Source organism: Euwallacea fornicatus, chromosome 23, assembly GCF_040115645.1.
Source record: "Euwallacea fornicatus isolate EFF26 chromosome 23, ASM4011564v1, whole genome shotgun sequence".
NCBI classification, from domain to species: Eukaryota; Metazoa; Arthropoda; class Insecta; order Coleoptera; family Curculionidae; genus Euwallacea; species Euwallacea fornicatus.
In genome coordinates, this window is record NC_089563.1 from 1 (window position 1) to 230364 (window position 230364).

The 230364-nt window shown below is 34.0% G+C and overlaps 13 protein-coding genes, 2 long non-coding RNA genes and 1 pseudogene across 22 annotated transcripts; 6 read left to right on the forward strand and 10 right to left on the reverse strand.

Moving 5' to 3' along the window:
* Positions 1–8329: 8329 nt before the first annotated feature.
* Positions 8330–9604, forward strand: LOC136346417 (histone-lysine N-methyltransferase SETMAR-like; annotated as a pseudogene).
* A 7130-nt stretch (positions 9605–16734) lies between these two features.
* On the reverse strand, positions 16735–17900 carry LOC136346618 (histone-lysine N-methyltransferase SETMAR-like). The gene is made up of 3 exons (XM_066295931.1): positions 17858–17900; positions 17083–17477; positions 16735–16896 (listed from the first exon to the last, which is right to left on the reverse strand). Exons 1-3 carry the CDS (start codon positions 17898–17900, stop codon positions 16735–16737), a joined length of 600 nt encoding a protein of 199 aa, XP_066152028.1.
* An 18427-nt stretch (positions 17901–36327) lies between these two features.
* Positions 36328–49832, forward strand: LOC136346617 (uncharacterized). Its single transcript, XR_010733334.1, has 4 exons — positions 36328–36545; positions 36766–37257; positions 48966–49178; positions 49338–49832. It is a non-coding gene; the product is annotated as an uncharacterized lncRNA (long non-coding RNA).
* Marf (Mitochondrial assembly regulatory factor) lies at positions 37493–45335 on the reverse strand. Of its 2 annotated transcripts, XM_066295923.1 has the most exons (15): positions 45125–45335; positions 45016–45068; positions 43033–43313; positions 42757–42977; positions 42547–42698; positions 42291–42438; positions 42114–42221; positions 40487–40681; positions 40338–40429; positions 40143–40272; positions 39882–40084; positions 39633–39824; positions 39294–39577; positions 38577–38860; positions 37493–38326 (listed from the first exon to the last, which is right to left on the reverse strand). In XM_066295923.1, exons 3-15 carry the CDS (start codon positions 43229–43231, stop codon positions 38249–38251), a joined length of 2286 nt encoding a protein of 761 aa, XP_066152020.1. In that variant the 5' UTR covers positions 43232–43313; positions 45016–45068; positions 45125–45335; the 3' UTR covers positions 37493–38248. The 2 variants fall into 2 exon arrangements, with proteins under 2 accessions (XP_066152020.1, XP_066152021.1); XM_066295924.1 differs by lacking the exon at positions 45016–45068.
* On the forward strand, positions 45589–46423 carry mRpS18C (mitochondrial ribosomal protein S18C). The gene is made up of 3 exons (XM_066295930.1): positions 45589–45710; positions 45901–45955; positions 46015–46423. Exons 2-3 carry the CDS (start codon positions 45907–45909, stop codon positions 46362–46364), a joined length of 399 nt encoding a protein of 132 aa, XP_066152027.1. The 5' UTR covers positions 45589–45710; positions 45901–45906; the 3' UTR covers positions 46365–46423.
* LOC136346613 (NIF3-like protein 1) lies at positions 46411–47586 on the reverse strand. Its single transcript, XM_066295926.1, has 3 exons — positions 47109–47586; positions 46761–47047; positions 46411–46706 (listed from the first exon to the last, which is right to left on the reverse strand). Exons 1-3 carry the CDS (start codon positions 47480–47482, stop codon positions 46447–46449), a joined length of 921 nt encoding a protein of 306 aa, XP_066152023.1. The 5' UTR covers positions 47483–47586; the 3' UTR covers positions 46411–46446.
* Ipk1 (Inositol phosphate kinase 1) lies at positions 47787–51893 on the reverse strand. Its single transcript, XM_066295925.1, has 6 exons — positions 51110–51893; positions 50726–50922; positions 49818–49876; positions 48669–48824; positions 48186–48617; positions 47787–48132 (listed from the first exon to the last, which is right to left on the reverse strand). Exons 1-6 carry the CDS (start codon positions 51456–51458, stop codon positions 47967–47969), a joined length of 1359 nt encoding a protein of 452 aa, XP_066152022.1. The 5' UTR covers positions 51459–51893; the 3' UTR covers positions 47787–47966.
* Positions 51894–52194: 301 nt separating this feature from the next.
* mRpL24 (mitochondrial ribosomal protein L24) lies at positions 52195–53220 on the forward strand. Its single transcript, XM_066295929.1, has 3 exons — positions 52195–52590; positions 52642–52884; positions 52942–53220. Exons 1-3 carry the CDS (start codon positions 52319–52321, stop codon positions 53189–53191), a joined length of 765 nt encoding a protein of 254 aa, XP_066152026.1. The 5' UTR covers positions 52195–52318; the 3' UTR covers positions 53192–53220.
* mRpL4 (mitochondrial ribosomal protein L4) lies at positions 53203–54274 on the reverse strand. Its single transcript, XM_066295927.1, has 2 exons — positions 53536–54274; positions 53203–53483 (listed from the first exon to the last, which is right to left on the reverse strand). The coding sequence occupies exons 1-2, from the start codon at positions 54147–54149 to the stop codon at positions 53264–53266; spliced, it is 834 nt and encodes a 277-aa protein (XP_066152024.1). The 5' UTR covers positions 54150–54274; the 3' UTR covers positions 53203–53263.
* A 1779-nt stretch (positions 54275–56053) lies between these two features.
* Positions 56054–84128, reverse strand: cact (NF-kappa-B inhibitor cactus). Of its 2 annotated transcripts, none has more exons than XM_066295617.1 (6): positions 83773–84128; positions 72002–72386; positions 66611–66809; positions 65652–65808; positions 57218–57549; positions 56054–57040 (listed from the first exon to the last, which is right to left on the reverse strand). In XM_066295617.1, exons 1-6 carry the CDS (start codon positions 83822–83824, stop codon positions 56981–56983), a joined length of 1185 nt encoding a protein of 394 aa, XP_066151714.1. In that variant the 5' UTR covers positions 83825–84128; the 3' UTR covers positions 56054–56980. The 2 variants fall into 2 exon arrangements, with proteins under 2 accessions (XP_066151714.1, XP_066151715.1); XM_066295618.1 differs by lacking the exon at positions 83773–84128 and adding an exon at positions 80078–80108.
* Positions 84129–91535: 7407 nt separating this feature from the next.
* On the forward strand, positions 91536–97027 carry Stip1 (Stress-induced phosphoprotein 1). The gene is made up of 7 exons (XM_066295480.1): positions 91536–91693; positions 91783–92115; positions 93822–94056; positions 94177–94344; positions 94447–94818; positions 96100–96399; positions 96462–97027. The coding sequence occupies exons 1-7, from the start codon at positions 91685–91687 to the stop codon at positions 96692–96694; spliced, it is 1650 nt and encodes a 549-aa protein (XP_066151577.1). The 5' UTR covers positions 91536–91684; the 3' UTR covers positions 96695–97027.
* A 65-nt stretch (positions 97028–97092) lies between these two features.
* LOC136346388 (embryonic polarity protein dorsal-like) lies at positions 97093–109084 on the reverse strand. Of its 5 annotated transcripts, XR_010733285.1 has the most exons (9): positions 105582–105673; positions 103880–103990; positions 103640–103824; positions 103412–103587; positions 102253–102488; positions 98623–98866; positions 98478–98567; positions 97996–98368; positions 97093–97238 (listed from the first exon to the last, which is right to left on the reverse strand). XR_010733285.1 is itself a non-coding variant. In XM_066295483.1 (8 exons), the coding sequence occupies exons 1-8, from the start codon at positions 105582–105584 to the stop codon at positions 98157–98159; spliced, it is 1254 nt and encodes a 417-aa protein (XP_066151580.1). In that variant the 5' UTR covers positions 105585–105682; the 3' UTR covers positions 97324–98156. The 5 variants fall into 5 exon arrangements, 4 of the variants coding, with proteins under 4 accessions (XP_066151580.1, XP_066151579.1, XP_066151581.1 ...); XM_066295483.1 differs by lacking the exon at positions 97093–97238 and having other exon boundaries at positions 97324–98365; positions 105582–105682; XM_066295482.1 differs by lacking the exon at positions 97093–97238 and having other exon boundaries at positions 97325–98368.
* Positions 109085–121808: 12724 nt separating this feature from the next.
* On the reverse strand, positions 121809–133225 carry Mad (Mothers against dpp). Of its 2 annotated transcripts, none has more exons than XM_066295614.1 (5): positions 133027–133225; positions 130981–131257; positions 130184–130889; positions 129282–129538; positions 121809–129017 (listed from the first exon to the last, which is right to left on the reverse strand). In XM_066295614.1, the coding sequence occupies exons 2-5, from the start codon at positions 131248–131250 to the stop codon at positions 128874–128876; spliced, it is 1377 nt and encodes a 458-aa protein (XP_066151711.1). In that variant the 5' UTR covers positions 131251–131257; positions 133027–133225; the 3' UTR covers positions 121809–128873. The 2 variants fall into 2 exon arrangements, with proteins under 2 accessions (XP_066151711.1, XP_066151710.1); XM_066295613.1 differs by lacking the exon at positions 133027–133225 and adding an exon at positions 132767–132845.
* A 742-nt stretch (positions 133226–133967) lies between these two features.
* LOC136346456 (uncharacterized) lies at positions 133968–137458 on the reverse strand. The gene is made up of 4 exons (XR_010733298.1): positions 137185–137458; positions 137013–137134; positions 136284–136712; positions 133968–136022 (listed from the first exon to the last, which is right to left on the reverse strand). It is a non-coding gene; the product is annotated as an uncharacterized lncRNA (long non-coding RNA).
* LOC136346446 (restin homolog) lies at positions 136631–225827 on the forward strand. The gene is made up of 12 exons (XM_066295603.1): positions 136631–136735; positions 164558–166733; positions 166786–167049; positions 169200–169791; positions 169844–169977; positions 191797–191895; positions 194239–194355; positions 220806–220957; positions 221375–221582; positions 221636–221916; positions 221969–222133; positions 222585–225827. The coding sequence occupies exons 1-12, from the start codon at positions 136709–136711 to the stop codon at positions 223581–223583; spliced, it is 5214 nt and encodes a 1737-aa protein (XP_066151700.1). The 5' UTR covers positions 136631–136708; the 3' UTR covers positions 223584–225827.
* Positions 225818–229151, reverse strand: LOC136346450 (uncharacterized). The gene is made up of 7 exons (XM_066295616.1): positions 228889–229151; positions 228602–228682; positions 227531–227732; positions 226620–226845; positions 226349–226567; positions 226165–226295; positions 225818–226085 (listed from the first exon to the last, which is right to left on the reverse strand). The coding sequence occupies exons 1-7, from the start codon at positions 229057–229059 to the stop codon at positions 225904–225906; spliced, it is 1212 nt and encodes a 403-aa protein (XP_066151713.1). The 5' UTR covers positions 229060–229151; the 3' UTR covers positions 225818–225903.
* Between the last annotated feature and the right edge of the window lie 1213 nt (positions 229152–230364).

Consider the following 230364-nt stretch of genomic DNA (forward strand, 5'->3'; position numbering starts at 1 on the left):
CGTAACTTCGGCAAATGAGCTCCAAATACCTTCAAAATTTGACAACAGAATAACCTCGTGGAGCTCGTCATCATGACTCATAAGGCTTCATTCTGTCTTGGTGAGTTTTCTAGAAAACGAGTAATTTATGTCCTCAAACACACATCTTTCGTGACTTTTCAAGATTTGAACCTCCGTAACTTCGGCAAATGAGCTCCAAATGCCTTCAAAATTTGACAACAGAATTACCTTTTTGAGCTCTTCATCATGACTCATAAGGCTTCATTCTGTCTTGGTGAGTTTTCTAGAAAACGAGTAATTTATGTGCTCAAACACACATCTTTCCTGACTTTTCAAGATTTGAATCTCAGGAACTTCGGCAAATGAGCTCCAAATACCTTCAAAATTTGACCACAGAATCACCTCTTTGATCTCTTCATCACAACTAATAAGGCTTCATTCTATCTTGGTGAGTTTTCTAGAAAACGAGTAATTTATGTGCTCAAACACACATCTTTCCTGACTTTTCAAGATTTGAATCTCAGGAACTTCGGCAAATGAGCTCCAAATACCTTCAAAATTTGACAACAGAATCACCTCGTGGAGCTCTTCATCATGACTCATAAGGCTTCATTGTATCTTGGTGAATTTTCTAGAAAACGAGTAAATTAAGTGCTCAAACACACATCTTTCGTCACTTTTCCAGATTTGAACCTCCGTAACTTCGGCAAATGAGCTCCAAATACCTTCAAAATTTGACAACAGAATAACCTCGTTGAGCTCTTCATCATGACTCATAAGGCTTCATTCTGTCTTGGTGAGTTTTCTAGAAAACGAGTAATTTATGTGCTCAAACACACAACTTTCGTGACTTTTCCAGCTTTGAACCTCGTAACTTCGGCAAATGAGCTCCAAATGCCTTCAATATTTAATAACAGAATAACCTCGTTGAGCACTTCATCATGACTCATAAGGCTTCATTCTGTCTTGGTGAGTTTTCTAGAAAACGAGTAATTTATGTGCTCAAAGACACATCTTTCGTGACTTTTCAAGATTTGAACCTCCGTAACTTCGGCAAATGAGCTCCAAATACCTTCAAAATTTGACAACAGAATAACCTCGTGGAGCTCGTCATCATGACTCATAAGGCTTCATTCTGTCTTGGTGAGTTTTCTAGAAAACGAGTAATTTATGTGCTCAAACACAGATCTTTCCTGACTTTTCAAGATTTGAATCTCAGGAACTTCGGCAAATGAGCTCCAAATACCTTCAAAATTTGACCACAGAATCACCTCTTTGATCTATTCATCATGACTAATAAGGCTTCATTCTATCTTGGTGAGTTTTCTAGAAAACGAGTAATTTATGTGCTCAAACACACATCTTTCCTGACTTTTCAAGATTTGAATCTCAGGAACTTCGGCAAATGAGCTCCAAATACCTTCAAAATTTGACAACAGAATCACCTCGTGGAGCTCTTCATCATGACTCATAAGGCTTCATTCTGTCTTGGTGAGTTTTCTAGAAAACGAGTAAATTAAGTGCTCAAACACACATCTTTCGTGACTTTTCCAGATTTGAACCTCCGTAACTTCGGCAAATGAGCTCCAAATACCTTCAAAATTTGACAACAGAATAACCTCGTGGAGCTCGTCATCATGACTCATAAGGCTTCATTCTGTCTTGGTGAGTTTTCTAGAAAACGAGTAATTTATGTCCTCAAACACACATCTTTCGTGACTTTTCAAGATTTGAACCTCCGTAACTTCGGCAAATGAGCTCCAAATGCCTTCAAAATTTGACCACAGAATCACCTCTTTGATCTCTTCATCATGACTCATAAGGCTTCATTCTGTCTTGGTGAGTTTTCTAGAAAACGAGTAATTTATGTGCTCAAACACACATCTTTCGCGACTTTTCAAGATTTGAACCTCCGTAACTTCGACAAATGAGCTCCAAATACCTACAAAATTTGACCACAGAATCACCTCTTTGAGCACTTCATCATGACTCATAAGGCTTCATTCTGTCTTGGTGAGTTTTCTAGAAAACGAGTAATTTATGTGCTCAAACACACAACTTTCGTGACTTTTCCAGCTTTGAACCTCGTAACTTCGGCAAATGAGCTCCAAATGCCTTCAAAATTTGACCACAGAATCACCTCTTTGAGCACTTCATCATGACTCATAAGGCTTCATTCTGTCTTGGTGAGTTTTCTAGAAAACGAGTAATTTATGTGCTCAAACACACAACTTTCGTGACTTTTCCAGCTTTGAACCTCGTAACTTCGGCAAATGAGCTCCAAATGCCTTCAATATTTAATAACAGAATAACCTCGTTGAGCACTTCATCATGACTCATAAGGCTTCATTCTGTCTTGGTGAGTTTTCTAGAAAACGAGTAATTTATGTGCTCAAACACACAACTTTCGTGACTTTTCCAGCTTTGAACCTCGTAACTTCGGCAAATGAGCTCCAAATGCCTTCAATATTTAATAACAGAATAACCTCGTTGAGCACTTCATCATGACTCATAAGGCTTCATTCTGTCTTGGTGAGTTTTCTAGAAAACGAGTAATTTATGTGCTCAAACACACATCTTTCCTGACTTTTCAAGATTTGAATCTCAGGAACTTCGGCAAATGAGCTCCAAATACCTTCAAAATTTGACCACAGAATCACCTCTTTGATCTATTCATCATGACTAATAAGGCTTCATTCTATCTTGGTGAGTTTTCTAGAAAACGAGTAATTTATGTGCTCAAACACACATCTTTCCTGACTTTTCAAGATTTGAATCTCAGGAACTTCGGCAAATGAGCTCCAAATACCTTCAAAATTTGACAACAGAATCACCTCGTGGAGCTCTTCATCATGACTCATAAGGCTTCATTCTGTCTTGGTGAGTTTTCTAGAAAACGAGTAAATTAAGTGCTCAAACACACATCTTTCGTGACTTTTCCAGATTTGAACCTCCGTAACTTCGGCAAATGAGCTCCAAATACCTTCAAAATTTGACAACAGAATAACCTCGTGGAGCTCGTCATCATGACTCATAAGGCTTCATTCTGTCTTGGTGAGTTTTCTAGAAAACGAGTAATTTATGTCCTCAAACACACATCTTTCGTGACTTTTCAAGATTTGAACCTCCGTAACTTCGGCAAATGAGCTCCAAATGCCTTCAAAATTTGACAACAGAATTACCTTTTTGAGCTCTTCATCATGACTCATAAGGCTTCATTCTGTCTTGGTGAGTTTTCTAGAAAACGAGTAATTTATGTGCTCAAACACACATCTTTCCTGACTTTTCAAGATTTGAATCTCAGGAACTTCGGCAAATGAGCTCCAAATACCTTCAAAATTTGACCACAGAATCACCTCTTTGATCTCTTCATCACAACTAATAAGGCTTCATTCTGTCTTGGTGAGTTTTCTAGAAAACGAGTAATTTATGTGCTCAAACACACATCTTTCGCGACTTTTCAAGATTTGAACCTCCGTAACTTCGACAAATGAGCTCCAAATACCTACAAAATTTGACCACAGAATCACCTCTTTGAGCACTTCATCATGACTCATAAGGCTTCATTCTGTCTTGGTGAGTTTTCTAGAAAACGAGTAATTTATGTGCTCAAACACACAACTTTCGTGACTTTTCCAGCTTTGAACCTCGTAACTTCGGCAAATGAGCTCCAAATGCCTTCAAAATTTGACCACAGAATCACCTCTTTGAGCACTTCATCATGACTCATAAGGCTTCATTCTGTCTTGGTGAGTTTTCTAGAAAACGAGTAATTTATGTGCTCAAACACACAACTTTCGTGACTTTTCCAGCTTTGAACCTCGTAACTTCGGCAAATGAGCTCCAAATGCCTTCAATATTTAATAACAGAATAACCTCGTTGAGCACTTCATCATGACTCATAAGGCTTCATTCTGTCTTGGTGAGTTTTCTAGAAAACGAGTAATTTATGTGCTCAAACACACAACTTTCGTGACTTTTCCAGCTTTGAACCTCGTAACTTCGGCAAATGAGCTCCAAATGCCTTCAATATTTAATAACAGAATAACCTCGTTGAGCACTTCATCATGACTCATAAGGCTTCATTCTGTCTTGGTGACTTTTCTAGAAAACGAGTAATTTATGTGCTCAAAGACACATCTTTCGTGACTTTTCAAGATTTGAACCTCCATAACTTCGGCAAATGAGCTCCAAATACCTTCAAAATTTGACAACAGAATAACCTCGTGGAGCTCGTCATCATGACTCATAAGGCTTCATTCTGTCTTGGTGAGTTTTCTAGAAAACGAGTAATTTATGTCCTCAAACACACATCTTTCGTGACTTTTCAAGATTTGAACCTCCGTAACTTCGGCAAATGAGCTCCAAATACCTACAAAATTGGACCACAGAATCACCTCTTTGAGCACTTCATCATGACTCATAAGGCTTCATTCTGTCTTGGTGAGTTTTCTAGAAAACGAGTAATTTATGTCCTCAAACACACATCTTTCGTGACTTTTCAAGATTTGAACCTCCGTAACTTCGGCAAATGAGCTCCAAATACCTTCAAAATTTGACAACAGAATAACCTCGTTGATCTCTTCATCATGACTCATAAGGCTTCATTCTGTCTTGGTGAGTTTTCTAGAAAACGAGTGCCGAAGTTAGTGAGTTTCAAACCTTGGAAAGTCACAAAAGACGTGTGTTTGAGCACGTAAATTACTCATTATCTCGAAAAGTCACCAAGATACCATGAAGCCTTTTCCGTCATAATGAAGAGCTCATTTACCGAAGTTAGTGAGTTTCAAACCTTGGAAAGTCACAAAAGACGTGTGATTGAGCACGTAAACTACTCATTATCTCGAAAAGTCACCAAGATACAATGAAGCATTTTCCGTCATGATGAAGAACTTATTTACCGAAGTTAGTGAGTTCCAAACATTGGAAAGTCACTAAAGACGTGTGTTTGAGCACGTAAATTAGTCATTATCTCGAAAAGTCACCAAGATACCATGAAGCCTTTTCCGTCATAATGAAGAGCTCATTTATCGAAGTTAGTGAGTTTCAAACCTTGGAAAGTCACAAAAGACGTGTGTTTGAGCACGTAAATTACTCATTATCTCGAAAAGTCACCAAGATACCATGAAGCCTTTTCCGTCATAATGAAGAACTCATTTACCGAAGTTAGTGAGGTTCAGAGCTTGGAAAATCACAAAAGGTGTGTGTTTGACCACGTAAATTACTCATTATCTCGAAAAGACACCATGATACAATGAAGCCATTTCAGTCATTATGAAGAGCTCATTTGCCGAAGTTAGTGAGGTTCAAAGCATGGAAAGTCACAAAAGACGTGTGATTGAGCACGTAAACTACTCATTATCTCGAAAAGTCATCAAGATACCATGAAGCATTTTCCGTCATGATGAAGAGCTCATTTACCGAAGTTAGTGAGGTTCAGAGCTTGGAAAATCACAAAAGGTGTGTGTTTGACCACGTAAATTACTCATTATCTCGAAAAGATACCAAGATACCTTGAAGCCATTTCAGTCATGATAAAGAGCTCATTTGCCGAAGTAAGTGAGATTCTATGCTTGGAATGTCACAAAAGACGTGTGATTGAGCACGTAAACTACTCATTATCTCTGAAAGTCACCAAGATACCATGAAGCCTTTTCCGTCATGATGAAGAACTTATTTACCGAAGTTAGTGAGGATCAAACCTTGGAAAGTCACAAAACATGTGTGTTTGAGCACGTAAATTACTCATTATCTCGAAAAGTCACCAAGATTCCTTGAAGCCATTTCAGTAATGATGAAGAGTTAATTTGCCGAAGTTAGTGAGGTTCAAAGCTTGGAAAGTCACCAAGGTATAATGAAGCCTTTTCCGTTATGATGAAGAGCTCATTTTCCGAAGTTAGTGAGGTTCAAAGCTTCGAATGTCACAAAAGACGCGTGTTTGAGTACGCAAACTACTCATTATCTCGAAAAGTCACCAAGATACCATGAAGCCATTTCAGTCATGATTAAGAGCTCATTTAACGAAGTTAGTGAGGTTCTAAGCTTGGAAAGTCACAAAAGATGTGTGTTTGAGCACATAAATTACTCGTTTTCTATCAAACTTACCAAGATACAATGAAGCCTTATTTGTCATGTTAAAGATCTCGTCTAAGTGATTATTTTGAGTCTTTTTTAAAAATTTGGTCCTCATTTGTCGCTATTATCGAGCTTCAAAATTTGAAGTCACACAATTTGCGTGTTTGAGCACAAGATGTACTTTTTTGTCAGGAAAACTGAACAAGATTTTACCATGATGTGTTATGTCATCTTAAAGATCTCGTCGAGCTGATTATTTTGAGTCTTTGTTTGAGGAATTTGCTCCTCAGTTGCAGAAGTTATGAAGCTTCAAAATTTGAAAAGTCACAATAAATGTGTTTTTGCCACATACATGACTGTTTGTCTGGAAAACTCACCAAGTCTCATTACTCATCTTAAAGAGCTCCTCGAGACGATATTCTGAGATACTATTTAATGTCCGATATTGCTATCGAGGATTCGATCGATCAACTTTCAAGTCGATGTCTTAACGTCTTAATTGAGGAAAATAAAGTATCTTCTAAAAATAAATCAGTGATGACTTTTAATAAAGCCTCAAACAGTGCAAACATGCCAAACCCCTCATTAAATTGGGATTTGTTTAAGTCATGGCTTGATTTTATTAAACCATTTAATTGTGTAGGATCAGAAAACCACACCATAATTCATTTGACCATTGACATTTTTTTTTAATTTAAGTGTTCGTTCTTTGTATTTTACAATACCGCGTCCCCATGCTTAAAGACATTATGAAGACAATTAGAGTGATGATTCTCTGGACTTCTAGTGCCCAGATGTGATTAAGCGGGAGTGAGAAATCCAGAAACACAGGTAGCAGTTAAGAGAGTTGGAAAAGGAAAAGGCCGACCCGGGCAGTCCCGAAAACGACGAACTGAGATGAGACAGGACTCGGTCCGCTTGCTCTTCTTCCTTTTGTTCTTCTATCTTTAGTTAATAAACGCACACTTACAGCTTTTATTTCTTGAACTGTGATTTCTTTCGTAGATATAACCACCATCCCATATCTACTCTAGTAGTGGAATTTGATGTCCCATTGAATCCCGATACTACAATGGTGATAGCAATACGCTTAATAGGTTTATCAACCGTTGCGAGAGTTTGATTAGAAGTTATTGCGTTTTTAAAGATTGCGAATTAGACGTTCATATTTTTGAATCGATTCAGGATAAATTGGTTGATAAAATCGAAAAATTAGTTGCTAATCGTACGGAAATCAAAAATTGGGTTACGTTGAAAAATTGTTTGATTCAATGTTTTTCCAATAGAAGGGATTTAGAAAACTTAGTTCAGGAACTAACTAGGGTAAAACCCATCAAGGATGAACCTCTGTTGAATTTCGGGAATAGAATTCAACTCATTTTCAGTAACGTTATACAACGTATAAATATGGATAACACAATATGTGTAATGCAAAAACAATGCGACATTAAACACCATGAAAAGACAGCTTTAGATAGGTTTATTGGTGGCTGTTTGGGAATATTGAAAAATAATATCCACCTCAAGAAATCAGATAGCCTAAAGGATGCAATGGCTTATGCTAACGAATTTCATAATTTCCAATCGCTTGACGGCGTAGTAGATGGTAATAAATCGAGACAGAATATCTATCAAAAAAAGCCAAATAGAATAAAAAATTATAACAATCAGTGTTTCTCAAATTTGAATTCGAACGATAATGGTCAATCAAATTTTTATCGACCATTTGAACGGTTTAATCCAAATTTTAACCAAACATTTAATCAGAAGAACTACTTTCCCCAACCCAGGAATTTACCTCCTAGAATGTACTCGACAAATAGGGAAGTTTTTGAAAAACCTGTAAATATATTTAAATCAGGTCAATTAAGACCAGATTAACTATCTAAACCAATTCCGATATCAACCACCTCGAGATATCCCACCATAAAATCTAGTCGTTTTACACCCGGAAAATGGACCGAAAAATTTATTTACAATAACAATTTCAAATTTTGTAATCATTACCAAAATACGAGACCTAATAATGTGATTAGTGAGGAATTGTTTACTCATGGTTACTCTGCTGGGACGAGGACTTGAGTACTTCCCTGAAATAGAAAAAGACGTTTTTAAGTGTACGGAGATAGAAATAAATGGAAATTTTCGGGATGTTCCCAAATTAAGGAATCCCGAATGACAGGGATAGATATGCCCTATGAAAGCACTCTGCTATATACTGAGTTTAAATTGTTGGACTTAAAATCATTAATATTAGGTCGTGTAGTATGAGATGAGTAGATTCTCGAAATGCCACATTCAACTTCGAATAACTTCACTCTAAATCTATATTTGGACTTGACTTTTTTTATGTGGAAAAGGCACATTCTTCCTCTTTCGATCAAAGTTTAAAGTGTTAAAAATTATTGAAAACTTTTATTTTTATAAAAAATTTTGTGCGGCCATGCAAAATAGTGAAATTCGTATGTTAATGAAATATGAGTTCCACCATGGAACCACAACAGGTCAGACGGCTCGCAATATTAATGATGTGTTTGGTACTGAAGTCACTTCACATCAAACAGTATCTCGTTGGATCATGAAATTTCGTTCTGGCAATTTTGACCTAACAAATGAACCGCGTGGAAGACCTGAAACTCAAGTAGATAACGATCATCTGAAAGCCGTGATGGAAGCGAATCCACGTCAAAGTGCGTTCGAGTTTTCGTTAATATTCAGTGTAACCAAAAAAAAACAATATTGACTCATTTGGCTGAAATTGGTGAGGTGAAGAAGCTGGACAAGTGGGTACCGCATGAGTTGAGCGACATACAGAAAGAACGACGTCTCGAAGCTTGTGTTTCTTTGTTGTGCCGGTATAATAACGATCCATTTTTGAATCGGATTGTTACTTGTGATGAGAAACGGATCCTATATGACAATACCAGACGTTCATCGCAGTGGTTGGATCAAGATGAACCACCAAAACATTGTGCGAAAAAAAATCTTCATCAAAAGAAACTTGTGTGTGGTGTCCGTTTGGTGGTCCAACGCAGGTGTCATCCATCACAACTTCATGAAACCTGGTGAATCGATTACGGCTGATGTCTGCTGCCGACAACTAACCGAAATGATGAGGCAACTGACGGTTAAGCAGCCAAGATTAGTCAATCGAAGCGCACCGCTATTGTTGCACGACAACGCTCGGCCACACACCGCACAAGTCACCTTGGCCAAGCTATAGGAGTTGGAATTGGAAACTCTTCGTCATCCACCGTATTCACCCGACTTAGCACCCACTGATTACCACTTCTTTCAAAATTTGGATAACTTCTTGGTAGGGAAAACATTCAACTCCGACGAGGCTGTCAAAACTGCCTTCCACGAGTTTATCGACTCCCGGCCTGCAGGCTTTTACAGCAGGGGAATCAATGAACTTCCCGTTAAATGGAAGAAGTGTACTGATAATGGTGGTGCATATTTCGATTGACAATAAAAACATTTCATATGAAAAAAAAATGACTAAAGTTTCAATTCAATTCTATTCATTTCATACTAAACGACCTAATAGATACCTGCAATAGTCGCTCTATAATTAAACCAGTTTTTGCTGAACAGTATTTTCCTGACCATATTCGAGAATCAACAAACATTGTCAAAACAGCTGTAGGTAGTGAAATGACGCAATTCGTCGCAATTATTCCACTTTTCCAAGAATTCAACGTTAATTTTATATTATTCGACTGTCATGGCTATTTCGACGGAATTCTGGGTCTAACTGATTTGTTAAATATGAATTTTAATATCGATCTAATCAACATAAGATTATTGTTGAGAAAATACCCATCATCTTCACCCAGTAATAAATTTCTTTTTTTTGCCAACGTAAACCTTTCTTTATCACTCTTAAGGGCAATGTTTACATCATTCAAATGCATACACATTCCACACTCTTCCCACGCTCATAACTCTTTTCACCCATCATTTTTCTCACACCTTCATGGCACCGTACTGATAAGCAATCCTTATTCCTTTGCACTAATGATTTACACTAACTGGTATGACTGTGAGGTGGTAAAAATATATGTATATGGATAAGATGAGGTTCACATTCGGTATGAAAAATTAAGATTTAGGGCAGTCTCATATAGTCTCTCACACAACACGCAACGCCTCTTCAACACCTCTCTAATTCTCTCTATATGCTCCTACAGCCTTAGTAGAATCCCAATGTTGCTCTTAATTCACACATAACATTTGCCCCGTTCCAAAAGAAAAAAACTCCCGATCGTCAAAGGTTCTTGATGATCGGTGGTCGCTTGTGGTTTTCTAGTTTACACTAATTTCATAGTTTGTTATGACCTTTGTCACTTGTGCAATTGTGTTGGACATTTAGTTAACTAAATATACAGTGACTCGCATTAATATTCGGGCACTATGGTATTTTTGGAAGTTTTAAGTTTTTTGCTAACTTATTATTAACTAAGATTATTTATTGCGTAATCTTTGGTTACAACAATGTTTCTAGTATACAGGGTGTTTTCTAAGTACTGTACACAATTTCAGAAGCGTATTCTACAGCTAAAATAAAGGTGGGCTCCCGAACGAGGTTTTGAAGCTGTATCTTGGGACAGGGTATGGTTAGTTGCGTTAATCGCATCTTAACCTCGGGCGTTTACCCTGGGGTCTGGAAGAGAATCCTACTAGTACTGGTGGAGAAGCCAAAGCGGGACCCTGGCGCGGAGACCGCGTACCAGCCCATCTGCCTGGTCCACGGACTCGGGAAGGTGGCAAAAAAGGTGGTCAAGACCAGATTGCTGGAAGAGGCGAAGCAGCATGTTATTGTAAGCGAGTGGCAGTATGGGTTTGTGAAGGGTAGGAGTACCATAGACGCCATGCAGACCATAATGCGGATTGTGGAGGGTGTCAGGGAAAAAAGTTACACAGACGTGGGCTTCTGCGTTATGGTAACGATAGATGTTAAGAATGCTTTCAATTCGGCTCCGTGAGATCTCATTATGAATGTATTGAGGAGGTCCCCGGTGAGCAGGTACCTGGTGGATGTCGTCTAGTCGTACCTGCAAGAGCGCTTTTTAGTGTTGCCTAACGGGGAGGTTCGTGAGATAATGTGTGGCGTTCCACAGGGGTCTGTTCTGGGCCCTGTCTTGTGGAACCTATACTATGACGAGGTCCTAACGGCGGGTTACCCAAAGGGCGTCACTCCGGTGGCGTACGCGAATGACCTGGCGCTGATGGTTGAGGCTCGGGATGGGGAAATCCTAAAGGGGAGAACCAGACGGGCCATGGAACTGGTCTCCGACACTTTTCGCGCTACGAGATTGCGCATGGCGACGGACAAGACGGAGATGGTGCTCCTGGCCGGAAGAAGGAAAGTGAGGAACATGAGCGTGAGAGTGAATTAAGTGACGTACGAAAGCAAAGAATGCGTGAAGTGCCTGGGTGTATGGTTCGGAAGGGACACTCGCTTTGACGAGCACACCCGAAGAACAGCGGAAAAAGTGGGTAGGATCATCCAAAAGCTGAAAGGAATCCTACCGAGAACGAATGGCCTATCGTATGAAACGATGGGGTTGATGGTAACGGCGGCATCGTCGGCCTTGCCGTACGCGGCTCCAGTCTGGTAGGCTGAGCTGACGTACAGAAAGTACAACGGCATTCTGGAGTGGGCCAATCGGTCATTAGCTCTAAGGGTATCAAGTGCTTACAGGACGGCGCCAGCTACGGCGGAGTTGGCCCTAGCCAAGATACCGCCAGTGAGACTGCGAGTGCTGGAGAGGTGTAGAATGTGGGAGGAAGGAGTAGAGTTTAAGGAAGTGATCAGAAAGTGGGTTTTGGACGAGTGGCAGAAGTAATGGGAGAGGTACGATGGGTGGGCGAAAGTGTTCATCCCCAGCGTAAAGCAGTGGTGCATGAGTGAATGGACAAAGACTGGATATGTGTTGGCGCAGGTATTCACCGGGCATGGAGTGTTTGGTAAGTACTTGCGCAGGATTGGAGTGGAAGGAAGCGACCACTGCTGGTTCTGCGGGGATGATGGAGTAAGTCCGGTGGACACACCAGAACATACAGTATAGGAGTGTCCAGAGAGGGAGAACTATCGAGTTGAGGCCAGGGCGAAAGGACTGGTTTTAGACCGAGGCACGATAGTGCGTGAATTGTTGGAGAGCAAGGAGAAGTGGGATGCATTTGAAAGACTGATGGAAGCGATAGTGAACATGAAGATAGAGCATGAGAGGGAAAGGAAGAAGAACGGAGTGAGGACCCGTTGTCGTCCTCGTAGATAAATGTTTTTTTTCCTTTTTTGTGACGTCATGTACGTGAATGTCCGTGCCCCGAAGCAATACCGAAAGATAGTCCCGGGGCAGAAGAGGGGAGGTGGTTCTAGTCGGCAGGCGGCCGTCGTAATGGTCGGTTGAATCCCACACTACCCGGCTGATAACCAAGCCGTGTGTCTTAAGAAGATTCCCACCTCCTCGCAAAAAAAAGAAAAAAAAAGAAAAGCTAAGATAAAGGTAATTTTGTTATATAAACTATATCCCAAAAATGCTTCATTGCAAAAATACAAGGTGTGAAAATTTCTTTAAAAAATTACAATTTTTTAAATATTTTCGAAACTACTTTGAGACATTTCAATGAAATTTTGCAGGGTTTGAGAGTTAATTCAGGTTAGCGTATTTTACGCTAAAAACAATGGCTGTTGTGTAACCAGTGGCGTGCGGGCAGGATAATTGCTAGATATTTTAAAGGAAAAATGTGGTACGCCACTCTTCTTTTCAAATATTTTGTTCCTTTTTTTAATTATGTGTTTGATTTGGAAGAAAAAAGGTCTCTTGATGTTTTTTCGTAGGACGAACAGTTTTAGAATAAATAAATAAAAATCATTGTAGCTAAATTTTTTCATTCTTTTTTATTATTCTTAAGAGAAGAAATACTTGTATGAAGATATGAATTATTTTTGTTGAGTACTTGCCTGTTTTATTCAAATTTCATTAAACTGTCTCAAGTAGTTTCGGAAATATTTAAAAACTTGTACTTTTTTAAAGAAATGTTCACACCTTGTATTTCCGCAACGACGCATTTTTGGGATATAATTTATATAACAAAATTACCTTTATTTTAGCTGTAGAATACGCTCCCGAAGTTATATACCGTACTTAGGAAACACCATGTATATAAATACATTTTTGATCTTTTAAATTTAATTATATACAAAGGTACTATCCAACAAAGAAAACAAAGCATAATTTTACTATTGCAAAAATATTCGGACACATACCAGGAATATAATATTTGTAAACAAAATTTATATAAACAAAAAAACATTTAAACAAATTAATTCTTCGTAGGATTGCCTTTATGTTGTGTAACTTGTTGTAGCGGGTTCGACATGTTTTCAATTATTTTTTTAATGTAATCTTCAGGTGTGCGTTGCCATTCCCCAACTAAACGTTGTTTTAACTCGTTTTTGGAGTTGACTAGCTTATTGTGGACTTTACGGTCTAAAAATTTCTATTAAACGGCAAATACGAATCTTAACATCATCGTAATCGAAAAAAAATCTTAATCCAAGAATGTAAAGATCCAAGATGGCACCCATATTAATAAGTAAAGTTGATGGCGGTTCCGGAAAATCGAAACGTCGGATTCCAAATTTGACACTGTCATGTTGTCGAGAAGAAAAAGTGACTACGAAATTGTGCCAGCCATTCTCAATTATCTCTTCAAATGAGTCGAGAATAAAATAAAAACCTTTTTTCGATATTTTCTATTTTCCCGGATATTTCCGTAAGTACTATAAATTTTATAATTCTTCAAACGACATCTTACAAAGCTCGAAAATGCGCAACTTTGCTCTAATTTCACCTACCTCGTATCTCTTCAAATAACCGATATCCCTGTGGTTGAGCTCATAAAACGGACACCCTGTATACAAAATCATATAGGTACCCATACATTCATAAACAGGAGATACATCGCCAAATAAATGATATGCTAGAAAAAGAAATTATACGATCGTCCCTAAGCCCATAGAGTTCTCCAATATGGATTGTTGAGAAAAAATTAGATGCATCAAACGTTCGAAAATGGAGAATTGTAGTGGACTATAGGAAAACAAATGATAAGACTATTAGCGCGAAATAGCCTATTCCAAATATAAATGATATTTTAGACTAACTGAGACGTGTCCAATATTTTTCGACACTTGATCTTGCCAGTGGATTCCATCAAATAGAGATGGACCAAAATTTAATTGAGAAACAACTCCCATTGTAGTTAATGGTCATTATGAGTACCTCAGAGTGCCTTTCGGTTTAAAAAATGCTCCTAGCACATTTCAACGAATCATGGAGGAAGTTCTTAAAGTATTGCTAGATAAGATATGTATGGTCTATATAGACGACATTATTATCTTCAGTACAGGCCTACAAGAACATATTCAGAATCTTAAGCTAGTCTTTGTAAAACTACGTGAAGCCTGTTTGGAAGTACAATTAGACAATTGCGAATTCCTTCGAAAAAAGGTTGAGTTTGTGGAACATGAGTCATGTAGTCCACATTAGCCTATCTCATGACATTATCAACATTACACCACTGGACTTTATATTGGACCTCATTAAGAACTATAGAATAGGACCTCTGGAGGAAGTCTGCCAATAGAATTCCTTACTTTTTTATCTGTGACGATCGTTCTTTTTGCAAATTTTTTTATAAGCGGATAGCGATAAAGGTATTATTGTTAATACCATATTAAATGTGTGGTAGTGCAAAATGCCTTGTGTACGCCAAAATGCAGTTTATCGGCAGTTAACTCCCTTTTAAAGGGGAAGAATTGTTGGTATGCATGAGGCAGGTTTACCTTGCCGCGAAATTGCACGTAGATTGGATCGAAACGCATCAACAGTGCTGAGAGCTTGGAGAGATTGGTCTAACGAAGGGTCAGTAAATCGTCATCGTGGTAGTGGCCGTCCAAGAATGACGAACCAACGCGAAGACCGGCGACTTCGTCGTTCAGCGACAGGTGCCCCGTTTGAAACAATTCCGTCTCTTGGTGCTGACTGGGTAGCCGCCCTAAATCGAAGGGTCTCCCTTACTACGATGTATCGCAGAATTTGAAGTTTTGGATTAAATTCATATCGTCCTATGCGTCGGCTTCCATTATCACGAAACTACAGGGTGGCTCGACTGGAGTGGTGTCGTCTGAGAGTGCAATGGGTGGATGAGTGGAGAAGAATCGTGTTCAGTGATGAGAGCCGATCTTGTTTATGCCGATCTGATGGACGGTTACGTGTTAGAAGGCACAGAGGAGAGCGATTAAATTTGGACTTTTTGAAAAGGCGTCATTCTGGTTTAACACCAGGTATCATGGTTTGGGGTGCCATCCAGTATGGTAGTCGGTCTTCTCTTGTTTTCATTTATGATAGATTAAATGCTGAGAGGTACATTAATAGTGTCTTAGAACCGGTTCTTGTACCATACATGCACGACCATCCTGGAAGCACATTTCAACTAGATAATGCGCGACCACATGTAGCCAACGATACTTTGAGGTATTTGGAAGTTGAAAATTTGGATACTTTGCCTTGGCCAGCTCGGTCTCCAGATTTGTCCCCAATAGAGCATGTATGGGATATAATGGGTCGGAGACTTTAACGTTTAGCTCGCCCTCCAGAGACCATAGATGAACTCCGCGAGCAAGTGCAGATTGTCTGGGATACAATACCACAGGAAGATATTGACAATTTAATTTTAAACATGCCACGTCGCTTACAGGAATGTATTAATTTAAGAGGAGATACCACCCATTATTAAATTATTATTAAATTTTTTCACTTATTCATAATAATTTTTTTTTGATATTTTGATCGTTTTTATTTATTACCCGACCCAACGTAATTCCAGAATTTCAAACGTGTACGATGTGTTCTTCTTGGTGTTGCGGTTTTTTTAAAAGTTAGTGTACATTACAGCGTGAAGATCAAATAAAGAAACTCGCCATAGAGGTATTACCGAAATGAAACTTGCCCCAGCAAGGAAATTCTACTGGTCGAACACGGATGAGAATATTAAGAATTTTGTCAATAATTGTGAGATTTGTAAGAAGCATAAATATGATCGAGACCCACCAGTCATTAAGTTCAACCTAACGCCCATGACCTCTAAACCTTTCAGACATATCCATATAGATACCTTCAAAATTGAAAACAAAGCATTTTTAACAATAATAAATGCCTTTTCTATATATGGGCAAGCGTATATATTGGATAGTTTAACAGGCATCTCGGTTGTCGAAGGATTATTAAATTTTCTCACACATCACAGATTATCTCTCAAAGTGACATGTGACAGGAGATCCGAATTTAAAATTTTGATATATTGGGTTGTTCGATAATTAATATCGTATTTTTTATGTTTTTTCAAAGTGAATAAACTTATATTAATAATAAATATTAATCAATGATATAGTGGCCATCTTGGTGGATGATCTTTTGCCATCTTTCGGCAGGTTGGAAAATTCCGCGTTCGAAAAAGCCTTAATTTTTAGAAGTAAAAAATTGATTCAACTCATTTTTAACGGCTTGATCTGAATCGAAATTTTTACCATTCAAATGATTTTGAAAAGAACGAAACAAATGATAATCTGATGGCGGCAAGTCAGGGCTATATGGTGGATGAGGTATCAGTTCCCAATTTAGTTCCAATAATTTTTGACGCGTTATTAAAGACGTATGGGCATATAGCATTATCATGATGGAACAGTACCCCTTTGCGATTGGCTAGTTCAGGAGGTTTTCTTTTGATTTCTTCGTTCAATTTCGATAGCTGACGACAGTAAACATTCGAATCAATAGTTTAGTTTCTCGGAAGCAGTTCAAAATAAAGAATACCCTTGTAGTCCCACCACACGGATAACAAAATCTTCTTTTGATGAATATTGGCTCTGGACGTCGATTGCGCAGGTTTATCTTGTTTGGTCCATGATCTTTTTCGGACTACGTTGTCGTAGACAATCCATTTTTCATCACCCGTTATGACCCTTTTTAGAAGTGGGTCGTTTTGGTTGCGATTCAGCAAAGAATCGTATATGTTAATGCGTTTGGTGAGGTGAATTTCCTTCAATTCGTGAGGAACCCAAACATCCAATTTGCTAACGTACCCAAGTTTTTTTAAATGCAGAGAAACGGTTGTATTCGATATGTTCAACTTTTTTCGACTTGTCATACACCGATTAGCTTCGACTAAGGCCTTTATTTTATCGTTATCAATGGTGATTGGGCGTCCAGTGTGTGATGCACCTTGGACATTAAAATTTCCGGAACCAAAGCGAGCAAACCAATGCTGGCACTGGCGTTCAGTAAGGCAGTTCTCACCATAAACTTCACACAATTTCTTCTGAGCTTGTACTGCATTTTTACCCTTTCGAAAGTAAAATAATAAAATGTGTCGATAATGCTCACTTTGTCCATCTTCAACTTAAATTTTAAACAGCTTCTTGTTTACTAATCACGTTCAATTTTCGATCGAAAAAAGTCTAAAACATAACCTTTAAAATGGTATAATAATATAAGCGACGAGATCACTATTACTCGTTATGTATAAATTAAGCCATCTATGAGAATAAAATGACATTAATTATCGAACAACCCAATAGAAGACTTTCGTAAATTTTACAAAATAAAATTACATGATACCAGTTCGAAGAATAGTAATTCAAATTCACCAGTAGAAAGGTTTCATTCGACCATAATTGAACATTATCGATGCCTTAACCCGTAACTACTACTGACGGGGTCAGATTGACCCAGAGATCTATTGTAATTGCTCATATCCCTACCCGTTTTGCTCGATTTGGCTAAGATTTCGTGACTTTATCTGGAATGTGCGTAATTTTCAGCCCTGATCAAGACATTGTAGCATGCTGGTTGGTTTTCGATAAATTCGTATTACTGGGTCAATGTGACCCATCGGTAGTTGTGTGATATTTATTTGCATTTTTGCTATTTTATGTTGATAAGTTTTGTATCATTTACACTAAAAATTATTATATACAGGGTGTTCCGTGAAGAATGCGCCAAAAAGGAATCTGATAATCTAGACAATAAAATAATAATATTTAACCCAACTTGCCTCATGAAAATGTTATTCGTTTAGGATATACAGGGCGTTATAGTTAATTTTTGTATTTGAATTTCTTTAAGTAAATCGAGTAGTTTTGAAGATATCTTGTTCAAATTTTGAATCTATGTTTTTTTTTTAAGACCGGTAAAATGAATATTTCATGAAATTTGGGTTTCGAAAAAGAGGGCGCTAGTTGCAGCCTATAGGGCGCACATTTATGTCCATATTTTTTTACAAATGCAATAATTGTGATTTTAAGAGGTATTTTTGATAGATCTATCATTTCTAAAGATAAAAGGTATACCTCATTTATTTCGCTAATCCAAGCCATTTTCGAAATATGGCGAATTTAAATTTCCATAACGTGTCTAAGTAAGAGCATAACATTTTATTAATTCACTCGTAAGTAGGCTTTACAGGATTGTTGAAAACAATTGAAAAAATGTCATGTTGTCAATCGACTGAAAATCAACTGCAAATAGTAAGTGGTTTATTTTGATTTGTATTAATACTCAAGTACGATTTATTTAAAAATGCCTAGGCATAATGATTTTTCTAATTATGAAATGAGAGACATGATTTGTGTTTACGCTGAAGAAAATTATAATAGCCGTGCCGCCGCAAGACGCTATCGAGAAAAATACCCAAATAGGAAACAACCGGATCGTAATATTTTTCAACGACTATTTACCAGGTTAGGAGAAACTGGATCATTTCGCCCTAAATGTGAACATGGACCCGTTAAGACAATTTCTGTTGACCTAGAAGAGGAAGTGTTAGTTCGCGTTGCAGAAAACCCCCAAAAAAGCGTTAGGCAGTTGGTAAGAGCTACTGGAAGTTAAGACAAAATATCATCTTTATGCATGATGGCGCTCCTCCATATTACCCCATTGTAGTTCGTAATTTTTTGAATAGACAATTTCCTAATGGATGGTTTGGACGAGGAAGTGATGTACCTTGGCCAGCTCGTAGTCCCGACCTCAACCCAATGGATTTCTCGTTATGGGGATACATGAAATCTTTAGTTTATGATACAGAGATAAATACGCGTGACCAATTATTTCAACGCATCCAGGATGCCGCCACAGCGATTAAAAATAGTGACGGTTATTTATTTAGAATAAGACAACACTTAATAAAAGGAGTACGAAAATGCATTCAAGTAAATGGTGGACATTTTTCACACTTGCTAAAATAAAATATACTGTTTCAATAAATTAATAATTTTTATTAATAAATTGTTTTTACTTAATATCGAGCACTTACTTAGACACGTTATGAAAATATAAATTCGCCATATGTCGAAAATGACTTGGATTAGCGAAATAAATGAGGTATACCTTTTATCTTTAGAAATGATAGATCTATCAAAAATACCTCTTAAAATCACAATTATTGCATTTGTAAAAAAATATGGACATAAATGTGCGCCCTATAGGCTGCAACTAGCGCCCTCTTTTTCGAAACCCAAATTTCATGAAATATTCATTTTACCGGTCTTAAAAAAAACATAGATTCAAAATTTGAACAAGATATCTTCAAAACTACTCGATTTACTTAAAGAAATTCAAATATAAAAATTAACTTTAACGCCCTGTATATCCTAAACGAATAACATTTTCATGAGGCAAGTTGGGTTAAATCTTATTATTTTAATGTCTAGATTATCAGATTCCTTTTTGGCGCATTCTTCACGGAACACCCTGTATATGTAAGATTCGCGGTTCAAAGGCGGAGAGAAAAAAACACAATTCCCAGAGCACCTCTTTATTCTCCGTGAACCAAAAATGGGATCCCGATACAACCCGGTATCCATACACAGAATACATCCACTCTTTGTAAGAGAACCGATAAGATGGAAGGGCTGTCCACCCTTTTTCCCACGGGTACCAAACCCCTAAACGTCATTCTCACCTACGCTAACGGAATTTATAAGCAACCTTCTCTTCCCACGCTAATCTGGGGAAAAGTTTGGTACTAAAAGCCTGTACCACTTTCAGATAATGCCAATTAATGGTCTTAACATAAACAAGAAATGCGAAGAGATTCATGACAGCCTTTTTACCATTTTCTCGCACTTATCTTGGGAGGAATTTAGAGCCAGAATCCCATAATATTTTCAGATAATTGATTAATTGTTTCAACATGGACAAAGGATGCTCATATACAGGGTGTCCGGTTTTCGTTGGACAGCGGCTGTATCTCGGTAAGTAAAGCAAGTAGCAACTTCGGACAAAAAATTTTATTACTAATGTGACTATGAGAAATCTCTGGAAAATATTTTCAGCTTCGTGAAATCGCCGTAAGGGGGCGTAGTAGGGACGGTAGTTCCTTAAAATCGACAAATCTGTACTAAGTCACTAGTTAAGTAGCACAGTTTAATTTACTATCAATAAGATTACATCATTCTGAAACTTTTTTATTCGACACATAATTTCATAACTCACATAATAAAAGTGGGGGAAGCCGATGAATCATTTTAAGTTCAAACTATCATATCTCTGTTTCTAATTATCCGATTTCAGTGATTCTGTACTTCATTGTGAGGGAGTGATAAGCCGATTTAATATCCACATTGACCAAAAATCCATAGTCCAGAACAAAATCGCTAGAGGGCATTCTTTCAGGTAATAGCGGTTTTCTTCATTTTTCTTTAATAAATCAAATGGAACTATACCATTTTCATAAGTCCATCTTGTAAAGCTTTAAAAAACCTACATTTTTCCCGAAAGGCGCATTTCAATATTCTTTTTCGTTTTTGACTTATTGATAAATAACTGAAAATTTTACCTTAGAAAGAGTTTTCCAATAAACGGTAAGTAGGCTTTGGAGTGAAACCAAATGTTTTTGTTATTTTGACAAATAAATGTCATATTAATTACTTTACTATAGTTAATATTATTGTTGAGTTATTGATTACTGATAATATTCGTAATATTTCTAAGTATTTTGTAATGGCGTTTTCGAATGAAGAAGCCTACGATATGCTGGCTGTGTATTTTCAGTGTTACGAAAATGTGGCAATTGCAGCAAGAGAATACAGTGTTAAGTATCCACTGAGAAAACATCATTCGAGAAAAGTTTTTAAACGATTGGCTAACCGTCTTAAATTCACTGGAAATGTTCATCCTACTCGACCTATTACGCAAAAACGCAGAACCCGAAATCAGCAGAATATCGTTAATATTTTATCCTATATTAATTATGATCCTAAACGGAGTACCAGAGAGGTAGCACGAGAGTTAAGTGTTCCAAAAACTATAATAATAATCCATGAATCGCTAAAAGAGCATAAATTGCATCCGTATCACATTGTTTTGCATCAACTCTTGAGTGACAAGGATTTTGACGATCGGCTAAACTTTTGCCATTGGTTAGAGAATATGATATGTGATGAAACTGACTTCCTATCAAGAGTACTTTGGTCCGACGAAGCAACATTTAAAAGTAATGGACAATTAAATCTCCATAATAGCCATTATTGGTCGGAAAAAAATCCTCATTGGATGCGTGAAGTTGACCATCAATATCGCTGGACTCTAAACGTATGGTGTGGAATAGTTGAAGGAAAAATTATTGGGCCATATTTTTTTGAACAACCTCTAAACGGGGAAAGATATATGGAATTTTTGAGCGATTTTTTACCCACTCTTTTAGACAATGTTACTTTGAGAACGAGGCAAACCATGTGGTTGCAACACGATGGTTGCCCGGTTCATTACCATAGACATGTACGTCGTTTCTTGGATGAGAAATTTCCCTTTCGGTGGATTGGGAGAGGAAGTATTTTTCCATGGCCACCACGGTCTCCTGATCTCACGTGTTTAGATTTCTATTTTTGGGGACGTATAAAAGATCTTGTATATAAGGAGAGTCCTACCACCAAGAACAATATGAAGGTTCGAATAAAAAACGCCATCCTAAGTTTAAGTAAACATGAAATTGAGAGATGTGTAAATTCGACTTTGCCAAGAATTCGACGATGTATTGAACGTGACGGAAAACATTTCGAACATTTATAGCTTTTAACTTTAGAACTAATTTTCTTCTTCTAACTTTTAAACTTACTTTTTTCTGAATATTGTTATATTTTTTAAAATAACATGAATTAAGTTATGTGTTTGTAAATTAAAGAATTTAATAACATTTATTTGTCAAAATAACAAAAACATTTGGTTTCACTCCAAAGCCTACTTACCGTTTATTGGAAAACTCTTTCTAAGGTAAAATTTTCAGTTATTTATCAATAAGTCAAAAACGAAAAAGAATATTGAAATGCGCCTTTCGGGAAAAATGTAGGTTTTTTAAAGCTTTACAAGATGGACTTATGAAAATGGTATAGTTCCATTTGATTTATTAAAGAAAAATGAAGAAAACCGCTATTACCTAAAAGAATGCCCTCTAGCGATTTTGTTCTGGACTATGGATTTTTGGTCAATGTGGATATTAAATCGGCTTATAATTCCCTCACAATGAAGTACAGAATCACTGAAATCGGATAATTAGAAACAGAGATATGATAGTTTGAACTTAAAATGATTCATCGGCTTCCCCCACTTTTATTATGTGAGTTATGAAATTATGTGTCGAATAAAAAAGTTTCAGAATGATGTAATCTTATTGATAGTAAATTAAACTGTGCTACTTAACTAGTGACTTAGTACAGATTTGTCGATTTTAAGGAACTACCGTCCCTACTACGCCCCCTTACGGCGATTTCACGAAGCTGAAAATATTTTCCAGAGATTTCTCATAGTCACATTAGTAATAAAATTTTTTGTCCGAAGTTGCTACTTGCTTTACTTACCGAGATACAGCCGCTGTCCAACGAAAACCGGACAGGCTGTATATACAGGGTGAGTCGGGAGGATCGTGCCAAACTTCACGAGCGTGTTGTACATAAAAAATAAATGTAAAAAAACTCAAATGTTATTATCCGATTTTCGTTTGTTTACAAGTTATAGCGTAAATAATATTAAAACATAAAATTTAAAAAATTTATAAATTTCATAAGAAATTCCATAAATTAACGTTTGGATATCATAGTAAATGTTCAAAAATATTGCCATTAACTTCTAAACATTTTCGGCTTCGTCTATGAAGAGCATTCGTTTCGCTCCTGATTGTTTCATATCTTTCTTTAATAGCAGCTGCAGCATTTCTAATGCTGCAGCTGCAGTGCATCTTGAGTGTCCACTTTTACTCTGTACACTTCAGTTTTAAACCAACCCCACAAACAATAGTCTAGTGGTGTGAGGTCTGGAGACCTTGGAGGCCAACTAATAGGGCCACCACGACCAATCCAACGTATTAATTTATGGAATTTCTTATGAAATTTATAAATTTTTTAATTTTATGTTTTAATTTTATTTACGCTATAACTGGTAAACAAACGAAAATCGGATAACAACATTTAAGTTTTTTTACATTTATTTTTCATGTACAACACGCTCCTGAAGTTTGGCACGATCCTCCCGACTCACCCTGTATACAGTATCGGACAAAATTAGAGCAATTTTTGAAATATTCTTCTAAAAAACATTTCTAAAACTCATATCTGGGAATGTTTAAAAATAAGTGGTAAGAAACCTTTTAAACCAAAATTTCTTTATTCACTTGAAGCTGGAGACCAAAATCTAAGAATGAAGTTCTGTGTTTTGCCCCGAAATACAACTACCCGTTTATACCCTGAAGCAAAGGTTCACAAAACAAAGGCCTGGTAATTCAGTAACATATGCACTTTATTTTGATTATCGGATATTACTCAGAACCGCACTGGCTGATAAAAATTGAAGAATATAACGAAATAAATAGAATGAGGTTATTTGCGTGTGGTTGGCAAGAGAATTCGGATAAAACTATCCTGGAAAAATTCTTGAGACTTTTTGTTTCGGCGGTGGTGACGACCAAGTTCATAATTTTCAGCCTCCCTCCGCCTACGTACACGCCAATTAGAACTGCCGTAGACCGATTCCCACGGTACGGTGTGCCTGTTTTATACCAAGTTATGGAAACACAAAACCTTAAAAGGTTTTTGCAATCACTATCTAAAACCAGTGATTTTCGTGAGGCCTGGCCAATGTAACAAGGATTTCTCACGCCCTGGGGCCATGTGCGAAATCTGCCTATGGTTCCTTCGCGGTGGCGTCCATACAGCCCTCAAGTCTCATAAACTAGATACAGTTTGACAACCCACGCATATAACATAGAAAAGGTGGGAATTAGCCAAGTCCACCAATATATAGGATTATGAACAATTACCGTTGGTCCTGACATTCTGTTTATGGCTCCAGAGTATGTATCAAGATGATCCTAACTTTTTAAAAAACATCCTATACACCGATGAAGCTACGTTTACGACAAATGGTGTTGTATTGACACAAAATTGTAGAATATGGAGTACTCAGAACCCGAATTGGATAATCGAATGTAAACGACAATACTCCTAAAAAGTAAACGTTTTCTGTGGTATCTTAAATCAAAAGATTATTGGGCCATATTTGTTCAACGAAAATTTGAATGCTGCTCGTTTCCTGAGGTTCTTACAAAATGAGTTTAGTGACGCACTTGATGAGCTTCCCATGAGTTATCACTACAATTTGCATTTACAACTTAATGGAGCGCCCATTCATAATACGGTTAATGTGAGAAATTGGTTAAATGATAATTTTTCCAGTCGCTGGATCTGACGAAATAGTCCTCTTATTCGTTGGCCACCACGATCTCCGGATATCACATCCATGGATTTTTTCGTTTGGGGAACAATAAAAAATAAAGGTTATGCCACTTGATCCCAGACCCGAGAAGAACTTTGTGCGCGTATTAGAGAGACTTATCACAGCATAACTCCACAACAACTAAGTAAAGTACTGAGAAATAATCGTCGACGTATTGAAAAATATATACAAGAATTTGGAGGGTTGATTGAAAATATCAAAATTTAGTTAATTATTGTTAAAATAAATTTTTTTGCCAATTTCAAAATTTGTTTACGTAAAAAACATGTTTTATTGATTTTCTCGAAAATCCTGTACAGTAGAAAAATGAAAATCGGAACAGGTAAGTTTTAGGTCATTCTAATTAAGAATCTGTTTTCGTTTTTATCCCAAAAAAAGCCCTAATAGTATTTTCCGAAATTTGATCCCATAAAAATGCACGCAATTGGTTATGATTATGGGTCAAGAGGGATCGTATCCATTAGACGAATGCGCATTTTGAATATCTAATTAACAAAAAAAAAACGTCAAAATCGATTAAGAAATAAAGGTTTTATGAAAGTGTTAAATCCTTAACCCGGACACACTGTATATAAGAAATAGGATAAGAGTTAAACTAAAGAAACTATTTCTAGTAAGTTATAGGACCCAATTACGCATTAAAAATTATTTATGTTTATATTGCATTTCATAAGTATATAAATAGGTAAAATAGTTTTCGACGAGGATTCTTGTTTCAAACTGACCTTCTGCATTAAAGTAGTTGTAAGAAATTTTGGTTTCTTATCTTTAAAAAGCTACTTGTTCTTTAAAAGTTCTTATTAGCTGTTTAAGATGACACTCACGGTTTGACTGTATCTTGTTGAGTTTCCTAGATAAAGAGTCATTTGTGGGCTCAAACAAACATTTTTTGTGACTTTTTACATTTTTGAACCTTATCAACTTCGGCAAATAAGCTCCAAATTTCTTCAAAAATGACTCAAATGCATCAGCTCGAACTGCTCTTTAATATGACTCATATGGTTTGATTGTATCTTATTGAGTTTTCCTAATATAGGGTCATTTATAATTCTTTGACCATTTTGTACGAGCAGGTGCACAATTTTTCCGTCGTATTATGAGAATCCGTCATACACTCACTTTCACATGAAATGCACCACCCACTAATACTAATGATTAAATCTTGTAACTTTAGCAAAATAATACTTCATAATGAAGTGTCAAATGATCAGATTTTCAGTAAAAAGATACGACATTTGTTAATTAAGAAATTAATAATGAGTGACATCGCCTCGTACTGCAATGCAAGCACGTACTCTTCGCGGGACGTTTTGCAACAAATGATCAATATCCTCCTGGGGTATTTCATTCCATGCTACCTCAAGATGATGTCGTAGGTCATCCACATTGTTTGGAGGCCTCGGTAAATTTCGAAGACGGCGACTCATCACGACCCAAAGATGTTCGATGGGCGATAGGTCCGGTGGCCGTGCAGGCCAAGGCAGTATTTCCAATTGTGCTTCTTCCAGGTATTGTCGAGTAATGTTCGCACTATGTGGTCTTGCATTATCCTGTTGGAAAATACCATTTGGTAAAGTTTGCATGAAGAGTACTGATAATGGCCTCAAAACATTGTTAATGTAGCGACGTGCGTTTAGGGTGCTTGGAATGAACACAAGAGAAGATCTTCGATCAACACATATCGCACCCCAGACCATAACACCAGGTGTTAAAGCTGTGTGGCGCCTTTTACAAAATTGCAAATTTCTTCTTTCACCTCAGTATCGTCTGACTCTTCTACGACTATCATTGATCCATAAACAAAATCGCGACTCGTCACTGAAAACGATATTGTTCCACTCATGACTCCAATCAACTCGTTCTTGACACCAGACCAATCTGGAAGCTTGGTGTTGGGCGGTTAGTGGCAGTCGTAGATTTGGGCGGTATGAATGCATGCCAAAAGACGAAATTCTTTTGTAAACTGTTGCCATCGACACCCGACGATTTAGAGCTCCCATCCAATCTACTGCAACAGACATTGTTGTTTGAAATCGAACACCAGTGGCCATCCGTCTAAAAAATCGATCTTCACGTGCATTGCTGCTACAGGGAGGACGTCCAGCTGGACGATGTTGCTGAACCCTTTCTTCAGACCATGAAGACCATATTCTCGCAATCGTGATGTGGTTCCGATTCATTCTTCGGGCAATCTCACGAAAAGAAAGTCCACCCTTCTTCATGCCGATAATTCGCCCTCTATCAAAATTCGAAACGTGGGAAAAATTTCGACGCTGTCTCGCGGGGGCATTTTGAGATGTCTTGTTCACAGTTCAACGACAAAATAAACTGATATTTCCATGTAAATATTATTTTATTACTACAATACGCAGACGACACAGCAATCATTGTACATGGCAAAAACACAAAAAAAGCGACATATAGACTACAATTACTGACAGACTCCACAATGAAATGGTTCTACAAATGGCGACTAACACCGAACGCCAACAAAAACCAACTTCTACTATCAAATCACAAAATTAAAACCAACTCACCGAAGATCATGGCTGACGGTCAAATAACAAAACCCACAAACGACATTAAATATCTAGGAATTACTATAGACAACAAGACGAAGTTTACAAAACACTTGAACAATACTAGAACAGAGGTTAAGAGAAGAGCAAAACACTTTAGGTCACTGACATACAAAAACAAGGGAATTAGCACAAAAACAGCAACCATAATATACAAATCCATATGCAGACCATTATTAGACTACGGGCACATAATAAGAGCCAAAGCAACGACCAAAACCAAACAACACATACTAATTGTCAGGACCAACGGTAATTGTTCATAATCCTATATATTGGTGGACTTGGCTAATTCCCACCTTTTCTATGTTATATGCGTGGGTTGTCAAACTGTATCTAGTTTATGAGACTTGAGGGCTGTATGGACGCCACCGCGAAGGAACCATAGGCAGATTTCGCACATGGCCCCAGGGCGTGAGAAATCCTTGTTACATTGGCCAGGCCTCACGAAAATCACTGGTTTTAGATAGTGATTGCAAAAACTTTTTAAGGTTTTGTGTTTCCATAACTTGGTATAAAACAGGCACACCGTACCGTGGGAATCGGTCTACGGCAGTTCTGATTGGCGTGTACGTAGGCGGAGGGAGGCTGAAAATTATGAACTTGGTCGCCACCACCGCCGAAACAAAAAGTCTCAAGAATTTTTCCAGGATAGTTTTATCCGAATTCTCTTGCCAACCACACGCAAATAACCTCATTCTATTTATTTCGTTATATTCTTCAATTTTTTTATAAGCCAGTGCGGTTCTGAGTAATATCCGATAATCAAAATAAAGTGCATATGTTACTGAATTACCAGGCCTTTGTTTTGTGAACCTTTGCTTCAGGGTATAAACGGGTAGTTGTATTCCGGGGCAAAATACTATAGGTTTCATCGTCGAATTTGCTCATTGCAATGTTAAAGTTTACAATACGCAAATTCGATTGCGTATTGCGTTTTTACGCATACATCAGCGTAATTCCAGTTCGGCTATTATACACACATATTAGTATATAGGGTGTTTGGTTTATCAATACACATCCGAAAGAGGGTGCTAGGTAAGATGATCGTGAACGTATTTGACTATATATACTATTATACAAGATGGAAGATTTTTTCGCAGGATTTTATGGACGGAAGAATCCAAATTTACCAACTTTCATAACCTGCATTATTGGGCTGAAGAAAATTCGCATATGAAAAAAGAAATTTCGTTTCAACATAAATTTAGCGTAAACGTGTGGGTTGGTATAATAGGCAGGCACTTGATTGGTCCACATTTTCTGCCAGACCATTTAAATGACGAAAATTATTTAGAATTTAAAGAAATAATCTACCAGATGTTTTGGACGTAGTGACTTTAGATGTAAGAGCGAAAACCATATTTAAAAACGTTGAATGTCCGGCTCATTATCAAGGAAAAATAAAAGAGTTTTTAAATAATCAATTTTCTGAAAGATGGATAGGACGAAATGGACCGATATTATGGTCTGCCAGATCTCCAGATCTCACCCCAGTTGACCATCATGTCTGGGGACGAATGAAAGAACTGGTATGCAATGAGGAAATTCATGATCGAGACCATCTCCTTCAAAGTATTAATGGGGCAGCAAAATTAATGAAGACTGAAATGAGGCTAGGAGTAACCACCAGAGAGATAAGACAAAGATGTTGATGTTGTATCAGAAACGGTGGTTCCCATTTTGAAAATAATTATTAGTTATATGTAAATAGTATAATTTACATAAATAATAATTAGTTATTAAGTTTTTATTCAATTTGTTAAATTACCCTATGCATTTTTCCTGCAATTTTTTTTCTTTTTTAATTAAATACTTTATGGAGCATTAAGTCTGCGTGTTTCAACGCATCATTCGAAAGAGAAATGGTCAAAGAAGTTTCTAAAAATATTTGAACGACTCTTCCATTTGCATCTTTCACTTTATTTACTTACAAAGTCAAGGCTTGATATTAGAGAAATTCATGTTTGGAATTTTAAAGCATCACAATTCTTTTCATATGCAAATACTACTACATGTTTGATATCAATAAAATACATATCCAAGTTTATGCAAAAATCGATAGAGTCACAACAAATGTTCTATTAAATTTTTATTGTAACTTACACGAAAGTAAATAACGAATTTGGTAAAATTTGGAAATCTGTCGATATCTGGAAATGCGCGACACTTTGTATAATAGTAAATATGGTCAAATACGCTCACGATCATCTTACCTACCACCCTCTTTCGGATGTGTATCAGTAAATCAAACACCTTGTATATCAGAACACAAGTGTGGTTATGGTTCGGTTATCCTGCACTTCCTGTATTTTCTGCAAATATAAATCAGCCATTACAAAATTTTCAAGTGAAAACCACTGTTATTAAAATACAAGGTTCGCCATTGCTCCGGCCTTGGTTCCTGGTGTCTTTGTATAAATATCAATATGAAATGTTTAGTACAGTGCTCATTTATATTGGAAAGCTGCATGATTTAATAATATTTTTGTTTATACAGCGTGCTCCGTTTTCGCTGGGCAGCATAAAGTTATAATTTTTTAAATAGCAACCCATAATTTTTTTTATATCATTTGATGAAACCTTAATTTAGAAAGAAAATACATTAAACATTTTTTAAATTGGTTGCGACGTTGCCGTATTAGAGAAATTTCTTTAAAAATGCAGCATCAGAAAAAAATTATCACAAAACTGGTGTTTTTTGAAATTTTGAAATTTGTTTTTGTAAAGTAGTAGATGAAAGTCAGAGGTACTTAAAAACTTTAAAACATTTGTTTAATGCACCATACTTTTTTTGTATAAGAGCGCTAATTTGCAAATTTTACAAATTGCTGAAACTCGTTTTTTTAAATGGTACCCATGATTTTTTTCAAGTCTTTCTAATGTAGTTTTTAATTCTCTATTAATTTGCAATAACATCTTTTCATCTAACATTTACAGTTATGGAGATATTTATAAAATTTCAATCAAATTGCAACAGGCATTATTCATCATATATCAGCTTGTCTTGATAGAGAAACCGAAGAAGAACCTGACAGCGGATGCGTCATACCGACCCATCTATCTTATTGACGGACTCGGAGAGGTGGCAGAGAAAGTGATCTAGGTCGGGCTAATGGCCCAGGTCAGCAAACATGGTATGGTGAGTGATAGGTAGTTTGATTTCCATCCCCCCCCCTCCCCGGTGGTGTCTTCAACTTGTAGTTGTGGGGGGACTTCATGTCTTCTGCTCCTCTGTCCCCTTCGGCTAGATTCCTTCTGGAGGAGGCGTGGGAGGAGAAGACAGATAAAGAGAGATAAAAAAAGATGCAATGAGTGAACTAAAAAAATGTGTACCGCATGCGGGTGATAATCCTGCCGCCGGTTCCGACCGGGTGAAAGCCCCTGTGATCGGCACTGGCTCCACGGATTCTGAAGAGGGCCGAGGTTACTTAAGGCTGTTTAAGGGGGTGTACATGGAAAGGCGGGTGTCGGAGCCCTCCATGGGGAGTTTTTGATGTACAATAGGAGGGGACAGACGAACGGACGCGAGACAGACATGACAACATAGGACAGGACAACACATGAGAAAAAGGGGGGATAAAAGACAAGAAAGGTTTTGGACATATTGGATATGGGGTTTAGAAAATAATCACACACAAGATACTTCTATGCTGCTTTTATTTATTGCAGTCAGAAGGCACGCCCGTGTTGTCGCTATCAAAGTTCCTCAAGAACTAACTATCCAAAGGATTTTTAAGTTTCCATTCTTTTACAATTAGGGACCTCTACTTTAGGCACCCTCTGATTTGTCACCACGGCCATGTGTTTCTTTTAAAAGAAAAGATCTACTTTCTAGTAATAAAATTAAGTAAAATATCCCCTTTTTTTTTCTTTACACTTCTTTCTGGACAATGCAGGTAGAGTCATAAATCTAATAAACTAGACTCTTCAAAGAAGTAAAATATTAGAGGACATGAAACTATTGAATTTTGGACAAGTTTGATTTTTACCAGAAATCCAACAGGACACATCTATAAGGAGGGATATAGGGAAAAATTATGAGAAGGAATTATATAAAAAAGGGGAAAATGTGGAAGCCTTTATATTGATCGAGGTAATTGAGGGGATTACGGGGTTAATAAGGGAACTAGAGAAAAGAATAGAAAAAAAATACACAATGGAACATCAAAGAAATAACAAAAAATTTAAAAAAACTGGAGATGCTTTAAATACGGATCTAGTTAAAAAATAGTTGATGAAAAATAGGTACGAAAAGACTGAAAAGATGACTTTTGACGCGGACGTATGGACAGACGAACAAATAGGAACTTGGGATCGGGGGACACAAACAGGGATGGAGTGGGTCATTATGGATGTTACGGAGATTAAAAATTATCCGGAATTTAAAGAAATACAACAAAGGGGATGGCATGACTTAGCATATACAAAAACAGAAAGAGTGAAAGTGATAATGTGTGGATGAAGGCCCTGGTCCCGAGCATAAGACAATGGGTCGATTGTCAATGGATGAGGACGGGATGCATGCTAACGCAAGTATTCACTGAACATGGAGTGTTTGGGAAATACCTGCACAAAATAGAAGTTGAGAAGAGCAACGAATGTTGATTTTGCGGGATGCCGGGAATCGCGGATTCCCCAGAGCACACACTCTGAGGATGTCCGGAGTGGGAGGCTGATCGTACCGTAGCTAGGAGGGCGGGACTCAACCTGGAAAGAGGGTTCGATTGGCAGCGAACTGGTGGAGAGCGAGGGGAAGTGGAAGGTGTTCGAGCGCGCGATAAATAGCATTATGTACAGGAAGACTGAAAGACAGCATATAAGGAGGAGAGACAAAGGAAAGAGTGCAGATATTGCGACTAGGAACCCCGAAAGAATGCCGATTTGGCGATACCGGGGCCATAAGAAGAGAGGGGGTGGTTTTAGTGAGTAGGCAGGTGCAAGCTCGAATCTCACATTATCCGGCTTTCTTTGGCCGAATGTCTTTTGAAGATTTCCACCTCCTCGGGCACAAAACAAAAAAAAATTCTCTGGAAAGCCAAATACTTTCGCAACCCTTTTCGATGTTATTCGTTAAAATTCGGAATTATGGAAGTTTTTGGATTGTTGTGCATCTAATTTATTTTGTGTTATAGAGATTTTCGACTTAGAGAAGTTCGAGTTATAGGTAAAAAATAACATTGAAAGTACATTGAAGGGACAAGAACCTACGAATTAGTTCGAATTATAGACGTTCAACTTATGGAAGGTTCACTGTACATTGGTGTATTTTGACATGAGAAGTATCTTTTTTTGATGGATATAAATATTAAAAATGGCTCATGATTCGTGAATAAATGTTTATATTTTCTTTTCTCTGCCACAAGCTGACTTAATTTTCGAATTTTTTGGTTTCTTATAAAAGTTTAACCAAGCATACAGATTCTTTCCAAAAGAATAATTTAAAATACCGTGCAATTCATCTTCGTTGTGAAAAAAATATTTTAAAAATTGTGTTTTGCGTTTCCTACTCGACAATAAAGTAAATATTCCATACATCTGATATACCGATTGTGTTTACTATAGTTGTTGTTGGCCAGAGTTCAGTTTATTGTAAATTGAATATTTTTGTTTTGTTTTTTATTCTATCGCTGAAAAGGTTAACATGGTTCTAGTATATGGATTCTGTGAGGGAAATGGACGTTTGAGTGTTAGAATCTATCATAACAAATATCAAAATCACATAATTCCGATTCATCAAACTTTCGCCAGTATAGGAAAGTACCTTAAGGAAACAAATAGCTTTAGTCCGAATAGTGTTAATCGAAGAAGCTAAAAAACGACTAAAAAGGGGAAGAAAAATTATGTGATGCCATCCCGGTTGATTGGTTACCAAAGGGACCCCTCAGAAGGTCCATCGAGGAGTAAAATTATGTTTATATATTTATTGCAAATATTAAAATTCTTACATCAGTAAAAAACGTTTTATTAATAAAAATTTACAATTCTGGACAATTCGATGAAATAAAATTTTCCCTACAGGATTACCACTTGATGCTTATTTATGGCCATTACTTAGTAAATAACAATCTTTATGTAACTATCAAAGTTGTTAAGTTTTAACACAGCTATGTAATGGTGGTTTTCGAATTTCTGGTTACTAGCTACAATAAATGCGTGAATATGGATATATTAAGTTAGTTCAGGAAACCAGTCATAGCAAGAAAAAGGTAATAATAGATTTTCCGATCCTACTTTAAAATCGAAGTCTAATACATAATAAAAATAAGATCTCAGAAAAAGAAGTTGTCTTATTAAAACAAAGAAAATATAATAAATTGGGAGTTTTATTTATTCCGTTTGCGGACAATCTTATTAAACAGCAAAAATATTATTATGTCTGTTAATAATAGGATTTATCTATAATTTTAGAAAGAAGTAACCTTTTTTGCCACTTTTCAAACTTAGAACGCTGATATGGTCGGAACACGTGGGGCAATAATCTTGAAAAATATCTAAAATCTATTTATTTTTTTATTTCCAAAAATATTAGATTTAGAGTAAAAAACAAGAGGTAAAAAACTTTAAAAAATAAAGCAACTTTTCATTGGATATTTTTTTATAATAAAAAAATTAAAAAGTGTAATTGTTTGAACGAAAAATGTCTTTGTGGTCATTTATTTCATTATTTCTAGGTAAAACAGAAATATAATAAAATATGGAATAGAGTCGTAACTGATTGGCAATACATCGTAGCAAGTTTAGTTTTCGTGGCACTTTTCCACTTTGAAAAAAAAAACATATATTTTTCCCCTTAAGTTTGAATGAACATTACGGGGTGGGGTGGATTTAGGTCATACAGCAGATCAAAAAAGTATTCATACACCCAGGCGAATGACGTTTATTTACATTTTTTTCTTAACTTAAAAACAATTTAGATAAAAAAAATAATTAATCCACACAAATAAGACACTATTACACTGATTTCTAAAAAAAAAATTATCAGAAAACTGTTACTTTGTACAAAAAAATCAAAAGAAAATGTCTTCAGGTATGCTCAAAAAAGTATTCATACACTACCGAAAATGAACATTTGTAACTTTAAACACCAATACAATGAAATCATTAATATTTTGTGGGATAACCCTTAACATTAATCACAGCTTGCAAACGACCAATTGATTAATTGTATCCATTGTATTGTAATTGATTCCACCAAATTACAAGTAATACTTTCAGGTATTTTGGACCATTCGTTTAAAATAATATTTCTTAGTTGTTCTTTACTTGAAATTTCCATTTTCCTAATCTGCCTTTCCAAATGTTCCCATAAATGCTCAATAGGATTGAGATCGGGAGATTGGGGAGGTGTTTTTAATAAATTAGGAGTGTTATATAGCAACCATTCCTGAACTAATTTCGATGAATGCTTCGGATCATTGTCTTGCTGGAAGTAGAATCCTTCAGCTAGTCCAAGCTTTTCAGCACTGTTTTTTAAATTGGCCTCCAAGATATCTTTATACATGAATCTATCCATGTTTCCTTCAATAAAAGCCGAATTACCCACACCATTTGCTGCCATACATCCCCAGATCATTATGTTTCCACCGCTATGTTTAACTGTCGCTTTCAAATTGCACTTCTTCAATCTTTCACCAGGTTTTCTCCATACCATCTTGGCACCATCTGATCTGAATATGTTGAATTTACTCTCATCAGAGAATATCACTTGTTTCCAAAACTCCATTGGCTTATTAATATGTTCTAAAGCGAACGCAACTCTTTTCTTTCTATTCACTTTATTTATCCACGGCTTTTTGGCTGCACTTCTCCCATGGAATCCCATTCTCCTTATGTGATACCTAATAGTTTCAGGATGGATTTGTTGTCCAGTGGTCTCTTCTAGTTGTGAAGCGAGGTATGGTGCGCTTACACTGGGATTCTTTTTAATTTGACGGAGAATGTAGTTTTCATTTCGTTGAGTTATTTTTTTTGGCCTTCCACAACGTCTTAAATTTGCCACCGACCCAGTTGATTTATATTTTTGTATTATGTACTGAATAGTAGGATAGCTTATTCCAACAGATTTTCCTATTTTTCTATAAGATTTTCCTTCCTGATGATATTTGATTATTAACTTTTTGATATCTTCACTAATTTCTTTTCCTCTTCGGCCCATAGTTATTATTTTTAAATCTACTTTGCACTAACTTGGTTTAAAATGAACTAGTAAATACTTATCGCAAATAAATGGAATTTATATACAAGAAACTTAATAAAAAAAGGACCAGATTGTTTGTGTATGAATACTTTTTTGGGCATACCTGAAGACATTTTCCTTTGATTTTCTTGTACAAAGAAACAGTTTTTTGATCATTTTTTTTTTAGAAATCAGTGTAATAGTGCCTTATTTGTGTGGATTAATTATTTTTTTATCTTAATTGTTTTTAAGTTAAGAAAAAAATGTAAATAAACGTCATTCGCCTGGGTGTATGAATACTTTTTTGACCTACTGTACATGTATAGGAAAAGTCTTGTTTGTGCCTTAAAATCACCCCCTCGAATAACTGCATATACTTAGAAAACACTCTGTATATTTGCATATCAGTTATAAACACGACGTACGAAATTCCAAATTAGTATTGTTCTTGAAAATCCCCAGATTCCTTTTTCTATCAAGTTTGTTTTGCAATAAGAAATATATTTTTTACTTTGTCGAGGTATATTTGCATAATGAAACTACTATATTGAATTCGCAACTTTTCGCCTTTCTTACTAAATCTGGAAACATCGCATGTTACTTCCTACCGCGCATCGCTTCCACGATCGATCAACTGTACCTTTACAAGGGGCAGGTCGTACCAATATCACTTTGTAGATGTTTCGCTCGAAAACTAACGCAGCGATGAACAAGGTGGTCGCAATGCGGACTGTTCTAATAATCGGGGTTTCTTTTATTTTAAAAACTTAAAAAGTACACCGTTAAAACATCCACGATTTTGTGTGTTAAAGTGGATATTACCGACGAAATTCTGGTTCATGTTTTTGGTGCTTGAGGGTGAGTTCTAATTGTTGTTTCTCGTGGTTCACAATTAAGTTTTGTGAGGTCAGTGAAAACGCGGTAATCAGAATTTAAGTCGAATGTCGAAATATCTTCTAATTTTAGCTTTTTTGAAACATACGTAGCGTTATCTTTGGGTGCGGTAGAAGAATAATATCGTAACTTGACCTATTTAAATTTATTTAAAAAAATTAATACTGATTATTTTGTGTTTCAGGTCTCAATTGTTTGTGTTCAGGCCTCTGCTTCATGTCGAAATTAATTCGAAAATCTAATTCTTTTGAGAATTATTTTTCAGGAGTTAATATTGAATTCTTCTCAGGAATCAATATAAAAATGTTTAACATTATTTGCCCAACAATGATGATTTGCAAAGTATCGTAAATAAATTTTTTGTAAAAAAAACTGTATGCGTGGTGAACATTTTGCAAGAAACAAAAAACTTCAAAATAAACTCATCTTGTGGTAGAGAAAAAATTTATAGAGGGTAACAAAAATACACACGTTTATTTATGAATTCTGCGTTATTTTTAATATTTTCACTCCTTGAGAAAAGATCCCGCTCACGTTAAAATACGACAATTTATTTAGTAACTCTTAGTTCGTAAACCAGTAGAAATAGACGGGTTTAGCAATTATTGCAAAAAAACTTATTAATTTGAAAACTTTGACGCCCTGTAGCGGCAAAACAAAGCAACAAGGGATGTAGGTAAGTTTGCCTAGAACACCTTATTTTTGATTCATGAATTTTTAGTCAAGCATCGTACGTTCATTTCAGGCATATCTTGTGTATTGACAAAAAAATTCAATTAAAAAATATTTCTACTTATTGGGCTCAATAGAAAAAAAAATCTAGTAATAGAGAACATTGTTTCTAATTCATACAGAAAGTCTTTCTCGCACTCGATTACTTGCCCAAACGACATGAAGTGAAATTATCGCAATTATTAAAGCAACCGTGTGTAATTGTTATAAAATTAATTATATGTAGTATTTAAACATTCTTATGTTTAATAGAAACAAAGATATTTTTTAAAAACAACAACATTATATTATATATACACTAGCTCTATAAACATGGTTTTATTTCCAATTAGCTTTCGACACAAATAAACAATGATGTAAAACCTTCAAATAATATTCACGAATTGTTACGAAAAGTAAATAATAACCAATAAATTAAACACTTTTTAATAACAATAATTGCAACAATAAAGTATATAACTTTAAGCGCGTATTTGGCCAGCCAATAAAAAACGATAAAATGTTAAATTTTGTAAAGGAAATTAATATTAAATAGGGTTTGCATACAAAAATTTCAAAGTTTTATCCCAATAGAACAATAATTATTAATTCTTACCCATTTAATTCAAAATAAAATATACAATTCGAGATTTAGAAACTAGTAAAGACATACAACTTTTTACCATTTTCATTAACCCAGAAATAGACACAAAGTAGGCATTAAATAAATAAATTTGGAAAATCGCTGGCCAAGAACACTGCTAAATCAAGAAGGCAATTAGGAAATATGACCTATTCACAAAAATATATCCATGAAAATTGCTAAAATTGGGAGAAAAGCCAAGGATAAATCGTCTTAATAAAGAATCGCGGTCTCCTGACAAAAGTTAATGGCAATAACTATCGAAACTATCTTTGTATATTGCATTCGATTTGTTCGCATCTGACATATCTCCTCATTTATGCAGCTTCAGGTATGTGTCTACAAATAGATCCAACTCATGAGAAAGATAATTGGCTTTATTTCTTAGTACCTGGAAGAGAACAAAATTTTATGAAAACATTCTATGAATAAACAAAAATTTCTATTGGATAAACTGAGAAAAATTTGGTAGAGAACGTACCATCCTCAATAATCAGTTGGAAACATGTATAAAGTCCTGCTTGTTGTATACAACATGGGTCACTTAGACTTTTTTATTTCTTCTATTTCTCTAAATGCTTTTTTTTAATTGCAGAAAATAAAGGATACAACACATTAATTATTTTTATACAACAACCCACCTTAGCCTTTCCACCTGCATTCTCCAACGTAGCCATTTCCTTCTCCAACACTTTCAATCGATCATCCATATCCGTGGTAGCTTTATCCACAAGACAGCACAACCTGGCAAAGGTTCCGCTAAGTTCTTGTTGCACTTGGTGGCTGCAATTCGCTGAAGTAAGGTCGACGATCATACGCAGTTTGCGAGTCGCATGTTCGACGTATTGTTTTTTAAATGATTTCTCTTTAGCTTTGTTGGTCCAAGTCAGACGTTCGTAGAAGTACAAACAACCATACAAGGCACCTTTTAACAAAATTAATTTAACAATTATTGTTTAAAAAATCCAATACTAGTAAAAAGTTCGTTCATGATGTACTCTGATCAACAAATAATGAATAATAATTTTAAAAACCTCGCAGGAAACAGTTCGCAAACGTAAGGTGTTAATTAAGCAATTAACTATTTACCATTTATCAATGAAAAATGGATTAACAGATACACTGATCCCACACATGCCTTCGATATTTGAACGTCTAATGGATTTTTTTATAATCGGCCTTATTTATTAATTGCACGGGTGAGATAAAATAATTTGGATAAATTTAAAATATGCAACGAAACAATAATTTATATATTTGGTGACCACATTGTACATTTCTTTTTGATAATAACGATTAAAAAATAATAAACTTGCAGAATGAAAGTTACAAAAATAATAGTAATTAATTTAACGTACCAGTTATGGCAATAACTCGCCATCCAACTGTCTTAAACATAACTCCCGCCAGCAACATACACCCCATAGTGCCCTGTGAAGTTACGCCCATGATGGCTATCCTAGACAATAACGACCAGTCATCCAAACTGGTGTTACCAGGAAATAAACGGGAATCTACAACGTCGACCGGTGTAGACGGTATAAGACCGCTATGCGGGGTTTCTCTTTTATTCTTCAAGGCTAAAAACCCGCCTTTGCTGCCCGAAAACCGCTGGATCAAAGCAGTTATTCCATATGAGAACCTAAAAATCGTCAAAACTGTGGACGAGTATTTTCCCATATTTAAGAAACCCTTACCTGAATTCTAAATCTTCATGAAAATCTGCACATAAATTATCACAGTTCAAGCGGTAGAGGATTTCAAACGGCTGTCTCCTTGGTATGATTAAATTACTATCGCCACGATATTTCTCGGGAATTAGGGCTTCCATTTTTGCAGTCATTTCTGACTGGCTTTGCTCCATATTCATAGCCAAAGCCGTTGACAACCTACAGATATTATTTTTTCACTATCACAAATGGATATTTCAACCTGCAAAATCTCACCTTGCTCTTAAATTAGATCCTAGTCCGGTTTCCACGTGTAAATGTAATTCCTTTTTATAAACATTAAGGACTAGAGGTTCCGGATGAAAAGGCAGATTAAATTCGTCCAATAAAGTGCTAAGTCTCCTAATTTCTTCTGTCAAAGCCTTTGACACCCTCTGTTCCACATCCTCAACCATATTTCTGATTTTCTTCTTCATTTCCTGTATTTAAATTCAAATTTATAAGCACCACTATAACGACACAAATAATTCTAAATACCTGAGTGACAATCATGAGTTGCTGTTCAGTGTAATTAACTTTATCGGTTAAATCTTTCTTTTGCTGCAGCTTTTCATCTTTTAGTTTTAAAGATTCATTATATATTTCTTCCAATATATCTCGAAGCTCACTGTGCACGTGAATAAATATAATGTATAACTAGAAATTTCAATTTCTAATAATTATTGAACATACTTTGCGATAAATTTGCCTCTTTGCGAATGCTGCTCGAATTTGGTTTTGACGGCCGACTGTGATATACATTCTTCAAACTTTCTTTCAAAGTCCTGTAAACCGGTAATTTTTAGTATTTTCTGCCTAAAATGATGTAGACAAATAATTACTTGAAACTCGAAATATCGCGTCTGAAATCCCTCCGTTAAGGGAGTGGAGGCAGTTTGTCCTTGCTCTGCGAGTCGTGTTAGCAGAGCTTCTTTGGCAGATATAAAAAATATCCTTTCCTCTGCTTCTTTAGGAGTACAAACGCCTAACTCTTTGACTAGGAAGTCGGTTGCTCGTTCTTGATGTTGTCTTCGGACCTTGAAGCCAAATAAATGATTAGAAAAATGTTTCTTCACAACAAGAAACTTTTATAATACAATGCAAAATAAAGTTTAAAGCACATTGAATTTGTATTATTTTTGAAAATTTAAAAATTAAACATGAAATTTTTTTATAACTATAAAGCATTCAAAATAATAATGTTTAGTTCTCACCTCTTCCTGTTCATTGCAGTGCTTTAGCGAAAAAGGACAGTTAATTGAAACGTTTCGTTAACAAATCTTTATTAATGAGCAAATAAAGCACATGAACGTCATTTTCACTGGTGATAAAAAGTTAAATACAGCAAGTTTAAAAAAACACGTCAAACCTAGAAAGGTTTCATGAAACTCGTAAAATAGTAAAATAAACATCACAGATATATTTTAAAGCTTTGAAATGTCAAGAACGGTAACTAAAAGAAACAAAGAGACAAACCAGATAATCAGTCGGTAATTTCTTAGTTGTTAAGTAAAAACTGTAATTAAATCCTCTTTATTTTTAAGTTAAATATGTGTTTACCAAAATTGAAATTTTCAAATTGTGGGAATTAAAACAAAAAATGTGACCAATCTCAAAAACTTTTTATAATAACAAAAAAATGGTATAAGGAATCAAAAAAAGCAAAAGGAAAAAGTTAGATATTCAAAAATAGAGAGAAACAGTTATATATCAACTAACAGATAAATTATCAGTATTCTCTCCCAACACAAGAAACCTTTTCTAAGCTCTGGTGAAAAATATGAGAAACGTCAACTACTTATGATGCACAGGTTAAGTGGATTCAAAGCGAAATTGAGAGCTGCAAATACATTACGACCAAAAGCAGATATTTAATTACTTTATATGAATTAACAGTTCTGACCCAGAAAATACCTAACTGGAAATTTGTCATACCTGCCGGTATTCATAATTTAATAACCCAAAATATATTAAATGTTTAAATATCTAATGAGAGGTATAGGGAAAACCTTATTCTGGAGCTCCACTTTGATGGGGACAAATTTAAGAAAAAAAAAATATAATTCTTGCATTTCTCATTAGACGTTGATTGTGCCGGTAAAAGTTGGCAACCTATAATTTTCAAATATTTTATATGATCCTATAAAAATTTAACTTTTTTTATATAAGTTAATAACTACATTAGCAATTGACAATACGAAAAATAATTGTGTATTGATCAAAAAATAATAGTAAATTATGTTATAGTATAGCTACTCAATATGCAGAAACTACGCCTTGACTGAGCAACTTATATCCATTGATATAAAACTGGATATAAATTGTGAATATAAAGAACTCGCCCCAGAAAAGATACCCTAATCTGCTGATTGCAAACATATATGTAAAAATTGCTAATGCTAAGCAATGCAATGAAAACAAAAAGTGTGATAAAACTTTAATATCAATTTACGTTCTGACATAACTTACCTGATCTAAAAACTCTGGCTCACTAGCTGAAGCATCCCATCGGTTATTTAAAATGAAGATATTTGGTTTGGACAATTTCATAGAGACTTTGTGGAAAAAGTTCTTTTCCTAATAAAAATAAAAACAATATATTTTATCAATGCTTTTACAATTATTAGAAAGCAAGAGAGTTCTTACCGTAACCATTAAAGTCGATTCTGCATTGGCGACTAGAACAAAAACATCTGCGTCCAAACAATGTTTGTCAATCCATTCATCTAAGTTTGGTGTAACGTCAACTCCTGGTGAATCCACAAAAACTACATCATCTCGAAGTAGAAGGCACCTACAATAAATTTGCAAGTTGCAAAGATTATCCTCAAAATAAGCCAAAACCTCATGAAAAAAAAAATTCTTATAAATTATTGAAAATGTATATTTAATAGCTCCTAACCTATTTTTAGGCCAGTAAACACGAACCATCTGAGACTCACTAAGCTTCTCTTTACACAAAGCATGAGCTAATTGTCCTACAGATTCAACTGCCATTTGTTCATCCGAGCCATCTAAAGTCAAAAATGGATCTTGTGATGTAGAACCTTCAACCTATCCCAACATAAAAATAATACTGTAAAATAAAAATAAGTTTGTTAGCTGTCCTAACCTGTAAAAAGCAATTAGTTGTATGTCCAATGCCGCTTGGCAATATTTTATCTCTCAACATTGCATTAATGACTGAACTCTTCCCATTTGAAGTCCTCCCAAAAAATGCTACTTTCATGTGATCACGTGCCAACACTTCCCTTATACTATGCACTTTATGCACAAATTCCTCTATCTGTTTCACTTTTTCTTGTGACACTATCTGATCCTCCTTTTCAACTTCTACAAATCATTTCAAAATGTTTTAAAAAATCCTTTTATATCGCTACATACTAACCATGCATATACTCCACCGTATCCTTCACATAATCCTCAATCTCTCCGAAAATATCGTTAATTTTCTTCTTCGCTTTGACGAATATCTGCAAAGGGGAGTTATCGATACCGTTAGTCCTTAGGACGGCAGTCACATTGGGGCGATTATGCGGGCCGTCACCAGACATCATAGATATAGTGCGATTTAAATAAGCTGCCATTATTCATGCAGATGTGCCCGATACTAGATAGATGTGCGTCTCACAAACATCTAGGGCATGCAGTGTGTGTCAAACAGCCAAACTGAAACAGAAATACGAAAATAATGTTTAAGGAACTGAAGATAAAGAAGCCAGTCTTAGACTATGAGCCATGTCATTAAAAGAAAGCATTTATCTGACATATTTACATGGAAATCTGATGAAAATTAATTTTATTGTTGTGAATTTTGGAAATTCGCTAAAATTAAATGAAATGTACTAAAATTAAGCAGCATAATATAAAATATGTATCTTAAAATACCTATGTCTAAAAGTACATGAAGTCCAAAAAGCAACGCCTTACATCAAAATATTTTATACAGCCAATTCTTATTTGCTGGACTTTAATGTTTACCTTGGCATTTATTCAACTGAGAAAAAGATATCTACTCTAATAAAACTACAGGAAGTTCTTTTCAACATTATTATGTATGTAGAACGTCCAGATTTTTTTTTACTAGGGTTTACCAACATATGCTTCACTGAAAAATTATACTAGCTTGCTAGGTAAACATGTACAACATATTTTCAAGACTTTGTCATACAAAAAAATAAGCTTATACACACACAGACCCTCAGTTTCCAACCTATACATTGTTAAAGTTTCACCATGATTTCAAATTTTGTCAATAATTCTGACAGATTTTGAAATATTTGTGTTAAATTTTGAACAATTCATATATATTGAATTATAACATCTGGAAATTTTCTAATGCCAGAACTCTCATTTCATATTTAAAGACCTTCTTGAAATGAGAAAAAAAACTGCAATATTTACATCCCAACAGAATGGATTTGCACATTCACATAACCTGAGCTTTTAATTGTTGAAAATATTTACTCTCAATTAACAGAGAGCAACCAAACTACTGAGAATTTAGAAATTGTGTATTGTCTACTCCTCCTGATTTGGTAAACCAGCATGATCCTAGACATAACAGCACATTAATAAGTTACCCCTTACGCAGTCCCAAAATACAGTCTACATCTCTAAAAGATAAGAAATAAAAGAATAATTGAGAGATATTATTTATTTAATTGAGTTAAATCATATGTTATAAAGTCAACAATTTCAGCGGGTAGTTTCAGGTCCTCAAAGTGCATTAAAATTCATTTTAGTTCAGGTTCAATATGCTATAGAATTTTGTAGTTCAACTTATGAAGCTTCAGCAACTTTGGGATTCATGATGAATATCTAATTAGAAGTGCTTTGAAGGTGTAAATGCCCTTCAATTTTAACCAAGACATGTTCATCAGATTTGCACAAGTATATATAGGTAACTATATTCATTTTCTAAATGTTGGCATTATTACTACCAAGGGATTACTGAAAATAACTATACGGAACATGTTCAGAATTAGGTACCAGCAATATTTTAAAATGTAAAATATTTCTAAATTAATGTTTTTTCAATTTCATTCAGGATTTCCAGAGATTAGAAAACCTATGGACCCATGTTCAGGTTAGTTCCGATCTATAGTACTATCAATGCACTTAATAGTAACACAAGAAAACAACACAAAGTGATTTGAAAAACCAATATTCACAGTATTGAACTTAGGACTACAACTTGGTGTAAATTATATCAAGGATTTAGCGATGAAAGGCATTCAGTAAAAGAGGATGAAAATTTCTAATCCTCAAGCATTTTATGATGGAACATGTGTACTAATGACAAACACACTCAATATAAGCTTACTGAAGACATATACATGCGGAAATATATTGTAGAAATAATATTAACCTGATTAGATGAAGGCATGGCCCCTCTTTGGCCTGATTTATAACCTCTAATTCCTTAAAAAATCAAGTAAAACAAAGACGTTTTACTAAAACTATAAATAAGAACTTACGTAAGATGGGTTGGGATTATTGTTAAACACTCTTTAGGATTTTTGGATTTTGAATAGATTTTCCCAAAAATAAAAATTTACCAATTAATGACGTATGTCAGTGCCAGTGTCAGTTCACTTATCCAGCACCAATTAGATCTGGCCCAATAAATGTACAATACAATAATATACAGCAGTACTATTTTCGATAGTACAATATTATCTTATAAATGTATAATACAAAATGTTGATTTGTCAATAGTGACATGGTCACATTTCATGCGATTAATTAAAAAATGAAAACTGACTCCATTTTGGGTGGCAAGTTTTATGAGTTTAGTATCACAAATTGTTATGTTCTATCTTTACTTACACTATGAATGGAGCAAGACAAAAGCACATCAATTTGAAGTACCAGAAATCTACCAAATGCCAGCTGTAAATGACGCCTGAAAAGACAGTGGCACGTCATTCATTGTCTACATTGAATGCATACATTTGGGTCATAATAATCTGGAATCTAACTTCAATAAGGCATTTGTCTACTCCAGTTATTCAAAATTCACGTTCTGATTTTCAATATTAATACCTAAACTAAATAAATAAGGTACATACATTTGCCTTATAAGAAAACTGCCTGTCTCCATTTTATGGGATTTTACAATAGAAGATAATTTTGATTTTAATATACACAACTCATTTCGGTAAAATCAAATTTTTGGCTTAAAGTCGAGATGGGCAATTTTTCTTATTCAGGCAACAATATAAATCATTAATGAAACCTCTGTTATCTTTAGCTCAAAATGATTAGAAGTAGAGCACTACTCCAAATTCAACCTATTCTCAATAGAGGTACAACTCCTACATACTAAAAACTTTACACACTAACAAACTCTAGCCCTTTCTTGTAGTTGCTCTTCGAATTCAATCATCAACTGTAACAAACGATACAGATTCTCCATTATTTGACATGGAAAATCCTTTTGAAAAGGAGCATGAAAAGTGTATTCTGTGCAAACACAATGTTAAAGTAGACTATAAGAATGTTAAATTATTGTCCCAGTTTCAATCACCATATACAGGAAGAATCTATGGGAGACACATCACACATTTGTGCAAACGGCAACAAGAACTGGTGCAAGCTGAAATTTTTAAAGCACAGACCTCAGGGTTAATGGCTTCATATCTTAAAGAACCATGTTACTTGGATGATCCTAACCTATTTGACCCTGAAAAACCAATAAGGCCTCATAGGTTTTGAGGCACACAATAATTTAAAGAAATTTTGAGTTGAATAAACTAGGTAGTTATAAATTTGTATATGGTTTATTAATTTATATAATTTAAAAGGTTATTAAACAATCTCTATCCTGTTGTGAAACATGAACTGCTAAGTATTCAGTAGCAAACAATTTTTGGAAGGTCTTTAAAAAGCCTCTTTCTGAATCGCTATGATTACACAAAATAACATTGATTCCTCTTTGAGTGGCTTCTAAAACTTCATGGTGAGACATTTCACCTGTTAGGTATAAATCAGCTGCAATTGTCCCTAGTACTGATGCACCAGAACCTGCACACAGGGCTACAGTGGATATTGAAGAATCTAGAAATTACATAATCCAGTTAGAAATACATTCAAATAACATCATAATTTTACCTAGAGTTTTAGCTCTACCGATTCCCAATCTTACATGAGGAATGCCAATATGTCTTTTAATTAAATCTATTACTTCTTTCAATGGTAAAGTTTCAATAGTTAAAATACGTCCCATTCCAATATCTGGGTTTTCTTTATTAGACAAAATTGGTTTAGATTCCTTTATAGGTAAAACTGACCCTAACCAGTCATTAACCCCATTTGCCATTGCATCCCATGATGTATGAGGGCTAAACACTGATATGTTGTTTTTAATGCATTGCACAATTATTCTTTCCTTCCAAGAACTAAAATTGTGTAATTCATGTGTCGTTAAAACATTAAAAAGAATTTCTTCAAAAAATTAACCTTTGTGTAACACTTTTTAAGGGACGAAATATATTAGGGTGATATGAAATAATCAGTTGTGCTCCAACTGTAATTGCTTCCAAAACAACATCTTCGGTGAGGTCTATGGTTAACAAGACGCTGTTAATTTGTGCCTCAGGGGTTGGTTCGACTAGTAATCCAACATTATCCCACGATTCTGCTAGATTTAACGGTGCGATTTGCTGGAGTTTCTTAATGATTTCTTGCAGACTGATACCGGAATTAGGAGGCATCGTGACAAATTTATTTGAATAAAACCTTTTTGAAATGTAAAAGTTCTGAAGTTTTTGGGCAGGTTTATATATAATTTTAGTGAAAACACAGTGCAAAAATCTTGGTTTCAATATCGGCATCGATACTCTAATTTTATGCTATTTGAGTGATCGTTTTTAATAATTTTGTAACGAATATTTGCGTAATTGAAATGATTTAAGGTTAGTACGATTTATGATATTTGGCTAACCACCTTCGTTAGAACGGCAACAGCGCAACAGTACGATATGTTCGGCGATCTAACCAAACTTTTCGACGCAAATATTACATTAAACCGCGAAAATAATCTAATCAAAACATAAATTTCTCATGGAAAATAAGAAACACCCTGATTTGTAATAAAATATTTTAATAACACATCAATAATTATAATTATTCGATTATAACATAGAAATCACAATTTACTACCAATTATTTAAAGCGCAATAATTGAAGTTGAACAATACAATAGTATCAGAAGATGCGTTTATAATTAATGATATAAATAAAAATATTAAAATAAATTAAAATCTATCTTAAAAATCACACATTTCATAGAAATTAAAATTGGTATATGATATAATGTTACGTTAATAGGCCACATTTTTTCAACGCACGGAAAATATCCCTGTTTCGACTACAATGTTTTTGTATTGTAGATAGTGGTTTTGGGTATAGATCAAACACCCCAATGTTCACCACAAACATCCCATATTTCGTCTCAAATATGGCTTCATTAACATCAATATCACTGAAAATATATTGAACTCACTTAGAGTTAAAGGATAAAAAAACTTCTCCTACCTTGGTTTCTCCCTAATCTTTCTAAATGTTATCATAAGAGAGCAATCTTTTGCAATTGCAGAAACTAAATATGGCAAAAATAACAGTTCATTTTCTAATCTCCTTGAGACATCCATAATGGTACATTTCAAACAAATGTTTTCTTTGTTTCCTACATATTCGAGGACTTTATCTACATAACTAAAATCCTCCCAAACATCGCTCTTTGTCAGCTTTTTATAAGTGCTATGTGTGCCTTCTTGGTCCAACATTTGAACTGATAGAATTCGATTCAATACTGAACCTTTAGGTAGAGTATTTTCTAGTGTAATTTGCTCATTTACTACAGTCAAATTACAAATAGATTTACATTCACTATTAAAGATATCAGATTCATTTCCTAAATCTTTTATGAGACATCTTCGCAAAAAATCACAAAATTCGTCTATTAATCTGAAAGAGAAATAAATAAATAAGAATAATGTTTTTTTTTCGGTCGCTTACATTTCTTTACGATCGGCTGATTCAAATATTTCTCTCAAAATTTCTATGTTTTTGTTTTTTTCATCATAACAAATGAGACCATTTTTAAATATTTTAAAATTATTTTGTGGTACTTGAAGGAGGCTGTTTATGGCTAATTTCATTCGATTTCGGTCCCTATAAAAAGAAAAAAACAAGTAATTATTGTAATATACTGAAAAATAGCTATTAGTAAATATAAATATTAGAGTATCAGCAAATGAGAAACTACTACTTTTCAATATTACACTTTGATTCGACATTTCTAACACTTTTCAGGGGAACGTATGTAGGGGAAGTACGAAAAAAACAAGTTTCAACTACCACAAACGGAAACCTAGCAATCTGGCGAACGAAAGGGAACATTCCCAAATCGAACTCCCTAATCAAATAAAGAAAACAATCTGAAATAGTAACGACTCGAATCCTATTCTTGCAAACAAACCTTTGAGATGGGAAAGCAACTAGTTATCTTTTGGGACGAAGCTCTAGGTAAGAAAGAAGCGACACGGTGACCACATTTAAAAGTCTTGAACCTATAATACAAGCCTTAAGGAACATAAAGAGTAAAATAATTGACTACAATCGAGGCAACAGTTCCAGAATGACTAAGTTATAAAGAACTGTATCTCTCTCTTTCATTCGCGACAGGGGATGTGATCCACATCGGTTTGCCAGTGAAAATGAGAAATAGATTAGTAGTTTGTTTGGTCTATTTCCTTGGACACATATCTGTTGACCAAATAACCAACTTCAGTCAAGAAAATGATTGGCGACGAGAATGAAATCTACCCACAGCGTCCAGAATCCATAAATTCTTTCCCAAATGCAAGGGTAAGAACTGAATTCGATCAAACGGTCAGATGGTTTGTAGATTTCCTGTGGAAGAAAAAACTAAACAAACTATCATTTCTGCTGCGATTTGGTTTTGAATAGGGACTAGAATCTGCATTCTCAAGATCTGTTAAAACGGTTCATTAGCTTGGACCAGAATGATTCCCATAATTGTAAAATACTAGACCTCAAGTTGCAGTAGAGCAATGTAGGACTGTTGTCAGTGCATCCAATTTAATACAAATACAATATTTACCATGCAAAATTACATGAAGAAAAAAAAATGTTATTACTTACCCTGAAAATAGCTCTTCAGGACAATATTGAGTTTGAGATTTAATTTGCCTCTTTTCTAGCTGAAAGTGAATTGTTTAATTTCAATAATTTTTGAATAATAAAATCAAACATTTTAATTATCTCTAATGAAAATTTTTGTTCTATGTATTATCAATGAATTTTTTCAAGAAAAAGCTCCTAAGAAGGAGTAAATGAATTCTGCATTTCTTTTTTAGTTTAAATTTTTGGGTCTAAGGAAAAGAATAAAATAAAGAGAAATAACAGATTATAATGCAGTTTAAATTCCTGTATCCAAATACTTACTAATACACTAAATAAAGATATGAAAAAATGTGAAATCATTCACCCTAACAATTATCTGCAAAATACCACAACAATTTTTTGGAAAGACAATATGATTCATGTCAAAGAAACTGTTATTTTTTAACAACTAAAAAAAGGAATTTATTTAGGTTTATTTTTTAAGACTGCTCAGAGTCTTTTATGACACATATTTAAACCATATATTTAATGCACTTTTGGCATTATACACTAAGGATATCAAGACTTTATAATGTACAGAGAATAGTTGAAACTGAAGTGGTGCTTGAAATACTGGAATGATTTTCAGTTTGCTTTCTTGACCCAAGAATGACTGACCTTGTCTTCAATGTATATTTCTGAGACTCTAGTGAACATGAAGAATGAAAGCTCAGAAGGAAGCTTACAAAGTATAACATGAAAATAAAGAGTCTACTCCATGAAAACTCATTCTGTTCCTTTAATTAGCTTGTTGACCACAATTGATTGATAGATACCTTTGTAGTTTACCTCTCCAAAATATATATTTCCTTCTCCTCAAATTAATTACCAGACCTTTACTAACGCTTCGCATTGAACATAATTATCAAATAAATATGCCAACTTACTTTCAAATACTGATTCATGCAGAAGAAACAATGTGGATGTATTTGTTCTTTATATGGTCTCCATCCTTGTTTTGGCTTAATTTCCACAGCATAAGTATTACCAGATAACTGAAGATTATCAAATTGTTTAGGCAGAAATGCGAAATCAGCAAAAAGAGCAGCTCTACCATACTGTAAAGTTTTACTCATCCTAAAGTCTAAAATTATCATCATAAATAAATGTATTGGTATTATTCATATAAATAATTAGATGAGTGAGTTCAATCATACAGTTATTTGCATGCAAAGTTAATCTGATAAATTGTTTATAATGTATAAGAATTCATATTGACAATGATTAATGTGAAAAGGGAGTTGACCCACTATGGTTAAAGATTTACTTACCAGGACGTTTTTTCGCAAGCCCATCTCTAAAACTTTGCATCTGCTTCCTACTTAAAACAATCAACTTTGATTCAGAAGTGTATTTGTGCCCCATAAGTGGTCTCATTATTTTTGAATAGAACTCAAGGTCCCGTATTTCATCACTAAATTCTATGCCATAGTACCATTGAAAAAAATCGTTAATTAAAACTAAAATCCATCCCAGGATTGATTTCGGCCTTTCAGTCTTTCGTATTCTTAAGATCTGCTTGGATTTTGGGAGAGATATAACAAGATTGCAATTGCCTTCTCCTCTATAATACCATTTGGTGGGAACGGTAAAATTTTCATAATTTGCATAGTCTGACATTCTGTTAATATATGGTCATCAAGAGGAGTTATCGAAGAACAAGTAGCAGATACTTTTCTAGATCAATTTGTATAATACAATATGTATATTTTACTCCCAATTTTTCTATAAACCTAATTAATTTACCCATAACTACTTGAATTTAAGAGATTATAGCGATCCTTTTTATGGTTGATATCCAGAAATCTGTTCTTCAAGGGATGGTCAAAAATTCTTTTCTACATGTTAATGAATATCCACGGTTATTGGTCACTGAAATACACCCACACACCTTAGGATAACTCTGAGGCCATTGAGACTATTGACCGAAAATGCACTTTAATGCAAAATTGCAATATTTTACCAAAAGCTCTAAAGAAAAAGTGAAGCCGCGAAGGCGAATGGAAAAAATTAACAATTTTGGAAGTCAATGTCAAAGTGAGGAAAAAGTAAAAAATCCCCATAATTCTTTGGTGTTGATATAAAATGTGGCAGCGTTGGGGATATAGCGATGATTATTTTTATTCATTTCTTATTAAAGAACATCAAAATATTAAGCTAAAAATGTCAAAGCAATAATTTTATATAAGTTAATTGTCGCTGTTGATACTAAATATAAGTGAATATTAAGATTTAAAAATATATTGCCAGTTTGCGATTACATTAAACCGGTCTACTATCTAATGGAGATGCATTATTGCCGTTACCGCTTCACGGCTTTTAAGATAGTCAAAACATCAGATAATTTAAACAGATTTCAAAAACAGATGATTTTCCTTAACCTCAAACTTAATACTTAGCTTGAAATCGAAAAAAACTTGGAAGTAAGAGGAAGTTGCTGCTATAGTGGCAAGTTTCAACTAATACTTACAAGTAATAAAATGAGGCTAACATCAGTACAATTGGTTCGATTTGGAAAATGGTCCACACAGTTTTCAAACCTACCGGAGAGATACATACAGAGAGCTATGAACCAAGTGTATTGGAGAAACCCCATAGGCCCTCAATACAAACCTAAAGCAGTAATTCAAAGGAAAAAGTTTTACTTTGGTCTCCATAGGCCTTGGACATTGGAATTTAAAAATCAGAATCAACCTGGAGTGTATAAACCCTTGGTTTTAGTTGAGCCAATTAAAGAGTGGAGTTTTTTCAGGTAAATTACTTTTTGTTTTGATTATTAAGACTAATACGTCAATCTTGTTAGAGGTGATCGTGTTGAAGTACTTGTGGGTAAAGATAAAGGTAAACAAGGAATAGTCAAATCGGTAATACAAGAGAGGAATTGGGTTACAGTAGAAGGTTTAAACTGCAAATTGAAAAATTTGGGGCAAGATGATAAACGGGATTTTGAAGGCGTTTATATTCAAGAGGAACAACCACTGCTGGTAACAACTGAGGTTGCTTTAGTGGATCCATCAGATTTGAAAGCAACTGCATACGAATGGAGGTATTTTTGTTTTAATGTTTTTGAAAAATTTAATGAACATCAATTTAATTTGCAAAGGTATACTGAAGAAGGGGAGAAAGTTAGGGTATCTGCTAGAACAGGAAGAATAATTCCCATTCCGGCAACTGCTCAAGAAACAAAGGACTATAAAACTAAAGCTACTTATATTGAGCAGCCTAAAGACACCATTGCCAGTGAAGTCGCAGAAGTGACATTTGAACCTAAACTGTGTACTTTTGAGATGGACATTATGGAAAAGATGAATATCAAAGAAGATAGGATTCCACCAAAGTCATTTTGGTATTAAATTGAAATAAATTTTAATTTTAAATAAAATATGTTTTTATTATTAGTTCACATCCCTTATATTTTAATTAAATTATGACTGATTTATTTTAAACTTTGCTAATATTGTCTTGGTGTCATTTTTATGTAAATTAGTCAGGATCTTCTCTTCAATAACATCTACTGCTGACCTGGTAAGGACTAAAGTATCATGCTTTAACATTGAATATACATTCAATCCATACACTGGCATTAGATTGAAGTGTTTAATCGCATCTGTGGCTGCAGTTATGTTCCTGGGCATTATATCTGTGCTATAGATTAAGTTCATAATTGAAGTTTATCCCAAAAGTAAAAATTTCTTACCTATCCACAAAAAGTACAGATGGTCCCCACAGCCTGCTCTTCACCAACTCCTGCACATAATCACCTTCTTCTGAAGGAATTTCTAAACTATCAACTATATGTAAATCATCTTGCGCCAATTTAACTGACAAGGCGGAAGTTAAACCATGTACTCTAGTGTAAAATGGCAACATGTAAAAATGTGGTGTTGGAGATTTCGGTCCATGGGCAATACCACCTCCTTTAAAAAGTGGTGATCTTATGGAACCATGTCTTGCCTTTCCCAACCCTTTTTGCGGCCATGGCTTTCTTCCACCGCCTCGAACTTCAAATCTTGATTTGGTATGTGCATAACTTACATATCGATATTGCTGTTGCCATTTTATATTTTGATGGATTATGTCTATCCGTGGAACTGCAGCAAATATGTCTGGGTGTAGTTCTAGAATTCCCAACTTTCTTTCATCTATTGTATCCAAATTTTCCAGCCAGACTTGCCGAGGTTTTGAATATTTGGGAGGAAATAATAATTTCCTAGGTTCTATAGCGACTATTTGGGTTGCAGTGGAGTATGTTATTGTATGGGGTTTTCGAAGAGCGCTTTTCATGCAATTGAAGACAAAATGCCTCAACATTTCTTTATTGGTAGACCGTTGCAAAGACGAAAATAATTGACGGAGTTGAAAAAATGAATATATAACCTAAAAATTACTTGGAAAATAAGCACGGAATTAGTATTCGTTCGCAGACCCGCTAGTACGGACGACCCATAATTAATTTTCAGTAGATATTGAAATCAAGTCAACAATGTCAGCAATGTATATAATGTTGAGATTAGTAGAAAAACTACTTGCTATTTTAATTCCTTTTCTATATATTTTGTATATCGTCCGAATGAATTATGGACCGATCTATGCATGAATACATAGCCCCGCATAATGCCCTGTATCACCAAGGATACATTTGTATGGTTTGGCACAGTCAATTTTTTGCCTCATTTTATACCCAACTGCCATTTACACATGCTTCACCTTATTGCATTATTCGTGTAATACCACCTTGATCAAAAAATTCCCGGAATTTATTCAGAAAATTAAAAATTTTAGTTAATTCATCTAAATCCATATTGTCCACTTCAAAGTAATCCCCATCGACTGCAACACACTTATGCCAGCGCTTGATCCAATCCTCGAAACCTTTTTTTAATTCGGTAATGGTTTTTTTAACTCCATTGAACAGAAAGAAGTTACAGGGAGCCAAATCAGGTGAATTCGGTAGCTGTTGAATGATATTTGTTACATTTTTCGTCAAAAAATTACGAATAATGATGGCACTGTGCGACGGTGCGTTATCATGGTGCAAAATCTACGAGTTTTCTGCCCACAATTCTGGTCTCTTTCGGCGAATTGCTTCACTCAAACGTCTCATAACGCCCAAATAATACTCTTTGTGTACTGTCTGGCCTTCTGGCAAAAATTCATGATGCACTACACCGTTGTAATCCTTGAAAACCGTGAGCGTTGCCTTCTTTTTTGAGTGAAAACGACGTGGTTTTTTTGGTCTCGGCTCATTTGGTGAACGCCATTCACTTGCCTGATGTCTGGATTGCGTGTCCTACTCATAAACCCACGTCTCGTCTCCAGTAATGATCCTTTTGATGAATGTGGGATCGGATTCAGCCTCGCAAATCATGTCTTTTGCATCGTCAATACGGTCTCTTTTTTGCATGAAATTGAGGTCTTTTGGCACCAACTTTGCTGCTACACGACGGAAACCCAAATCATTAACCAAAATGTCTTAAACGAATCCATAGGCAATGCTAAAGTCCTCCGCTATCTCTCTGATGGTTAATTTGCGGTTATTGACCAACATTTCTTTAACTTTATCAATGTTTTCGTCGGTTTTCGATGTCGATGGTCTGCCACTGCGTTTATCATCTTCGATTGACTTACGACCACTTTTGAATCGCTCGTGCCACTAGTAAACGACCGTTTTCTTTAGAGAATCGTTGCCGAAACACTTTTCCAACATTTCCAACATTCGCGCACCATTAAAACCGTTTTTTACGCAAAATTTAATACAAGTTTGTTGTTGCAAAATTTAAATCCATTTCTAAAATTGTAAAAATCGCCAACACACACAGAGATAGATGTATTCTTCGCTACGTAACTTTTGCAAATTTCAAGCTATGACGCTAAGATTTAGAGGGAATATTAAGAACAGATGTACCAATTTAACAAAAAAACAGAACTCAAATCGGAACGCTGGGAGGACAGCACGGTGGTTATTCCGGGAACTTTTTGATCAAGGTGGTATTTACAGGCATTTTTTATAGCGCCCACAAATTTGCCCCCTAAGCATGTGACAAAATACCTCCAGAGGAACCTTCCTTTTCATGATGAAGCCTATTGCTCTCCACAGACAATATAGGCATCAGGAAAACTTTTGCAAAGCATGTAAAATTTTTGGTCTCTAGGTATTATGTATATTTTTTTACTCTGATACATGTCTGACTAAAGACGAAATAAGGAAAGATATATTAAAATAAAATTCCATGTTCTTTAATGTGTTTGTAATGTACAATTTTTAATACGAAATAAGTATCTTCAAATAATATTATATGTACAAAATTTTTACGATCAGACCTAAATTATAACAATAAATATAGCGTATCTTCCTACACATATCATTGGAGTTTACAACAAAGAACACAGTGTTTGCTTTTTAGTCTTCATCTTTCACCAGCAATTCTTTAAACACCACAATATCAGCCGAAAGACATCTCTATTCATTTGCAATTACTCTCAAAAAGCTAATATTGTGATGATTTAAAGTAAAAAAATCAAACACCTTGTACGACATTCTTATTTATTTGATTTTACGATACAGAACGTGAGTAAATTCACGAAGGATAAATATATCCCCACTACAAATGAAATAAGTCTTAGTTTTTATAAATACGTATTTACATGAAAAATTATCACTATTTGCAGACTTCTATCATCCGTAGGGAAATGGTAAAAATAAGTTAGGGTGGACATTTTCTAAACACATTTTCACATTCTCTTTATATTCAAGTCTTAAAACTGGAAAACTAATTATCAGCTATAAAGAAGTCCCTATTAAAGATACTAATGCCGTTATTCAATTTAGCTGCGGGATATTATACTATTTACAAAATGAGTAGCACTATTTTTGCCTCAGTTCACTCAAATTAAGATTTTGATACGTTCTCATTTACCCCTTAGCTATTGTCATTAACAATGGTTGCAGAGCAAAAGAGATTCGTAATCAAATTAAATGGGCTAAAGTTCGAGTTCTAAGGCCCTTGAACAGTGAATCATAGGTCACCAGTTTTTTGGTATTATATTTTTTATTCATTTTTTCCTTCCATGTGTACCTGATGCGCTCGTGGTTAATATGCAATTCTTGCTTGCATGATGGCAAGATGTTCTTGGTGCAGATTTCAGGCACTGGCGTTCACTAGATTCGGAGAAAATCTATGAATTTGTCTATTCTCGAACATCTGAAAAAGGAGAGGGTGTATTAGAAAACTTACTCTATATTCCGCAAAGATATTTGACTTAAGGTAATGACTACAACGCACTAATTTTAGAATTTTAATTGTGAGAAATTCTGATATTCAGTTTTTTTCACACTGACCAGTGAATTATGATAGATTGCGTCATCTTGCATCACCTACCTCTTCATCGTCACTATCCTCCTCATTCTCGTCTTCACTGGAATAAGGTGATTCAACGCCTAGATTACGCAAAGACTGTCTAATGGTGCCAGATACTATAGAGGACATTTGCCACGCGTTGTGTTGTCTGTAGCTCGTAATATGAGGATTTAGGAGATTACATTCGGTTAGGAGAAACTTGACCATTTTTTCATCTCCGTTTTCTACTGCATAGTGAAGGGCAGTGCATCCTGCAAGTCCCTCACGAGCATTGATATCGGCACCACAGAAAACGAGATGTTTCAGGACATCTAGGTGACCAGATGTGGCTGCTACATGTACGCATGTTTGACCTGAAATAGAATAGAATAATAAATATATAATAACGTACTGAGTGTAAATATGTTTATGAAATATTCCAACATAATCAAAATCGTAAGGATTCCCTGTTTGGGTGAGCTAAAAAATATTGGACATTGACCCTAAAATTCATCGAGTCAGAACAGGGAAACATTAGGTGAGGATGTTTATCTGAATTCCAGTCATTAAGAGAGTGTTAATTCGTTAAATCTATATATACATGATAGTTCATCAGTAGTTGACACATATTTCTGCTTTAATAATTTTTTTAACATTGGCACCGAAGCCATTACGGATAATGGCTTTATTATTGCAAGAATTTCATGAGCCGTCAGTTTTGGAAAAATATCTACAAATATTTGCTATGCACTTTAAGTGAAAAGAGAAAAAAATTATCTTCATCTCATCATTAGAAACCCAATTGATAAGATGCGTGCAAAAGGAAAATCCGCAATTTGTTTAGGTAAGAGGAATTTCCGCCTATAAAACTGATAACGCAGATGATTTTGATATATTGGCATGTTTACTTCATGTAAATATCGTGTGACTTAACAAAATATTATATGATTTCGCTTTAGTATCCACTTCACACGTACTTACGCAATGTTCATACATCAAAGGGAGCCTGGAAAAACCATTCCTATGCAATTAGAGCATTTTGGAAAAATGGATTGCGTGAACGGGAATTTAACGGAAAATAAACCCGTGTAAACAGAGCATCTGTTTCGAGGATATGGAAAACGTTTACGGAGCTCAAAATAGACGAGGAGACGAGCGCAAACACCTACGTAATCACGAGATCCTGAATATGCGGTTATTTTCAGATGTAAAGGTATTTTGATTTATGATTTTTAGGTCTTTGTAAATATCAAACGAAGCATACACGTTCCAAATAAAGGAATGTTGTGAAAGAGGTGAATACCATAAAGCAATCTTGACTATTATGACCAGATCAAAGAGGTTTTTCCATCCCTATTATTAACTTTTGTCTCATAATTATGGGGTGGTACACACAGACTTCCTTCGTATCTATAAAGATGATACCCAGAGATTATATACAATTAAGGTTTCAAACCCAAATTTCAATAATTTTTTTTTCAATGAATTGGTTAAAACAGCATCAATCAACCAAAAAAGCATCGATTTGTAACGACTCTATCAGTAGTCAATCAAATTCGTCGTCGATAATGGTGCCGTCACACTTTGTTCTCAAAATTAAAGGATTCCTAGCAATTCAATTTAATCAAAATTGTGTAACAATTGTTATTGAACTTTCATTGAGATGAAACCCATTCATGATCAATTAGATGAAGAATCCAAATCATTTGAGGAGGATGACTCTATAGAATCGCTCGCAAGGAATCTAACATATTCCCAATGTACGGTGATTTTGACTATCTTTGCATAAAATCTGAAAAAGTATTTATCCACATGATAGGGTTATTTCAATAAAATATATAAATTGAATTTGGAGACCGGATGATTATAAAATCAGAAATAAAACACTTTTATTGATAATAAAATCTCAGCAATAAAACCGATTAATATCTGAAATATTTTTAGGTAATACATCTCGTATTCCCACTTAGCATCAATTTAATAGGGGCTTAAATTTTATATACTCATCGTCGTCCGCCGAAGACCTCATTAAATTTGCTTCGATACATCCGACCATTAAACAATTTGGCAACGCGGACGTTAACACATTGAATTTCGTGTTGTTGGGATTTCCTAAATTCCATTCGGGTAGAGCAATGGAGCTCATTTGGGGCCACCCCATAATATTTCCGACGATCCAAATTCGGTAGAAGCCATCGCCGCAAAAACAAAAAATTTGTTTATCATGATTTTTCCCGGATTCTTTACACTATGATGGGTTATGAATGAAGTGCGGTGGTGAAAGACGCATTAAATTAAAAATGCAGTCATGTTCGTTGGAAGCGAGCATTAAACTTTAACCGTGGTTAAATGGCTGTCTATTCTGTTATTTCGCCTTGTAATTAGAATGTTATGTTATTTAAAACCGCGATTTCAATGCAACACGAAATTAAAGGTGGTTAAATCTGATGATCTCGGAGGGATTTCTGAGTTGCCATAGGAAAATTTTCCCTACACAATTATAATATCAATTTATATACGAAATAATACACATATTAGTGAAATTTGAAGATCTTCTAAAACCGTCACTTAACGAACTAAATTATATTATGGAAAATTAACACAAATTACAACTGGAATTTCACGATACGTCAACAACAATTAAACCACGTCATATTATTAAATTCAATATTTTAATTATTTCATTATACCAAATCTAGGAGCGACGTGTTATTTATCATCACACCAGTAGAGAAACAATGATGATTTCACTTTTCGACAAAACATAAAACGACGGCAGTTAATCAAAAAATCACACATTTTTCCGAGAATAAATGTTGATCTCCCATCGCAAATCCCGGCACATACATACCTTTGTTTAGTGAAAAAATTAGCATTGATTAACTGGTTGTACGTCATGTTTCACTTCACAATTGCGAATATTTAATCGACTGAATTACCACCCACTCGCATTTAAAGCTTTTATTTTATCGATTTATACAAAGCAGATATTTACATCCTTCCGCCTAATGAAAACAGATAAAAATTAGACGAAAGATTACAGAATAAAAGGATAGGGGGCGGTTGATTTCTTGACCCTATCGAGAATGACATCTTCATATTCATAATACATTCTCATGTTAAATTTGTAGAGATTGATAAGTTCATCAACTAGTGATATTCGCTTTTTATGGGTACACTAAATTTCACTAGTTAGTGCAATGCATTTTTGCAGTTCAAATTTAGATTAAATAACTGTTCCATCAAAATAAATAATACGGCGACATTTGGGTACCTTCTTGTGAATATTGACATGTCCTGAACTAGCTACTGCACCTCAAAACGAACAGCAACGAGTTCATCACGTTGCTGCACTGAATTTGAACACATTATGATGGAAAACATATTTAGTTCGATCAAATTTGCGATATAGAACGTTCCTCAGTAGAAAGTGCAAAATAGAACAATAAGTTTAACAATAAAGAACAAATCTAAAGTATATTGCCGTGTCCAGAAGAAATATGACCTTGAACAATCACAAACCAGTTGCGATGACTATAATCTTTTTGGTCTGTCAGTTGTTTCACAACGAGTTTTTTTGAGAAAACAAGCGTTAACTAGTGCGGTTTGTGAAGAGCATTCTGGTTTAATGTCAATAGTCGGTCGAGGGGCTAATCACAAGAAAGCACTCACAACAGTAATTTTTTTCCAGTCAGGCCGTTGTCATATGGCGGAAAATAGTACCAAATATCTAATCCTTTCGCTTCGTTGGATTAAAATGGATTTTCAAGTTAAGTTCCGTCACGCTTTTAGGTATTTTTGCTATAGTGATGACGGCCTCGATTGTTTCATTATGACGATTTATTTGCAAAAGTAAGCGCCAATTAATGCAGTGTATGGAAAAAAAAATGATAGATCATATCTTCATATAGAAACTTCTGGAAATATACAAATACATTGGTAACTATTTTCTCTGAATTAATTACTGTAAAATCACTATAGGAGGTTCCAGTTTAATGTAAAAATCCTGTCAAAGGATCAATGAGTTTATTTAAAACGTAAAGAGTTTTTCGAGAAATGTTTCATGGTATTTTCTTTTTAACAGTTAAAAAACATGAAAAATGTTGTGTTTTTTCAAGAATTCCAGATTCATGTAAATCTTCCGCCTCAGTCAAGATGACCGCATCATCTGCATATCAGAGAATCTTGACCTCGTATTCTAACCGACAATGTGACTATACATTGTGATTCCGTTCTTGTCCGCTATCCTGGACTAGGTTGAACTCTAACAACCATCACCTCCACATTTACTCGTTGTATCACCACGTATAAGAGAGAACGATTGAGAAAGGCGGATAAAAAGGTGATATCATGTTTATTCAAAACGAACGTGATCATTACTAATTCTTCGACTTCTCAAAAAATTTCCGATATGTTGTTGGGATTTCCTGTCCGTCGATTGTTTCTGTTGTGGTTTGGTAACCAGCTCATAAATATTTAACCAATTTGCACCAAACCCACTTTGTATTGAGGAATGTAAAAATTGGTCATTTGGCAACGTGGCGAAGGATGTTTAAAATTAGAACAAATTAAACTTTTTAATTTTTGGATGCCTGGCCTAAAATGGAATCGCTTGATTCATCGGTCTGGATTCACGAGACGGCGATTCTGGCTATTTTTGATCTACTTTGATTTAATCCGGAACTAAATTAACGTTTAAAAAGCCTGTTGATTTTTTGGGCAACAGATTGTTGGCGCCATAACAAACGAATTTGCTGGGACTATGCGGGATAATAGATTATGTTTTCGTTTGCAATAGCTTGTAAAAACCAGATGAAAACAACAAAAAGTTTGACGTTGAATCACTTAATCCCCAGGCTTGAACGACAACATAATCGCATTCTTTTTAAACGTCTTTATTAATGACAATAGGGATTACGAACCTCCTCGAAATGCATTATTAAATTCCTACTAAAATGAAAGGTTCTGCGGATTAAAAAAAATATCGCTTCAATGACGCCTTTTGATGTTGGTATTGTAATGATCTGGAGACATTTAAAGAGATTAGAAAAAAATTTCCTTGCACACTGACCATTCAACAAAAATATCTGCACAATAATTGCTTAAATTTCCATAAATGACACGATAAAGCATTTTTCAAATATTACCAGAAACTTGTTACTGATTAGGAGACAAAAATATTTGACAAGTTCTCTTTAAGAGACAAAAATTTGAATGACGAGGCGAACTAGTTTACACCACATCTACTTAATTTTTATTAGTTTATTACAGTTCCTTTCATAATTTATTCTCTGCCTTTCCTTTCAGCACTTCCCGACTTTTATTGAACGCTATGAAAGTTAGTGCAAGGCTTCTTTTACCATATTCTTGATCTCTCTAAATCACAGATTTCCTCAAATTTAGCATATTACAGTATTCGAACAATCATCTCATTTAAGACTTCGTCAGATTGTTAAATAATGTTTTTACGTCTGTCCAAAAATCTATAAAATAATTGTACTGTTATTAAATAATTAGAAAACGATTAAATAATACCTATTTAATAATCAAATTTTTGTACGAATTTGGAAATATTGTCACACATGTAAACATCACTTGGAAGTATTGATAGATAAGACAAGTATGACGCAGGTAGATGAATATATTTTCTAATAACGACATGAAAAAAGATCATTAACCACTCATTGAAATATGGACATTTCAATTAACTCTAACTGAACATAAGCTGCAATATTTTCTTGCAAAAACAATATTTTCCTCATGATTAGCTACACAACGGTGAACTAGAGAAATTGCAAAAACGGAGGTACCTGATCATAGTCATCTTTCAACAGACAGCGCAGATCTAAGCTACTTAAAGATAACCTTGCTATGGGGAAATTTGCTAATAATCTCTTTGGGATTTCCTAAATCGTTTTTGCAACCGAGTCGGCTAATAGAATATCTACTACTACTAAGGTGGGCCGGTTGCTAGCTGATGATACTAATAATTTAATGTAACACATTGTTACTAGACATAGTGATATTGGATTTGTATATGAAACCCACATTTTAATGGGTGCATTCGGGTCGTTGTGCGATGATATGTTGTTTTTTGTACCTACGTATGCAAACACCATCAATTACAATTGCAATGGCATATGAACGGATATTATGGGATGTTTCCCCGAAATGATTCAATGAATTTTAACGTTTCTCGTTAATTTATTCATAGTAGAATAGCGTGAATTTTACGGGTGAAATTTGGCATCGCTGCCACGAACGCAGGATATTTGAAATTTTATTAGGGGCCCGTTCAGGACCTCACGACGCGTTTGGGAAAACCAGACTGGTCTGCTGATCCTGCTGGCGTGGCAGCAAAATTCCGCATATTTTCAGTATAGCTTTAGCACTGCGAAAGTCATTCTTCAAAAAACTGCTTTTGATGATATATTTTCCTTTTTAAATCCTTTAAAATATTTTTGATATCTGGAAAGCGCATTGACGCAGAGGAGTTGTGTCATGATGGAAGATAATCGACTGAGATTGATTAATAAGGTTTGTTAACGATTTTGAGGGAATCGCCCGAATTAAAATTACCTTTGAGTATATTTTTAGACAAACAGGCATTCGAAAGATCCTAAATATAGTTTCGAAGACAAGAGACAGACAAACACTATGCGTAAAATGTGCCTGTATTTTTAGTATTATGGCACTTGCTTAAGGTCTGAAACCGTAATGTTGAATTCCATCGAATATGCCCAAAATTCATGTCGTTGATAAACTTATCATAAATTTGTTTTACTACTCGCGTTAATGGTGATTTTATAGGTCATTAACATGGTTTAAACATGAAAATTCTCAGTTTAACAATGGGTAACATTTATTAGGATAAATTTGTTAAACTAGACGCAAGGAACCATCAGAGAGAAGATCTTTCCAAATTGCTTTGAAATTTCAATGTGTGTTGATATTTTCAACTATTAAAAAACTATGGTTCTTCTATACAGGGTGTCCCACAAGTGTTTCATTATATTTCAGTGGGTAATAGTACATTGAAAAATAATATGACACCTTATATAAACCATATTCCAATAATGCTTCATTAAGAAGATACAGGGTGTTAAACTTAAAACACACCTGGAATATTTCAACGTATCAGAGTATCAATGAACAGGCGAGCTCAATTATGTATTGAACAAAATGGCCACCAATTTGAACAATTTCTATAATGTTATAGCAAATTAATAATATTTAAAACAAACTTAATATTATTAAAACCATTTAGAGAATATCGTGCATATAGACGGTATTCAATTTTTTACTGGCAAACGATACGTCGGACGAAAAAGAGTCAAGTGAGCATTTTTCTTCTAAATGAAATTAAACTTCTAAAAATAATTTTTATTTTGATAAAAAGCAGTGGCGCACCATGTTTTTCTTTAAAAATGTGCTGAGAGGTGTCCGTACGCACGTCACTGGTGAAACGAAAAATAGCCCTTTTGCATAAATAAATGCGTCTACATTAACTCTCAAAACATGCCAAATTTCACTTACATATCTCAAACGGTTTTGAATATATCAATAAAAGTTAGATTTTTTAAGTAAAGTTTAACACCCTGTATCTTCTTAATGAAGCATTATTGGAATATGGTTTATATAGAGAGTCATATTATTTTTCAATGTACTATTACCCACTGAAATATAATGAAACACTTGTGGGACACCCTGTATATGAGGTTCTCGTAAAGTTACAGTAAATTTTCGGATCTCATTCAAGATTTTAAAAACTAAACAATAGAATATCACACAAGTTGTCAGACAACCCCATTATTATGTGTATAGTCTCTTAAAAGAAATCAATTACAAATGTTTAAATTTATATATATTTTCAAGTGTCAATGATACGAAAAGGATACAAAATCTGCTGGATTTGATCATACTTATTTAGAAATGAAACGTATACTGGAATCAACGTCTTTTGGTATGTAACTAATTCCCAGAAATATATTTAAATTTCTTTGAAACGATAGTATAATACCGCAAACCTAGAAGATTGCAATTTGACCTCGAGATTGGCAGAAACAGTGGAAGTTTTAGCAAAATTTATTGCAATGGTAAAATCAAAGGTCAGTAGTAGGAATCGCTGTCTTATCATACAATAACAAATCAAGATTTTGACAAATGTAATTATTAAGAAAATTTGCAAACGATTTTGTTAGCTATGCGCTTTTCACTATGTAAATATAACAGAAAGTTACTTGAATATGGCTAAAATTTGAAAAATCTCCAAGCAATACTGAATGCGACAACTTATAAACAATTTAATACTTGGTAGATAAAAGCGTATTTTTAGTGCTGACCTTTTATGGTTCAACAATCCATTAGGTAGAAGAAATCCATGACCGATATTAGTTACAATTAGATCTCCAATTTAAACTGTTTACGTCAATTGAGAAAATGACTTAAATAAATTCCCACTTAAGGGTATACTTACCGTCGTAATTCCACTGCTCAAGATTTGGTTTTTCGCAGGGTATTGACTTGTAGCTCAAAGCCAATGCTTCCCTGGACTTGAAACTCACGGGGTCGGTGATGGCTTTTACACAATTCAAATTTCCTAGTTTTACGGCAAGGTGTAGAGGCGAATTACCCTAAAATAGAAAAAGTATTGTATATAAATTAGTTCCCATATGAGAAAACTTTCTTTTCTTATTATTGCTCCGCTTTGGGCGGTTGACAAGTACAAGTTTTGTAATAGTGAGTTAAATAAGCAGAACTGAATAATTAAAACAAAAACATTATTAATTATGTAAGTTTTTATGTGGTGATCATGGTTTGTTGGTACATCATGGCGGGAGCTTGTCGACCGCAATTACGGGACTCCCCAATGGAACTCCCGTATATTTACGACGGGTGTTAAGAGTTCTGTTTTGTAGAATACCCAAATTTACACTTGGAAGGTCAAAGAACTAAAAGTCCCTTATGCGATAAATGTGTCTCATTGATTTGGTTCATACTCATCACACAAACAGAAGCTGCCAGAAAAAATAAATTTTGAAAATCAACTTTTTCGTATGGTGGATACCGTGTCTCAGCGGCTAAAAGATATGGATGAAATAATTAAAAACAGGAATAAATAGGGTACATAACTTCGCTATATCGGCACATCCGAAGGAAATGGGCGTTCTTGTGATAGAGATATATATATTTTTTATTTTTAATCTTAACGGTTAAACAATTATTTTATAAAAATCTTTGACTTAGTCGTTTGGGTGACTATGAAATCTTTACAGTCTGTAATTCTTGTTTAATAAATAATAACCATCTTTATTCACCCGGTGAATGGGCTATCGGCCCCTTGGCCTTTCTGCCAATTCTTGTTTATTTGCTTTGTATAACGAATATTTGATATTTTCGCAAATTCTAGTGTAAAAAACGTTTCAGAATAATTACCTCTGAACTTCTAGGGCATGGTCGAGCACCAGCTATAATCAACCATCTGGCCACAAGGTATTGTCCAGTTCCGACAGCTAAATGAAGAGGGGTGTGCGAAGCATCATTGCGAGTGTCCAGCAAACTGGGATGGGGTGCGACTCGAATCAAAGCTAAAGCTACCTCAGCAAATCTATGTAGAATTGCTTTGTGCAGATCACTGAAACATCAAATATTACTTTAATCAATCTCTTACGGTTATAACTATAATTTTTGAATAAACAAAATGATTGTGTGTCCCTCGTATCGATATAACCGTAGTGTCGTAAACTGGGTAAATCCAACTTGCTTTCAAATTTTACACAATGGATATCTCACATTTAAAAATTTCAACAACCGTTCGTTGACTAAATTCGAGGCTAAATTAATGGCGGGAATTCCAACAAACTCAAGCTGATTTCTCACGAAATGCGAAACGACCACCAGGATGTCAGACAGGGGGCAATTAATTATTATGTTTGTACTTCTTATGTGTAGTTGCAATAATGAAAGTGGTGAAAGCTTCGGAAAAGTACCGGAAAAAATATCATAGAAGAATGATGGGATATTCTCATTGCCGTAAAAAAAATGAAAATCAAGTAGATATTTATTTCAATGTTTTTTTTAAGTAGAAAGGACCAGGAACAATGTCTTCATTTCATCGTTTTTCATATTGACGAAAAGTAGAATTTAAAAATTGTGCTTCTGTGTGTTGGGAAGTGCAGTCGGGGAAGTGTTTATTCAGATTTTGGCCAATTTTGAAAAAAGCAACTTTGATATTTTTCATGAATTATGAGTGTTAAACATAGCTCTGAATGATGTTTAAAAGCCTCAAAACTTTACTTCTAAATTGTACAAATATGTGTGTTACAGAAATAATGACCTATTATAGTTATCATTGCTCATTATTACTACTCACCTAAGGGCACACAAAGTTGTTCATAGATTAAGATTACTATTATTTGATCAGAGACATTTTGGGTTACGGTATATACAGGGTGTATCATAAATAAGCACGTTAATTTTAACTGGTGGTAGAATTTTTCGAAACCAATTGTTTTCCTTAATACATTTTTTCGATAGCCCCTTATTATCAAGATACAATTATACATAATATTGGACAAATTTCACTACGCAGCACTGACTTAGTCGAATGAACGATATACACATTCCAAAAACAATCGCAAAAAACGTTGGCAAGTTTTTTTACCCACACGGAATTCCGAACGTCTGAAATGTTTACGATTTTTGCTGATTTAGTTTTTAAATTATAATACAATTTTTACCTATGAAGTAACTTCATATTGTCGAACAACTAGTTTCGTGTTATTAAAAAAAAGGCACATCAAGCAAAAACAGGAGATTTTCATGTTATTTCATTCATAAAAGGCGATCGAAATAACCATCATCATTTTCAAAACAACGCTGCAACAGTCGACGAAATGATTTATCAACTCTTTGCAACATTATTGGGTTATTTCGAAGAGATATTGCAACATTTTCTACACGTTCTTCCAATCCTTCGATTATGTTTATTGGAGTAGCATAAACTACACTTTTCACGCACACAGGAAAAAATCACGCGGGTTTAGATTCGGAGATTTGGCGGGCCAACTTATAGCGCCATTTCGTCCTCTCTATCATTTTGGAAAATTTTCATTTAGCCAATTTTGCTTCGCTCGTGAGTCATGGCAGGGTGTCCCGTTCAGGAGAAAGCACATGTTGGCTCGAATGTTCAGTGGCAAATTTTCCAGTAAATCGGACAAAACATCTGTTGTGAAAATTTTTGCCCATTTAGCCGTCTAGACATTACGAGAGGTACGATAAGTAGGCCATTTATTATACATGTATATGAGTGCTGTTCATATTCCATAATTCCAAATCTTTCCTGAAAATTGTTTGGTCGGATAGTATGAGGATTTTTCTCTGCCCAGATATGCGTATTGTGCACGTTGAAGATGTCTTCTCGATTAAATCCAGCTTAATCAATTGAAAACAAAAATTATGTAAAGTTTAGTTATTCATGCATTTTAGCAAGAGTCCATTCACAGAATTGACGTCTTCGTGGCAAATCTTCAGGTTTTAGAAATTGCACTTTTTGCACGTGGTTAGGGTACAGTTGCTGTTGTTTTAATATTCGTAATACTGTAGAATGAGATGTCCTAGATTGAAGTGCCAACGTTCTCGTACTAGCTTTTGGTCGGAGTACAACAACATTTTCAAGAATTTCTTGCTCAAGACTTGCCATCCTGTGGGAACGTCATCTCCCACGTTAATGGGCTACCGGTTTAAACGTGCCGTACTCCCGAAAATATTGGATAGCATGCATAACAGTGCGTTTTTTTAGGAGTTTGACGCATCGGAACCTTGTGTAAATAGATCATGCGAGCTTCAGCACGTTTTCACTCGAGGCACTATTTGCCAAAACCATATTTGTGTATTCACTATTTGAAAAATGAACTATTTTTAACAAATTTATCTGGCTTTATTGTCGAAACAACGAACGTAAACGTTAACCGATCGCAGTACCAAAGAAATTTTATTTGTTGACGAAGGTACGCGTATTAGCAGGTCAATCTCCGGCCCTTTTTTCTGGAAAATAGTTTTAATTCACTAACACGAATCATTGGCGCATCATGAATTTTAAGGAGGGAAACGTAAAAATAAAAAAGTGATTTTCGAAGAAAACGATACATACAAAAAATGTTGCTCTTAACGAGATCCATCATTGGTTTAGATCAATATACTTATTTCTGATAAACTACCGTATAGTAAAGAATATACACTTATAAAATTACATTTTTAACGTAAAACCTTGAAAAAGGTGTTTTAAAAATACATGGAAAACTAATGGTTCAACAAAAAATCAATACAAAATGTTATTTTTTAAGGCTTATGTAATATTTTTACAGTTTTTTTTCGATGTTTAGTTTCTGATGTATTGGCCCTAAGTTAATTTTTTTTTAATACAGACTAGATTTTTTGTCGTATTTTGTTAGCGACTTTTATGTTCAATTCAATAATCTATAGCAAGATTGAACGTTCCGACGATTTTCTTTTTTGTTAGTTCTTTAAAGATTTTTTTTCTGAGCAATATGACATATTGGGATAACGTACTATAATATGCACTTAAACAGTCTGATAATTGAAGCGTGAATGAGGAAAGTCTGAAATTGAAAGTAAGGTCTGTATCTCCGAAACTAAATAACAAAAAGAAAATTAATTAGTTTCAGCTTGTGCCACAAAAAAAATTATAAAATTCCAATTTAATATATTTTTATTCATCCGCATATTTTAGAGTTATTCTGAGAAAAAAACCGTTTTTCCAAATTGTCATTTTTGCTAAATATTTCGTAAATCAATTGAAGTTCGACAATACCGTTTTTTAATCTTAGTTTACCATCAAATTTAGCAAGTTTCGTCTCATTTAACTGACTTAACTCTAACGGATGAGAAGACAGCAATAGCGGGTAATATTAACTGTCCTCCCTGTAAAACTAAAGTACATACACATATATGTATATATTTACCGTAGGAGTAGTGATACGGTATATTTACCGGGTACGGTTTATATGGTAAAACATAATCGAGAAACACGTTAAGAAAATATTTTGGACTCTCATATGAACGAATTGAGACTCTCTTCTATTCTAATCTCAATGAAATTATATTTTTATATATTATATTATTTGTTATTATATTTTTTAGTTTGCTAGGATTTTTGTGTCTCATAAATTGAAAACCTGTTTAAGGTGTAACCTTGTATAATTACAATATTGAGGAAGAGAATGTGGTTTACTTATGAAAGGATAAACGTAATTTCCATTTCCTATTTCCTAAAAGAATATATGTATGTATGTATGTATGTATGTATATATAGTGTTTGCTTTTGCTTGGTTTGAAGGCAAACAACCACTTATAGAATTTTCAATTGGATTAAAATTTAATGAAAGCGAAGAATGTGTGGTACCTTGAAAAGTAAGCAAATAAACATTAAAATGTCTTTTGGCCAGTAATAAGGATGTTATGAGGAATGCACTAGAGGTTAGGATGATCTACTGGTTCTGGTTGTCTCCAGTTTATGGACTGGAGTTATCACATACAAAAAAAGTACTGCTCATAATTTCACGTAATTGGAGTTTATAAAAGTTAAGTTGGAACCTAAGCTGCTGTTATGTTGGCCATTTGTAATAACTGGCAAAGTTCGGCGCGAGACAAGGTCTTCAGTTTTGGAGCAAACAAACCAGAGTTACTCTCTTTAGCCTCATCACTAATCGGTATATACATAGATTCGAACTCAGATGGAAGTGCCCGTGAGACATATTTCATTCATTTGTAAAAGAGGGCTCTCGTAATTGTCCAATTTAAATCATATTTTATCAAGCTTTGAAGCAAATTTGTTCTTTCATGAATTTTCTCAAATCCTAGAGAAATAAATGTCTGTATTAATCAAAAATGAGAAGTTCCTTTTAAAATCGAAAACTTGAATACTTTTCGGCATTTACTACATATGTGTTTAAATGAAATTAGAGATGACATTATTTAAAGAAGTTTTGAATGTCCTAAAGGGTTTTTCAGTGTTCTTGATTCCGTCCAATTATTCAAAGCTTTATTCCAGCAGGATGGAAGCCTAATTTTGTATCGTCAGATATAGCCAGAAATAACTGCAAAAAGTTCTAACTAGTAGGCATTTCAGGCATATGTGTGAAGCTTTTTGATTATCTGAAACTAGCTTATCTTTCTGTTGGAACAGAGCTGACAATTGTTGATGGGTCAGTTGAGTGGTACTAGTATAGCACTAGAATCCATTATCTCCTTATTTCAGGCACTTATCATGCATAAAGGATATTAAAGGGAATATCAAACACTAAAGGCGAAATTTTGTGAATTTGTGTCGTAATCCACCTATTGCTTTGGCTGAAGGGATGCTATCTGTTATCACAGATGAAGAGTTAAACCTATCCACTACCAATTCTGATATGATTTTGGAACTTAATCCTGAATTGGTTTTCACTGAACTCTAAAAGAATTACCGCGATATGATTTCAAATTTTCAAACTCAATACCAACATTCCTCAAATGTAGAGAATGGCAAACTCCAGAACCTTAGTTAGCTCTCCTGTGACACTCTTCCCAATTAACAACGAATTTGATAAATGGAGACTAACCAAAGCTATTAATCATCAAAATTACCCTTTATGCTGTCGAATTTAAGCAGTTTATAACAATGACACGAGGATCAGCGTATCTCAATTCTTTTCTAAGAAAACTTTCTATAAATAGGTAAACTATTGAGCTATTCTATTGATACCAAATTTAGAAACATGCATCATCGATAACTCAACGAAAAAATATATTCTTGAAAAAACTTACGTATTTCCATCTTCATCTTGCTTGAAGTAGATTTGCCAAGGCACATCATCTGCGGTTTTCTTGAGTTCCACAGGTGACGGAGCGACAACTTTGGCTTGGTTGAGGTCGTTCAATTCCAAATTCAGCTTGGATATTTTCTCGCTCAAACTGAGTTCGTTAGTCATATACACCCCGCTGTCGATATGCATCGATGAACCGGTCTTCTTGTTGCTATCCTCAATAATACCCGAATCCACCTGATGACTGCTGGGGTACGGTATCTGATCCGGAAGAATTTCCTCGGAAATTTCCTGTGACAGCATCAGATTTCCGCTGGAAATGAAACCACTGTCGGCCCTGGAGTCGGTAAGCTCGGATTTCTCATTCTCGGTCAGTTTTCCAGCATCTGGAACATTAGAGGAAGGCTCTTGAATTCGCGACATTTTGCCAAAGCCACACGCTGGGTCGATTTGGTCTAGGATAGAATGCGGGTCGCGGGAATGTTACTCGATTACGCGAATGGCGGTAAAATATTCGTATTCGGGCGGTAAACAAGCTGTCGGCGATCTTTTGAAAGCATTCGGATTTCAAAATATGTCGAAAAAAGTCGTTTGCTCGGACACGCAACACCACAAAGAGCTGAAACGTTAATGAAAGAACTGCAAGTCGAATATCGGAATCGGGGGAGATTCGAGAATGGAAGTAGATGCGCAAACATTGGAAAACAACGTGACTAAATGTGTCGTTCTACGCGCAATTATGGGAATCCCGAAACATGCGCATATAGAAAGCAAGAAAGCGGTGTTGCCGCGAAGCTCCTAAAATCCCCCGTCATGAGCGCTCTCTAATAATTTGCAATTCGCTGTTTACAGGTGAAATGTGTCAAAGTCAAAGCTAAATTGAAGGTCTAACTGATTCATGCGTTGTTTACTAAATAAAATGTATTTGAAAACGCCTTTGAAGAGTTCCTTTTTGATAGGTATTCCTTTTAGTAAGTACTAATAATGTCACCTTATGACACAGGACTTGAGTAACTTGGTCACTTATAAGTGAGAAACTTAAGTATTAAATGAGGCAGTAGTGATGTGGAATATATTTAAGCATGGGGCCTGTTTCAAACAGACAGGTAACCCAATTCCGGACAGATTGAAATGTGCGCTGAATACTAATCAGCACTCCTTTCATATATTTCTGACTTCTTCAGATCATCCGGAATTGGCCTTCTTTCCTGTTGAAATTTGAAACGGAGCTAGGCGAACGAGGTCGTAAGCAGTAATGCAAACACTCCACTGTGTAATAAAGCCGCAACGCCATACATATATGTATGCATATGGATACTCTCATATTATTCGCAGGCGAAAGTCTAAATGTGGTGAATGGGGGTAAATTTCATTGCTCAGTAAAACAAATATCTAAACCAAGAAAAAACTATAGTTTTCTAAATTATAAGATACGGGTGGAACACTAAATACAAGATTTGAAAATTGAGTTAATATCTGAAAAACTATCAAAAAATTAAATGTATGTAATGTAATGACTGAAGAAATTAGGAACTTACAGCAGCACACTTAACAAGGAAACTTTATGAATGCATTAGTTTCATAAATATTTTTAGATTTCACAACTATTTGCATATTAGAAACTTATCACTTATCAACTGAAATTACCGTAAAAGAAAAAAAGTATCTGAAAATGAATTAATCAATCATTTTAGTTCAGTACCGCCGAAAAGTAAAATTTTCTTTTTGAATGTCCCAGATGTGTTTTTAACATGTTTTAGCGATTTTTAGGCTCTTTACATCAACGTCTTGCTCTAAAATCTCTTCACTCTTGCTTCAAAGTCACGCCAATCACAAAGACTTTTCTCTGACTCATTAGAAGAGCTACAGATGCTAAAAATTGTCGTTACATCCCCAAATTTTTCAAATATGTCAAAATGATATCCAGGGTTTTTCTCAAAGTTTCACCGTAACTATTTTAACAACTTAAAACTTCTCCACATCTACAATTTTATTCCAAAGTTTTTAATACTTCACAACTGCCTATAGGATTTCACCCAATATGCACTCATTGTACTGATTTGAAAACATTTCGCTAATTTAAAGCGGTTCAAAATATTTTTAAAAAGCTAAATATTCCCTACATTTTTATCAGATTTCGAAAGAGATTCACGTCGGTTCGTTCGTGCAGTTTAAAATTATGAGGATCATATTTTTCTAATCAAATCAGTTCGAGTTTCTTCTAAATTTACTTAAAATTTTTCATAAGATGCATTAAACTTATTTGAAAATGAATAAAAATTTCTCTTCAGTATTAAGTCAGCGGGTTATCGAAAAATTAGTTCATTTTGCTGTTGATGTTTTTAATTGAAGCTCCATTTATTTCAAGAAATTTGTTCGCTTTATTTCGTTTGATTGAATTTTTCTATTCCCGTGTCTCAGTTATCTATAATTTTCTTAGAATTCTAACTTTAAGCTACATCTTGCCAAACTGTACCAAACATCTATTCGGTCATAATAGGTCAGTTTGTACAAGGTCCGCACTACTCGTATTTATCAATATGTGTTTTTGCACCTATTCGTTTTTTAAATGGGAATTAAGTAAAATAATATTATTTAGTTTTTGTGCTGCTTTAAAATTTGTAATGTATTGAAAAATACTTCATCCAAACAAATCCTTAGGTATTTCCTTAAATCCAGAAACATTTAACATATGTGTGTGGCAGCAGGTACTGTAAAAATCATATTATACTAAAAATGGGTGATTGTGTAATGTTATCTTTGGAAACCCATTTTGAAAATACATAGCGGCAAAGTATATAATGAAATTTCATCTATGCTTTTTTTAAAATTGCATTATTATCTTCCTTTTCATGGGGTTCTATTAACGCACATGACCTAGAAATGATGCCTTTAATACCGTACTAATAGTTGAAATTACCTACATGATGGCAAATTCCAATCATTTATTGTCTGAACAAAAAACCGAGCAAGCCAAAAATTCCGTTAATGAGAGCTCGCACAAACGTGATTATAATGTTCGTTCTAAAAACTTTTGACTGCTTAATATAGTAGAAACCTTTTTTAATATCTGGTAATTCCGATGGATTTGGGAATTATTAATTAAATTTTTGTATATGATCTGGAATTTCAAGTTTTTTGACTGAAATCTCAAGTTTAACAAAGTTGCTTCTCGCATATGGGAAATAAATACATATGACGTATGCTAGGTAAACAATTGGGCACATAAATTTTCTTTGGATGATAGAAGAATTTAATTTCGCAATTGAGTACAACCTCCTTAACTTGAAATAATTATTGCATCGAGTCATTCGGATTAGTAAATAGTTCAGATGATAGAAAAAACACATAAAATGTCAATGTAGGCACAAATACATAAAAAAATGTTTGTTTACATAGTTTAGTTACTTAGTTTCCATAGTAAAAATAATGAGTTTACCACCAGCAGGCGTTGGTATATTTTTTTGGCCTGGAAAGTAAAAATAACGCTGAATGTAAATTTTTTGCCGAAATTAAATTTAAAAAACATTTATGTAAAATATCGCAATTTTTTAATAGAATACGTAAAATAATATGTGCGTGAAATATTCTATGTACCACAGGCCGAAAGAAGGACTATTCCTTTGACGAAATAAAGGCCATCTCGTATCAGAGCTCAAACTTCGCCTGGGGACGGAATAACGTAAAACACGTAAATAACTATTAAAAATGCGTACGTTAACACATAATATACATATGTATGTCGGAATAACATTCGGAAAATTCTCCATAGGTAATAAATACTATTGTATTTTAAAATATCGAACGAATTTACTACTACTCGACTGCACCTCCACCTTTTCATATCTTGACTGTGTATTTTTCGCTCCTGCCTTTCTTTCTCCATTCCCAAGGCATACCTTAGCCCCAAACGGAATTCCCCAACACTTCATCATTTAGTAGCGGCAGTAGTAGTAGTAGTAGTAGTAGTAACCTCGTTTGAAGTATTTCATCCCTAGCACTATCAGTTTGCCCGTCATAATTCTGTTACTGACTCTAATACCATAATAGTAGAACTTATATATTACTAAGTCTCCGGTATATACATATATTTTCTTTGGGGTCATGTGAAAGGGTTTAGTGTACACGAAACCAGTAATAAATGTTGAAGAATTATGTGAGAGAATTTTCAATGCTTTTGATGTGATTCGGAATACCCCAGGAATGTTCCAAAGGGTACAACAACACTTGTTACGACGGTGCAATTTATGTATTGACCAACACGGTCGTCACTTTGAACATTTATTGTAATATTAGTGTTTATTTTATTGTAATTAGATAGCATTAAAAGCAATGATAGAAAAACTTCAGATTTTTTTTAAAGCGTTTAAAGTCGATATGACAATAATTGTCATTTTTCTGGGCAACCGTTCACTTTAGAGTATTTTACTAAAAGCAACTTTTTTATGCAGAATTGACAGTTCTTTAATATTCTTGAATTCTCTTTTACCGATAAATCAAAATTTAAAAAAGTTTTGGATGAAAATATGTAATGATACGATGATATGTATAACTGGCGCCCTCTATTGTGTACAAAATTTTAATTATCCCCATCAAAATTTCATTTCAGTTATAAAATAAACTAAAAAAAAGAAAAAAAAGTCGAATTTTAATACCCGGTATCTCAGAAATGGCGGGTCTTAAGACAATCTTTTATTAAGTAAACTATATTTATTTTTCGATAATCTGTTACCTCTATCGATTTGTCACCATAATTCTGAAACATCTTGTATATATATACTAAGTGATAAAAGTTGTAGATATATAAAAAAAAATTCCGTAAAATGTTCAAAATCGAACTTTTATATATTAAGTATACACGAAGTTACTGCGATCGTGTCATATCCTTTGAGAGTAAACTTCTCACTATAAGTGATGAAAATTCTATATAACAAAATGTTCGAGAACGTCTCATTTCCATAATACACGGTTTAATGTTAAAATTGTAATTCAATTTTTTTAAATTAATTTAGCAAAAACAAACCTCTTCAACCCAAATTTGGCGTTTAATATTTTTGAGATTGAAAAATTCAAATCTTAGAATCTGAAGCACCGATTATTGAAACGTTGTGTTTAATACTTTGCATACGTTTAAAGGACCAAAATTAATCTATGATTTATGTGTTTAGGTTTTTGAAATAGTCAAAATGAGCGAAATGTGGTCGATTAGTAATGGTGAATATTTCAGGCCGAATCGTCACTGGATAAGTAAACATTTACAACAACTTCAAGATGTCGAAGAAACCAATTATAATGAAATAATTATTGTTTACAGTATAAGTTGTGCTGCAGCGCACTTTGACCTGAGACCGGACATATCAAAACGTAGCTATCTGAGTATTTTAACTGAACGTTCCCGTAATTTTATAAGCCAAATTTGATTCATAAAAACATCAAAAATGCTCCGAAAAAAAGTTCAGAAAAAAAAAACGAACTGTACTTACATAGATCCATTAAATACGTGAGAATTCTTGAAATCGCAACTTAGATTCCTTGACACGTGTAACCAAAGAAACGAGCAGGAAAGAAGTGTGAAAATGTCCACTAAAATTTCTTCCAAACTAAATCACTTGGACATGGTCAGCAATAATGCGAAATTGAAGCCAACTTCCGACAAACCAAAATTTACTTTAACACACTTAGAATGGTTACTACGCGATACACTATAGCGTAAACGTTGAAGGGATCGGGTGAGGATTGAAAACTATCACAACCCCGAAAGTTTATCGTCCAACTGGTACCTACGACCGTACCACATGTTAAGAAATTTATTATATTATATAAATTTAGAAATTAAATATATTATATAATTAAAAAGTGCAAAACTTGCATAAAATATGTCTAAATTAAGGAATTTTGATGGATATGTTGATGCGTGTGTTAGGACCCTTCGGTCTTCCTCATCCTCCTCGTTACATCAAAATGTTTACCTTTTTCATAGGATTTCGCTTTTAATTGTTAAACTTTGTTTTCTTCATGTCGGTTTTCTCCATCATACTTAAATTATTAATCCTGGATAGACGAAGTATAATTCATAGAATTGATTGATTCGCTATAATACAAATATAAAAATTTGTAAAGTACCTGTGTATCAAATCAACCTCATCTGGCTTCAAAACAACTGGAATTCCCATCATTTTAGTTTTAATACCGATAACTACATATACATATAACAACAATAAAAACCATAAAATCAACCTTTGTCGTACCACTTTGCGAGATAGTTGGCTGCCGTCGATTTGGGACAAACTAGTGGAATTTATAAATTATACCGCACAGCAAATTTTATGTACCATACGTGCTTACGTGCCTTATAGGCCTAATCGTAGGCTTGAAAGATGGGATTTTCCCAATTAACAGATTTATTGAAGTCTTGCCTGGAAAAGTTAATACTTTGAATTGTTTTAGCAGTAATGTAATTCATTTTTGATTCCATAATGTTTGAAACAGAAAATAGGATATTTAGGAGCAATTAAACTTAGATACTTTAACGGAAAGTACTCTGTGTCAATTAATGTAGCCCAAGTGCGGTCGATAACGTATTTCGAACAATATCGCTATGATAATAACATCGCCTAAAAACTATCATCGTATTTGTACGTACCGTACAAGACATTAAAATTAATTTTTTAATTTGAAATCTATCATGATCTGATAACAGCATGCGAATCAATGTGTATTTTTCGTGAATTTCTTATGAGCCATTATGCCTGATAACTATCCAGTAGTTCTGAACTACCTGCCTTTTTAAGTTAAGGTGAAGGTCCATGTTTTTCCATTGATCCATGGACTGTTGATGGTTTGAACTAACGAAATTTCCCTATAAATGTCTTACCAGACATTATAACGGTACAATTCTAGTACCCTAAAGTAGGGCTTCTCGCAACCTGTAGCAGCTACCGGAAATCTTGTTTGTGACCATCGGGTTTCTAAGATGTTAGAATTCCCCATAAATATTGGAAGGGAATTAAAAACCCATATATTTGTCTTGGTATCCATTTCGCGTCAACTAATAAAGCTGAAAATTGCCAGGCGTTCATGGCTTTATTACAATGAATTAAAATCCTTCATGCAGATTGTACTATGGGGATTTCTAAAATTTCTAGTGACGTGTATGTATTATGAAAAGCAATGGAAGACAGTGATAAAGTCGACGAGGAATAGGTCAAATAAATATATTTTGCTTGGCTGAATTGTAAATTAATGCGCTCATGAGGAACACACGTTTATCGAAGTTTTTCAAAATTGTTTATATTTCTTTTAAACATACATATTTAGATTATTTTGTTAATTCACGCCCATCGTAGTAAACCTAACTTCGAAAGGGATGTAATAACACACAATAATACCATTTTTAGCGACAGCGCGAAGTTTAAAGAATTTAGGCGTAATTAGCGAAATCTGGATTTTAAGCATTACGCCAAATGCTTAAAATCCAAAGCTGCTTTTTAGAGAGCTAGAATGTGGATTGCTGCAACATCATTTACCAATTCTTAAAAAAACCGTACTTTAGAGCAAATTTCGTCGTTATCTTCGGCGCGTTGGGCTTTCCATTTCTTTCACCTTGGCCGTAAATTCCATCGCGGGCATTCATCATCATCCATCATGATCTATTCGAAGCATTCATTGTCGCATTCATTCGTTCACGGTTCGAGGAAAACCCACATGTCGATTTCGTCACCATCCGATGGAAAGAAGAGGTTTGCATCGCGAAAAACTTTCATTGAAATCTATTACCTTGAATTTGTTCAGAGATTATAGGTAGTATTGTTAATGCAGGTAATGGCCTATGAAACAGGGTCGAACTCGTTATTTTTGGTAGATGCAGGTATTGCAAATTTGTTGTTGCAATGAAATCAATAACGAGAAACTAAGCAGTGCAAGTTCATGTAATATGTATCTAAAGATGACGCCAGGCGCCAAACGTTGATAAGCTCTGGTAATTACGAGGTGTAAGTACAATGATTTTTCCCAGAAATTGCGTAAGTTATTTGGGAAAGGAGACTTGATGTAAATAATGGATAAGAATCGTATTAACCTGTAACTGGCGTCATTGAAGTTTCCAAAAAATAATCAGGAAAATCTGAAAAAAAGATATGAAATAATATACTGATATAGATGCCTACAATCAAGTGTATAACTGAAGAGGATTTCTAAAAATCACTAATGAGTCACTAAACGATTTTTAAATTCCATGTTTTCCTGATAACCTATTTACCTACTAAGTCTCAAGAAACGAACCCACCTACTAAATATCCCTAGATTATTGAATAATTCAATAGCATACCTAGTTCGTTATTTGAATGCTTAGAGAATAGCAAAATGAACGTGTATTTTTAATAAAACTTGGAAGAAGAGGTTATCATGTACGTCATTTGACGACATTTATTCGCCCAGGGAGATGATAATTCATCCATATGAAAAAAACACATCAATAAACGTTGTTGCTCATCAAAAAAGTTCACTGTTAGTGCACCTTGACTCTTGATTTATTTATTAAATTACTCCATAAATCTATTAATTACTTATGATGTTCCGGGACAAAGACCACCACTAAATAACTTACAAATCATATTCCCAGAAAAACCTGCCATATGAATAACTACTGAAATTGTTTCCAGATAACCCGGACCCGCCAAGCGCGGTAAGGATAAACCCGCAGTAACAAAGAATAGCATACCTTCATTCACATATCAGTCTTCGTTAATAGGTTTTTTAAAATGTATTTAATAGATAATTTTATACTTTAATGACGCATCTCTCAAATATCTATCTGATCACGGAAAAAATCCGAGTAAGTAAACATATCGTAATACCTGCAATACTATTCTAATCATTTCAGTATATAAAGTCATTACATAAATTTACTAAGATTTAGACATTTTTGCCTTATTTTAGGATGTAACCTATATATTTTGCAAAATGTTTAAAATACACTCACATTCATATCAAATATACCACCTAGATTTTCGATGGGTGATAGGTCTGGTGACCATGCAGTCCAAAGCAGCATTTTTGATTGTGGTTGTTTCAGGTACCTCCGAGTAATGTTCGCAGTATACGGCCTGACCGAAACGCTAATCATTTGATACTCTATGATGAAGCATTATTTTGTCAAAATTACAAGATTTAATTATTATTATTATTGGGTGGAGAATTTCATGTCGTACTCAGTATGCATGAAGCACTTTTTTGTCCTACCAAGATATCTGGTTCTGACCAGAATTTGGGTCTCATTAATTTAGCGGTAAACCAAGACGCAAACCGAATACAGTTAATTAATTCAGTAATTGAGTTCTTTTCTTCAAGATATAACAGTTTTCACTAATTAATCGTTAAGATGCTTCAGATTTAATGTGAATTTGTCAGATAAAAAATACGTACATTGTAAAAATTTGTAGAAAAAATTCTACTTTTAAGAGATTCTCTGATGGATTTCATCTGGGAAATCCAGGATTCCTACAATGAAAATTTGTAACTTTTAAGAGGTTCTAAGAAATTCCTCAGGAAATTTCGGTGATTCCTAAGTTGACTTATGTATGGGAAATTCTCTATTATATTTAGGCCAATTACTACTTTAGATTTCCATGTGAAAAAGTCAATCGGCTGATTATGATGTTTTTTAATGCTGGCTATGACGCTGTTAAATAAGTGTTTGCAAAATATTAAAAAAAAACATTTTCAGCGCCAATACAGAAAATAAACTGCTCGTCGAGGAAGGTACACAAAACTGAAAAAATGACATATTTTAAAATTTTTATTAATACCTCATCAGGGAATTTTGTTTCCTGTGGGATTTTTGGAAATATATGCTATCCAGACACCTTTACGTGCCTCCAAAAATCCTATTTTGACAGTTTCAGAAGAACACCTCAGGGAAAACCAGTCAGAACCTTAATTGGAAATTTTAAGAGAATCTCTCTGGGTATTTTTCTTTGTCACGAAATATTTAGAATCCAGTTTGACAATTAAAATGCGGTTACATAAATATTAGAAAAATTAATCCCCAAAAGTCTCTAATATATTTTTGATTTTAAAGTTTTCTCAGCGATTTAATACATATTTATTTTGTACATGCATGCAGACATAAGTCGTGAATTGTCAAAATTCAGGCAATTTTGATAACCAAATTTAATTTCTAACTTTTCTATTTCAATTTGAATATGCGCTTCTATCTAGAATTTGGATTTTTTTACCGAGTCCACAGTCAGATTTTGAAAATGGTGAATGAAAGAACTTACGCTTGAGGTAATAACCAGAATCTGTCAATTATTGATTCCTTGAACTCCAATATGAAATAATAGAATTTGGTGTTTTGGATAATAGGAATAGCAGTCTAAGTCGAACACACAACTCAATTACAATTGACGACTTTTTTGTAGTAAAATTGAAACATATAATTGGAGTTTTGCTATTCGGAGTTTGGAAATATTTGAAATCTTGACCCCGATTGGACACCACCGAATTTTAGAGCCTGCCCAGGGTGAGTATTTAAGATAAGGCTTTGTTACATTGTATATCAGTAATACAGAATCCTAGACCTCATTAATAATTAATTACGTATTTTGTATTTACTTTAGGAACTTATTTGTTAATGTAGTAATGTTAGAAAAATTTTCCAATTATAAACAGAGGTAGTTTGCATTATTTGGACACGTGGATCAAGTGGGAAATTTTGCCAGTATGTGGTAATTTTGGTAAGTAATAAAAAATAAACATTCCTGTAGGCATATGAGATATAACTCAAATAAACCGATAAAAGTGTGAAAAAAATAGGAGCAATATATCAGTTTAATTAGCTACCAACCACGTCTATCCTATAACGACATTATTATTTGGAAATTCCTTGCACAACCGGGATTAATATAGATTTGTGTATTAAAAATACAAGTTCGTGCGTGCATTTTGTATGAAACTTAGCACTTTAGAAGAAAATTAACACTTTTTCGTTTATTTTCAAGGGGTTGAATAATAACCGTTCCTATAGGCATATGGTGTATTACCGATACAATCCAATAAAACTGTGAGAAAATAGGAGCGCTATATCGATTTAATTAACCATAAAGGCGCCTATCCTATAACGACATTATTATCTGGAAATCCCGTACGTAAACGGGATTAATATAGATTTGCGCATTAAAAATTAAAATGCATGCGTGCATTTTGCACGCAGCTTGGTGTTTAGAACAAATGGACTTTACCCACGACTTTGTTCATGGGGATGATTGGTCATTATGCAAGTGGCAATGCATAAGTTTTTGGCTAATTATAGGTAAAGAGGAAACGCTTGTTTTAGTGAAAAATAATGTACTTTAGGCATAAGAATTTACGTAAATGACAGAAATCAATAACTTTTATCATTATCTTGATATTGTGATCTGAAGTAATGAGAAATTATGTATTATTTGAAAATCTGAATATCTTGAAACCAGCAAAATAAACATTTTTCGAGTGCTATCGTTGCTGGTAAAACCCAAATCTAAGTTCAGATTCTTCTTTTCGAATTTAATAATGAAGTAAAAGGAATCAAAAGTTGCAACCGATTGTTGCGGTTAGTCGTAAAATTATTAACTTGGTCGAATTCTTTAATCACGGGTAGAACTAATTACAATAATCAATATTAATTGTAGTATTATGTGGAGAAATTGTATTTGGGGCGAAGTTAAGATGTGTCGAATTTGTAAATCAAGACGAATTTTTCTCAATTTTAAACTCAAATAGGTGGGTACTTACAATTCTCAAAAAATGCACTTAGAACTCGTCGCAACAGATCACTACGAGACATTTGGCAGTCAAATTTTCGCGTCAAATCACAAATAAAAAGAGTAAAAGTTTGGTAATGAATTATGAATAAAAAGCCTCCAAAACTATCGCTGATGAGCAATAATTTATGGTCTTTAATGACAAACGGGTAAAATCCGTTTGTTACAATAAATTGATAAAAACATAATTTCCTTCATAAGGACGAAAACGAGCGAAAAGCTTTCTTCTTTCGTAAAAGTTCACCAAACGCGCGATCCTATTGAACTGAAATGATGGCACCAGATACTCAGGGACGGACCAGCTCGTAAAACCCGGGAAATCCGCACATTCATTTCAGACCGCATCGAAATATAAGCTTAAGTAGTATGTAATTAACATTGGAGAAGGTTTTTATACACATTGGGGTCTAAACCTTATCAGCTTACGTGTCAGAAAAACATGCCCGGGATTATTTCTTTCGGGTTTTACATGTTTACATATGTGCCATGTGAGAGTCCCAAAATCCCGACTCGATTTGATGTTGGGACAGCTTATTTGCTTAGCCTCGTCGATTTTGCTGGTTTGACCCTTCCATCCTGTAACTAAAAGCTATTTAAACAAATCATTTATTAGATAAGATAACGTGTTACATGATGATTTTTTTAATTTATTTAGGTTGGCACACAATATACCTACAACGCGTATCATTGAACGTTATTTCGCTTCTAGCTCTTATTGAGATAATCTCAGACCTGGCAAGGTAGCAGAAGATGATACTGGCATATGTCTTAGGCATGATTGATTTTCGTCGAAGGTTCCGCCACATGGAGAAAAGAAGATTCTTATTTTTTTTACTCAGTTGCAATAATTCAATACAACATATCTCAGTCTTCCATCTCTTTGATATGAATGAGTTGTGTTCCCACGTATGCCAACTTGAGAACCCAACACTCGACTTTCATTCGCGGATCTTTCTGCTATTGCTATCCAAGTTCCCATGTGCCCTCTAAGAGCTGTTGCTACTATAGGCTTTTACACAACTCGCCATATAAAAAATTATGTTCTTTATGAGAAGATAATTTTCTTTTTTTCCCAGAAATCAATCATTGCTAATATATGTCTTCTCTCGCAGTTTTTCCATATTCCTTGATAATAAGAGAACCTTTCATATCTATTTGCCACACTAAGTTGGAATAGAGTACCATTCACGATCATCCACTTCCTTGAGAAGGCCCAAGGCTATGTTCTTCCATTGACACCCATTAGTTGCGGTAAATCGTCTTCCCACGTGCCACCCTACTAGTGATTTCGCTGCAGAATTTGTATTATTTGCAGAATAAAAAATTCCATTCATACTTTGATAACAGGAGGAATTCTCATATCTATTACTATATTAATTTTCTTCTCGTACAAGTCACATTTCTATGTATATATACTTCAAAACTCATATTTTGACTCCCTTGAAGTCTCTTATGTTTTGAAGATGCACTACAAAATAAAACTTTTCTATTAGTACAAGTCACATGTATTGCTACGTGCGGTTTCTCTGGTTATACATACAGTGGTGGCCATAAGTATGGAATATTTTTTGAAACTTTATTTAGCTAAAGGGCCTTTACTTTTTTTCCTTCCATTCTGGTATATTTAAATTGGGATAGGTCAATTCTACATTTTAAACCATGCAGTATTTATAGAATGTTGCTATCAAAAATTTCACCGATAAACAAATTTTTTTAGATGGACAAAAGTATGTAATATCATAGAATTAAATTTATTTTGCATTTAGTATTCAGTATTGAGTGTTACAGTTCGATAAAATTTGAAGCCGAAATGGTAAAAAAAAAATCTTTCGGAAGATCTTCGATCACGAATAAAGGAGATGTCAAATAACGGAGCCAATCAGAAGGACATCGCAAAGACATTTAATGTGAGCCAGGGGTGTGTATCGAAAAATTTGAGGAAGTTTAGGATATTCAACGCCGTAAAAAACCATCCGAAAACAGGACGTCCCAGAAAAACAACAGCCCATACAGAACAACGTGTTAAAATTATATCCTCCAAAGATTCCGAAAAATCATCGCGCTTAATAAAGGAAGAAATTACAACTAATAGTGGTATTGAAATTAGTGATCGTACTGTGAGGCGTCGTCTATGTGATACTGGATTGTTTGGACGATTGGCAGTGAAGAAATCATTAATTTCCAAAAAAAAACCGGAAGGCCAGAATTAAGTTTGCACGCTCACATCTGTTTTGGACACCCGAAAAATGGAATATCGTCCTTTTCATTGACGAAACCAAAATCAAACTGTTTGAATCGAATGGAAAAACTTATGTTCGGCGACCAATAGGGAAGAGATTTGATCCCAAGTACCAAAAGCCCACCGTTAAACATGGCGGTCAGAGTTTAATGGTGTGGGGATCTTTTTCGAGATCTGGAGTTGGTCTATCAGTCAAAATTGATGGAATAATGGATCGGTTTTTATACAAAAATATCCTAGAGCAGCATATGCTTCCATTTGCTGCCACTGGTATGACGGTTCCAACAGGATAATGATCCTAAACATTTTTCGCGGTTGATTAAAAATTGGTTTATTGAAAAGCAGATAGATGTTATAGAATGGCCTTCAAAATCTCCTGATTTAAATCCCATCGAACATCTGTGGGACCATTTGAAACGAAAAATTAGACAAAGACACGTGTCAAATACTGAAGAATTGTGGAGGATTGTACAAGAAGAATGGAAAAACATTTCTTCTTCAACGTGCCAGAATCTAATTGATTCAATGCAGCGGCGATGTCAGGCTGTCCCAGATGCTAAGGAGTATGCCACAAAATATTGAGTTTACTTAAGATGTCCATACTATGATATAAAAAATATTCCATACTTTTGTCCAAATGTAAGTTTTCATTTTCATTTTTCTAAAAAGTTTTTCAATTAGAAATTTTAATTTTATGTTATAATTATGGGAAATTAAATAAAGTCCTTCAAGCATTTGTGTAATTTTTGTTTAATACTTTTTAATAAATATTTTATCAAATTAAAAGAATATTCCATACTTATGGCCACCACTGTACATACATAAAGGGCCAAAAACCCCGCATTAATTCGTTAAAACGGGTCAAACACTGTTTTTAGTTGTGCATTTTTGACGTAACAACCATGTATGCAGGGTTATCCATGTAGTAAATAAATGTACTTATTCATTTTTTTTTTAATTCTTAACATTACACATTTAACATTTCCCAGTCTAAATTCAATTATTTTGTTTTTGATTTGCTGAGTTTCTCAAGTAATTTCATTTTTTAAATCTTCTATATGGTCGGTCTTATTTAAATACACTTTATATTTCAGATAGCTCCATAAAAAATGTCCATATGGGTGCGATCAGGCCACTTTAATTGCCCTCCTCATCTAATCTATCGATTGTATTATCACTACATATATGGGTATGCTACATGAAATATGTTCAGAATTTCTCAAAGCAATCAAAAACGTCATAATATACATGAGAGTCCATAAGAAAAAAATGGAAAAGTATATTTATCTACTACATGTGTAACTCTGTACACACGTCTGTTACGTAAAAAATACACTACTAAAAAGAACATTTCATGAGTTCCAGCATTTTTATGAAAATATTTCCTTCAATTTTTAACAAATTTATGTGGGTCTTTTGCTCTTTTCTGTACATATACATATAACAAGATTTACACTCATTCGGAAAGTTGAAAATTACGTCACCCAGACCCATTTTGTGCATGATCTTTCTGGGGTATTTGGTTGCTTCATCTATTTTTAACCTTTTATGCCTTTTCCTATCCTACTCGTCCAAAAAGCTGGTTTTAGATGTTGTAATAGATCGTTCCTTCTGCAGGCCCGCATCTAGGCATTACTCGGTGTTACCCACTGCAAATCCTGTCTCTCCCTCGTCTGGGGTTCATTTCACGGATTTAAAGGAGGAGGCATCCAGATGGAGGTGTAGAGAGGCCTTTGAATCCGAACTAACTCGAACCAAGTGAATATTACTTAAAAATGTTATGCCATTTCATTGTTTCTCAGTTATGTCGATAACTTTGGGTTTAAGAAATAAGGGAAACAGTCTATATTTCTACCTTCAAAGTGATTTAGTGTCAGAAAACGTCACCGTTCTAATTCAGAAAAAAATCATTGTGATTGACGAACCATCGAAAACAATAATAGAAAATTCATTGTGCATTACTCATACCGACAATTAAAATGAACGAAAGCATTTCACCACTTGGATTTTCCCTTTACAATCAACAATTAATACTGCAAAGAAAAACATAAATATGAATAAATAACAACAATTTTAAATATCCAAGTATAAATATATAATAATTCAGATTTATTAAACCGGAGAATATTGAAGTTGAGGAATTTTAAGAAGATAAACAAGGAAATGTTTATATGTCAGTATCTAAAATAAATATAATCTAAAATATCAATAAACATCTAAAAAAAAGCAAAAGTTTATAATATCTTTGCGTGAGCATTTTAATAAATGAAAAATGATCAATATCAATATTGGTTTTTATCTTTGGAAGTGTGTGACTCACGAAATGGTTTAGGTATCGTTTTTCCATATACATATGTATGAGTACAAAATATATATTTTCATATTTATTGTCTTTAATCTAAATATAGACGAGTTATTAAAAATACGTTAGTTCAAGTTGAATCATAGTAAAAAAATGTTTTCAAACAAACAAAAATTGGTTTTTTTAATATCTAATTTTCGATATTGATGTAAGAGTTGAATAAAAATGATGAATAAAAACAATGTGGAAACTCAATAAACTTCTTAGAATAAACTTTCAAGTGAAAAAAATTGAATCTTGCTTTTTTAGTGATTTTTGCACATTTGTTTGTTAGAAGACATTTCATGTGCTTGAAAATAAATACAGTCCTGAAACATTCCCATGTAATCCAGGGGCTGATATATTAGTGTTACGAACGATAAACTAAAAATCCCCACATTTAATATTGCAAGTCAGGGATAAATATTGACTCTGAAATATGGCTAAAATATTCCTCATTATATCAGTACCACAGGGAACTTATATCATTACTTTAGATTACAGATGTGCTCAGTATCAAGCAAATGTGTTTGCAAAATAACTTAAATATAGACTTTTCTCAGTGAATGGAAAAACCATTGTGCAAGCCATGCAAGAAAAGCGTAGAAACCTTTAACCCGAAAGTAACCACAAGAATGTTAACCATAGTATGTATAAGGGGATCCATGGGTCAACGGGGTTTTCATTTCTTTTGAAATGGATGAATTTATAGTTTCTTTAACTTTGCTTCAACGGTAGTTTCAAAGTTGAGTTTTGGATAAAATCTTAATAACTTTGTATTTCTTCATGATTAATAGTTCTATTCCCAAAATCAAAAAACTATTCCTGTTCCTACTACTAACCTCGGACATGAGCGAATATACATAGTGTCCATTTCTTAACTAAGTAATAAGGAAATTTTATTAATTTATACGACTCCGTTATTAAAATTTAGTGTGAATATTCTACATTTTCCATTCAGTTTTTGTATCTACATGTGGTAGAGTTTCTGATGCTGATGTCCTACCCAAAAGAATTCCCCAAACTGTCAGAGTGTAAGTAAATTCGTAGAAATAACTACTTTGAAGTTGAATAGTACGAAAAAAACGAACATCTTCTGTTTATTAACATTCCTGCGAATGACCCATGTGTTTTTTCCAAAGGACACTGATTTATAATTTAACTACTAATTATTTGTTTGCTGCATGTAATGATAGTTATTACTAAATGGAAATAATCATGTAGCCTTGAGGATAAATATTACTGAAATTCATGCCTCGAAAATTTCCGACGTAAGGAAAAATTCACGATATACGGGGCATTTCAAAGTAGACTCACTATTGGGATCTCGGAAACTACAGGAGATACGTAGACAATTAAATGGGGGCAACATTGTGTAATTTAGTGCTTGACATCAATGGCTGTTTTCAAAACTTGAATTTTCCGAGCACTTTCGAAGATATGCAAAAAAAACTTAAAATTATAGATTTTGTTTTTATTTATTTTTTGTTCCATTTTATAAAGTTCAGAACCACAAGAACATTTTCATTGGTATTTTTCTCGGCGACACGATAAGGTTTTTGGATTTGCCGCCCGATTATTTTTTCTGTCGAAAAATTCAACGTGACGCCCAAAAGAAAAAATAAAAGTGATGATGGTAACCGAAAGAGAAAACGTGGATTAGAAATCTAAAAATATCATCGTGCAACTGAGAAAAAGTGACAATGAAAATGTGATTGCCGTTTTAGGTTCCTTTGTTAAATAATCCTAAAAAATAAAAATAGAATCTCCAATTTTTAGTTCTTTTCAGTTATCTTCGGAAATAGTTCGAAAATTCAAATTTTAAAAACGACATTTGATCAACCGCTAAATTATGTAATTTTGTCCCCATTTAAATTTCTTCGTATCTCCTCTAGTTTCAGAAACCCCAATGGTGAGGGCCAGATTTTAAATGCCCTGTAGATTCATGTGGTGCTACAAAGTATCTACCTATTAATTACTCAAAATACACTTAATGACGAGTATTATAAACATAAGATGTTCGGATTTAAAATATCTACCGAGTGGCCCATTGAAAACGAAAGACACGAATTTGTGTCCAGGAATGTTTTTTTGATGGCATATCACTTTAACACACCAAAATTTAATTATTTTTTTTTATATTATAATACATGACTACGAAAAATTGCGAATTTTTTTACCTATTCTCCATATGAGTATTTGCAAACTTTTGGAACCGTGGGGTGAATAGAGGTACTGGGTAGGTAGAATAAAACAAAATAATAGTTGAAAAATATAATAAATAATATAATGAAACTTAACCTAACTAATCTTCTTACCCAAATAAAAACAAGCATGTATCATAATTGAAAAACAGTTAAATATATATGATTTGTTTGACTATGATTAGGTTAGGTTTGATTATATTATTTATATTTTTTAATTGTTTTTGTTTTATTTTACCCCACCCAGTACTTCTATTCACTTCGCGGTTACAAAAAATTGGAGATACTTATATGGAAAATAAATAAAAAATTCGCAATTAAAAAAAAAAATCACGTATTACAATATCAAAAAAGTGTTTTTTTCAAAGAAGAAACCATCAATTGTTGGTGGGTTAAAGTGATACGAACTCTTTTTTTCAATAAAGGTTTAAACACGTTAATTTTATTTTGTGATAAAATTCACTTTCAAATTATTTTATCTCTTTGCGCTGTGATTACAACTCCTAAAACGTTAATAGGAACAATAAGGCAAGTCATACATTAGATACATTATTTGAAAGGCCTTGCTTCCCTGAATTTAACGCAATACTTTTGTTTAGAGTTTTATCATGTTTCAATAATATTTTATAAATTCTTCAAGCCTCATATTAAAAAAACGAATCTGACTGTTTCAAATTTGAATCATTTTCAAATGACATTGACAACTGGATCGGCACTTTGATAGCGCCCGGTCGTGTCCAACCGGCAAAGAAGTTTCTCGTCATATCCGTCAGAGCATTAAAAAAACCTTTTAAAGTAGCTTTTAATAAGATCTCCACAATTAACCGTTCGATGGACATCTGCCAGATAGTTCTAGCAGGTTATATTTAATAAACAATATATTCGTTTGGCTGAACGTTGCTAATGCGACGAGGGACCATTGAAACAAAAAAAAATCCAAGTCAATTTTATTCACGATCTTTGGAGTTGGCAACATTGTGGCAACTAGAAAATTCTCGAATAAAACTAGAACGTGCGCTGTCGAATCTGCGAATAAACACTTAGTAATTATTGGAAATTGTGGAACGATTTGTGCCCTGCTCAGCCAATTCCCAAAAAGATGGATCAAGTGAGTACCAGCTTATTCCAAATACATTTTCCATCACGAAACTGAATCCAAATATTCCACTATATGATCTTTCTTTCCGAAATTTTTAGGTTAATGCACTGAAAGACAAGGGAAATGCCGCATTAGCCGAAAACAAGCTCGAAGAAGCGGTTAATTATTATACTGAAGCTATCAGCCTTGATAGTAAAAACGCTGTACTTTATTCAAATAGGTCTGCCGCGTATGCGAAATCGAATAAGTATGATCTTTCTTTACAAGATGCCGAAAAGGCTATAGAGCTTAAACCAGAATGGGGAAAAGCTTTCTCAAGGAAAGGTACTGCCTTAGTGTATTTGGGTAGGCTGGATGAAGCCATAAGCACTTATGAGAAGGGTTTGCAACTAGATCCGGATAATCAACAATTGAAGGATGGGTTAGCAGAGGTTTGTATGATTCCTATGTTTTGTTTTTGTGGTGTTTGCTTTGTGTTAAGAGATAAATTATTAATGCACGGTTAACTCAACCTAGTTTCCATAGAAACTAAACTGTTCTTCGAAGCTAGACTCAATTGCAATCTTTCTTTGGAAATATGTGAATTAAGAACATGTTATTAATTCAGACATTATCCACATTACTCTTAATATTATATTTGTCCATTCACACAATTTTCATTCTTTGTGTTTAATTTATCCAACATTCTTAATTGAGAGCTTAAAATTATTAATATAAATAATAAGAATAAACGAATCAAAAGAAAGATAAAAATGTTTTCCAGGAGATTTTATGATTGAGAATTTAATAGCTTAACAAATTCTTCTGTGTTATATGGTTTAGAAACAATAAATAAAATTAATAAATGGTGCAAAGACATTAAAAATTTATTCAACAGTGAAAGCTATTGAGAAATCAATTCAAACTGTCTAATAATATTTGGGCTAACTTAGTTAGCAAAGGCAAAATTGGTCTGTATCTTAAAAACAATTGCATTTAGAAAAACTAGTCTGTCTATCCCACTAGATTTTAAGGCACAATTCCTATAAGAAGCCTTTTTTTCCCTGGCTATTGTTTTAGATAATGCATATATCCTAAAATGTCAAGTTTATACTGGGAAACCTTGTGTTTGCAAAACTAAGATAGCAATAAGTGTTGTGTCACTATCAATTGTAGTTTCACAAAAATTAAGCACAAGAAGCACAAAAAAGTAGAACTTCAAATACCCTGTACATTATTATTTCATTAATATAGATTTCAAGTTTTGTTAATAAGGATTTTTGAGTAGATAACTCCCAAATTTCCAACTCTCTTGTTTTGAAGATAAATTCCTTAATATGCTTATTATCAGCATTTTTTTCAATGAAAAACTGCTGATTTTTTCGCTCAACTCTTTGAATTTTTCTCTGTTGGAACTTATAAACTCCCCATGTGTGTGAAGGCGATCCTTTCAAGAGGGTAACAATTTACAGTTAATTTTTTCTAAAAAAGTGATTTCAATTTCCAAATATACTATATCTCCAATGTGATTAGAGATCTTGGGAGATTTGAAATTTTTTAATCTTATTATTTTTACAAAGAGATCCATCCAGATAATAATAGTAAAAAGTTGATTTAGAAAAAAATCGTATATACGAGAAATACATATTCACACATACATAAAGGAAAATGACAATGCTTAATGAAAGCTTATTTCACTAACTATTCTAAATTAAAATATTTCGTACAATTTAACATCTAAACGATATTTTTAACATGCTCTCTAAAATTCAGGTTTGTGTCTTGGGCTTTTAGCATATTTAGAAAATCTCAACAGTATTCACCCCAACAGTAGGACGGTAAACGATTCTAAAAATTCACAACGTTCGTTGAAACGCAATAACAGGTTTTACATTGATTTTTTTTTCAATTTACGTTTTCTAGAGAAGTTTAATACAGGGTCAGTATAGGTGGCGATTTAGAAACTCATTAGCAACCTTTAGTTCATTTATGTGAAAATTATGCACTGTTTGTATGTCGACCGCATAGAATTGAAAATACGAGCTTTCAGCTACCACCAATGAATGTTCACCAATATAAAAACGTTTTAGTATCTGTTAAATTAATTTTATATTCTCGTTTCCTATCTTGAAATCAACTCGAATATTTCTTCACTTAGGTCAAGGCCCAGAAGGCTGCCAGAATCCGAACAGGTGGTGGGCTTCCCAATTTGTTCTCCAGCCCCGATACATTAGCAAAACTGCGGGCTGACCCTAGGACCGCCCCGTACCTAAATGACCCTGAATATTTAGCACTTCTCGCTCAATTACAAACCAATCCTCAAAGTTTAATTAACAAGTTGGGAGATCCGAGAATTGCCTCCACACTCTCCGTTCTGTGGGGGATTAATTTGGGTATGTGAATTTTTCGTAATATATTATGTGACACAAAATCAACTATAGACTGGTGCTTTACTAACGTGCTTTTCTAAAATGTGAGATTATGATTATTAACAAATATATATTTTTTTAAAGGAGAACCAATGGATACTGACTATAATGAACCAGACGTTGCATCTAAAAAACCCGAACCAAAGCCCGAACCCAAGAAAGAGTCTGAACCGGAGCTGCCTGAAAATAAAAAATTTGCCAAAATAGAGAAAGAGTTGGGAAATGAGAGCTATAAGAAAAAAGATTTTGCCAGTAAGTGCTAGAAATTATTTATTTGACTTTTGTTTATGATTTATAATTATAACTATATCTATATATTGTGTAACATTTTAACTTATTTTTATTATATTTTAGGTGCAATTGAACATTACAATAAGGCCATAGAGCATGACTCGGCTGATATAACGTTTTACAATAATTTAGCCGCAGTATATTTTGAACAAAAAGATTATGACAAATGTATCCAAGAATGTGAAAAAGGAATTGAAGTGGGTAGAGAAAATCGGGCCGATTTTAAGATGATTGCTAAATCGTTGATGAGAATAGGCAACGCCTATAAGAAGAAAAAAGAATACCAGAATGCTAGAACCTACTATGAAAAATCTATGTCTGAGCATCGGACTCCCGAAATTAGGACTTTGTTATCAGAAGTGGAAAAATTAATTAAGGAAGAAGAGAAGAATTCTTATATTAACCCTGAGTTGGCGGAGCAGGAGAAAGAAAAAGGTAAGAGAACCATTTTTTATTTTCAGACCTTTGCAATAATTATGTGTATTAACTACCATGAATGAACAAGGTCGACCGAAATTTTTTAATGGTGAACTTTATCAAACATTTTTAAGGGTACAGACATATGTTAATAATTCGTTGTAAAAATCACATTATGTCAAAGAAAAATATCAGTGAAAATTCTCTGGTAGCACCCAAGATAGATGTTGTTTATATGCCCCAGAGTTCTACTATGTTCCCTTTCCTTGCGTTTTACCGCTTACTCTTTTAGGAACTTCATTCACAACTTGACAGCACTGCTAACCGTGACAGGCTACTTTGGTTTAAAAAAGTTAGGATGAATCACACTACATTTACTCGGTTCAGCATGCGCATTTACGTGCCATTTTGCCAAATCTCGAATACATTCACTAATTAGTCAGATGTAAAGAATATTTTTATGCCATTCCTACATTTAAGTGAGGTGACTTGTGAAAGCTGCTTTCGTGTCCGAGTAAGTGTGCCTAAATCCCCAATACAGCCATATGATTTTGAAAGCGTGTCTAATTTTCGTCATGCGCAGTGCAAGTAAAGACAATATTGATGTTGTACTCTCCCCTCTCTAAGGTTATCAATGTAAACCGCTAGTCATAAGCAATATATTATGGAAGGATGTGCTTCTAAGTGTGATAAGTTTATCCCAAAAGAACGGTACTTTTTTGCCATTTTTTAGTATGTAAATTTTTTCGGATGTTTAAAATTTACATTTTAACGTAAATAACGAATTCAGTTTTTGAGGGAAAAATAAAATATTCATTCAATGCACTTTTAAAAATAACTTATTCAGCCACTTCTTATGTTAAAACTCAACATGCAATTATTTTTTAATGAAGTATTTTTCAAATATAGTTGATTTAATAAATTATTAACGAATTATCATAAAGAAAAACTTCACAGTATACGGTAAACCATAAATATAGGATATTCATTATGCCATTAGCTTTTTACCCTCAAAATTATGATTTGGTCATATTTTTAATTAAACTGTTTCAGCTGTATTGAGAGTAGAGTTACAAACGGTAACTGACAAAAATATCATTTGACGTTAAATTTTTTCCCGCGATTCACATTTACGATTTACTCAACGTTTCATTCTAACTTGCAAATATCATGGCCGTGAAGATGGGTAATTAATTTTTACACAAAATTGTCAGGGCAAAATATTTCCTACTAACTCATTTTCCCTTTCTTTCCTTTCTTAATTGAAGTTTACTACATCTCACCAAAAAAAAATTATAGGAAATGAATACTTCAAGAAAGGAGATTATGCAAATGCTGTAAAGCACTATTCCGAAGCTATCAAACGCAATCCATACGACGCTAAGTTATACAGCAACAGGGCGGCTGGTTATACTAAGTTAGCAGCTTTCAATCTGGGATTGAAAGACTGTGAAAAATGTGTCGAATTGGATCCTAAATTTATCAAGGGTTGGTTAAGGAAGGGTGGAGTTTTGCAAGGAATGCAGCAGTCCAGTAAAGCTATTGCTGCTTACCAGAAAGCTTTGGAACTAGATCCTAACAATGCAGAAGCTCTGCAGGGTAAAACAGTTCATCCGGAAATAGATATGTTTGTTTTTAATTTATTTTTATGTTAAATTTAGGCTACAGAGCATGCACTATTGAGAATGCAAACTTGAATGGTGACCCCGAAAAAATTCGGCAAAGGGCGATGGGTGATCCCGAAGTTCAGGCCATTCTTCGTGATCCTGCTATGAGAATGATTTTGGAGCAAATGCAAAACGATCCCCGGGCTCTGCAGGACCACTTGAGGAACCCGGAAATAGCCGCTAAAATACAAAAATTACTTGATTCGGGACTAATCGCCATTCGTTAGATATAATTCTAGTTTGAAACTCGTTTAACCTTGGTTCTCGAGCATCTAGGAGAAAGCACTAAGAAAATATGGAAAGTTCCATGTTTCTATTTTAATTGGTTTCAAACAATTAATATTATGCTGTTCAACAGCCAAATTCCGAAAATTTGACTTTATATAGGTATATATTTCTAAATTGCCAGTTATAACTTTCCTAGGTTTGCATTATTAATCTCGTCACGTTTAAAGGGTACTTACTACATTCAGGATATGCAGTTTTCTCACTAACGGCCTTTGTTTCAAGTATGGGTCCTATAATTTAAGAATTTAATTAAAAAATGCTGGAAAATGAAATTTATTTTATTGTTAGTTGCCCCAGTTCTTTTTCTTGCCGACGGAATTTCGTGCTATCCGGATTCCCGTGGCTCCAAAAACTTGGAGATTCCAGTCTTCTCATTTAATCAAATTCTTTGTGCAACAGGAAACGTACTTTTATTTGGTAAAGAAATTTTTCATGACGAAACCGCTGTTACGAATTTGTAACTCTTCTCCCATTTTACTAAATCTGGAAATGTCGCATATTAGTTTTTATCATCTATCGTCTCCAAGACTGGTTTGCTTTATCTTTACAAAAAGCAAGTTGAGAGTTTTTGTATCAATATCACTTTGTAGACGATTCATTTAAATATTAGCGCAGCAATGAATAAGACGGTCGTAATGCACATTGAATTAATAACCAGAGTAATCTGGTTTTATTTTCTTTTAAAGGGTTATGAAGTATGCTGTTAGTATATCCACGACTTAATGAGTAAAAGTGAGAGGCGTTTAACTGTCCTTTTGTGAGTGAAAGTGGATGTTGCTGACGCGATTCTAGTTCACGTTTTTGATACTCGGAGGGCGAGTTCTGATTGCTGTTTCTTGTGATTACAGTTAAATTCTGTCAAGTCAATAAGAATGGCGTAATTATAATTTTGGTTTAAAGTCAAAATTATTTGAAATTTTAGCACTTCTGAAAGGTATTTAGGACCGTTGTTGGACGGAAGAACGATATCGCAACTCGAGATATTTTGCAAAAGAGGGCGCCGGGTACCTTATTTTTCGCGTCACGTCAAGACGACTATTTTACAATTTAATTAAACTAATTTTTATCGATTAATAACATTTATTTGGCAATACTATAATTGAATTCAGTATAAACGCATCAACCTCTAATCGTATAGTAAGACCGTATCCTCTACCCAGTACAACAATATGCAACAGGTGCTTTAAAGCAACATCCCTATAAATTTCCACAGCTTTTACAAAGAATATAAACTACTCACTCAAAGCCATCGAATTGCCCATACAATGGAAATCACATCATCTCATTTCCATTGGACATAGCAATGTCCCTTTTGCAGATACGACGCTAATAAAGCCTTTTAACGTTTAGTGTACTTATTTTGCCATCCGTCAAAGAAAAGCCGCATTTACAAGCACGACACTAATTTAGGTCAGTGTCTGTCAGAGACAGATTGCTGAAATTCGATCCTAAATTGGGCACAACCACTTCATTGAGATGCTTCTGAAGATCACCGGAATCGATCTGGTGATCGTCAAGATCAAGCAGTTCTAGAGCACATGGTTTTAGAGGATTGGGGATATTCAAGTTGGAAATTACTGCTTCATCTTGCAAGGCCAACGGAGGTTGGGCTGCTGAAATGCAGTATCTTTTATTTAATCCATATTTTCTCAAAATACTTAATATATAAAAAACATGAAGCGTTTACTATGCCTCACCTAATAAAACAGAATGACCACTTACCAACTTGAGTCACCCCACCCTGTTTTTGCTGGTACGACTGGTAGAACTCTTCTCTTTTTCGTTTAGTTGTTTTCAAATGACACAAATATGCTGTAATTGAAGTTATGTTATCATTCATGATGATGTATTGAACATTTAATCCTACCTGGGTCCAAAGGAAAATAAGTGAAAGGGCACGGTTCACTGGTCATTTTGTCCGAAGGCCTGTATAGTTGAATAAACACCGAAACGGGTTCAATCACGTCCCAAGTCCGATAAGGTGGAGCTTTGAACCAGATTGCTGCCTGTTTGTGGACTTGATACGTTTCGAACTTAGCGTCCGTAAACCAAACGCAAGTACCTTGTTGGTCATTTTCAAAAAAGTGGACTTTAATGTCTTCCTTAATTACCTGTCAATTTTTGTTATTTTACAGAAAGAAAAATAAATAAAGGATTATTTTTACTAAAAATAGCCATTAGATAGTAAATACAATTGAAGACATTAAAAGTGTGTATACAAACACTTTCATTTATAATAACATTTAACGTAAAAACGTATAAACCTAATTATTTTAGAGCGTTGAAAACGCTCGTCAACACTGCAAGATTCTATGTTAGCTAATAAGTTGAATAAATTCCTTTTCGAATTTTCTAAATTTTCCGTCGTTTACTGTGATCCCTAGGTAAATCGTCGAGTGATTTTATGGATAAATAGCAACATTACTTCCAAGTTAAAGTCTACCTATACGAAAAAAGAGTTGCTTTATATTTGATTATCTTTGATATCATAAAGACGATTTATTTGATAATTGTCTAAGAAGTGCTGATTTATTTTCATGACTACGATCTGTTCGAAATAGAGATGGTTGGAAGCGCCAATAAACTACTTGCCCTCAAAGTATTTCGGGAGCTTGATTATTATTCAAAGTATTACCTATTGATTTGTAGGTAGGAGGTTCATATTGGTGTTAATTCTTCAAAATGTTATAGTAAATTCAAAAAATGGGAAGAGTATTTCTGAATAATATTGTTTAATAGTTGCCTACTTATGCTACTATACAGGATGTTTGGTTTACCGATACACATCCGAAAGAGGGTGGTAGGTAAGATGATCGTGAACGTATTTGACCATGTATAATATTATACAAAGCGTCACGCATTTCGAGATATCGACATTTTTCCGAATTTTACCAAATTCGTTGTTTACTTCCGTGTAAGTTACAATAAAAATTTAATAGAACTTTTGTTATGACTCTATCGGTTTTCGCATAAACTTGAAAATGTATTTTATCGATATCAAACATGAATTTCTCTAATATCAAACCTTGACTTTGTAAGTAAATAAAGTGAAAGATGCAAATGGAAGAGTCGTTCAAATATTTTTCAAAACTGTGTTGTTGTTGCATCAGAAACGGTGGTTCCCATTTTGAGAATAATAATTAGTTATTAAGTTTTTATTCAATTTGTTAAATAGCCCTATGTATTTTTTCTGCAATTTTTTTAAAATTAAATACCTTATGGAGCATTAAGGCTGCGCCTTTCAATACAACATCCGAAAGAGCAATGATCAAAGAAGTTTTTAAAGATATTTGAACGACTCTTCCATTTGCATCTTTCCCGTTGTTTACTTACAAAGTCAAGGTTTGACATTAGAGAAATTCGTTTTTGGAATTTTAAAGCATCACAATTTTCTTTTTTTCATATGCAGACACGACTACATGTTTGATATCGATAAAATACATTTTCAAGTTTATGCGAAAACCGATAGAATCACAACAAATGTTCTATTAAATTTTTATTTTAACTTATACGGAAGTAAACAGCGAATTTGCTAAAATTCGGAAAAATGGCCATATCTGGAAATGCGTGACACTTTGTATAATAGTATATATGGTCAAATACGTTTACAATCATCTTACCTACCACCCTCTTTCGGGTGTGTATCAATAAACCAAGCACCCTGTATATACAGGGTGTCCGGCAAGCCGATACAATAATTTTAGGGGGTGATAGATTACGTGATTTTGAATCGATTTAACCAAACATACCTATCTACCAAGTGTTACAGTTTTCCTGATAATTCAGTTTTTAATATTTTTTAATTTAACCGTGCTCTATCACAATTGTTGGAGGGTAGAAGAACACCAAGCCTTTTAATCACAAAAATGTACTAAACTTTTTTTAAATTCAAACATGGATTTAATTTAAACTCTTAGGTGTAGGTCTATTTGAATTTCTTAAAAACTTCCTTAAGCAATAGTCTTTTAGTCATGCTGAAAAGATTCTTAAGAAACATTTAAAAAATGAGAGAAATTAACTTTTTATGTATCAGAGCAGCGTATTCACCAAAACGTTATCTACTAAAAATGATATGAAAAATGAAGATATTTGCTAAAAACGCAAATGTGCTGGATAGCCATCATTTTGGAAGAATTTGTATTTGATGACATTATCAAGTATTCGGGTAAAACAATTCTCACCGAACAAAAAAACATCAGAATTCGAAATATATCTAGAAAAACTCAAGAGGAAGGTGAAAGAAAACAAAAAGAAAGTGGTAGTTGCGGGAGACTTCAATGCTAAAAATTTAAGGTGGAACTCAGTTAAAACAGGGGAAAGAGGGAGAATGATGGAAGAATTTATGGAGGAGACGGATATGGTAGTATGCAACGAAGGAAACAAACTGACATTTGAAACAGCTAGAGCAAGATCAATAATAGATATAACTATGCAACCAAATAGTGGAAAATGTAAAGTGAAAAACTGGAGGGTGGGGGAGGATGAAAATCTGAGCGACCACAATAATATATAGGGTGTCTGGCAAGTCGATACAATAATTTTAGGGGGTGATAAAAACAATTGTTTTACCTGAATACTTGATAATGTCATCAAATACAAATTCTTCCAAAATGATGGCTATCCAGCACATTTGCATTTTTAGCAAATATTTTCATTTTTCATATCATTTTTAGTAGATAACGTTTTGGTGAATGCGCTGCTCTGATACATAAAAAGTTAATTTCTCTCATTTTTTAAATGTTTCTTAAGAATCTTTTCAGCATGACTAAAAGACTATTGCTTAAGGAAGTTTTTAAGAAATTCAAATAAACCTACACCTAAACGTTTAAATTAAATCCATGTTTGAATTTAAAAAAAGTTTAGTACATTTTTGTGATTAAAAGGCTTGGTGTTCTTCTACCCTCCAACAATTGTGATAGAGCACGGTTAAATTAAAAAATATTAAAAACTGAATTATCAGGAAAACTGTAACACTTGGTAGATAGGTATGTTTGGTTAAATCGATTCAAAATCACGTAATCTATCACCCCCTAAAATTATTGTATCGGCTTGCCGGACACCCTGTATATATATAAATATATAAAATGCAACTTCTAAACGGGTTTCCACTAAAGAAATTTTGTACAACATTTTTTAAAACGTTTCCTTAACGTCGGTAGTGGAGTTTATGTTACAAAAACAAAAATTTTAATATTGTAAAATAAAATTTAAGGGTAATTAATTTATCAAAAGAGTAACTAATAGGTTGTTGAAACGGTGATTTCAAGATTTAGATTTTGGATTAAAAAAAAACTTGTCAAAAACAATTAAAAAAACGAAACTTTGTGCTAATTGTTATCAGTCATAAAATAACATATGACATTAGCAAAAGCCTAATTCCATTATATCATATTCACGTTAAAAAATTTTAATCTTTATCAGTAACAATTGAGATATGATTATGTTCGATCGAGTTGGGTCACTCGGTGTATTATACTTGAAGTTCGCTCTTAGTTACCTTTTCGCATAAAAGAATGACTTTACTACCGCCACTCACTGAAGCCCCGCAGGCGCACATTCCCACTATCGTTAACTCGGGCTTAGGTTTCCTGTCGTCGAATATCACATCGCTTACTACGGGCGTTAGTGGCAAGGTGAACTTGCCATCTACGGGGTTTTCCAGGAAAGCGTGGAAACATAATCGAACGGCGGTTGGATCAATTGAAGCGGGGTCACTTTTGTGGGCATAACCATCTGCAAAATACAGTGTGAAAACAAAATGTTTATGTATCACATAAAAAAATTGTCTACCTCGCTTGCTAGCAAGTATATACAGGATGTTTCCTAACTACGTGTTAAAAATTTAAAGGCGTAATCCTCGACTGATTTTGAGTCAAAAATGACTAATAAACATATGTCCGCAAATGCCTTGTTTCCAACATACAGGGTGTTGAAATGTGACAAGAAAAGGAGATTTTATTTCCAAAATGACTCAATTTGGGTGTTTGAATTTTAGAAAAGACAATTTTTTGGGGGAATGTTTTAATAATTAATCATAAGAATTGCTGAAAATGACCACCATTACTCATAATGCACGCTTCCATCCTTCTTGTTAATGATTGTCTCACTCTCTCTAAAACTCCTGGTGTGTTGCGTATCGTTTCACATCCGGTAATTATACGTTCCTGAAGTTGATCTAGAGTGTTTATTGGGACAGCATAGACAAGTCTCTTCAGATCACCCCAAAAGTAGAAGAAAAACTAACAATAAACAAGTTAGTAAATACCACCAAACCTTTAGAAACCTTTTTCAACGTCTTTCAGTCAACACCCTGTATCTTGGAAACAAGACATTTGCGGACATTTGTTTATTAGACATTTTTGACTCAAAATCAGTCGAGGATTACGCCTTTAAATTTTTTACACGTAGTTAGGAAACACCCTGTACAGAGCTTCAAAGTTGGAATTTCACAAGTTAATCTTAATCATTCAAATTGATTTGTTTGCAGCTAATAAGTTTTGTCAGTGAAAGTAATCAATAGAAAAAAGTAGCTTAACGATTAAAATTTATTTCTTAAGTTCTAACTTCGAAGCCCCGCGCACTTGTAAGTAAGCGAGGACGTTTTTTAAACAGACCAGAGCCTTATGATTAGGTCACCAACGACACCTAAATCTTACTTCTAAACGGATCGACCTTAATAGATTCTCGTTGGTTCAGAGAGACCTCAACGTTCTTCTTCTTGACGTACTGAACACCCAAGTTATTAAATTGTAACTTCATGGTGTCGACGGGTACTAATGATGCATACACACCTTTCCTGCATTTTTGTCCTACTAAATTGTGCGGATGTACTCTGTTGACGTATAGAATTTGTAATTTAACACTCGAGTGAAGTAACAACTTACAAATATGGTTCATTAACCGTGACACAAGAGACTACAACTACAGCGTTCCCCTGATAACCACATATTTGTACTTCCGGACAAGTTTTCTTTGTCATTGTACTGCTGACTCCGGCAATCGATCCTGCAGTTCTCCCTTCACATTTATAACGGAATCTCACAGATTTTGCAGCTGGTTGTTCTGTTATCTGAAATAAAGAACTATACTGCCTAAGAGATGCCAAGGTGGTTCGGGAAACTTACTATAAGTTTGGCACTTGTTAGTAGTTCTTCCTTCGCTAGAATATGTGAGAGAGGGCTCGGAAGATGCATCACTGATTGTTCAGGAGTCTCGCCCATACTGAATTGTTTTGGCTGAATGAATCGATGAGAAATTATTTTTGTTCATTGGTACTTGTAGTATTAGAAGACAAACTAACAAACAGATGAACACAAACATACAAAATGGAGCTATACAGTGTGTTTAAGATAAGGACGTCCGGCGTGGGGATCTCGTAAACGGTAATAGATAAATATTCGGTTAAATAGGAGAAAAGATGCGCTTCCCAGCGAGCTGTTTGATGAAACAAATAGATGTATTAGATCGTGTAGTATGAAATGAGTAGATTCTCGAATTGCCACATTCAACTGCGAATAACTTCACTCTAAATCTATATTTGGACTTGACTTTTTTATGTTGAAAAGGCACATTCTTCCTCTTTCGATCAGAGTTTAAAGTGTTAAAAATTATTGAAAACTTTTATTTTTATAAAAAATTTTGTGCAGCCATGCAAAATAGTGAAATTCGTATGTTAATAAAATATGAGTTCCATCATGGAACCACAACAGCTCAGACGGTTCGCAATATTAATGATGTGTTGGGTACTGAAGTCACTTCACAGCAAACAGTATCTCGTTGGTTCATGAAATTTCGTTCTGGCAATTTTGACCTAACAAATGAACCGCGTGGACGACCTGAAACTCAAGTGGATAACGATCATCTGAAAGCCGCGATGGAAGCGAATCCACGTCAAAGTGCGTTCGAATTTTCGTTAATATTCAGTGTAACCAAAAAAACAATGTTGACTCATTTGGCTGAAATTGGTGAGGTGAAAAAGCTGGACAAGTGGGTACCGCATGAGTTGAGCGACATACAGAAAGAACGACGTCTCGAAGCTTGTGTTTCTTTGTTGTGCCGGTATAATAACGATCCATTTTTGAATCGGATTGTTACTTGTGATGAGAAACGGATCCTATATGACAATACCAGACGTTCATCGCAGTGGTTGGATCAAGATGAACCACCATAACTTTGTGCGAAAAAAAATCTTCATCAAAAGAAACTTGTGTGTGGTGTCCGTTTGGTGGTCCAACGCAGGTGTCATCCATCACAGCTTCATGAAACCTGGTGAATCGATTACGGCTGATGTCTACTGCCGACAACTGACCGAAATGATGAGGCAACTGACGGTTAAGCAGCCAAGATTAGTCAATCGAAGCGCACCGCTATTGTTGCACGACAACGCTCGGCCGCACGCCGCACAAGTCACCTCGGCCAATCTACAGGAGTTAGAATTGGAAACTCTTTGTCATCCACCGTATTCACCCGACTTAGCACCCACTGATTACCACTTCTTTCAAAATTTGGATAACTTTTTGGTAGGGAAAATATTCAACTCCGACGAGGCTGTCAAAGCTGCCTTCCACGAGTTTATCGACTCCCGGCTTGCAGGCTTTTACAGCAGGGGAATCAATGAACTTCCCGTTAAATGGCAGAAGTGTACTGATAATGGTGGTGCATATTTCGATTGACAATAAAAACATTTCATATGAAAGAAAAATGACTAAAGTTTCAATTCAATTCTACTCATTTCATACTACACGACCTAATATAAATCTATTTTTTGTTTTTTTCTCAGACATGGTTAATTATTTACGAGTGTTAATTAAAGTAATTTCTTAGTACCATTCAAAGAGATTTCCGTAAAAAATATACCAGTTGGCATTCCTTATACACATTTATGACGATCAGGAAGTAGTGCTATCTTGCTAAAACGGAGGTATTTAAAACAGAGAGAACGAAAATACGTGTATTTCTCGCAGACCGATGCATCGAATCCCAAAGAACAGGTTTGAAGCACAGGTTACCGAAAAAGAATATGACTGTCCAGCAATTTTCCTATTTCGTAAAGTCACTAGTCGCCCAACTAGTACCCAACATCGTGTATCCGTTCTTTTTCCTCATATGTTACTTCTGCAGACATGCCACTAGTTTCACCTCGTGTTCTTCCTGGTTTAATTTTTCAAGTAGTAAACGAAACGAATTTACTAGAAAAAGCTCCTAACATGGTTTTTCGCGTACCACCTATGCTACAAAAGAATCTCCAGAATTTCCATAGTTTACATTACCTTCTTTAAAGACACACAAAATGCAACTAAAATGTCTAACCCCAATGTCACTTAACGGTTTCAAAATTCACACAATAATTTAAAAACCATTTCTGCCTTGTAGTGTTGTGGTAGGAAGGTGGGAGGTATAGATTCTGTCCGAATTCGTAGCGCTATCTTGAGCTATTATTTTCATTGCTGCAATAAAGTTCATTATAGTACTGTTGCCAAACTCGAGGTTAAAATTGTTCGACTCGATGTGTGGGTCTACAAACTTACCTTTGGTACCGATAGCTTTCGTGGGGCATTAGTGGAAGTCCTCAAATGTTCTATGGAGTAAAATGAAGAGAAAAACTAACTGTTTTTGAATTTTTATTCATAAATATTCGTTAATATTACCTACTCCTATTGGCTTATGTTATGGAATAGTCAAGTTCTGGAGACAAATAACGTATTCAATCCAACATAAAAAAAAAAATGAAATTTCAAATTTATGTAATAAATTGTTTACCATGATAATAATTATTTCAACTTACCCTTAATAGGTACTATGAGTAATTTTTAAAACTATACACAAACACTAGAAATGTAATGTATACAGGTACAAGGTTGTTCTTCAAGAATTATAATACATTTACTGTAACTCCAAACATTTTTGCTTTCCAAGAATAATTTTACAACAACTTTATCAACATAAAGGAATTACATACCAAGGAGATTATCGTAGACCATCGTCTTTTGAGCTGTGATCGTGGGAACCCTGCTTTTTAAAGCTATTAATTCCTGATGCTTTTGCTTTTTTTCAGGAAAAAGAATTTACATATAAGACACGAAATATTCACACTTTTAACAACACTCAGTAAATATTTCAGAAAAATACATTCAATAAGGCAATATTTAATAAGGCAAACGTCACACTCTAAAGCAGCATTTGTTACAGACAAAAGCGTACCTAAAGGCATTCTATTTGAGTGAAAAATTAAATGTACTCGCAGATAGACCCTTATAAGGCACCAAAAGCCAATTATGACTGCAAATAAAGGCACGTTCACAAAGGCAAAAATACACGCTTTACTAATGCACCAAATCATAAAATCTTAATCTTTGTCCAGTGCATCATAGTGCAATAAATGCTCAATTATTGTGTTCACCTTTTTTTTTATTTCCGATTGATTATTTGACACTACAAGTAGTCAGACAGGTCTACAAATTCAAATTTTTGACCGAGATATTTCGTCTCAAAACTCATTTTGAGCGATGTTTAGATTTTGACAAATCTCAAACGATGACTCCAGGCTTTTTGAATGGTGGTACAATTATATGGCCATTTTATTAAGGATACTAACACGAGTGACGCGTGTAAACCATAACACGCGCCAGATTCAGCATCTTCAGCATTTTTTAATTATAAAAGTACTAGCTAATCCGTAGGCAGGGATTACTATTAAGAAGATCGTTCATGTCAGTCATTGTAATAAATTTTGTAACTTGAATTTTTGAATAAATAATTTTTTTTAAAGAATTCTAACGGCCTTAAATATAATTGTACTGTCAGCCGACAACCGACGACAACGAACACAGCTCTGTACAACACTCACTAGGCTAATACACATGACAAATATTAGGTATCAGTTAAATGTAACTAGATTTACAGTGGATTAGAAAAATATTCGGATAGCAAAATTTATTACAGTGGGTCACAAAAATATTCGGACACCTTCTGAAATTAATTTATTATTGACTTTATACACTGATTATGGACAAACAAAAATATACATAAAAATAAATTTATTTCAATGATGAAATTAAACCTTACATACTAATATTTCATAAATTGATAAACAATATTCGTTGTAGAATTGTCAAAATAATAATAAATCCGTTCAAATAACATTTTAAATCAAGTCACAAAAATATTCGGACACTGGCTTTAGCAAAAAAAACACCGTAATAGTTACAATTTTTATAATTATTAATATTTGGTATGGCCTCTTTGCTTGCAAACACTTTGTAATCTATGTGGCATTGAAGAAACTTTTTTTTTTAATGTGTATCAATTTTTCCCCATTCTTCAACCATTACTCTTTTTAAGGTGTCTTTGTTTGTTATTTGATGTTCCCTAATTTTAATGTCTAATTGATGTCACACGTTTTCAATCGGATTGAGATCCGGAGATTGGGGTAGGGTTTTTATGACCTTAAGGCAATTGTACAATAACCATTCTTTTATCACAAGTACATTATGTTTAGGATCGTTGTCTTGGTAAAATTTATATCGATTTAATAATCCCATTTTCTCCGCACTTTTCGTCATATTTTCTTTTAGTAACTTCAGGTAATATATTTTATCCATGATGTCATCTATAAATACTAATTCGCCTACGCCTTGGGAAGAAATACAGCCCCAAACCATTACCGAACCTCCACCATGTTTTACTGTGTGACATAAGTTGTTGTTATTAACTTCGGTATTTGATTTTCTCCAAACTATCTGTCTCCCATCCGATTCAAAATTATTAAATTTGGACTCATCAGCAAAAATTACGTCATTCCAAAAGTCTTCATCTTTAGAAATGTGTTCAATTGCAAATTCCAAGTGAGTTTTCTGTTTTTTTTTTTACTTAGCCATGACTTTCCCGGCCACACGACCATGGAACCCATGATCACCAATGCATCTTCGAATAGTCTCAGTTGATACTTTTTTAGAGTGAAATTTTTCCATTTCGACTTGCAATTTAGGAGCACTTATTTTTTAATTTTCTCTCACCTTTCGCATGGTTAGTCGATAATCTTGATCGTTAAGAACCCGTGGCCGACCCAATTGTTTCAATGGCATAATTCTATCTTCATTTTTATACTTGGAAATTATGTCACCTACAGAACGAAAATCGGATAACAACATTTGAGTTTTTTTACATTTATTTTTCATGTACAACACGCTCCTGAACTTTGACACGATCCTCCCGACTCACCCTGTATATTAGGATGAATCGTCAAAAAAATTTCATTCAGAAAATAAGAAAAAACCGTTGATATGGAGAATGTACAGTCAATCATAAAAGTATTCGTACATCCACTAAATTTCCCAAAAAACAAAGAAATACTAATGAAAGAAAAAAAGAAAAAGAGCTACATATGAGATGCCCTAAATGTATTTATTTTCAATAATTAAAATAAAAATTTAAAAATCAAACCGTCAATCGACAAAAAATAAATTAAAATGTACTTTTAAGTGATCACGAAAGTATTTGTACAGCGCGTCCCATTGGTTATTTTTCGGGTTGTACCCGTGTGTAAATGATCAAATTTTCAGGATATATGAAGAAAAATCCTGTCTGCAAAAATGTTAAAACCACATTGAAAAATTTCCACCGCACAAGAAGTTTTCAAAACGGAGTTTTTTTTAAACGCTGGAAAGCACTCTAAAAGTTAAATTTTCAAAAGTTGCTTAATTACGCAAATTGAGTTTCGGTTTGAATTTTCTTTATACAAAATTTGAACAAAATCAGTCAAAAGTTACGGTTTACAGAATTTTTTTCCGGCTGTACGGATACTTTTTTGAGTGACTGTATTTACCGTTTTAAATGGAAATTTGAAAGAATTTGACAAAAATATTCAATAACGAAGTTCTAAGATATTTTTCTTATCATAAAATGGCCTTAATTTTCAAATAAAACCAGCGAAATGGGAAGAAAATTGTGAAATAAAGAAATTTTCATATATTTTTAATCTCACAATAATATACGGACGCTGTTTATCTGCTTGCAAGACAACAGTTTTTTTTTTTTAACTATTTTGCAACTCATTTCTATATCGTGAATCACTTTCATCCACATCCATAGAGTACGTTATTGAATTGCAATTTATTATCATCTGAAAAATGGGTCGTATCGAAAATAAGAACATTAATTTCGAAATTAGACAGTTAAGCGATTTTCAATTGTGAAAAAGGTCATCCGTACCGAAAAATAGGCGAAATGGTAAATCTAAGTAAAAGCTCGGTAGGAGACATAATATCGAAGTATCAAGTGAAGATAGAATCATGCCGTTGAAGCAATCAATGGCATAAAATCCACGAATTCTGAAGAAACGAGATTACCGACTTATGGGAAAAGTGAAAGAAAATCCTAAAATAAGTGCCCCTAAATTGAAAATGAAAATGGAGAAATTTCATGGAAAGAAAGTGTTAACGGAGACCATTCGAATATGTCGAATCATAGTTTCCACCGCAGTGTAGCCAGGAAAAAGCCCCGGTTAAGTGAGAAAAATCAGAGAGTTTAAATTGAATTTGCCACTGAACATATTTCTAAGGATAAGGGTTCTAGAAGAACGTTATTTTTTGCGATGAATCTAAATTTAACATTTTCGGATCGGATAGTAAGCATGTGATCTGGAGAAAAGCAAGTACTGAGCTAAATAACAACAACTTACGTCCTACGATTAACTACGGAGGGGGTTCGGTAATTTTTTGGGGGTGTACACCCTCGCGAGGTGTGGGCGAATCGGTTTTTATTAAGGGAATAATGGATAAGATATATTATCTCAACTTGTAAAAGAAAAATCTTTAAAAAAGTGCTGAAAAAATGGTATTACTGGATCGGTTTAAATTTTATCAAGACAAAGATCTTAAGCACGGTGCTTAAATAGCGAAAGAACGGTCGTTGATCTAATTGTTCAAATGTGACGAAAACACCACCGCAATCGCAAGATCTCAACTCTATCGAGGACGTACAGTACCGAGCAAAAGTGGAGAAACATTTAAATTTTTGTAATATTTCAAATAAGTATTAAAAATAAAAACATATTTTATTTTTTTAAATAAGTACTAGATAAATTTAACTTCAAAGTAAAACAAAAGAATTTTTCCTACTCACAATAACATTATACTGAGTGATATTTGAAAAAACGACGAGCAAAAGTAAAGAAACATTATGAAGAAAATAGTTAACTATAAAACTAGTTAATATTTAGTAGAGTAGCCTTTATTTTTGATAACCTTTAAACATCTTCTTCTCATGGAACCAATAAGTCTCTCAATAGTTTCCATCGGTACAGTGTTCCAAGCTATTTTAATGGCCTCAAAGAGTTCAGCACTATTTTTGAATTTTTCAGGATGTTGGACGCGGATTTTCTAATCAATTAAATCCCATAAGTTTTCTATGGGGTTCAAATCGGGGCTCTGTGCCGGCCACTTCATGACTGTAACTCCTTCGTCTTCAAAAAATTTTTTTACAATTTTTGCCGTATGCTTCGTATCATTGTCGTGTTGAAAACACCAACGTAAAGGCATGTTGTCTTCTGCATATGGAGCATTGTGTCAGCTAAAATCTCCAAGTATTTGTATCGATCCATGATTCTGTTAATTTTGATAATAGGTCTCATTTCCCAACCAGAAAAACACCCCCATATTTGAACATTTCCTCCACCGTGCTTAATAGTACCCAAAGTATACTTCGGATCGAAACGTTTGTTAGCAGGACGTCTCACCCATAAAATACCATCCGAGGAATACAAATTAAATTTACTTTCATCGGAAAATAATATGGTATTCCACTTTGATTGGGACTAGTTTAAATGATCATGTGCAAATTGAAGTCGGGCGGTCCGATTTTTCTTTGAAATAAAGGGTTTTTTAGAAGGGTTTCTTGCCGGAAGGCCACCCTCCTTCAGACGTCTTCGAATTGTGTGAACACCAACATCAATATCGTCTAGTTCAGATTTAATACGTACTGCGGTAAGAAATGGACTTTGCTTTACACGATTTATAATTTTCTTATCAGTCTTGGGTGTTGTTTTTCTTGGTCTTCCAGTTTTTGGTGGACTTAATAGAGATTTTTGTAGACGATACAACTTAAGAGTTTTAGATATAACTGATCGATTTAAGTTGAATTGCTCGGCAATGGTCTTTTGTTTTATACCGGCTTGGAACTTCGATATTATTAATTGTTTTATATCTAACGACAAATTAACACCTTTGGGCATTGTCACAATATTTACTTTTCGGCAATAACACTGAAAAATCAACTGGTCACTTTAGCACCTAAAGGTTAAAAGGGAATTTCAGATTTGTTTCTTTATTTTTGCTCGTCGCCAAATTGAAAAAAAAAGTTTATCAATAATTAAAAAAAAGAGAACAAAAATAAACAATCTATTTGCTTTTTGGTGCTGGTAGTAAACAACCATCGTAGTCATATTTGGAAAATAAATAATAAGAATATATTTTTTATAATTCAATAAACAGTTTCTCCACTTTTGCTCGGTACTGTATATGACATCAATTAGACGTTCAAAATCTGCAGCATTATATTATGATGAAAAATTAAATGAAAAAAAAATTAAAAATTATGAAATGAAGAAACATTAAAAAGAGCATAAACTGAAAAATGGCTTAAAATTAACATACGATTTGTAAAAAAATTAACTTCTTCCATGTCACGCCGATTGCAAGGTGTTGGAAACCAAAAATGAGGTCATATGAAATATTAATTTTTAGAAGGATTTTAGCTATTACTGTTTTTTGCTATGTTGAAATCGGCGTCCAAATATTTTTGTTATTTGATAAAAATGTTATTTAAACAGGTTTTTTTTTAAATTATTTTTCCAGTTGTATATGTTTGTTGTTTATGAATTTATTAAATATGTATGTAAGATTTAATCTATTTATTGGCAATTAAAATTTTCTTTCCTGTCCAGTACACTGTCCATTAAACTCAATAATAAATGAATTCTAGTAGGTTTGTAATATTTGTTGTTGTAATATTTTTGTGATCCACTGTATATTGCCTTGCAAATTTTTAATAAAAAATTGTCAATATTCGATTCGAGTGTTGACTAGTGTTCAACGTATGTACAGTGGCGAGCAAAATAATAGCAGTACTCCTTAATAATGAAAAATCTCCTTAACATTTCTATCCCCATTCCTTTTTTTCTGACTTCTATTGTAAAATTGTATATTGTTTATCAAAGTGCTAGAGGTATGTGGTGATAAGGTACTGGTCAAAACTCATTCTGCTATGAAATATCAATTGATGCTGACCAGTACGAAATTTGACGCAAGCAAAATAATAGCAGCTTTTTTTTACATTTTAAGTTAAAAACGTTATTGCTTCTTGACATTGAATCAACTTCATTTAAAAGTAAGTCTAGAGCTTTTATTTTATATTATTTTTTTTATCTTACATATTCATTTTTTTTAATAAAAGTAGGCAGAGGAAAACATTGCACAGAAGAAAGGCGACATTTGATTCAGAACCTCATAAAGAGAGGCAAGTCATACAAAGAGGTGCAGGAGCTTATGGGTTGTTCTGCTAAATTAGTAAGAAATGTAATCGCCTATAAAAATAAATCGGAAACACGCGGTCGCAAGAGGATTGTTTCCCTATCTCTTGTGAAACGCGTAGTAAGGTACTCCAAGACTCATCCAACTGCAACAGCTAGTGAAATTCTACGTGAAATGGATTTGTTATGTGGTGTTCACACAGTAAGAAGACTGTTAAGGTAACACAATTTAAAGGCTCACAGTCCAAGGAAAGTTCCACTTCTTAAGAAAATACATATAACAAAAAGGCTTGTATTTGCCAGAGAGCATGTGGAATGGCCACTTACGAAATGGTGGAATGTACTGTGGACTGACGAAAGTAAAATCGTTCTCTATGGTAATAAAGGATCTCGACGATACGTAAGGTGTCCACCTAATACAGAATACGACCCTAGATTAACTATAAAAACCTTAAAACATGGTGGATCTAGTATCATGGTTTGGGGATGCTTCTCTCGTTATGGTGTTGGTCCAATACATTGGATTAAAACTATAATGAACCAGCATTCGTATGTGGAAATATTACAAAATATCATGCTGCCATATGCCGAATTCGAAGTGCCTCTGAAATGGGTCATCCAACAGGACAATGACTCGAAACATACTAGCAGGGCAGCTAAGCAGTGGTTTCAGGACAACAGAATTGAGGTCATGGAATGGCCAGCTCAGTCTCCAGACTTCAGTCCTATTGAAAATCTGTGGACTGACCTAAAAAAGGCAGTCTGGAAAGCAAAGCCAAAAAATCAGGAGGAGCTGTGGGCGGTAGTCCAGGAGTCTTGGAAATCCATACCACTCGAAAGATGTCAGAATCTTGTTAACTCTATGAACCGCCGCTGCTCAGCCGTTATTAGCAACAAAGGCAATGCCACAAAATATTAATTAATTTTTAAAGAAATTTGAAAAGTTGTTTTGAGTTCTCTGTTAAATAAGATAAAAAGGTACTAGCACTGCAATTTTTTTGCTCCGTTATTTTTTGAAATATTTTGTTAATTTTTGTTTTCCCATAATTATTGTTTATAATATTATCAATTAATTAAAGTATACAATAGTGTTGAGTAACATTGGTTTTGTCTGCACATAAAATAATTTGAAATTACATTTATAAAACTAGTAATTTAAAATAATAGTTCCTTTCTATTTGCACTGCTATTTTTCTGCTCGCAGCTGTACATACACTGGTGGACAAAAGTGTTGGCACAGCACAAATTTTTTCAAATAGAGCCTTATATATCATAAATAAATAGGATATGTATCATGCGGATGATGCTACATTATACTTTTAACCTTTAACTTTATTGCAAACACAAGAGTAACTTGTAATTTCAGGGGAACAAAAGTATTGGTACTCTTCATTCTTTCTTCCGAGTATTTTTGTCTTTAACTGGATTTGAAAAAATAATCAGTTGCAAAGCATTGTTTATATCTAAGTCACTAAATATTAAATGCAAGGCATTCGTTTGAATATCAGTTTGCATCGTAGATTGTTGTTAGCAGCAAAATGAATCGTAAAAGTAAATAAACTACACTCAGGACGAAAAATAATTCTTAATTGACGTCAATATGGAAAATCGTATTCCGAAAGAATAAATATAGTGGGAAAAAGTCGTTTTACAGCCCGTAGTGTTATCAACGATACAAAACCGGCAGTGGTTTTAAAAATATGCCACGATCTGATTGGCCATCAAAGCTGTCAGCCAAAGAAGAGAGACGAATTATTAAACACATTAAGGCAAATCCTCATACTTAAGCTTCGGAAATTACGTCTACATTAAGACACCATGAAGATAAGGACGTTTTTGCGAAAACAGTTCGAAGAGTGTTTCATATGGCGGGTTAAAGAGCTAGAGTTGCAAGAAGAAAATAATAAATCAGCCAAATTAATCAGAAGAAGCGGTTAAATTTTGCAAATCAATATGTAAATCAATCAAATGGGTTCTGGAAAAAAGTTATTTTTTCAGACGAAAGCAATTACAACATTTTTCATTAAGACGGAAAGTCTTTAATTTAGAGCAAACAAAGCATTGAGCTTGACGGTAAAAATTTGAGGCAAACCGTTAAGCATAGGGGAAGCAGCGCGTTGGTTTGGGGTTGTGTGGCTGCAGGTGTTGGAAATTTGGCGTTTATCGACGAAATAATGGATAAAATGGTTTATTTAAAGATTTCACAGAATAATTTCAGAGAGAGTACTGAAAAGCTGAATATAATTAATGGTTATTACTTCCAACAGGATAACGATCCAAAGCAGACGGCTTATGTCGTTAAATAATGGATGGTTAACCAAATTCCCCATCAATTAGCCACGCCCTCCCAGTCACCAGACATGAATCCGATCGAGAATTTATGGAAGGACTTTGAAAAACGCATCAGAACGCACCATTTTTCGTATAAGAACCAACTTAAAGATATTCTTCTTCAACGATAAAATTCTATAAGTAAAGAATATACTCGAAAATTAATTTACCGTATGCAAAGACGACTTCAGATGGTAAAAAGGAAAGGTCTATCGACAAAATATTAATTCGATTTTAGTACCATTTTTTTATTTCGTTGTGCCAAAATTACTAGTTACTCTTGAGTTTGCAATAAAATGTTTTTCGCATTAATGTTTTAAATTTTACTATGTATCAAATATGAAGTTAAAGGTTGAAGGTACAGTCAGTGACAAAAGTATTCGTACACCACCCAAAAAGTGAGAATAATGGCTATTTAGTACTTAAACTTAATAATGACATAAGGAACATACAAAACGAGATCTAATCATATCTTTTATATCATTAAAAAATCAATTTTCAATCCAGATTTCATGTAAAAATTAAAAATATCATTTTAGGCAAGTCACAAAAATATTCGTACAACCTATTGTTGTTTTTATTATTTTTTTTATAAACAATAGAGTATAGAAAAATATTTATATTTTTGTTCACCGGTATTTCTAAAATAATAAAGAACATGTTTTTACCAAATTGTGCATTAGTATTAAACATGGGTCGTAAGGGCAAAGAGTGTTCCGAACACATTCGGAATTTAATTATAAAATTATTCAATGAGAAAAAATCTTACAGTCAAATCAGCAAAATTGTTAATAGAAGTCGATCCACTATTCAGTACATTATAAAAAACTAGAAAAATACCGGAAGGGTTTTGAAAAAACCACGAAAGGGGCGAAAGAAAAACTTAACTCTACGAGAAGAACGCGCACTTGTTCGGAAAATTAGAGAAAACCCGAGACAGAGTGCCCCTATGTTAGCAGCGCAAATGTCAGAAGCCACTGGGAAGAATGTACATCTTCGAACTGTAAGAAGGGTTTTACGATCGGCAGGGTACCATGGCAGGGTTCCTCGAAAGAAACCTTTTATATCAAAAGCCAACCAGCAGAAACGTTTAGCTTCTGCACAGAAGTATCTGGAAAAAGACGAGAACTTTTGGGCAAAGGTGTTATTTACTGATGAAAGCAAGTTTAACTTGTTTGGGTCAGATGGTAAAGGAAAAGTGTGGCGTAAAAAAATATAGATTTGAATCCTGAAAATCTGTGTCCAACAATTAAACATAGTGGTGGCCATGTTATGGTTTGGACAGCCATGGCAGCATCTGAAGTGGGTACTTTGGCTTTTATTAAAGGTAACATGGACCAGTATAAATATATGGAAATTTTACGGGCTAATCTACCTGTGAGTGTTGAAAAATTGGGATTGGAAAACTGAATTTTGCAGCAAGACAACGACCCAAAACATAATGCGCGTAACGTTAAGATGTGGATTGCCTACAATGTACCACGACTTTTAGACCATCCACCCCAGTCACCAGACCTCAACCCAATTGGACATCTCTGGGATCAATTAGACAGACAAATCCGCGTTTCTGAGGTTCAAAAACGAATTAAAAATAGAGACTCTCTTAGGGTCGTTTTAGAAGAACAATGGCAAAAAATATCTACAGAAACAACGACAAATTTAGTGTATTCAATGCCGAGAAGGCTTAAAGACGTTATTTTAGCCAAAGGAGGCCCAACAAAATATCGAATGTACTAAAAGTGGGAAAAGTTAATTAGTTTTTATTAGTGTACGAATACTTATGTGACCTCCCGGAAATGATATTTTATTTATATTCTTAGAATCGAAGTTAAAATTTAATGTTTAAGTTGCAATAAACGAAATAAATAGGCTGTTTTCACCTGCTCCATATGCCAATTTTTATTTATAATCCCAAGTAATTGTAATGTTAACAATTTAAGTGGTGTACGAATAATTTTGTCACTGACTGTATAATGTAACGTTATCCGTATGATACATATCCTTTTTATTTATGAGATATTAGGCACTATTTCGAAAAATATATGCTGCGCCAATACTTTTGCCCACCACTGTATAAATAAGAACGCTCATTACAGTGGTAAAACTTCTTTAAAACAAAAATAATAAATATATTTGTGTGATTAAGTATTTTTATAATAAAATACATCTATTTTCAATCAACGTATATATTTTTTTATATTAATGTTATAGACCGAAACGATAAATAAACAAAATTCCTTTGGACAAATAAACGAGATTGTTTTCAAAGAAATCATTTGTCGATCAGTTTGTGCTGCTGTAGTGTGCAAAATACCTTAATAGGACATAAAATGGGTAGAAGAAGACATTGTATTCCAGGTTTGCGAAAATCAATTTTGTCTTTAGTGGAAAAGAGTTTGGAGTTATCAAAAAAATTGCTGACCATTTAGATTGTTGCAAAACCATGGTCGCAAATGCAGTTAAACATTTTAGTGTCCATACAAATTTTAAAAATCCTAAATGACAACGAAAGAAAAGAAAAGCAACAGCCCTATTTGATAGACATTTATTAATACTATTAAAAGATCCAAAATTAACATCTACTCAGCTATAGAACTCTTCGGCCAAAAAACACCTACAGCTTCAACAATAATAATACGAAAGCGGTTAAACGAAGGTTTGTTTGGTAAGGTTTCTAGAGGAAAACTCATGACAAAAAAAAATAAAACTGCCCGGTTGGAATTTGCAAAACTTCACATTGGATGGTCAAGTTCTCAATGGAAGCATGGGTCATGGTCGAATGAAACAAAAATTAACAGATTCGTTTCCGATGGTCGAGTTTATGAAACGACCCCGTAACAGAGAATTTAACCTAAAGTACACTACAATTACCATCAAGCATGATGGCGGCAATTTTAAACTGTGGAGGTGTATGTGTGGACATGGAGTTGGACTCACTACAAAGTTGACCGTATCTGGAACATGCACAAATATCGGGATATTTTTGAGAATATTACGCTTCATATACAGAGAATATATTTCCTGTTTCAGCACGAGAATAACCCGAAACATACAGTAAAAATTGTAAAAGAGTGGTTAGTAGAAAATCAAGTTGATGTTATTGAGACGCCTGCTTGTAGTCCCGACTTAAACCCAATTGAGAATTTCTGGTGGGATGTAAAACAGGCACTAAAGGATAAATATATAACAAGTCTTACTCAACTTCGCGAAGAAATTGAGAAAATTTAGTATGCCACACCTCGAAAACGATGCCAAATTTAATCGACTCTTCCGCAACGGCGTTACGAAATCATTCGAAATAAAGGATACCCAACTAAATATTAGTTTCAGTTGAATGGTATTAGTATGATTACTAGTAGGTTTAGGCCATTATGGGGTTAAAATTTCATTTAAATGGAATCGTTCTTATTTGTCCATAGATATTTTTTTTATTTGTCGTGTCAACCTAAATTCTTACTGGAAACGTTAATAAAAATAAATACTATTTAATATCAAACTAATGTGATAGAGAAATGTTTTTATTTTCTCGATTTTAAATATGGTTGGTACATTTTGAAGACTGCTGATTTATGTGGCCACCACTGTATGACACACGTATGAATGTTCGTATGACCATTTTTGTTAGGATGCCTTTCGTCTGTCAAAGTTTGAAGTTTGTCATCGAGCTTACGAGTCACCCTGTACATATATGCGCTATACTAAATACAAATATATGACCTGACACACTGTACGCTTTAAATGTGGAATTTCGAACATAGCTGATGATAAATTTGCGGTACACACGGGCGTTCAGTAATTGTTCTGAGCGATTGTATTAGGGAAAAATTAAGAAAAAAACCATAAGTTTTGATGTTTATCTATAGTTAGCCTCGGAAAATTTATTCTAATTAATTATCGGAAAAAAATGTAATCGGTGTAATATAATGTTTAATTTAATTGTGAATAATACTATATTTTATTTTTCCAAATAAACTAATTTTTAACGATTTTATGACTTAATACCGAAGTACAACAGTAATGGAAGAAAAGTTTATTTGGAAAAATTAAGTGAACTTTTTTCACAATACGTCGATTTTAATACACCTACTATTTTATTTTCCGTGAATTAATAGGATTTTTTCGTAAACACCTGAAGGAAAACCGCCTTATAAATAATCTGTATAAAAATTGATTTTAGCTGCGACATATTTTCTCATCTTATCAAGAGCGTATATTTTACTGTAAATTTTCAGCAAATTTGGCAAGAATAAATGGGGTAATAAACGTCGTGTTCTTATAAACTTGTGCAATTAACTAAAAACTTTGGGTACTTCAATTACTGTTTTAAGGCCGAGCAGAGGACTTCTGTAGCCATCTAACACATTTTCAATTCTCTGACGCAAATTAAATCGTAAACTTACTAGAAGAGCTTTCAAACACCTTCGTTTAAAAATATGTCTTTCCCACGAAAGCTCCCATTATCCAATTTCCTCTTCTGCCGGAACTACATAAAGGTCCCAATAAACATGCATCTTTGGAACACCTGCATGCATAACTAATGACTTTTACAATTTGCCGATAATCTCGGGATTTATCATAACAGGTCTTCAAACTTGCAAAAAGTCCTCTTGGGAAAATGACCTAGTTACTGTTAAAATTAAACAGGAAGCGCAATGAGTATCGTTAAAATTAAACCTGCTTCATCCGCATTGATGCGTCGATATAATAAATGTGTTGCCTATAAATTAAATGCATTTGAAGCACGCAATACTGGAAAAATCTTCATTTCATGGACTTAAGTCAGAAACGTACGGTTATTTATTAATGCATTTTTACGTTTGATTATTTTATTAAGTTACTAAGAAATCGTCTGTGATATTGAATGTCACTGCGAGAATCCCAAGGAACAAGTGGACATGGGCAACGAGTATCTAATAATTTTATGAGTGCTTCAAAATGTATGTTATGGGAGCATCCAAGAAAATTACTCAAGCTTCAATTTAAAATTAAAAATATAGTGTCCAGATAACCTAGTTAAACTGCGGTTTTCTAGGAAAATGGTGCTATAATATAACATCAATAACACTTTGCAAACGTACTGAAATTTTTAGAAGAAATATAGAGAGAAAGAAACAGTAAACTCCTCAATACAGAGAAAAAACTATCGAAAAGAATGGAGTGGAGAACTTTTACATTAGGTCTACGAGATAATCACTCAATCGGATTATTATATGTGGCGTCTTTGTGTGGCACTCAGTAACGAGATAAGCGAAACACCGGAAGCAGCAATCTAAGAAACTTGCGAGGATGTTCCTTTCTCGCAATAATTTTGCCATCTTTCGTACCATACTCGTCATCACCGTGGGACGGGTTCTTGGCCTGATTTCCCTTAACATTGTATTGGAGAAGAAGCCCGGAAGATACACATATAGACTCAAAAATGCAATCCAAGGGCAAACGTGTACGAGACAAACCCACTGCAAATCGAACTTGATGGCAAAGTCCAGCTAAGGTTGCCTTGTAGCACTATGTCCCTGCAAAAAACAGTAATCAGATATACAAAGGGGTCATCTAGATAAGCGTTGACTAGGTCAGAACGAGCAAGACCTTATAAAAGTGATCTTTTGCTGCTTTATCGACGAATTAAAAAGGGTGCAATCATAGACTCGAGTTGAATCTGGGAAAATGCGCATCAATATTTTAAGTGTCCATTGTGAAATATAGGTCGTATCGACTATACAACGAAACTACAAACAAGAACGTAGATTCATTCGGACAGTGAATCAGCGATCAAAGCGCTTGACGCATTCAAATTTGTAGTGAGAATTACTTGGGAACCCAAAACACATTTAAATAGCAAATATAAAATAGTTATTCTGAACTTCCTGTATAAATTCCTAACTAATTCGGCACAGTCACGTAAAGTAATTGTAGATGATATTCCATCACGAATATTAATTGATATCATATTTTTAAGGCACTCCCTGTTAATTTTTTTCAATAAAATGTCATAGCTTCAAGATGATACATCCCAGCGCAAAAAATTTTTTTGGATCAAACTGAAATACAGGCGATCGAGTACTCTCCTGAAAATATTAGATACTCGTTTGACGTGGACATAAAGGAATTAGGAAAACTAACTCTACGAAGATAATTGAAGCGGTTGAATCAAGCTAAAGTGTTAGTAAATTGAGACAATTAAAATAAAGAAACCCATGAAAATTGTCTGTTCTATTCCATCCTTCAAAATAATCTATAATATTTCCTATCCGCATTCACACTTGTTCAATAGAGATCCAGTTTATTTTTATAATTAACCTTAGTTTATAATGATTATAATCTGACAACACGCCAGGTTCGATAAAATGAAGTCTCGACTATCAAATCGATATTGAATTCTCGATAACAGAATAAATGCTAATGAAACTTAATTACACCTATATCCTATGAGATATATTTGAATTAAAAAAAAAAAAAGAAAAAGGAATTTGTATGTGATTTGAAATTTACTCGATTTGAAATTAAATATGTGATGAACGCAATACATCTGCAAAGTTCCAAATAATTCATGATGTTTAAGTTACAAAAATCTTTTACATTCGTCTATAATATAAAGCGAACTATGCATGGATAAATTCTACCAGCAAAACAAGCCTTGAATGCAAAAATTCACTTAAATAAACACGAAGCAGCTACTCTCTAAATGACCTAAATTAAATCACCCTTTATTGTTTTGTTGGGCTCTCTTAAATCAACTATAATAATCGGAAAATTTACGTTTGAAAATATTGCAACGTTTATATGAATAATTGCACTTAAACGTAATAATTGTAACAAAAAACAAATATATCTGAAATGCCAAATAACTATACAGTTTTTGCATATGTAACTAAAAGATATATGAACCAAATTCAACAATGTAACATAAAATTTGCTGGCTTAAACTTCTTTACGAGTCAAACAAAATATAATATTTACTTAATTATAATGGTAAATATCGTCTTATCCAGAAAAAAATCTAATTAATTGCAAAAAAATTATGCTAATATGCACAGTAAAAAAAATTACATCGAATTTCAGGTCCTTTTGGCGGTGGAAAAGCTCCCAGGGTGGCGATTTTGAGTAAAATTTTTACTTTTTTGTAAGTAAAAAAAAATCTGGTTTATTATAAATATGTCCCAGACATTTAAATTTAACTATTTATTTTTTCTTTTACTCTATTTGGGAATAATAAAAACCATTATTAAACGTGGGGTTTTGTCCGAGCACTTGGTAAAAGGCAAAACTTATTCTAAGTTAGTTTTAACTGAGATAAGTGTGCAATTCCATCGCTCCAACAATCCTTAGTTGTCTGCAAAGCGTTATTCCCAAATAAAAAGAAAAAATGATTTATTCTACGAGCCCTAACAATTATACAGGGTCTTCCATTTAAAACAGAGTATCTAAAATATTTTAAATGATTTTTTTTTTCTTTGGAAAACCCCGAGATACGTCAATGTTACTTTTAAGAACATTTTTAAATTATAAACTCTTAGGGGTGGGGTCATCTCACTAAACGGGGTGGCAATCCCTTCAAGAATCTTAAATAGCACGGAGATCAAGTGATATATCAAATCAAAGGTATTTTAATTCTCTTTACAAGTAAGTTGGAATTTTTTTGCTCTACTTTTAAAAATTGTAACAAAATCGTTTTAAAATATCGCTAAAAAAAATCCTAGATATTTGTAAAGAGAATTGAAATACCTTTAGTTCGACATGCCACTTGATTCCCGTACTATTTAAGACTTTTGAAGGTGTTACATCCTCCATAAAAGTAAAATTGAAATGTCTCAGCGTTTTCCTAGAAAAAAAATTCCATTCAAGATATTTCGCATGAACTGTTCTAAATCGGCTACCCTGTATATTGGGACGCATCAGAATTTTTAGATTTACCGTAATGTTAGAGTAAATAATTTTTAATATGTCTGAACGAATTATAATTATATTAAATACATTTTAACTATATATTTTTTTCAAAATGCTTATACAGTGTATAAATAACTAGTAAAAACTGATTTAATGGAATTCTTGTTAAACACCAAATATAACAAATACAACTTTAAGAATTATTGCAGATTATGCTCGATAACTACATTCCTGTGGAAAAACAGAAACTCATCAGATAAAATTTGAAAGTAAATTCATAACAAAATAATGTTTTAAAACTAGTTTTTATGTTATTTAATTAGCAAGAAGCTTTCAAGGGTCGTTGATGTATTTGATAATTTGCAAACAATTAATTTTGTAAACAAAACTAGGTTACGGTTTGAATAAATATAAACTCATTGTTTTCAATTTAATGGTGTATTGATAGGAAAACACTACAACAGTTTTCTTCCTGCGGCTAAAGAGAGTATATATTGTTGGATTTTGATACTGTATTGTTTCATGTGGATTAGTTAATTATTTTAAATAATGCCGCGGGGAAGTCAACACACTAAAATTGAATAACAAAGAATAATGGACTTAAAAAGAAGTGGGATGACTCAGAGGCAAATTGCTCGTGAGCTAAACCGTTTACAGGAAGTAGCCAAAAACTTTTGAAATTGTCGCCCAGACATTTACAGGAAAGAGAAAAGAGGTGGAACACCTTGAAAATTTTCTGGTTATGTGAAACAAGTCGTTTTGAGAGAAATCTCGAAAATAGGAGCATCCTCTGCACAGATTGTGAACCGATTTAACTTAGAATGTGATGTTAGCTTGGTGAGAAAGTGGATAACTAAATCAAAATTCTTAAAATATTGTAAGATAATGAGAAAACCCAAGCTCAGCAAACATCATTTGCAGCGACGACTGCAGTTTATTGAAGATACATTCAAGATAACAAAAATCATGGGTTATTTTCAATTATAAAAAAAAATTTAACATTGACGGTCCGAATGGTTTTAATTATTACTGGCATGACCTTAGAAAAGAAAAAAAAATGTCACGAAGGTCGCATTGGGGTGGTGGAATGATGGAATGGACTGCTTTTAATGAAAAAGGAAAGTCTGAAGTTTCATTAATTTCCGGCAAAAATGAATGCTGTTAGTTATCAAAATGTTTTAGTAGAGTTTACCTTTGCCGTTTATTACTATGTTAGAAGAAATAATTTTTCAGGAAAACAACGCGCCGATTCATACAGCACGCTCTACAAAACGATGGTTTGAGGGTTACGGGCTCAATATTTTGGATTGGTTAGCTTTTAGTCTGGTTCTTAATCCCATTGAAAATTTGTGAGGAATTATGGGTATAGAAGTCTACGATCTTCAGAAGCCAGAAATCCAAAATATTGATTGATGAGTTCGATGAAAGGATCACACACAAAGTTGAGAAAACATACCAGAGAGCACTTGAATTATTGTAGTAAAATGTGTTCCCACGAAACTGTTGGAGGTGATTAAAAACATGGTAGAAGTTTTCATTATTGAAACGAATTTATTTATTGAAGAGGCAGAAAACTTTTGAGTTGATACTGTTTCACAGATGTATTTTGCTATTTTGCCCCAATAGTAGTTAATCCTAACAATATTTAACTCTTTATTAAAATTGGAACTAATCGTTTACAATACATACTAAATAATATCTTTTGCTACTCAGATTCCAAAATAAATAACTTAAATTAATTGAAATAGTTTGTTTGTCTTGAGTGTATATTTCTTCACAGGATTGTAGACTGGGACTCCTAAACAAATAAACTAACTAGGTAGCGATGACTTGATTTTGACGCGTTCCATTGTTTTGAAAACATTTTCAAAATATAGTCTGAGGAGTGCCTTTTCCCCAGAAACTAAGAGAAATTTTAATTTCTCGCCATATAAAAGGAAAATCAACAAAAAAAAGCAGAGGACTTGAAATTGTTAGTCATCAGTTTGGAATATTGTAAAATATCACACTGCAGAGGTATAATTAAAATTAAAAATAAGAGTATTGATCGATGTCGAATTATTAACGAAAGAGATCGACGAGCATTAGTAAAATATGCAAAAAACAGAGATGGACCACTTTGTGCGAGATCAGTGTTAGATGGAACAATGAATGTGATTTAAATTTATCTTGAGTGTTGTTGAAAATGGATATATACAGTTATGTGCAAAATAATAGCACCAAGCAATCAAAAAATAGTTTTATTTACTTAAAATTTGTAATACATTTTGTTTCCAAATTATATATTTTGTCTAGATATTGAATAATGCATCTGAGACGAATAGTTTAAATACAAATTTAGGTTAGGTTTCAGTACGTTGAAGGGACTTTTCCGTGTTTTATGTTTCTACACCTACATACAGCTGCGCAAAATAATAGCACCACTGAAAGTGTTGCCGCATAGGTTTCGGATTACTTTTCTATTTTTGATTTCTTTTGTGATTATATCTTTTTTTGGGTGAGTATTTTGTAACACGCTGAAAATAAATGGTTTAATTATGATTGTTAATCAGGAAAGTATGGGTTGGGCAAAACATTGCACATCGGAGTAACGAACTTTAATTCGTAAACTTTTGAACGAAGATAAAACTTGTGAATATATCAGAGATATACCGAGATGCTCCAATAAAATGATTAGCAATGCTAAAAAATCGTCCATAACAACAGAAACACGCGGATGTAAGAAAAAATATCAAAAAGAGATAACCGGAATAGTACGTCCTGCAGAAATCAATCCGTCTATTTCATCTACACAAATTAAGCAACAATTAAATATAAATATTAGTATGTCTACTGTTCGACGATGTCTCATAAAACAAAATTTAAAAGGACGGTCTCCTAGAGAAGCCCTTTTGCTTAGTAAGAAGCATGTTTGTAAAGACTGCAATTTGCCAAATGTCACTTAGAATGGGCTCCCACAAAATGGTGCAATATCTTATGGACAGATGAGTTAAAAATTGAGTTATTTGACAGTTCTGGAAAGAGGCACATTGTAAGACTTCCATCCAATACTGAATTTAAGCCAAACTATTCGTTAAAGACCGTCAATCATGGAGTCTTCAGTTATGGTTTGGGTCTGTTTTTCCTACTATGGTGTTGGACTCATATTTCGCATTGAAGGTGATCCATGGATCAATTTGCTTATACAAATATTTTGGAAAAAGTTATGCTCCCCTATGCAAAATGAAAAATGCCACTATATTGGGTTTTCCAGCAGGATAACGACCCCAAACATACAAGCAGAAGAGCTAAACAGTGGTTTAGCGATAATAGGGTTGAGACTCTAGAATGGCCGGCACAATCGCCAGACAACAACCCTATTGAGAACCTGTGGAGTGACGTAAAAAGGTAGGTTTTTGAAACCAAGCCTGCCAACAGAGAGATCAGTTGTGGGAAAGTATTAAAAATTCTTGATACAAAATTTCAGTCGAGAGATGTCAAAAATTGGTGAATTCAATGTCAAATTGATGTAAAGAAGTAATCAAAAACAAAGGATACTCAATGAAGTATTAGTTGATAATAATTAATGTTAGTAGTTTTTCTTTGTAAATTAAGACTTTTTTTACATTATAAATTCATTTTTATACATTGGTCTTATTATTTTGCACACCAAAATATCATTGATGTTTTGTTTTTTTGAGTTTATAAATAGAATAAATAACTTTTCCTCTATAATTTTACTTGCAATAAATATTTTAATAGTGTTGATTCCTACTATGTATGTGGTTAAACTTATTCAAATTATAATTAAATAAATTTCCGGAAATAAATAAATTGAATTTGCTTGGTGCTATTATTTTGCACATAACTCTAAATCCAATTAGTTTCTAAAATGAGTGTTACTTTTTAATTGCTTTCTATAATTTTCATTAGGCCAAAGAAAAGCCCCTTTTCATAGCTACCCAAAAAAAGAAATCGATTAACTTGGGCCAAATCAAAATATTCACGAACTTATGAGGATTGTAAGGCGATCTTTAGCAATGAGTTCAAATTTGATGTCTGTATTGGAAATATACATAAAACAGCTATACGGACAAAACAAGACGCCTTTCACAAAGATTGTTTAAAACGAACCGTGAAGTTTGCTAAAGGTCAAATGGTTTGTGGATGCATATCTGTTAAGAATTACATCAGATGGAGTTTATGGACGGTACAGTAAATACCGAGAAGTACAGACAGATATTACAAAATAAATTACTTACGAGCATTGGTCTGTTGTATGGTAAAAAAAATTTAATTTCTTTACAATACGGCGTTTCTTGTCATACTACCCGTTCCACAAATAGTTTAGTGCCAATAATATTAATGTAATCTCTTGGCCTTCAAGCAGCCCTGACTTGAACGTAATTAAATAAGTTTGGCATAAAATGAAAATATATCTAAGAAATCATCCTCAAAGGACTCTTAAAGCTCTAAGATTAACCATTGAAGAGATTTGGAACACACTTACACCTGAATTTTGTGATGAATTGGTAGGAAGTATGCCTGCAAGAATTCAAGCAGCCATCAAAGCTAAAGGCGATATTACCAGCCATTAATTGAAGCTAAAATGTCTTACGTTCCAATATAAAATTATCAAGTCTAATATGCAATATTACTTAAAGTTTGTCATATTTGGAGTTCAACAATAATTTCAGTTTTTATTAGCGGTTTATGCATTGTATAAGCATTTTGAAGATATAATTCATTTGAAGATATTATCAATTGCTTTAAAATTTTGATAACTTTAAAAATTATAATCCATCCCAATATATAGTTGTTAGGGCTTGTAGAAAGAAAAACTTAATTGAAAATATTTTTGCTCCCTAGGGAATAAAGTAATTACCTTTTTAAAATATTTTTTAATACTCTCCAAGGAACAAAAGTATTTTTCTTCATCCTATGCATAATACACAACAGTTATTTTTTATGAAAGAATAAACTTTCACTCCCTAAAAAGAACTGCTTTTTTACAAAACCGAACATTGGTCGTACAAAAAATTAGATGCACACCTGTGGAGGAAAGTGCCTTTACTCTAATATGTGCTTCACCTTTCTCATGGGTCTCACATTATTCTCAGGAGTAAAAGTAGCACTTTTCTCTCTTGTGCTAATAAGTATTTTCTAATTTTAGTGCCGGTATCTCAGTAAAACACTTGCTTCAAGTGTACCATTCCATTGTTGGATAAAATGAAAATCACGCAGTTATAGCCTGATTACAATCTACCACCCCTCTCTTAATTGCGATCCAAATTGATAAAACAAATCAAGTCGCACAAATAGTAACTCGTTAAAAACAATCACCACCGGAAACATTATTTTAAACGTCCACTTCAATATTAATTAACTCTCTACTTACTCTAGGAAACCGAACTAATCGCATTGTGTGGCGCCCCCATCTGAGTCAATACTTTATCCAACCATTGAAGTGGGCCATTTAAGTGGATTTCGATCCAACAAGGAGTACTAGTCACATCTTGTCGGTGATATTCGGCGCCCCAGCCCTGTAAAAAAACATACATTTAGAGATATGAATCGTGAATATTTAAAATCGAGAATTTTAATTATGTGCATAACTTCGATTAAGACGAATATTGGAGAAAATTGATCCGAAAATATATCAACCTCTTTGCCTAGAGTTACAAGAAGTATTAAGTTGGAAAGGAAAAGGGAGGCATTCAAAAAGTACTTGAACGCCGGTGGTGCTACCAGGGTTTTGTTTTCTCAGTTTGTCTACATATTTCGTTACGTATTTAATCCGTACATACCTTCACGAAACTCATCCTTATGGTACACATTTTGGTCAGTTCGTATACGGCTTCAAAACCGTGATTCACACACTGAGACAACAATTGCGCAAATTCGGCATTATTAAAAATTCTGAGCGAACACCCCGCGGGAATCTTACAGACCGTCGAGGGATGAAAGTTGTGGTGATGGTTACAGTTGCGCGATTGTACGAAAATGGCAGAGTCGGATAGACATTCGGCGTAAACTTCCCCATTAACGTAATATAGATGGACACCTATAAAAAAATATGAAAATGTTTAATTAGAATATTTTAATAAATTATTCCACTATCGAGTTTTAATATATTGAGTTTGCATTCTTTGGCCAGTTCAGTACGAAAGAGAAAATAATTTAGACTCAGTTTTTTATATTCATAATAATTTTGCGAGTAGGATAATTGCTATAGAAATCGTGAAATTGTCCCATATTCGAGTGTATTTCGTCATTCTATAGAATTATACTGGTAAAATTATAAAAAAGTTAAAAAACGGGCTTGCACTAATAACGCGGTTTCGCCATTGAATTTTGATATTCTGATAGTCAATAGCGTTGTTTTTCATTGACTGCAATAAGGCAAAATAAAAGCATCTACACTATTTGTTAACTCACTAAGAATTTACCCAAAGTAATCTTCTACATTAATGTGAGTGGAGAATACTATAAAATTATGTGCCTAGTATCGGTTCATTTTCTGGATACCGTATACATAGCACCCTTTAATTGAAATGAAATTTTAGGTTGAAAAAAAAAATCTCCACTATGAATCATTGTAAAATCTCAGGATATATACTGTTTTGAGATATCTTAGCCATTTCACATTATTAACTTATTCTTTAATTTAATTACTCCTACTTTGATACAGACCAACACCATATCTCACCTTTTCCTATGTGTCGCCTCGTGTTCTCAATCGTACTATTTCGATTAACATTGCTCAACTGTCCCAAACAAAACCGATCGCTGTTGTTGCCGGGATAAGTGAACCCATCCACAATAACCGAGGTGGAGTTGCAATGAAAAACTTCCCCAACCCTACTGTTAAGCTCATAATACGCAATGGAAGCCCAGTAGGGCTGATCCTGATATGGCACCGGATGGACGTCTTGACTTAAAGAGGGCTCCGGACTAGGATTATTATTTGAATTGGAAGCATTTTCATCAGTGGGACTGTAGGCTGGTGGTGGGGTTTCCGCTAAATTCGCATAAGGAGGAGACTGCGGGTTACTGGAAATGACACTGCTAGGACTAGAGACATTTGAAAGCGGAGAGTTTGGGCTCATGTGATTGGAGTTGAAGCCGTTTGAAGAATAGCTGACGTTGTGTGGCATGTTTGGCTCTACCAATTGCTGGAAGGGAAGGAGGGAATGACCTGGTACGAAATCGTTGTGTCTAGGTACGAGAACAGGGGGGAGCACTGGACTTTCTACCCGTTTATAGTGGTAGGGGTTGATGCAAACCTCTTTTTGTTTAGCAGAAAATGGGTATTGACAATGTTCAAGCGGCTTCAGTTCGTGATGACTTTGCAAATCTGGCCACCGCCAGACTCTACAATATATCACATGGGGGAGGCCTTTTCTGTGAGACACCTGCAAAGATAAAAATGTCTTATTTTCCAGTAACTAATATTTATTGATAAATAATACAACTCTGGTAAATAATTAATCCAACTTTACTTGCCTGTAACCGTCCATCTAAACTCCTAGGAATGGTGACACATTTGCTAGGCTGTCCCGGACAACTTAAAGCTTTCTCCAATTCCTCAATGGATCCCCTACGTTTTTTCAACTTTTTTACCAGGCTATCAACTGCCTTCTCTGCCCATTTTTCTTCTTCATCACCTTGTTTCCACCCAAGTAGCTTTTTCACTGCTGGACTTGTGAAGGAAAACAAACTATTCAATGTTGAAATAGGACCACTGCTCGACGATTCGCCCTCGTCGATGTCCATGTTAAAACTATGAAAGAAATATATCATTTTTTACTGTTTTCGTAATGAGAAAAATCAATAATAAATAGAATTAATGTGTTTATCATATGGACAGATTCATTATATACCAATTTCAGATTAACATTGTGGTATTAATTTTATTTTATAAATCAAGCTTGTAGAGTATGGCTTAGTTTGAGCTATTCCTCATATATTTATATTGCTTTCAATAAATCTAAGTGTATTCCTACTGACAATATTAAATTTATTAGTCTTCAAAAAGTTATGAAAAATATGAGCATTACAAGAGCTATTAACCAAATCTGGTGAGAAGAGAACAGTCGTGTGCTCTTTGCATATATAAAGCTCTTAACATAAATAAAGAGGCAGTTTGATTACACCTAGAGTATGGCGTGGATGGATATTTGCAGACCTCTAATGCATAACCACAAATAAAAAGTTGGTACTTTCAGAGTCATCACAATAATAAGCATTGACAGAAATTTTAGTGCAATAAAATTTCTGCCAATGTCGACTAGTTAAAATTTTTACAAATGGGCCATGTTAATTTGATTTATAAAATTTTCATCCAAACATAACTCATGCATTGAAAGTTATCAACAAATCTTGGAATAGTATGTATTAATGCAATCCAGGCCAGAGAAAAAGCATTCATGCACTACATGCTCTCATGATTTTTTCATCCCAATTTTGATTCATTTCATATTGGTCTAAAGTTATTGATAATTTTTAACGCATCTACTATATTACCTATGGTTACATACTTCGATAATCATTTAGTTTATTTAAAAGAAACCAAGGACCCTTGGCATATTTTTACCAAAATCGATTTAAATGTTTCAAATTGTAAGGCTCTTAATGAGAAGGTGTAAATGTTCTATTGATTAAAGCTAATGCATTTTAAAAGTAATCACATGGTTCTATTATGTCAGTTTTGATTTTTTATCGCTTGGTTCCTTTTGGATAAGTGGTGTTTACGTCAATTAGTATATGAGTATATCATTTTATGTGCATCTACTGTTAACAGGCAAAAATAATGATTTAATAAAGTGTTAGTGAATGTATCACAATATGAGTTGGATATATAAGTAACACTAAGATAGGAATGCACTACCTATTGCTGTACTGGATTTGTCTCTGAATTTTGCAACTTCACACAACAGAAAACTTCTTAAAAAACTCATGACACACATACAAACACATGGCAAAACATTCATAACATACACTTTGCGTTTCCGAAACATTTCCTAGATCACAATAGTCAATGGCAATATTAAAAATGTTGCCTATTATCCAAGACAGTTATGTAAACTACTATGGTTAAATTAATACAGCTAGAAAGTATGCAGATAATACATGCCAAGCAAGCCACTTAGAGTAAGTACCAACTGGATGGATTGAAATTAAAAATGCACTTTGCTCTGACTTTAGTCATCTTAAGTAGTAGTACAAAAGGCAAATGTTCCAGGGATAAAAAAAAAATAATATGATGAGAAAAACTCAACAAATGACTCACAAATTATTCAAATGAGTCACATAAAACTGAAAATCTGTTGCCATTTTAAATGGAAATTCCCGGTACACATTTATTTCGATCTGTTACGCGTATGGTACTAGCGGAGCACTTCCTTTAAGCTTGGTATTTATCAAGAGCAACATTTGCTTTTTTCCAAACAACAAAAATAAAACAGACCTGACCACGGAGAGCATTTGATCGTTCCGTACCATCTAGGAAGGTACTTAGTGGGCTCCTTAGGGAAATAACTTATTACTTACCTTTATTACACGGAAAATAGCTGTGTTATGGCACACTTTATGGTAATTTAGCTTGAAAAATTTGAAAAAAAACACAAAAATGAACAAGGAGGACGACTGCCTGACGCCTGAGTTGCCTGGCACAGCTTGTTTAAGAACATCGAATATTGTACTATTTGAGCTTTCTATTGTACTGGATTTCGCAAAACAAGGAAGTCATGTGGCAATAGTTTCTATAAATTTGAATATGTCCGGATGAGTTTCCGGTTACTTCTGTGCATTCTATTAAATGTCTAGTGAGTAAATGTCAAATTAATCAAAATTCGTTTTAATTTACGTTGTCTACCCCAAAGCATCTTCTATTTTTTTCAGTTGTTTCAAACTTTATTAAGTTTTTGTAAAAAATTTAATCAGTGGAATAACGTTCAAATGCAATGTAATAAACTGAAATATTTGACTCTATGGGATATGCTCGAAAATGAATGATTTCAGATGGACTTCAAATATGTATTTAACCAATTGCAATCATATTGTACTAAACGTAGTACTGTTGTCACAAGCGAGGCAACAGAACATCTGCCAAAGAGAATGGTTCATGGGTAACTGCAAGATGCCGCCACCAGTACAAGTTGTGAATAGCGGGATCTTTAAAATGTAGCTCCAGTTTGAATTGTCATTATTATTTTACTTTTATAGTAAAATTGGATAGATACAGAACAATATTAATAATAATTATTATTTATTATACAAGTTTAGTAAATAAGTAATTAGAAATCAGAATTAACTTCGAAAATCTTGCACTTTGACTTTTGAAGAAAAGAAAAAGTACTATTCAAGTTAAAATTTATCAAATTGTTTACCTATAAAAAGTAACTCTTTGTTTTAAAAACATAAAACAAAAAAAGATAGGAAAATTTACTAATACGCATTTTTTTGTTTCAAAAATATAATTTGTGAAACTTTTTGGATCATTCTGTAAAGACGTCGTAATTCCTCATAGGTACAGTGATCATCTATGGTGTTTTTTTTAACTTGTACCATAGTCAAAATCATCTAAGAGGTATAATTATTTCTTATGAAGGTAACGGGTGATCCTCGCAGTAGGTGGTTAACCGAAGTGGTAGAGGGATGTTTAAACCATTTGAGAATTTGCCTAAGATATGCCTCCGACATTTTCACATCTAATAAGTTTTTTATCATGATCACAAATTACATATGGCTGCTATTAAGAATACCCCAGATATATATATTTGCAATATACAGGATGTCTCAAAATTCAACCAGGTCTTGCATACAGATTGGGTCACAAATTATTCTCAAACAGTGAAAGAATATAACAACTTTGATATGAATGTAGGTTTAAAAATATTTTGTTCCCTAGTCACAGGATGAAAACATTTGAGATTTGTTTAAACCCTTATATAACTCACATATTTACGTATGTACATGATTACATATATATGAGTTTTTTGATATCACTGAATAGTTGTAAAAAACGAGCAGAGAATATTAAAGTTTAAATAACTTAAAAAAAGAAATACGAGCAAAACACAGATACCAAACAAAATCCAGACAAAATTAAAAGTTCCTGCATGGTTAAATAAGCTATCTGGGAGTAAAATGGGTCATGCTACTTATAGTCATGCCCCTTAAAAATAATTTATTTCTTGATATTTGTGTTTATAAGAATTATATAAGATGATTCATAATAAAATCGACACAAACCAAGTTCGTGTATGGAGCGTCAAAGTAAGTTGGTTTTTTATAAGAATTTTTTTCTCATGGCTACTACGAGACAGCGACCTAAGGAAATATCCTAGAAAATCGAAAAAACTCTGTATATTAGCAATGCCTTAACATACAACAACCAAATTTTGAAAATGTATTAAAAAAATTTAAATCAAAGGGAATTCTATTCAATAACTAAACATATTTTTTTCTAATGGGGCATTGGTTATTGATTCGGTTCCATAAATTGTCCTCAATGTGAACGGTCGTCGAATATACAATGTTTTTTTATACGAGAGAAAAAAGGCACATTGATACAAATCGGGTGATCGCGGTGACAAGTGTTGAGGCAATTATTTCTACGACTTATTCATCTATTTAGAAACTGCTGTCTTAAAAATTCTCTAATCTCCATAGTGAAATGCTCTATCGTGCATAAACCACATTTCATGGCGTAATTATAAAGGTAAATCTTGCATCAAATCAAGAAGAGTATTTTGTAAGAAAAACAAATAAGTTGTCCGCGCAGGTGGTTTGGTAAAATTACTGGACTTACCAAATATCATCCAATAATGCCTCCCCTCACATTTATTTTAACCTTTCCTTGGTAATGATGGGTTATTGCAGTATATGAATTTTGATTAGAATGTTTGTGACTCTTGTGGAGATTTATAATTCTTTTTCGTGAAAAGATGATTCTGTGGAAATCAATGTTCTGATATATAATGAAATTATAGCAAATCATTTTTGGTATCAAACGTTTCTGTGACTGTTTTTGAATTTTTTGAAAACGATATAGATACTGCGTCGAATAATTCGATGATGGTATATTATATTGCGAGGATATTCTTCGGGTATCGGTGGATGGACCTTGATGGTTCAGACTCGTTTTTGGTTCAAAATTTGTTAATGCAGATAAGTACTGACTTATTAATAAATAATAATAATATCAAATAGGCAGGCTGATAACGAAAGGGAAGAAAATGCTGAAGGAAGAAAAGGAAAATATAAGAAGCTTGTGGAACTGTCGATCAGATGTAGATGTGTCGGAGTAACATTCGAAACATCCTCTACAATTAAAAAATGTTATTATATTATCAAAATATTGAAATATAAATTAACGAATTTACTACCACCCGACCTCACCTTTGCCGTTCTTTTTCAGTTCCCCTAGCATACCTTAGTCCTCAATGGGATTCCCTAACACTTGGCTATTTGGTAGCTGCGTTAGTACACTGCTTCATCCCTAGATGGTTCTGTTTATTTGTCCGTCCTTATCGTATTACTAGCTGGAACACCATAATACCAGAACTTATAAATCACTAAATGTCCAACATATTCGTATATACATATATCAAAAGTTTTCTTGCAAAATCAGCAAAAGAGATTGCTGGATTGATATGAGTCATGGAGTACCTAAGAAAAAATGAGGCAAATGAAGGGGACGGAGAAATACCATATCCAAGGATCAGATGGTTTCATAAAATGTCCATGCTTTTGTGGTGTCAGTATGCCCTACGAGTGGAGAATATAAAAACCATGCAACTTACCTGAAGAAATATTTTAGTATCAAGTCACTGACCAAAGATACTCTAATACCTTCTAGTTGAGCATGTACTATTTTATCATTAATCAGTTTGATGAGAGAAAAGGCTATAATTATTTTCAATTTCCTGCTTCGGATTTATAGAATAAGGAACTTGTAGAAGATCACAGAATCAGAAAGAACACAGAATCCATTCATGATTCGATACCAGAGAGGGCTCTGCAGTGTAGGGTGTTTTGAGATATCAAATTGATCTTATTATAGCAGCAGGTCACTGCTATCCTTCTCTGCCCTTTTATCATGCTGCTGACTTTAATGCGCAGGTCAAGCATCCTTTGCAAAGGGATTTGAGGCATTTTCTCATTGTCGTTCATCGTATTGATCGAAGTGTGTTCTATGGAAGTTTGTGTGCACTATTGTTGAGAAGTTATGGCTACAAAAAAGGTCAAACCTAAGGTAAGTGACATCAAAGAGATCACATTAATTGCGTATGCATTTATGAGGGTTTACACAGGAAGCGTGGATAATGTGTTAAGTAAATTTAACCGCGTTTGCTACGATGGCAGTGCACTACAGGGTTGTTATTTGCGCATTGGATGTATGAATTTATTTTTAGTGAAAAATGCAATATTATGGAAAAATCTAAATTTCAAAATAAATTCTGACTCAAGGGTGCATGAAATTAAGTAGCAACATCAGGCGAAAGGGGAATCTATTACACTCTCTCAATTACACTCAATCAATTCTCCAATCCACCTTCGAACCTGGAGCACACTTCCCCACTTTTCCCATTGAGCGACCAGTTTATTTCCATGTTGTCCTGAAACCTCCGTTATCAGGAGTCAACTAAAATGACTTTTCAATTCAGTCGAAAGTTTTAATCTCTGATTCCACCTCCGACTTACATGCTTACTGATAAATGATGATGATTATCATGCAAGTGGTCTAAATCATCTAACAGTGATCAGGCCGCTAACTTTAGTAGGCATCGCCGCGTTAACACACTGACTGAGAGACACGATACGAAATAAAACTTTTTAACATAAACAAAGTCAGTTTAAATGTGACCGCGATCGTCGATGTTCAGAAATTTTCACGATTTTGTAGTTTTTAGTCCGAAATTTGTGATTTCGAGTGAACTTTGTGCAACTGTCTAAAGGTTTTTTGAAAGCAGTTGCGGATCGTAAGTCCAATTATTAAGCGCAATAATAAACCGTTACATCTTTATTGATTATTTAATAGTTTTAATTAGTTTTAACGCGGTTGTTGTTCGTCGGTGTGTAGGTACTCTTGCATGCTTTACGGCTTTTTAGTTTAATTCCGTTTTCCTGGCAGATACTTTTGAATTCACCAAAAATGCGAAAATGAATCTTTTTTCATTTTTTTAGGTGTCTTGTCCACAAATTACTTACACTAAAATGTCTTCCCAGGTGGAAAACTATTAAAAGTTATCATTCCATCACCAGCTTACTGCTAAAGATATTTAATGCTCCTCATGACACTCATGTTGCTTAAGTTTCCTTCTCATAAATTGTCCTGAAGACGCATGTCCTCTTTAGCCCGTTTAGCTAATCCTTCTGGACGTCCCAATATGTGGTGGCTTGTACGAACGTATTTATTAAAAGTGCATTTGTTGGATAACTCGTTGTTTCTTATGATTTTCAGGTGTCTAGCTTACGAACCAGATTGCATAGAAAACCTGAAAGTTTCTCCAATATTATATGAAGAGTTATTCGTTTCAAGTAATTTTCTCAGTCCTCTCCGTAATTTTTGCTGACAAATTTACGTGACATTTTTGAATCTCGTCCACATGGAAGGTTCCTATAGGAAAAGGGAATGCAGGAGAATATCTTCCTAATGAATAGAAGCTAAATAGAACCATTGTTGATGATTAAAATTATGACGAAACACTAGTTCATATTACTTGTGCAACAGATATACAGTGCTTTCGTAAAGAATGGAATAAATTTATTAACACTAAAACTAACATATTTTGGAAAAAATTGTCGGACACGTCGATTCAATTGTTGAACAATAATTTTCTTAAATGTTAATCGTGTTAATGACATCATCGCTGTCCGAGAGATGAGGTCATCGGCCACTTTTTTTAAATGACAACAACCGTTTTTTTATTCAAAATATTGTAAGGCTTATTATATTATAGATTTAAATATTAAGGGGGCAAAATATTAAATAAATGTTTTGAAGTATAAACCGTAAAAAAATGTGGGAGCTGCGTAAGATATTTTTTGAGAAAAAAAGTATTCACTTAATTTATAAAATTTTCAAAAAAATTAAGAGGGTAAATAAATTCCTTTTGAGCATTGTCGATGAAGTTGGGAGTTATAAGTCGTATTTCCTCACGAATCTGTCTTTTTAAATCGTCTGAACTTAAGAGCTTAGTGGAAGACACTTAGCTTTTTAAATATCCACACAAAAACTATTCGAAAGGCGTCAGGTCAGGTGAATGAGCTACACAGTATAACTCCTATTTGTCCTGTCCAAAGACTTCAGAAACATTCGTTTAAGTATGCTCGCACAGGTGCTGCATAACGGCGAAGCGCTCCATGTTGATGAAAGAGTAAATTTATCTTTGGCAGATCGGGTTCGTCTGGATTATGATATAAAGCAACTAGTGCTGGGATTAAGTCTTCTCGAAGACAACTTAGGTATCGTTCTCCAATTAGAGCACCGTTGAAAAAATAAGGACCCAAAATTCTATAGGGCACATCAAACGTTTACTTTTTGAAGGTGTTGGCTATGAAAGTTCATCACTGAATGGGGATTATTAGAAGTCCCATAACAACAGTTTTGCCATTTAACGTAAACGTACCTTCATACGAAAAAAAAATCTTTTTACGAAGGTTTCATCATTGTTGCAGAGTTCTTGCATTTGTTAGCAAAAGTGATTTCGACGATCGAACTCATCTTCAAAGAGGTCATGGATTAATTACATTTTATACGGATGGTACTTAATCGTTTTCAATGCATTGTGCAAAGTGGAAGCGGCCCTATTAAACAAAGATGAAACTTTGTTTAGTGCGGCATGTGGAACTACTTGCACTGCCATTAAAATGTTAATTTTTCAATCTTCTGATATCGAGGATCGACCAATTTTAGATAGATCTCGGACATGTCCACGCTCTCTAAACTTTTTTTCAATTTTCGGAACTGTGCTTTGGTTCATTGGTCGCTGATCACGGTGAATTGTATTAAATAATTCTGCAGCTTCTCTTTGGGTACGCACCTTACCTCCAAATCCGATCATGTAGAGGATTTCAATTCTTCCTCTTTCGGTTAATTTGGTAATTTTTAAACAATTTTACGTGGTAGGTACTATACAAATAATTATGTACACAAAATGTTTTCGATTTAACAATAAACATTCTGTTGCCGTGGATATTCATTTTGTTTTTTTTTTATCGTTGTCCTAGATATTGATAATGATAAAGATTGGTTTGCATATCGTAATGTTATTTTTCTGGAAAAATATCTTAAGTAAACCCCATTTTTTTAGGGTTTATACTTAAAAAAATATGCTTTTTAATATTTTGCGTGAAAAACGAGGGTTGTCTTAAAAAAATATCCGATGATGTCATCAATATGACTAATATTTAAATAAATGCGTTTTTTAAAAACGACGTGTCCGAGGATTATTTCCAAACATATTAGTTTTAATATTAATTAATTTACTTCGTACTTTACGAAACCACTGTATAAACAAAAACATTTAGGTGCTTTGGTACCAATATTCCTTCGGATTAATTCATCGGTTCAATGCCCTTCATTCTTTGTCCTTCTACGATTCAAAATTATTTGTTATTAGTTTCATTGTTTTTATCTGGAATTAGCTACCTTATTACTCTTGCGAATTTGCGTTCCTTTTAGTTAAACTCTTTAATTAGCACTCTCGTGTTTACATAGGATTAACCCTTCGTTTGTCACCTTACATGAAATAAACGCATATATGAACTTCTAGGAAATATCACCTTATCAATATAAACATTATCTTATCACATTTTCATGCAAAACGTACTAGGTCAATCCATCCATCCGCACCATTTTTTAAAACCGCATTAAATTCATGTGTTTTAGACCTAACCAAGCATCAACCAATGATTTTTCACGTTTCACGTCATTTTTAATTAGATACTCGTATATAATCAGCCAATATCACCAGATTAAGTACCCATACTTAGGAAAATGAAATTGAAAATTTGTGAAAGTAGGTGTGCATATTTAAACATTTGCACAGTGATTTATTATTGAGAAAGTCGTTTGATGATGATTGTCTGAGCTCGGGAAATGCCTGTGGTAAATCTATGAATAGGCACTTACAAGCACCTGCTGTAGGTGTGTTATAAGGCTAGTTATTAAGACTTCGCCAGCGAAAGAAGCCCAGTTAGGTAGGGCTATGAAACGTATTATAAACTGCGAATTACAATGTTATACTAGGAGATCACGAAAACGTTACTAAATTTAAATGGGTTTTGCGGAGTGTTCCCATATAGGATGATAATTAGAGTCACTGCCATAGTTTTTGCAGGTAGATTGCTGATTGGAAATTATCCACAATAGGAGAAAGAGAATTATTCACGAACGACCTGAAACAGACAAAGACGCATGAAATTTTGTGTTAAATGAGATCAAGCGAGTGAAAGTCAGTTAGACGAAAAATAACTTTTTCCCTCTGAAAATCTGGCATGAAATATAGATAAAAGACGTCCTTGCATGATGCCACTTACTCGAAAATGTTGACAACGCAAAATGACCGATCTGACGGAAAAGCTTCTTGCCATACTAAATGTTATGAAATATTGAATCTAATGGCTCTACGTTGAGCAAATAAGTCAGATGGAAAGGGAGTGCTTTCTTCTCTGGCTATATACAGGGTTTGCCATTACTCAGGCCTTGGTTCCTGGTGTCTTTGTATAAATATCAATATGAAATGTTTAGTACAGTACTAATTTATATCGGAAAGCTGCATGATTTTATAATATTTTTGTTTATACAGAGTGTTCCGTTTTCGCTGGGCAGCATAAAGTCATAATTTTTTAAATAGCAACCCATAATTTTTTTTATGCCATTTGATGAAACCTTAATTTAGAAGGAAAATACATTAAACATTTTTTAAATTGGTTGCGACGTTGCCCTATTAGAGAAATTTCTTTAAAAATGCAGCATCAGAAAAAAATTATCACAAAACTGGTGTTTTTTGAAATGTTTCAATTTGTTTTTGTAAAGTAGTAAATGAAAGTCAGAGGTACTTAAAAACTTTAAAACATTTTTTTAATGCACCACACTTTTTTTGTATAAAGGTGCTAATTTGCAAATTTTACAAATTGCTGAAACTCGTTTTTTTTAAATGGTACCCATGATTTTTTTCAAGTCTTTCTAATCTAGTTTTTAATTCTCTATTAATTTGCAATAACATCTTTTCATCTAACATTTACAGTTATAGAGATATTTACAAAATTTCAATCAAATTGCAACAGGCATTATTATAATCTAACAGATTTATTCTAGTAGGCTTTGCTTCTATTTAACAAAAGCATAAATTACTTATTTCATTTAGTTGTCATATTACCTGTCACTACCTTCTAATATGGCAACGCCGCAACCAATTTAAAAAATGTTTAATGTATTTTCCTTCTAAATTACGGTTTCATCAAATGGCATAAAAAAAATTATGGGTTGCTATTTAAAAAATTATAACTTTATGCTGCCCAGCGAAAACGGAACACTCTGTATAAACAAAAATATTATTAAATCACGCAGCTTTCCAATGTAAGTGAGTACTTTACTAAACAGTTCATATTGATATTTATACAAAGACGCCAGGAACCAAGGCCAGAGTAATGGCGAACCCTGTATATGCGAAATTTTTCGTTCATTCCAAAAACACGAAAACTTCAAACAAAAGCTATTTCAATCCTATTAATACTAGATATAATATTTCCCTTAGGACTTGAAGAACTCTAGAATATATTTTAAATTATTAACTTTTTTTATATACAAAAACCAAATTTTTCTCCTATTAGTGGAAACATCAGTCATCAAGGACATCACTCTAACCTACATTAACCTGAATCCGAACCGGCATTTGCTTCATTTTATTAACCTTAACAAATTTTGATTTTCTTGTATCGCAACTAACCACGAAATGCAATCAAGAAACTTAGAATTTCTCAAAATTTTGGAAACAAATCTGAAACTTTCCATCTAGCTTAGAGAAGAGATATTTTTAACGAAAAACTTTGCGAAGCTCCCTGGTTTCGGACCGGTAGATTAAAGAGAAGACTGAGAATGAAATTTTTCGTTTTGTTTTAATCTTAAAATTGAGGAAATTTTTAAAGTTAGGAGACCTGAATTTATTCACAAAACTCAGGTCAAATTCTGGAATTATTGAAATAGAACTGTGTTCCTAAACACCCAAATTGTTGAAACACAAATTTGGCCTTCAATTTTGGGTGTAATCCGGGAACTGTTAAGGTAAGAACATTTTTAATTCAGAAATTCACGATTAAAGTTTAACCGTTTAATAAATCTAAAATTGTGCTTAATATTTAGAAATATTCATGGAGATTTCCAAACCTAAATTAGTCTGTAATGGTTAAAAATTTTTTAATCGTTAGCTCTAAATTGAACCAGCCGATTTTTAATTTTTCATCTCAAGTTTGAGGGTATTTCTAAAATTTCTAGAATTCGTTTCTTAAATTGCTACGTTCCAAATTGGAGTTGAAAATACGAAATCTCGTTGCTGTAATTGTTGGACTGCTTACAGCCCATTTACCTAGAGCGTTGGAGGAAATGCTTAAATGAAAAAATGGTAGAGTTGGTTTCGAATTGTAACGATTCGATTAAGAAATGTAAGACGACAAAATGTAAGAGAGTTTTCTTATATTAATTACCACAATGACGTAAAAATAAATTTGATGCTAAGTCAAATGAAAAATTATTTCATATTTTTCTTTAAAAAAGTAGCAACAACTCGAAAATATCGAAAATGAATGGTGTTACTAAATAGATATTTCGTTAGTATAGAAATATTGTTTGTGCCTTTCCTTCAACACAGGCGGAAAATTCCCTGAAATTCATTATTTTGATTTTTTTTTTCTTCGAAATAGGCATGCCGCGTATTTTTAAATTTAGGGAAATCTCCCTACTCCCAAATTTGACCTTAAAATTTTAAATTTAACATATGGGATAGCCCGAAAATGCACGTTAAAAATGGTATCATGAGATTATTTGGGTCAATACAATGAGGTTTGGTAGAAAAATTATTTGCAAAAGAATCTCATTTAGAAACTGTTGACTGTGAAAATTCTTTAAAAAAGACATGTTTTCTGCTATATCTGAAGAATGTTTCAGTTGATTTCAATGAAACCCATTGTGCATTTATTCTTTAATGCAGGGATTATTTTCATATAACATTGATGTCTATTCACAATGTGCGAGTAGACAGTTCTTAGGTATCTGCGTACAAAAATGACCAGAACTTTTCCCCGGGTAGTAGTGAATTTTTTTTTGATGATACATTAGCCCTGTCTTCAATTTTTTTTATCTCTTGGAAATTTTGTGTACGGTTTGCCTACGGTGTTAACATTTCGCCCGAAAAAAAATGATTTTCTTTTCTCATGTAGAACTCCAATTTGCCAACACTTCGATAATCATCAATTATTGTCGATGTGAACGCTAATGGAAAATGTCATAAAAATGTATTAAAATTTTTTGAAGTTTCTTTTGAGTTGTTTCTTTCGAGATCAATAATGGCGTTTTTTAATTTAAAAATGACCGATATCGTTAAACACTTTCATTTTCTTTCAAACATTTATTTAAATTATTTACTATTATTTTTTTTAAATAAATTCATTCTTTGCTACAGATCGGGAACCCTATCCGGGCATTCAACTGAAACCAATCAACTGTTAGATGGGGAATAACTTATAACTTCAACCATATCGGTAATTTCATCATCAGAGAACGGCATTATTGATTTCAAAAGAAACTTCAAAAACTTTTGATAAATTGTCATGACATTTAACATAACTAACTAATTAATTAATGCACAATGGGTTTTATTGAAATCCATTGACGTATTCTCCAGATATAGCAAAAACCATGTTTTTTTTTCTCAAGAACTTTGACCATCAATAGCATTTAAACGAGACCTTTGTTTCAGATAATTTTGGAACCAAATCTATCAATTAACGAACCTCACGATACCATTTTTGATGTGCATTTTCGGGACACATTTTCCGTATAAAATGAGGCGTTTATAAGCAAGAAGTTTGAATAAACATTTAGTTTTGCATTAGTGAATTTAATTTTCAATGTTTACTATGAAAAATTGTAAATTTAGGACCTTTTGGTCCGTTTTATTAACGCTTACAAACTATGATAGATCTTGAAATCTGATCTCATAAACTCATTACATAGAAACTTGAATTGGGATTAGTCAACATTTGATAATATGCATTTATATTAGGTATGGAATTTTATTTATGAATATAATCGTTCGCGCTATATATCAAACTAACCTTGAGACTATTCAAATCATGCTATCTGAAAATCGATTTAAGCGACCTGAGCAGAGAATTTATTTCACTTCCCTAGAGAATGGTATCTTTTAAGCATTAATTTTTCGTGATCACCTATGCTTACAATAATTATTAGCTCTTCAGAAAATGTCCACGGTTTACAGAATGCAAATTCCTTCATTACAGCCGGGAAAGTAGCAACTAGAGTACCGGTTATATTCCCATCTTATACTTAATTAAATAAGGTACTAAAACAAATACAATTCTCGGAACCATGGTGAAATATGTTGTAGACGGTGTTAATGGGGGAAGTTCCCTAGCGCTGCCGAGCGTAATTCCTAAAAGCAGAACCGCAGTCATTCTTCTTACTGGTTAATTGTGAATTCTACTAGATATACCTACCTAACATGCAGGTAACACAGTAAAATTTATTATACACATGTTCCCTATATAATTAATGGTTCTCCATGTAAGGATAAAATATCTCTGCTGCCTGAAAATTCCGGTGAAAGTGTTGAATTTGATTATAGTACCAATGCGAGAGTTTGTGCTAGATTTAATGGAAAAATGTATCGATCAAAAAATGCATTAATTCTCTATACTCGTTATTATTGAAACGTAACCAAAAAATAGCTTCGCCTTACTTTGACCTAATCTACATTAAAAACAAATAAGTACCACTTGGTATTCGGCAAATGCGACGTACTGCCAACAGAGGAACCAACGCCTTCATACGGTTTTACGGGTCAGTTACGCTCAATTAATTTTAATCAGCCTTATCCGATTATCAAAACAATTTTCAATTTGCTTTTCGTTTCATTTTCGTGAGGATTTGTTTGATTATGATTACACCACTTGTGGAAACATGTACTACGATGCGGTATTGAAAATGTGTTTACGGAACCACCTCATATTCACAGAGGTACCATTTAACAATACTAATTTTATTTTCAAAGTTCAAAGCATAACGTACGTTCCAAGTGTGTTTATATCAATTACACGTTGCTTATGTCTATAACTACGGAAGGAGCTCATTCAACCCGTTTAATTAGTGTCATTAGGAAAAATAGGTAAAACCGTAGCGACAGGTTGTGATGTAACTGAAGAAAACCGACAATTCCACGTTGGTACTATTTAAATTGTAACTCAAATAAAATGTTCGCCATTCGGCCAATGGCAAAGGAACACTCGCGTAGTTTGGAGGCTTCGAAAAACCAACGCCAGTAAAGTTACGAGCTTGACTTGCTGTTAGAGAATATGTGGTATTTTGAATCGTTTTGTCGCTATATGCATCATTTCAGGTTACCTAATTTAGCATTGAGTGGTAATAAATATTATCTCTGTAAAAGAGTATCAACAAGTCGCTCATAGGACTATTTGTTCGAAACAACAATGCCCAAAATACATAGATGTGACGTCAAATACAGGGTGATTTATCAACAATGAGACAACTGAAACCTGAAGATACTACACGTTAAATGGTGACGATTGGAGAAAATATGCCTTATCCGAAAGTTGATCATTTCGGATGTATACAGAGTGTTCAAAGTTGAAATTTTAATTAATTTTCTGCCATTTTTTTACACTTAAAAATGTGCAAACTTATATTTTTTTAGGTAACGGATATGGATGGTACGTTTTGCAATTTCCGTTGCTAATAGAGGGCGCCACCTACGGCCAGTTTTGCATAATTTACAGTTAATGATTTTTTACCCTGTATTCTTAACACAAATTTTATTCAAAGTTTAAACAAGCAATCGTTTTTTCATTAATTATACTGGGTGTCTTTGAAAGATTCATACAAAATTTTACCACAGATTTCTTAGGCGGAAATATAACAATTTAACCCAATTAACTTTATTCCAAAAGTGAATGGACTCCAAAATACAGGACGTTAAAGTAAAAATTAAAAAAAGGAAAAAAAACTCCGTTTGTAATGCTGCTATCTGAACGATATTTCTGATCGGGGGTGTTATTGACGAAAAATCAGAATCCGTTTACGTTTTCGATGCAAATTCTAGAGGGCGCAATATGCGCTAGGTGAATTCTCTTTAAAGAGGCATGACCTTTTCATAAGCCGGTATAAAATTTATTTATGACTGAATTTCTGTTTTCCTTCAAGTTTTGTGAAAAAAAAAATCTCTTGGTATGAGTCCCTACACGCATTTCTTCCGGAGATATTTCAAGTTTAGTGAAACGAAACAAAATATCAAAATATTCAGTTAATCTTCAAATTTTATCACTTTTTAAAAAACTTTATGTTTTTATTTGGCCACGCCAAGTTTTCATGGTCTATTTTGCTGTACTGTATGAACAAATATGTACGTTAAAGTTATTTTTCAAGACTTGTAGCGAACGCTAAGCTTCAGATATTTCAAGAAGGAATGCCCATAAGGACTGGCACCAAGACACCTTTTTCTCATAAAATATGCAGGAAAACACAAATTTAGTCATAAATAAATTTTATATCGGCTGATAAAAAAGTTATGTCCCTTGAAAGAGAATTCATCTAGTACTGATGGCGCCCTCTACAATGTGTGTCAAAAATGTAAACGGATTTTCATTTATAGCCGTTAAAAGTCTTTTAATGCGACATATTGTTCACATAGTAGAATTACAAACGAAGTAATTAATTTCTTTCTTTTCTTTAATATTCACTTTGATGTTCAGTATTTTGAAAACTGTCCACTTTTGGACTAGGATAAATTAAGTTAAATCATCATGTTTGACTCAAAAACCTACGGTACAATTTTGTACAAACCTTTTAGAAGCACCCTGTATATTCTTATTTCATTTTTATATTTCGACCCGTTTTAGAGAAAATCTATTTATTTAATCAATGAACACGTATGTTTAAATTGAATGATACGAGAAAATAGAAGTGAAACAAACCAAGCGTATTTTTATTTTCTTAAGTTCATAAAAGCACAATTTTAGAATTTTCAAGTGTTTCAACCTAGATACATTCAAAATAATGCCAAAAAAATTTATTAAAATTTTAGCTTTCAACACCTTGTATATTTTAATAACTATTAACTCTCGTATAGGGCATATTTTTTCTAATTTTTAGAATATGACACGTACTATTTCCAGCTTTCGGTTGTCCCATTGTCAAAGAATCACCCCGTATATAAATTTCTCAATAAGGAATCCTTGTTTATCATGTGTGTATCATCGCGTGTTTTAAGAGTATATCATTTTCCCCTGCAATTACTTACCATGCTTATTTCTGATACAGTCAGTATATACTTAATCCACAATTTTCTTTAACTGTTAGTTCTATTGCATTAAGTGCGTTAAAATTTTTCAGAAATAGTCACATTTTTCGACAGTAAATTTGATACTACAGTAGGATGTTTTAATGCACACACTTTGAAAGAACTTTTTTAAATTTATCTTACTAAACTCCATTTTAGAAAATTTAGAAATTATCAACATTTCTGAGAAACTAGTTAACTTTAGGCGTTTTTGAAACGATATATTTGTCAGTAGGAAGTTCAAGAATATTGGTTTTCCCTGCACTGTTTTGACATATTCGATACATATATATCGATGATTCTTCAACACTTTTGAGAAATTAAATGAGCTTTTAATTACACCCAAATGAGATTTTGAAAAAGGTTCTTATAATGAGGAACTTTGAGAGGAGTACTTTGGTTTTGCGCAACTAGATTCGTTTCTAGAGCGGTTATAGTTTCTCAAAATAAAAAAAAAACTACACAAACTAGGCATGATGATACTTTTAGAAAATCCTGTTTGGCTTCAATAAATCCTATTAAAGGATTTTTTTTAAAGAAACGAGAAGGAACTTGATATTGCATTGAAATGCGGCTTTGATTAGTAGATATTTCCTCCAGTAAATTCAATTTTAGCAAATCGGGAATATCTAAATGCTTTTAGAAACTGGGTATTACTAAACGTTCATGAAAATGCAACTTTTCATGGAAATTATTTATTAAGCGGAAAATTCGTGCAAGATATGTTTTGCTTCACTAAATTTTATTTGAAAAAACTCAATATTTCTCGAGATTTTTTTACAAATAATGAAACTTGTGTAGCTTAGCAGCTTGAGGACAACTTTGGTACATAAAAATGTAAAAAATATAAATTTCATGAAAATCCAACCTTACAAAGTGTTTTTTAACCAGTCTCTTCGGAGACGTTTTGTTTTAACTCGGTATATTGAAAAGTAAACTCAGTTCCTTGAGAAACTTAGGAAACTCAAGTTTCATTAATAGGCACCTCTAAAAATCGGCATTTATAAGAGACTTTGAAAAACAATTTGAAGCTCTGAATTTGTCAAAAGGAATTTTATATTTTTCACCTAGAAACTTTGAAGAGATGTTGTCTTTTCTTCAATAACTTTATTCTAGGTATGTCGAAAATGCCCAAAAATGTTAGAGAAACTGAATAGATTCGAGTTTTCATGAACACTTGCATTTCATTTGCAGGAAGGTGTACTGAACAGCAATTAACAACTAACCATTAATATTTAACATATTTTTAGATTCCCAGGCGAATCTTGCATCATTTAGGAAATAGGTTAGTTGGTTTTCGACCCAATATACCTAATCTTGTTAAATTATTATAGTGATCCCATCAAATTCAGATTACGAAACCCAGTGATTTTAAAATTTTTGAAGTAAGAACTATTTTTTGCTATCCGGATTATTGAATCGGTTCATGACAGAAACACTTGTAAATGCAGCTTTAGAGATGGTTTCACTTCTATAATCCTTTAGAAACATTCATTGCCAATTTTTAAATTTCTTTTTTCTTCAAATTTTTTGCTTTTACCTCTCTTTTTTTAATGTCGTTTTTTGTGTCCCATTTAGTACACTCACTTTCACATGAAATGCACCATCCAGTAATACTAATAATTAAGTCTTGTAATTTTGGCAAAATAATGCTTCATAATGGAGTATTAAATGATCAGACTTTCAGTAAAAAGAAAGAATGCTAGTGGTTTTTTTGTTATTGTCTTTTTAGATTTTTTATTCAATTTTAAATAAATCAAATAATATTTACATGGAAATATTAGTTTATTTTGTTGTTGAACTGTGAACAAGACATCTCAAAATGCCCCCAGTGAGACAGTGTCGAAATTTTTCCCACGTTTCGGATTTCGATAGAGGGAGAATTATCGGCATGAAGAAGGGTGGACTTTCTTTTCGTGAGATTGCCCGAAGAATGAATCGGAACCACACCACGATTGCGAGAGTATGGTCTTCATGGCCTGAAGAAAGGGTTCAGCAACATCGTCCAGCTGGACGTCCTCCCCGTAGCAGCAATGCACGTGAAGATCGACTGCTTAGACGGATGGCCATTAGTGATTGATTTCAAACAACAATGTCTGTTGCAGTAGATTGGATGGGAGCTCTAAATCGTCGGGTGTCGATGGCAACAATTTACAAAAGAATTTCGTCTTTTGGCATGCATTCATACCGCCCAAATCTACGACTGCCACTAACCGCCCAACACCAAGCTTCCAGATTGGTCTGGTGTCAAGAACGAGTTGATTGGAGTCATGAGTGGAACAATATCGTTTTCAGTGACGAGTCGCGATTTTGTTTATGGATCAATGATAGTCGTAGAAGAGTCAGACGATACTGAGGTGAAAGAAGAAATTTGCAATTTTGTAAAAGGCGCCACACAGCTTTAACACCTGGTGTTATGGTCTGGGGTGCGATATGTGTTGATCGAAGATCTTCTCTTGTGTTCATTCCAAGCACCCTAAACGCACGTCGCTACATTAACAATGTTTTGAGGCCATTATCAGTACTCTTCATGCAAACTTTACCAAATGGCATTTTCCAACAGGATAATGCAAGACCACATAGTGCGAACATTACTCGACAATACCTGGAAGAAGCACAATTGTAAATACTGCCTTGGCCTGCACGGCCACCGGACCTATCGCCCATCGAACATCTATGAGTCGTGATGAGTCGCCGTCTTCGAAATTTACCGAGGCCTCCAAACAATGTGGATGACCTATGACATCATCTTGAGGTAGCATGGAATGAAATACCCCAGGAGGATATTGAGCATTTGTTGCAAAACGTCCCGCGAAGAGTACGTGCTTGCATTGCAGTACGAGGCGATGTCACTCATTATTAATTTCTTAATTAACAAATGTCGTATCTTTTTACTGAAAAACTGATCATTTGACACTCCATTATGGAGCATTATTTTGCCAAAGTTACAAGACTCAATTATTAGTATTACTGGGTGGTGCGTTTTATGTGGAAGTGAGTGTATTTTATGATATTTTCATTTCGGCTTCAAAATGTGTTTATGGCTTACTAAATGTGGTTTTGTCTAGTAAATCATGGAAGCCTTTTTGCAAGCGCGAGCAAATCAGCCCCTTAGCTATATGTATGCATATTACGCAACTTGCCACACCTTGCACTTACGCCATGCAAGCCATCTTCTCTTATCCATTACAACTTATTTAGACATGCGGGTATCATTTTCGCATATTAAATTGAAAATCCGTGTTATCAAATCTATGGGATTGCTAGCATGCCTGAACTACTTCGGTCGAATAAAAATTGATGAGCGATAAATTACTTCCTTATATTTGTGGAGTGTATAGTCGGCAATTAATTAAAACTAAAACGAAAACACATCAATGAAATATAGGGATATAAAATGAAGACAGAAGCAATAACATCAGCTAGCATAGTATGCAAGAAACATATTAAGCTTTGGAGAGTTATTTTGTTATGGAAATTAACAGGTGAATTCAGAGGCGGAGGTAACTTTACTATACAGAAACTTTGCTTTAATGCAACCAAGTTCTTAATTAATTGTTAAATGTGACCTATAAATTTTTATTTTAACTGCCGATTGGCACAGGATCAATTATTATTAATGAAAAACGAACATGAAAGGAAAGATAAATCAAACCGGAAAAAAAGGTGAAATTTGTTAGTAGAGAGACTGGCTTCGTGTTTGAACTTTTCCGAATAAACCATAAACATTTTTCCCCTACGTGGTGTAAATAAATTATTTCCGTGCCGAAAGTGATGTTGTCATGGATTTCTACGTTTTTCTGATAAATTTTATTATAATCGTAGTGTAGGATTGCATTTCACCAGGTGCAAACACTCTAAGCACTTAATTGTTCATTCGTCAGGATCGAGTTGGGTGAAGTTATGAACACTTAAAAAAAGAGAGCACACTTCTTAAAAGCTCTTACGTTGAGAAGATCAGATCAGAATTTGACTCTCATGTGATTTTGTCCCTTATAGTCCCTCGTGAATGAGTCAACTTACTGTCGATGTAAGTAAACTATAAGTACTTCTACATAGATTTAACTTGTGAAAATTAACTTAGAACTAGTTTGAATTCCCGATTATCTGTTTACTTTTTTATAATACAAAATATCTAAAATCGAATAGCACGTGTTGGGAAATATTTTTTCAAATTCCATCATTTTATAATTTATATTTTATCACCAGTAGTTTATCCTCTCTCGTTGCATTTTTAGATTCCTCTTCACCCTTCATACTACTTTATTACAGATGCAATTGCTTTAGTAAGAAATTACATATACAGTGTGACCCACATAAGAGCGGGACACCCCTGTAAAATTTTTATTTGTGGTCCGATTTTGATTTTTTTTTTATATGTTGTAAAGCATCAAAAACTGTAGTTTGTGAGAAGTTCTTGTGCTCACTTAAAATCCAAGACCCACTTTGCTTCTTTTTCATGCCGAAAATTCAAGAAAAGACATTAGGGATTTTTAAATTTTAAATTTAACTATAATAATATCTTTAGAATATTTCAAAATGGTTGTATTTCAAATTTGGTTGAAAAATATTGATTAATAAAAAAAGTTATTGAACAATCAAATGTTAAATTTACTAAATCATCCACATCTTTATTAATAAAGATTTTTGGTCAACTTAGCTGAGAAATCTCCCCTCTTTTTGATTGAAGAAATAGTTCAAATATGAATAATCAATTAACTTTAAGGGAAAAAATTGAAATAGTGCGTCTTTCTGGTGATAATGACCGAAGTGTGCGGGAAGTAACTAGAATATTCAACGTAAAATATCCTAATCCACGTCCTATTACTAAAAGTACAGTGAATCGAATAAATCGTACATTTAATGGAACTGGAGCCGTTGACAGATATTTACTAAAAACCAAACGTCCGGGAAATAGAAATCAAAAATTATCGGTTCATTTTTTCCTAAAGGCAATATGAATTCTGCAAGTTTTTTAGAACTATTAAAAAATGAATTAACCGATGCGATTGATGATCTTCCACTATTATACGCACATAACATGTATTTTCAACTTGATGGAAGTCCTATTCATAACGCGAGAATTGTTCGGGAATGGTTAAATACAAACTTTCCTAACCAATGGATCGGACGGAATAGTCCATTAATACAATGGCCACTCAGATCGTCCGATCTGACCCCATTAGATATTTTTTTTGTGGGGTACTCTTGGGCAAAAAGTATATAAAAACCGCCACAGAAATAGAGAAGAACTGTGCATGAGGGTGAGACGCGCCTATGAAGAGATAACTCCCCTATCTCTTAGGAAAGTAATGTGGAATACTAGAAGAAGATACGAGAAATGTATCCAGTTGAACGGTGGCTTAATCGAAGCAAACGCTTTTTAAAATCAAGTAAATATATTTTTGTTATAATTTTTTCCACATTAAATGATTGAATATTTTACAGGGGTCTCCTGCTCTAAAGTGGATCAAATTTAATTGTTCAATAACTTTTCTATTAATCAATATTTTTCAACGAAATTTGAGATATAACCATTTTGAAATATTCTAAAGATATTATTATAGTTAAATTTAAAATTAAAAAATCCCTAATGTCTTTTCTTGAATTTTCGGCATGAAAAAGAAGCAAAATGGATCTTGGATTTTAAGTGAGCACAACAAGAACTTTTCACAAACTAGAGTTTTTGATGCTTTACAACATATAAAAAAAAATAATCAAAATCGGACCACAAATAAAAATTTTACAGGGGTGTCCCGCTCTTATGTGGATCACACTGGTGTCACACAATGGTTCTTACTACACTCTAATGATTTTACTCCCAACTCTCAACTAAATCCGTAACCTCAGGAACTATTATTGTTGTGTAAAAAATATTGTTGTTTTTTCCATTAAAACCCTTATTTATCCCCACTGTGTCAATGTTAGCGACCCATATACAGGATGATTCATAAACATATTGATAAAATTTCAGGCGACGTAAAGCTCATAAAAACCAATATTTGGATCACCCAAGCTTAGTTCGGAAATCGCTTCTTTGCCAAAATACACAGTATTTAATTTCTTTGGATTTTTTTTATATTTCAAAAATAGTTTGAGATAAAGACGTGAAATTAGCGACACGATGTGGCGGGACAAATGTGTATGTTTTGGAATAGGCAGAATATTTTCATTTACTCCAGCGGCATTGGTGCGGCCATCTAATGTGTCTACATGTGTGAATGGCCCAGAAGTTAATTGAACTATACTTTGGAAGAAGGGTATTATTTTGCTATGAGGCATGTTTCAAAAATGCTTGTCTTCATGTCCTCTACATCTACTAGAAGAAAATTAAATTAATACCACCAAAGGATTTTAGAAAAATCGCACTTGGAAAACTATACAGGCTTTTTGGGCACACAAAAGAATGATTTTTTTAAATCTTGAAAGTGGTTACTCGAGCAACCAAACACCAAGAGGACTTTTTTTAAATTAAAAATTGATGGAATATGAGAAAAATATATTAGTATTTTAAAAAGTCAGTGGTGTACATTTTTTTTCATGAAAAACATGCCTTTGAATAGATGGATGAACACCACTGGTGTAGGTAGAAATATTCCTACTCCAGAACATGCACATTTATCTCGCCATAGCGTGTCCCTAATCTCATCTTATAATGCCGAACCATTTTCGAAAAAAAAAAATTAAACACTATATCTTGAACACAGTGATTTCAGAGCTAACTTCACGTGATCTAAATGTCCGTTTTACAGGAGTTAGCATCTCCTGAAAATTTCTCAGTATGTTTATGAAACACTCTGTATAGCTCCACGTACTCTGCAGCGTATAAATAATAGTAAAGTAACCTCTGGATGCGCCTATCTTCTGTCTTCATTTAATAATGTGAACTAAAAAAGGGCGGTTACATTCTTGGCAGCAAATCACGTAACTTTTCAATCGTAGCTTACCGAGGATTGTGGTAGCAAAGGAGAGATTGAACGGACAAAATTGAAAATTCTGGCTTTCATTTTTCGAATTTGATATTACAAGATTTCATTGATGATTCTTACGTTTCGCAGAAAACTTGCCGTTTATATTAAATATAATTAAATAAAAGTAAATTACTTTAGGTTGCTCCTTCTAATGCTTCTCTACTTGTCAACAATCTGAGGATTACAGCTTCTTCAGTGTCTGCTCGAGTCTCTATTTGATTGGAAAAATCGTATAATCATCGCTATTCCAGTTCTAGATATTCGATTCTTAAAATAGGTCGATCACTATTTTCCATCCTCGCTGTTCTATCTTGGGTATGGCAATATCCTGAATTGTTTGTTAGGTATACCACATTAACTTAATGAGGTCGGGTATTTTTGATCTGCCGCATCTAATAGAAAATCGGCTTGAAGCTTAACTCGCATATAATAATAATTCACTCGTTTTATTCTAGAATGGGCCTATAAAGTGCGCGTATTATATTTAATTTGCTTTTATTTTAATGCAAACATGTCGTTACCTTAAACACAAGCCTCATCAAATGATCGTTAGGTTCTTTCGTAAATGCACTGCCACAAGGTAGTAATCTAATTTGAAATAGTTTATTTATGTTTAATGAAGATATTGACCTCATAGTTCAATGAATCGTTTACATTATAAATGACCAGGAAAAATCGAAACGGGACTTGTCTTGCATGGTGCGTTTTCAAATTTGCTGCTTAACAATCGCTTTGGGGCAGGCAGGAAATTTATGAGTTTCAGATACGAATTGCCGAAGGAAACTTGTAACTCCAAGCCAAATCGTTAAAGTTCTTGATGATTTCGGCAAACGAGCATTCGGGAAATATATGTCTGTAGTAAAAAAAAAAAATTCTTTTTCGTCCATATTTTAATTAAGGACAAATGAAAGTTTTCTGGCAAATTATTGTGCCAGTGTTGTTGGGTTAAATCTCGAAAATTGGAATTTCTGGAAATGAGTGCACGTGAGGTTAGAGCTTTCACAAAAGAAATGGCCAAATGAGAAAAGCTTTTGTTAAGGCATAATATAATAGCCAGATCTGTTGGTTTTTTAATAAAAAAAAAAGTATATACACGAAAGAGAAAATTCCGTGTATTTGTATTATAACTAATTTCCATTCATCCCAATAGTGCAAAAAGTTCATTTTCCCCTGGATCAATTATCATTTCTTCGAGCAATTTTCATCTCAAAACGTTCAGCTTCTCATTATTTTGTAAATACAACCGTAGAGACAACAGCTATTTGCTCAAGATGTCCAATACCCTGAAATTAAGTTAATTTATTTTCTAAATAAATATTATTCGTGTTAAATTAGAAAATCAACAAGGGAGAATGCACCGATAGCTTATCCAATACAATGATCTTTGTAATTAACGTCATTCTACTAGCAGAGGCAACTCTCGTATACAATTTTTACTGCAGATACGCCCTTAAAAGAATCTATGGAATTTTGAAGGGGAGGTTGAAGGAAATAAACACAAAATCTCAATAAAAATAAAATAAAATTTGTTAACAACGAATTTGTCAATTGCTATCACACAAGTGGTAAAAATATACCTCACTACCCAATGCTTTTCTCATCTCATGAGGAGTTCCTGGAAGCATGACTTTGTCCTCGCAAATATTAAATGGAAGTTAGTCACAGAAAACATAAATAGCTACTGTTGACGTCCGGTTCGTAGTAAAACACAAAATTCGGTAAAGCAAGGATTCGTTGCAAAGCTACAGTTTGTTTCATAATTTCAACGTTCTTCATTATCGAGGTTTCCACTACATGATAATACTGTATAATAATAGCTCGATTGCCTGTCCACATGGGCAGGTACCCTGCCGCCGTTAACGGTAACATCGCGATGGTACCAATGTTAAGCTCCGGTAAATTGAAACGAATATCCATTATCGTGACATTCGCAAATTCAGGTAAAATTCTATGCGGGTACCTGGACGTTATGATTTATTAATTTTATCTGTCCAAGGATCAAAAATAGGAACTCTTAATACTAGCTGTTGTTTATAATGCTTTTATAATGGTAATTCACATATTTCCAAGGTGCGAACAATAATAATATCTCTCTTCTACATCAGCTATGAATTTTCTTTGTAATTTTTCAGTCTGGCGCAATACTTGATTTATGAAACCAACACAGCTGAAACTATTTATATTACCTCCATCAGCAAGCCACATGCGCATTCCTGTGTGCATACAAAGAATATGAAAAAATCCGTTTTGTTCAAGGATATATAATGCTAATTGATCTTTTCCAAAACATCGCTTTTAGCTAGGTAATTTAAGATAGCATAAAATCACTATAGGTGTCAATCACATTTTATTCGTAATATCTAATTAGTTTTAACGCTTTAGAAATTGTTTGAAGAAGAATTCGCAAATGCCTTATGTATTTTACCGTTATTCAAGATAAAATCTTTTACCACCTACCTGAGCAAAGATATTGTTTCGATTAGGATGGTTGATAACCTGTCTTGTTAGCAGGTATTAAAGATTAAAAGTTCTTTCAATTTTTCAGTTCTATTATTTTTCTACTAACAATGAAGTGAGATACAGTGCGACTCTAAACTGAATCCCCTCCCCCCATCTTTTTCACACATCATTATTTTTTTAAAACCCAAAGCTGAATTTAATAGTACCGAAAGTACTAATTTTTGACATTTGCATATACTTTTTTAATGTTGATCACATCACCGGTAGCATAAATTTTTTTAAATTGAAAATTAGTAAAGGGACACCTTAAATTAACGATATTTCAAAACTACATGTCATGGTGCATTGCGATTTAAAATCTATCGATTATTTTTTGAGAAGAACAGGTATAAATTTAGTAAAAAATGTAATACAAGCTCAATAGAGTACACAGTAATTAAATGAAAAAAAAATATATATATACAGGGTGAGTCTTAAGTAATGGGACACAGAGCAACGATGGATTTATGACATAAAAACAATGCAATATAGCTAAATTTATGTTATACCAAAAGTTGATAATAACTAAGATACAGGGTGCCAAAGTTGAAAACTGAAATCAAATTTTCTTTAATATCTCTGGAACAGTTCGTGCTAATTTTACGAAATTTCTTATATAGGGGTTTTTGGAGATGATCAATTCAAATTTATCGACGATTTCGGTGTATCTTCTAGAGGGTGCCACAATCGACAATTAGGAGTCATTTAAACCATTTAAACTTTTTTGTGCCACGGCGTATGTCATTTTGTCCTCATAAAATTTGTTCCCCTATCTTTTCTAGTTAAAAAAGTTATACCTTATTGGTGTCGCTAGGAGCAACGGTTTTCGAGAAATTCAATTAAATAACTTAAATTCCCATTTTTTCTACTTGTTGACATGTAACAACATAATTTTTTTGTATTGTTAAAAAAGCACAAAGATTATATGACAACAATTTAATACCGTAGTTGGTCTTCTATTAATATATTTATTTAAGCTCCAAACGAATATTTTAACAATAACTAAAAAAATTAAAAATTAAACATATCTCCCTGTGACAATAAATGTTCGACGTGTCCACCATTTACTTGGATACATTTTGCAATTCTTTTACAGAACTCTGTACTTAGAGTTCCTCCAAAATGAACTAGGGAACCTTCTTGATGATGTGCCTCTGAATTTAAGGCAAGTAATGTTTTTTTGCAAGATGGCGCACCCGCACATTTTTCCTGTCCAGTGAAGGATTTCTTAAGTACACGTTTTGCCAATCGTTGTATAGGACGTGGATTTGAAATACCCTGGCCCCCACGGAGTCCCGACTTCAATCCTATGGACTTTTGTGTATGGGGTTACATGAAATCTTCCGTTTACCAAAATACAATAAATACACTTGAAAAATTATTAAACAAAATTCAAAATGCAGCTACATTATTTCGAAATGAACAATTGCTATTTAAAATAAAGAGGTCGTTCTGTAAAAGAATTGCAAAATGTATCCAAGTAAATGGTGGACACGTCGAACATTTATTGTCACAGGGAGATATGTTTAATTTTTAATTTTTTTAGTTATTGTTAAAATATTCGTTTGGAGCTTAAATAAATATATTAATAGAAGACCAACTACGGTATTAAATTGTTGTCATATAATCTTTGTGCTTTTTTAACAATACAAAAAAATTATGTTGTTACATGTCAACAAGTAGAAAAAATGGGAATTTAAGTTATTTAATTGAATTTCTCGAAAACCGTTGCTCCTAGCGACACCAATAAGGTATAACTTTTTTAACTAGAAAAAATAGGGGAACAAATTTTATGAGGACAAAATGACATACGCCGTGGCACAAAAAAGTTTAAATGGTTTAAATGACTCCTAATTGTCGATTGTGGCACCCTCTAGAAGATACACCGAAATCGTCGATAAATTTGAATTGGTCATCTCCAAAAACCCCTATATAAGAAATTTCGTAAAATTAGCACGAACTGTTCCAGAGATATTAAAGAAAATTTGATTTCATTTTTCAACTTTGGCACCCTGTATCTTAATTATTATCAACTTTTGGTATAACATAAATTTAGCTATATTGCATTGTTTTTATGTCATAAATCCATCGTTGCTCTGTGTCCCATTACTTAAGACTCACCCTGTATATAGGGTGGGGCACCAAGAGCGCCTCGGGGTATTACGTCCTTATTAATAATTTGATCGAAAATTGTTTTTAGAGATGTATGTAGAACCTTACAAGGTACATTTTAAAAATATTTTTATTTATACAAGGTTTATATAAAAAAAGATACATCTCAATCATATGTTTTTTTTAATGGAATACCCTATATTTTATTACATATTTGGAATTATAAGAAGAAAATAGTACAAGTTTTTATAACACACATTGGGTCTAAAACAATCACTTCTCGAGAAATTTTAGAAAATATAAAAATGCAAGAGTTAAGAAAAAAATTTTTTCTAGGTGAAATGAGTTACTTGGCTATTATTTTTTTACTATTACTTCTTAAGTACAAACTAATCTACAAACTAAAATGAATTATTTACTAAACTGATATACAGGGTAAGCAAAAAGAGTGATCAAATTTTACTCCCTTATAATTTAGCATTACTTTCTTATTTCAAATGGAATATATACATTTTTATGTATTACTTAGAACCACTAATTAATTCTCTTTCAATTGATACGATAGTGTTCTATACCTATCTTTTACCGTTTTCCTATAATATGAAATTTTATTTAGATTTCAATAATAACATTAAATAATACCATTTTTTTTCAGGTTATGTCTTGGATTGGTTGCTATGGTTATTAAAGAAAGCTAATTATAGAGCGCGAATTTTAAAAGTATTTATTACAGTTTAACAAATTCCCAAAAAAATTTAAAATTTACAGTAAATATTCGAAATGATAGCCATTATTTTCAATAAATAATTGAATACGTTTTTGAAAAGAAAATTTCACTTTTGATAACATGTCTGGTGTTATTTCTTTGAATGCATTTTGAATTCGAATTTTCATGTCCTCCTTTGTTGTTGGTGGTAATTTGTACACTACATCTTTAATGTAGCCCCACATAAAAATATCCATACTGGTAAGATCGGGCGATCTTGCGGGCCACAACTGACGACCACTTCGCCCAATTCATCTTCGGGGAAACATAGTGTTGAGAACTTCTCTCGCATCCCTATGAAAATGTACGGGTGCTCCGTCTAACTGAAACGACATTTAATAAAATTTTATATTATGGGAAAACTGTAAAAGATAAGTATAGAACACTATAGTATCAATTGAAAGAGAATTAATTAATGATTCTAAGTAATACATAAAAATGTATATATTCCATTTGAAATAAGAAAGTTATGCTAAATTATAAGGGAGTAAAATTTTACCACTCTTTTTGCTTACCCTATATATCAGTTTAGTAAATAATTCATTCTAGTTTGTACTTAAAAAGTAATAGTAAAAAAATAATAGCTAAGTGACTCATTTCACTTAGCAAAAAAAATTTTTCTTAATTCTTGCATTTTTATATTTTCTAAAATTTCTCGAGAAGCGATTGTTTTAGACCCAATGTGTGTTATACAAAGTTGTACTATTTTCTTCCTATAATTCCAAATGTGTAATAAAATATAGGGTGGTCCATTAAAAAAAAACATATATTTGAGATGTATATTTTTTTTATATACTCCCTGTATAAATGAAAATACTTTTAAAATGTACCTTGTAAGGTCCTACATACACCTCTAAAAACAATTTTCGATCAAATTATTAATAAGGAGGTAATACCCCGAGGCGTTCTTGGTGCCCCACCCTGTATATATATACAGGGTTATTCACGCTATACGGCTCGGAATATTGTGGCCAAAATACGAGGTTTTCTAAAAATTTATTATATATACTATATATTATTTCAAAATTTTATGAATTGTATTTTAAATTATTAAAAAAAAAACATAAACAAATATTTAATTTAAATTTTAAAAACTATAATTTGTTAAAGAGTTAATAGTAAAGGGGTACAATTTAGACCCGCACGGTACATTAATGATTTTCTTGGTATGTCGCCTTTCACTCTTTTCATTTAAAGGCTAATCGTCATCTTACATGCTTTATAATCTGATAGTCTTTTCTCATTTTCCCTTCGTGAGGGCATTTATTTGTTTTTCATGCCATTATTATTGATTTTGTGACACAGTTATTTTTTCACTATCCATTACGAAAGTACACATAACAAATGGATTATAATAGTCGTGAACAAACGTGATAACATGCGCATCTGTTATTATTTCCTAACCCACACGTGTTATGTTTGTCTATTTTACAGGTAGTCTCATAAAACACAACCGAACCTACAACTTAGTTATTTATGAACTGATTTTTATTAGCTAAAAATCAAATAAAATGCTATTGTTTAAACTACTAAATCAGATCTAAATTAATCTTTTTATCTCAGCTTCTGTTTCAGGTGTCATTTTCAGAATTTTAAATAAAACTCTGCATTTTTTATTTTTATTTTTTTATGGAAAGTATTTTTGTAACTTTAATAAAGTATGACAAATTAATGTTAAAACAATTTTTAAAGGAAAAAAATTGAAATAATTTTCATTTTCTAGATGTCCTACTATATATTATTATATATTTAAGATCTTCCCGTCAAAAGCTTTAAAAAAATGAAAATAAAAATTATAAAAAATTTGTACTTGTTTTTTGAAAATCTTTAACACCACAATTGAAAATACTAGTAATGCGTAGTAAAGGCACATCAAAATTTTCCTCTTACTGTATTTTAGACTTAAAAGAGTTTATTTTTTTTTAGTTCGTGCTTCACATTCAAATCAAATAAGTCTCTAATTTAAGTGATATAACTGCTAATTTGAAGTCTCTTTACGGGCACTCACATATGCACTGATCACCTACATATTTATGTATATGAATATATTGACAAAGAAAAATATATTGATATCTACTAATAAGGAGTACACCCTGAATATTGTCGTAATTTCAGATTCGCTTCGTAATTACAAGAATTTTTCATACTGTTTTTAGATTCTCATGAATGTGAATTATGACCCAATTTAGCACTTTCGAAGGTCATAACCTTCATAAGGTTGAAGTTAGACTGAAACAACAGTGGGCTGAAGTAATTCTATAGGAATTCTATGAAAATGGTTTTCAACCCCAGTTTTCATTAAACGTTTGGCTTGGACTTATGACTGACTGGTTATATTTAGGAGTGTAATTTTATTCCCAGAAATGGAACGAGATTTTTTAAAAATTTAAGAGATTCAAAAGTTGAACTTTTAGTCGCTCAATTAAAATTAATAATGAAAATTGTGAAAATCTACTGGACGTTACTAGTTCTGTGTAAAGTTCTCACAGATCTGCTTCGTGGGCACAACCTTTAGATATTCGACCTGAAATATTGTTATTGTAAGACGAAAATTTTGATTAAATTGGCATTTTTTGGAAAGTAACTAAAAAAATTGTTTTTATTTCGACACCCTAATTTTTCTCCAAGGAATATCCCCTTAAAGTTGTGCCCTATGTCTAAAAAAACTCCCTGTATGAGATGTCGGAAAAAGAAAAATTGTTGTATTTCAAACATGAAAGATATGCTCTATGAAAAATTCTTATAATTGCAACGTGCATTCAACCTTATACCAAAATACAGGGTGTTTTATTTGAAATAAGAAAGTTGTCATTTGTGCATGGAAATTACAACACTGTCTCTACAAGGATATTGGAAAAATTATATTGATAGGACATTGAAGAATTTTTATATTAAATTTTTTTTTACTTCTTTAGTTTCTAAGATAAGGGGTTAATCAGCGTTTAAACGTGACACCCATGCATATATCGACTGATTCTAGATAAATGAAACAACAAGCAAATATATAAAAATAGAAATTTATTTTAAAAAACCTTAAATAAAGTCTTTTTTACTTTCGTCGGTTCAACTTTTTATGCAATAAATTTTTTTCAAGATCACTTTTACCTGTCTTCTAGGGACAACTATGTTTTTTCAGATAGTATACCCACTATTTTTGAACCCTCAAATTTTTCATTTGACAGTAAAAATGTTTTTACTGGAAACATTTTTTGCTAAAAGTGGTAAAATTCATAATTATACGAGATAAAAAAATAAACGCTTTATTAGACTTTATTAAGGTATTTGAGAAATTTTATTTATGATGTAGTAGATTTTACATTATTATAGAAGAACTCATTCACACAAATGTTCGAAATGGTGCCCTGTTGTTCAAGGCACTTGACAATTCGGTTTAGAAATGATTGTGTGGCATTTGCTAGCATTTCAGGTGTGATGTTTGGACAAGCGTTCGTGATCCGAATTTTCATGTTTTCGCCAGAACTTGGCACTCCATCATAAACGATATATTTCAAATAAGCCACAAAAAAAATATGTGAAGTCAAATCCGGTGGTCGGGCTGGCCACTAAAATGTAGTACCACGCCCAATCTACTACAGTGGAAAATGTTCATTTAAGACTTCTTTGACATTCTGGCACAATGGGCAGGACGGCCATCGTGTTCAAACTACATTTTCACCCTTCGCTCCAACTTAATTTCTTCAAGAAAGCGTTGCAAATCTTTTAGCAAAAAATCCGATACTTCTATGCTTTGAGATTTCCATCAATGAACTATGGCTTAATCAAATGTATATCTAAAATAACACACCAAATATTCAATGATTGCTATCTTTCCACTTCACGCAAGCAATGCGGATTCTCAATCGACTAATAATACATGTTGTGGTGGTTCACTTGATTGTGCTTTATGAAGTTTGATTCATCGGGAAATAGTACATTTAGAAAAAAAATGGAATTTTCGCGGACTCTTCTTTATGCCCAAGTACAAAAAGTCACGCAATTTGAAAATATTTGCTTGTCTAATTTATCTACAATCATCCGGTAAGAATGTTGTCGTCAAGCACGTATTGAAGGAAAACATTCACTATTAACCAACTATGATTCTCTTTATTTCACTCTTATATCATTTGTTCCAGGCTTGTCGAATCCCCACTTTTGGCCTCCGGAATCCGCAAATCGAAACCAGGAGCATCGAATTGAAATCTCCATTATCTAGTGAAACTCAAATCAGTAAACTCCATGTAGGCAGGTCAGTTCAACATGGAGACAAACACGGATTTCTCAAATATGTCGGAAGAGTTCATTTTGCCGAAGGCGTATGGTGTGGAATAGAACTCACTGATGCTTTGGGCAAACATGATGGAACCATCAAAGGAGTGCGATATTTTTCCTGTTCGCAACAAAGGGGATTAATGGCCCCCGTGTCTAAAGTCGCTCTTACAAAAAGTAACTCTGAAGCTGCAGGTGATAATTCTTCAGGTCCTTATTCCATATTATGCTTGAATTCGGTGCCAGCAAACAGCAGTTTGGACGAAAAACGGAGTGCATTTAGACCTGTTGAAAATAATTTGAGTTATGCTCAGAACAGCTGGAAGACAAATTTTAATGGAGGAGAGCACGTAAATGATTTTCGAAGGCATCTATTAGCAGAAAGGGACTTGAAAATTCCCTCAATAGATAGCTTTGATACAGTCGATGTAACTTATACGAGCAGTCAGACATCGAACAAAGCATACTCCATTGAAAACTTAACTAAGCTGCCATTCCAAGCACACACCAAAGATATTTCTTTATCCGCTGAGAATTTGAATCAACTGGAACCAAATCGGATATCGGAATATAAGGAAATCAGCCAGTGTGAGAAATATTGTGGAACTAAGCCAAAAAAACGAACGAATGATACTTTTTGCAGCAAAGCGCAAATTAACAAGTCCTGTGAAGATATCTTGAAGGAAACGACTAGAAAAAGAAGAAAATCGAACGTAGACCCTGCAGAGCAAACAGTATCGGGACAACATTCTACGCGGGTTCGTAGTGATCTTCATGCCGATCATAAACCTGAGATATTTCATGAGCTCGTTAAGCACAAATGCAGGAATACAGCAGGCACAGAAGAAGCTAGTAAGATTCGTAATACCTTAACATTGGAGAAACCAACGTCACTGCCACAACTACGCATTGTACATCAATTGCTCCCTTGCAGTACTCCTAGGAGTTCCTTTGCGGACCTAAGTAACTCTCAACCAATTCGTAGCCACGTTTTGGAGGATATTAAAAGAGCACATGTTGATATTGACAGTGAAAATAGCAAAAAGGATTCGTTGGATTGCGATGAATCTCTGGGAATCCTCACTCCCGAACAGATGTCTGACTTCAATCAGTTATCCTACGGTTTGGATTGGGATAAATTTGCCGAAGGATCCTCTCCAGATCGTGCAGAGCACTTTGAACAAAATCTATCCCCAATTAAACCAAATAATGAAGATTCCTCAAAATTGAAACCATCTTCTGAAGAAGTCCAAAGCCCTAACATGCGTCGTTCCACAGATAAACCGGAGATATTTCATGAGCTTATTAAGCACAAATGCAGAACTACAGGAGCTTCAGAAGAAGCTAGTAAAACCGTAACATTGGAAAAGCCAAGTTCCCTGCCACAACTACGAATAGTGCACCAATTACACTCTTGTAATACTTCTAGGAGTTCCTTTGGAGACTTAAGTAGCTCCCAACCTATTCGCAGTCACCTTTTGGAGGATATTAGAAGAGCACATGTTGATAATGACAGTGAAAACAGCAAAAGGGATTCCTTGGATTGCGATGAGTCTCTTGGGATCCTTACTCCGGAACAGATGTCCGATTTCAATCAGTTATCTTTCGGTTTGGATTGGGATAAATTTGTGGAGGACTCCTCTCCAGATCGTGCAGCGCACTTTGAACAAAACCGGTCCTCCATCAAACTAAATAACGAAGACTCGTCAAAGTTAAAACCTGAAGAAGTCCAAAGCCCCAATATAAATAGTTCCACAGATTACAGTCTAGGAATTATCGCTCCAGATCAAATGATTTCGGGGTTTACATTTCTGTCTGCTAATACAACAATGAACTGGGATTTGCCTCTAGATTCCGTAGCTGCCACTAAGGAGTACTCTTCTTTGAATAGATGTGAAGAAACTCCGTCTCCAGAGGAGTTGCCTTTGGATACAACTCCGATCGTCGAGTCTGAACCCTCAAAGACCGAACCAACAAAATCTAAGACTAGCAGCTTTATTACTAGTATAACTAGTATTACCAGTCTAGACACTGGGTATCAAGGTAAAAAATACCTGGTAAGATTCTGCTAGTTTACTGTATTATGAACTTATAGGTGACGGGGAAATGTCCCGACCTGCCAGCAGGGGAGCTGACAATTCTCCATTGACCAGAAGACCATATTCTCGAGCGCCTCCTCGCAAACCAGACCCAATGACGGATTCGGATTTTTACACCGAAAGTGATGCGGATAATCATGATGATAATCACTTGAAAGGTGATAGGAAAGCTCAAGTTATAGATGGGACACTGTATGGTGTTGATCCTCAAGCTGCAGCTGACATCTATGTTAATAATAGGGAGAATATGGATTCAAGTGGTAAGTAGGAAAATCATTAATTTCCAAGCAACTCTTCTAATTTCCATTTAACGGCGATATTTAAGACACTTTTTTGCTTCTTCAATCTTGCTGATTTCGTTAGAAAGTATTTTGGTGTCCTCCTAGGGAATTGCGTTAAAAAAGAACATCTGTTCACATTTAAATAGTATCATAACACATCAAAATAATAGTAAGGTCCCGTTTAATATTTAAAAGTTTTTGCCATATTTTGACGTCCAAGTTGGTTATACTTTTTGTAGACGCCCTGTAGAAATTATTAGGCAAAACGTGACTTTATACTAAAATTTAGAACTTTTTCAATATTCTGGCAAAAAGTTACAAAATAACTTTTCGTTTGTTGACAATTTACAATTCAGCGGCCATCTACTTCATATTAAACGCAGGATCCAAAAATGCAATAATATATAGAGTGTCCCATTTAAAATAAACAAATATCGACTTGTGGTACAACCAGAGATATGACGTCATTGAAAATAATTTAAACAAGGTCGCCTCAATATTCTTAACAAACTACTAAATTTTCGTCATTTGGCCACTCATGGTTTTCTCAAAACATCTAATGGCGGTTCCCGGTGGAATATTCTGTATTGTCTTGTATGTGTAAAATTGAAAAAAATATTTACTCGATATACAGAGTGAGTCGGGAGAATCGTGAGAACTTCGGGAGTATATTGTACATAAAAAATAAATGTAAAAAATTCAAATGTTGTTATCCAATCTTCATTTCTTTACAAGTTATAGTGCAAATAATTTTTTTTTAACTAGCGTTCGATTTACGATAAAAGTACCTTTGTTATTAGTGACATTGGTAATGATTTGACTCTTATTTTTATTTCAATTAATGTGTTCCAAATGCCAAATGTTTATTCAAATTTACAATATGCAAATTTTGCGCGACAGATTAAGCAACATTTAGACAAAAAATTCCCAGGGCTCTGGATTGGTCATGGTGGTCCTGTTAGCTAATTTCCAAGATCTCCAGGCCTCACATCATTGGACTATTGTTTGTTGGACTTAAAAATGAGGTGTACAGAGTAAAAGTGAAAACTCGAGATGCACTAATTAAACGTATTAGAAATGCTGCAGCTGGTATTAAAGGACATGAAAGTAGAAAATGTTCGTAAGTTAATGGAGGAATTTTCGGACATTTATTATCACAACATTGTGATTGTCAAAATGTTAATTTATGAAATTTCATATAAAGTTTGTGCCTTTTTTGAATTTTAAGTTTTAATTCTACTTGTCCTATAACTTGCAAACAAATGAAAATCGGATAACAATATTTGAGTTTTTTACATTTATTTTTCATGCACAATGCTTTTTGAAGGTTGGCACAATCTTTCCGACTCATCCTATATATGAAATTGTGAAAATATATATTAGTTTCTAAAATTTCAGTTGGTAAAAATGTAAAATATAAAACAGAAGACACTTGATTACTTGTATCTGAGTAAGAGATCAATTTCAGATATGTAAAGAAAAATAAATACTAGCGACCACCACTTAGAGTGATCACCAACACATTAAATTACCACAATTGTACAAAATACAATTTCAATTAAAAACAGGTTAAATTACATAGAACGATCAAGCACCAATCACTCATCTTAAATCTCAATATCTTTAGGAATCACGGCACGACCCATGTCAAAAAACTGTCATCCCTTAGTAACTGAGAAGATTAATTTTCAAAGTGTTTCTGACACTCTTTACATATTCACATTCTGTACACTTTAATTCTGTTGATTTACCTTTTCATAACAATTTTTGGCTAGATTTTGAAGAATTGTCCCTGAAACCTTAAAAAGCATTTTTGTCCAAGCCCTTGGCGAAGGGTGAATGTTATTCTCAGTTAGTTTTAACTCAGATGGTATGCAATTGCACGTCTTCCGCAACTTTTCGCGTGAAACGTATAGAATCTATGTAGAATAAAACTTCAAGTGTCCCAAACAAGTGCTTTGGAGTCTCAGTAAATAATAAACCGTTAGCAGGAATTTCTAAGAGTTACGAGGAAATTTGAAGAACATCATAGTTTTTTATTAGTAATTTTAGTGTTGCTTTAGAGTTACAAAAGAGCTTTTGGGATTTCACAAATTCTTTTTAATTTTTCTAATTTATTCAAATTTCAGGTGTATTCACTGACATCGAGTCTGGACTTCGCAATGACGAGGCAGACAATGGCAACGACTCCGAGCCAGAACGCAACAATAACAGAACCGCGAATGTTTCGCCATCAGACAGCACCAAGACTTTCTCCGAAAATAGCCAAAAAATTACCAAAGAATCACTTATAGATAAACCCTTGATCCAAACCGATATAGACGACAAAATGTCCGATAAAACAGTCAAAGAAAACCCAAAGAAGAGGACTGCCTCGAGTCCCGGATTATCCACTCCTTCTAGTCTGTCATCGCCTAGACGACTCAAAGATGAAAACCCCCCAAAGAAATATAAGTTACCAAACTGCAATGCGTCTAAAGTTAAGTCCAAAGTGTTCGATTCAAATCCTTGTTCGGTTGAAAAGAAGCAGGTGAAGAAGCCTGTTAACAAATGGGAACCGATCATGACAAAGATAACGAAAAATGAAAAGACTAAGACGAGTCTAAAGGAAATTAAGTCGAAAGTTTTCGAGAATTTGAATCTGGGCAGTACTCAAAAGAGCAACAATAACAGTGAAAAAAGTGCGAATAACTGGACAGTCGTCAATTTGAACAATAAAGTGTAAGTAAAAAGTAATATTTATATTTTTACATACCTTATGTTCTTTTTTCAGTGGACGTGTGCCAACAAGGGTGGCACATAACTCTTCACCCATGAAGGTATCATTGAGGGGCAACCGCCAAAACAGTAACAATAGTTCTTTAAGTGATCTCAGTACGTCTACATCGTTAACTAAGAAGCCTCCTGGTAAGTAAAATTTATGTTTTATGACTATGAGTCAATTATAAATCAATGTAATATTTGGAAATTATTTGTTGCTCAATATTAGAATGTACTTGCCAGAAGGAGGCAAAAATTAATTTTTTTGTTTGTCGAAGTCATTAATGCACTTTTTGTTGAAATATGAAAGGCCTGGGAAAAATATTTCTCTTAATAAGTAGATATTGGACAAATTTACAAAAATTCAGTGCAGGATTTTTATTATCAATAATTAACTATAATCTCGACTTTATGGCGAAGGAACAACTATTCATTCTTCCAATATTCTTAATAATTTTTACTGTTATGTGTCTTTTCTTGATCTCATGGTGAATCAATTAATCAGCAAAGTATGGCTTGATATCCATAATATTTACTGTGTTGATAAGACGCATAAATATAAGCTAAGTACAGCAAAATCTGAGCGATGCAGATTCGTTATTCTGTATAGGCCGCACTTGATTAAATGAATTATTGACTTTCGATATATTTTTTGGAAAAATAATTCATACTTGTTTGGAATACTTTCCTCAGAATAATTTTTTTATCGGTTTTAAGATAAGTAGTTCATTTCTTTATTCATATATCACAATACATAAGTATTTCCATTAATTAAACGTGCATTATACCCCTAATGTTATAACTGCTTTTTAAGATTTTAAAATATTACGTTCGAGTATCGTAGGACTTTCGCCACAGCGCATTCCTTAATACCAATTAATTATGAGATTTTGCTCTTAGTTTCCTATTCACAATTTATTGAAAAACGACGAAACTCAGATGAGTCATATGAAGACTCTGGTGGTGACGTCTCACGAATAAATACCTCCCTTTAGGCGAATTTCTTATTAAATCTTGTGTGGATTTGATATTTAACTAAACATTTCACGTTGGGTTATTGAGAAATGCCAGTAGAATATTCAATAGACACTGCAATTCGGTTTGCAGGACGTCAATGCATTAAAATAAGCCAGAATCAATTGTATTGGAGAACAAAAAATGCACATTAAGATGGTTTTCAATAAAATAAGATAGTAGGTAGCGTGAATCCCAATTGTTTCCAAGAATTTATTGTGATTTTCGTTATTTGAGTTTTATTATAAATGCAAAATTTCTATGACGTGAAAACGTGTTTTCCTCTATTTTAAGCTCTGTTTCATATAACTTTGATGTCTGGAAAATATCATATTTTGAGGAAAAATGTTCGTATTTCGAACTCTTTTCTGAAACCAGCGATGTAACTTTTTTTTATATGGAACTGTCAATAATTAAAAGAAAATAAAGTTTTGGTTGCGCAACTTCTGGATCCCTTTGCAATCCTTATTTAAAATGGTAATGGTGATTATAAAATCGCCTCTAACTTATTGAGGACAAAAAAAGTCAGCACTTTCTCTCAGATAAACCATTGTCACTACCAGTTTTGACGTGATACTCATTCTTTTCGGAAAGCTTCCATTTAATTTCTGACTAGATTGCTATGTCGCATTACGAACAGACAGCTTCTATAAGAAGAAAAAAGAATACCAGAATACTACGACTTATTACCCAAAATCTATATACGAGCATTAGATTTCTGAAATTAAAGCTTGTGTTTTTCATGAGAAATCACGATAATTAATTTTTTATGTGCAGCAGTGGTTCGTCTTGCTGGAAATTATAGTTAATTTCGTGAAAGAGTTGGATGGAATACTCTTAAGAGTTCTAACCCCTCAACAACCCAGAGGTGCGGCGCTTTTATTTAAATTAAAATTTTTTCCTAAAAAGAGTGTTGTTGAGGAAATTTTCTCGGCCACTTTTTGACTTTCTCCAGTATGGCCCTGGTGTCCGCAAAGTCACTTGCATATTCCCAAGTTTATAAATAAATTTATTTCTACGATATTACAACGTTAAAGTGCCATTTGATAGTGGAACATAATACAGGAGATATCCGTTTATGGAATACACAATTCGCTTCTTAAGAAAAAAAAACGATAAAATGAAAAAATTTAAGCTTTCCTGTGTGACCAGTTATTTGCTCTTCTGGGTAAAATTCGCAAGCTCCTCACTGAAAAGTTGAAATAAAATATTTTTGTTGGGTTTTCGCATCTGTAATACCTGAGAGATCCTGCCCAACTAAACACACAGAGGGTGGAGTTTCACTTCTGTTTGAACAGTATTTATGGTTTTTGTTTATTTAAGTGCTGAGGGTGACAGAAAGGGATTTTTTCGGATGAAACTTATTTAAGTTCCATTATGCCGTGGTGAAGTTATGAAAGCATCTAATAATTAAATGCAAGCAATGAAAGCTCATCAGCGAGTGCTGTGGAGGTTAGTTCAGGTTAGCTCTTCGCCTGGGGCCTAGGCGGCCATGGTACCCAGGACGTCGCCAAGACAAATGAAACACGAGGACTTCCACTATGCCGGCAGTTGTTTTCTCCAGTCGCCCATCCATCGCGGTGCGCCGCGCTTGGCCTTTTAATTATTGTTTATCGTGACGCACCGAAACCGGTAACGTGCGACAAACGAACGTCGACCCTGATGAAGGGACCCCGAAGGACCGAAATCGCGCGGTAGGAGGCGTGCGGTCAAGCCGGTTAATTTTAGCGAGTTTATTTTGATTAGGATGCGTTTTGATGGTGTTCATTGATTGTGCGAAGTAGCTGCTTCCTTTGGATTTCTGCCGGACTTAAGAGGTTCTTGTTTTTGTTCAATAAAATAGAAACGTCGAGTAAAATTGATTCAAATTTTCATTTAGCCACGACAGACACCGTGAACCATTTTCTAGTGCTAATTTTCGCGTTTTTAATAACTGGGAATTTTCATTAAATCATTCGAAGATACTAATGAGGAGTTTGTTCCACGTTTTTGTGTGAATGCTAAAATTACGAATGGATTATTGCCAACAATGGATAGCGGCCATAGATAATACCCATGTTTAGAGACTCATTACTGAAACGAGTTTACGATATTCATATGAGTACGTAAACAAATTGCATGTTTGAACCTCTCATTAGTTTCCGTGTGTACTTTGGTAATGCGTGAAACATATTTAAAATTATAAATTTGAGATTGCAGTTAGTGGTAAATTCTAAGTTTATGGCAGAATGAGGTTTGTCGCTTTCTGCCACATTGTGGGTATAGCAATATCGTTCTCCTTTAAAAGCTTTGACCAGGTTTTTTTTTTTTTTTCATAGTGGTAATCTCGAAATGAAGTGGGATTTTTACAGAAGTTTATTACTTGAAGTCTATTATGGAATACTGCGTTTACCTTTATGGTAATAATCAGTCAAAACCGGAATGTTGACTTCATAAATGTTTACAATGTTCATTATTGCTGCAAGATAGTTAACATGAAAAATAGTTTCGTCATGTGGTTTTTTTTTTTGTATCGTGAATGGCTGGAAAAAAATCATTAGATCCTCCAATGAAATGCTCCAAATTAATTGCAATTGCATAAGTCGCAACTATCGTTTCTTTTGGTTACTTAATTTGAATCTCACTTCTCTGTTTTGAAAAATAATTATCCGAATTACCTCAGCACCACTAGACTTTCCATTTTTGCAATAGCGCCATTATTTTCGCGCGGTTTCCCTAAGGTTATTGCCTACACTTTTCCTTAAAAGAAACAAAGCATAACAATAATTTGCAATTCAATTCGACTTCACAAGATTATCTAGGGATTACGCTTTTCTACCAACTGATTTTCACCCACTATTACATTGTAAAAAAAGGTGTAATTGGCGCCAGATATGTAAATCTAATATTTTGCTTTGTGAATTTTTTTTTACCGGATTCATGAGCACAAACCAAATATCATAGCCATAATTAAACGGTTCAATGTCATGACGTAATTTTTATTCAACCAACACAATTTTATTGCTATTGTGAAATTGAGAACGGGTTTGGTAAATGGTGCTAAACGAGCTTGATTTGTTCATGTACAGGGTGTCGCATATTTGAGTCTCAACACGGGGATCTCGGAAACCGTAGGAGGTACAGAGTCGGTTAAATCGAGACGAACTTGCGTCCCTGTAAGAGGAATGGTTTTGCCTTTTTAATGTTTTAAAAATTCCGATTACTTCCGGAGATATTCGGAGAAAACCTAGAATTACTATTTTCTACCTGAAATTTCCTAAAAACGTGAAAAGGGAGAACGTGTTCTTAAGGCACCCTTTTCCGCGCTACAACTTGAAAATAGTTTTTCGAAGGTACGACGTTTCGGTTTTTCAATACCATCATCAACTTTCTTGCTCGACTGGGGACCTCACCGTTTTTCTACGAATTCGGCTAATCATTTAAAATTGAAAAGCAACCATGTGTTACACTTGCCGATTTGCGACGTCTAGATCAAAAATATTCTGTGTATTTACTTTTGTTATTTGTGTTCATTTCAGAAAGGAAAAAAAAGTTTTTCTTGAAAATTACGTTTTCAATTCCTTTAGTGTTCAATCAGTAGCATATTGGCCTTTATAAAATTAATTTGAAGACGCCTTTTGAATGTATAAATAATCGGAATGTTTGAAATATAGTCTCAAAATCCTGAAAATGAATATTTCTTTATCTAGACGTCACGAATCGGCGAATGTGGCACATGGTTGGTTTTCAATTGTAAATATCTAGCCGAATTCCTAAAAAAAAACGGTCAGATTCCTATTTGAGAAATAAAGGTGATGATGGTATTGAAAAACCGAAACGCCGTACTCCGAAAAACTATTTTCACGTGGCAGCGCGGGAAAAGTGCCCTAACAAAGCGTTCTCCATTTTCATGTTTCTATGTAATTCAAGACAGAAAAAAGCAATTTTAGGTTTTTCCGGATATCTTCAAAATTAAACGGAATTTTAAAAAAATTAAAAAGCGAAATAAGTCGCTTGTAATGATACAATTTTACCTTCATTTAATCGACTTTCTGTCTCCTACAGTTTCCGGGATCCCCGTGTTGAGAGTAGAATGTGGGGCACCCTGTACATAATTGATTTATGCTACATACTATAAGATGTGCTAAAACAAATAAACGTTTTTTTGAAAAATACTTGACTTAAATCTTATATTTAAGGGCAAAATTAGATTAATGATATGCGCTATTATTATGCAGGAAAATGCCTGAATGCAAAGTGGTTGGCGGAAATTACAGATTACTTTATGTATACGTATAAAGCCTCTTTCATTTCATTGGCACTGACCTGAATACGTGCATTCAGTCTTGATCGCTTAAATAGAACAGAGCAAAGCACTACAATAGGGCTTGTAGATATCTACATTTTAAGGTATTTTTGTTATGATGGAAGAAAGTGTTCATTGCTTTTAAATTTGCCATCAGTCCAGACTCCTTATACCGTCAATGAAACACAAAGTAATTAACTTTCGTAGTATTTCAATCAACTTCTCCAAATGCCGAAGGTGTCTATTTTAAGCCACATAAGGTTTGATTCCACTTGAGAATAAATAGAATACCACTGTTTCATGCCCATCTTAATTGACATTAAATAATTAGTAGCTTCGTTAAGATCTGATACAAGAACTTAACGAAGACATAATTAACGAAACAGAGGTGTTCCTTAGCCATACTGTTTAAACGTTTGGGTTATCCAATTAGCTGAGCCACTTGGCTGGTTCTGCTTCAAAAATACAATTTCTAAACGGTCCAAAGGACTAATCGAAAGTACCGATTTAGTAATTGAAATCAACACATAAAAGAAAAGTTTTGATTCTGCGGAATTTCACGTTTCATTACTGCCTTCATGTTTCTAGTTTAGGTAGCATTGAAGCGGAATCTGAACAGATAAATGAGATGTATAAGGCAGGTTGCTTCGCAGCAATGCCACTCACAAATTCCTTTTACGGTACTTGTAAACATGATTTTCATTCAAACTCAGTCCAATTAACTTTAAAGTTAATAGTTAGGAACCGTGATTTGAATAAGCTGTAGTTGGACTGTAATAATATTATTTTGCATTGATATCAACTATTTTCTTATTCAGATTTGTAGGCACCGAGATTTTTGAAAGTCGACGATTAGATCGATTTCCAAAAATTTACGCCTGATAAGTCTTAAAATTTAAATTATCCTTTTCTTAAGGTTTTTGATTAAATGATGTACAAAAGTAATTTTGGAACATAGTCATTCAGAGTACCTATTGAACAGGTGCCTAAAAACACAATATAAAAGTGTCGTTAATGGCGTGCGAAATTTCAGCTTTGTCTTACCTAACCTTCTTTTAGGATTTATTATATTTACAGGGTGTACGTTTTACGAGCTCAACCATGGGGATCTCGGTTATTTGAAGAGATACGAGGTCGGTTAAATTGGGGCAAAGTTGCGCATTTTCGAGCTCTGTAAGGTGCCTTTTGAAGAATTATAAAATTCCCATTACTTCCGGAAATATCCGGGAAAATAGGAAATTTCGAAAAAAGGTTTTTATTTTTTTCTGGACTCATTTGAAGAGATAATTGAAAATGGCTGGCACATTTCCGTAGTCACTTTTACTCTTCGACAACAGGACAGTGTCAAATTTGAAATCTGACGTTTCGATTTTCCAGAACCATCATCAACTTTATTTTTTCTTATGGGCGCCATCTTAAATTTTCACATTTTTGGATTAAGATTTATTTTCGATTACGATGATGTTGAGATTCGGATTTGCCGTTTAATAGAAATATCACAGATCCTGTTTTTGCAAAGAGTACTTTGGAAATAACATACATACTTTTGTTCTGTTAATTTTTAATATAATTTCATTTTAATAAGAGATGCTCAAAGGTTTCGCCATCCACTTCCAAGCACAGCCGCATACGCCTTTTCAGGTTGTGAATTGATCTTAAAACATCTCGTCTTCTTATTTTGGTCTTCAAAGTGGTTATGATATTTCTTCGCAACTCATTAATGTCAGTGGGTACAGATCTATAAACAAGGTCTTTCCTAGTTCCCCCATAAATAAAAATCTAACGAGTCCGAATCTCAACATGTGATACATCATCGTAATCGGAAAAAAAAGCTGAATCCAAAAATGTGAAAATCCAAGATGGCGCCCATGAGAAAACATAAAGTTGGTGACGGTTCCGGAAAATCGAAACGTCGGATTCCAAATTTGATACTGTCATGTTGTCGAGGAGCAAACGTGATTACGAAAATGTGCCAGCCGTTTTCAATTATCTCTTCAAATGAGTCTCGAAAAAAATAAAAACCTTTTTCTGAAATTTCGCATTTTCCCCGGATATTTCCGTAAGTAATGGAAATTTTATAATTCTTCAAACGGCATCTTACAAGGCTCGAAAATGCGCAACTTTGCCTTATTTTAACCGACCTCGTATTTCTTATGGTGACCGCGATCGCCACGATGAGCGTCGAAATCGAATAACCCTGTATATTAAAAAACATTCGTCTCAAAGTTTTCATTTCTAAACCTGTGATATTAATTATGTACCCTTTTATGTTGGTTCCCGAGTTGATGATTCATTTTAGGCAAGATAATTGCTGTGTGAATTACCTAAACATGGGAGGGTGCACTTTGGGTTGCGTCATTCCTCATGAATTTGCCAGCGACCCTTGTTTCTCTATTAGGGCGAGCAAAATTGAAACAAAGTTATCGATTTAGGTTACCCACCGGCTGTTAATTTATGTTGGCAATTTTAAGTCGAATTTTAGCAGCCATTAAGTTACTTTCGGTTTGCAGAAATAAATGGCAGAATCCAACCTCGCTTTCCTCTTTCCTGCTGTTTCCCGGTTGAAATTAATTTTCCCAGGTGCAACGCATCTGCATATCTCGTATTACAATCTAAACATTTACTTTATACCCAAACAGTCATATCGTTCCCCTTTGGTTGTTCAAGTGAACGGGACCCAAAGTTTACATTAAACAAACATTTATGAAAGTTACGTCCGTTTTTTTTTTGCAAAATGTCTTTGTAATAACAGGATGGCAAACATGCCTTTTTTGCATTCCATTTGTTTTTGTTTTGTTCGGATCTGTAGCGTTAAATTGGCAAAAATAGAGATAATAGGAGGATTTATGAGAATTGTTCGATTTTATAATTCATCACTTTCATTTTTATATCTCTACAACACGTAAAGGAACGCTTCGTGTCGCTCTAGGCTCAATGCACTTTTGAGATCTTTCAAATGCGGTTTCTTATAAATTTGAGAAGAAATTTTTCTTAGAACGAGGAGGATTATTAAAGAGGCTATTTGATCTTCTTTTCATTGCAATTGATAGCACGGGTTTCGGTATTTCAATCGAAAAACCTTATAAAAAAAACAAAAACGAAGTTTTAGCAGATTCTTTTAGCACAATAAAATAATTTATCAATTAGAGCCGATTTCGGCCATTATTACAAGAATACAGTGACCGACAGAAAGTGTGCACCATGAGGGATTTTTTTTTTAATTTGAATTTACCAGACAATTTTATTCTTGGCAAAAGTTTGTGCATTCCTGCGAGCATAAAACGCAGTTTCCAAAATTTGTCTGCCTCATTTCGTGTGAGGAAGATTCGAAAATTATAAAGATGGCCCCTGAGTAAAGTACCCTTATTTTTAATCTTAGAGGATACATGTATTACGTTAAGTTGCCTAGAATCGACCCATAAGCTCAGCAACGAGGTTTCAAGCGTGTATTCCATAAAAGGCTTTTTTGGAATTATTTATGATTTACTCCGCATAGAAAATGATACAAATTTATTCAAATGCCAGTTTCGTTTTAGAGAGAATTAAAAAAGTGCGATAATATCAATTAATAGGTGTACAAAAAGAATCTGAGCAATGAAGTTATATGCAATAAAAAAACATACTTAGATACGTTCAATTCGCCTGCAATTGTATGCAGGTGTTGTTTATTTATGACTTTTTATATGATAAAAGTATCAGTTGCTTAGGAGCTGTAGTTCAGTGAAAAAAAGGAAAATGGAGACATGGATATTTCCAAGCAATATTTGAGAATATCAATGTTGTTCTGTTTTAGACTGAAAATAAATGCTGCTTGTTCGGACTTCTTGCATATTGTAAATCATTGCCCATCTCCCGTTGTAAATCACGGCCAAGGGAAGGAATACCCTTTGTTGGAAAGGAGACACATGGGTCCACGTGTACCTTTTACAAGTGGACAACGGCTAGGAAACATCTGTGCTGCACATGGGGTGCAGATGACTAAGGATCAGGAAGACAGGCAATGGTGATATACTGCAAGATGACAGAACACCCTTGGCAAGTGATCAAAACGGGCGCACTTGATATCCCTCGGGGATTTTTTGTTATCACTGTCTTAGTTGTTATCTTCGTTACTTGTTAAAATAAGTACGTTAAAATCTATCACAACTGAGCAGTTAATTCCTCACGCGTACGTGATTCACGACCTCTATTTAACACTGAGCATTTCGAGATGATATGGGGAGAGTCATCACTATATCCTACACTGCTGAAACAACAGAAATTGTTAATTCGGCTTGGGGAGATAATTCTGTTGGTGCTTCAACTGTTAGGAGATGGTTTAAGAAGTTTCGTGAGGAAAATTTTTGTCTTGAGGACCATCCACGTGCGGGTGTCGAAAAAAAGTTTCAAGACGAAGAACTGCAAACTTTACTGGATGAAAATCCATGCCAAACTGAAAAACAGCTTGCAGAGCAGTTAGCAGTAACTCAACAAGCAGTCTCAGTTCGATCGCATGGAATGGGAAAAATTCAAAAAGCAGGAAAATGGGTTCCTCATGAGCTAACCGAAGACAATAAAAATCGAAGAGTTGACATCTGCATGAACTTGCTTTCTCGGTATAAAAGAAAGAATTTTCTGCATAATATTATTACGGGAGATGAAAAGTGGATTTTGTATGACAATCCTAAGCGCAGAAAAACATGGGTTGACCCAGGCCAGCCATCCACATCAGTTGCAAAACCAAACGTTCATGCCAAGAAAATCTTACTGTGTGTCTGGTGGGATTGTAAAGGAGTCATTTACTATGAGCTTCTGGAACCCGATCAAACTGTTACAGCTGACCGTTATCAGGCCCAAATGATCAAATTAAGCGATGCTGTGGAGGAAAAAAGACCATTTACGGGCCAAGGATGTCGGAAAGTGATATTGCTGCATGATAATGCTCGTCCGCATACAGCTAAACCGACCCAGGAACTCATCTTCTCGTTAGGCTGGGAAATGCTCCAGCATGCGGCGTATTCTCCAGACTTGGCTCCTTCCGACTTCCACTTGTTCAGATCCGTGCAGTCTCATTTAGCTGACCAACGATTCTTTGACGTTGAAGATATTGGAAAATGGCTCGATAACTATTTTTCGTCGAAACCACTAAGCTTCTATCACGAGGGCATCCATCATCTACCCAGTAAATGGCAAAAGACCGTATGAGACAGTTATGGAAATTATTTTGATTACTAATATTTTCAATAACTATGTTTTTAACGAAGCTTAATTTCACCTAAAAATGCTCAGTTTCTTTTCGTACACCTATTACATAAAATAAACGTTCTTTACTCTTGAACTATTTCAAAAAATTTCGATTCTCCCCCATGTGAAAGGCGACAAACAAATTTTGTGAACTGCGTTTTGAATTTGCAGGAATGCACAAACTTTCACCAAGAATAAAATTTTCCGATAAATTGAAATAAACAAATGTCCCATATGGTGTGTACTTTTTGCCCATTTAAAAAGTTTCTCCATGTGCATATATTATTAAATTATGATGATACTTATTGAAATATTAAATACCAATTGAAGCTTCATAAAGTAATTTACGTACGTTTCAAAATAGACATATAAGTGTGTCTCTGAAAGTTTATAGTTATTTGCTATTAAAATTACAATGGTTATTGGTCCACCGCTATAAGCTACATAAATTAAGTATAGGTACTGCTATGCGTGAACCGTTACGTGCATATCATTAGGGGATTTTAAATTGCTACTGCTTATGTTGCTTAGTAGTAATATTATTACCTGTAGTGTAATTATTGTTAGTTATCCGCTAAGTATTGATAAATGCAATTGGTGTAAAAAGATACGTGAATAACGTAACGTACGTAACTAACGTAAGATACGTAAAAGATAAGTAAATAAAAAGAAACTTTCGTTCAACTCATCGTTAAGCTAAATTCTAATTCTAGCATTCCAAGGGATTATCGATAGGGTAGATAGTAGATTCTTGTTCCATTGGTGTTTTACTCAACGGTGACAAGTAGAGCTTGTTTAATTGCACCATGTGTTCACAATCCATCAAATTAATAAACTTTTAATATCTTATTTTTCGTTTTGAAAGCTCTAACCATTAGCCAGGATTTTTTAATGCCTCAATATTTCATTTTAAATTTTAATAGATATATCCCGTCAACAGATATTTTTAGACAGGCCATAAAATAAACAGACTTGTTGTATGTTCTAGTAACTACCGCTACTATCTGAGCATTAAAATGTTAATGGTCTTGATTCTTTTTTTCTTAAATCGCAAGGTAGGGGAAGATGTGGTATAACGCGACCGTTCTACTACCAAAGGCAGGTAATTCAAATTCGCAGCTTGTTTCTCCCACACTTTCAACTACAGTAACCGAACCTAATTTCTTGCATACGCATTCTTGTTATTCGATTAACCCGCACATAGTTTCGGTTTACATTTACAACTACAAATACCGATTAAACATTTAATTACTGCGTTTCTAATTTGAGACTAAGAAAAAAATCGAATAAAAGCGACGGACAATCGCCAAAGAAATTAATTAAACCGACATGCACATACCATTAATAGTTTTTAGGTTAATGCATTTTTAAGCAATTGAACGGTGATTGTTTATGCAATGTGGGCAAACAATGGAAAGTGAAATGATTGTCGATAAAATTGAGACAATATGCGTGTGTAGCATGGGAATGGAAGTAGGGGAATCAAGGCTGAGAGTTTCTGCCATTGCAAGGAATTCATGAGGAGGAAAATCGCTTCCTATCCACACCTACCATTCACCGAGATATAGACCAAAATTTAAATTTAAATTTTTTCAAATATTTTTCTCTCGCTCTTTGTACTTTCCGCGATATTTGCAGATTCTAGAGAAACAAACATTTCATACAGCTTTGCAAATTCCCCGAGTTAAGATTAAATTAGAACACAGCAGGCGCTCGATAATGTAAACTAATTCAAATCAAGTTTGGTTCGCATTATCGAAATGTTTGCGCAAGCGAACGTAACTTAAATAATTAACTATACAGGGTGTTTCCTAACTACGTGTAAAAAATTTAAACGCGTCATCCTCGACTGATTTTGAGTCAAAAATGTCTAATAAACATGTGTCCGCAAATGCCTTGTTTCCAACATACAGGGTGTTGAAATGTGACAAGAAAAAGAGATTTTATTTCCAAAATGACTCAATTCGGGTGTTTGAATTTTAGAAAAGACAATTTTTTGGGGGAACGCTTTAATGATTAATCATAAGAATTGCTGAAAATGACCACCATTACTCATAATGCACGCTTCCATCCTTCTTGTTAATGATTGTCTCACTCTCTCTAAAACTCCTGGTGTGTTGCGTATCGTTTCACATCCGGTAATTATACGTTCCTGAAGTTGATCTAGAGTGTTTATTGGGACAGCATAGACAAGTCTCTTCAGATCACCCCAAAAGTAGAAGAAAAACTAACAATAAACAAGTTAGTAAATACCACCAAACCTTTAGAAACCTTTTTCAACGTCTTTCAGTCAACACCCTGTATATTAAAGAAACATTTAACATACAGTGGTGGCCATAGAAATAAGGCCACTTCAAAAATTTCAATTTTTCATTTTCATCATTCAAGAGGTAAAAAATAAAAATAAAAATGTATATGTAATACATTTAATAATATTAAAAAACAATCCACAAAAACATATTTCAACGAAAAATAAATAAATTTCCTCAATGGAAACAACGAAAACAAAATAAACATGTGATCATAAAAATAGGACTATTGAAACATTATCAAAAAAAAGGGAAAAAAGAAAAAACGAAACTATTAACCGAATATTGCCTAACGTCTAATGCTCGGTCGCTTCTCCCTTTTGAGCAATCACTGCCTTAACCTTTGAGGCGTTGACCTTATTAAGCTCTGGCAGAACTCAACAAGAATTGCTTCCCATTCCAGTTGGACTATGGACCACAGTTCTTCTCTGCTTATGATCTGATGACGCCTCACAGCAACCTTAAGATATACTCAAAGATTTTCAATAGGTCTCAGATCGGGTGACTGTGAAGGCCACGGCACAACCGGAATCGATTCATCGTGAAAAAATTGTGTAACTCGCCTAGCCGTACGTTTCAGTTCATTATCCTGTTGATATTTCCAAATCAATGCCATTTCTTCCAGGGTATGCGGCAGCATGACATGTTTCATTATTTTAAGGTATTCTTGATTCGGGATCCTTTTCATCTAATAAATAGGACCAACACCGAACTAAGGGAAGCAGCGCCACAATTTTATGTTGTCACCTCCAAGTTTAATGGTTTTCAAAGTATGTTTTGGAAGCAATTCCTGTTTTGCTGGTGTTCTTACACACCATCGACCACCCGAACCAAACAAATTAGTTTTTGTTTCATTCAAAAAATGGACATTTTTCCATATTATTATATTATCATTTTCGTTTTCGAAACGAAGATGATTCTTCCCAAATTCTATCCGTTTTTAAATTGTTTATTTTTGATAGCAACGGTACCTCTCGAACTACTCGACCATGTAAATGAACCTTCTGTAACGGTCTTCGGATAGTTCCGGAATTTATTCTCAATTTTAGGTCCTATTTGGAGCTCACAAAAGGATTTTTTTGGCTTTCTCGCTTTATTTGGCAGTCAGTCAGGACCATTGTTTTCCTCTTATGACCACGATTTTCCTGTTGTTTCTTGCATTTGAGAGCATTTATTATCAAGGCTTTCGATCTTCCTATTTTTCAAGAGATTTCACGAAGAGAATTGCCTTCATCTCTGAATGTCCGTATCTGAATTCTTTCGGCTAATGAACGGTGGTTTTCACGTCCCATCTGTTTGTTTATTAATTATTAAAATGCATTAAAATGCTTCGAAATGATTAATTAGACTTACCTTTCAATTGCTATCCTATTGAATGAAAAGTTATGAAAGTTATAAAAAAATAGCAAGCTTTTAACACACTGCTCCTATTATTATGACTACTTTAACTTTAACTGTCTGAACGAAACAGGGGAAGTACAATTCTAGTGTAAGGTAATTCCCCTAGTTTCTGCTGTCAGATGCAATTATCGAAATTGTATAAATTTAGGACCCTAGTTCAAACGAGGTAGAATAAGTTCCAATGGACTTTTTTCCATTGTTGAACTGAACCAGTAGTGGTCCTATTTTTAACGCCACCACTGTATATACAAGGTCTCCCATAATTAAATATCACTCCCTAAACAGTGGAACTTACGTGCAAAAATTATACTTCATTGGTAAATGAACATGTCTTAAAGTGTCCCTAATGAAGATTCGGACCCTTGAGGAGAGCCCCAATGAGATAATTGTTACTTTATATACAGTCACTCAAAAAAATATCCGTACAGCCGAAAAAAAATTCTGTAAACCGTAACTTTTGACTGATTTTGTTCAAATTTTGTATAATGAAAATTCAAACCGAAACTCAATTTGCGTAATTGAGCAACTTTTGAAAATTTAACTTTTAGAGTGCTTTCCAGCGTTTAAAAAAAACTCCGTTTTGAAAACTTCTTGTGCGGTGGAAATTTTTCAATGTGGTTTTAACATTCTTGCAGAGAGGATTTTTCTTCATATATCCTGAAAATTTGATCAAAATTGAACAACAAATAAGGGAGTTGCAGCTTTTTAAAATCGTCAAAAATGTCAAAGTTTTGTCATTTTGTGCGAAAATCGTCACTCTTTGGCGTTTTTGAAAGGCTGCAACTCCCTTATTTGTTGTTCGATTTTGATCAAATTTTCAGGATATATGAAGAAAAATCCTCTATGTAAAAATCTTAAAACCACATTGAAAAATTTCCACCGCACAAGAAGTTTTCAAAACGGAGTTTTTTTTAAACGCTGGAAAGCACTCTAAAAGTTAAATTTTCAAAAGTTGCTCAATTACGCAAATTGAGTTTCGGTTTGAATTTTCATTATACAAAATTTGAACAAAATCAGTCAAAAGTTACGGTTTACAGAATTTTTTTTCGGCTGTACGGATATTTTTTTGAGTGACTGTAGCTCGTAAACTGCTTAACATAAATGCATGAAATTTGCCTCACAATTTTGACGTGCTCAATCCAAATATCTGGTCGAAGTAGTTAACTCGGAATCGTAGAGCTGTGATTGAGAGGGTTTGTGGTGCAAAAAGAACCATATTTTTTAGTGGATGCGGATTTTATATTTCTTTACTGAAAATATGTAAACTTGGGATTTTTTTGCTCGAAAAAGGTACTCTTGAATAACATTTCCGTCATCGTTTTCTGTGAAAAATTAAATTTAACGTTCTGCATACATTTCACATTATTTTCAATAAAACACTTAAGTAGGCTTTAAAGCAAAAGCTGGTTCCTTAATATTTGACCGTTTGATATTTTTAGTAATTAGTTTCTTATTATTTTTAGTAAATAGTCTTTGGTTGTCGAAATTTAGAGTGAACGTTGTTTGAGCATTTGCTTACGTAAGTGTTTTAATTAGTATTCTGTTTAGCTTTATTATTTTATATTTCGTAACTACAGTTTAATAAAAATATTTAATAAAAATAAATCATTAATACATAAAAATATTAAATTGTCAAATATTAAGCAACTAGCTTTTATTTCAAAGACTACTTAAGTGTTTTATTGAAATTAATGTAAAATGTGTGCAGAACATTAAATTTAATTTTTCGCAAAAACGATGACGGAAATGTTATTCAAGAGTACCTTTTTCGAGCAAAAAAATCCCAAGTTTACATATTTTCAGCAAAGAAATATAAAATCCGCATCCACTAAAAAATATGGTTCTTTTTGCACCACAAACCTTCTCAATCACAGCTCTACGATTCTGAGTTAATTACTTCGACCAGATACTTGGATTGAGCACGTCAAAATTGTGAGAATACCAGATATTCTCACATTCATTTTAAGTAGCTTAGGACTTATTTGTCAAAAATAATCTTATTACGACCCCCTTCAAGGGACCGTATTTCCGATAGGGAGCACTTTAGGACATGCATTTATTTACCAATTTGGTATTATTTTTGTTGTGTTGCTGTTTAAGGGTTGGCACCTAGTGACTATACGGTGCACCCTTTATGTGAAAAAATAAACAAATATTCTGGCGGTGATAAGTATTTTTTAAATAGAAGATAAATAATCGTTAATTTTAGTGCGCATGAGCTGGCGCTTGGCGTTTGATTCCAATTCCCGCGCCCGTAATGTACCAAGAATTAAAATATCCCTGTATATGATACTTTTTTCCTGTCAACCCAATCTAAAGCTTGGTTAAAACTGTTATAGCTTGCGTGTCAGTCACTACCCTTCTAATTTCAATGGGACCGTGCTCATTGTCTTCATTGTGCACATATCCCTCCTTATTAACATCATTCGTCTGCTTGTCTTCGTACCATAAATTAATATCAGCTGGAGTGCAAACGATGTTGGGCTTCACTATTTTCAATAAATCAAAAACGTTCAATGACTCACTGACAAGAACACCAGCATTGGATCGCAATTGTTCCCTAATTACGCTTACCGGAACGTCATCTTCATCTTAATCATTGGTACAAAAGAGATTGTTCCAACATTTTTGAATGGTATGCTGATTAACTGCATTCCAGGCCATATGCAAATTTAAAACAGCTTCTCGTAATGTTACCTGTTTTGAAGAGTCAGATACGTTTTCAGGATTCTTTGACAAGACAGACGAAAATAGAAATTTTCAGTAGTCTAGTTTGGTGCGTTCTGGCTCATGGGTTGAATCAATGGAGTTACGTTGGGCGGCGTGTACATGAGAAAAATTGACCCATTCTCGCTCCTTAGTTTTTGCTCTGGAGGATGACTTGGTGCACTATCTAATAGTAACAACGTTTTTACTGAAAACTCCTGTTTTTTTAAGAATTTTTTTAATCAAAAATGAAATAATCGTCAAATTATGAATATGAACAACATTTGTGATTAGAAATTCATTGTTATAACGCGAGGACAAAGGGCTTGTGGAACCACTTCGGAAATAGACCGCTGGTAATCCAAACGTTTTTTGAACAGTCATAATCGGCAGGAATGTTAAAATTTTCAAATGGGCGGAGATTTTTTGCTTTTTTTATCATCACTTGCTTTATTTTGCGTGTCGCCAAGAATTGTTTACGTCATCGCGCATTCTTCTGAATTCTACAATGCGAATTTTGGGTTTATATTAACGCAATATGTTCCTTATCGCTTCTTTACGTACCTCTAGAGTACCTCAGAAACCAGATAAACCATACACCTTGAACATATTTTGAAGTTTCTTAATTTTGATTCAATTTCTATATGTAATAAAACTTGCTAATTCGACTTGACAAATATAAATTCTGGACTTTTAAAGCGAAGACCGGATTCTCCAATACTTCACATTTAGCTTATACAGGGTGGGCCAATGAAAATATTTACCACTCAGAAAAAAAAAAGAAAATCGCCGAGACCTGTCGATTTTTATTTCGAGGTAAAATCTTCTGCGACCATTGTCAACCTTGCCACTTTCAACCCCTTGGCGGGGGAAGATGCAACTCTTAAACCTTAAATGGGATTAGGAGTCAAGTGATACCTCATTTTAAAGATCGCCGAATTCTCTTTTCAACACTATAAAGTTTTTTTTATTTGATGCAGTAGTTTTCGAGAAATAACGTTATACATGTTGAAGAAGCCAACGCTGAACAAATAATAGTGTTTTTTCAATTCGTAAACTTACATTCAAAAAAATTGTGGAAAAAACCAAACTTTTCCTTTTAGATGGATTGGCCGAAGAGAACTAGTGGAGTGGCCCGCAAGATAACCAGATTTAAGTCCGCTAGATTTTTTTCTATGGGGTGATTTAAAGAGTAAAATTTATAAAACTCAGCCAGAGTTTCTAAATTGTTTACGTCAACAAATCATTAATGAATGTCGCAAGATTGCACCTGAAATGCTTCAAAACGTCCGAGATCGTTTCGAACAAAATCTCTATTTCTGTATGGAAGCAGTGGGGCAACATTTTGAACATTTGTTAAATTAGAAAGTCAGTAAAATTGTATAAAAACATTTTAAATCCCTACCCTATTGTAAAGTTACTGCTATCAGAAACTTAAGTCTGTGTTTAAAAAGAATAGTTTTTCCCACATTTTTTTTTAATATAAGTTACGAATTGAACAAACGCTATTATTTGTTCAGTGTTTGCTTCTTCAACATTTATAACGTTATTTTTCACAACCTACTGCATCATATTCAAAAAACTTGATAGCGCTAAAAAGAGAATTCGATTATCTTTAAAGTGAGGCATCATTTGACCCCTAATTCCATTTAACGTTTAAGGGTTGCATCTTCCCCTGCCAAGGGGTTGAAAGTGGCAAGGTTGAAAATGGTCGCAAAAAATTTCCCCCTCGAAATCAAAACCGACAGGTCTCAGCGATTTTTTTTTTTTTTTTTTTTTTTTTTGAGTGGTAAATATGAGAAATCGGCCTTATTTCGTTTTCATTGGCCCACCCTGTATATAAAATCATTTACAACAAGAAATAGAATAATCTTAAATTAGACCTTGTCGCATGGTACCACTCTTCTGAGGAAATAATATTTCAAACTGCCAGTCCATTGTTTCCTTGATTAAATATTCCAATTTTATTGTAAGAAACAGGTATCTTTATGGGTCGCTGTTAAATATACAGTTGTATAATATTCTTTTCACACTCATGGCCTCAGTGGTAATAATATGCAAAAATCATAGATTCTAGTTTAAGTAAGTTGCATTCAGGACTTGTGTAAATAAATACGAATCGTATAAAGAACGGAGTTTTTCAAAGGGATAATATTTTACAGTTTGATTTTAGTTAGAGAATAATTATTCCTGAGAAATTTCTAAGATAAGTTTGGTTTCAGTAAAAATCAAATTTTTATTCCAAAAAAGACAAACAATTCAATTATGTATTTACGAATATCGATTCTATATAGGTATCTCTTATCTCCTCATATTCAGATTTTCCCTACCAGTAGGTTCTTTCATGAAATTATCAAAAATCATATTATGTAAGCACCTATCATAACATATTTTCGTTTGCAAGATTCATCCTAATCGAATTCTAACTGAAACTTTATCCGTTTCGGTTTAAGCTATGTATGTGAGTTCTTCAGGTCAGAAATTCACGAATTTCTAAAGCAAATCTGAAAAGGAAGTTAAGGCTTTCAATATTTCAATATATGTTTGTAATGTGTTTTAAAAATTCCTAGAGCTAGACACGCCACTGATTTGTACATAGAATTCAAATGAAGGTCCTCCGAGAGGATTTTAAATTGCAAATTAGGTAGACTAAAAATCGGAAGAGGACCTAGGAAAATCTAGAAAGAGGATTGCAATATTTGCAATATTTTTGCAATACTTCTTGACTCTCTAATGTGAGACACGCCATCGATTTTCCTACGGGATATTCAATTGGCAGTTATTCTGAAAGGAGTTAAATTGCGAACGAAATGCTGAGGGAGGCTGGATTCACTGGAAATTTCAGCATTGACAATATTAAAGAAAAAAATGCTGGATACTTTAAGAACGTGAAGTGGTACTGATTTTGATACAGGATTCCAACGAGAGTTTTCTTGGACCTAGAAAAATAGGCATGTACCTAAAAAAATGGAACAGAGGGTTAATTCATTCAAAATATCAATCTTTATAGTACTTTTGAAAAATCCCTGGAAACTCTAACGTTTGAGATACCGCGGGTTCTCCTACAGAAGACTTTTAATTTCGGTTTAAGTCGATGTACCAAAAATCAGTAAGCAACTTAGGAAAGATCGAAAAGGCGGTTGTTAAATTTACTTAAAACTTCTATATCTCTAACATAGTTGAGACACTTCGAGAGACTATCAATCAAGATATGTCACTGATTTTTATATAGAATCTCAATAAAGATTTACCTGAGAGTTTTGAAATCGTAAATTCGAAAGAGTGAAAATCAGGAGCTTGCGAAAGAAATTTTGAAAAGTAGGTTAACTCCACTCAATGTTTGAATATTCTTAACATTATTACAATAGACTGAATGGTTATTATGTAAAAGTATTGCAACATAAAGTTCTATGGGAAACATCTGTTTTCAAATGGTTGAAATTCAGAATTAGCTCAATCGTTGATTCTAGCGAACCACCCGAAGAAGAGGAAAATAAGAAACCAACCGGAAATTGATATAAAACGGACTTATCTGACTGGAAAAATTTATTTCTTAATTTTCTATCTCCTCAAAGCCAAGATCAACACTTTGATTCCAAACACCTTACAGGACCAGGTACCCAATAAAAACGCTATATTTCTTCGAACCAGCCACCACAGTGTGCCTAACAATGTAAGAGTAACGATCCGAAGGAATTTACTACACACATAACTACAAAACACGATATTATTTTTAAAAAAAGTAAATAAATTAAAGCCTTGAACCCTACAAATTTAAAGCAAGCAAGCGATGAGGAATAGGTGGTATCGTATATCTTAGTTTGCATTGACCCCTGCAGGGTTCTCAAATTGTTTTAAGGTAGGCGACTTGGGTACTTCACAAATGCTTATTGAGTCTTTAATGTTCGAAAGAAGCGTATACATGAGTGGGAAAAAATGATTTCGTATATTTGTAAAATGGCTTAAGATTACACAGTTCACTGAAAAGCGTAAAAGAAACTTAACACATAGCCTCGAGGTTTAGTCAGCACTTAATCTGGAGTGACGTAGCCTATGCATCGGGAAATCACTTGGCTAAGTTCTATTTCCAGATGCAAGCTCACAGATTATAGGTCACCGTTTTAGTGGTAATACGTCTGTTTTTTGGGCCAGTTGAATCAGTATTTAAATCTGGACAAATGAATCCCTAAAAGCAAATGTCCGGCGATGGTTCATAAAAAAAAATCAGAAAGAAATAGTGCAACTTTAATACTGAGAAAGCTCTTAACCTTCGGGTTGAGGATGGCCCTTTTTTAATTTCATATGTGCTATCGGAATCGATAGATATTACATGACCATATTCCAGCTAGAAAAGAGGTGCGGCGGATATGGGTCAGGGTTCTCATGCAAATTAATGGATTGTCTAATGGATTGCAGACTTATAACCAATAAAGCTGACGACACTGATGAAATACCCGATACTCACTTTGGAAGAGCATTAATCAAATTTCAAAGAGCAAATGCGAAACACTTATGACCTACAAAAATAACTGCCCTTAGCCACTCATCTTTATTCAGCAAATTTTGTGTGTCGAATACGTTAACTTATCAATTTAGTAATTACACAAGAAAAATTTTGGGATAAACACGAGATATGTGTTATCGAAATTTCAGATAGGACAAAAACAAGAACCATTTTAACTTTGCCTTGGCATTGCAGAAAGTTGCTTAAATGTGTCGATGGCTCTAATTGAACAATAGACTTTACATTAACAATGAAAAAAGAATAAAGATCGTCAAGTGCCAATAAAATGTGAATAAACGGGAAAATGGGTCAGCAACCTTCGAAAGATAAATTTGCTAGAGCTGCTTCCGAAAGGATTGAGCGAAAGGAGAAGTATCGTGGTTTTACTAAAAGAAGTGGTAAGTTGGGTGGTTATCTTGGGCTGATTTTTTATGATTTCTAGTTCCAATCATACTTTTGAGGCAAAAACAACTTCTGAACGGTTATTTATGCAGCGACTATTTCAGTGTTTGTTTTTGTTGCAGGGTCTGCCAAAGCCGCTAAAAAAAAAGAGTCCATCCAGGTGACTAAAGTCTTAACTGCAAACCAGCTAACGTTGCAGAATCAGAGGAATTTGACGGAAAGTAAGTTGCTATTTTGGTTAAGAGGAATTTGTTATATTTTTGATATGCACAGGAGAGATAATTTTATTAATTTCAACTTGCATTCATCAAAAATTATCAAGAGGATTTTTTTTTAATTCTCAATCACATCAAATTTATTAGACAAACGGCAATGGAAGTTGTTTTACTGCATAGGCAGTAAAATTAATATTTTTAAATATCTATAAAAGATATACAAAAATCAAATGAGGAAGGATTTAAATCGCTACAAGTCGAAAAAAAAAGTGACGTTTATAACTCGGCGAAAATGCAAATTTACCATCACAATCTCATCTTTCTCTGAGCTATGAATACCGCCGTGACAGTAAATTTGTAATTTTGTTGCCTTCTGAAACCAACAACTATATGCTCATGAGATTTGGTAGGGCAAGTTTTTACTGGCTTTAAATTAACAAATTTGCTCTTCTGGATATTTTTCTATGAAAACAGAGCATCTTCAACTTTAGTATTACTTAACACGTGTAATCATTTTACATTACATTATTTACACAATATTATTCCATTTTTGTAGCGTCCATTTATGTCTATTCTAAAGGCGCATTTCTATTTTAATACAGTCAATGGTTTACTCTGCAGTATTTATTTTCTTGCAGTAATGGCGAAGGAAAAGAAATGCGTTTGGAGATTTGATAAATTTTGAAGTTTGGTCGCCTTCATATAGATACGAATTAACTATGATAGACTTAATTACATTATTTAGGTGTTTTGTTTGCGTTCAATTGTTATGTAAGAATTTTAAGCGGATATAGGGATCATGGAACATATAAAATATGCGCTGCGACAAACTGATTCTGAAATGGAAAGATTTGTTTGATCAAAAGTTAAAGGCACACGCCATACCAGATGATAAATTTCGTGACACAATCACCAGCGGGTTAATAAAAAAAAAAAAAAAAAAAAAAACAAATTAGTAAAACTTTTTCGAAGCTCGTGATATGTTGACCGCCAAACCCCACGAAAAGTTCTTCTACTCGCAGCAGTAAAAGTTGACAAGAAGTATCAGATCTATAGGAATGTAGGTAATCAAGCGAAAAGTTTCTATAATGTGGTCCAAATTGCTGATGCATGAATTGGTATCTTCAAAGCTGTAAAAGGTACAAAGACAGTTAAATAAGCAAAATTGTAAAGAATTCTATAACCGACTCGTATCCGGCTTAAAAATTACTTAACTTTTACTACTTTTCCCAAAAATTGATAAAGCTCTACAAAAATGGGTAACTAAATTTAAAACTTCGCCCAGTAGCTTTTAAAGAAAGTAGAAACTGATATTTTGAAATTGAATCATTATCAGACCACATTTTTGCATACGATACTCTGAAAAATAAAGAACTAATCTCCTTGAGACCAAATCTTTTTTGAGCTTGGAATGGTTTAAGAAGTCATTTCACTTTAGAGCTTTGTTTTTCACTTTCAAAATGTGACAATAACAAAGAGATCAAGTTTTCTAGATTCGTTTCTAAAATGCGAAAAAACGATATGGCGTCTATAAGCATTTACGAAAGTACTACAGGTAATTCGAAGATCAGATACGATATATCATTTAATAAGAATAAAAATCATAATAAAGAAAATTTTATAAATGTAGCCAAGTCTCAAATGAAATTTTTTCGTTTTTTGAAATATTTTCCAATTTCTCTGGAAAACGGTTTTTCCGAGTTTCCTTGATTTTTGCGGCAATTTTTATATATGTTTTAACACGTTTACCGATATTTCAATACGTTCATCTATAGGAATTTATTTAATTTATAGTTACCAAGAGTTCCAAAAACCCGCTTAAAGGGAATTTTTGAAGATCTGAATTTCAAATTTATAACCCGAAGGTTAAAAACAAAAATTTTAATGTAAATTTAGCGCCCAGGTATGAGCTGAAGAACTTTAATAGCTGATTAAGGATTTAGAATTTCTTGTGTACGTCCTATAACGCGAAATGGCCTAAGATTCAATCTACACATTTAGCGTCGTAGTGTGACCTGAAGAACTTGAATTGCTATTCAAACGTTTAACATCCTGAATTAAAATTCATTCCCTGCATTTCTAGTTAAAATTGTGACCTTAAGCGGCGTTAAGGCCGCTTAAGGTAATAAATGAATTGTTGTTTAGAAATGTAGAATGCTAAAAAGACACGAACTTCTAATTAAAAGCGAATAACCTGAAAGAACCTTAAACGTTGGAATTTCCACCAGACAAATTTAGTAAATGCAAATGGCTTAAAAGATGTTAATTTTAAAATTTAGTGATTTTAAAACCTTGATAGTAATTACGTTGAACTATTTGCTCATTCGTGATTTCTTGTTCCTCTCGCAGCTAAGAAAAATGGATCCGACATTTCTGGGCTTTCCCTTCCACCCACCAACACCAAACCAAAGCAGTTACCATTGGTCTCTTCGAAAGATAAGAAACTGCCTTCAAAAATAACGAAAGGTAAGAAATCTGTTTCAAAATTGTCTATATAGAAATTTATTGTGTTAATAACACGTTACGCCTAAAAAGTAAAAAAAAAAAACTTTCTTTTTCTATAGTAAAATTAGCATCTGCCTAACAACGCGAGTTTATCCGTTAGCACAGTTTTCACACATGCATTTTTAGGCTGCCAAGTGTAGAAACTTGATGGTGAAATACACAAGATGTTCTTGTATAATTGCAAAATGTACATGGCTGTTCTATTAATCCACTGAGTAATTAAAGTTTTCGAATGAAAAGTATCTTGTTAGAGAGTGAATTTTTACTGCAGCAATCTCGTCTTACTTTTAATAAGTACTCGCTATATGCTCGGGTTTAACTATGTATGCAAACATTAGACAATGTTTCAACGGCAATATTTCACATTTCCTGATTGTTTACGCTATATTAAATAAAATGCCAGTTAAACGGATCTAACTGCGAATGGTTGTAAGAATAAAGTGAGCGTAGAGAACCCACTTGTGGGTGTGTATGGTACCTACCACAGTAAGTATGTACTGGTGCTTTTTATTTTCCTCTCCACTCGCAATCTGATTTGCATGGCAAAACAGTGATTTGTTATGGTAATGATGTGAAGAGCGACCTCGTTAAGCTTCTTAAAGTATCCAGATCAAAGCAATGGACTTAACATCTGATTCCCCGACATTGCAGCGTTTGAATCGAACACACTTTGCACTTGGAAAGCTGCAGCTAATCGATCTTTTTAGGCCTTTTCAGAGGTAAATCTCCGTTGGTTCATCGAAATTCCGAGGTGCAAGACACGTCAGATTACGAAGAACGATGATATCAAGTCGCAAAGTTGCCTTATAGGTACGACACGCACCTGAAAGCCTAACTGTAACCATTTTAGTATAATCGGCCTTCGTGCCTGACAGTTTTCTGCTTCAGCAGTTGCGAGATATAAAAATGAGATAGGGTCCCATTGAGAGGTGTTTATTGGTGTTTTGGAGTAGTATTTACGCCTTTGACAAATCCTCTTGTAGAAAGTTTAAGATAGAGAAACTAGCGGGACACCATCGTCACATTATAGCCACCTTCGGTACAAATCTAAGACCGGTGTCTTGGATGATTTTAGAATTTCAATTAAGGAGATTGTTCCAGGTATGCCTCGATAACAAACTTGAGTCGAATCTTTGTGTGCTGCACCATTCGATTCTCCAAAAACAGAATCAATGTCAATTACAATCATGTCTCTCATGAAACAACAATACTCAATGTTCAAAAGCTTTCTATTTTCTTTATTAAGAAACTTTGTTACTGTTGATGGAGCGTTATGATATGCGCGAGCTTTATGCAATAACGTCAAAAAAGTGTGGGAACGGAATTGCTCAGTCTTGATAATGGTACTTCAGTTGACCTTAAAAGAGCGTGAGGAATATGACTACAATGCTAAGATAAGGTTGTGTAATTTATTCCGAAAGGTAACTTTTTATGAAAACCTATATGGTATGTCCAAGATAAGAATGTCCACCATGGGAACCTCGTAAACAGTAGTATACAGGATGTTCGGTTTTTCTGTAACAGGATTTTGAAATATTACAAGGGACCAGAAAGCTAAAAAATTGAAGGAGGAATTTGAAGTTGACATCAGAATTTATACAGCGTGTTCCAAAAAAAAAGTCAAATAGTATATGACCCAAAAAAAACATAACACTCTGCTTACCGATCGTTTCGACTTTTTGATGCAGAAGACCCTAAACAAAATAGGGATACGAAATTTCAAAAACTTAACTCAAGGACAATGTGAGAAAAACGCAAAATATAACTCTATACACAGGGTGTCCGTGTTTTTTGTAGCAGAACTTCAACGACGTATTATACGCATAAAAATAACGGTAGTTTGCTACGTTGCCTATACTGGAGAAATACTTTGTCAAGGAAATACTGGGTGTTGAAGTTTTATACATTTTAAATTTATTTATAATTACTGTTTAGGCAGGGGCTTTCAGTCTCTGCCTAACAGAATCGACTGCCTCACAAGGCACCCGAAGAGGTATCTCCCTTTCGCTGGTGAGAGTTGTTACGATTCCAAGAACCAGACGCTACTGCGTCAATTGAGATATATGGGGTCCAAGGGTTCGGGGAAAACAAACTCCGTAGCACGAACTAATGAATTTACTTCACACTACAGATATCACTCTAATTTACACACTACAGCTTTACGACTTTATATACACTACAGATTTACAGAGTCCGTACTGGGTTGCCCGAGATCTGAGAAGGTTTACGTGTACGGTTAGAGTGGTGTTTTACATATAAGTTACGGAACAGAGGTTTGAGACAGAGAGTTTCGCTTTCACGGATCGGGAAATGTCCGAGAAGACGGGAGAGAGAGAGTTGAGCGACCGACCGTGAATATTTAGGGTATAACAGAGTTAGAGTTGAGAGCAAGATAGTGTTTCCGTTCGCGAACACTGGTTTTTGAGTAATGTTATGATTTGAGACGAAGAGTTTCTTGTTCACGGATCGGGAAGTGTCCGGGAAGACGGGAGAGAGAGCGTTCGCGAACACTGGTTTTGGGATAATGTTTTTGTAAGGACTCTTGGATTTTTTGCCTCCCAGGGATGGTGGGGCTGGAGGGAGATCACCACGATAAGCCCTTGACCAATCCCAACCGACACCGCCCCCTGGTTCGTGGGAAGCTTTTTTTCCAAAGATCTCCACGGTCAGAGCACAGATGTGGCTCGCTGGTTCCTTCGGTATTTTTATTGGTGCCCCCATAAATCGGAAGAGCGATAAATCAAGGAACCAGTGCCATCACCGTGGTCGGGGTTAGGCACGTGGGGTTAAGTGCTGCATCGCGGGGTGCGATGCAGCAGATATGTATTAGAATTGTCCCAACGTCTTTAAGGCCTATTTGGAACCCAGCGATGCCTCTGATTTATGTTGGGTTTTTTCCCAACAATTATCAAATATTAATATTTTTGTATTATTTCTTTTATGGCGAACGTTCTAATTTATATATACAACGTAATGGTGATCATTTCAAACAATATCTGTAATAATAATTATTTCATATTGATTTAAAATTATTTTGTTATCGAATAAATAAATCATCGCCGTTCAATTTATTTTACAGGGTGACCTATTTAAAACAGTCCACTTGAACAATAAGTTTATATTTATTCACACCGTAAACTAGTTTTGTTTACAAAATTAATTGTTTGCAAATTATCAAATACATCAACGACCCTTGAAAACTTCTTGCTAATTAAATAACATAAAAACTAGTTTTAAAACATTATTTTGTTATGAATTTACTTTCAAATTTTATAAATATTTTAATTTTATCTGATGAGTTTCTGTTTTTCCACAGGAATGTAGTTATCGAGCATAATCCGCAATATTTCTTCAAGCTGTATTTGTTATATTTAGTGTTTAACAAAAATTCCATTAAATCAGTTTTTACTAGTTGTTTATACCCTGTATAAGCATTTAAAAAAATATATATACGTAAAATATATTTAATATAGTTATATATATATAATAGTTCGTTCAAACATATTAACAATTATTTACTTTAACTTTTCGATAAATCTAAAAACCCTGGTGCATCCCAATATACAGAGTAGCCGATTTAGAACAATTCATCCGGAATATCTTGAATAGATTTTTTTTTTCTCGGAAAACCCCGAGACACTTAAATTTTCCTTTAAAGGGGGACAATTTTAGGTAATAAATTCGTACGTGTACAGTCATCGCCCTAAACGGGGCGGCAACCCCTTCAAGAATCTTAACTAGCACGGGGATCAAGTGGCACATCAAATCAAAGGAATTTCAATTTTCTTTACGACTATGCTGAAATTCTTTTGCTCCACGTTTAAATGTTGTGTAAAACCGTTTTAAAACGTTTGTGAACTAAATTAAACAAACATTTTAATAATGTTTTATTTAATTAAATGTTCAAATTGCGACCCATTTACTTCCACACAATAATAAAGTCTTTGTTCAACCTCTTCTCGAACATTTTATAGCATTGCGGAAGTTATTTCACCACATGCTATCACTATTCGTTGTCGAAGATCTTCTAAAGAGGTAGATTCCGTTTCATAAACAATAGTTTTTAAATAACTCCATAAGAAAAAGTTCAATGGTATTAAATCAGGTGACCTTGGGGATCATTCAATGAAATATTTTCTACTGATCCAGTGTTCGGGAAAACCTTGATCCGAAAAGTTACGTACAGGAACTGCATAATGTGGCGTGGCGTCATTCTGTTGAAAAAATACATCTCTTTCTGAGATCTGATAGTCGTTTTGAAGGATATCCACAATGTGAGGGTAGATGCAGTCTTGAAGCGGATTAAAGTATAATTCAGTCCAGTTATCAAATAAAACAAAAGGTCCCACAATACAATTTTCCAAAATCCCAGCTCATACATTCAACCTTTCTGAATACTGTGAATACTGTTCTCTCCTAATTCTAAGATTCCCATCACTCCAATATCTTCTTTTTTTTTAATAGAGGAACCTTAATAGGTATCCGGTCTGTTGGTACTGGGTTATGTTGGATTCATCCTCTGAAGGGAGGCGCAGACCCACTAAAACCTCAACTCTTTCGCCTTGTTTCCGCTTGGAACTACTTCTTAACATTACTTCAAGCAAGGCGAGTTCTTTTTTCTTCTTTCTACGTTCTTCTCCTTCCAATCATCCATTTGCGACTTCCTGTCTCCTTCCTCTTTCAGCAGTACACATACAAAATCTCTTACTTTATTCCACACGTCTTCATTCAGGAGCATTTCTCAGACTACACTTCCCGTTTCCAGTTTAGCCTTTACTTCCGTCTCCAATTTCTCCCTGTTTTCTCCATTTCATGCATTTAAAAATAGTATGTTGGACACTATCTATTTCTCCACAGTACCAATAGTTTGGTAACTGCTCCTTTCCAATTCGGTGCAAATACTGTCCATAACAACCATGACCGCTCAAAAACTGCGTCAAATAGTAATCAGTCCTACCATGTCCTCTCATTAGCCACTCCTCCACCCTTGGAATTAGTTTTTTGTTCCATTTTGCTGCTCTCGTTTTTTTCCCCATAACCACTGCCACTCCCTCACAGTTTGCTCCCTAGCTTTTTTCTTCCCTACCTTTTCCACTGCGTGCATTTCCACTCTTTCCCTGATGACAACTTCCACCGGTATTGTTCCCGCTATGACTTGTATGGCTTCGTTTGACACTGTCCGATATGCCGAACACACTCTGAGTGCCACTTTCCTTTCCATTTTTTTCATTTTTCCCCAATACTTTTTGATTTTCATCACATCCATATTCATCACTCCAATATCTGCAATTATGTTTCTTGGCGAAACTATTCAGAGAGAATATGCATTCGTCAGAAAAGTATGTAGATATAAAAAATTTGGGTTGATCAAAATGCTTTCACTCATAACTTCACAAAATTGCATGCAGCGATTTGGATCATCTTCATTTGAGGTCATGAATAAAATGCATCTTATAAGAATGTAAATTACACTTTTCCAAGATCCTCTGAATACTACTACTAATGGAATACCTGATGTTGCTTCTAATTCTCGGGTGCTTGAAATAAACTTTTATTGATTTACATGATCCAGTTCAACATGTTCTAAAATTGCAATTTGTGCAGCCTCGTTAGTAAAGGTGTGTCGCCTTTCATGTTTTTGGTTAGTAATGGATCCAGTCTCCATGAATTTAAATATTAATTTCGTCACGTAGGGATGGCTCAGATTCACACCGGGATGCCTTCCATTAAAAATTGTTGCAGTTTCTCGGGCTATTTCATTGTTTTTGGAATAAATGGTGACAATTTCAATCCTCTCTCCAGTGGTATAAACCATGATACTTCAAATCGTCGGATTAATCGACAAATTTCACGGTATAATTCTGGTCAGTATAAAATCGGAACAAAACTACCCATTCAATGCTAACAAAACCCATTATCTTATCGTAAGAATTCGATGATAAACATAATTTTTTGTGGTATCGGTGAGTTTATTATTATTGAGTTTAGGTCATTTTTTCCATATATTTCACCGAAGTTTTAAAACGGTTTTTTCACAATATTTAAGGTGGAGCAAAAAAATTCCAGCATACTTGTAAAGAGAACTAAAATAGCTTTGACATAATGTGTTACTCGACCCTCCGTGCTATTTAAGATTCTTGAAGGGGTTGCCACCCCGTTTAGGGGCATGACTCCACAACTATGAATTTACAATTTAAAAATGTCCTTCTTAAAAGTAAAATTGACGTGTTTCGGGGTTTTTCGAAGAAAAAGAGTTCCATTCAAGGTATTTCAAGCGCACTGTTTTCAATGGACCACCCTGTGTATTTGAAGTTATTGCTATCCTGTTTACTATTATTTTTCATTTCTCCTGCGTGAAAAATCCGTTCTACTCTTGGACCGTCAATAAATAACTACTTTCTCCGGTTTACAGCGTAGTGGTATGTCAAAAAAAGTAATGTAATGTTAGTAGAATATTAGAAATGTCAGAAACAAATCAAACTTATTCGATGAGAAAAATTGCATGCATTCCGTCACCATTTTGCAAGTAACTGAAAAACGGTGACACAAAAATGGACAAACAATCTAAATTTTTAAAATTAAATACTATGTTATGCACCACAAAAACATTTTGAGCTATAAAATGGGTCATAAAACCAAAAAAATACCACTCTGTATATTTTCACGATCATCTAGAACTACCTAATCATGTAGATTCTAAAGAGTAGCTTTTGCTCAAAATTTGAGCAAAATCTCTAAACTTTGGGAGCTATAAAAGATAAATTGAAAAAATATTAAATTTTAATGTGTTGTATTTCCTTAACGAAGCATCGCTCGAGTAAAGTTTATATAGCAAACTAATATTATATTTATGCGTAGAACATGCGGTTAAAATCCTACAATAAAAAATCCGGACACCTTGTATATAGAATTGATTAAATGAGAGAGAGAGAGGGGGAGAAAGAGAGAGAAATTGAGCATTCAAAGAAGTATTTTCACGTGGCAAATAGAACTGCAAATTTATTTTCTAACAAACATTTCCTTTGCCAAAAATCACATCTAGTATAGTAAGTATTATCTGATTCACTACATTGCGCCTGTTATTCCATTCTTCAAGAGAAGAACAAATTTCTTCTTACTTTCATTTCTTCAAAGATTCTTGACTAAGAGTTATATGTAGTGTCTCCTCTTTCTTCATATTTTAATTTGCCTAGCAATAATTACTGGATATCAACTTTCTTTCAGTTTTATCCAGGGTCGAATTGAAAAATAGCAAGGTGTTCCAGATTTCTCGTCAATGATACTTCTTCAAGAATGGACCTCTGTCGTTCCGAAAACCCCACTATAAACAAGTTTATTCGTTCTACATATTTTGGTATATTTGAGCATTTTCCTAAAAGTAAAATTTCTGAGAATATTTTGAAAAAACTTAATTTCTTCCTATATTTTATATATATATTTTTTTATTACTGAACGTCCTGTGAAGCGCTTGTGATTTTTTCTTGGACCTTTAAGAAAGATCTGTATTTCTAGCTATGTAATTTATTATCATTTTCCTATGCTTTGATTAAATCGGTATTGTATCAGGTTCCAGTGATTTTTATGCCCCCGTGAATTTCAAATAAATATATATTTACAAGGTGTCTCTAAAAGGTCTGTACAAAATTCTACCACAGATTTTTGAGGTCAAAACATGACGATTTATCCCAATTTACCTTAGTCCAAAAGTGGACGGTTTTCGAAATACAGGGCGTCAAAGTGAAAAAAAAAAGCAAAAAAATTAATTTCTTGGTGGGTAATGCTGCTATCTACACAAAATGTCGTATTGTGCGGTTTTTGGGGATAAGAAATCAGAATCCGTTTACATTTCCGATGCACAATCGTTACACCTTCCTATACCTAAATGTACAGGTTTTCTTCGAAAAATAAGATTTAAGAAAAGGTAGCAAAATTAATAATTTTTGATTAGTCATATGTTTATTTCTTATTTCGAGTAATAAAATATAGGGTGTTCTATTTATTATTATATTATATATAATATATTAAATTAAGCAAGTTATTTCCCTTCAAAAATAATGCAATTTTCATGTTATTTTTTGGACGCACTGTATGAGATATTACAATTTTAATAATTCTGGCATAAAATACGTCTCATATCTAAGGTTTGGTATGAATTTCGATTTACTCCAGTTTAAACTTCCTTCAAAACAAAATTTTTAAAATTGCATGATTTTTTTAAAATAACTTAATTATTTCGAAATCCTTAAGATTTAGGACAAGTAAACCTTAATGAAACTTACATTTATTTTTCTCAAGAAATCTAAAACGATATTAACATATGGAGTGTCCTATTTAAAAAAACATAACTTTGATATTTTTCACTTATTTAGAACACCCTGTATAAAACGAAAACAATTTTAGAATGTACCCATAATCGAGTTCTATATAACGCAAAAAAAGAAATTCAAAATATTAAATTGTTTAGCAGTAATCTTCCGAGACCGCACTGAATGACCACCCTGTATATGTATATATGTCGGGGTATAGTTAGGAATTTTCTCCATTATTAATAATTTTAATGTTTTATTATATTAAATAATAGTAAGGCATTGCTAACGACTTCACTACCACCCGACCGCTACTTTGCCCTTCTTTCTCTTTACTGCCTTGTTTACTTTTCCCATTCCCTGTGGTCCTCTCGGCTCCAGGGAGTGGTACCTGTTCGTTCTGGTTTTCCCACGGACCAAAATTCCACATATGGCCTAATTGCGCCGGTAATAGGGGCCTCGTTCGACAGTGCTTTATCTTCCAGATAAACCTGTCAGCCTGCTCCTCAATCTCATTGTTAACTCAAATTTTATATTTCTAAGCTTAAGAACTAATAAATCTCCGACATATCCAATTCCTTACTCTCAAAGTCTGGAATTCCTCAAACGTAAAAAAGTCATTGGAACAAAAATTACTTCAATTCTGCTGGAACAAGTTCCTAAAAATATGAACTAACTAGAATACGAAATATCCATTCCCGTGATAGTCGTGAAACATTCTATTTAAAAAATAAGTCGGATATCCTGCTCTAACCTGAACGAGCCTAAATCTGGAAATATCATTTTACAAGTAGTAGTTATAAAGGTGTCATATTGCCTAAAGGCACTGTCGAGAAATGCTTTTTATCGAGTTCAAAGCGTATTTCTGCGTATTGTCAAAATACTCTTTTTTGACTGAATTCTCCAGATATTTCCAGAAGTTTCTTTACTTCTTCCCCGCGATTTTAAAAGCAAATTCTCGAGTGAAATTATGTTTTCAATTGAGGCCATGCCGATGACAAAAATAATATAATTTTTCTTATCCGAAAAAATTTTAAGTCAAAAATTTCAAATTTGCTTTTTCGACTTTGGCCAGTTTTTCAATACGAATGCTCTTAAGAGTGAAACCAACATGAGATGCACTGTGAAGACTGGGCAGGGCCAAATTGCATAAATTTTTTACAATTCCGGCGTCATTTGTGGATGGAATCACGGAATGGAAACAATTTTAAACTTCCCTCTTTAGCATTGTTTCACCTCAAAATTAAATTTTCTCGTACTACAATTTTTATTCTAATACAGCATTTACGTCTGCGGCAGCTACCTCTCCTTCGTTACTCTTTCTTCGTGTCTTGTACGAGCTCGCTTCTTAAACTTCATTCAGTCGGTACTATCTGTAGCATATCGCCGGTACATAAATTCCTCCATTTCGGCATCGATCGAGACAGAATACCATACCCCTATGATAAAATAAACCTACCTCCACATCCCGATGGGTCCTTTACATAAATTGCAGTCGTTCTTCAGTGCCAGTGTCGTAGACGTTAATAACAACAGTTCCCGGAGTAAAATGGGGTTCAAAGGGAAGAATAAAAGACAGTTTAACAGTGAGATTGACTTTTTCACACATGATGACAGGATTCAAGCCAAGGCTTTTGTTTGGTCCACCTTTCGCACGCCCAAAAGAAGCAAAGGTAGGATTTTGGGTTTAAAAGTCGATGACTCTATTTGCAATGTGTGTTAAGATCATTATGAAGAGTAACGGAAGTTTACTGATTAATTAAAAATGGTAATTCACATCCTTCCGTTAGTTCTTGCACATGCCTGATGGTTTTAACGCTACTTTAACAAATAATGCTTTTTATGGATTCACAAAAAGGAAGCGGCAGAGTGTTTTAAAATGGTAGATAAACAACGATGAAATTATTGCAAAAACTTTCTGTTCAATTAGTTAATGAGCGATTTTTTTTTGTTTGGGAAATAAGTCGAAAAGCTTTCAAATTTTTATTTGAAGTGCAGCTTTTAATATAAAATATTGCAATATAAAAACATAAACATGTAAGGACACAAAAAAAAATAAAAACGAAACGCGCAGACCGAGTCCAGTCTTCCGGTTCAATTAGTTACTAATAGTTTTTTGGAATTTTAGACCGAGGTCGAAAAGCTTTGAAATTGCGAATTGAAGCTCACTTTATTTCACAAGCGACAACATTTCGTTTTAAAAGTGTTCTGAGAATTCAATTTACCCAGTAAATCAGCTTAAACCGTCTACCAAACATAGAAAGTGATAGATGATAGTTTCAATGAGGTGCGTACAACATGCTTAAGACTAATTGTTTAAATCCAATTTCGAGGATAAGTGGTGCGGTTATTGTCAGATGGCTGCAGAGGAAGAAGAGCAAATCACTTCATAAAAAGGAAATTTTGCGGCGAAAGAGTGAAAGGAAGAAATCAATTTAGTCACATCAGTTCCAATGTGTCAAAAAAAAAGAACCTGATTTAGTTATACAGAGTGTTCTATCAAAAACTTTCCACCGCAGTTATTCCGGATAATCGCAAAAATGTCATAAAGCGATAGAACGGGTCGATTCTGTTTTTGAGAGAGACCCATGATGGCGCAGATTTCAAATGTAATGAAAAAACCCCTCTGTGGGGGTGCAGTCAGCTTTGGAAATTCGAACGGGACCATGGGCCGAGTGACCTCTCGTGTTAAAGGTAATAATACTCCCTTTAACATGATAGGCAATTTTCTTTATTTTTGACTACCAGTTCTCAGAAACATAACGGCCACATTACCCATTCAAACAATTGGAAAAAATTAAGTAATTAAGTGTTCAAAATGATTTCCTCCCACCTCCGTGCAATAAAATAAACGTTGCTCCATATTCCTTTGAACATTTCTAGGAACTTCACGGGTGATTGGCGACACTCTTCAACAATCCATCGCCCTAATTCTTCTAGGAAATCTCGTTCGGTTAGATAATTTTTTTATTTTAAGTGGCCCCACAAAAGTAAATCGAGGAGTGTTAAATCAGGTGACCTAGGGGGCCACTCGGTAAATTCTCGGCGACCCATCCAGTGATAGTGATCCAAACAGAATCGACGTGTCTCGGAGTTTAACAATATTTTTGCAGTTATCCAAAATAAATGGTGGAATATTTTGTACGTAGATTTTTGTCACCTTTTATAGGAATAAAACCGCGTTGCCAGGAAATTTGATCGAAGATGCAAAAGCAACTGGGCCCCACGTACGTAGTATAATCAATTTCGTTCTAAAGGCAGCACGTCCGCAAATTAAAAGAAATTATGAGGATCTATAAAATAATACAGGTCGAGGCATGCAATAAATCCAATTGCGGCTAAGAAGCATGAATCGACGATGATCAACCATGAATAAATTGGAGTAAACCCACCGTAGATTTAAAAAAAACTCTGTAAAATTTTAACCCATAGTCCATATTAAAGTACAAGTTTTTTTATCACAGTGAAAAGAGATGCAAATCATACCGCAACAACAAGGTGTTGCGGTATGATTTGTCAAGGTGTTGAGTGTTGAATGTCAATGATTACTGAAAGGATTAATATTATAAATTTTTTAATTTCTCATGATATTTTCAGTTATTTTAGAACGAATTAGAGGTATGATATATCGCGTCTGTTCGCACAATCCTGCACGAAGACCATAATAATCTACTAATGAGACACTTCTCGATGTATAACGTAAATCTTATCCACGACAAAAAGCTAATTATTTTAAATCTATGTCGAATCTCTATCCATTAAAATGTCTTAAGTAAACTAATTATTGTTTATAAGTTAATTAGTTAGAGGCAAATGCCCCAGAAACCTTAATGGGAACATCAAAATGTGCGTATTTTAGAGAAACGCGAATTACCAGTGATATCTTTAATTTTTTAAGATTCAGATCTGCAAGGCACCAAATGTGGCCTTAATAATCCGCCGATGAGCTTGATTAAACTGATTTAAGTTGAGAAATCTGGTTTAATTGCACTCGACACATAATTTCTTCAAAATAACTTTAATGTAGCTGATCGTAATTATGTCAGAAGTTAATGTGTCCCAAGGTTATATTTAATGACGAATTTCAGCTTTAACCCTCGATTCAAACAATTTTAGTGTTAATTTTAAGCTCTTAGAAATAATTTAGTCTCGAAACGGCGCTGAAAGAGGATTTCAACAAATTTGCATATTTCCAGAGATATTTTACGATGCGTGAAAGCCCCATTTACTCAAAAATTGTCTCAAGGTTTCTCGGATTCGCTACTAGAGTATGTCAGGCAATTCATAACTTTCGTTCTCAGGGCAATTCACTTAAATTTAAGACATAATTTAAAGTGATATTTTACGTCACGAATATATCTCTTTTATACGTATTTGATGGTAAAACTGTTGAGACATAAAGATTATATAGGTTGTGGAACGCCCAGCTTGAAGCAAAAAGAAAACATGGCGATGCTACGATTCTGTAACATGTGATGCATCCTCGCAGAAGTGTACCCCTGTAGCTTTCGTTGTTTTGTTGTTAACATCGGATGTATCTCTTGTAAAAAAATAATGTTGTCGTTGCTCAAACCTTCCTGGTAAGCAGATCGGCCTTTCATGTAGTCTCCGCAGAGAAACTATTTTTTTAACATCTGTTTTAACATTGACCACTGGCCATGATACGAACCATTCAAGTGTCCAGAGAGAAATGACAACACTATTTTTTCCACCATGTGTCAATCGATATTCTGTATACAGTTCTGGGCCATATGTGCAAAAAGATACAATCTGTATTCAACAACTGTGGGACTGTTTCAGATCGAATTAGCAAAAGTAATTGCGACTAGCTGTCCGTTTTAAGAAGCGTCTTGAAAAGGAAAAGTTTTTGTGAAAGGATGATGGCACGGTCATTTTTACTTTCATGAAACTAGTCGCATTGTTGCTTTGAACTATTTCATCGTTAATCTGAATTGCCGATAACCAAAATGGATCCGAACGGTTCCTGTGTTGCACCACTTTTTGAACAATTGATCTTTTCGATAATGGGGTGCAGTGCTGTCGAAATCAATATACGTGGCTTGTTTGTTCTGGTAGCTAGAGCTAGAATTTAAATTAATGTTCGTCTAATAACAGCAGAACTATTAATTTTATAATAAAATATCTAAGTCAAAAGAGGTAAAAGCGTGAAGAACAAAGCGACGGGATTATCAGAACGCGAAGAGAGTTAATACTTTAAGCAAGTTCGCCGCAGGCCACATATTCGCTTTGTTAACAGCATTATTAAGTATTAATTAGGCTATTGTTAGAAGCGCTCTTTTTTACTTTTACTATCAGACTTTTCATTGTGCAAGGAGTTAGTTTCATAACGAACGTACAGAGAAGATGCAAATGTTAACATTTTAAACATAATCAATTGATATGTTTCGGTTCCATCCCCCCCTCTTATTTTAGATGCTCTGCGACATGTGCGTGTAACTAAATCAGCTCGATAACTCGACAGTAAGTACAACAGTGAAGTACTTCTCAATTTTGAACTCCTCACTTTCATACTATTACATTATAGCAAAGGAATTTCAATCATTTTCTACCTCACGATCAGAATTTGACTCATTTCTGGTTCGTGCCAAACATTTGGCACAGTATTTTCAACGACTTACAATCAGCACTTCGTTGCTGTTCTTAAGTTTAATAAGCTCTGCCTGCGCAAAATTTTCAGTTCATGCTGATTTGCCATCTTTCATACTACCCATATCCCTTGTTTTCACTTCCATACCATTCGCTTCCGCTGTGTTTTAATAAGGCGATTTCAAATATATGGTGTAAATAAATATTTCCTTCTTTTGCATCTCTATCTACGCTTCCTCGTACCGTTTATTGCTTCCATTCTCCTCTTTATATTACGTTTTGTACCATTAGGTTCGATTTTTGTTTGATCGTGGCAACTTTTCATTTCGAAAAACCTGAAAGATTCATTAAATAAAACTCCATTCATCAACTTCCATTCAGAAATCAAGACGGAAATTAAGAAAAGAACAAAACACTTCAGATTACTCACGTACGAAGATAAGGGAATTAGCACGGAGACGGCCACCATAATATACAAATCCATATGCAGACCATTATTAGACTACGGGCACATAATAAGAGCGAACAGAACAGAAAAAACTAAAAGACATATACAGACGACAGAACAAATCGTACTCAGACTAATTACTAAGATACGTCACCCCGACAACCCCCTACATAACCCATCCGACCAACTATCATACCAAAGCACCAACATGACAAGAATAACGGAAAGAATTCTGGACATGCAAACGAAATGGAAGGACAGTCCTGACAACTGGGCAATAGTAACCGCACTGTGTCTGACAAGACAAACGAGACAGTCAAATCTACAATTCCCCATTACAACCCTGTTAGAGCATCACAGCTTGTGAATTTAAATAGTGTAACTGATTCAAAAGATTTCTGTTCCTTCTTCTTTTTTCTCTTGGATTATATAAAACAATAAGTTTAGTAATTTATATAATGGGCAGAAAGACCAATAACGGTCGATAGCCCCTTTCCTTTTGGAAATAAAGATTTTTTATATACAGGGTTGCTCATTAGTGCGTCAAAGTGCGATATCTCAGTAAATATAAGTTTCGGAAGGAAATTTGTCTTAGTAAAGTTTTTGGGGAATAAAAGGCACGTATTTTTAAATTATTTTCAAATGTATAGGGTCTGTCATAAAAATGTGACGGTACCAAATTATGTTTTTTTAAATGAAACCCCCCAATTTTTTTGTCATTTTCGGATTTATCGTCAAATTTTAAGGCTAGTTTATGAAATAGATCTTAAATAAAAAATTCACCATTTTCGAGTTTTTTGTGAAAATTCGAAAATTTTGATAGCTGCAAGGTCTCACGGAAATCAATGCTGTTTCCGAACCCTTTATTTAATTTATTGTAGATACAAATAATATTGTGAAAATAAATAATAATAATTTGTTATAAATAATATAAAAATTATAATAATACAGTCATCGAAACTCACCTTTCAAATACAAATTTAGATGTAAAAAAGGGTCAATTTTCAGCAGCTCAGAAACGGTTGGGTTTAGGGATAGGGTAATGTTAACAAAAGTTGTAGGTTTTTGGATTCTGAACACGATGCCATCGAGAAAAGTAGGTCATTCTATTTGAAATAAGCAAGTTATTGAGGATTGAAATCATACAACTTCGGAGGCCTATTTCGAGGGTTATGGAAAACTCTTTTTAAACTAAAACATGTCAAAACGTAGCTTATTATATCGCCTTGGAGCCTCATAAGATCGATTCCAAAATTCGCAACGGTTAGGAAACAGCATTGATTTCCGTGATACCTTGCAGCTATCAAAATTTTCGAATTTTCACAAATAACTCGAAAATGGTGAATTTTTTATTTAAGATCTATTTCATAAACTAGCCTTAAAATTGGACGATAAATCCGAAAATGGCAAAAAAATTGGGGGATTCCATTTAAAAAAACATAATTTGGTACTACCACACTTTTATTACAGATCCTGTACATTTGAAAATAATTTAAAAACACATGCCTTTTATTCCCCAAAAACTTTACTAAGACAAATTTCCTTCCAAAACTTATATTTACTGAGATATCGCACTTTGACGCACTAATGGGCAACCCTGTATATAAAACTCCATTGCATTTTGCATAAATTGACTTGTCCATAGTTAGAATTTAAGATATTTTTACATCAGCTTTAATGAACGATTTCCAATAATCGCATAAAATAAGAAGTCACACGACAGATCTCTACGTTCTAATAAACTAAAGAATTCCCTAATTAATTATCGTAAAACCAGATTTCAACTGTTAATTTAATGATAATTCCGGAAAATGCAATTTTAGCAAATTTCTTGACAATGGTGAATATAACATTTTGTTAAAATTACAATTAAGTTGCCTCGCTCCTTACATACTCCTGTTATTACAACAGCGAAGCACAGATATAGGCGATTGCATATTGCGTATTCTGCTCTTCTTATCTTCAATTTCAGATAAACGTTCTGATTTACATAAGCCGTACTAATGATATTAACCTGAAACGCATTCACATTACTCTGTATGTTAAACTAAAATTGCGGCAATTGCAAAGGTGATAATTTGACCGCTATAACGGTGTTTATAGGTAATTTATTATAATCTCTTACGAGCGTAAAGCAGAGGAATAATGTCTCGTTACCATATAATAATTTCTTAGTTCTAGTTAAATTTTAAATTTTCCCAGGTTTTATTATTACACCCCACTTCCCCTAGACACGACCATGGGTAGTCGCTTATACGCGAAACGGTACAATAATAATACAATAATCAATATTTATAATGTATTACGACAAAATTACGATTTTTCGCAAACGTTTTGGGAGATGAGTAATAAACCGGTAAATAATACCATAATCGAAACGTATTACCTGCAGCTATTGGCAAATTGATTTACCGTCGATTGTTGAATAACGATTTGACATTAAAAATGGAAAGGTTCCTTTGAATATCGGTCGTTACACTTTAGCGATGATACCTGGGTTAATTTTACGATGAAAACGTGCAGTGAATTAATGGAGTTTTCGGCAAAAACATTTAATTATCGGTCATTTTTTTGCGACCAAAATACGAACATAACACTTTCAAAATGGTTATCTGCACGAGTCTCTAAAGATTTCTAAATTCAAAAGGCAAACGAGGTGAATTCAATCGCTGCACAAGTTGTAATATACTTGATTTAAATTAGATACTCCATGTCCACCGCCACGAAGTCCATTACAACTTTCTCCTCAAATAATTGTATTAATATTATTATACTATCTATATAGCGATTTGATTGATATTATTGCCGTAATCCCATAAAAGGCAAACCGGTTACTTTTAATTATTGGTCAACTGTAGTATAATGATCGATCTCGTTTTTAATATCGTCAGAGTTCACTACAGTTCAGTCACCAAATGATTGTTACTTAATTTTATCGCTGGAAGAGAATGTTCATTGTACCACTTCCTTGCTCTAGTGGCCAAGATTGATAATGCCTTGAATGCATACAGAGGATGTTTTGTCTAAAAGATATTAACACACAACTCATGCAAGATGAAATAAGCTTTTTTCCCAACAATGTATCGCTGCAGACATAAAGGAACGGGTACCGTAAGGTTCACACCAAACCAGTTAACTACGTAAGTTACTGCGAATTGTGACAGGTTGTTGGTACCAACGCGGCAAGTTCATGTCCATATATTAAATTACGTCGGAACGACTTTCATTCATGAAGAAGTGGAGAATGTGCAGCTTTTCCTTTGCTCGAAAATCGACAAATGGGATGTGGTTACGTGATTATCCGCCTCCAATGTAGACACAAAATTCAGTTGATTACTTAATTACTTTTACGATTTTTTAAAACAGTTAGAACATTAATTATACCACGTGTTATTCATCGTCCTAACTGGATCTAGATAAGTCTTTACAGGATCTCATAGTTTACACTAAATTCCAGATGGTTTAAATATCTTTTCCCAAATCCTCTGATTTATTTGCATGCCCATTACCAAATAAAACCAAACACAATATGAATAATTTCCTTCTCGATTTCCATATTACAACTTCAGCAATTATTCACTTAGCAGCAATTCCCTATTGACCCACTATACTTCGGTATTAATAAACGTGCGTATGTGAGACTATGAATGTTTTTCTCAATCCACACCGTTATTTTTAGGCCATTATGGCAACACTAAGTCGGCATTTCCCATTTTATTGTTCTTTTCAATAAATCGAAACTGCTGCGGGAATACCGAAATGTTCAGTCATTATCTATTCCTCTAGCTCACAGTTAAAGTAGTTTAAAGTAACTTAATGCAGACCGACATTAACAGTATGAGAACCGGAAAGGAAGTAACGACTAAAAAAGAAGCAATTATGAATTGGAAATAGGAGACCATACACACGAGGATTTCTTTGAAGATATTTGAATGGTGTAGTGCACACAACTAAACCTGACCCAATAGGTTTCAAGCGGCTCAAATCCCAATGTACATATTCTCGTACAGTATCCTCCAATCTAACCATTTTTGGATTTTTTGCGAATATCCGTATTACAAACTTCGACGTTTTCGCCTTAGACAATGAGCAAAATGAGCCTTACACATGAGCAAAAATTTTTGAATTTGTAAATCACTAATTGTGTACCTATACAGGGTGGGCCACGAGTAACGCCTCGGAGTTTCATGACAAAGCCAAGAGATTTTTGAACTGTTTCTTTTTTGAGGTGTATACAGACTAACTAGAGCTACATTTTAAAATTATTTTCAAAGTGTAGAGAGTGTCCCAAACACATGTAATTGATCAAAGTTGCATTTTTTTTAATGGAATCCCCTGTATATTATATAATTTTTGAACTCGACCATTAAAATAAAATTAAGTAGTATTAAGGTTTATGGTATCTAACTCTAGCAGTTTTTGAAATAATTCAGTTTTTGTCAAGATACAAGATAATTTTCAACACCCAATCTCTCATCCCATATTTAAGTTTTTAAAACAACATTTCAATAGGAAGCCATCAAGGGACCAAATATTGTACTGTAAGTTTCAAAAAGTCGGCGAATTGTACGGGGTGTTCTAAAAATAGCGCCAAATTCGTTCAACTTTTAACTGTTAATAACTTTTTTAATTTAAATGGGACACCCGGTATGTTGTGTTACTGTTAGATGCCGAATTTAATTATCTATCGAATATCAGTAGGATTCCCTATACCTAGTTCTACTCATTTTCGCTAAAAACATACATTTTTATAAAAATATCTAAATCCCCAATTTTAACATTATGCCATATGAAATTACTAAGATATCCATGCAATTTAATTATTTACTTACATATATTTGTATATTACAATTTTAACAATATTAATAAAAAACAGAAAACTAAGTATAATTAAAAAAAATTATATCAGGTATTCTACATGATGACCATTTTCTTCTATACATATTTTGATTCTTTCTTCAAAAGATTTTCCGACATTTTTTAGCATTTGTGGCGTAATAGAGGTAAAAACATTTCTAATTCTTATTTTCATATCATCAGTCGTGGTAGGAGGAATCTTATAAACTTCATTTTTTACACACCCCCGTAAAAAATAATCCATGGGGGTAAGGTCAGGTGATCTAGCTTTTTAGATTTTTAGAACACCCTGTACAATTCGCCGGCTTTTTGAAACTTACAGTACAATATTTGGTCCCTTGACTTCCGATTAAAATTTTTATTTAAAAACTTAAATATGGGGTGAGAGATTGGGTGTTGAAAATTATCTTGCATCTTGACAAAAACTGAATTATTTCAAAAACTGCTAGAGTTAGATACCATAAACCTTAATACAACTTAATTTATTAAAATACTTTATTTTAATGGTCGAGTTCAAAAATTATATAATATACAGGGGATCCCATTTAAAAAAATGCAACTTTGATCAATTACGTGTGTTTGGGACACTCTGTACACTTTGAAAATAATTTTAAAATGTAGCTCTAGTTAGTCTGTATACACCTCAAAAAAGAAACAGTTCAAAAATCTCTTGGCTTTGCCATGAAATTCCGAGGCGTTACTCGTGGCCCACCCTGTATAAAACCATAAGCATCACACGTTATTTTCAACTAATAAGTTTTCAAGATATGTCAAATATATGTCTCAGGTGCATTTAATACCTGAGTTTGGACGTTTTGCATGGCACGGGCTCCTATCATTGATAGCAAGTGACTGAAACGTTTTTCATTTTATAGGAAACGCTTAATGAAACATTCTCAGAAAATCGTTTGCGTGTTATGCCGGTTTTCGAACCGATAAATTTTCAAAATTGCAAATGTCCTTTGAAAATAAAGTCCTGAACAAAATTATTGCACCGCCAAAAACACATTGCAATTTTGACGTTAAGCAACTCCTACAAATATCGTCGAATTTTTACTTTTTTTTTAAATTTTAGGTCCATCCATTCATTACGAATAAAATTATGTGCTTATATTTTTAACAAAATTCTGTTACTATTGCACACTAGGTGAGCAAAGCATACCGTGTTTTTTCTTATTATGGCCCTCCCTGTTCATTATTGTAGCGTCTGAAAAATTTCGCATTTTTCGTCAGATTCGAGTCATGTTTTTCCTAACATTTTCTGGTTCGATTTGCTCCGGGATATCTAACAGTAAAGCAATTACTGTCTCCTAGACAAAGTTAGCGCCCTTTTCTCTTCTTTAACTCGGATTTTTTAATTTATTTACTGCAAATAGAGTTTAGACCACGTATGGCATTTAATACTAATCCTATCAAGGGATCTCGAACTTGAATATGGCAGTGCGCAATTAACAAAAAAAAATGAAAGTAAGAAAAGCCTGAACACACCCTGCACCTAGCTTAAATTAATTTCAATAGGAAAGATTAATAAGATTGAGGAAATAAAATCGTTTTCTCGTCAATATTCTCTTGCTCTGCAATTATGAAAAAAATATATTTAAGCAAGGAAAAATTTAGCCAAATGGTTCCACCCCTTTACTATCAGATGTATCGAAGCGAACCAAAAATGAAATGTGCGATAACATCGGCCTTTGCTGAAAATTTCAGTATCTGGCGAGATACTTAAAAAGCGAACCTGTAATTAATTTAAGAAATAATATAGTTAAAAGTCATTTAGCATCATAGTTGTGGTATATTTTCAGTAGGGCGTTAATTTTCTCCAGGAATTTGTTTATTTATTTCTGAGCCAGGCGCCTTGAACGTCGCTGTCTACTAAAGCAAAGTCCTGAGCATAGGGGATTTTGGGAGGCCTCAAGGGATGCTGGCTTCCGTGAATTTGTTTCGGCTGACAAGTACTTCTCGCCTTTTTCCCTTCTCTTGACAATGGCGAACGTAAATGTAATTCAAATTAAATTGTTTCTCGTACGTGAAGCCATCTATCCAGTACAAGTTGAGATAATTTGAATAGGAAAGAGGCAGTGCTACGCCATTTTTTGCAACGTTTGTTGTTGGTTTATTTATTAATTTTCAAATGTCCTTTTAATAAATTTCAGAAATTTTACCTTGGAAATCTAAAATAAACATATTTAGGGTTTTCGTGCCAGTAAAAAACACTTTAAGTCCAAAATAGTATGGTTCCTGAAGAGACAGATCCAAGTTTCTATGAAATGTTATGGATAATTGACTGGTTTTTACCCCGGAACGCTCCTGCTTCCAGAATTTATAGAATGCACAGGATATTCCAGAGAAGAATTCTCAGTATGGAGATCTTGGAAATAAGCTTAGATACGAAGTTGGTTAAACTAGAAAAAAATGCATATTTTCAAACTTAAGAAAATAACGTTTTACAATTGTTAAAATTTCAGCTCTGTCTGAAAATATTCGAAACATAAGGAAATTTGAATAAAATGTTTACACATCAATACTTCATGGTTATTACATCTGGCACACTTCAGCATGGAATGTGATAACCCTGCAATAATTAATTGAACGTCCAGCATTGAATTAATACTTTCATGAATACAGTTAAAGTGCGTATATTTTCCCGGACCGTACAGGCGAATCCCATCTCGACCATTTAAAGCAGTCGCACGAACATGTTGATAACGGCCCGTTACAACTTTTGCTGTTACGGGTCTGTTCATAACTGTATTCTTAATATTTTAACTATTTGGCATTGTGCCTGACCGAAATTCTTAAAAGTACTTTATGTGTTTGAAGCAAATTATTTGGTTTTTTCAATTTAAATTCAATTCGAAGTTCTCAAGAAACTTTGTTTATATTATTATTTATGTTTTAACGAATGAACATTTGTTACGAGAAATCGATGTATAATGAATGAATACAGTTTGAATTGCATTCTTACCAGATTTAAACAAAAATTAAGAATTTAAATCAGGTCACAATGCCGACTAATGAAATTATAACTACACAGTTACAAACATGCTCACGAGAACACAAGTGAATGGGCAATATTTCCAAAAATTTAGTTGCGAATTTATGTTGACGTCTCAGAATCGAAATTTTGTAGTAGAAAATTGAACGAACAAGTGAAAAAAAGTTGTTCCAACAGTACTTTTGGGGGTTTCAAAAACAGTTTTTTTTTAATTATGCGAAAAACAAAAAAAAAATCAAAACGACGTGGAATTGTGCATTCAATTCTCTTCAACTTTTCTCATTTAATCGTTTGTTTCTATCTCTCGTATGGTTCTTAAAACGCCCCAACGAGATATAAACGATTCCTCATTAGCATTTTCCTTATGATGTAAGGAAATGCTAACGATGCTATGCTATCTTTCACTCGATCAAAACTCCAATAAAAATGAAATTAGATTAGATCACAATCCTTGACAATGGCAAATGTATAAACTTTTCAGTTATGTAATGATCAAACCTAAATTGTGAATCTTGACGTCATCCATGGAATTTTTGTTAAGTTGTCCAAAAGCGGAAGCAAAAATCACACCATCGCACCTGGCACCATCTTTCGGAACGCGCGCCTAACTACTTCACCCCAAAAGCGGGCTTTTTAGATTGTTTTTACGTTTTGTGATTGTGGTTTTAGTTAAATCAGGTAATTATTTCTTGCAAATTAAGAACAGGCACATTTTAAACAGTTTTAAGCCAGTTTGTTTCCTAAGAGGAGATTTCGACAGAGTAATTTAGCTTTTCCTAGATTGTTGATCAAATGAGCATGTTTTAAAAGAATTTCAATATCCCTGTTAGAATTTTGAACGTTGCAAGAGATTCTTGCGAATTGATAATATGTCTTAGGGCTGTCCGGTAAGTAGTCAGGCTGACGAATACTATTTCAACATTTTTCAAACGCTATCAGCACGTTGAACTTGTATTTGTTCGCAAAAGATTCCTCGGTTCCTTTAATATCGAAATAAATTTTCAATGTTACTGAAGCTTCTGAAGAGTGCCGATGTTGCGTTTCGGGCAAATATTTGGTGTAAAAATTTCAGTCCTCTACGCACCTTCATCTATGGTTTGCCTTAGCAAGATTTCCATTCAATGAAGAAACGTTTTTCGCGCCGATGGACTTGGCGTTTGTTTTCTAACGCAAACCGCGCTGCCAGGCCTATATTATTGTAGTACATCCTGTAGAGTTAGTTCAAAGCAAATTCGCGTCGTGAGTGTGTAATGCGAAAAAATAGAACGGTAATTTGTGATATCTATACCTGATACCCATAAAAAGCGCATTTCCATCGAAAAATTGATTAATGGTAGAGGTTCTGGAAAAAAGGAAATGATTGATTAGTTGGCTTAAAAATGTGGATTTACCTTGAGGAGTTGCTTTTCGGCTAGAGGTGAATAGACATAGGTGAATGGGAGAATTTGGCAGTGGTGCCAGGAGTGCTGATCGTAGGTTCGAACATTGTCTACGTACTAATGAACTTAATACTAATAATCTTAAACCGTAAAATCCAGTCCAGACTTAAAAAAAGTTCAGCCTTCCAGAGAAGTCTAATCGATATGGAATCAGTAGACCGTAGGATACTATAGTTATTTTGTACCATTAATCCATATTTGATGTTTTTCATAGGTGACTTTGGTGTTTGGCCAAAACGGAAACATTGAATTTACGTTGTGTTGTCGACATTGTTTCCACATTATCTGAACAATACGTTTATGTTTGCGAATAATTTCAACAGTTAGCATTCATTTAGCAGATTCTTTAGAGCAACGCCAAAATGTTACAGTTCCGCACATAGTTTAAAATACAGATTCAAGCTGCCCCTCAATACTCTTTGAGCAAATACGTCGTCTTTTCAGGAACCTGAACTGAAACCTAGAATTGATTTTTCAGTCGAAGTTTATCATCGTAGACGATTTAAAAAAAAAAAAAATCTGTGTTGCATCAGCGCCCTCCAGCAATTTTAACTCAAGAATTCCTTCGATTGCGAAGGAGCCGACACATTACTGAAACATTTAATCAACCTTTCTAACAAAAACAACTTGAAAAATGCAAATTGGGTTTTAAACTAGCAGCAATCTTCCCATGGCACAAAAGTCTGCGTGAAATTGCGAATTTTCTGATCTCATCTATGCCAAATTCACAATCCTACGTGAAATGAGCTAAATCTCGCATATCTTCAAGCACAATAGAAGTGTGAAAGAACAAACAAACAAAAGATATGATGATTTAATCCTCCTTATAAACCGGAATTGCGGTAACAGTCCATTATTGCAAGGAACACTTTCCTATTGCGGAATGGAGTATAAATAATTAGATGAAAGGAAACGTTATAGGAAAAAAGAAACGATGCGTATGTGAAGATTGCAAATGTGTTGGGTAATTTAAATAAAAAATTATGTCCATTTTTCAATGTTGAAAGCAATTTTGTAATGATTTAAATTTAACTGTTAGTTGCCATCCACTTACACATCATAACAATTATGCATGCAGCGTGGAAAATGGAGAATCTGATTGATTTGAGTTCGATTTAATTAGGGTAATTAAATATGTTTTAAAAAGTAACCTCAACATCCGGATATTGATGTTAATTTCAAAAAGTGGTAAAATTAATTCGGTAGTTTTTTGTTTAATTGTTGCTAAGTGCTCTGCGTCGGTTAATTGGCTAATTGTGGAAATAATTACCGTGAGCCTTAGAAAATAGAATAATAACTGGGTGGGTAAAAGAATGCATTATTCAATAGATGTCAGAGAAAAAATTTTACTCGGGCATAATTATTAGAAACAATTAAGTACTCGGTACGCAGGAAAAAAGTGACCCACAAATCGGTTCTGGTTAGTTCGCGATAACCAACTTCTGGTTATTCAAGAATGTCGTGGACGTTGGAAGCGAAAAATCCTTAAAAAATCCGTACAATAGGTCATGAAACGTAGACTAAAAGTTGAGGCAATTTTACCCCATCCAGAATTAATTTCAGTTCTTTTTCTCCCACTCCAACCGCTGCTTTCTCATCTTCAAATTCTCCTCTGTACCCAACAAAATTGTCTGCAAATTTCAAGGTCAAATTGAAAGCAGTTAGCGCCTAATTACTCGAGACTGAAACAATGTGACAAAACCAGACCAAGACCATTCATTACCTATGGTATTGAGTAATCTTGTGAGGGGATGTTGAGCTAACTGGTATGTAATTAAATCGCCGAAAACCATAGCTAAAATGTTGGGAACCGTTGAAAATATTCGTCGCGTTGGAAGTGAAGTGTTGAGAAGTCGGTGCCGAAGATCTTCAGTGCTCTCTTAGTCGATCGCGGATGTTATGTACGTTGATTTAGAGGGTGAGTATGTTACACAACAAGAAATTCCCCATGAGTTCCAACAATTATGAGCAAAAATTTATTGCTCCTCTTGACCCGGAAAGTGCGTTGGTAATTAAAAGAGCTTGGCTAGCAGGCCACTGATGGCGTTTCGGAAGTGACGTTATTAATGTGTATTTAAATCACCACTCAACGGAGCTTTTAAGGCAACAAAACGGTTGAAAAATGGGATTCAACTTGAGACTCTGCGTCATATTAATAGCGTTACGACAGCTTTGCGTAATCGCGCAAATCCAACGTTTCGATGTATATTTTTGGAATACAAACTAGAGCCAAGTTCACAGGGTTTCGTTTTTGGAGCTTATTTTGGAACGAAAGATACCGGGTAATGGCTTAAATTCATTTTCCGTTATAAATATAATTGCGGCAGATCGATGTTTTATCAAGGGCCAATGAAAATGTTTGGCTTCGAGCCAATTGAGTTATGAAGAAATTGTTCAGCTGAAAAGAAAATCGTAAACTGAATATTTGATCAACGGTGATTTTGCTGTGTTTACGTCTAGTGTTCTCAAAATAGTTCCTCAATGAGAGAGCAACGTTGATTTTAACAAGTTGGGCTTGAGACATTGCAATTACGCGTTCTATCAAACTTTTAAAGTCACCATCGATAAATCAACTGAACCGACCTTTTGTCATTTGGACAGAAGCGACATTAACCTTAAGAGACATGGATGGATAATGACTGTTGTGGTATTTCTCTTTTTCATACCCTTCGTAGTTGAAATTCTAACGCCTCGAGCGTTACACGTTAAAATATGTGAATTGTTACAGGCGCCGTGACGTTTTTTTTTTTTTGTTTCAGAGTCAAACAAGCCCACGTTTAGGGGGGGTCGCACACCGCCCTCAGTTCGGCCCCCCGCCCCTTTGTCCACCCGGACCCCCGCCAAGAAGTTAGTCCCATCCCCTCGCACCGCCGAAGCTCTGGCTGTGTTAGTACAACATCTAGTTTTTAATGTAAGTACATCAAATACGATTTTTCAACGGGCTAACCTGGGCTAACTTACGGAAAAATCAGATTGGGAAAAAACGATTCCTTAAAGAGGCAATTTTGGTGATTTTCGGCATTTTAAATTGATCGTGGGCCTTCCTCAAACCGAATATTAACACAATTTAGCTTCGGGACATTGGTTGGAATTTACCCAAATTGAAATTTGTTTACTTTTTCTTATCAGCTTTAATATATCTCTACTACTTCAGAATAGATTTAGTGTAAGCCAAAATATGCCAGTAATGACAATACGGTTCTGCCGTAGCTTGTGGTAATTTCAAATTAGTCAGGTCCCTCCTATATTTTCCCTATTACTCCACAAAATGAGCAGAGTTAAGCAAAAAGCAGGAAAAGTTAAACAAATCAATAAATTTTTCATTCAGGTCGGAGCATACCAGGTACCTCAACTGAAAAAACAAGTAGATAAGTATCGTCTCGAAGCCGAGGAAGTCCGATTGGTTTGCATAGAACTTGAAACGGCATTAAGCGACATCAAACTTAAAAATGTTGCTTCAATCGAGGATGAACGAATTAGATATCGGAAAGACATAGCTGACCTAAACGAAAAACATAGACATCAAATTTTACAAGGTAAATGTTTTAGTCGAATTTCGATGATGGTTTAAAACATTGTCCTTCAATAGTAAACAGTCAACATGCAGAGGCTCAGGAACACCTTAGACAGGAGAAAGATCTGCATGAACAACAATTAAGGGAAAAACACGATGAGCAGCTCGCAAAGCTGCGCAAAGAATTGGAGAAAATTCAGAGATCCTACGAAGAAGCTCTCGATATTTTGAGGGAAGAGAATGATTGCATTAGGGAGCAAATTGACGAAAATCGCTCGGCACTCGAAAAAAGTAATTTGGATAACCAAAAACTTCGAGACGATTGTGAGTCGAAAGAGACACAATGGAGGCAAGAGGTGAGTTCGAAATTGTGTTTTTAAAACTGAGTTAATAGGAAAAAAATTACAGGTGGATATTTTGAAGCAACAGAAAGAGAAACTGAAACAACAAATAGTGAAGCTTGAAAATGAATTTCAAGAGAAGTTGAAGATCTCAGAGGAGGAGAACAAGAGGCTGAGGGATCAAAATGATAGGCTATTGAGTTACGGTGATCACAAAGATGTGGCAAAACAGGTATGAGTAACAGTTTCGTCTACCGGCTCAAACTGCAAATTTAAATTTCTGCTTTCGGCATTCGAAAATCGAGATATCTACAGCATATCGGGTGACCCACATCAAATTTACAGGATGGCACAGGTTTTCGGCTGCAGTTTCCAAGTGAAGCTTTATGGTGTGATTTTTTCACCACTAACTTTATTAATTTTTAATATACAGGACGTTTTTGAACAATCTTTCGTTTGAAATACGTGCTTCATAAAGCAATAATGGTAACGGCATCAATTTAGACATTTTAGTATGGCCAAGTATATCTTTTACTTGACCACTTTTTGCGTTTCTTTTTTCATCCGTAACCTTCAATTGCATTTTAATTCGGGGAAATTGATACCTTTTGAAGGTTTTACTTTGAAAAAAAGACCGTAAAACAACATTTGGAACATTTCTCATCGCATATATTTATTTCCAGGAAGTCCAATCCCTAAGGGTGGTTTTGGAGCTAAAGCAGAACGAAATAGCAGACCTACGAAAATCTCTTGAAGAAACCCGTCAAAAACAACAAATTTTCGAAGGTGTCGAGGAAAAAGCTGCCGCTCTTCACGCTCGTTGTGAAGACATAGAACATCAACTTCAAAGGAAAACTGAATATGAGCAAACTTTGATCCAAGAGAATCAGAAACTGCAGGAATCGCTTAAGGAGAATATGAATCATTCGAGGCGGTTGAGTCAACATAATGAAGAGCTGCAGTGGAAATTGAGGCAAAATAAGGAGATATTCACGAAAGTTATTAAACAAGCTGAAGAAACTGTGTTTAATCGATCAGGTGTTTGTAGTTCCAGTTTCAATGAAAACCACTTTACTTCTCAGTCGATTTCGTTCAAGGATACTGAGAAAAAGTTGCAAAATTCTTCAGTATTTGAAGAGGATATATCACCTCCGTCAACTCCGAAAGTGAAAGGAGTGGTTGAAAAATCTGACTCTGTGAGTTACGTGCTAGATCTAGATGAAAGTCCCGATTTGGTAGCTTCGAGAATACTGAGGCGGAGTTTCAGGAATAGTACCCTACCAAAAAACACCCCAAACAAGTCTCCCTCAACAAAACAACCGAAAATGAAAAATGTCCTAAGCACTAGTGCTTCTTCCATTGCTCTGCTACCTAACAACAAAGAATTCGAAAGTCCTATTTCGGCTTCTAGTAGAAACGGGGACTACGAAGACGACGTCTTCTTGTGGGAGAACCAGAAAGTTTCATCTTACCAAAGCGAGAATTCCAGTATAAAAATAGAAGAAACTTTAGACTTGGATGAGGAAATAAACGAAGAAGACCTGCAACTTCCAGCACTGCCCAGTGAAATGGATAAGAGGAATGGAATTCTGGCCTTACCAAGCCCCAGTAGATTGGCCGCGGATTCAGCTGGAAGCGAGAGCAATTCCGAAGATGAGAGCACCAGCTCTTCCCAGTTGTGAAGTGATAAGTACTTCTCAAAATTATTGTGATAGGAAACGATACTTCACGTAAGTGCGCGTTTTTCTTTAGTGACTTTGTTTAGTATGGTGAAATTATGAGCGTTTTGATTAAGTGGGAGATGTGTGCGTTAATTTATGACTGCAAAAATGGAAATTTACGAAACTAAATCATTTTAAATAGCTTTTGAATACGTGCAGAGAGAGATGATATTAGTAGTAGTATTATATACGTCCATATATTTATATTGATTGTTTGGATTTACACATCACTCAGCGGTATTATTGTTAATTTTTTATAATGTATTTACCATAATATATGCCCAACTATAAAGTTTTAAATCTTAACAATAAATGTTATTTAGTTTAATTCCTTTTGTTGTATTTATTTTATACTAAACTTGTGTTGAGGTTAGTCATATTCTTTAGTCAATTGCTTCCTCTTGAAAATATTCGTTCACTTTAAGATTAAATTGTCGACTGTTGAAAAACAGAGTAGATGGTTTTGACACCCTCTATCCTTGTTCTACTGTGCTTTTTCAACACTCGTAATATTGATTAATTAACGCAATCGTCAGATAAATATTGGTTGGAATAATTAATTTTACCTGATGAAACTGATTATTATCCATGCGTTAGTACGCATATGTCATAGTTGTTTGTACACACACGTTTTGCGTGCGGTAAAGTAACTTTAACGCACGCTTACAAAAAAAATATTATAGACAAGATTTGAACGCGGTTGATACGGTTCAAACTGGCGTGTAGCAAAGTTGAAATGAGCGTTTTTTTTTATATTTAACTACATTATATTACCGAATAATATTTTTATAATATTTGGCAATAATAACTAAGAATTTTTTTATTTAAATATTGTATAAATATTTCTATAGAATAATTTTAAAGTATTAAAATATGTGCTTTAAAGGGGCGTAGGTTCACCAAAATGTCCCATGTGCACAAAGTTATTTGAAGATTTCAAATCATAGTTCAGAACTCTAAATAATAAATACTGTCTACTGTTTAAGTAGTTTGATAAATATCTGGAAAACATATATTTTTGAAACGTGTGTGTGTTTTCTTAGTTCCATATTTTCTCTTACATCTGTAACTAGGGAGTGTCTATCTTAAAAATTAAATCCATAAGACAGGCGAATATTTCCATATCATTTACCTAAGGTTATAATGCAAATGGATATTCAGGCTTATGTGGTTAATAGAATTCTTTCAGTAATATGGAAAATGCCAAATTACATAAATATTGTTTATCTGGATACAAACGTATAGAAACAAGACTAAAAATTTAAAGGCCAAACAATGGTGCACCATTTACATAATATAACTACTATCTCTCCGAGCATTCATCAAGCTTTTGTAGTTTCAGTACCTTCGCCATTTGTCATGGGAAGTACCGCTACTTACAGTTTTACTCCTTCATTACAAATACTTTCTTTGCGTATAACTTTTTTCTGATTTCATTTAAAATTACTTAACACATATTTACCCTTAAATGTCTCCAAAGCTCTTTACATCTCTACTCCAACAAATTGTGAGCAGTCCCTGCTCGCTAGACAGACACATCAATCCTCATAGATAGTTTTTAAGAATATTCACAGTTGTAACAAAGATCTTTGGATATATCCTCAAAAATCATCCAAGAAGCGACGATTGCGGTTAAGTTATGATTACATAAGCGTAATTATTATTTAGTTTTGATACACTTAGCTAAAACTTTAAAGAACTATTTCATCTAAGCGATATATATGTGTATTCCAGTACAAGATTTATTGATTTATTTCAGGTGATAGATACTCCGCATCATGAATAATATCACTAATTGAAATTTGTTACTTTGGATTTGTAGATTTTTTAAATGTTCATTAATAGAGTTTGTTAGACATAAGAGTCTAACAATCATTATTGCAGATAGAAGTTGCATTACAAACATTGTGGTTGGTACTTTTAATAATAAATAGATTGTAGGAGTTGAAAATTCCCTATTCAGTATTAAAAAACCGATTATTGTTAACTTTAAGCGCATAACTTAAGAAGTTTGTATAAATTTCTTATACTTATGATAATTTGTATATTACGGTGTTATTAGTTCGAGTGATAGAAATATTATTTATTGGTTTGTCTGACTTGTTAGGACCAAGTACTAGATATTTCCACACATTTCGTAAATTTACTGTACATAAAGTCGAGTTGCAAAAGGTTTATTATAATAAAGTTACTACTTACAAGCAAGCTGAAACTTTAATTACTTTCCCTTCAAGACTATTAAACAACCTCCACAGCAATAAGTAAAACAGAGTAAACAATTCTAAGCATGATTAACATTTCTCCCATCCACGTTTCGGTATTCCCACTCAACACCACCGTACCCTTTTACCCCATTTACCTCAATGGTGCAGAAACATTCATTTACTTTACCTTCCCATTCTTTGCTAATATAAAAGTAAGGAGAATCTGTTATGTTGACTTGCATCACATAATCAGTATTTCCTGAAAAAGAAAAATCAGCATCGAAGATTCATATCATTACCTGAATAAATCGAAAGCTTTGGACGATCTTTTTGAATACCTGCTCGGAAGGTAAATGCATAATCCTTCGGAAAATCTCCATTTTCTCCATATTGATAGAGATGAAGATCACTGTCGATAACAGGGTACATTTTTCTTTCTCGTGCTTTATATACGTAACCAATTTGCATTCTAAAATAAAATTTGTCATTTCAGTTTTTCCTTCAAGGGCGTCGTAAGTGTACCTTGAGTAAGCAACTGGCTGGCAAATAGTTCCGACAGAAAAATGATCTCCATTTTCTGCAGACACCCAATGAATTGTATATCTCCTGAAACTATCCCACTCTCTATTCGGGCTGATACTGTGATCCCTCATTGTGACAAAGTCAATGTTAAATTCTTCCTCATCAACCACGATTTTGGCCTTCACAAGGCCAAATTGTTCATAATGAAGCTGATGTGCTCTACAATAGATATATAATCAGTTAGTTTAGTAGATAATTCTTGCCTACCGACTCTTTCAGATTGACAAAGTATGATCTGCTCCACTTTTCATAGGCCAGCACTTTGGCCATGTTCCAAGGGTGCATGTCAGTTTCATAGTTAAACCATGGTTCATCCGATGAAAAGGAAGCCTCAATTGTAACATTGTGTGAGATTTCAGGTTTATAATGCTCTTTTAATTGGCCTGAGAAGGTGATCTGCCATTTTTTCATTGGTTCCACAACACTAACTTTTAAACCTAGAAATAAGTGAATTATTGTGAATGAGACAAAAATGATCAGATAAAAAAACAGTAAAATTTTGAAATTTATACTATATTATATATATATTATAACATTGGTGGATATACATATACGAGGGCAGTCCAGTGATGCGGAAACTCTCATACCTCTGTTAGATCCGCCACTGCTTGTAATATAGAGTCCTCTTTAACAGAATTCATCCCTTTGTTGTACTTACTGCTAGGTGTAATATTAATAAATTCTTAATTCTCAAAAAATGAACTCAATTAGTATTCAAAAAGATTGCAAATTGAAATATTTTGAAATTCACGTCAAAGCTTCTTGCTATCATGGCGAACGAAAAGTTGTTTATTTTTCCTAATTTAAAATTCAAATGTTACGGCGTAATATTTTACAACAAACATGATAATTGTCTTTTTCGTATAATTTTTCCACGCTAACACAATAAGTGGACCACGGAATAAAAGTCAGTTTTAATCCGAACCTCGACAATGATTATATGAAATGTATTTAAGAAAATATTACACATTCATCGTCAAAATTTAATGGGATTTATGAGTCTGATGTAATCACAAACAACGTTGTTTCGTTTTCAATCCTTCGGAAGTTAGGATGGATACGAATTTTTTACCTCATATTTCATCACCCTTACTGCCAGAAACGACACGACAATTAATTTACCTTCTGCTCCATAACCTTCTTCCTCTTCCGTATTAAAAAGAGTAGTATCAGGTATTTTTGGCAGTTCTAAAATTCCAAATTTCGAGTTTTTGATTTTCACATAGAGAATTCCATCGATCAGTCTGTTCGGCCTTCTTGCAGTCCCTACTATAAAGTGGTCACCGTTTTTATTTGCTCCATTGAAAAATACTGCATCTACTGCCTAAGGAAAATCTCATGTTAAACGTGAACCAAAAAGATAAAACAATAAATAAAATCTAATTTTGATAAATGTTTAGGATCGTTTCTAAAACTACGTTACAATTTGTTTTAACAAAAAAATTATTTACAAGAATGAGGGTCGAACCAACTGGTAAGGCACTAATTTGAGGTAGATCGTGTAAAATCTTTCAAAATTTGTAAAGGCTCTAATGGGAAAATTTCGCTCCTTTCTTTATAACAGTTGAAAAATTCCCCATTTTTTTATTAATTGCGGTCATATTTTAAGGTATTTTCAACAGCAAAAACTGGCCAAAATATTTATATAGTTTAAAAAAAAACACAGACTTACTTTAAGTCATAGCACATAAATTTCAAATCGGTTTATTTAGTTTGGAAAAATATGCTCATAAATTTAAAGATTAATAAAAAGTAAAAAATCTGCAATAGTTATGAAACTTTAAAAAGATTTTTAAAAATGCTAGAAATTGTCGAATTTTTATAGAATTGCTTTGCTCCGCAAACTTGAGTAAGCTCTCTTTGAGTAAACTTGATAGGCACAAAAGGAAAAGAATATCATAAAGTCTCATTGAATAAACGTTCTAAGACACTTCGATGAAAACCGACACAATGTCTGTGGAAGTACCAATAATGGAAATATCAAAGTAAAAAATTAAATATCTGTAGAATTTTATTAAAATCGAATTTTAATCCATAATATAAAATACTAAATGAAATATTTGGAAAACCCATATAATGAATATAAACCTTCCCTAAAAAACAATTTATTTTTACCTTTAATACATTATCAAATATTTAACATCAGATATCTACCTAAAAGGTTGCTAATAAAAATTCTAAATAAATACTTACTTTAGGAGTAGGTGCCAGTGTCTGAATGTTATCTAAAGTCTTATAGTATTCCTCAGATTTTGGTGATAGCCAATGGCGAACCTGAAATTTAAATCGTTGGAATCTTATAAAACATCTAAGAGCGTCTTATAGAGAATTACTCTAGTGTCCTCGCATGCATAATTTCTCATATAGTTAACCAAAAAATTAAATTATAAAGTTATCTACGCTTTTAAACGTATATTCAAATATACAACTGTCCCCCTAACAATATTTTGTTTGTATACCAAAATTAGACGCCAATTTACCTTGCGCATTGATAATAATCCATACAAAAACCATACTTTTAACCAGTAGACACCATTTCGCCTCTGGTAAATCCCAAATATCGGTTTTGGATTTGTGTCTAGTATCTTGGCAATCAAGAGTGTGATTGCCGAAACAAGAAAACCACATAGCAAATTAACAGCTTTAACCATTTTTTAGATATGTACAGAAAAAAATTAACGAAGAATGTAGGACAAACTACAAATTTGTCTTCTCTTCATTTGTAATATAAAATTGTACCGCAAACTTAAATAGAATTATTTAGTATACAAGATAGCGTTATCATTTTTAATAAAATTATACAGTGAGGACCTAAAGTCGGTCTCATTCCAGCCTGACAGCCACCCAACCCCTTCCTAATTTTTTTTATTTCTAATAAAAAAATGTCAAATACAAAAACAGAATCGTAGTAAAAATGGTTTTATCGAACCTCTTGAAAGCTTAGTTTTGGTTTATACAGAGTCTCATAATAACGCAGTGACTCACTGTACATTTATTAAATGGGAAAACCCATATGTTACCGCATTTTTCGGTTCTACGTAGAATTATAGGCAGACTTCATGTAGCATAAGTTAATCACTCGATTTCCAAATAAATACCATAGGAAATGAAAATTACAACAAATTAAACTTTTTGCTTGCATTTTTTCGCTATTATCTGTTTCTAAAGATTCTCTAAATAGTCACTTTAGACTTTTTGACAAAGAAATGGTACAAATGGCGAATAACAGTTAAGCGCGAAAACATAAAAAGATCAAAGTGGTAATTTACATTTTCGAAATAATTGGACTTCATGTAGCATGTACTACATGAAATCTACTTAAAATTGTGCAGATACTAAAAAAATTAAATAACGTACTGGGTGCCCTAATTTTGTGAGACATTCTGTATAAATTAAAGTTAAAAGACCTTTATAGAGTTCGTATAAAAACCTACAATTTTTGTGTTTCATATTATTTCCTACAATCGAAAACAAAGTTGGGGACATGGATTTTAGCTCTTCACTGTATGTCTGATAGGTATAAGTGGATCACGCGCAGACTTTACTCGACCAAGACTCAGCAATAATCAACAAGCAATTCTTATCATTTCGCATACGCGTATGACTATTGAGTAATTGTGTGATCAAAAAAAATTATTTAGAATATGCAATAGGAGATACTTGATATCAAAGCAGAATCATCGTAATTTTGATTAAAAAATTTAGGATTTCCTTAGAATAATTATCCATGTAGTTCCTTCAACCCTTCTTAACTTAAAATTAAACACCCCCATTGCAAAAAAACTGTCTTCAGAGTTCGCCCCTTTAAGGTCCTCCAGCCCCTTTAAAAAGCAATTTCTTGAATATGTTTATAAGAATTTTTAAAATTATTTTAGTTTCTAGAATAACATTTCAAAATATTTCGACCTTACTTCCGAAAGTCTTATAGTTAGTTTTACATATTTTATTATTGTCTA

What these genes read in the sequence shown, in the direction of transcription:
- LOC136346618 (XM_066295931.1), bottom strand. Translation starts at nt 17,900, where the DNA reads ATGAGCAATTACAATAGATCTCTGGGTCAATCTGACCCCGTCA. An exon ending in GGGTCAATCTGACCCCGTCA is followed by an intron (nt 17,478 to 17,857) that starts GTAGTAGTTACG and finishes GTAAAAATGCAG; the next exon opens with TACAAGCTCAGAAGAAATTG. An exon ending in CGGGTGATGAAAAATGGATT is followed by an intron (nt 16,897 to 17,082) that starts GTCTACGACAAC and finishes TACTGTCGTCAG; the next exon opens with CTATCGAAATTGAACGAAGA.
- Marf (XM_066295924.1), bottom strand. Translation starts at nt 43,231, where the DNA reads ATGGCAGCTTATTTAAATCGCACTATATCTATGATGTCTGGTGACGGC. An exon ending in CATGAAGATTTAGAATTCAG is followed by an intron (nt 39,578 to 39,632) that starts GTAAGGGTTTCT and finishes GACGATTTTTAG; the next exon opens with GTTCTCATATGGAATAACTG. An exon ending in GCGAGTTATTGCCATAACTG is followed by an intron (nt 38,861 to 39,293) that starts GTACGTTAAATT and finishes TTTTGTTAAAAG; the next exon opens with GTGCCTTGTATGGTTGTTTG.
- mRpS18C (XM_066295930.1), top strand. Translation starts at nt 45,907, where the DNA reads ATGATTAGAAGTAGAGCACTACTCCAAATTCAACCTATTCTCAATAGA. An exon ending in TCAACCTATTCTCAATAGAG is followed by an intron (nt 45,956 to 46,014) that starts GTACAACTCCTA and finishes CCTTTCTTGTAG; the next exon opens with TTGCTCTTCGAATTCAATCA.
- LOC136346613 (XM_066295926.1), bottom strand. Translation starts at nt 47,482, where the DNA reads ATGCCGATATTGAAACCAAGATTTTTGCACTGTGTTTTCACTAAAATT. An exon ending in TTAAAAAGTGTTACACAAAG is followed by an intron (nt 47,048 to 47,108) that starts GTTAATTTTTTG and finishes ACACAATTTTAG; the next exon opens with TTCTTGGAAGGAAAGAATAA. An exon ending in CGGTAGAGCTAAAACTCTAG is followed by an intron (nt 46,707 to 46,760) that starts GTAAAATTATGA and finishes TGTAATTTCTAG; the next exon opens with ATTCTTCAATATCCACTGTA.
- Ipk1 (XM_066295925.1), bottom strand. Translation starts at nt 51,458, where the DNA reads ATGTCAGACTATGCAAATTATGAAAATTTTACCGTTCCCACCAAATGG. An exon ending in CCTGAAGAGCTATTTTCAGG is followed by an intron (nt 48,825 to 49,817) that starts GTAAGTAATAAC and finishes TTCTTTTTATAG; the next exon opens with GGACCGAAATCGAATGAAAT. An exon ending in TCAGCCGATCGTAAAGAAAT is followed by an intron (nt 48,618 to 48,668) that starts GTAAGCGACCGA and finishes TTTCTCTTTCAG; the next exon opens with ATTAATAGACGAATTTTGTG.
- mRpL24 (XM_066295929.1), top strand. Translation starts at nt 52,319, where the DNA reads ATGAGGCTAACATCAGTACAATTGGTTCGATTTGGAAAATGGTCCACA. An exon ending in AAAGAGTGGAGTTTTTTCAG is followed by an intron (nt 52,591 to 52,641) that starts GTAAATTACTTT and finishes CAATCTTGTTAG; the next exon opens with AGGTGATCGTGTTGAAGTAC. An exon ending in GCAACTGCATACGAATGGAG is followed by an intron (nt 52,885 to 52,941) that starts GTATTTTTGTTT and finishes TAATTTGCAAAG; the next exon opens with GTATACTGAAGAAGGGGAGA.
- mRpL4 (XM_066295927.1), bottom strand. Translation starts at nt 54,149, where the DNA reads ATGTTGAGGCATTTTGTCTTCAATTGCATGAAAAGCGCTCTTCGAAAA. An exon ending in TCTGTACTTTTTGTGGATAG is followed by an intron (nt 53,484 to 53,535) that starts GTAAGAAATTTT and finishes CTTAATCTATAG; the next exon opens with CACAGATATAATGCCCAGGA.
- cact (XM_066295617.1), bottom strand. Translation starts at nt 83,824, where the DNA reads ATGTCTCGTAGTGATCTGTTGCGACGAGTTCTAAGTGCATTTTTTGAG. An exon ending in CATGCCCTAGAAGTTCAGAG is followed by an intron (nt 65,809 to 66,610) that starts GTAATTATTCTG and finishes TTTCTATTTTAG; the next exon opens with GGTAATTCGCCTCTACACCT. An exon ending in AGGATAGTGACGATGAAGAG is followed by an intron (nt 57,041 to 57,217) that starts GTAGGTGATGCA and finishes CTCCTTTTTCAG; the next exon opens with ATGTTCGAGAATAGACAAAT.
- Stip1 (XM_066295480.1), top strand. An exon ending in GGAGCAGGAGAAAGAAAAAG is followed by an intron (nt 94,819 to 96,099) that starts GTAAGAGAACCA and finishes AAAAAATTATAG; the next exon opens with GAAATGAATACTTCAAGAAA. An exon ending in CAATGCAGAAGCTCTGCAGG is followed by an intron (nt 96,400 to 96,461) that starts GTAAAACAGTTC and finishes TGTTAAATTTAG; the next exon opens with GCTACAGAGCATGCACTATT.
- LOC136346388 (XM_066295482.1), bottom strand. An exon ending in TCATTCTTTTATGCGAAAAG is followed by an intron (nt 98,867 to 102,252) that starts GTAACTAAGAGC and finishes AAAAATTGACAG; the next exon opens with GTAATTAAGGAAGACATTAA. An exon ending in TTATTTTCCTTTGGACCCAG is followed by an intron (nt 98,568 to 98,622) that starts GTAGGATTAAAT and finishes CTTCAATTACAG; the next exon opens with CATATTTGTGTCATTTGAAA.
- Mad (XM_066295613.1), bottom strand. Translation starts at nt 132,810, where the DNA reads ATGGCAACAGATTTTCAGTTTTATGTGACTCATTTGAATAATTT. An exon ending in GTGACTCATTTGAATAATTT is followed by an intron (nt 131,258 to 132,766) that starts GTGAGTCATTTG and finishes TTTCTTTCATAG; the next exon opens with TTTTAACATGGACATCGACG. An exon ending in GAGGCGACACATAGGAAAAG is followed by an intron (nt 129,539 to 130,183) that starts GTGAGATATGGT and finishes ATTTTTTTATAG; the next exon opens with GTGTCCATCTATATTACGTT.
- LOC136346446 (XM_066295603.1), top strand. Translation starts at nt 136,709, where the DNA reads ATGGCTACAAAAAAGGTCAAACCTAAG. An exon ending in TCAGAGGAATTTGACGGAAA is followed by an intron (nt 191,896 to 194,238) that starts GTAAGTTGCTAT and finishes TTCCTCTCGCAG; the next exon opens with CTAAGAAAAATGGATCCGAC. An exon ending in GCCTTCAAAAATAACGAAAG is followed by an intron (nt 194,356 to 220,805) that starts GTAAGAAATCTG and finishes TTTTTGTTTCAG; the next exon opens with AGTCAAACAAGCCCACGTTT.
- LOC136346450 (XM_066295616.1), bottom strand. Translation starts at nt 229,059, where the DNA reads ATGGTTAAAGCTGTTAATTTGCTATGTGGTTTTCTTGTTTCGGCAATC. An exon ending in TACTTTGTCAATCTGAAAGA is followed by an intron (nt 226,568 to 226,619) that starts GTCGGTAGGCAA and finishes TATCTATTGTAG; the next exon opens with AGCACATCAGCTTCATTATG. An exon ending in TGCATTTACCTTCCGAGCAG is followed by an intron (nt 226,086 to 226,164) that starts GTATTCAAAAAG and finishes TTTCTTTTTCAG; the next exon opens with GAAATACTGATTATGTGATG.